The following is a 288,358-nucleotide window of genomic DNA, read 5'->3' on the forward strand; positions in this document are numbered from 1 at the left end:
TGGTATAAATCAAAAGGGCTCTCCGGAGTTCTAATTAAAATTTCGGGGTTCGCAGTAATTCTATATACTTTCTATAGATGAGCATGAACTTAGCGAGGCACCCCTCACCGATGATAACGCAAATAGGTGAATAATTTGTTGCTCATTTTTTTTTAATTTTTTTTGAGTACTTCGCTAAGTTCATATGAAGTTAGCGAAGCCTCCCTTCCAAATATGCTTCAAAACAAATCGAAGCCTAGTAAATAATTTTTTGCTAATTAGTTACGGTAATTTTGAATTTGTTGCTCAATTTTTTTTTATTTTTTTGAGTACTTCGCTAAGTTTATATGAAGTTAGCGAAGCCACCCTTCCAAATATGCTTCAAAACAAATTGAACTCTAGTGAATAATTTGTTGCTAATTAGTTACGGTAATTTTGAATTTGTTGTTCAATTTTTTTAAATTTTTTTTGAGTACTTCGCTAAGTCCATATGAAGTTAGCGAAGCCTCCCTTTCAAATATGCTTCAAAACAAATTGAACCCTACTGAATCATTTGTTGCTAATTAGTTACGGTAATTTTGAATTTGTTGCTCTATTTTTTTTATTTTTTGGAGTACTGAGTTTGAGTTCATATTAAGTTAGCGAAGCCCCTCTTCTAAGTATGCTTCAAAACAAATCGGAGCCTAGTGAGTAATTTGTTGCTAATTAGTTACGGTAGTTTTGAATTTGTTGCTCGATTTTATTTTTATTTTTCTAGTACTTAGCGAAGTACTCAAAAAACTAAAAAAAAATTGAGCAACAAATTCAAAGTTATCGTAACTAATTAGCAACAAATTATTCACCTATTTGCGTTATCATCGGCGAGAGGTGCCTCGCTAAATTCATGCTCATTTTCTATAGATAGAATTAAGACAGTTTAAGTAAGGGGTTTTCGGATTATGTTCTAACGCATCCAATCGTAATCAATTTTAATCTATTTTCATGATAATATACTATTTTCTTATGTTTGTTTTTGTCTCATATTCGTAATAATATAATAAGTTGTATATTCTGCGAAAATCACATTTCTTTGCTTTCTATTTTACATAGAATCTTCATTTTTATAGCCAGTTGCAGCCATAAACGAATTCGTTTTCGCTATCGACATTTCACTTTTCCTTTTCTCTTTTTTTTCTTTCCTTTTCCTAACAGCTACAGTCGTAAACTAAATAATTCAGTATTTTGCTCTCCATCGCAATAAGGGTTCCTGCAAACATCGGTACAATGCTTCTAAGTCGATTGCACGGGAGTTTTGTTCATCTGTCACTATCGTTCTTGATCCGCCGTAATCACCATCACCAGTTTTTTTGTTTTGTTTTTAGCTACATTATAATGTTTAGCGAAACCATCATTCAACCAGTCGATTTATTATCGTTCTTTTATTTTGTTTTGTTTTATTTTATCATATCTCAAGTCTCGTTCAATTTGAGTAGTTACCTAAGCCTAGTCGGTATAAAAGCAACGTCCCCTTGGGCGATCCCGCGGATTCCAAACCGAACCGAAGAGTCGAGTGAAAGGATTTCGCCCTCTGGTCAACCGTTGCGATCTCGAAATTAAAAAAAAAAACATTATACAGTGAATTTTATTCTATACAGTTGCTGCACGACGCTATAAAACTGATAACAATTAGAGTATAGAATTATGTTAAGCATTGTTAAACGATTTACTCCTAGTTTCTGCACTTAGTGCACATATCAGTGTGTGGGTGTGTGTGTATATGTGTGTGACAATAGATACGATTTGTTCGCGTTTAGTTCGGTTACAACTCAACAGCAGGGGTAGTTCTATTAGTTTTACATAAATTAGCATATAGATATTGTTCAACGAACAGAAGTAGATTCGGTTAGTTTCTAATAAACAGAATTATTCCTCTTTCGTCTACCAATATGAAAAAAAAATACGGCCGCGAACTGCTGTAATACTACTAAAATAAACATTAACTAAACAAGTCAATTTGAACTAAAATAAATATTTTTTTTTGCAAAACGAATCACACCTAATAGAACGGATTTAAGTTGCAAACCAACTAACACTTATTCGACTAATGGAAACTTGAACTAAAATTACAAACTTATTGATTCACTTGCGTGGGCATTCAAATCATATGCTACAATTGCTATTTTTCTTTGTTGTTGTTTATAAGAAGCTATAAAAACGAGAAAAAATTTTCTTAGTGTGTCGAACACACGAAGTGAAATATTTCATAGTTTGAAATATAACATGACGATGAAAGATTTCATCGTTTGATATTTTCTTTCTTTCTGTTTTGTCCGATCAAAGCAAGCGCTGATCGCCCATTGTAAATTTTGTTTTTTGATTGTGATGTGTAAGTCTTGCGGAAAAAAATAAAATGTCCGGTATCTTTTAACCGTACACAGGAAGGCACGGTACTTGAAAGTGCTTAATTCAAAATGTCATTATTCTATTCAGTCTATGCTCGGTTGGTGGAAACGCAAAGCAGGAATAGAAAGAACTTAGGTACAAAACGGACACGATTCTTCTGACGATTGCTGCCTCCGGTACCGAAACTGAACGAAGCTACTGAACCAAATTACGTTCTTCGTTGATAGCTAGAGTATCCTAACAGGGAAAAACACGGTGGTGTGTCTAATCGTAACCTGAGCAAGTTTTGTTCCTCTTCCAGCACTATCTATCGGTCAAGTCTTTCCGGTTTCTTTTTTTTTCTTTAACTAAACCATCGTCGCCCCCCCTGATTTTCCTTTCTCTTAAGGCATATTTTGTTTTGTTTTCGTTTATCGTGTTCCAGAGTTCTGATTCTTCTGTTTTTCTCTTCTAGATTTTGGTAACCATCGTTTGCACCTGCAGCAGATTGCGTACATTCTCGTTGTACTTGACCAGAATGACTTTGTTGGAGTTGATGTTGAGTTTTTCGCCTGCACAAAGTAGCTGCAAACAGCTTGCACGCGTAAGAAATTCTTCGATTTTGAGCTCTCGAATGATTTCCCGGCTGCCGTTACCGTTGCTAGTGCCGTTAGTGTTATTGGCCGTAGTTATGGGTGTCGTTGTTGAGCAGATCTTGGAAAGAAAAAACGCAAACACATGTAGCAAATTGAAATTACCCAACGGATCGTTCACTCGCTTACCTGTTTGATTACCGCTTCCTTTGACTTTAGCTTCAAAAAGTTGCACAGATCGGTCATCAGTACCCACTTGTCCCCGCCGGATTCATCCTTGAGCAGATACAGCGGCGGCAGTGGTCGATCCGCTTCTTCGTATTCAAACAGAAAATCGTCCTCATCGTCGCTTTCGTCGAACCGCGCAACACCGTTGCTGTTTTGGTCGCAATTGTTGTTAGGACAGTTGCGTTCGAATTTCATTTTCTGCATTTGACCATTGACGTAGTTCGACCCGGCCGGCATTATTTGTTCGTTGTTCAAATCGTGAATGTCATTTAGAACCACCGCGCAGTCTTTGTACTTCTGTTCTATCGAGTCTGGTTCCAGCTTAACCTCAAAGTTCATAATGTTGGAGTTGGAGTCGCATTTTTTCGGTGTCACCTGCGGTGCGGGTGGCAACGGAGGTGGTGGAGGAGGAGGTAGACGAACCGGCTGCGGCTGACTATCAACACCATCCGGTCCAGTAGAACTACTCAGCGTCGAGCGTTCCGTTGTAGTCGAACTGTTCTGGAGGTTCTCATCATCCGAAAAACCAGGAATATCAGCAAAGATGTGGCAGCCACTTTCTTCCGGATCTAAAATGTGTCAATCAAAGCAATTAAAAGTAAAGTTTTCTCAAAATTGTTTGAATAGCTCACGCACCATGGGTCTTCCATGGTCCATCCATTCTCCAAGCGGTCTTCAATGGGCTCATACTTTGAATGTCGTACAAATGATTCTCCAGAAACAGTGCCATTTCGTTGTTCTCCGCCAGTTGAATCGGTGTTTGTCCGGCATATGTCGCCAGCATTGGATCGGCCCCGAATGCTAGCAGCAGTCGGACAACTTCGATGAACGAATTCTCAACAGCTTCGTGTAGTGGGCGAACTCCGGACGGTGCTGTTTCCGAATGACTAGCTCCATACTGTAGCAGATAGTTGCAAATGTCCAGATGTCCCTTGGCACAGGCCTCGTGCAGTGGAGTGTATCCTGCGTTATCCTTCAAGTCGGGATCCATTTCCAGACGCTCGAGACAATAGACAATCACGTCCTGTAACAGTTTTATTCGATTATATATTGAGTAGAAAAAAAAACTAATCATTTATTGATTACCGTGTATCCTAGTCTAGCTGCCTTGTGCATCACACTTTCGCCCACGCCTTTGTTCAACACCCAACTACGGATTTCCTTGCTGATGTGCGTCTCATCTTTCGACACTAGATTCTCAAACACTGAGGTGACCTTCTTTTTCGGCACTATCAGGGTGCTGTTCTCGTTCGTTGGCTGAGGTTTCTTCTTTTTCCGGATGTAATCGAAGCCAGAACTCCCTTTTCGTCTACTCTTGTGGGACTTTTTCTTTCCAGCACTTTTGAACGAAACCGGCGTTGCCAGATCCCGTTCGGATCCCGCTACCGAAGGAGTGTCGCATTCCTCCCCGGTAACACGTCCCAGTTCCTTCAGTACACTGTCCTGGGTTTCGTCGTCTAGATCTTCGATTTTTACCTTCGTCGAAGACCCCGGCAGCCCCAGTGACTGCGATCGAGCCTTTTCCTCTTGAGCTTTCTTCTGTGCCAGAAATGTAGCGACGTTGTTACTTTTCGACAGCATTTCGTTGTACATTTCATCGTAGGTTACGTTCTTCAGTTGAGGCATACATCCGAGAGGTGGAGCGGACTGCGGTCGTTCATCTTCTCCTCCGAAAACCTCCCGGATGATTTCCTTGCTTTGCATAACTTTTTGCTCAGTACGGGTACGGGATTTCATGATCGCCGTATCGAACAGAGATTTCTTCTTCCGGTTGAACAGTGCTTCACTCTCCGCTCCAGGCGTTGGAAGCAGCTCAAATTCCGGTTTGGGTTTTGATGATTCCTTCTCGTTGGTAGTTTTCGATTTTTTGGCTTTCGCTAGTTTCACGTGCCGCAGAATTCTCTCGTGAAGAATCTCAATGATAGACGAAAACTTTTTGTTATCGTCGATCTTTTTCTTTTCTTCCTGCAATTCTTTGTTCGACAGAAGTACATTTTTACTTGCATGTTTCGAAGCCGCCTTGGTTTTGACCTTTTTCCCCGTAGAAGCATCTTTCTGGTTAATTTTCCGTACGATTTCCGAAAATGTTTCCGACTCATCACTGTGATGTGAATCCAAATCCGGCAGGGAGGCGGAGATTCTGTGAACATACTGGCGTCCTCCGATCATAATCAACTGTGGCGGCACCTTCAGGGATCTTTTAAACTCATAGAGCTCCTTCTCCCAGCCGGGATAAAAATTCTCACTTGTATTCTCTGTTGCACAATCTTTGGAAGTTTTTTTCGCTTGACGTCCCCGTTTCTTCTGTGGTTCCGATTTCGTAGACGTTTTCTTTTCCACTGAGGCCGATTGCTTTGCTGGTGTTCTGCTCTCCAGGTTGTTCCCTTTTTTGGAACTAGACGAAGGCGCCGAGGTTTCCGAGCATTTCTGTTGCTTTCTGGAACGCAACCGTTCCGAGACGGTTTCAGCGTCGCTTTCCTCGGAACTGCTTGACGTGGAGGTAGTCTGTAGTTTGGATACTTTCCTGGTACGTTTCTTATTGCCAACTGATTTGCAGTCCGAGTCACTATCGAGAATTCTTTTCTTAGTAGCCTCCAGTTTTGCGTTGACAGCACCTTTCCTGCCTTTCTGAGGTGTTACACTTTCCGGTTTCTTGCGTTCTTTAACGAAATTTTCTATGATTTTATCGTTTCTCAACACTTTACTGTTTGATCGGCGTTTCTCCAGTTCCAGTTTACTTTTCGATCTCGTCATCGTTTCGAGTTCCTCAACTGAAGACTTTGAACTTTCCGAGGATTCTTCTACCACTTTCGTTTTGGACCGTGTTTTTACCAGCTTTTTTACGCCCTTTTTCCTATCTTTATCACTTTTCTCCGACTCGTTTCCACTGAACTGAGCTTCAGCTTCTCGATTCTTCTTTCCGTTGACCGACTCCTTCGGCTTGACATCGTTACCGTCACTGTCAGACGGAGCACCTTGACCGACAAGTTTGCTCTTAGATTCCGGAGCTCTATCTTTAATATTATTGGATCGCTTCTTGGGATCTTCTTCATCCGAACTTAAATCACTTCCGTTGTCTTGTTTGATTTGCGACTGACATCTGCTCATCCGTTTCACATTCGTTCCTTCTGATTCTGACGATGTCTGTTCTACCTTTTTCCGCTTTCGCAGATCTCGTGCTCCTTCCTCCTCATCTTCCTCATCTTCTCCATCGGTGTTCACGTCAGACAACTTTAACGGCACACTGGATCGATGTCGCAGCTTTCTGGCTCTCAATTTCGAACGTTGCACCACTCTCCTGGTGTCCGATTCACTGTCCGAGCTACTCGATCGACCGAGTTTGGCTTCATGTCGTTGTTCTAGCTCCAAACGTTGTTTATCCCTGATATTACGAGCGATCTTCTCCGACAGTTTTTCCATCGTTGAATTTCTTATCCCCTGCAGTGGATCCTCTTCCTTCAGCTCTTCAGTCGAATTCGGCTGCTGCTGTTTCAGTAAATGCAGCGGCTTATCCTCATCACTAGAGCTGGAGAAGTCCCCCGTCATTTCTTGAGCAGCCGATATTAGCACTTCCTGTGGGACATCAGCCAGTGTACTACTGGCCATTCCTGGTAAATCCGTATGAAATCCATCGTGTCCCGTAGAAGATTCGTTTTCTCGTTTTACGATGGTGCTACGTTTCCGTCGGCCCCGTTTCTTTCCAGTCTGTAGCTGCTCGACGAATTCGTTACAGGCACTACCCCAATCCAGAATGTCTAATGCGGCCGTACCCTCTATATCCGGCGGAGGTTCGATCGGTTCTTCCGGGATGTCGACCGGTTCGGATTTCACCGGACTTGGTTGACGCACCGATGGTGAGTCGTTGCTTTGCGTTGTTGTTGGCTGAGGTGTCGAAGGTGTCATGTCGAAAGCCGGAATCGGTGTGTACGCTTTCATGGCACCTTTGGAACGAAAGTGCGATGGCGGAAACGAACTGACGTCCACTGGTTTGGCATCTTCTTCGGACATTTCTGAGCTGGGTTGTTTCCTTAGCTGGTTGTTGCGTTCTTTCTGTTCTAGGCTTGTGCGCAGCTTGGATATTACGGACTGATCTACTCCACGGTGTTGTTGTGGAGACGGAGCAGACGATGCCTGGCTTAACGATTCCTGACTGGAGTGTAGAAGCGGGGGCGTACATTTTAGTGGTTCGGCGAGAGTATGTGGGATATTTTCCTGTGATTTGCTGTGGTTATTTTCCACAATGCTAGGCGAGCGAACTACGTGATTTGGTGGACTGCAGTAGGACTCTGGCCGTGCTGTTGGTTGTGGTTGTGGTTCCGCTTGCTTATAAGGGACGGGGGGTTGACCACTGTACTGAATATGAGAATGCATCACTATAGTTGACGGTGATTGCTGGTAGTTGTTTTGATCGGGTGTACAAGATGATTTGTCTACCGATGATCCGTAGTACTTCGGATCACCGTGGCCTTGACGAAAGGGCTCCGGCTGTTTCGGGTAAAACTGTCGATTCTCAGACTGACCATATGAAGGTCGGTAGTCTCTCTGCTGTGATGATTCGTCACCACGTGGTCTGTGCACTTCTTGTGGTGGTGGTGGTTTACTCGATTGATAACTTGTAATAACCGACGGATGTGGGTCCACTTGACGGATGTTCTGTTGAACGTTCGGTTGGAGCACTGAATGAGTAGGTGCCGCTGGTGAAACATTACTTGGTGCAGTTGTTAGAACACCACGAGTTATTGAAGGTCCTTCAGAACGTTTATCACTGTAATAAACACCGGCTGGTTGGGGACTCGCCGGTTCTAGCTTGATGGGCACGGGATAGTAGTCTCGAGGTGCAGCCGGCACCGGAAACGGTGGATGACGGTAGTTATTGTTGTCGTACGGTCGGTGAAGATTCGATTCTTCAACACGAGACACCTTTGTGGGGGACGTTTTGGGAACAGATTCGGCAACACGTTTCTTGGCCGGTGCCAGTGCGGATGGAATCCTGGTGGAAAATTTTCCGGCTTGCAGATCTGCGATCACTTCGGCCGATGGAGATGTTTGCTTTTTCAGCATGCTCTCTACAAATTTGCGATCTTCGATGCGGGGATCGTTCATGGTTGGTTTTTGAGGGGCTCCCGGGTGTTTGCTAGAGGTTCGACCAACTTCATGTGGTGGGTAGTAGACGCTCCTACTGCTCGCCGAAGAAGTTGTTTTGTTATTGTTTGGGTAGTACGGGTCAGGTTTTGATGATGAACCGGGTTGTTGATATGGATGTTGAGGAGCCGGTATACCGGTAGTAGGCATTCGATGAGGATACGCTCCAGGCGGTATTCCGTATGGAACTGAATGTTCTCTATATTCAGTAGGACCAGGCCTCGTCGATGTAGCAGGATACGGGATACTTTCTTGTGGTAGACGTGAGACGGATCCTTCACCGGAGCCACCAACTGCTCGGTAATTTGCAGACATGTAGGCATCGGTTCGTTTGTCATACCCGGGAGGTATAGCGAGATTCGCAATCGGTTGATGTTCCAGTTGAGAACTCGGTGCAGGCGAAGATTTCGATGAAGAGGCAGGCTGTTGCAAAGCATGCTGATGTGGTGAAATTGGTTCCCGCGAAGGAAACGGAAGATAGGATTGTGCTTGAGTTGGCGCTAGTGGCCGATTATCAACCGGGTGCCGTTCCGGAATATGCTTCTTAAAGTTTGGACTGAAGTTTACTCGTGGAACGACCTCTCGGTTACGATTGGAGTGCGCGTAATCATCGCTGGCTGTTGAATCGGCTTTGGTTTTCACTGTTTTTACGGACAAATCCAAAGGTGATTCTCTTTTTGTAGTACTGGTAGCTGGTGCCACGGTTGTTGACGATGCCACTGTTGGTGCTGCGTTTGCTGTAGCAATTACCTTTACCGGTATGTTCTTAGTTATAGGAGGTTGTATAACGGGATTGTGACGATCATCACGACTCATGGGCATCCTTTCGGAACCGTGCCCAGAAGGACCCGGTTGCGGGGCTGGGGGTTGATGAGTTTGTTGATAGTGCCATCCAGCAGGATCTCTGCTGGTAGATGGGCTCGTTGGATGAACGGTGTGTTGATGAGGATAAGGCTGTGAAGAAGCAGCTTTCATCTGTGGTTCTGGTGGGTAATGGTGACCTGCCGGATAGTTCTCCATTGGTGGATGCGATCGTTGTTCAGGATACGACGTACGAGGTCCAGCCCGTTCTTGACTGTAGTTATTACTTATCACAGATGGTTGTTGCTTTTCGGAAGACCGATCGTACGGAGAACTTGAATAGGAACTTTTACTGGATGGTATGCTGTACTGTGTTGATGAATTTAGGCTTTCGTTACCACTAGGAGGAGGATACCCGGGATGATGAGATGGTGGTTTTGTCGAACTCGCTTGATTTGGTGGATAGACCGACTGCTTCGAGGAATTATACAAACTTTCACTGGAAGCGTATCGTTGAGCCGGTGATGGATCACGATTTGTGGGTTTATAGAGCTGTGGATCCGACTTGCGAATGTCCACATCCGGATTGTTTCGAGGTGGATATTGGTATTGTTGGTAGTGATTGAGATTCTCCTGGCTGTGGGTGTATCGTGCGGTGGTACTCGGTGCTGATGGTGCAGACATTGACGCCGCTCGGACTCTACTGTACTCTTCGTAATACGGTTCTTGAGGTTTGTGTTCTGCCGGTTTATATGAAGGGTGTTGTCCACCTGGGTCAGCGGGATGTCGTGGATATTCAGTGCTGCTCCCAGGGTAAGGATGTCCCTTGTAAGGATCCACAGGTTTTGCAGAAGTTGCATGCTTCTCCTTCATCTGATGTGCCTGGTAGACTTCGGCGAATTTTTGTTCCATGTTGTAGTCTAAACTTTTAAAGCCCGGTTTATAACTTTCTTTGTCGATTTCTATGCTGACCACTCTTTCACCACTCGAACCAGGATAATACTGAGTATATTTTGTAATCGAATTCCCGGCCGTACCAGCACTTGCACTACCACCATAAGGTGAAGACGATGAAGACGAGGGGCTTGGCGATTTGTACCCGTGACTCGGACCCGGCTGCATTCCGTATGAGTTCACCGGACTTGGTGAGTTCTTCTGATGCATGAAATGGTTTGGACTTACTGATGAAGGCACCGATAAAGGGGAAGAATTGGCACTACCTCCATGTGGACTAGCGATCACTCGACTCTGACTAGGCCATCCTGAAGGGGGATGCATTCCTCCCATTTGCTGTAGTTTTTGAGGTGGTATTGGGGCAGGACTTCGATTTTGAGAATTGACCATTGGCGTTGGTGAAGAAGCAGCTGACGAAGCTGGGCTGATCGGTTGCTTGTGATGATCCGGTAGGGTATAGTACTTTGAGGGTGGCGTTTGAACAGCCGAATGAGAACCGCGATAGTACGGATCATACGGTGATCGTTCTCGGGCCGTGGATTCAGTAGGTCGGGGGCATCGGGACTCTTCTAAGGGCCTGCCCATCGCTGAAGCTCGGACAGCTGATTGTGGAGGCATCTCATAAGATTGTTTCAACTTGAAATCTCGATACAGTATTTCCTGGGATGAGGCCATCATCTGAGCTTCCCGTTGATCCACGGATGGTGATCTCGATCTCGGTGGTGGATGGTAGCTCTGAGATGATTGAGGATGCATAAGCGTCGATTGGGGATGGTTCACAGGAGGTCTACTCTCGTTCGATTTCAGCGTTATGATGGTCCCTTCCTGGCGCAGTTGTTTTTCCTTGTGTTCTAGTCGGAAGTCAGGTTCTTTAGATTTTGGAAGCGACTGGTGAGGTTCCGGATAGTATGGTTTTACGTTGTTTACTATGATTCCACCGGGATGCGCAGCCGAACTTTGTGATGCCGGAATGGACTCTTTGCCCTTACCGGTTGGAGGTGGATATGGATGACCATACTCAGGGTAAATGTGAGACGGTGGTTCGCTAGTCAGTGGTGGAGGGCCCTTCTGGCCAGATGTTGGATACTGCTGAGTGTATCTATGTTTGTCATTTGATTGAGGGTACGGCTTTGAATTTAACTCATGAGCTGGATTCCAAGTTTTTCCAGCTGCTTCTGGTAAACTAGCAGATGGAGATTTGTGTATGACATGAGCTTTCGGTTCTTCCAGTTGCATTTCCTGTCGATACAAACTTGGCGGGTACGGTTTTGCACCGCTCTGTGGTTTGTCGATACGGTAGTTGCTTAGACTAGGGCCTGGCGATTGATTGATTGGTCCCTTCACAACACTTGAGTGGGGATGTGTTATCACTTCTTGGCGTGGTGGATTTTTGAGCTGCAAGTCACTGATGTAGTTTCGCTTCTTGCTTATCTCGGCGAATGTAGCTTGATTTAAATACGTGGCATCCGCTCTCGTTGTCGGCGTTACCGGCGGTGGTGCCGAATGGTGAGATTTGCTACTAAAACTTCTGGAGAAATCTGGGTTGGCTATCTGCAGTTCGTGCGATCGCGAGGTAGTGGTCGATATCGCTACGGCCGAGGTAGACACCACTGGAATACTGGAACTACTAGAATGAGGAACACTCGAAGCTGGCATAATTCGACTAAAATCCGGAGTCTTCATCTGTAACTGACTAAGGCTTTTGGTAGAGGAGAAACTGCAATCCCGACCTGGTACTGTCGAAGTTGGAGTTGGAGTCATCAACAAGTTGTTTGGTGCCGTGAGAACTGGCTTGCTAAAATCTGGCAGTTCGGCGTAGTACATTGCCTTCGAACGCTTGGGGGGCGGACTGGGTGCACTTGTTGGAAGATCAGTCTCTTTGTTTGTTTTTGATAGATCTATCGAAGAGGCAGTCGTTGGAGCACTCGTGCACGGAGTAGATGCCGCTACCGTCGGTACCGAGGTAGTGGATGACTTGGGCCATTCCCGAAAGTCTAACGAAGCACTTCGGCTGTAAGTATCACTAACACTTTCTTCATGCACTGATTCGTTACCACTGCCACTAATTTTACTGTCGGTAGAATTTCGTAGTCGGTTGCTAGATTCTTCTGTCCGATTGGGTCGCAACTCGGTATTTTCACTACTTTTTAAGTTGCTGCTACTATCACTACTGTTGCTGCTGTTGCTAAACGAGGAACTTGGTTCCAAAGAATCCGGTCGCACACTGGAACACGCGGGAGGTGTCGTTTTGTTTTCCAACGTACCACCTTTGAAACCTTCCTCTTTCGCCTTATCATCCTGTCTCAGAGGACCTCCACCGAGGGAACCTCTGGTAAGGGACGAAGTCGTAGCCAACGTTGCCTCCCCGTTAGTACTGCTCACTCCGCTCATTATCAATCTACTATTTTCCAATCTTTTGGTGCTATCTTGCATTCCATTGAGGAGCGAGAATTTGATCACCTTATGCATGAGACTGCCACCTTCAACTTTCACCTCAATCTCGTCGTCGTTACCTTCGGTAACATCGAGTATGCTAAGATCACTGATTCCATTGATTTTTATTCTATTATCACTAGTGACGGCGCTTTTAACGCCGATGAAACTGTTGCTATTGCTGTTACCATTACTAACGTTAGCACTACTACCACTACCGCTAGTACTACCACTACTACTACTACTACTCGTCGGTACGTCATTGTTTGGTTCGGCACTTTTAGCACCATCCGCTTCAGATTCTTCGGCAGCAGCCGTATTTGAATGAGTAACTGTCGAAGTGTCCGCACTCGGAACTGTTGATTCCGTCCTGTTACAACTACTGCTTCCAATCTCTTTGGGTTCCACCACCTTTTCGCCGGCTGTTGAATGTGACGATGATGTTGCAGTTTTCTGCGAACTTAAATCCTCAGTAACTGCTTCGTTATTCAAAGTTGCCGGATCTGTCCTGTTCGACGGATCTACGATGGAAAAATTGGTTGATTTGACGTCTTCCTTTGTAGGTGACCCGACGGCTCCATCCGTTGGAATAGGCGTTGCCTTTGGTGGATCGTCAGCGAACGTAATTGCTGCGGGAGCGGGTTCATTTTGAGCATTTGATTGTGGTGGAGCAACTTCCGATAGCTGGGGAGATTGCCCAGATGTGTGCGTCTCGGTTTCGGCACAGTTTGATTGGTTCAGCGGTTCCTGTTGTTGCACGGACTCGTCAATCGCTAGCGGATCCGTCGCATACTGCGGCTGATCTTGCGGTGAGGCGGCGAGCTGCGTTGATTGCATCTTTCATTTGTAGAATCTACAAAAAAAGAGGAAATACAACAAAAATCAAATTCGATTCAATTGAATAAAATGCAAAACATATTCGCGATAAGACTCCAGAAGTGTCGTGTATACAATGTACCCACGCATCACCTATTCATTGACTTCAAAGCGGCATACGACACAATCGATCGAGAACAGCTATGGCAGATAATGCACGAATATGGTTTCACGGATAAACTGACGCGAGTCCGAGTATCTGGGACGCTCTTGAGTTCCTTCGAATCTCGTAGAGGACTACGTCAAGGTGATGGACTTTCTTGTATCTTGTTCAATATTGCCCTGGAAGGTGTGATTCGAAGAGCGATGATCGACACGAGTGGCACGATCTTCCGAAAGTCCGTACTACTTTTTGGCTTCGCTGACGATATTGATATTGTAACACGTAACCATGAGAAGATGACGGAAACCTACATCGGACTGAAAGCTGAAGCTAGGCGTATCGGGCTGGCCATAAATGCGTCAAAAACAAAATAAATGAGAGGAAGAGGCTCTAGAGAAGAAACACTACGCCTCCCACCACGAATATTGAAAGACGGTGACGATATCGAGGTGGTTGACGAGTTTGTGTATTTGGGCACACTGGTGACCGCCGATAATGACACCAGCAGAGAAATTCAGAGACGTATTTTGGCAGGGAATGTTTTTGAAAGAAAGGTACTGAGGACCATCTATGGCGGAGTGCAGATGGAAGACGGAACGTGGAGACGGCGTATGAACCACCCATCGAACGGGTAGCTAAAATCGGACGTCTACGATGGGCTGGGCATGTCATAAGGATGTTGGACGACAGCCCAGTGAAAATGGTTCTTGAATCTAATCCGACTGGTACAAGAAGAAGAGGACGCAGCGAGCAAGGTGGATCGATTAAGTGGAGGGTGATTTCAGAAGCGTCCATGCCTTGAGCGGCTGACGACGAGCAGCCATGGACCGAGTAATGTGGATACGTATTCTTGATACAGCAAAGGACACCCAAGGCCTATAAGTGTTAGGTAAGGTAAGGTACATGTTCAAAGACGTTAGTTACGTTTAAAATTAATCCTAACTGCTTGGAGCCTTTGGAGATAGTAAATACAATATGCTCATTGAAATTCGCCTCAGAATCTAGAAGAGACACCCAGATTTTCACCGATGATCTGCGTTCGAGTATAGTTTGAGAAATATCATAGTTAAACTCGACTGAAGACTGTTTACGACTAAAAGAAATTACTAAACATTTAGTGGCATTCAAAACCATTCTGTTGATATAACACCAATTAGTCAAGTTATCCAATTGCTCCTGTATCGTTGATATAAAGTAAAAATATGAACGGTCGTGCGCTCATTTGGGCGCAAATCACATTTAGCTGCTGAATACTGGATGTAGACTCGGGAGCCGAATTTTGAATTGATTTTTGGAACTGAATTCCGTATCTTTTCTGGTGCACCCGAGTTCCGAACTTACTTTCAGGTCAGGAATACGTATACGTCTATGGGGAGCCTTATCAAAATTCACATTGTGAAAGAATTGGTAGAACTTAGTCGTAAATATCTCGAGTTGCATTGAACGCAACAACATAATCTTTTCTCCATGCTGTCAGAAATATGATCAGGGTATATATGATAAAATTTTCAACAGAGTGAGATAACCACAACTCAAAAATCAAGTTTTCTCAGACATTCGGAAACAATGAGCGGTCACCTTCAACCAGTAGCACCTAAAACAGACCTCAAACGCACAAGTTGTGCTATCATTCACTTGTAAAGCCTCACTTGGATGGGATTCTGGAACTGAATTTTGGAACGAAATTTCACCTGAAATTTGAACTTAAGTTTTATAATTTAGTTCCAGAATACGGGTTCAAAAGGTAAGTCTAGATTCTGGAGCTAGATTTTTGGAGCTGATTCCTTGGCTAGATTTTGGAACAGAATTTAGTGCCTTAATTTGAGTTTGGAATTCTCATTCTTTTAGAAAGTTTCAGGTTCCGAATTCAGTTCCAGTAATACTTTGTTGTAGATGCTTCGTTACAATTCTAGAAGTGAAGCAGTAATAGTTGTAAAATTCACATAATCAATCAACTAATATAAACGATTATTTTTACTCAGAGGTGTGGAAAAAGCATGTCAGTTTTGTTTGTATTCACGTCCTTCAGTCTTGTCCCTAACATTACCCACTCGCCTGATGTCGCGTATTTTCTATTTTGATAAGGGGATCAATTGTTTTAAAACTAGTACTTTTAATTTGTTGAAATCAGAGATTTTCAAGAAGTTAGATAAGTGTGGCCAAATGCGTTTCATTTATGATTTTTTGTTGAAAACTCGAAATCGCACTTTTTCGGAACGTTCTGATTCCTGAGCTATTTTGTGGAAAAGCACTCAAAGCAATTAGTCCATGAGACGTTACATTCTTCGCCATTCCTACGATCTTTTGTACTCGTTTAGGGGTATGAGAGAGAGTCAAACGTTGAACAAAATTGAACAGCAAGCAAAATTGTAGACCAGTTTCAAATTTTACATTAGAACTGTTCAAAACAAAAGAACTGGTTTCAATTCATTTGAATACGTTTTGAAACTTTTGTTCATTCGATGATACTATCGTTCTGGGTTACGTTGAATAGTCGCCAATACTTCTTGTTAGACTAAAAAATGTACGGTCTCGGTTGATTGCACTAAACGGATTCAAAATCAAAACAAGTTCAATTCATGCTCTGACGGTAATGTTGGAGCTTGGAGCTCCATGTTGAACGTCATTCTTTCTCTGCGAAACAAGTTGCGATTGCATAAAAAAAACTGCGATGAACCTTGAGCCGACTGCCACTGCGACTGGGGATGCGAAGAGGTGCTCGTATGTTAATTACTCCCGTCATTCCGAACCTGAGTGGTGAAGTAACGCTGCTCTTGCATAAAAGAAGAAGAAAAAAAAAACAACAACATACGCAATCACCAACACCATCAAACCGACCGGCATACTTTCGTCGGGTGGGAAACTTTCTCTTTTCAACAAGGTGAAACTATTCGTTAATCAAACCGCCGTAAAAGTGATTGAACAATATTGGCCTAGGAACAATCGCACATAACCTCGATTCGATTGGCTCCTTATTTTTTAAATGTGCGATTTTCAAAAGCTGTGACACTATAAATATTGGGATAATTCTCCCGAAATGCGAGTAGAAATCAAAAATATATACGTCATAAGCATAATAAACGAAACACTTGAAATAAGCTGGCTTAAATTATCTGCGTGGGCTCGTGATTGCGGAAAACAAAGAAACCACCTCTCACGCAGATCCACCGGCAAACAGAGAGTGGGAGTACGACTAACAAGCTATTTGAAACACACAATCTAGACAATCGGAAGAGTACTGAAATTGGAAGCTTAGAATAAGGAACTTTAATTTGGTTGGCCTCCCAGGGTGCGATTCAGTACCGCACGGCGAGCTACAAACTCGCAGCTTCGATACGATTATCTTCATTCAGATATGTGAGATGAGTAGCGTCTTAAGAACAAGGCTAAAATAACTATCATTACCACTAGTATAAATAGAATAATGGTTGAGTGGATGGCAAGTAATCAATGATAGAGTGGGAATAATGAAAGGTCATTTTTTCAATTACAGCATCATTCACGTGCAAAGACAAATAATTTCAGATCCACGGTTTGAACTTCAAACCCTGATCCTAAAATGTTCAAGTTTTGAAATATCTACGACGAAATTCAGTGATCATATGGTTTGAATATCAAAACTTTCAGAGCAGGTTTGAAATTTTCCGAAGATTTCTTTTATGACAACGGAAAACTATTCAGTAAACCTCAAAACACTCCGGAAGACTTAAAAAAAATTTTGAACACAGAAGGCTTTTGAGAATCTAATTATATATCAGAAGACACCGTGACGGAAAATCTTTGAAAAACTAGAATAATATTACTAAATCCAACAAAGGCATGATACCCTCGCCAGTCCTTATGGAGGATCGGAGGAGGAGTGTATCGATAAGTAGTTAGCAACATTCAAACAGTTATTACTCTGAAATGGCTTAATTTTTTGCAGCGTGTTTTGCGGTGACATGTTTGTTTACTTATCAATAACAGCTGCGCAATCGATTGGTTTCGGTACGGTTTATCGTTTGAATGATGAGTCGAATTGATCCGGAAACGCGAAAGAAAATTCTGCACACTTGGTGCTCAGAAAGTGGTGTCACGTACAACGAAATTGTAAAACGGGTGAAAGTGAACCACACCAGTGTCAAAAATATTATCGAGAAGTTCGGTAAGACCCTTTCCATGAAGGATTTGCCCCGATCCGGTAGGAAAACGGGTCCCAGCCAACCCGGCCGGGACATAAAAGTGGTTGAGTACATCAGGAAAACCCCATCGGTGTCGACGCGTGATTTGGCCAAGCAGTTCAACACCAGCATCGGGATGATTCAACGGATCAAAGTTCGGAACTCCCTGAAAACGTACAAGAAACAGAAGGTGCCGAAAAAGTCCCTGGTACAGCAAGTTCAGGCCAACACAAGAGCGCGAAAACTGTATAACCGGATTCTACAGAATAAAGACGGATGCATCCTGATCGACGACGAAACCTACGTCAAGGAAAACTCTCGAGCGCTGCCCGAACCGCAATATTATACGAAATCGGTGTACCAGGACCCGGACGACGCTGACACCACGGTGACGATGGAAAAGTTTGGGCAGAAGGTGTTGCTCTGGCAAGCAATTTGTACCTGTGGTTTGCGGTCGTCGATTTTCTTCACGAAGGGCACAATTAACGCCAAGGTGTACGAGGAAGAATGTTTGAAGAAGAGAATGCTGCTACTGTACAGAAAGCACAAGGCTTCTCCTCTCTTCTGGCTTGATTTGGCTTCAGTCCACTACGCCAACTCCGTTCTACAGTGGTTGTCAAAAAATAATGTACAATTCGTGGAAAAGGACATCAACCCACCGAACTGCCCAGATCTTCGGCCAATTGAAAGGTATTGGGCAATTGTCAAGCGACACTTTCGGAAGGAAGGTACAGTGTCCCAAAACATGCAGGAGGTAAAAAAAAACTGGACAGTTGCCACCAGGAAAGTCACAAAAGTAACTGTGCAGAATTTAATGAAGAATGTCAAGTCCAAAGTGTGAGCGTTTCACATAAACTAAGATTTTCTTCAGTATAATCAGTGAAATGCATAAAAATGTGATTTTTCTACAATATATCGAAAACTGATGTCAACATATGTTTTTTTTTCGCTTTTTTATTCAATAATCAATGTTGCTGACTACTTTTCGATACACTCCTTAATCTTGTTCTCCGAAAATATAGGTATTATCTCGAAACTAGCCAAATAATGTAATGTAGAAACTGACTTTAGAGATTTTATTGAAGGTTATGTTTCGCTACATAACGTTTGCATTAAAACAAAATGTACGGAGATTTATAGTACGAAGCGTCTGCCGGAAGTTGCGTCGTTCATAAAAAAATACTACAACGGCGAAGACGCGGTGTTCTGGCCGGATCTAGCATCGGTCCACTACTCGAAACGATCGTTGGAGGGGATGGAGCGGCTGAATATCGATGTGATACCCAAGTCGGTGAACCCACCCAACCTCCCACTGCCGTGTCGCATCAAGAATTTTTAGGCCAATCTGAAGAGTAAGATATACTCCAACAATTATATTTCGAAAACTTTTCGTCCGCCATGGCGAAAGTGCCGGTTTACTGTCTACTGAATACTCGAAAAACTGACAATAAAAAATTTGAGTTTCGGATGACACCATGAATGATTTCGAAATAAAAAAAGGATCATAGTAGGTAGTTGTCACTAGTATCAGTATCACGTACTGAAATTGAAATGAACATGTAAACAAACACTTCGTCGTGTGAGGTGGAGATGTATTCGTGTAAAATCTAATATATTTTGACATGAAGATAAACGGGTTGCTACGTTTTTTTTTCTTCATTTGTATCGGAACTTAATGCTGATATCTTCTGCTGCAAATACACCGTAGTACAATTTTGCGCCAATCGAGGCAATCATTGGAGACGCGTTGAATGCCAAAAAAATTCCTATACGACAACGACAACGAATATCCTCACACCGACGACCAGTCGGTCATTCGCAAAAAAAAAATAAACGACTTCAAATCAAAAATAAACTTGCATCAGACACGCTTTCGCGTCTCTGCACGGATGCAAATTTTCGCCAATTTCGCACACCACCGATACGTCGTATCACGCGGCACAAGCAGTGCCTATGTGTGTGAGTGTGTGTGTGTCACATCGGTGGCCTGCACATGAACATTAGCACACCGCAGTGCACCGAAATTGTTGTGAGAGACGTTGCCACCACTGTTTCTAACGAGTGACGTTGCATCCAGACGCATCATCGCTGCCACACAACCACGCTAAGACCGCCACGAGGAAGGCAGGAATGATGGGTGAGGGCGACTACTCGTCAAGATCAATGACCTCTAACTCGAGCACAAAATATAGACTCTAAAGTGTGGTGAAAGGGGGAAAAATGTAGGAACAGAAGAGAAGAGATACGGTGCATGAGCAGTGGTGGTGGTGGTTTGAAAAAGATGAAAAATGGATTTTCGAGAACAACGGCGACTATGAGGAAAAGGCTCGTTCAAAAAGGATCAACCGAGCGGCAATGGTGATTGCAACGAACACGAAGAAGCAGCTGTTATTTATCTGCCTTCTTCGTCGTTGCGTGAAGAGTCGTTTACCGACGGAAGAGGTCCCTGTGTATAGGCAACAGAAAACAACAAAATAGTGTATGTAATACGATCCGGATTCTTCAAGGTTAAACGAATGGAATCGAAGTGGAACGATGACAGTGTTGCAAACCGAACTCCGCTCCGATCGCATACATCGAGACAGTGAACTCCAATCAACTGGCACCTCGAAAGTGCTTTGAACTAGAATCCTTCAGACAGTGCGATCCACACATAGACCGGTTTTTTTTCCTTCGAGTGTTTCGTTCGGTATTTAACAAAGTAAACATTGCCGGTGCACGGCCTACTGGTTCTATAAACTCATGCTAAATAAAACCTTTCTGTGACCCGGACTGACAGGACGTTTAATTATTCATCGCTCTCACATTTGTTGATAACTGACCAGTAGCGCGGAAAATATCACGCACGTGGGATCAAGCACCTTGCAGCCTTCCCTTCCGTGATAACACCATCGCCGCCACCCGCATTAGCACAGTCACGGCGGTGGCCTGAATATTTCGCTACCCGTCCCAACCCCAAAACGAATTAAGGTCAAGGTTACGCAGCAGGTGTTTGGGTTCTGTCATCCGTGCACATAGCATTATTAAATTCAATGGCAAGCCTAGTTGGAAACTGAGTGTGACTAATCATTTGCTATGGGAATGGATAATCATCATGAATGACGAGACAATGATGTAGCGGTGAAAGTTTTCACTTCCCGTTCAACTGATTATGGCACGGTACCGTGACGCCTTTTGATGATGAAACAATATAGATGTTTGCCTTTCTCGCGCAATTACTGTGCAAAATTTATGTGTGTTTTGATTTAGTAAGGTTGAAAAACCTTCGGAAACTTGGTCGGTAATTCAAGGGGTCAGGGGAAAGTTCTTTGGAGAATCCCTCAGTCAAGGATGGCTTTTGTCGTATCAAAGAACGCTCACTGGCAACTCTTCACACGATTGAATCAGTGCCATCAAAGAGAGACGGATATCATCGCAACAACAAAAACCCGGCATGGCTCATTTAACATAGAATAGACACCAGTGCGAGAGCGAATTTCTCTCGATGACCTGTCTGAGAATCAAAGGTTAGCACGCTGCTGTGGGGATCCTCTCTGAAGCAACAAACGGTCGCTTATTCTCGTTTTGCGATCCGATTCTGTATGGGCAGTGGATAATTGCGATAGAATCATTTTACTATTGCCGCTTATTCTAACTATGTGCATATAACCTTCGTATAAGTTGTGTCTATGAAAACGTATGTGAATGCTCCACACAAGGGTTTTGAAATATTGCAACCTAGTATGAGAATTATCAAGTCGAACAATCGATTCGATTTTCTGCGATAATTGTTAACTTGCGATTCTCTCTTGGGAAATTCCACACACCAACGATCATTATCAAACTGTAAATTTTTTTTAGGGCCGTGAAATACTCAGAGTATAAAGTGTAGCGAAGAAATGTAGAAAAAATCTCGTGGTTCATGCATTGAGAGACTCGAGTTCTTGTAGCATCGTCTACCGGATTGAAAATGTTGTATACAATATAGATTGCAATATAGCAGCTTCTGTCAAATTTTCGGCAATCACCAACACTGCCCTCAGTAATGCATAAGAATTCTAATCGGCTATTCGTCAACGGAAAGATTTACCAGGTAGAAAAATAGGTTCCCTATCAGCTGAATGATAGCATGGAAAGTGAAAAACTGTTTGCTTTTTCTGCATCGAATCGTGATGGGGAAAATAGGAAAATGGATCAGACGCGCAGACAATCATGGGTCAACCCTAGCAAACAACCGGCATAAACTACAAAACCTAATCACTTCGGAATAGAAACGAATCAAGCATTGCTGTATAATGACCAGAATGTTTGATAAAACATGAAATGTGGAACAGCGAAAGCAGTCAAAAACATCATTTCTGAAGTCAGGTGGGATCTGTTGAGCCGCCCGCCATACTATCCAGAATGGGCCCATCCGATTATCATTTGTTTTTTATTGATGTTCCTCGCACTTGCTGAGCAGCGCTTCACGAATATATCGTCTTGAAAGATGGACAGTTCTTTGAACGTGGTATGCGTGTGGTGGTAGAAAGATGAATACTATCTAGAACCTATTAATTTTAATCAAAAAGTATTTCTCTTTGAATACTCATCATATAAACACCTCAGAAAACGAAAACCTACCCGAAAAAAAAAAACCTATTCCTGATCCTCATTTTTTGCTTTGTTTTTTTTTTTTAGGATAATTTCTGGTTCAGAGCTTACGCCTCATATTCGACAATATTTCTCAAACCAAATGTATCAGTAATAATACATTTGAACTTAATTATTGACCACTTTCTGAGATACTTGGTTCATTCATTAAAATTGAGCGTTAATGAGTTTTGTCGTTTACGTCACTTATACCATAACTCCTCCAGAACCGGAAGAGACAGTCATTTGAACTTCGAACTTTATCAATGACCTTAAAGTAGCTTTTAAACGAGCTTAAGCTTGTTGAAATCGGTTCAGTTATCTCCGAGAAACATATTTAAAACAGTGCACACACGCACATTCACACACAGATATTTCCGATCTTGTTGAGCTGTGTCGAATAGTATATAATACTAGGGGTCTCCGGAACTTCGATTAAAAGTCGGTGTCTCCATTACCGTTTTATAGAGAATGGCAGTTTTTCGAGTTTTTTAAAATTATTTTTTTCATTACACCATATCTCGACGTTCCATGATTTTCTAAAATATTTGGCTGCAAACACAATTTTTCGATTGCGGAATTCTCTGGAAATTTAAGTAGATATTGTTCAAAGAAACACATCTACTTACTAAACGCGACTAAACTTCTTTCTTAGTTTTGCGGCAACTTTTTCTTTTCTTTTGTCTTTCAACGGTTTTACCTTTTTCATATATAGAAAGGCTATGTAATCACTGTGAAACCGATTTTTGGACCGAGGCCTGGAGGACCGTGTGTCATATACCAATCGACTCAGCTCGTCGAGATCGCAAAATGGCTGTTTGTGCCATCTCGGAGATGGCTAAATCGATTTTCACAATCTTAGATTCATATGAAAGGCCATACTTTCCCATAGAATGCTTTTAAATTTGATCTAGATCCGTCTTCCGGTTCCAGAGCTACAGGGTCATGTATGCAAAAAATTGTAAAAATAACAACTCTATGTTATTGTAGATGACTGATTTTTACAAACTCAGATTTCGGTTAACAATACTGACTTGTAAAGGGAGATTTTTACCTTTTTTTATATATATAAAAAATAGGTATAGAATTCGCTCAAACTTTCGAAAATTTTTCCGAGGCCCGGAGGGCCGAATGACATATACCAATCGATTCAGCTCGACGAACTGAGCAAATTTCTGTGTGTGTGTGTGTGTGTGTATGTGTGTGTGTCTGTATGTGTGTTGTCAACTAAGAGGTCGAGATCTCAGAGATGGCTGGACCGATTTTGATCAAACTAGTCGCAAATGAAAGGTCTCCCCGTCACCCAAAACGCTATTGAATGGTTTTGAGATCGGATGTTTACTTTTTGAGTTATACGAAGTTTTATGTCAAAATTTTCAGTTTTTTGACAGTATCTGTCACAATTGACCTTGAAAACAGAATATGTTTTCAGACTTAGATTCCGCACGATAATACCTATTCAACAAGCCATAGATTGTTAAAATCCGTCCATTTTTAACGGAGATATCGAAATTTTGGTGTAAACGACTTTTCCCCCTATTCCAGCAGTAGGAGTTTTGAGCGCTGTATGACAAAGATATGCTTGGGAGCAACGGAAAACACGATTTTTTATTCTGTTACATACAATTGTTTCTAAGTACCAAAAAGACTGTGTACAGCATCCTTTTTCATGACAATTTGCCTCGGACCGATTTTAGCACGGCTCGTTTTTGGCAACATAATCGTTCGGATATGACATATATAAACCAGATGATGGCAGATTTTTTTTAAATTATATTGTTTTAAACTACTTACAGCAATAAATGCTGGAAGAACATAACATCCATATACCATTCGAATCAGTTCGTCGAGATCAGCAAATGCGTGTGTGACAAATAATTTCACTCAATTTTCTCTGAAAATTTCTTTTCTACAAATTCAGATTCATACGAAAATTCGTATGCTCCCAAACAAAGTTCCTGAATTATGTTTGGTTCCGACCTCTGGTTCCGGAACTACAGGATGATATATGAAACGAAATCAAAATTGTGTAACTCATTCTTCTCGTAGATGGCTGAACCGATCTAAGATTCAAATGAAATCTAAGAATCATCTAAGATGCAAATGAAAAGTTTCAAGATTCTTTAAAACATCTTGCTCTTCAGTCAGATCCAACTTCCGGTTTCGGGGATACAGGGTGATTAGTATAAAAATGTCTATTCCACATAAATTAATCAGGTTTATCGGGTTAGCAGATATGGATAGTCGATAAAAAAAATTAACTTTTTTCAGTTTTAGTGGTATTCAGTTGTCGATTCAGAAGGCACCTAAAAATTTAATTCGTGCTATGATTTCTCAAAGATGTCTTCACTGATATTCTAATATTTTGAAACAAATGTAAACTATACAGCTATTCAGGTGAATTTATCTGACTTCGGCCATACCGATTTTAGAATTTCGGTTCCAGTATAAAATCGTTTCTCAAAGCTCAATCGTTTTCTCAAAAAAGCCTAATCAAATTTCAGAAACAAAAATTCAAATTGAATTAAACTTATATACAAAATTAATTAGTTTTATACATACATACAAAAATTAATGAATTTTATCCAATTAAGCTTCAAAGTTGTACTCAAAACTGTAATTTATTCGTTATATGGCCATACGAATCGGTTTGGGTTATGCTGGTTCCTGAATACCGGCTCTGGAAGTACCTTGAATTACCGTAAACTCTAAAGTGGAACTTACATATCATGGCATGTTTATTCGATTATCGCACTTCTAGATTTAAATTCGATTGTATTTGCAGTTTCGACATTACAGAGTAATGAGTGATTACAATCTCAAATTGTCGCCTAAAACGACGGTCATTAAAATAATGTAATGAAAACTCAAACACCGAAGAATATTCATGCAAAAAACACATGCGGATTGATAAAAAAAGGTATCATCTAACTGCTAGGTGGATTAATCACGTTTTTTACCAATGCATCCCAAAAAAGTCACTGTTTGGTGTAGATTATGGGCTGGTGGCATCATCGGGCAGTGCTTCTTCAAAGGCGACGATGGGCGGAACGTTACTGTGAATGGCGAGCGCTACCGTGTGATGATTGAAGATTTTTTTGGTCAAAATGGAAGAATTGGACATGTCTGACATGTGGTTTCAACAAGACGGTGCCACATCCCACACCGCACGCGAAACAATGACCATTAGGGTGGGACAAGGTTATATGGGAAAAAGATGAAAATGTTTATTTTCTCGCTCCACCAAACTTTTCGTTTTCCTTTTGGGTCCCTAAAGCACCATGCAAAATTTTAGCCCGATCGGAGAAACTATATTTTCGCGCCCATGGTTTAAAGTTTGTATGGGATTTAGTATGGAGAAATTCACTTTTAACATAAAAATCGGCTGGAGATCAACCTATGAACTCTAAAAATCAGCGCATATAATATTTTCGTAGGAAATTTAACGAGGAAGAAAACTTTAAAAGACCGCAAAACAATCCGACATTTGTAGAAAAAGTTTTTAAAGAAAAACCGACACAAGGTCTGAACAATGGCTCATTCCTTAATATATCTAGCACCACTGTTGTTAGTGAAAGTAACATGATATGACTTCCCTTTAATGCGCTATAACGGTTGATCCGTTTTGTTTGATGTCTTCACGATAGTTACTCAGCAGAGTATAAAGCTTATTTTTAAGTGACAAACCATGCTCCAAACCTTACAGTAAAGACACAAAAAGTCATGTAAATTGTGTTTTTGTTTGCATAAAATAGTACCATATATATCTTCTAAACTATAAGAGATAGAGAGTTTATATATTCCGCAAAATTTTTGGATTTGAGTTTATCTAAAATATTGTAGAAGATTCCAAAAACCTATTTCTTCAAATTAAAAAGTTAGACTTTTTTGTGTCTTCACAGTGAGTTTTGGAACATGACTTGTCACTTAAAAATAATCCTCATACTCAGCTGAGAAACTTTTGTGAGAACATCAAACAACTAAAATCAACCGTTATATAATATTAAAAGAAAGCACAATCATATTACCTCCACTAGCTGCAGTGGTGCTAGATTTATTAAGGAGTGAGCCATTGTTCGGACCTTGAGTCGATTTTCCTTTAATAACTTTTTCTACAAATGTCGGATTGTTTTGCTGTCTTCTAAAGTTTTCTTCCTCGATAAATTTTCTGCGAAAATAACACATGGACTGATTTTTAGAGTTCATAGGTTGATCTCCAGCCGATTTTTTTTTTGTTAAAAGTGAATTTGTCCATACTAAATCCCATACAAACTTTAAACCGTGGGCGCGAAAATATAGTTTCTCCGATCGAGCTAAAATTTTGCATGATGCTTATGGGACCCAAAAGGAACACGAAAAGTTTGGTGGAGCTGATATCAATTTTTTGTCCCACGCTAATGACCATATTAGGAGCCGCTAACAGTTTATCTCACGTTTGGGCCCATGAATTGGCCGCCTAGATCGTGTGATTTAACGCCTTTGGACTATTTCTTGTGGGGCCATGTTGAAGCTCATGTCTACTTATTCTGGGTTCGATTCCCAACCCCGCACATAGTGTCAGAAAGTTTTGCTGGCCCGAAGAGGCAACTGACATTAAGGTTAAAACCTCTGTAATCGAAACAAAAAAAGGAAAAGAAAACTCCAGTTTCGGGTACCAGAATCAGGTCGTAAATATCATTTCATTTTAACAGTTTATTTTGTGTTTAGATTATATAAGGTTTTGACCTTAATGTCATTCACCTCTTCGGGTCAGAAAAACTTTCTGAGCTTATGTGCTGGGTTTGGGAATCGAACCCAGGCGGGCTGCGTGACAGTTCTTAGTTTCCAATGAAAGGTCTCTATGCACTGCTGTTCATCCAGATTCTACTTCCGGTTCCGGAACTACAGTCATGTGTGTTCAAGGTTTCAACCCATCATTGAGAGCGACGATGGGGAAATCAGGATAAATTCTTTTAAATTTGGTTATTGAAGACTGTTCAAATTCATAGGATATGATAGTTTATGACCTATCAAGAGTTTTCTCTTATTGGTCGTCAAATGGTGAGATAACTAAGTCCTCACAAGTCCCTATGTCATGCCTCCCCGAGCGTCTATGATGACATTTGGTCAATAGAACGGCGTCGACTGGGTGCTATCGCCTTCTGCGTTAGTAGCAGAATGAGAGGGTGCGAAATGGCTTGTAGGTTGAAGCCCATCCTAAAGTACAGTGTTTATCATAGTATATTACAACTTATAATTATGTTGTTTATTATATTATTATTATTATTATTATTATTATTATTATTATTATTATTATTATTATTATTATTATTAGAGCGTAACTTACACTGCGACATTAACTGTTATATTGTATCATAGCATATTATTTCACATATTATCGTCTTACACTATTTTATGTTATTATATACTATGTTGTATGATATTATACTGCATTGCATTATATCATATTATATTGTATTATATTATATTATATTATATTTTATTATATTATATTGTGTTCTATTATATTATGTTATATTTTATTCATTATGTTGTATTATATTATATTATATTATATTATAGGCTTTATTATGAGTAGTACTACGTACCTCTGCGCAAAATATAAATTTGTTTTCCTTATAAGTTATCATTTTTAAAGTAAATTTTAACTAAATATCAAGGTCGTCACAAGGTGAGCTTGGTCCTCACTGGTTCCTGTTTCATGCCTACACGTGTATCTGTGGTGACAATTGGTCGATGGAATGCGTTGATGGTAGAATGAGAGGATGAGAAATGACATATAAATTCAAATAATATAATATCATAGCATATCGCAACATATCATTTTATTCATTCTATTATTTATTATATAATTCATTGTACTATATTATGTTGTTTTTAATTATTATTTTCATTATTATATTTATTGTTATTATTATTAATTTGTCATCAATAATAATAACATATATTATTTTTATAGATGTGGATATTATTATTGTTATTAGAAGAGAAATATTCTACTTCCTGCAGTATTGCGAAGATAGAAGAGCATAACTGACACTCTACATTAACTGTTATTTTATATATTGATTTATAATATATTATATTGTATGACATTGTATTATATTATATTAAATTAAAATATATTATGTTATATAAATAATTTTGTAGTATTTAAGTATTATTATTATTATTATTATTAGTATTTCTATTGTTTCTATTAGTATTATTTTTATGATTATTGTTATTATTATTATTATTACTATCGTTTCCATTATTATAATCTTTATCATTATCAGCTACATTTTCATTTCCATACTACACAGTTCACTTTACACATATGTTATTAAATTGTATCATATTATATTACGTCATATTTTGTGGTATTATATTATATTACATTGTACTATATTATACTATATTATGGTACAATGTTTGGTATTGTTTTATATAGTATTGTAATGCATTTATTTTAATACACAATTATAAGTGTATTATATTGCATTGTGATGTATTACATTTTCATATTTTATGCATAATAATATTTTATTATATTCAGTGTCGTATAGTGACCAAACTATATTATAATATATTATGGTATATTTTACTATATTATGTCACATAACATTATGATACTATTATATTCATCATAAAATATTATAGTAAACTATAATACACTGTACCATACGATTTTGCATCGTTTTATACTATATTATGTTTTATTGTATTATACTGCCGGAAATTATATTAAAGTGTATTATGAGGGAAGAGGGATGGGAGTGCATCAGGGTATCTTACAAGTGAATGACTGGATGAAGGAGTGAAATGTCAACCCGATTCACAGGGGAAAGCTGTGTGTTTTCCCCAGAAGGTCTGAAATGAGTAAGATGCACCCTTCTAACAAACAAACCATCAGGCAGGTTTAAGCTGGTACAGCGAATTCTTTTATTATATGGCCGGATGTTATTGCTGGAAGGCGCCGGGTCCTCAAAGCCCATTTTGGCCTTCTTAACAGCAGTAATATGAAAGTTATCTGATAATCAAATTCGGATCTACTGTAAGTCTACCTGCATCCACTGGTAATGCCTTGAACTGATGGTGGCTTTACACATACATACATACATACATACATACATACATAACAAGAGTTTTCTCTTATTCAAGTTTCAATGAGAAGTTTTTTTTGTTGGAAAATGCTGTGTTGAGAAAGGTACCATCACACCTCTAAGTGGATTAGAACAAGTTTTTATGTACGTATCTACCGTATATAGAAATACTTGAGTGTATTTTATTAAATCTATTTGTTCATTACGTTTCCTTTACCACCCAGCAACAGTTGAGGGGTACTTGGTTCACGGATCACATTAGCATTCATTTATTCGTTTTATGTTGTTGTCGGAACTAATCGCAGATTTCATCTGTCAGTTCCGTAGGCACAACAGTATGTCAATGTCAAGCCACTGACCTGTCAAATAAAAATCATGCAGAAGAACTCAGCTTAACTTGTTTACATTTCGGTTTGAACTAGACCCAATATCTATTTGGTTCGTGTCACGAATCGTTCCTTCCGATTTGAGCAATATTTCATCTGAGTAACTTTCCGCTTTACGCTGCTAGTGAAGCTGCTTTTATGCCGGAAAATAAAAAAAAAACACACGCCTCCAAATCAAATCGATGCCAGCTGGTACGCCGACACAGCAATCACTTAAAGATAACAGTTGGATGATCCAATCAGGAGTTACCGAGAGTCGCCGCCAGCAGACTACAACACAAAAATGACCGCGTCGAAGGCAAACAAACCCGGGGTCGGCTCCGTTCCTATTCGCACACTAACTCAAGTGTGTTCGGGCCAAACATGCGGACATGGGTGGTGGAGATACATAAATAACGCGCCGATAGGAGGACCCATCAGCGGCGAATGCCATGCCGATGCCAGATGAGCGCGTGTGTTTTTCAAAATATTCACCCTCCACCGACTGACGGACGGGAGCTTGCCCTTCCCTGGGGTTCCGCAGACTGCTTCCCGAAAAAAACAGTTCGAAATTTTGAGACGCTTAGACTTTGAACGCGGCACAGACGGATGAGATTTGTCTTCACCGGTCTCTACTGTCGCATCTCGTGGAACGGAACGGAACGTTGAAGTGTCAGCCAATATTAATAAACAGCACGTTTTCAGTGGCCATATGGTACCACAGTGGAATCCATCCGTCCGACAGTGGGACAGCGATTTCGATAGTTATGGAGAATGACGCGCCCGGAGCACATGATAAAGGTTGAAGGTGGAGTGGGTTTTTAGAGTGAAGAAAATTTGTGAGAACATAACATATACGTACGTTCAAAATAATGATTCATTGTTATTTTGTCATAAGAAAATAACAGTTGGCTGTGTACGAGTAGTTTACAAAATTCCTGCAGGAGCAATATATTACATGGAATGTGAAGTCCCGGGCGTCTCATAGAAAAGACGTGAAGAGTTTCGATAGTACCACCACGATAACGGTGCGGTACAGATTGGTTCACCACCCCCCGTATTGTCCAGACTTGGCCCTCAGCGACTACAATTTCCAAACTTGAAAAGATTTCTCCAGCCTATTTTGAAGGCCTTGACAAATCTTTTCTTTACTCAAAGAGCGTCAAAATGTCGGAGCATCGATGGGTCAAGTGTATCGTTCTAGATGGAGACTGTACTGAAGAATAAAAAAGTTTTCACGGTAAAAAAACGACTTTTTCTTTGTTAGGTCCGGGACTTCTCATTTCATGTAATATACCGGTAACAATCGAACTCAAATTCAATAGCTCTCTTCGCAACCGTTCACCGAAAAGGATGAACGGAAAGAGGAAATGTGGATGTTTCGCCTACTTAACGGAAAGACAATTTCTCATTAGACGAGCGGGTACGCGTAGAAGGTTTTAGTATCATTCTGAGGCTGTGTGGGGTTACTTGAAAAGGGATCAGGTTCAATAAAGATTCCCACTATATTCGACCGGACAGTGATGAAAATTCAATAAATCTTAATTCGTTACTTAAGCTTATTGCAAGGCCGGTGAAACATGTTACTTAGAATCTCAGGAAAACAGTCATTGTTTAAAAAAACGCAAAAGCAGTTTCCTCCGCTTTTGCTTGATGAATCGTTTAGAAAAAAAAACATCAGTTTGTTTGGCACATTTTTTAAACAATCTGATGTTTTTTTTCTTGGCGATTTATCAAGCAATAGCGGAGAAAAACTGCTTTTGCGTTTTTTTTTAAATGGCTGCCTTAAACCTTAAAAGAGAAAAGGTTGATTTTTAAAATAATGTTTTGTTTCGATATAACTTTGCTAGAAACGCGTTTGCGCCATAAAACTACTATGGGGTTGTACGAATTGTTGACGTAGGACTACTCTGCTAGTGTTAAAATCACTGCCAACATTTGTTTTGAATATAAGGCTAGCAGTCTTATGTTTTTCGTATGAACTTATTTGTGTCTGTGAATTTTTGCAATTAACTTTTTAGAATTTTGGGTTGTTTGGGTCGATCAATTAATCCCTGATTTAGGTCATCCTGCATTTTCTCGAATATGAAGAAACTGCCAAATTTCGATCAAAATGTGTTTCGTGCGAATCGAACGGTGCACAAAACAAATTCATAAACGGTCCAGCCGCTGATGTGCAGTCTCGGAACTGATCCAAAGATGACGTTTGAAATGTCAAACTAACCTCATTTTTCGAAAGTACCTACCTTAAGGTCTGAGGCCAGTGTGTTTTAGGGTGTTTTAGAGGGCTATTTTCACGCTTCAAATCTGATTTTCTCAGAAACGGTAATGAATATCAAACAACCCAACTGACAATCTCTTAGAAAATTAGTTTAGATTATTCTGTGAAAATTTCAGAATGATTCATTGACTTTAGCGGTCGGGAAAGTCTTTTTTCTGGAGAAAGAATTGCATAGCTGAAAACGCCGTTTTTCAACTTCAACATTGAATATCTCGCCTTCAAAGGCATGCATCAAAAATCTATCCTGACAGTGTCTAGATAATTTAATTTAGATGCGATATAAAAACATAGGTGCTGTCGCGATAAAAATGAAGTGAATGTTATTTTTGTGAAGGTAAGTCGATTTCTACGCACGCGCCATTTTTTCTGCTCCACTTTCCTGGTAACTTAACGAAATATGAGAGACAAATAAAATCGGCTCCGAAAGGCTGCCAAACAAGCGGTAGCTTTCTTGGATTTTATGTGATGTAGTCAAATTTGTAACCGAAAATATCGAAACTTTTCTGGCCATCGAGAGTCATTTGGCACATATGCGAGAGAGCATGGAGAGAAATGTAATACGCAGAGCGAGGCACGTGGTTTTACGCGACCTACTGGCCTCAGCCTTTAAGATGAAAAGCAAAGCCTTGGTATTACATTCTTGTAGTGGAATTTGACCTTCTGTTTCAACAGACTTCGCAGCCGATTCAGAACCATTACATGGCTGGTGCTACGATTCTACTGACACTACGAATCCTTCCAGGTCGGAGCTCGAACATACGATGACATTAAGCTGACAAGTGTCAAATTTTCTCGTCATTCGGACCACAAACAGTAAACCTACCGTCGTGATATTAGATGTGCTGAGATGGTTAGCACATCAACTGGAAGTGCTTTTATGATCTTACGCGAAAATTTGGGCATGGAAACGGTCTTTTTCAAATGGGTGCCTCGTTCGCTTACAAGCGAACAAATTCAACAACGCATCAACGATCCAAAGAGCTGAACGGTACTGTTTAGTCGCAATAAAAATGATTTCTTGCGTTGGTATTAAACAGTGAACGAAACATGGATCAAACTTTTTTCATCGTATTCATATCAACATTCAAACGGAGAAAGCCGTCCGAAAACGCAACTGCAGGGTTGTTTGGTAAAAAATCAAAATCAAAACGCGCGAAATCCGCGTGAAGTCGAAAACTAGAACGCGCAAAATCCGCGCAAAGATGAAAACTAAAACGCGCGAGATTCGAGCGAAACATTACATCACTATTTTTATGCAGGTGACACCCAAGTTTGTCATATGAACACAATAAATAAGTCCGCATACAGCATGTAACTTTGAGAACCGCCTTGAAAACGATTCCATTTTTATTCTTCATCTTTTTCGATGTCCTTGGTTTATTTATACCCTCTGATGTACGGAAAATGTTACAGTAAAAATAATATTGCTTACAATTGTGATTTTGAAAGAAGTTAAACAGATTTCAGCGAAGACAATTTTTTTTTGCTTCAACATCTTCTTGTTCGGCAAGCTTAAGAAGGTAAGAAGAATTTTCAGGTAGACCACATCAGGATGATCTCAATTACTTTTTTTAATTTCAGTTTTAATTATTTTCTGTCTCTTGATAAACTTTTGTTTTCTGAGACAGTGCCTTTTCTTGTTGTCGGATTTTACTATGAATGTTTTTTTTCCTCCTCATCTTTTATTTGGAGCAGGGAAAAGTCCACTGGAGTTAGTTTCTGTCAAACTTGTTCTCCTGTAGGCATAAAACATCCTCATCTTTTGCATCAACAGATTGCAATCATCCAAATGATACATTTCCTTAAATCTAGAGCTTCTATAGTAACTAAATCTAATCAGACAATAACATGAGGAACAATTTCTTGATAACATTACGTGATAAATGAAAGCCGAAAGAATGGAAACATTCATTAAATGTACGACACATGCTAGTAATGGACTCGTGATATCCATAGTTAGTTCTAGCATAGGTAATCCGAAGAAAAATTAGGATCGAAGATTACGACGTCGAATATCTAATTGTAGCAATGTGCTCCTTAAAATTTAATTTGGAATCGAAAAGAACACACCGGCTCTTTACAGACGATGTGCGTTCGAGAACAGCTTGTGAATTATCATAGTCGAACTTGAATACAGACTTTTTGCGACTGAACGAGATGACGGAGCATTTAGTGGCATTTAAAACCATTTTGTTGATGTTACACCAACTAGTTAAATTATCCCACTGTTCTTATAGGAACTCTGACTCAGTTGCAGATTTGATTATATGAAATATTTTAAAGTCATCAGCGAACAATAGTTTCATACACTTGATCGAAAAATTTAGATCGTTGAGATACAATAAAAATATAAACGGTCCAAGGTGATTTCCTTGAGAAACTCCAGAGGTAACAGCAAATGGTGAAGTTGTACAGTCTCCTATTTTCACTATCATTTCACGATGATATGATCGAAGCCATTTTCAAAATTATCCGTTAAATCCCAGAATACTTGGAGATCAATCCGTACTATTCTGAATGCCGTTTTGTCACATCTACGACAATATCCGAGATAACAGATCGGCTAAAAAGTTCGTATCGTTTCTATGAGAGGGCGCCACTAGAATTAAATCCATACCATTTTCAGTTAGTACCAACCTTCAAAAGATACGTGTATAAATTTGACAGCTGTCTGATTATTAGTTTGTGAGATATTGCATTTTGAGTGAAGCTACTTTTGTTATTGTGAAAAAAAATGGAAAAAAGGAATTTCGTGTGTTGATGAAACACTACTTTTTGATGAAAAAAAGTGCCGCCGATACCAAAAAATGGCTTGATGAGTGTTATCCAGACTCTGCACCGGGCGAAGCAACAATTCGTAAGTGGTTTGCAAAATTTCGTACTGGTCATATGAGCACCGAAGACGATGAACGCAGTGGACGTCCAAAAGAGGCTGTTACCGATGAAAACGTGAAAAAAATCTACAAAATGATTTTCAATGACCGTAAAGTGAAGATGATCGAGATAGCTGACACCCTAAAAATATCAAAGGAACGTGTTGGACATATTATTCACGAATATTTGGATATGAGAAAGCTTTGTGCAAAATGGGTGCCGCGTGAGCTCACAATCGATCAAAAACAACAACGAATTGATGATTCTGAGCAGTGTTTGGAGCTGTTATATCGAAATAAAACCGATTTTTTTCGTCGATATATAACAATGGACGAAACATGGCTCCATCACTTCACTCCGGAGTCCAATCGACAGTCGGTTATGGCGTCTGTATTTTGGGATTCGCATGGTATAATTTTCATCGACTACCTTGAAAAGGGAAAAACCATCAACAGTGACTATTATATAGCGTTTGAAGGACGAAATTTCAAAAAAACGGCCTCATTTGAAGAAGAAAAAAGTTTTGTTTCATCAAGACAATGCACCGTGTCACAAGTCGATGAAAACCATGCTGAAATTGAACGAAATGGGCTTCGAATTGCTCCCTCATCCACCGTATTCTCCAGATTTGGCCCCCAGTGACTTTTTCCTGTTCTCAGACCTCAAGAGAATGCTCGCTGGTAAAAAATTTAGAAGCAATGAAGAGGTAATCGCTGAAACTGAGGCCTATTTTGAGGCAAAGGACAAATCGTACTACAAAAATGGTATCGAAAAGTTGGAAGATCGCTATAATCGCTGTATCGCCTCCGATGGCAATTATGTTGAATAATAAAAACGAATTTTGGCAAAAAAATGTGTGTTTCTATTAAACGATACGAACTTTTCAGCCGAACTGTTAATCAAACACTAACAACAATATTTCACGAAAGTACACGGAATAACGCGAAATACGCATCCTGATGAGTCAAACTAGCAAATCAACACGCACACCCACCGAAGCACAAAGGAGCCGCAAAACAGAACGATGAGGGGGTTCACTGCCGGTGTCTGTCACATACTGCCGACATGCCGGTCTACCCATACGAAAAACCTCTCCTCGTCAATATTTCCAACTGTCAACAATGTCTGCCTCCTTTTCTGCCGTCAGGCCAACTAGCGAACGAATCAACCAGCCACCCAAACGGACAAAGCAGGCGGCTAGTAATTGACATGTCCCCTCGGCGTTCGCGGTCATTCAATTAGGGTCCGGGTGTCTGCCGTTCCAATTGCTTCGATATTCCTCCAGAATGTGCCAACAATCTGCAGATCTACCCTTTCTGAACTCCGTCGTCATTTCGCCGTAAACGAAGGTAAAAAAAATGTAGCACTTGTATAGGTTGTGAACAAAGTCGTTAAGCTACGAGGAAGTAAGACGGCAAGACGGCGGTAATTGGTGGAGAAAAACACAACGAGAAATGAATGCAAATGGCCCACCCCTCGCCAATCCTGTTTTTTTCCTTTCTGTGTTTCACCACAGCAAAGCAGAGTGGGGCTGCTGGTCGACGGGCGATTATTTATGCTAGTAAACAGGCTGATCGGTTGAATGGTTTGGTTTTTGGGAGGGAGGGGGCCAGAGGGGGGTCTGCCAGGCTAACCAACACTATCGAATCCACAGGCTAGCGCGAGCACAAGGCGAAGGAAAAAAACAATACCGCTTCTGACGTAGTCCAACCCGCAAGATATAGTAGAAGAGTAGTACTGGTCATGTGGGTGGTTGGTTGGGGCTTTGTGGCTATGCGGTGGCGGTGGAGAACCGACCGAGAGTGTAGAAAAAAAAGAACCCGAAGAAAACGAACGGCGAATTTAGGTCAACGACCTTGACAATTCGTTTCAAGTTCTGTCTGCCAGCGGCAATCGGCGGCCGAACGAGTTTCGTGCAAATTGTTCGGGCCGGGTGGCGACTACTGCCGGTGGTGGTGGTGGTGCTGCTGCTGCTGCGATTGCCGCTACAGTGGCAGAAAGAGATGTCTATCACTCTTGATTGAGGTTGGTTAGGGCAACGGGGAGCCATGCGTGAAACATTAAGCCGTTATCAGTGATGATTATCGGCCATTTGTCAGGTAGAGGGACTGATAGAGCGAACACTAATCGCATGCGGTCTGTTGCATCTTTGTGTTTATTTCTTTTTATGGCGAAAGTTCTGTTGCTTTGTTGTGACTGTTCCAAACAGATGTTGCAATGAGCTGCGAAAAATGTATGTGTATCTAATGTGTTAACTGTAGGGCAATTTTGATGAGCACTAAGATAATGGGAACCCACACAGTAAAAATAGCAAAGGTATCGATTGTGCATGTGTTGTAAAGCACATTGTCTTGTGATTGCCTGCATCCCCAGGGTAGCTCAGTGACAGAGCTGTTCCACAAACTGGAGAACGCTTAAAGGTTCGAGTTCTGTTTCCAGGGATCACTTTTTGTTCGATTGATCAGAAGCATAGTAGAATCATCACGTTTTTTTCCGGATCATTTGACTCCCAAATAATTAATTGAGATATACAATATCTTCGCTTCGGCTCTAAGAAGCAAGAGTCTTTTTAGGTGGATTTTTGAAGTTATGCATTTTTATACGCGGGTTTCCGAAGGTTATTTAATCGAATTTCCGAATTTACGAGTTTTTATGCGGATTTCCGAGGTCTCGCGTTTTTTTCTACGTTGATTTCCGAACTTACGCGGCTTTCCGAAGTTATGGGATTTTTTTTCTATGCGAATCTCTGAAATTACGTGTCTTTTCCGCGGATTTCTGAAGCTACGCGGTTTTTTCGACGCGGATTCCCGACGTTCCCATTTTCTTTCTGCCTGGATTTCTGAAGTTACGTGGATCTTCGAAGTTATGCGGTTTTTTGAGGCGGATTTTCGAAGTTGCGTGGATTTCCGAAGTGACGTGGATTTCCGACGTTATGCGGATTTTCGAAGATGCGGAATCCGAAATTACGCGGTTTTTCTACGCTGATTTCCGAACTTAGGTACACGGATTTCCGGAGTTACACATTTTTCGAAGTTGCGTTGATTCCCATTCCCGTTGTTACGCGTTTTTTCTACACGCTGATTTTCGAAGTTACGTGGATTTCAAAGTTACGCGTCTTTTTTGGATCGGATTTTTGAAGTTATACATTTTTATACGCGGATTTCCGAAGTTACAAGGTTTTTTAATCGAATTTCCGAATTTATGGTTTTTATGCGGATTTCCGAGGTTTCGCATTTTTTTCCGCGGATTTCTGAAGTTAAGCGGTTTTTTCTATGCGAATCCCCGAAATTAGGTCCTATTTGCAGATTTTCGAATTTACGTGAGTTTTTCATACGCAAATCTCTTATGTTTTTTCTTCGCTGATTTCTGAGCTTACGCGGTGATTTCCGGAGTTACACATTTTTCGAAGTTGCGAAGTTACGTGAATTTCTGACGTTTCGCGTTTTCATATTTTCGGGACGAACAAATGACACAAGAGGCTGGGGTCCACTAGGAGATTGATAGTACCTATTAGCTCTCTCCGGACAGTACCAGCCTAGATGCCATGTGGAATCCGGCGGAAAAAAATGAAGCAAGAATAGATCCACTGGGTTCCTGCTTCCATGACGTAAAAGGTGACAATTTCAGGAGTTTCTTTTTCCTTTTAGTTATCAGATATTTTCAATGTTTCACTTCTGATTACTTTATTTTAATAAATTATCTCTTCATTCAACCTATCAATTTCCGTCTAACTTCGAAAAAAAGTTTTATTTGGAATGTTTTATTCTTCCATGTTATTGATTGTCTGTCAGGAATATAAATTGAATGATAAATAAATAAATAATCTATAACTATTGCGCAAATCCGTTGATATTACAAAGTTAATAACAGAGATAACATATATCGATATATTGAACACGTAGTGAAAAACACTTGATATTAATATTTCAAACAATAAATTAATATTAATTAATAGCCGGCTGCCCAGATCAACCAATTAATAATTTTAATAAGTAATTAAAATAATAAAGCGGAAATAATAAAGATTAATAAATAATAAATAAAGACGCGCGTGAAATCTGTTGACCTTTATTTGGTGATTTAAAATGATTTTATAGCAACTGTTTAGAATATGGCAATGCAATGAATCAACTATTTTGTCTAAATCCTATTCACTCGTTTATTTTGTGTCACGTAATTTCATTTATAAAAAATAGGGAATTTTTTATTCTTTACGCGATAGTATTGCAATTTTTTCTTCAGTTTCCTCGAACAAGAGCTGAGAATCAAGACTTGCCGGGACTTCAATATAGGATATTGTTGAAACGTTCATTCGGGAAGTTAGTGAGTTTAGTGGTGCATCCGAGCATTTTGAAACCGGAACATACTGAGTCGCGTGCGAATAATTCCAATACACTGAAGTCTTTTTTATGCGAATAAAAAAACCGCATAAAAAACCGCTTAACTCTGAAAATGCGCATAAAAAAACCGCATAACTCTGAAATGTCGCATAAAAACGTGTTTAATCCACCTAGCAGTGAGATGATACCTATTTTTATCAATCAGCATGTGTTTTTTGCATGAATATTCTTCGGTGTTTAAGTTTTCATGACATTATTTTAATGACCGTTGTTTTAGGCGACAATTTGAGATTTTAATCACTCATTACTCTGTAATGTCGAAACTGCAAATCGGATCGAATTTGAATCTAGAAGTGTGATAATCGATTAAACATGCCATGATATGTAAGTTCCACTCTAGAGTTTACGGTAATTTAAGGTACTTCCAGAGCCGGTATTCAGGAATCAGCATAACCCAAACCGATTCGTATGGCCATATGACGAATAAATTACAACAGTTTTGAGTCCAACTTTGAAGCTTTTCGGGATTGTCATCTTCTATATCGGTTTGAATTTTAAAAATTCATCATCATGTAATTCGAGAACCGGAAGTCATAATTGGATAAAATTAATTAATTTTTGTATATAAGTTTGTTTTAATTTGAATTTTTGTTTCTGAAATTTGATTAGGCTTTTTTGAGAAAACGATTGAGCTTTTAGAAACGATTTTATACTGAAACCGGAATTCTAAAAGCGGTATGGCCGAAGTCAGATAAATTTACCTGAGTAGCTGTACAGTTTACATTTGTTTCAAAATATTTGAAAATCAGTTAAATCTTCTTTTAGAGATCATAGCACGAATTAAATTTTAGGTGCCTTCTGATTGAAAACTGAATACAATTAAAACTGAAATAAATTTATTTGGATATCGAATATCCAAATCTAAAGCCTTGGTATTACATTCCTGTAGTGGAATTTGACCTTCTGTTTCATCGGACTTCGCAGCCGATTCAGAGTGTACAGAACCATAGCATGGCTAGTGCTACGGTTCTACTGACACTACGAATCCTTCCAGGTCGGGGTCCAAATCTGCAAACCCGATAAACCTGATTAATTTATATAAAATAGACATTTTTATACTAATCACCCTGTATTTCCGAAACCGGAAGTTGGATCTGACTGAAAAGCAAGATGTTTTATAGAACCTTGAAACTTTTCATTTGAATCTGAGATGATTCTTAGATTTCATTTGAATCTTAGATCGGTTCAGCCATCTACGAGAAAAATGAGTTACACAATTTTGATTTCGTTTCACATATCATCCTGTAGTTCCAGAACCAGAGGTCGGAACCAAACATAATGCAGGAACTTTGTTTGGGAGCATACGACTTTTCGTATGAATCTGAATTTGTAGAAAAGAAATTTTCCGAGAACATTAAGTGAAATTATTTGTCACACACGCATTTGCTGATCTCGACGAACGCCATAGTTGATTCGAATGGTATATGGATGTTATGTTGTTCCAGCATTTATTGCTGTAAGTAGTTTAAAACAAAATAATTAAAAAAATTCTGCCATCATCTGGTTTATATATGTCATATTCGAACGATTATGTTGCCAAAAACGAGCCGTGCCAAAATCGGTCCGAGGCTAAATGTCATGAAAAAGGATGCTGTACACAATCCTTTTGGTACTTAGAAACAATTGTATGTAACAGTATAAAAAATCGTGTTTTCCGTTGCTCCCAAGCATATCTTTGTCATACAGCGCTCAAAACTCCTACTGCTGGAATAGGGGGAAAAGTCGCTTACAGAAAAATTTCGATATCTCCGTTAAAAATGGACGGATTTTAACAAACTATGGCTTGTTGGATAGGTATTACCGTGCGGAATCTAAGTCTGAAAACATATTCTGTTTTCAAAGTCAATTGTGACAGATACTGTCAAAAAACTGAAAATTTTGACATAAAACTTTGTATAACTCAAAAAGTAAACATTCGATCTCAAAACCATTCAATAGCGTTTTGGGTGACGGGGAGACCTTTCATTTGCGACTAGTTTGATCAAAATCGGTTCAGCCATCTCTGAGATCTCGATCTCTTAGTTGACAACACACATACAGACACACACATACACACACACACACACACACATACACACACACATACACACACAGACATTTGCTCAGTTCGTCGAGCTGAATCGATTGGTATATGTCATTCGGCCCTCCGGGCCTCGGAAAAATTTTTTAAAGTTTGAGCGAATTCTATACCTATTTTTTATATATATAAAAATAGGTAAAAACGCAAAACTCTGAAACTTCGCATAAAAAAAAACCTCATAACTCTGAAAATTCGCATGAAAAAGTCGCGTAAAAATCGCATAAAAAAGACCGCTTAAAAAAAGACCTTAGTGTATTGAAAGTTTTACTAAAAAATATCCTCCCGTGACACTTGTGGAGTGTGCAGTAGTATATACGGCCTCTAGTAACAACAAGTGTTGAACTAACATCCCTTCCCATTCATTAGACGATCTACGTGCGGGCCTGGCCGGCGCTGGTACCGATCAATGAATTCTGGGATTACCAGAAGATGTACATTGAAGGATGATTTACCAGTCCCAGGATGGATCATTTAGAAACTCCCTGTACAATTTCAGCTAATCCCGATCAGTAACGGAGTAGCAACCAGGGGTGGTCGCTCAAGCTAAAGCTCAAGCTCGGGACGTACAAATGACACATACAAAAATTTTGGAAGCATTCATAAAATTATTGAAAATGGAATAAAATAACGTTATTTACAACTACAGATGCCTTGCCATATTGGACAATATTCGTGCAAAACAAAACTTCTGTTTTTTACTTGGAGCATCTGCAAAACTCACAGTGATACAGAAATTTACTCAAAAACATTCCAACATACATGTAATACAACCGATTCCGTTAGCTTCTGGCATCCAACTCCGCGGGAATTTGTTCAACTAAAGTATCATGTTACCTGTTTCAATCAGGCTTACCATATTCACAGATTTTTCTGTAAAAGTACAGATTTTTCAATTATTTTTACTGCACAGATTCTGTGTTACAGATCACAGATTTTCTGGCATTTTAGAAAAGATCACAGATTTTTATAATTATTCCGAAAAACGAACAAATTTTTTCGATGTTTCACCAAAATTTTCATGTACCCATGCGTCACAGAAGGTGAAAAGATTTTGTAATATAATTTTTTTGTATGGCAGCTCTGGTATCAATAACAGTAAATCCTTATAGTTGCGAAACACACGATATTTGGCCAATTGAAGTGCATGGGTTTCACCGTTTTACACCTAGATTGATTCATGAACGGAATCTATTATGGCAAATACATAGGTCTAATGTTAATTGAGATGAGCTCCAATCAGCTGGACATGTAGCACGCCTACCAGAAGAGTGACTGGTCATAACTGAATTTAACGGAGAACACTGTCTTCGGAATAGATACATGTTTTTAATTCAATTCAAGCAGTCTTCTCATATCTGGTTCAACTCACGAAATAAACGACACGTAAAGGTGTATGGAAACACTCTGAAAAAAGTCCAATTGTATTGTACATTTTATTGTTTTTTTTTTGTTCAGCGAAATGAGTTTTCTAACCACCAGTAGGACAGTCACCTGCCGAAATTCGCCTTATAATCACCAGATAAGCCGCAACTTGGAGCTTACGAAAAAGTCGTCAGCCTCATCCCGCACTCGAAGTAGGTGTCAACGGCATTGAAAGTTGCATTCACTTCGAACACGGAGCGCATATACGGCTACGGGTGCACTTTCTGACGAAACTAGCAATACTACCGCGTTGTGGCAGTGCTGTGCTGTGTTATGTTTCGTGATTACTTTGCAGTGTATCGCGATCGCTAGTCATAAATTTGTGGTAATGCAGCGCTTATATCAACGTGCGCTGTTTACAGACGAATGTAGTGATTTGAGTTAGGGCTAGGATGGGCGCAGGGAGGTGGGTGACTCGTGACGATGCACTAAAAAGTACACCACACCGATTAGCGTGCCAATATTTACTGCGGCAGTGGCATTGGGCATCGGTGAGCGAAGGTGACGCTTTCCACCAGACAGTTTAGGACTAACGTGGTGATAACTGAGGCGGCATTGTAACTTCCTAGTATGATGTGCTGAGTAAACAAGTAAATAAAAATAAAAGTGGAAATTGAAATATAATTTGAAAGAAATGTAGTTGACAGCTTTATGCGATTTGCCGAGAACGGCCTACTGTGATCGGTGAAGCGCGAATGAGTTGCTTCCGCTATAAAAACAATGTGCGTTTGTTGACACGGAGAAGTATCGCCGTAGTGACATCGTTATATCGCAACTATTTCCGTCAATCAACCACCATCACCCGCGTCCCGATTTCTTCCCGTTGTATGTCGGTCAGGCGAGTTTGACTTGCGCATTGCATAATAACAGCAGGCGCCGTTTGTCGGTCGCGGCAGTCGAAGCCGTGATACCCAACTTAACGGTGTCATTCAGGCGCGATTACGATGCCGTTGGAATGCGATGAAATGCCGTAAGGAAAATAATATGAAACGGGGAGCTAATTGAATCCGTCCGAAATCACTGGCTCGTGAACTTTGCAGGTACGTATAAATAGGTAACGTGGTAGGCGACGTGTTTGTTTTCCAGCTTATCAGAGAAATCATCACCATGACTACCGCACGGCAACGGAGCAAGCCGTTCTGGCAGTTTGGTAGTTTGATGCTTTGATTCGCAACCATTCCGAGCTCGCGAGGAACGCCCACACGCCAACCGTGTCACGGTGTTTGCGAGTAATCGAGAATGATGAATTTCTTTTCTTAGAATAATGGTATTTCTGATGCTTCGTTAATATTATTAGACCGACAAACAATGCCACATATATAGTAACGAAAAACATTCAGTCAAGTTCTCAATTTTGTTTGTGTCATTAAAACGAGATAAGGCGAAATTTCAATGTATTTTCGAATACAGGTAACATCGTCTTAACTATACTTTTTTAGTAATGTTTTAATTGCATCGATTGAACCAAACGTACCTTGCGTTGCAGACGATTGCCATATACTGCTAGTGGAGCTGCCAATAAGTTTGTTGTTTGTAAACAACTTCAGTCGAGTATAATCCTTTGTGGAGAGAGTATCGCCTGTTCCGTAGTTGGTAGTGAAGCCCTGTAAGAATATAAAAGAAATAATCAAAAATATGCATTTGATATTGATTATTTTTAAATTGTCTTTCCGTTTTGTTTTCGACTCGTCAGCGCTTAGCAGTTCAACTTGTACCACTTAGCAAACTCTTAGTTTGACTCTTCTAACATTTTTGATAATTGTAGTCAAACAACGACGATAATTTTTTTTTCTGAGCAGCCAATTCTAAATCGATATACAACTCAGATTCACAGACTTTCGATATAAATAGCAGCAATGTACCATTTGCGGCATCTTTAGGCTTTAAAAATAGTACGCCTGACGTATGGGAAAGAAAGAAGGACATATGACGAAACCCGGTAAATTCCTCTGCGGTTCAATTGGTCAAGACGGAATGAACTGAATAGTCGGTTTGCGTGCCCGAACTCAATTATCCCCAGCCTCCTGTGGTGGTTCATGTACAGAATTCAACCTACACTCGTAGCTGTCTGACAAATACGTTCAGCTGCGGTTCATCGATGGTTGAGAAGTTCCATAACCGCACGAGAATACTGCCTGAGACGGTTGGGCTTATGGCGATGTTTAAGCAAACGGGAAGCAAAGCTAAGTGCATTACGTCATAAAATGAGGTTAACAGGCGGCTCTGATGCGGGCATCGGCCTGTGCTATGCATGTAATTCGCCGCCTTTCCGCCTGAGTACAAATGACGTAGTTGGCCATGAACTCAACATCGGCCGGTAAAAAGGCACAACGTGTGAAGTCATTAAATATGTCACCGTCTCCCTTGACAACGGTGTTCTACGAGCTGCGAGTTGTTCCTGTAAGTCTACTGAATTGACAAACACACATCCGTTATTCGAATACCGTGACTCAAGCAATACAAATGCGATGTCAACGACTTCGTCACGTGAGTTAACCATTTGAGATTCCTGTTCTGTCGTTTGCCATTACTACATTACTACACAGCGACGATGGCTATCCCGTGGGGTCACGTGCCCTTTACCATGCAAACCGGACAACCGTTAAGGCATCGGACGAAGAAGATGCGTTTCTGTGTATGTGCGTGCAATGAAAGCATCCCATGACAAGCGTCGGCTCAATCGAGCTTCTAAACGTTACGACTTTAATGAGCATAAAACTGTTTCCAGTTTGAGACTCGAACGTGTGAGGATTGGCTTTGACAGTACATTTGAATAAATCCATTAAATCATATTATTTTCATTAGGATAATTTTTGATACAAATTTGTGCCAACTTTTGACACCAATAAATTCAGATTGATTCGTATAACTCACAAAAGCGTGCTTCAGCGCTTACGTTGCATATTCAATAACATTCCTAAAACCAAAACAATTAGCAATAATACATAAGTCACTTTTTGAAAACATTGTTCTGATTAAAAATGTCGGTTACGTCACTAATACCACTATATCTCCGGAACTAGAAGTGACAGCTTTTTGATGATCTTCAAACTCGATTTACAATTCAATAGTAACAATCAAACGAACCTCGGCTTGTGGAAATCGGTTTAACCGTCTCAGAGAAAATTGAGAGATAGAATAATGGTTCGTTTTGTCGGTTAGGTAACTAATGTCATATGACTGGAGATGGGCAAAACTATTCATTCCAAAGAACCGCGCAGTACTCAGAACTTGAAAGTTGTACAGAATTAACTAGTTCTAAAAAAACACGTTCTTTCATTCTTCGAAAATAATATCAGAACCTCAAATTACTTTTTGACAATAATCATTCTCATATATAAACATTTTCAAAGGTCGCGAATGTATGTAACTTCTAATAGATTCCTCACACCTGCACTGCAGCCGTTCCTAAACCTGATTTTTATGCCCTCAAAGAACTCGATTACTTCCATTTCTATTGAATCGAATAGAGAACTATCATTTTTTGATAAAGAACTCATTTTTTGGAGCATTCGCGAACGGATTATCCATACATATCCAAACTTGATTCACAGCTCAAAAGTAGCCTCCAAGAAAGGAGCTTAGTATTGCTGCAATCGGCTCAGACATCTCCGAGAAAAATGAGTGGAATCAGAACTAATGGCTCAAGTGGGACGTTCCCCTAGTTATTTGGAGATTTGTGCCTTATCGTGGGAACGGATAGAAAATTCTTTGAAAAGTTCACATACACTAAGATCCGGTCTTATTATGCGGTTTTTTACGCAGATTTTCAAAGTTACGTGTTAGAAAAAGATCTAAGTGTCGGTTACGTTACTTATACTATTATATCTCCGGAAAAAGTGACAACCATTTGATCTTCAAACTTGATCAATGACCGACCCAATAGTAGCTTTCAAACGAGCGAGAAAATTGCGCGGAGAGCAATCTCTTTGAAAGGTGCACACACTCTCTCGCTCTTCCACAATCAAACACATATAAACAAATACATTTCCCGATTTCGTTAAACTGAGTTGTATAGTATATAATATTAGAGGTCTCCGAAATTCCTATCAAAAGTTGGTTTCTCCAACAATTCTATTACCTTTCTATAGAGAAAGACAAAAGTCATTCATGAATTTTAATTTTAATTCGTCTGACAATTTGATTGTTGATTTTTCGACGTTTCGGCATTTTTCTCAGGAGGTTTCCTTGAAATAAAATCATCATCCAGAGCCGTCGTTCTTCAGTTCACCACTCAGCAGGACTTTACAAGTCGACTTCTTCCAGATTCTCATTGATTATTCTTCCTTTCGGAATTGTTCAATCAGACATATCAAGTAACTTCTATTCTCTCCATAACCTACACTTTTTACTGACCAGCATGAAATTGGTTTGTTGCTAAATCAATGAAAGCAGTTTTTCTGTTGAAAAGCAGAAGACACTTCCACTATTCTACTATCAACATCTATAATATTAGTAAAACTGTCTCTTGTTCGAGATAAAATTTGAACACCCCTAAATACATATATCTCTGAAAATACTTCTGTCGTTTTCACTTGAGAAAACTGAACCTGATCCAGGGTGGTTTCATCAAACAAAAACTTTTCACGAAACTGTGTTGGTTTCGCACTTAGCAACGGTTGTTTGAGCAAACCTGATATAAAAACCAGGTTCGAAACTGACTCGAATTTCAGTTCAACAACGTTAAACCTGGGTTCGAAGCTAGCTTCAAATAAACTGATACTATAAGGTTTTCGATTGAAGATGGCGTCGAAAGTCAGTAAGAAAACTTACAAAAAAGTTTGGTTTCCCTGCAAACGCTGTCTTTAACGTTTCTACACACATTTGACAACAGCTAAGAATGCTGGGAACGGGAGCGGATCATTTCGCCGATTGCCATTTCGCCAAAAGTCATATCGCCAAATGGGTCATTTCGCCGAAAGTTGTTTCGTCGAAAGGATTATTTCGTTTCACATAATGAATTAGAAAATGGCAAATTCTGATTATTCATCAAAATTATCTATTTGTTTTTATGTCTTCTGGATAATTGATAGCAGCACACGAGCAAAACGATGTGACGGAGAAGATTTTTTTTTTCATTTGCACTCAGTTATCGGGAAATGCCACGAACAATTACCTGGTAATATTCTTATAAAGTCAACAAGTTTTCTTGGAAATCTCGATTATGAAAAAAAATCATACAAGTCTATCTGGATTATTTCAGAAGTACGATTATAGTTCAACTAAACGGAAGTAAACATTATCATTTTTCATTTGTCTTTTTTTTTAAATTTTCGATTTCAAATTCCAATCTGATATGAAGACTATCAAAGAATTCGGCGAAATTACCCTTTCGGTGAAATAACCCTTTCAGTGAGATGACTTTCGACGAAACGACTTTCGGCGAAATGGCTTTTTCTCGAAATGACCCTGATTCGCTGGGAGCGGAACAAAAATGGATCACCAGAAGGACATGAAGGTGAAGCAAATATTTCAGAAGAGACCAGTCGTTCAAGCTGAAAACAGTATCGAGCCGCAATGATAAACAGAATGTGACGGTTAAAACCCAGGCTCGCAAGTTGTATCGTGAATGTGTGACGAAGTTTTCCGGTGTGATAATGGAAGATGTACTTATGTACTGGAAGAATTGTCACAGCTTCCTGAAATGTCTTTTTACACTACTATGCAACGGAACGGCGTAGAGGAGCATTTCAGGACGAAGAAATAGGCCAAGTTAAAAAATGGTTTGGCAGGCAATATGCAGCTGTGGTCGAGCAAGCCAAACCTTCATCACTACCGGAACGGCAAACATGGAAATAAATCTTGAAAAGTTCCTAATTCATCATTTCTACGCAACCATGACGCTTCCTCACTATTCTGTTCGGGTTTGGCATCATGTCATTAAGCCAACTAATAGAGACGGATCCATCTAACTGCCCGGAGTTGTGACCTATCGAGCGGTGTTGGGCTCTCGTGAAGAGAGAACCCTCTCAATATAAACAACAAGCTACAACTATAGAAAAAAAGGTGGTGGCTGATGTCAGAGACATAACTGGTTGACGTGAATACGCATAAAATGGATCGTTCACTATACATAGTAGAATTGAATGGTGTTAAAATATTATTCTAGTGAAATTATTCTACTAAACCCTCAAGTGACAAATTAGTCTAGACTTGCTTTCTGGTCTAGAACTTCAAACCTGGACTCTGAAATGCTGCTTAGAACTGAATTCATGAAATACAATTTAATCTGAGTTCTGTTCTTGGATTTCGGTCTGAAGTTCCCGAATTTCTGGTTCTGAATTCTGAACCTGATTTTCGAAACTATATTTTGAATCTGAATTCCGACCAAGAATATCTGAACTGAATTCTGATCTGAACCTTTGTTTCAGTTCCAGAATTTAGTTTAAAAATTCAGACCCAGGTTTCGAATCAACTCTGATCTCAGACCCAGAATTCGGTTCCAAAATCCCGGCTTAGAATCAAGGTCTGAAATTCGGATTCTGCTTCAGAATTATGGTGCTTGATACTGGCCTTGGATTTTGGACGAGGAAATTAATTTTAGATTTTAGCAGTGGCGTCTCGTCCTCATGTGCACCTCGTGCACTGCACAATCGGTCAAATTGAAGAAAATGACTGCATCTTCATCCACATTAAATTATTATTTTTAGAATTTAATTGATTAAGAAGAAGGGTAGAAGGTACGGAGTATAAAATAATGAGAGGTTTTTTTCACAGCACAATTTGGGTTGATTCACACTAAACTGCATGCGCTTGCTGGTGAATGACAACCAAACGATCTTTTCATATCGCATTGCCGGAGCTAATGCGTGACACTCTAAACTCGAACACTTTGCACCGAAATTTCGTGTATCTTATATACCTCCAAATTGTAATATCAAGTAGTACTTGTCGCCACGTTAATGTCTTTCCCGAGCATATGAGTTACTGCACAGATTCAAGAAGAGAAATAATCAAACTCAGTTGAGATTTGTTGTTCTTTCTGTCACGTTTGGCTCTGTGAGAACTTGTATGCAAAACTGTAGAGAAGGCTTCAGTGGCCTATGCTTATGGCAGTTCAAAACAAATTGCTGTCTCAGTTGCAACGTCGAAGGGGTTTTATTGATGAAGCTATTTCTCGACTCACGAGATTTTATCGATGTGTAGAGCGCCAAAATCTTCTATTATATCGATAATCCGAAATAAGTTTAGTCAAAAATCCCCATTCGAAAGTATATCGTTATTTCACTGTATTGAAAAACATAAGCGAATCTCCATTTCTCAATCTTATTTTTCACTTCCAACGAACGGTGGTATCTGATATCATACCACACACGCAGTGCACAACTAGTCAATTTTGTCACGAGACGCTACTGGATTTCAGAAAATATCAGGTATTGAATTCTGAAACTATATTTTTAGAACTAAACCCTAGAATTGGATTCTGATCTGAACTAAACAAGTCAACTACGTAGGTAAGCGTGAATGGAGTATCAATTAGAAGGCTAATTTCACCTCATCCCTTTTCACTTTTCATTGTGTTTTGCTCCAATGCAAACGACCAGCAGCAAGATGACGCAATCGCTCTTGTTTGAAGCGAAACCGGCACTGCGAACGTTTCGCAATTGATTCAATACCGAACTGAATCTTGATACTAGAACTGGAACTGAGCTTTAAGAAAATTTTAATTTTTTAACTATTTGTGGATATGATATGAAACTGAAAATTTTATCATAAATTGTTGATCATATGTCCAATGGCATGTGGCAAAAATTATGTTGATACGTAAGATACAACAAGAGATATCACTCTTTCAGAGGATAAATTTTGACAAGGCGCCCCATAGTAAAGTAAGTCGTATTCATGACAAAATTGAAGCTATTGAACACAAGCAGCTGAATCGTTTTACTAATTAAGGAGTTGTAATTAGTTTTGAGATGACTAATAATGCACAATTAAAAGGTTATAAGATGCATCTTGGATTGAACTAACAGTAAATTTGGTTTTCCAAAATTTAGTCTGTCCAGATTTTCTCACGAACAAGCCTTCGATCTCTAGAATAGTTTCTTTTCACACTATTTCTTGGTAGTGCAGAATTCTCGTCATTTTTGTTTTCTTTGGATTATAAGATCCTTGAATTAAAATTCAATTTGTACATACATTCTGGAAAGGAAATTGTTAAACATTGGTGTTGCGCCGAATTTAAATAATACTCATGAATCAGTGATTTTTCGAACAGTTTGAACTAAACATTTTTTAATGGTAATACGTGCCACACCTTGTTTGTAATCATGAAAATTTACAACCTTGTGTTACGTTTCATTGGAATTAGAAAAGTTGTACAACCCTGTTTACGGAACTAAACTTCCGCAGTTGGATAGTTTTGTTTTTCAATCAGTTTATGACAACTACCAAAAGAGCAAATAAATGAAAAAAAAGAAACTTGAAAGCACTTTTTTGGCTGCTTGCATAATCCAACTGTCAAAATGTGCTTTGAAGAGAAAATTTCTCATGCTAGTTCAACAACCAAATAGAACAGCCTACTGTTGTAATTTATTCTGTGTGAAATTTGACAGATTGCCATCCAGTTTACAGCAAATTTAAAACTTCATATTTTACTAGAACAGTTTTGGTAAAAAAAATTTCTCATTCAAATCTTTACTGAAGTGATGCAAATTCCAAACTCCAATCCATGCCATCGAGTATCTTCTGTTTTCCTTTTCCTGTATCGAAAAATATGCGAACAACCCAAATCGAATGCCATCTGTTTGCCATTTCTTACGTTTTTTTTTCCTCCGACAAAACTTCTACTGAACAAACTCCGTTCTCTGCAACTGAGATAACAGTTGTTCTGCTGTTCTCTTAGTTTTCCGTTTTTCTATTTCAACTTTCAACACCGAAGTTGGTTTTTCGGTTCAAAACTTTCACTAAATTTCCTCTCTTCGCTGGTTTTCCTGTTTACTAGTGGTGGTAAATTGTTGTTTGTTTATGGTTCGTCTTGTTTCGCGTCCTGAGTACCGAGTATTGACAGAATTGTATCAAAAGGTTCACACTTAAGGCATAACCGTTTTATTATTGCTAGTATGATTTTGGACTAACTGATAACCATTCACCATTAAATTTCTGTCAAAAATTGAAATTTTAGAATAGGTTGTAAAACCTGTGTTTAGTTGCCACAGCGAAGCAAAAAACTCAAGATTGCAACTATCTCTAATCATTCCCGACCTTTCGCCGCCCTTTTACAAGCGAGAAAACGGACGATTGACAGACCTTGTTGGACGTGGGAATGCCCTGAACAGTTTTCGGAAGATGGGCAACATTTTCGCAACTTTCGAGGCGCTCAGTGCTTTGGAAGTGTGTTTGGCTATGTAGCAAAAGAGGCAAGAGTACTTGAAGCTAAAGTGGTCTTCTTCCAAGCGAGAACAGGCCGACCACTTCACGGTTTAGTTTCTTTCAAACATTTCAATTTTGCTTTTTTTTCGCAGTTTGCCCCAGCTCTGCACTTTGCATGTTTCCTCTGTCAGTTGCACGGACAGTGTGTGGAGAGTGGGTTGAAAACATACCGAAGCTCTTGGCCTACTTTGTGGTTCGGTTGAACAATGTAATGCTTCAGAGAGCATGTTCCAATTTGGCTTCGTGCCAACAACGAACTCATTGTAGAACTTTGTTGAGGTAGAAGAACTACCTGTGTATTGATTTTGGGTAACTTACCGGGTTTTCACAGCAACACATCGGACATTCATTTGTTAATTACCTACATAATAGTCTAGTAGATAGCCATGCAACGGTCGGCTTTCTCCCGAAAATAAAACGATATAGTTGAGTTCCCTCGTCCTCATTGTCGTTCGACCGCCGCTACTGATTCAGCCGGCATGACGGCACTAAGTAGGTCATATCGCAAACAATCTGTTTTTGTTTTAATTTTTGGGTAGGACAGGGTGCCGTCGGCCAGGTTCGGTAAGTGAGCGGAATGTACGCCGGGGAATTACTTCGCTATCGGACCGGTTCGTGTCGTAAACATTTTGCGTCGCAGAGGAAAAGGTCACGAGCAGAGCGAAATTTTGAAAGTTACCATCCGCACGGTTGCTGCGATCGCGACTGCTGCTTGACTCTTACTTTGAATGTCACTTGGGAATGATCGAAAATCGTTGACATTGGGACTCTTGTTTTGACGTGATGTTGTTATGACGTATTCTAACATAAGGAATTACTTTTTAATCCATAACCAAAAGGACTCAGGCAGCTAACAACTTGGACATAGTAAATATAGAAAAAGAAATTTAATTTTAGACACTGACGTTTACAGTTCAGTTTAAAAAATTTCGAATAAGGAGTGTATCGAAAATAAGCTATCCACATACATTTGTGTTGTACGCATGTATTTGTGATGGTTTTTATGCACAGATCACAGCATGCTGTGCGTTTGGCTGTCAGTTTTCGTTTGGTTACATGTTTGTGCGGTTGAAATTCTGCGTTTTCAAAATGTCGCGTATTGAAAAGGAAGTGAAAATTAAGATTCTGGACATATGGCTAAGTGAGAAGGGTATTACTATGCGAAAATTGGCGAAGCGGTTTGGAATTCATTATGCCAGTTTTAAAACCACCATTAATAAGTTTGGGGAACACTATTCTTTGGATGAGCTACCAGGAAGAGGTAGAAAACCCGGTTCTTCCAAGCCGAAACTGGACCAGAAAATGGTATCTCTAATCATGAAGAACAAAGCGCCCGGAAATTGTATTCGCGTCTTTTGCAATGTCCGGATGCATGCGTTTTGATGGAAGATGAGACTTATGTAAAGGAAGAAGGTCCACAATACTTTACTGTCGTCGTTGGGGAGGATGTGAGTGATGCGGACAGGTCGATTCAAGTGGAGATATTCGGTCGAAAGGTACTGGTATGGCAAGCAATATGTTCCTGTGGTTCGAAGTCAACTAATTTTTACACTACCGGAACTATAAATGCAGAAATCTATCGATCTTATTTTCTCCAGAAGAGATTGCTGCCATTATGTAAGAAGCCACCGCCACTGTTTTGGCCGGATTTAGCCTCGGCTCACTATGCCAAAACCACTCTCAATTGGCTTGCGGAAAAGGGTATAAATTTCATTGAGAAAAATATCAACCCACCAAATTGCCCTCAGCTCGAACGTTACTGGGCAATAGTGAAGAGGGTATTCAAGAAGACTGATAAGGCAGCTGGGAACATGAAGGAGTTCAGAAAAATTTGGGCTCAAGCGTCCAAAAAATACGATGCAACACTTGTCCTGAACTTGATGAAGAGCGTTCGATCAAAAGTTCGAAAATTCGTGAAGGAATAATTTAAATTTAATCCGATTTTCATTGTGCTCAAGTTCAACCTCGTACTATAAGAGATCAATTTTTAGTTTGAATAAAATATCGTTTTTCATCATGATTTGAAAGAAAAAATCTTGGATAGCTTATTTTCAATACACTTCTTACGATGAATGCTGTTAAATTTACAGTCTCTACTGTCCTCAAACGTTGCCCACGAGCGGAAAACTATTGTTCGGAAGTAACAGTATGTGTCATACTTTCGATAACTGCATTGGGTGGCATTGAGAACATTTAGAGCAATTCCAAGTTTCTCGGATGTCGACATTTCCATTGCCATTGCTATACCAACAAAAGCATCGTAAAAATGGAACCACACAGGCAAAAGGTTTGCATGGCCCTCAAACATTTACGATTGGACATGCAATTTTTAACAGCGCAAGAATAGATCAAATTTTCGTTACAAGTGAGCTCATGAACTAGGTTCTCAACGAGAAAAAGGATTTTCAAATTAATCAAAACTCACAAAATCCTTGTACAATTTTAGTGAGATTTGGATAGTTACCACTGCAGTTGAGTGACACTTATGGGCTTAATCTTGGCAACGTCGAATGAAGAGGAATTAAGAGGAAGCAAAAAAGTTGGACAAATGATTCGGAATGTTTCAAAGATGAACTAACCTCTGAAGTTGACAGAATATGGAAAGTCGTTTATTTAGAAACAAACCAAAACATTTTACTTTTTTATTTATGACTTCTGGTCAGTCAGTAATTTTTACTTTTTTTTCGGTTTTTTTAACGATATCAAACTAACTGGAGATTATAAGAGGAGAAAGAATATGAAATCATAGAGCCATAGTACTCAAGGAAGAGCAAGGATGTGAAGAATAAAGTGCGGAAAAGTGAGACGTGACAAGGGTCATTTAAGTAAGCAGAAGGCTTCTCGTATCTAAACTTTTACCTTCTACCAGAGGAGTCGAACTTAGGCATCTTAGCGATACGAGTTATCCGAGTCTCTGATATGTCAGAAAGTAAAGGCAAAGGTCATTTGCCATTTACTGTCCGAACCGGCAAAAGTGAAGTTACGAGAAGTTGTCACATTCTGCCCACGACGGTTTCTCACACAATGTGTTTTCATTGTGTTGATATTTTCTCATACAGTTAGTTATAACACCGGAATGGAAGATTTGTCCGAAACTATTGCTTGAGTGCCTGGAGTTGTAGCGTATGGCTATGCGTCCCAGGGTGCAAGCGGCGCACGGACAGCGCTCCACTCATCGCTGTGTGTGATGGAATCCCATCAAATCTTTTTACTTTTTACTTTTTTATTTATGACTTCTGGTCAGTCAGTAATTTTTACTTTTTTTCGGTTTTTTTAACGATATCATTTTAACTGTATGAGAAAATATCAACGATATCATTTTTAACTGTATGAGAAAATATCAACACAATGAAAACACATTGTGTGAGAAACCGTCGTGGGCAGAATGTGACAACTTCTCGTAACTTTACTTTTGCCGGTTCGGACAGTAAATGGCAAATGACCTTTGCCTTCACTTTCTGACATATCAGAGACTCGGATAACTCGTATCGCTAAGATGCCTAAGTTCGACTCCTCTGGTAGAAGGTAAAAGTTTAGATACGAGAAGCCTTCTGCTTACTTAAATGACCCTTGTCACGTCTCATTTTTCCGCACTTTATTCTTCACATCCTTGCTCTTCCTTGAGTACTATGGCTCTATGATTTCATATTCTTTCTCCTCTTATAATCTCCAGTTAGTTTGATATCGTTAAAAAAACCGAAAAAAAAACAAACCAAAACATTACGTCCAGCTATTGAGTGAAACGAGCTATGGTTTCGAAATTCTAATTCTTCTGTTACAGACAACAGTTTTTTCAATTGTTTCTCATACGAGACGTACACTGAGGAAAAAGCTATCAGGAGTTTCATACGACTAGAACTTATGAACCTACCCAGATAACTAATAAGCACATACTAATGCCGCATTATGGAAGCAAATAATCGTTAATTGGCATTTAATTCGCTTTTGAGACTGAATTAGAGCTGACTTTGGCAAAATATTGGGCTACTCATAGATAATGCTTATTTATGACAGGTGAGCATTCTGAAAGCTAAATTTTGATTGATTTACAACAGATTAGCTTTCAGATGGCAGATATAGAACTATAAGAATTTTGGATGCTCATAAAAGGCTATCTTACTGCCATTAGTAGTACCTTGGTAGTAGGAATCAATTCCATTAATTAATTTTATATGACTATCTTATGAATGTCTAAAGCCAGTGGCGTACCGAGAAAATTTGGCGCCCGGGGCAAAATAAGAGATTTGTCGCCCCCATCGTTGGTTTAGTGACCAAAAAAAACAAAGCTGAACTCCATCTCCGGAAAGATGACTTGGGCGAGCAAAAAAAAAGATCCCAAAGAGTAGTTTGCCGCCCCCTAAAAACGTTGCGCCCGGGGTGAGTGCCCCTTAGCACAACCCCCGAAAAAATTACACAAGATGTCGACGTTTCTCCAGTTTGGCGGTGTTTCCTTTCTTTATAAAAAGGTAAAATAATTGCTGGAGAACTCGACTTTTGATCGGAGCTCCGGAGACCCCTAGTGTTATATACCATTCGACTCAGCTGGACGAGATCGGAAGATCTTTTTTTTGTGTATTGTGAACCAAGTTTGACGAACAATTGGCTGTCACTTCCGGTTCCGGAATTTTTATGGTATAAGTGTCGTAACCGAAAAAACGCATTTTTTCTTTCCGCACAATTTTCTCAGAGATGGCTTTAGGCTTGTTTGAAAGCCATTGTTGGGATGTGAATCAAGTTCGAAGATCAATTGGTTGTCACTTCCGGAGATGTAAAGGCATAAGTGACGTAACCGACAAAATGGCTTTTTTTCTATTCGCTTTTTTCAGAATGTATCTAATGATCAAATTCAATTGCTGATACTTTTAGTCCAGAGAAGGTCTTTAGAAAATAATTGAAATCGGTTTGTTTGGCCGTCTACTGACAAAAATTATCAATTGAAGAAGATTTGAGGTCGATTTAGAAAATTTTGTACGTTTTTTCGCCTTTTTCAGTGGTGGTATAAAATTTTTAACACACTTTACCCTACATTTCCGGATCCGGAGGTTGGATCCGGGTGAAATTTAGTAATTTCGTATGGGACCACAGGACCTTTCCATTGAACCTAAGTTTGTGAAAATCGGTTGCGCCATCTATGAGAAAGATAAGAACACATATTTTCATTGTTCTGCGCATTTTACCCCATAACTCCGAAACCGGAAATAAGACCCAAACAAAATTCAAAAATTTTGTATGGAACCATAAGAACATTAATTGAAGTCTAAGTTTGTGAATGTTTCCAAATCAGCCATCTCCGAAAAATGTTGGTGCACTTATTTTCACAATTTTTGCACATTTTAACCCATAATTCCGGAACCGGAAGTCGGAATTTAGTATGGGACCACAAGACCTTGAATCTAAGTTTGTGAAAATCGATTAAGCCATCTTCGAGAAAAGTTAGTGCAAAAAAGCGTTACATACACACACACGCACATACATTTTACGTACTCAACGAACTCGAAAGTCGGTTTTCACAGTGATTACATAACCTTTCTATATGAGAAAGGCTAAAAGTTATTTGAAAAACACTTTTCCTTATCGAAACTGATTTTTCAGTGTAATTTTGTCACCAAAAAAAAAATTGGTCAAGGAAAAGTTTTTTTTCAAATAACTTTTTTTTCCTTATTCCTAATTTTTGACTATAGGTTGTAGGTAGGGAACATAATCACCTATCTTGTAACAAAATTGGTAAAAAAAGTTCGTCCCTTTTCAAAAGCCAGTCTAAATCATTTTTGGGAAAACAAAGTATGCAAAGTGAGTTTTTGTGACAAAGTCGTCATGTACAGCAAGTTTCATTAAAAGAGAGTGCTGCCAACCTTTGGTCGAGTTAGCGCAAAATCAGACCAACTCGAACAAAACTTTACCTTTTATTGACATTCATCGATCTATTTTTGAACATCCTCGAAAGTTTGCTAGTGTACACACTTAAATTTTTTAGCTGAGTCTCGGCAAAAAAATGCCGAGATTCGCACAGCCGAGTAATCAGCAATCATCTCGGCAAAAATAAAATTACTGAGCGTCTCGGCATCCTAAAATTTGACAAACGTCAAATATTGCCGAAATCGTCAGCATAAGATTTACTGTTAGCTCAGTGACACGTTCACTGAATATTCGGCAATCCAATAAAACAAAAAAATGAAAAAAATAAATTAGCGAATCATCAGTAATTAAAAATCTAGTCAATTAATTTTGTTTGTATTTTCTCAACATTATAAACACGCCATTCAGGATAAAAAATTCATTTTATTAACACTTAAAGGAGGCTTACAAATTTGTTGCCAGTAGTGCTTAAAGCCTACCTGAAAACATGTAGCATAAATAAAAAGCGGCGTTTCCATATGCGGCCACCTTGAGTCGAGCTGGAAATATGAAAATAGAAATATATTGATTATTGGCTTACAAAAATGTTCAATATTCAATGATGCATATACGGTATTGTTCAAAAAATAAACTTACTTTGATCTATTGAATTATTCCATGCATTGGGTTATTTTTTCGCATATCCCCAAAAGTTTTGTCTCGATGACGCTTTGAGCCCCGTGTTGGGTGTTTTTCCCTTATAATCGCGAGTGCTCTGATAAAGTCGCTTTTTATAAAGCGAAACAAGTCACTATATTTATTCAATATTTTTACTTGCAAGTTGTCCACGCTTCTTCGAAGATTATCCATTTTTTCACTCGAGAATTTCATTAGAAAATAATCGCACAATACGAAGCGAAAATGTAACGCAGCAATAAATGACAGCTGTCGTGCTGAATCTCGGCAACAGCTAGTGCATATTCCGAAATCTCGGCAAACGTCTCTGCTGATGTCGGCATATCTGTTGTTTACTGATAAATTCAGCAAGCAATTATGCCAAATTTCGGCAAAGTGAAGCATTTTACCGAAATATCAGTGAATGCATTTAACGAAGCTCAGAAACATGCGTATTGATTACTGAGCAATCAGCAAATTTACGTGTTGCTGATCAGTTTCGGCATTTTATTATGCCGAGCTCAAGAAATGGTTTTGAGTGTGTAACTAGAAGGTGCCAGATCTGGTAAATATAGCGGATGCGGTATTAGTTCCCAATCAAGCGTAGAAATCGATTCTTCAGACACCTTGGTTGAATAAGAAGGAGCATTTTCATGCTGCAGAATCCGTTTCTGGCCGGTTTCGATTAATGCGTTGATCAAATTGATCATTTGATGGCGGTAGCGGACAATGTAAACTATTTCAACGGGGGGTTAAAAAAATCGAAGTACACTACCACACATAAGGTGTTGTATTTTCTCAAAACGATTCGGTTTTGTACACGACAGTGACTCATGATTTTTTTTTACGTTATTTTTCATCGTCGGTGGTTAACTTATTCTTTTGTAGCGTAAAAAGAGAATTCAGCACTGAGTTTTTCGTTTTTCCATCTGTCGTTCGTTCAGTTTGTGTGGAACCAATTTTCCAATCTTTTCAATTTTTCTTAAGCCTCTCAGGGGATCGGAAATGGCTTGTGAAGTAAGATTCTCCTTCTAAGGTCCGGATTTGTGTAGTATTTTCGTCCATTGATTGCTATACTTCAACTTTTTTGGTCGTTTTTTGTGTTTTTTTGTTAATAGCAATAAAATCGGTTGTTTTGAAACGTTGAAACCATTGTTCACAAGCAACAGAAGTCTCAACAAAAGATTCGATGACTTTCCGTTGCATAAAAATCATCACATGCCGTAAATGTTCTTATTTGGTTCGAAACTCGACATGTTTACCACGAAATAAATGTATGTATTTGGTTCCAAACCTAGTGACCAAATATGACGTTTTGAAAAGGGAGGTCCAAACCAAACAAAATAACGCTTTCTATTGGGACTACACATTCCAAACTCGCGCACCTGGTTGTCAATTTTTGCTTCCACATTCAGAGGTTAACCAATTTTTGTGCATCGGGCTCATAACAATTTTCATACACTTCATGTTTCGTCTTCGAATAGTCGGTACAGAACAGTTTAAGTTGAACCGTTATGCCACTCAGTAGTTCAACTCAAACCAAATTTTATGTTACTTGCAAAACACTATTAGTTTGCTCCGAAGTGCAATATTTAATTTGGTTACCTGAATCAATTCTCAATTTCAAATCTAAAACAATGAAACACACAACCGCATGATGGAATCCTAAATTCAACGTTTAACCCAAAAAATAAAACCCGGTTGGGCTCGCAAATCCCCCCACACTCGGCTCGTTTTCGTTATGTATTTCTGCAACCCAAAAACTTGGTAGCTATTCTGGTCTATCGAACACTAGCGGGCCGGAATCGTCTAGCAATAATTAACATTCCTGATCGTTCCACTGTTCCTGTTATTCTCACTCGAATCACGAAATTCTTGCTTACGTATTCGATCTGGCTTCAGCTTGACCCTATGAAAAATCAAAAACAAAAAAAAACCTATCGGAGCACCCGTGAAGCATAATGAAGGGAACAAGAATAAGAGGTAAGAGAAATAAATTTAATCGCCTTCTCAAGCGATTGCTAGAAAGACCAAGAGGAGGCAACTTGCTTCATTCGAAATTTTTTCACCCGTCCCCTAGTGAGTCGTTGTTAGAAGAAAAGAGTATGGTCTCAAAAAAAAAACAACAAAAGCGTGTCTTACCCTTGAATGTACCAAAGATGAATCGAATCGATCAGAAGACTTGTACATCTTCAGTGCGTGTTTTTGGTCGGCGGCGTCATGAGCAGCAGCGGTGTGAAGAGTAAAACCGGTCCTAATTCGAATCGAAATACTTCGATCCATCTTCCACCCGCACACCGCGTTCTGGATGTTTCTTCAGTTCTTCACGTTTCGAAATTTCTTCTGTTCTTCTTGGTTGCCGTCTTTGGTGACCAACCGCACACCGGGAAACAATGTTCCTTTCGAGGGATATAATCATTATTGCTATAAAAACAAAATTTCATCGCCAAATTGAACTGGGTTGTTGAATTGCTAAGTTGCAAAAGCAGTTGACTTTGTACTGTTGTGCACTGAAACGTCGAAGACGAAACTTAAAAAAAGGATAGAAATTACGATATGCCACTGGCACAAAATAATCACTTTTATCCTGACCATTATAACACATTAAACCCAGATTGCGCTCTCTCTCTCTCTCTCTCTCTCTCTCTCTCCTGGATGGTATTCATTTTAGTCTTAGAGGACACAAATCTGTCCCATTGTGAGCACTGTCAAGATTTATCTTTTTTTCCTTTTTGGTTTGCGGCGCGTCGTGACCTCGTTTTTTTGTGTTTAGCGAGTTCGTTTCGGTTTTCGTTGCCGGGTGCCACGTCCTGAATCGGGGTTGAATTAACTTTTCGAATTTTATGTACTTTCCATCTTCGGTAAATATTGAACTGTGTTAGAGCTTGAACACAAGTTGATTTTCCAAATATCCACCATCAAAAGATTACGTCCATGGCATAAATGTTTCCGAAACTTCCGGCCTTGAAAGTCTAAAACTATTCCGTAATTTCTCTTCGTCGCTTTTCCGAAGGTCCTGCCATCGCAAAGTGTAATGAGCGAACCTTCTCCACTCAAGAACATCGTTTAGTTGCGAAGTTCGCAAATCATTCAATGCCTTCAATGTCCACTGACTGGTGTCGTTCCGTTGCCACAGCCCTGTTGAGCTTCGTTTTTTAAGTACTCTTGGTGCTCCATGCTCCGCGGGAAGACACGTCGTCATGCGATAATTAATTGTTATTGAACACTGTCACGTCACTGGGCCGGAGCTCGTGGAGCTGAGGATGAAGGGCATTGAACAATATTGGCGAAGTAAGTCGCAGGAAATTGCATTACTGCTGTGTAAATAAAAGTAATGTAGCCGAGAATTAATCGTAAAAAAAACTGTGAAGGCCGGCAGGAAATTGTCCATGAATTATCGAGAATAAATAGCTCAGCATCGTGCCGGTAAAGACACTGATTGATACTTTTTGAATGAACATGGGAACTCGAAAGGTAAATAAGACATCGTCAAATGGCTCATTTACTTGGCAGTTTATTCTGGCCTCATGAGGATAATTAACCAATCCAAACGTTGATTAGTATCTGTATGAACTATTTGATTGACTGTCTACTTACAACTCGTCTTTTCAACTCACGACGCTAATGTTTCAAGAGAAGCTTGTTTTGTAAACTTTTCAATTCCATCTCGGGTCCAAAAACATCTCTGTCTACTTTTGTCAGCCTCCATGTAATATGTCTTGGCAGTGATTTTCTTCAATTCAACCCTGTAAACAGCCAGGAAAACATCTTCCACTGCTCTGCGATCAACGCCAATGATCGATGATTTTGGTGTCGTTTGTATAGTCAAGAAAAGCAAAGTCATGACATTACATTCCTTCTGTGCAGTTTTGCCTTTCTGTTTCAACAGATTTCGCAGTCGATTCTTAGCGTTCAGAATCAGTGAAGTTTTTTAAAACGTTTGGTATGAACGAGCTGAAGCTAGGCGTATCGGACTGGCCATAAATGCGTCGAAAACAAAATACATGAGAGGAAGAGGCTCTAGAGAAGAAACACTACGCCTCCCACCACGATCCGATTGAAAGACGGTGACGATATCGAGGTGGTTGACGAGTTCGTGTATTTGGGCTTACTGGTGACCGCCGATAATGACACCAGCAGAGAAATTCATAGACGTATTTTGGCAGGGAATCGTGCGTACTTTGGACTCAGAGAAACCCTTCGATCGAGAAAAGTACGCAACCGCACGAAATTGACCATCTACAAAACGCTCATTAGACCGGTTGTTCTCTATGGCCACGAGACCTGGACTATGTTGGCAGAGGACCACCGCGCCCTCAGTTTTTTCGAAAGAAAGGTACTGAGAACCATCTATGGCGGAGTGCAGATGGAAGATGGAACGTGGAGACGGCGTATGAATCACGAATTGCAACAGCTGCTAGGAGAACCACCCATCGTACGGACAGCTAAAATCGGACATCTACGATGGGCTGGGCATGTCATAAGGATGTCGGACGACAGCCCAGTTAAAATGGTTCTTGAATCTAATGCGACTAGTACAAGAAGAAGAGGAGCGCAGCGAGCAAGGTGGATCGATAAAGTGGAGGGAGTGGATCTCAGAAGCATCCGTGCCTTGAGTGGCTGGCGACGAGCAGCCATGGACCCAGTTATGTGGAGACGTATGCTTGATACAGCAAAGGACACCCCAGGCCTATAGCTGTTAGATCAAGATCGATCATGAACGAGTATTAAGGTGAAATTCAGTGCCAAACTAAGGCGCACCAAATTTCAACCGCACCAGTAAAACGAATCATCGCACAAAGTGTATCTTGCAAAACCGGGCACCTTGCCTTAGGAGTTCCTATTTTTGTGGCCTTTTACGACATGGAACAGGAAACCAGCGGATCAATTCTTGGTAAAAAATAATTCCGCCGGATGCCACACGGCTTACCTGTTTGGTGGACTTATACCACCGGTACAGGTGGACCGTAGCGTTATTCTTAGCCAGTTGGGAAACCGCTACCGATACTAAACGGCTATCTAGGCTGCTCAGAGAGGGAAGTTGACATTGATGGTCAAATAACGAAATCGTAAATCTGGCGGAACAAGTTCTCAGAGACGGTTAAAAATTCGCAACTTTCTCGAATCCGACTCGAAATCGCTTTGCCAATTGAACTACTGTGGATGTGATGAAACACAACTCAAAACACTTCCCGGTAGAAAAGAACGGGAGCGGGTCACTTCGCCGAAAGTCGTTTCGCCGAACGCCGTTTCGCCGAAAGTCGTTTTGCCGAAAGTCGTTTCGCCGAATAGGTCATTTCGCCGAATAAGTCATTTCTCCGAAAGTCGACCCGCCGTCGGAAGCGGCGGCCTCTTGCATACAAACCTGTAACCGCCGCGATAGCCCGGTCTACTCAAAGCTAGGTTTCTTTGCTTTAGTTAGGTCCGAATGACCGGTAGCGAGGTCGGACAGCACACGAATCAAATCGGTGTGGCGAAGCCGCATTAGATATTTTTTCACTTAGTAAACGGAAAATACCACATACTTTTGCTTGGTAGATAGACCTATACAATTGCTGTGATGCTTAGTGGCTAATAGTCAACAAGTTTCCTTGGGAACTACGCTCTGAAGTTCATGAATAAAACTACATTCAAGAGTACAAGAATCAATATTTAATCAAGAAGTACAATTGTAGGTCAACAAAACGGGCGTTAACGTATTTTCATTCATTTGTTTTTATTTTAAATCAATTCCAATTATAATATTAAGACAATTGTAGGAATCGGCGAAATGACCCTTTCGGTGAAATGACTTTCGGCGAAATGGCTTTCGGCGAAATGACCCTGATCCGAAAAGAACTTGGTATAGGATCTGTCTGTGCACGGCCAGTATGGTTCAAATTTTAATTCCCCCCTGTAATCCAATACCTCGGGTGAAATCTTATCAAACATTTCCTCTACCAATTGAATCTTCCTTCAATTCTCCAGCTGGGCAATGACATGTGAGATTTTGTTGTGTCTCTGCTGGCCTCTATTTTGCTTACTCAACATTTGCTCGACAGAAAATTGAATTCACATTTTATTTCTGCCGTGTAGAATCCATTTCTCTCTATTTTCTTCATGAATCCTAAATCGATAGTTATTGAATGTTAAAAATCTTAAATGGGGATTCGATTCACAAAGTTTGCGAACCACTGATTCAAACAAACCACTATCAAAGATGTTCGATTTTCAACTTTAGATGGCAAGCGAGGGGTATACCAATTTACTTTTATTTTTTTATTTAAAAGGTATTTTTATTCAGGCCTATTTGCGTACAAGCTTTACGTGGCCGAATTAGCCGATTTTTTTAATAACAAATTTTTTGAAGTGGATCTCGTTGTCACTCTTTTTCTAGGATGAGAAGAGCTTCCATTTCTCTCCTGCGAGGGTTGAGGGGCACTTTGTTCGTGGCTCGTCTCGTCATCCATTGCCTCATCGGTTGTATTGTTGTTGGTCTCCGTCTTCGTTTCATTTTCCTTGTTGTTCATAGTCTTGGGCTCGTTGCTAGTTGCTTTAGATGCGCCTTGTTGTACATTGTCCCGGGTTGACGGTTCAATGCATAGGACGCTGGTCTTACAAGCCAGCTGTCGTATGTTCGAGTCCCAACCTGGAAGGATTCTTAGTGTCAGTAGGATCCATAGTACTAGCCATGCAATGACTCTGTACACTAAGAATCGGCTGCGAAGTGTGTTGAAACAGGAAGGCCAAATTCCACGGAAGGAGTGTAATACCAAGACTTTTAGTTGTACATTAGTTGCAGTTGCTGGTTGGTTTGATGGTGAAACAGGAGTACTGCGCTCACTAGTTTCCATTGTTGAACGGTTGACCTTGTCTTTAGTTGAAGATGTCCTTTTCGCAGTTTCGGTGCAAGGTTTACCGTAGTGTGCAGGTTGTTCACAAAACTGGCATGTAACCAGCTGATTTTCGTAGGTAATCAGCGTTTTACAAGGATGTGTCCCACCTTGACCACAAATGATGTAAGATGGAATTGCCTTACGTAGATGCATACGTACCACTCGCACGCCATTCCGGATACCGGGGAAAAAATTCCACCATACTTCCCTTTCGATTGAAAAGACTTCACCGTATTGCGACATATTCTCTCGAACGTACTGATCGGTGACCTGCGGGGGGAGGTCATGCACGCGTACTTGTATGGCACTGTCCACCATGTGCACAGAGATATTGTATTTAATGTTATCACACTCATTGCTGTGCACCTCATTGTTAACCGAAGCAAATGCAATTGCATCTCTTTCACGTTTAAACATAATGTACACACAAATAGACGCTTTGTTAAATTGAATCTCACTTACATTATTAGCGTCTAGATGCATTCATTCTTTAAGTAAGATTTCAATTTCATTTGCTGCTGGTTTAACTTTGCAACGCTTGAAATCTATACAAATTGAATTTGGTCTAGTAGGCCAAGATTTAGGCTTTATTAAATCGTACTGGACCATTCCGTACACTCTATTGTTCACTGGCGTATTGTCTTTGTTTCTGTTGTTTCGACCGTAAACGATTTTCGACTGCGTCGGGTGAGATGCGAGCACGAACTGAATTTACTTTTAGTCGTTTCTTAAAAAAAAGACACTGCGATTCAGTGAGGTTGTGGTTGGAGATGGATTGCTAAGTGGTAATATGACATGAAGAAAAAAAATTGGTTTTGCTAACGAGTCGACCGTCGATCGCGAACATATATTTTGTATTCGAGTACCCTCTGTGCATTCAGAAGTGACTTGAAATAAACGAAAGATTAATTTTACAAGACATACTTTTCTCCGGAAACCAATGGGTTGATTGTGTTTAGATATCGTTCCCATTCGATCATATCTGACGATCGCGGTGACACTTACCTGAAAGTAAATAAAAGGAAATAAACATTAACTGTCTGTTGAGAATTGAACTACAGAAAGAAAAAAGAAATACATTTCGAAATCCAAAGTGCGTTTGTGCGATGCAGACGGCAAGGGAAATCCAACATGTCCTGATAAACATCTTAATTACATTCGAGTCTCAATTCACACACACACATTCACTCTCGGTTTTATGTTGTTGCATTTTTTTCCCTTGGAATCAGCAAAACATGTGACCGTGTTTTTTTTTGCGTGTGCTTTGCTATGGCAACGAACGTAGTAGCTTCATGCTTCGTAAAACCGATCATATCTTGCAATTAGTGCAAGCACGCACTCTTCAACCCAACCTCCTTTGCTCCTTTCCCGGAAAGAGCAACCCAGGGAAAAGTGGGTCCCTTCCATATTGAACTCGTTGCGTCATCATTATTACCATCAAGGTTCAGATTGTTGGCACCCGGGCGAAGTTGACAAATGTCGTAACCATGACTCCCATTTCAGCGGAAAGTTGAGTCTGTTCGACAAAAATTTTAATTATTTCTGCTGATTACCCCCCCAAAGCCATACCAACCAATTGCTGACGGTGTCTCTTTTTTTTGTTGGTCTTTTCGTTGGTTTCTGCTGATGGTCGCCAATTTAAGTAGGGTAATAAAGTCAGCCTTTTTTTTGCAGCTGGAACACAACACCGGGCCAAATGTTGCTATTTCCTCTTGACTTTGGTTTGGTTGGTTGGCACTAGTCTAAAAATAATCCATGGACGAGAGTGTCGTTTCTTTTTTTTCCCGTCCCGAATCTTTGCAGCGTTCCGAGACAGCCGAAAAAATGAATTCGACCGTAGCGTACACACTCGTAAACTTGCGGGAGAGGTATCCCCTTAGCAGAAATCGAAAATCTCCCTTGCACTGCAGAAACTCTACCCGAGTTCCACCCACGACGCCTCCGTGGAACCTCCCGTGGGAACGGAACGGTCATTGCAATAACCTAGCCGGCCAATCATCGACGGACAGCGAAAGGAGAAATATCATGCGCTTGCATGCGAACGAACAGTTTGAATGAAACGAGGTCAAACATTTGTTATTTCGTGATGTCTTTCGCTTCGTCGTTCTTAGCTGTGTCTGCCCCCCTTCTCGCCCCCTGAACAAACTCAGGCCGGTCCGAGCAGTACTCCGAGCTGTACTTGAAGGCTGTATACGGCACCGAGTTGCACTTCTTCTTTCTAGTGGCTGTGGTTTGTATGTATGTAAGTAGAAACATGCAAGTCGGTGAGTGAAAATAAGCTAAGAAAGCCATCTTTTTGTATTGGCTGGCTAACTAGCTGTTTCGTGTTTTTTTTCTTCTTCTTCTTCTTTTGATTCGTCGTTGTTGGCAGCCCGTGCCAACGGAGACGACAGGCCAACCAGCTAGCAGGGGAATTGAATTTTCACGGATCTGGTTGAAAATTTGCGCTCCAGTGGATATCGATTTGATGCACTTTTGTACATGTGGCGCACAAATGGTTGACTCTTGCCAGGCCGTCGTAAGCCATAACCTCTACTTTCGGGACATCAAATTGCATATGAGTGTTCCGGCTGAACTATTGTGGCAAGTAAACGAAGAAAAATTGAAATAGTTTTGAAAGAAATATATTTTGAATCTGTCAATATCACATTTTTTTTACCCATAGAATTTGTCTTTTACAAAAATCTCAGATTACAATCATCGAATCTAGTTCCAATGAAAATCGAATGTTCGGGTCCCAAATCCCAAACACTGCTGATGAATGTACGATGTGTCACTTTCAGGCTGGTGTCGTAAAACTCCTCCGTTCTCTTTCTCTCTTTTCCTCTCGTTGTCGGTTCTTCGCTGCGTGCTTCAACGTGGTATTCAATCGACCAGTCCCGGACCAGACGGACGACTACTGCTCCGATCGATTATGTGGCATCAGGAAACCGGCGGAGGTGGTGATGGAGGTGGGTCAGGCGATAATCTCGGATCGTCAATCAATTTTACAGTGTCCTTTGAGGCAACCTCGTCGTCTGGAACACGCACAAAGACGACGGGAGACGGTGCAGCAGCAGCAGCAGAAGAAGAAGAAGGCGAAAGGATGAGGTTGTTTTTCACTTCAGCGGCTTAATAGGGATAAATTGTTTTGATATTTGATACGACGCTTGGGTGAAGGTTGACTTGATACTTGTTGAGGTAGAGGTTTGCCGTTTTTCTAGCAACAATTTAACTGGGCCTGGGAGGTAACGGAATTTGACGCATGATTGCGGTAATTCCAGTTCCAGGTTCATCAATTTCAACAATTCTGAAAATTTGTTTAGTTGCAACGAATCGATTGCAAAAGTCAACTCATTTGTCATTCAATCCATGTACGAAAAGACTACGGAATGGAACTTTCGGTTTGTTTGCATAATGTTCTCCATCCATCCGTTCTCGCACTGCGATGTATGTGCCGGTACATATGTTAGCAGAAATCTTGATAAATGGCACCCATCAGTCCTGACGTTTGTGAGTGCCCTTGTAAGTTAAAATTAGAGCTCAGGGCACTTGCTCTTATACGGACACTGTCGGTTATGGGTTTCTACATTGTAGCACATCTTGATTGGCAACTATTCGGTTTCGACCGATAGTCTTGATTGCTGCCTGTAGAGTAAAGATCCTACCAAACTTGAACCGTTTTTATTGGTATAAATGACAGATAACGACAGTCAATTCCCTGAAACAGCTGGCAACCCGGGCTAATGCGTAGTCGTAGCTTTGTTTACAAATACATAACTGAGGTAACGATGGCAGTAGGCACGGAACGGTCGAACACGCCAGTATAGTGATAAGTGGCGTCGTCGGTAGGCAGGCGAGCGAGCAGTAGGCGAGCTGTCGTCACGGTAGCAGCCAAAAACCTCGCTCAGGGACGTTGTAATTAGATGGCGTTCGCTCGAGATATTCCTCCGTGGGGAGCGTGGAATCATAGTGTATTTGTGTGTGTGTGCGTGTGTGTTTCTTGGCAAATGGCGTTGAACTTTCCGGGGATTGAATTGCGAATAGGAGATGGTAGGAGGATGCTCCGAGCTGTTGTTTGATGATGGTAGCTGTAAATCACACATGTTTTGATTGAGAAAAATGACGGTCCATTGCGAGGAGAGCTAACATGACTGTTCAATTCAGTACAAGTGTGAAATTTAAGTGTGTATGAAATTTTATGCTTGTAGAACTGATATTCATACCGTTATTGTTAATTTAGATCAAATTCACCGGTGGATTCTTATCGTGCCGGCAAGTATTCAAATCGAATATCGAAACAGTCTTGGCAATACTAAATGTTGCCCGGTGGATTTGACGTTTCCATCATAAACATTGACATTTTTAACTATTACCATCTTCAGAACATTCTGTCGATTATTGATGTTGTCGCCATCCGAAAGTCGTAGTTGGGCTAGATTTGTCATCTTTCTCTCAAATTTAATGATATTTTTGCCACTGGAAGAAATAACAGAACTAATAGAACCGGAAACTAACAGCGCAGAAAAAGTAAAAAGTGAAGTTGCATTTGGCACCGAAACGCAGATGTACCAATTCGTTGTTAGTGAAAACTAAAGAGTGTGGATTGGATATTCACTTGTGATTTTCAATACAATGAAATAACGATTTTTGGTTAAACTTCTTTCGTATCATAGATATAATAGAAGAATTCGGTACTCTGCATGTCGAGCAAATCTGTCAAATAATTCATCAATAAAACCACAGCGACGTTGCAACTGAGACAGCAATTTGTTTTCAACTGCCATGAGCATAATCCACTGAAGCCTCACTCGAAGGTGTACATTACTATCTCTAATCGGGTTATGCAAAACCCGAACCTGACCCAATACCCATCGGTACAGCAAAATATATGTTTGCCTGGTGTCTGGTGCCGATTTTTTAATTTTCAACGGGTACGGGTCGGGATTTTTATTTTTCTATCGGATACGGGTCGTGTTCGGGTTTGAAAAAATGCTTACTCGACCATCTCTAGTGTAAATACAAGTTATCACAGAGCCGAACGTGTCAGAGAGAACAACAAATCGTAGAGCTGAGCTTAGTGATTCCTTCTCTTGTTGAATCTGTGCAGTAATTCACGTGCACGGAAAAAATACTAACACATCGACAACAGATAATTTTAAGTTGGAAGTACATGAGATGTGTGTAGATATATGCTTTCATCGAATAAATAGAGAATATAATTTATAATTGAATGCGGATGGGAATGCAGTTGATTCGTTCGATTTTATCGATTGTGCAGTGCACGAAGTGCACATGAGGGCGAGACGCCACTTCCGAAACGTGTTCTCGTAAGTTCTGTTTGATCTCTTCATAAGGAATCAGAACTAATTGACTAAAGACTGTCCCAGAAAGTATGGTCGCAACCAAAAACCGCTGCCATTTCGCAATGGTTCAGAATCTATCAATTTTTATGGCTGCGTCCTGTTGTTTACAATCTTCTCTTAGCACTTGTTCCGTTTGTTTGTTCGTTTTCATTAGTTTGTTGCGAAATGCGTGGACTTTCAGCAGAACAACGTCGAAAAATTTTGTACAAATGGTGCACAAAATGCGGACTGTCACTGAGAAAGATAGCAAAAATGAAAGGAGTAGGTGAAAAAGCCGTGCGAAATACAATCAGGAAGATCGGTGAGGATAACACCTTTGAGGATAAACCGAAAACGGGTCGAAAAAAAGGTCCTGCTATTATCAGTATATCTAATATAATTTGAATATCTAACACTTGTGAATTATTTACAGCGAAATCAAAGTGCGTCCATACTTTCTGGGACAGTCTTTAGAGTCGCACGTTCCCCTAGTTATTTATAGATTTGTGTCTTGCTGTGGCTTCTCATCATTTTGCTGATGGGAAGAGAAGGATAAAAAGAACATGAAAGGGAAATATAAAAGGGGTGAAGTGACAAAACAGCAAAAGAATAAAAAAAATCGTTCTGGATCTACAAAAGGAGGTGCAGGTGCAAAAATGTACATTTAATAGAACCTGCAACCCCCAAGCGGATTTGGAGATTTTACAAAAGCGACACCATTGTGCATTCCCGAAAAAATCCAGAACAATCCGCAATATCCATGGGCAGAAGTAAATTCGGCACCCCATAAGGGATGCCAAATAATCTGCTAAAGCCTTTTACGGTCAATACAAGGATTCATCCACTCCAGGAGGAACGATGAACCGCTCTGACTACAGCTTCTTACCACATTGATGAGAAAAGATAGAATATCCTTCAACTTTAGCTCACCATACACAGATCCAACCATGTATGGCGAACCAAAAACCCGGATACGTAGTTGCGTCAATGAGGAATAGTTACATATCAGATACTATGAAGTACACAATCGCACTTACACAAATCACAAAAATAATACCCAGTACGCTAAATAGTAGCCATGTGGTACATGCTTCCCGTAATCACTCAAAACTTAAATTCATTGTCGAAGCAATGTTAGAAACTGACATCGGTTTTGTGCCAAGTTTATTGATTTCATTGTAGTGCTGCTCAGGAGATTATCAACATCACGATTCCGCAAACCAGGGAACAGCGACGGCTCAGTTCCGAAGCGTATCAATTTTTAGATCAACCTTCAAAAAAGCAACGAAGGTTGTTGGTTCACTCAACTGTAAACGAAAACAAAAACGTGTGACGAGTGCAAGTCAAACAAAAAAAAAGCAAAACCAATCCATAGATATTGTCACCGCAGTTATTGTCCAAAAAAAAAAGTCTCGGTAGTTGCATAATGTCGAATTCTCTGGATCTTTTTTCCGGGTCCAACCTTGAACCCACGCACCGCACTCTTGAGACACGCGAAATCGAGAGAGCGGCATCCAAGTGTCAGAAGTGGCAGGGGCAATAAGAACTCACCGAGTCACACAGTCATTAATCGTCCAGTCAGTCAGCCAGTCAGCGCCGCGACTAGTTGCGATTGACGATCGGTTCGCGCTCAAGGACAACCGGTTCATTGTCATTAGACTTCAGGAGTGGCCTCGCGCGTTCCGTTCTCTGGATGACTTCGCTTGTCGTTGTTCAACATCGATATCTACACGGCAAAAGCGGTATGAAGTTCGTTAATCATTTTCCGAATGCTCAATCCCCCTCCAGTTAGTATGTGTGTGTGTGACAGTGTGAGTTCGGTTCGTGGCGCAACTATACCTACTAAAATCCACCCCATATCTGTTAGCAAGTCAGGGGACTGCTAATTGAAAAAGCTACACGGCAATTTCCGGACAAGGAACATAGACCCGACCGGCTCGGTGGGGACGGTTAACACTCCACCGGCAAATCGGACAGGTGATTGAGCGGCATTTATGGGCGAAGATCATGACTAGAACATGGCAAACTTTTGATTATTTGCATTATTTGAAACTTATAACCCTCGCCCGTTGTCTTGTCGGTAAGTTGTTCGTATCTGAAATCGAAACACTCATCAACTATTTATTTCCTCTTGCCGTAATGATATTATTATTTACGAAGACCCGATTAGAAAGCACGCTTTGTGAAAACATAAATTGTGTCTAAATCGTCTTCCAAAATACACGACAAACACATTTTTTTCTGATATTCATCTAATTTTACCCTGCAGCCTTGATTGGTTTTTCGGTTTTTGAAAATGTATGACCTTATATTGAATAGCAGTGAACCAACTGCAAACCATATGTTTTTTTCCCGTCAGAGTACACCAGTAGGCTTGTCTGGCAGAGGCACAAAGTTGCTAGGTTTTCGCCGTCATCTTTGCAGTAGGCTGCGTGTTAGTGAAATCGAGAGAATGAAGAAATGAAAATTGGAAATGTCAAGGACTTTTATTCGCACTGCTTAAGGTGTCGCTATTTACTAGAAGGTTAGGTAGCAGCCGAAATGCGGTTTAAAGTTGGAAGAACTTTGTTTGATCGGAGAATTGAAACAGTCCTCAAAAGGTTGACGTCATTGAATTGAACGACATGCTTTACGAATATATCATTTATAGAAGAGTCTTCAGTCACATGTTTTTTTTGTAATACTAAATCTGTGACAAACCAAACCCAACAGACTCATATTTTCTGCTATCCCTATTCTGAAATTGAATAACCGGAATCGCTTTGTTTGGTCGTCTACTGATAATGACTACCGATTGTAGCAGTTTTTATGTAAATTTAGATTTTTGCTAGGTAATTTGTTTCGCCCATTTAAGTGATGATATACAATTTTTAACACACTTTACCCTATCATTACAAAACCAGAAGTTGGATCCAGCTGAAATTCAGAAGTTTTGTATAGAATCATAAGACCATTCATTTGAATTTTAGTTTGTAAAAATCGGTCACGCCATATTTGAGAGAAATTAGTACGCTTATTTCCCATAACCCATAACCCCATAACTCCGGAAGCGGAAGTCCAATCCAAACAAAATTCAGGAATTTGGTATGGGACTATAAGATCTTTCATTTGAATCTAAGTTTGTGAAAATCGGTTCATCCGCTATTAATAAATTGGATTGATTTCCGGTTTGAAGTACAGGTTCACTTTTTTATACTTCCTAAATCTGGAAACGAAGAAACGGTATACTCAAAATCAATGAATTTGGTTATCAACTAACCAAATCTGTCCAATTCAAGAATTATACGGTTATTTGATGGAATTTTTCCGTGTCATATATGAAAACACGCCCCTGAAAATGAAATTTTATACCTATCCGTTTTTAATTGTGGAACCGGAAGTCTTTATCTGGATGAAATTTGGTAGGATTATGCGGGGTTGTAAGACCTTTCCTTTGAACCGACGCTGATGAAAATTGGAGGAGCGATCTCCAAAAAAATCGATGCAACGTTTTTAGTTCATTTTGCACATTTTACCCCGTAACTTAACCATAAGACCTTTAGTTTGAATCTTTGTTGAAGATAATCGGTTGTGCGGTCTCTGAGAAAATCGAGTTTTTTTGCACATGTTATTCCGTTACTCCCGAACCGAAAGTCCAATCCGGGTAAAATTAAATTGCACCATATGGGATCAAGAGACCTTTCATTTGAATATAAGTTTGGGAAAATCGGTCCAGCCATCTCTGAGAAAATCGAGTTTGAATGTCATTTTTGGTATATGACATTCGGTCATCCAGGCCTCGGTTAAAAAGTCAGTTTTCACAGTGATTGCATAACCGTTCTATATGAGAAAGGCAAAACTAATTAATTCCAAATGATTCAAAGTTGACGTCGTTACTTTTTGTGTTAACAGGATTTACCTATAAATGTTCGAGTGGTTTTGTTTCTGTCTTCCACTTTTTCTATAACAGTAAATTGAGGGCTTTTTTACGTGTTTTTTATGCGTTTTTTTACGCCGATTTTCAAAGTTATCCGGTTCTTTTATTTTGTTGTAGAAATGCATGAAACGTCGAGATCTGGTGTTATCCCGGAATATTTACCAAATCAACTCTCTGACACATTTCGACGTTTAAAAAAAAATTTCGATATCACACCAGATTCATTTCTAAGACATTTGGTATTAACAAAAAGTTTTCGGTCTCGGATATCCCATAGTCAATATTTTTCAAATTTTTTTGTCTGAGGTTGCACCAGATCTGAACATTTCATGCATTTCTAAGACATTTGGCATAAAAAATATCTTAACCTTTGCGGTCTTTTACGCGGATTTCCGATGGTACGCGTTTTTTTACGCGAATTCCCAAAGTTAGGCGGTTTAATTTTAAAGAATTTAAATTCTTCAAAATAATTTATTTTGCTTCGAACGAAAAAATTGTTGTGCCAAAACATTGGATGGTTTTGCCGTCCTCAAAGTTTTATTGCGTTTTCGCTCGGGGCCCAGTTTTGAGTGCAACTGCTATCAAATGTTTAGCAAAAATCTCCTAATAACAAAGGGAACGTGCCACTTGAGCCAATTAGTTCTGATACAACTTGGGGTTGAAGCTGGGTTAGTTTCAGTTATCTTCAAGCAAAACACGATATTTTTTTGAAATCATTAAATTTAGCCTGGCACACTTTGATTTGATTTCGCTGTTCGGTAAGTTTGTGACGAAAACTTTCGGTGAATAGAATTTTTTTTTCAGAAATTGTACCACTTGTTTTGAAGACCGGTAAATTTATTAAAATAATTTTCAAGTTGTTCGGTAAATCTAAATAATCAGCGAGTTCTGAGAAAATTCAACATAACAAAATGTATTATCCAATGACATTTGACGAACTTCTATAAATTTGATAATCAATGATAATTAACTGTCAAACTTCGACACCTTTGTAAAGGTTATAGCAATGTGAAATCTGCCCGCAAAGAGAATTCATATCGTTTTGCCACATTTGAAAAAGCTGGAGTGACACCGTGACATCATGGTGGATGAATCAGGGTCATTTCGCTGAAAACCGTTTCGCCGAAAACCGTTTCGCCGAAAGCCGTTTCACCGAATACCATTTCGCCGAAAGAGTCATTTCACCGAAAGCCATTTCGCCGAAAGGGTTATTTCGCCGAAAGCCATTTCGCCGAAAGAGTCATTTCACCGAAAGGCTCATTTCACTGAAAGGCTCATTTCGCCGAAAGCCATTTCGCATAAAGCCATTTCGCCGAAAGGGTAATTTCGCCGAATTCTTCATTTGTTTTAATTTCGTGATTGGAATTGATAGAAAAAGACAAATGAAAAATGATTTTGTTTACTCCCGTTTTGTTGACCTACAATCGTACTTCTGAAATGATCCAGAGACTTGAATAATTTTTGTAGGTTTATTTATGATCCTCTGAATGCAGTTATCGAAATAACTTGTTGATTTTATTAGTGTACCTATTAGGCAATTGTTCGCGGTATTTCCCGATAACAGAGTGTAGATGAAAAAATATCTAATGCGGCTTCGCCACATCGTTTTGTTCGTATGTTATCCGGCTGCGCTACCGCTCGTTCGGATCTAACTGAAGCAAAGAAACCTAGCTTTGAGTAGACCGGGCAAACGAAGCGGTTACAGGTTTGTATGCAACAGGCCGCCGCTTCCGACGGCGGGTTGGCGGCCGACTCGGCTGGCGTCGGCACGGCGGCTTTGTTCCGCCGAGCCATCTTGGCTTCGGTTATGTGGCTGCGCCACATCAATTGTCCAGGAGATATAAAAACAAAAAGATATTTTTGACCCTAAGAAAATGACCCTTTCGGCGAAATGGACCTTTCGGTGTAATGACCTTTTCGGCGAAATAACCCTTTCGGCCCTAAGAAAATGACCCATTCGGCGAAATGACCCATTCGGCGAAACGACTTTTGCCGAAATGATCCGCTCCCATGGTGGATATCACCGAAAAAGACTTTCACCCGCCAATTTACTCTAAATCTCACCCCTTCGAGAAATATTGGGTAATTATTGGAAGAGAGCTGAGAAACCCGTTATTTTGTTTACTCCACAGTTGTGTGATGAGAATCTGTCGTCAGATTGATTCCGGTGTCGTTCTCTGTATCTTATCCTTCGTCATTGTGGGTATCTTTCCAGGAAAACATGGTGCTGCGGACTACCATTTGTTCCTGCTGTGCGTTGGATGCTTCCTTCATCGGGTTTCGTCTCTTGTAGGCAGTGTACGTTCATGATGCTGTAATTGAAGAAACGGCCTTTAATCTTCAATATACACATTTTTTCGCTGATCAGTTGCCATCCGATCACGTGATGTTCGCTTCTTCACACCGTCTGTCTCGTCCAATAAAGTCTCAGGCTTTATGTAAAGCAATATTTTTAGTATATGTCCATTAAAATTCTTTTGTTATTTTCATAATTAATATGAAAACGTACTGAAAGTTGATAATCAAAGACGTGAAATGTACATGCTGGGCGAATGCCAAAGAAAGATAATCGACAAACCAAGAAGAGATCGTAAACACCCGCTTCTGGTATTTCTATACAAGGCTAATAAAGATTGAACTACCTAAAAGTCACCATTAAAGAGCTTCAATTTTAGTCCTTTAGAAGATTGATTCTTCGATCAAGGTAATTTAGTAAGCAGTAAATTTAGCCAATTTCGTTTGGCTATCTTAAATAATAGTATAAAAGACTTGCCAAGAACTCGTTACGAGAAAAAATAGAAGATTGATTCCGAATGCGCTCAACACAAAAAAAGACATAAACGCGCCCATTTCGAATCCAACGAAACTGTGCTTATTGTAAGCTGATGTACCTACCAATGGCCCATTGGTATTGGTTAGCTGGCAAGACGTCACCAATACTCAGCGAATGGGGCTTGTCGGTTCGTTACCATGGGGAAGCCTCCAAAGAAAGATAGAAAAAAAATACGTAAGTCAAACTCCCATAGCCAACTCAACCGGATTTGTATAATCACGTTTTGTGAGCTGAACAGAGATGTGCAGATTTCTCCTATCATTCTTCCATCTTCTACACACTCCGGAAATAGTTGATCGCATGTATGAGCAATTATATTAGAGGTATTATTGAATTTATTTTTTCTCGCTCTTCGAATTCTCCTGTTCGCTAGCTGGCTGGAAATCAAACTAGTTTTACGTCGATTCCGCTATATAAAAAAGTTACCGAATGGAAAAGCTAGTGCTCTCAGTGAAGCCGATGAGAGATGTTAATCTTTCACGCCGTTTAGCCTACCTCAGCCCAGAACCGGTATTCTGTTCTCCGCGCGGACGTTCCGGTTTTCCGTGTAAAAATCACACCATTTATTCATGTGGTACCGTTGCTCAGCAACTGCTGAATCGAAGAATCTAAATCAGCTGGTTCGTTGTATTGGAAACAGTGCAACCATTTGAACACGGCCACAACCGGTGGTGCCTGCCTATCAGCGTTGGCAAAGTTGGATCCAATTTGCCTGCCACTGGCCTTGACTCTGCCGCAGGGTGGATAGGCGAAAGAGATCGATGTTTTTGGCTGCTGCGGGAAAGTCCGAATAAGTAACTAAGATCAATGCTGATATTTAGTAAAGTTGGCAGGTGAACATTTGTAGGGTGATTTAACAATTAGATTCTTTGGAGAGAAGTACTTTGGTTTTGCTTTCATTTGCAATCTAACTGAATAAATCGAGACGAAAGGAAAATAGTACGCTTATTGTTGAGTAACATAATACGGTTATTGTTGATGTTGCGGGATCCTATTCCAAGCAGTTGCCTTCGGAAGTAGTGTATTTTTCATCTTTCCACCAGCTCACGAATGACCTGTTCATCCTTTTGAAGCAATCAAGTCGTCAAATCAATTTTTCACACCTTCGCGACTAGAGAATATGTGTGCGTGAGACATCGATGAAAATAAATAATAGTCGGAAGGTGCCAAGTCTGGGGAGTATTGCACGTGGGGCAAACATTCCCATCTGCGTTCCGAAATGATGTGTTGACCACTTTTACTGTATGTTATGTTTGGTTTGATTTCATCGTTTTCTTTCGGTACACGAAAAATAATCCGTTACTGTTGTCATGATAAAAAAATCATAAAACCAATCATTTCATGCTTTCCTAGAGTCATGATGATTGTGATTCTATGTTCGAAGAGATCCAAATCAAGAGTAATAAGTCTTCTCGCATGAAATTTAATCATGGTCAGAAAATACGTTATTTTAGGAATGTGTTTTACTAAAAATTCGTAACTTCAGTTTTTTATCCGGATGTCACTTTGGATTGGGAAGACGAATAACGAACAATAAAAACACGAACTAATTAAAATGTTTGCTTGATTTTGAGAAATGTTCATTCAATAATTACAAACTAAGAATGATAAGATTGATATCATGAAAGACCAGACTAAGCATGGCTACGCTTTTCATTTGGCAAACAATGCAGTAAGGTTTGTATATATTTAATTTCGTCATTGTTAGAATCGGTAGCATACAGCGAAACAGCAAAATTCGATTACAAGTTTGGAATACCATCCTATGATAGTCATAAAAATTAGATATCGATATGAAGTTTGTAGTTCGACTCACACGTTTTTGTGTATTCCTAAACTAGTTATTTTAAGCATCATTCATTGGTCTGCTCACATTGACTTCAGGATTAAAAGAGCTTGCATGGCTTTCGGCCAATGCAGACGAGCTTTTGGAAAATCATGGGGACTCAAACCCAGATACATGCATTGGATCTACACAACTATTGTTAGACCAATTTTAGCATTTGGTTGTCTTGTATGGTGGCAGAAAGGAGCAGTCGCGACAGTTCAGTCAAAGCTAAATCATCTGCTCTAGAGGCGCTACTGTGCATTAAACCACTACACTAAAACAAGAAGCATTAACTTGTGCATACCGTCTTAAGGTTACAGGGCTTTGGAACAGTAACCCATTAGATTATGCTACCAGCCACACTCGCTTGTGGTCTCAAATGGTTACGTGGGATGAGTATTTACTCGCTCCTAGTGACCTAACTCTCACATGCAGTTTTCCTTTCAAAACATTCAATGTGAGCTCCTCTACGTGAGGAATTGTTGTCTGGGGGTTTGGAACGACAACTTGATGAACACATAGTTTGTTATACGGACGGTTCTCTGTTGAATGGTCGTGCTGGTGCTGGTGTCTACTGTCGTGAAATGAGGCTGGAGCAGTCTCATTCACTTGGTAGATACTGTACTGTGTTCCAAGCAGAAATCTACGCAATTCTGTGTGGAGTACAATCGGCACTTCAGCAGAGGATCTGTGGTAAACGAATTTATTTTTGTTCCGACAGTCAGGCACCCTTAAAAGCACTCAGTTCGAATGACTCACGGTCGAATCTAGTGATCGCATGTCGAACTCAAATTGAAGACCTCAGCATTTAAAATGCTGTTTACTTCTTATGGGTACCCGGCCATTTTGGTATTACTGGAAATGAATGGGCTGATGAGTTGGCTAGAGCTGGTGCAACGAATGATTTCGTTGGTCCTGAACCAGCTTTACAACTTTCAACTAGTTGGATGAAGCACAAGAATCGTTCTTGGGCTGCATCCAAACATGCCAGCTACTGGCGCAGCTTGCAAACTTGCGCTCAGACAAAAGCATTTCTACCAGATTTAAATCTGAAAATGTCAAAGTGTCTACTGCATTTCTCCAAGCATCATTGCAGTATTCTGGTCAGAGCTCTGACTGGACATTGCAAACCCAATTATCACATGGCTACTATTCAACGTGGTGAGTATTATTCGTGTGATTTGTGTGAATGCGATTATGGTACTTCATATCATCTGATATGAATTGACGCAACTACGTATCCGGGTTTTTGGTTCTCCATACATGGTTGAGTCTGTGTATGCGGAGCTAAAATTAAAGGATATTCTCTCGTTTCTCACCCAATGTGGTAAGGAGCTATAGTCAGAAGGGTTCATCGTTCTTCCTGGAGTGAATGAATCCTTTCTGTATTCACCTTAAATAGGGTTTAGCAGATTGTTTGGCATCCTTTAGAGGGTACCGAATTTACTTCTGCTCGTACATACTGCGAATCGTGCTGCATTCTTCCGGAAGTGCAGAATGGTGTTGCTTTCGTAAGATCTCTAAATCCTCTCGGGGTGGGGGGGGGGGGTTTATTAACAGCAGACTGTTCGGGACCTCGTAGAGGTTCAGAATTTACTTCTGCTTCCACTAAATGTGATCCCCAGCAGATTGTTCAGCATCCCTTACGGGTGCAGAATTTACTTCTGCTCTTATGTGTTTTTGTGTCGTCAATTTTTTCCATCCTCCTAGTCCAACCCTTACCATTTCCTTTCAATCCTTCCCTCTTATATATCGGGAAAATGATGCTAAAAACAAATTGATGGCAAGGCACAAATCTCCAATTATTAAGAAGAACGTGCCATTTGAGTCAATTTGTTCAAAAGGAATAGCATTTGTATCATTAGTTGAAGTAAATAAAAAAGCGGGTGGGTAATTTCATTGACATAACTGAAGAACGTGACAACGAATCCTTTGGGAATAGTTTAATGGTTCCAAAAAGAACCGATTTGCGCAATTTACCTTGTGTTTACATCTGTTGAGTCCAGGGGCGTCTCGTGACAAAATTTACGGTTTGTGCACAGACGTAACATTTCGTTGTAAGTGAAAACTAAAAATTTTGGAATGGATACTCGCTTGTGTTTTTCAATACAATGAACTAACGATATACTCCTGGAAAAGATTTTTTTTATTAAACTTGTATTGTATCATCGATACAATAGAAGAATTCGGCGCTTTTCACATCGAGCAAATCTGCCAATTGCGTCATAAATGAAATCGCTTAAACGTTGCAACTGAGACAGCAGAGAATGCCAGATAATTTTTTTTAAATCTGAGTTCGAATCAAAAAATTTGGAGCTTATTGTCAGTCTGTGATTGGTTTTAGAAAGCTGTGTCATTTTTTAAACCCGGCATCTCTGGAGACAGCAATTTGTTTTCTACTGCCATAAGCATAAGCCACTGAAGCCTCTCCTGAAGGTACGAGATCTCACAAAGCCAAACGTGACAGATAGAACAACAAATTTCAAAACTGAGCTGAGTAATTCCTTCTTTTCTTCAACCTGTGAAGTAACTCACATGCACGGAAAAGACAGTGATACTTGAAATTTTTAAGTTGAACGTATATGAGATGTGTGTAAATATACGCAATTCCGGTGCAAAAGGTAAAGTGATCGAGTTCAGGACGCCACCTACTGGCTACAGAAATGCGATCTTAAAAGATCGTTTGGCTACTCCATAGTACTAGCCATGCAATGATTCTGTACACTAAGAATCGGCTGCGAAGTCTGTTGAAACACAAAGGCCGAATTCCACGAAAGGAATGTAATGCCAAAACTTTGCTATGTTTTGGCTACTGTTGACTAGCAGCTTAAGGTGAATTTGTGCATATTGTGCTTTGGAAAAAATCGCTCATTATTTTCTATTCGTTACTGAACTGATTGCATCGAATAAAAAGAGAATTTAAAAAATAATTAAATGCGGATGGGGATGAAGGTGATTCTACACCAGAACTAAAATTTTGAGACAGACCTAGAATTCAGTTGCAAAATTCCGGCTCGGAATCATCAAGAAACCAAATCATACATTTCCAAGATTCAAAGAAATGAGATCTAGAATTATGAAACTGAACTCATTTCCAACTCAGGTTCAAAATTTAGTTCTAGAACTGAATTCTGTACTTGAATTCCGAACCTCAGTAAAGGAACTGAGTTCAGTTCCAAAGTCTTGTTGCAGAATCTATGAACCAAATATTGTTCCAACATATAGGCTTCGAATTCTGGAAATGAATTATGAAACTGAGTTTTTGGATTATTTTCCGTAATTAAATTCTGGTTCAGAAGTCAGTTTTGAAATTCATATCCTGAATTTTGTTCACTCGTTCTGCCGTTGAAATCCCAAATCAGAGTTCTGAATTCGAATCCCGACTATAAATTAAGCAACTAAATTTAGTTCCAGAATCAAGATTCAGTTCCAGAGTCATGGTTTTAAATTCTGAACCTGTAATTTGGAACTAAAATCGAGACCTGTAATTTAGTTCAGAATTCAGGTGAACCAGAGTCCAGGTTCTGAATTTAATTTTAGAATATAGTTCGTTGAAAAGGTGTCCCATAGTAAAGTAAGTCGTACTAAATGGAATGAAAAGTCCCGGGCCTCTCACAGAAAATACGTGTAGTCATTTGTTGAGAACAAGCCACTAGATAGCCCAATATCAAATTTCATTGCAATCTATCTACTAGTATTTGGATAACAGTTGATCGTGTCACAAACGAGTTCTAGTTTTTATCAAACTATGGATAAAGACGAGTTTCGTGTTCTGAAATTGCAGCAACAGTGAAATTAAATGATTTGCGGTACGGATTGGTCCACCATCCCCCGCATTCTCCAGACCTGGCCCCCAGCGACTAATATCTATTTCCAAATCGGAAACGGTTTTTCCAGGAAAAGATTTTTTTTCTACTGCTGAGGTCATTGCAGAAACGGAAGCCTATTTTGAAGGTCTAGACAAATCTTTTTTTTTCGAAAGGCATCAAAATGTTTCAAAAGGCATCAAATTGTTGGACCAGTCATCATCGACCAGTCAAGTGTATCGCTCTAGGTGGAGATTATTTCGAAGAAATGCTTCAATATTGGCTTCCAGTGCGTCAATCGTTCATCCCTGTAGACATGAGCCTTAACATGGCCCCACAAGAAATAGTCCAAAGGCGTTAAATCAGTTGATCTAGGCGGCCAATTGACGCGAGATAAACTGTTCACCGAAGGCGGCTCTCAATTTGGCCATTGTATCGCGTGCCATGTGGGATGTAGCACCGTCTTGTTGAATCTACATGTCAGGCATGTCCAATTCTTCAAATCGGCAAAAACAAATCGTCGATCAACACACGGTAACGCTCACCATTCGCAGTAACGTTTCGCCCATCGTTGCCTTTGAAAAAGTACGGCCCGATGATACCACCAGCCCAGAATCCACATCAAACAGTGATTTTTTTTGGGATGCATTGGTAGCTCTTGCAATGCTTCTGACTGGTCTTCACTCGAGATGCGGCGATTTTGTTTGTTGACGGTTTCATTCAACCAGAAATGAGCTTCGTCGCTGAACACAATTTTTCGATAAAAAAGGGATCTTTTAATCTCTTAATCGAGCATGAATTTTGCTAGTTAAATTCAGCAATTTACAAGCGTTGGATGCGGAAAGTTAGTGTGAATATTAACAATGAATTTCTTTCAAATTTATTTCAATTTTCTTTCTTGTTCACCATCCCTCTTGTTTTTGTTTGTGTAAACCTATTGGGCACCACTTCACTTAAATTAGATTGTCTAATCGTATTACCATGTAAAACTGATATCCCGAAAGAAAAGGTATGTGCATCTATGGGCTGCAAACGTAATAATTATATTTTAGTATAATTCAGGTGTTATTTCAGCTCCAGCAGTCGTCTCATATACGAAAACCATTAACTAGAACTATTTTCGAAATATTTTTTTCTGAGCTTTTGCTTCTTAGAGCTTAAACAAAGATATTGTATCCAATTTTGTCATGATTCGTTGATTGAAAGACGAGTAATCGGTAAAATAATATGACTTGACTGTTAGTTGTTCAAATGTTTCACTGATACGCGACACTCAAATACTGGGCTGCTTAAAATAAGTCCACGACTGAGACTGAAACTTTGATTAGAAGCAAAATACAATTTTTAAGTATTCGGGAAGGTGCGAAACTTATTAAAAATATTTTTTTGATCTTCTGGTTATGGACGTTAGTCCGACCACCCAATATTTCACTGGATTGATAAAAAAAGTACACTAGGTTTTTCTTTTGCCTTCAACCTCACACTTCTCGATAATCACGTTTTGTTTTGACACGTGGCAACATCATCAATGTGATAACGTCGGAAACAGCGAAATCGACACGTGCCACTTGAAACAGAAATTCATCCGATTCGTGTTGATGTTTTTTTTTACCCGAAACTGGACGTCATTAATTAAATGGAAACTGGTTGAAAATGATGATTTCCTGGAAACTCAACTCACACCTCACTCCTCAATCACGGGTAAGCCCAAGCCAAACCGACGGAGTCATATCGAGTAAACGTCATCGGATCGCCATCGGATTCCCCCGCAACGCACTTGGATCTCGCTGTTGTATCTATTCGAAGAGAACCAGGCTTAACGTCAGACGTACGCAGCAGGAGGCCATTCGCCGTACGTCGTCTTCGTCGTCGATTCCGAAAGCAACACTCACCTTGTTGTCAGCTTTTCGCTCGGATCTTGAACATTCCTTAGTGAAACGCAGTGTTCAATGGATGTATGTTCCGCTCCTAATTAATTCACTACTAGCATCGTTCGGCGGAGGCACTGCTCTATCAAACAAAAAAGGTCGGAAGGGGGCGGGTGGGGGCGAAAAAACTGTGCGGTCGGTTGGTTGGTAATCCAAAACGTTGCGGCACGGTTGAGAGCCGAGAATGAGGTCACACTCACAGCGACAGCAACGACAACTGACTAAAAATAGCACCTACTTAATCCATATTGCACAGGGCGTAGTACTAGCGCTACCGCTGCTGTTTCACTGTTAGCAATAATCCAATAGCGATAAGACATCTTGGTCTTTTCGAACGTCACACTCCGCACTCAAAATGCCGAAATGCACTTCGGTCACACACCTCGCTTTTTCCGTCTTCCGACAAATCACAAATACGCGAGAAACTAAAGCTCGCCACTCACTAACAGAGGTTTCTTTCAGGTTCCGGACGGACCGTTTACTGTGTTCTCTTCTTTCCTGTTTTGAGATTTATAGCCGTTCAGCCGTAATTGCACAATAATTCATTTTATTTTCCCATTTTTTCTATCTTTTCTTCTAACACAGCCCACTCTTCATTAAATCGCGTCGAAGAACATCAAAACAATGGTTGTCGATCGGTCGGTCGGTCGGTGTTACCTCCGCGAGGTTATCCACGAACACTAGCGCCACGCTACGAACAGTTTGCGCACCACCACGAACGAATCGCCAGAAACACTTGCCTGCTACCTTTTCGGCTTCGTTCACAGTTCGCAATTGTTCGTGTGTACGCGTGGAACTTTTTTTTTTTATTTTACTTCTCTTGCCTTCAATCGCTAGCCTGCTGGTTTGTAACGTTTTCTATTCCTCCGGGGGTAGCTTTCCTTTGTTTCCTCCACACTGAAAAAAAGACCGACCCTCAGGGCAAGCAAAGAGGAAGACGGTGGACAGTTTCACTTCGACACCTGTAGTTCAGCAAGTTTCAATTAATGAACGACGACGACGACGATGATAGGAAACTTCATAATTGCGGTAGATTTCTATCCAGTTAGTGTTTTGAAAATTCTCCTAGCTTAGAACTTGACGGTGCGATGTTCACGGGTGATGATTAGACATCGTCATTCGCATTCCGGAAGAACAGAGAAAACGGAAAACCAACGTGATTGGGAAATTCACCGCTTGAAAGGCCTTAACTGTATCGATACGAAAGCACTTCTGGCTAAGCAGCCCACTGTGTATCACACGCACGGTCAGAAAAAAAAATTTCAGTAACTTTTCACTTCTTCTTTCGCTTGGCTTCTACACACATTGAGGCGGACACGAACACGTTCACACAAAAGCACTTTCCTGTATTTCTTTGCCTTCTTTCTACTCCGCCTACTGGCTACGTGAACACAGTACAAAAAAAATTATAACTTTTTTTTTTCTCAATCACTATTTCCAAGGGCGACCAATCGGATGAACGACACGAACGTTGCGTGCGAACTGTTCGAATGCTCCTGGACGACTGACAGCGAGCAAAGGTTGCTCGGCTGCACGAACCCACAGTCGTTGGCCGAAGTAGACAGCCAGCGAGAGAGCGCTTGCTCTCGACAATCGGTTCGGGTCTCGCAATCGGTTTGGTGGTATGAGTACAGAGTCTTTGTTTCCGATGCTTCGTGCTACAAGTCCGCCACCGTATTGGTATCTTCTCTTCTGTTGTGATTACTGATTTCAGTATTTTGGGCTCTCTCAATTTCAGACTCTCTTTTCTTTTCTCATTCTCATCGGCTCTTCGGCTACCGTCGTCCGGTGCTTGGAGAATGAAAACTATGCATATTTTGTAATGGGCAATCCTTCGCTGTTTTGCTGCTGGTCGTGATCTTTCACAACCGCCGGTGTGTGGTGGGATTTGCGTGGCTGTCGGGAAATCGAGCCGAGCGAAAATCAGACGGTCTGAAATCATACAGCTAAAAGAGAGAGAGAGAGAGAAAAATACTAAATTAGTTGATTGTTTTCGATATACTTGTTTTGTGTGCCACTTTCGTAGCCTGCTATGCTATGCGGATCCCGGAACGTCACGTCATATGACGACTGACGACCGAGGGATCATTTGATTTGTTTTGTTTATCAATAATTTCACTTCGCGCTGTGAGTTTATTTTGCTGTTGATAGCTGTTCTGGTTAGTTAGGTTTTTGTTGTTGTTGTTGGTATTGAGATCAGAGCTGCAATGGCCGTGATTTCACAATTTACTAAACAAACTTTAATTGGTGACTAGCCGTCACGTGATACGGTATTTATGAAGCTCTACACCCATATGCTGCCTCAACGAATGGTTTGTTGTCAAACTATTAGTTTATGTGGGTATACTGATTTGCAAATGTGCAAATTTCGCTGATTCGTTGATAAACAAATCAATGAATGATCGTACAAAGGTTGTAGTTTTATGTGCTTTTGTGCTAACTTATTTTGATTCTGTATTTTATATTCTATTATCCATTTTTCGTTCTCTGATTTCTGTCTTCTTTTTTATATTTTATGAACTATTTTCTATCGCCTGTGTTCTTTCTTCGATCTTAAGGTTTGTACGCGGCAATATTTAGACACCCCTAAACACGTCTATCACTGGAAATACTTTTGTCATTGTTAAAAATCAAGTTTTGTTGATACTACAACCTTTTGATCGGAGCAAGCGATTTTCCGACGCAATCGGGACGCTCCCTCGCTATGCTAACCTGATTTGGCATCTTGTCACTACGCCAAATATTTTTTGGAATGCTCTAAAGCAAATGGAGTCCATATTGTATCGAAAGAGGCGATGCATTCCACACAGCTCGCCTGAGTTCGATTCCCAACCCCTCACATAGGGTCAGTAAGTTTTTCTGGCTCGAAAAGGAAAATGAACTTAAGGTTAAAACCTCTTATCAAAAAACAAAAAAAAAATTGTAGCTGTGAAATGAAAAACGAGGAAATATACCGTGCTGAATTCCATAAGACTCTCTCGCTATGCTGTCCTGATTTGGCATCTTGTCACTAGTCCATGATGTACCGGAAGAGGCGTATTTATCTAACTGCCCGGAATTGCGACTTACCGAGCGGTATTAGGCTCACGTGAAGATAAAACTGTCTCAATATAAACAGCAAGCTACAGCTATAGAAATATTTCGAAAATCTTGGACAAAAACAGCTAAATCGGTTGCAGACAAGTTTGCAGAGACCTTAAGTGCTGGAGTAAACTCAAAAACTCGTAGTTTCTTCATGCAGCCTAATTAACACATGGACTGAAAAGTCCCGGGCGTAGCACATAGATGGCGCTAGTTTTATTGCAGTCATCTTTTTTTTCAGTTAATACTAACCTTTAAAAGACAGCTGGTAACATTTCATGATATTCTATTCATTACTTTGTGAGTTATGGTGCTAAGAGTGACGCTACTTTTGTTATTTTCAGAACTATGGATCAAAACAACATCGTGTTTAAATTTTAAATTGCTGGACTGGGGTAACACCAGAAAATGTAAAAAAATTCACAAAATCGTTTTGATTGATCGAAAAGTGAAGTTGCGTGACATCGTAAAGATATCAAAAGAACTTGTTGGCTTTATATTGCATGAGCATTTGACTATGAGAAAGCTCTGTTCAAAATGGATGCCGCGTTTGCTCACTGTTGACCAAAAACGAGAACGTGTTGAAGATTTTGAGCAGTGTTTGGCCATGTTCAAACCGAACAAATCGGAATTTTTACGTCGATATGTGACAATGGATGAAACATGGATTCATCACTTAACTCCGGAATAAAAACGATCGTCATCTCAGTGGACAGCAATTGGTGAACCTCGTCTAAAGCCCCATAACCGGCGATTATGGCCTCGGTATTCTGGGATGTGTGTAGTGTAATATTTATCGACTATCTTGAGGTAGAAAATACCATTAACAGTGAATATTATATAGCGTTATTGGAGCGTTTGAAGGCTGAAATTACAAAGAAACGACCACATATAGCTTGTTTTATCAAGACAACGCACCGTGCCATAAGTCAATCAAAACAATTGAAAAACTACATAAATTGAACTTCGAGTTGCTCCTACATCCACCGTATTCGCCAGATTTGGCTCCCAGCGACTACTGGCTGTTCGCAGACCTGGGAGAAAATGCTCGCCGGTATGAATTTTTGCACGAATGAAGAGGTTATCGCTGAAACTGAGAGGTTTTCATTTTGAGGCAAAAGAAAAAGTGGTATTGAAATGTTAGAGCGAATACTGAAATGATTGCGTTGGTCTGTCTTGTTGGAGATTACGTTGATGAATAAAGTTAATTTGAACCAAAACAATCTTGTTCTTTTTGTTAGGTCCGGGTCTTTTTAGCCCATGTGTTCCGTAGCTGTAACTAGTTTTAAGGTGACTAAAAATGCACAATTGAATTAATAACATATGCATCTTGGATTGATCTAACAGAAAATTTGTTTTATTCTAAACTTAATCTGTCCAGATTTTGTCGCGAACAAGCCCCTCCATGTGATCTATTTTGTGTCTACTGTGGACTGTCTTCTGTTTTCTAAACTCAATCATCTGTCTCCTGTTTGCTGCTCTTCTTAGAAAATTAGTTTAGATTATTCTGTGAAAATTTCAGAATGATTCATTGGGCCTTATGAATAAAATGTAGTAAAGTCTGTTGTTTGTAGTATCTTCTCAAAAACAAAATCCACAGAGTACAACGCGGTTTGGTATGAATAAAAAAAAAGTTCGAACATGTAGTTAATGCTACTTCCGAATTTAAGCATTTACTGCATACCGTATCGACACAGAGCCTGAAAAGCTGGCATAAACATGCACAAAGCAAGAAACGTACTTACATCTGTAAAAATGCCACTTTTTTAATTTCTGTACTTCACTTTATCAGCAAACACACTAGTAGCAACCTCTAGAGCTACCTACCGAAAACTTGTAGTAAATACCCCCGGTAACCAATAAGCACATACTAATGCCGTATTACGACAGCAAATAATCGCTAATTGGCATTCCAATCGCACGTGAGACTGAATTAAGGCCGACTTTGGCAAAATATACGACTATTCATAGATAATGCTTATTTATGGCTGGTGTGCATTCTGAAAGCTGAATTCTGATTTATTTACAACAGATAAGCTTTCAGATTGCAAATATAGAGCTTTAAGCATTTTTGTTGGTCATAAAAGGCTAATTTAATGCCATTATTAGTGCTTATTGGTTACCTGGGATTACAGTTTGTAGCATGTTTTGACAGGGACGTGATCCACACGCAGCATTTACTACCGAAATTCAAGCATGCTACGTTTTATTCAAACGGCCCATTGACTTTAGCGGTCGGGAAAGTCTTTTTTCTGAAGGAAGAATTGCATAGCGGATAACGGCAACTTTCAACTTGTTCATTGAATATCTCGCCTTCAAAAGCATGGATCGAAAATCTATCCTGACAATGTCTAGATAATTTAATTTAGATGCGATTAGTGCATAAAATCATATATGTTGTCGCGATAAAAATTGAGTGGATGTTATTGTTGTGAAGGTAAGTCGATTTCTATGCACGCGCCATTTTTTTCTGCTCCAGTTTTCTGGTAACGTAACGAAATATGAGAGAGAGATAAAATCGGCTCTGAAAGGCTGCCAAAAAAGCGGTAGCTTTCTTGGATTTTATGTGATGTAGTCAAACTTGTAACCGAATATATCAAAACTTTTTTGGCCACCCGGCCACATCGAGAGTTATTTTGCACATTTACGAGAGAGAGCATGGAGAGAAATGTAATACGCACAGCGAGCCACGTGGTTTTGCGCGGCCTACTGGCCTCAGCCCTTAAGAATCGACTGCGAAAGTCCAATTTCAATAAAAGGAACGTAATGCTAGGACTTTGCTTTTTTGACAAATTATCAACAAATTTTCTTGACTTTGTTTCTAATTCCAGTCTTATGTCTTGAATATTCTGTTTCTTGTTTAATTGTCTTATGTTATATATTTTCTTTGTACTGTCGTCTTACTTCTGTGTATAAACTTCTGATCGCTGCCTTTTGTCTTCCGTCTACTGTCTTATGATATCTGTCGTTAATTCTCTGTGTTCCGTCTTCTCTATTGAATCTTTAAACTCAAATTTAACTTGCACAGAAAGAGAAAACTATCTACATACAAACGATGCATCGTTAGCGATTTGCAGTGACTGCCAAAGAGATTACGTTATGATTCCCTTAATCGATTGATAACTTTCCGTAAATCCGATTATGCATAACGAACGGACGAAAAAAAAAGTGGAACTGAACTGTGAATCAAAGTATTACACAAAGAACCTTGTGTTTTCATTACCAGCTCTCTTTCTGGTTGGGTTAGTGTTTCTCTTTCTCTTTCTCTCTCCCGCCAGCCGGCCCTGACACCGATGATCCGCCAGCAAGCAACTCGCAACCAGTTTCTGGCAAAGTAGGACACGCTTCACCTTCTTCGTTTTTCTTGGCCTGCTGCGCTGTACGCCTTTTTTTATTTGTTTACGTTCTTAATTTTTATACCAAATGTGTAAATAGTCCACTGCTAAATGAAAGGAAAAAAAAAGAATTGAGGTATGTGGAGTCACGTATAAACAAAGTTACTTTTACTGTTATTGTTTGTCTAATTTCGCGCTTTGGTCCGAACGGTGTGGGCCAGGAATTTGTTTGCCGAGCACGGTGAGAAATCGACCAAATTGGAAACACAGTTCGACAGTTAACTATCAATCTACATTAAAGCCGTAACCTTGATTCTGATTCAACCTCATTGTCATTTCGGGACATCCACCGGCTATGCAAACAGCCTGCATTCCGATCAGTTAGTTTCACCATCCCACCTAATTAGATGACGCAGTCTGCCCTACTAAATTATTCCGTGTCATTGCTGCTTCAATTTACGACATCAGTCACCCCACATAGCTCCCAAATGCACACCCATCGATCGACCGAAGGACGCCTAAAATCAACCAGACAGCACGCGACAAGGATAAAGGAAATTGCGACCGTCTGTCATTAAACCAATCCCGGGTAGGTGTAAATAGCAAACAAAGGTCAAAATAATAATAAATTTTACCATCATATCTTGGCTTGATGTTTCTGTGTTATCATAGCGATACTTGATATTTTCGTGATATTTCATCAAGGGATCAAGACATTGTACAATATCTGTTCAACATTAAAATTAGTTATAATATCTTATTTCGTTATTGATGAGCTATTTCAATTTCATTAAATAAATTGATCCAGTAGTTACATCTTCAAATAAAATACCATTGAATAAACTGCATCAGAATCAGATAAGAGAAATACTTAAGATATTACTCTATTCTAAATGCTAGAATATGAAATAATTGACAAATTCATCTTCTATAAATATTTTGCTCTTGGTTTGATATTACAATGACAAATTTTTTTATTTTGTTGCTATTTTCTCATGCAGGCTTTGTTATAATTTTTGATATTTTAACTCTTATTTCGAACTAAATAATGTTTGTTTCTACCATTGAGATGTTTGATTTTAATAACAGAATTTGATATTTGTTTGCAAATCACTTCTACCCGGGATAGCAGCATATTGCTACCCGGTTCCGTACCCTGCAGGCTTCGGTATTCTCATCCACATCCACATTTTGAGGTTGCCATCAGCATGTACAAAGGCGTACGATTGTGGGTGTGCTGTTTGCGTGTTCCCAAAATTCGATTGCCGATTACTAGCTAACTAAATAACAGAACTGCGTCGACTGACCTAATTTCCCACTGTGCAGCAGCAGCAGCGATGCCTTTCTCCCTCCTGTCTGACGTTTCATGAGACTGTGAATCGAAGTGTGCCGTGCTAATGCGTTACATCGTTATCAGTGTCGAGGTCGAGGAAAGAAGAAGCAGAGGTTGCAATGCAAACGAGAAGGAATTATGTATGAGCGAGCGGTAATGACAAGGTGCTGTTTTTGTGCGTCGTGTTTCGACCGGCGAAGCGGTAGGAATATTTACCGAGGTAGATTGGGGCTGGTTTGTTTTGATTTTGAGGTCGAAGATTAATGAATAAATATTACTGGCAGTAGCTGTCAGGTTCGGAGTGCTTTGGTCAGTTCATCGCTAGGAACTGCGATCAATTATTTATCAAGCCTTTGTGTGGATCAATAGTTTCCAATCGACTGCGGATAGTTCTTCAAGTGTGATTGGTTGAGCGCGAGAGTGTAATCAGTTGGTAAACATGTTGAACAAACGAAGTATTGAATTCGTACTAAAATTGCGCAGCGCTAAATTTGTTTACACAATTTTACTAAAACGAGAATTGGTCAGAAGACAATGTTGTGCAAGGAAAAGTTGGCCAAAAGACAATGTTGTAACTTTGAGAAGATGATGGAAACATACATCGGACTGAAAAACCGAACCAGGCATATTTTAAAGAATATGATACCGAGGTGGCTATTATCTACAAAACGCTTATTGATCCGGTTCAAAAACAATTTCGTGTTTTATTTGTACACTGCTTCTTGATGGGAAAAATACCGTTCAAGCGAAGCAATGGCTTGAAGTGTTTCGGAGACTCCGCTCCATTAGAAACAACAATAAAAAGTTGGTTTGTTGACTTCAAACGTAAAGACAGTGGAGGCGGTAATACAAGATACGTAAGTCATCCTTAAGTCGAATACAAAGTACATGAGAGAAACAGGAAACACTACGCATCCCAACACGTATATTTTAAAGACTATGCAACATGCAGTGGACGTCCAAATGAGGCGGTAATACAAGAAAACAAAAAAATAATCCACCAAATTGTTTTGAATGATCGAAAAGTGAAGTTGCGTGAATTAGCTGACATCGTAAAGATATCAAAGGAACGTGTTGGCTCTATATTGCATGAGCATTTGACTACGACAAAGCTCTGTTCAAAGTAGGGGCCGCGTTTGCTCGCTTTTGACCAAAAACGAGAACGTGTTGATGATTCTGAGCAGTGTTTGGCTATGTTTGAACGTACCAAGCGAAATTTTTGCGTCGATATGTGACAATGGATAAAACATGGATTCACTCCGAAATCAAAACGATCGTCATCTGATTGGACAGCAACTGGTGAACCACGTCCAAAGCGCTCGAAAGCATAAAAATCGGTTGGAAAGGTTATGGTCTCGGTATTTTGGGATGTGCATGGAGAAGTATTTATCGACTATCTTGAGAAAGGAAATACCATTAAATGTGTTATTGGAGCGTTTGAAGGCTGAAATTGGTAAGAAACGACCGCATATGGCAAAGAAAACATTTCGTTCATTAAGACAATGCATCGTGTCACAAGTCAATAAAAAAAACTGGCAAAACTACATGAATTAAACATGAATGATTGCGTTCCTTTTGATGGAGAATAAATTGATGAATAAATTTAATTTCGAACCAAAAAAATTGTGTTCTCTTTGTTAGGCCCGGGACTTTTCAGTCCGTGTGTTAAATGGGACAAAATTTTATTTGAATCCAAAATGATTTTTTTTCTGAATCCCTGGGCTTTGGATGATGAGCTACAGGGTGCGTACCCCCGCTTGGCGGATGGGGGTGGGAGTCAATTTACACTTCGCGTATTGACAAAGTCGGCCCATACCGAGATCGATCGTTCGCTTATAAATGTAAAAAAAATGAAAATTATTATGTTGTCTGGATCGATCACGGAGTGGACAGGACTAATAGTGCTTGAAATTGACAATAGGTCATTAGGTGGTTTCGAGCATTCTTATGCCTGGATTTGGTCACCAATTTGAATTATCTTGATCCAGTTGGGATTAATGTTAATATATCATATTCGTCCTGAACTTGGTGAATTTAATTCGAAAAGGAGGACTAGTGTTATCAGGAATAGGAGTAAATTGACATCTTATGAACCGTTTAGGAACTTTCAAACCTTTCCGATCCGGTTCGGTATCGGTAATGTTTACAAATTGCAATGACGGCGAAACTGATTGATCAGGTGTAAATACACTCTCAAATCGGGAAAGGTTTGAATGTACTTAGATTTCTCCAACTTGGACACAGATGTCACCTTCTGACTAAGAGTGTGAGATGTGTGTTTCTGGAAGAGAACGGTTCACGTGGACCATTTCATACAGTCACACCTAGTATTTCTTCACGAAATACATGTAGTAGTTTTTGTTTCCTGGATGCGTGCTCAACACTAGAAGGCCCAAAACTTAGTATAGACCTAAATTGATCAAAAGCAGTCAAAATGATTGAAAGAAAGAAAGTCACTGACAGACTAACTAAAAGCTAATGCAGAGTGCCTGAGTGCTTATAACGTTAAATTAAGAGTTAAATAAAGACCACAATATTCTAAGCAATCCTTCCATTGTTTACATATTGTGACTTCATGGGCAATCTAGTGTTAAATGCGCACCCTTACATTTTATAATTTAACGAAAGCACTAACATCTGATTTTATTTTATTCTATGTGCATCATGAAAAAATAAATTAAATGAGATTGATGAAGCAGAGGATTATCATCGAGGATTCAAGGCCAGGAAGATGTGAGAAGGAAAACCCCCAGAATGTACCACGATAGTGATGAAGGATGAATATGTTAGGTAACAACCTAACTCTTGGTAAGTAGTGGTGTGATGAAGGAGAAAGGTGAGTGCAACACTTTTTTTTTTAATCATTTTTATTATTATTATTATTATTATTATTATTATTATGATTATTATTATTGTTTTTATTATTATTATTGTTTTGACTTTTATTATAATTATTATAATTATTGACATTATTATTATTATTATCATCATGAGAGTTTATTTTTATTGCTATTATCTCTCCACTATTGAAACCTCCCGCTTTGTGGAGAGGTGAAATTAAATATGTCCATAATCAAGAGACTTTTAAGATTAAGCTAATGAATTTCAAATCTCTATACATCCAAATTAACGATAACACAATAAAAGGGAAACTATATAATAATTACAAAAATGGAGCACATGAAGTTTGATGGAGGAGTAATGTTAATTAAAAAATACCTGGAGATGATCACTGTATATTCGCTGCAATAGTACACCAAATTATTTCTTATTGAAATTATTATTGTTATAGTAATTATTATTATTTCTTTATTCTTGATAAATTATCACATTGAGATATTAACAGGTTTCATAGTCAGCATAGTCAAAAAAGCGATGCAATGGGAAAAGGTAATGTAACGTAACTTCGACAAAGATAGAAATAATCAGAGCAGATGAGAATGGATAGTGTTAGTAGACCAAACATATCTACATTGATTTAGGAACTTTAAAGTAATAATCGTTTGTACCGCTTCAGACATAAAAGACTATATAGGAAAGCAGGGCCAAGACCGAAGCGGATACAGTGCGAAATTTTGCAAAGCTTCATCGACGAGGACATTTAAGACACAGAAGCAGCGGGTAGGATGACAAAATACCAATACGATACAGACGCACGACTCAATGATTGACTGGTTACAGGGTGAAGCACATACTTCCTGCCCAAGTGACAAATTCTCTGGTGAACTTGCAATAGAAGATATTCGTATCTTTCATTGCAAATTGATAACCGAAAAGGAATCTGTCGCTTGGGTTACATGCTGGAGGATTTCCTCCTTCGTTACTAGTGTTCATTTGGGCACCATAGCCTAGTTCGTCTGGTATGGAAAGTGCGGATCGTTGTAACCACCCCCCTCGGCCAGAGCAGCCTATAAAGGAAAAAAAAAAATCCAAAATGATTTTTTTTCTGAATCGATTTTAAATTTTTAAAGTCATTTTTTTTCACTATAGAACTCGTTAAGGACTTATTTTCAATATTTTTTTTGTTATTCAATATTTGACAGTTTTTGTGAAAATCACTAGTACAAAACTTTTTCAACGGATTTGTCGTTTTTCCACTTCATCTTTTTGAAAAGATAGGTTAAAAAAGGTTGACTCTTTAAAAAAACAGTCTAGATCAATTCTTCATCTACAGGGTCCGGCACTCGAAGTGTAACCAATTAAAAAGGCCATAAATTCAGTTTGGAAAATTACTTTTACTTAATTCAAAGTACAAAATGTGTAAAAATAATACAAAATTCAGAATCAATTCACTTTTGCTCGATATGACCACCTTTTGCCTTGACTATGGCCTTGAGACGGTCAAAAAACGAATCGCAAGCTGCCCGAATGTGACTTGCAGGTGTATTTTGGCCCACTCGCGGACAATAACTTTTTTCAGCGCCTCGAGACTGGTGTATCTTTTAGTTCGGACTTTGCTCTCCAAAATGGCCCAAAGAGAATAATCCATTGGATTCGCATCTGGTGAATTCGAGAGCCATTGTGTGGACGTGATGAAGTTCGGAACGTTGTTTTCAGCCATTCTTGGTTCACTCGAGCTTTGTGAGACGATGCCGAGTCCTGCTGAAACGTCCATGGTCTGCCACCGAAATGTTTGTCTGCCCACGGCTTCAAAGCAACCTCCAGAATACTTTCCCGATAATATGTCGCATTTACCTTGACGCCAGGCTCGAAGGTCTGAAGTTGGTTACACTTCGAGTGCCGGACCCTGTAGAATGTGAGCGGTTCATTTTTCAGGTTCACCGAACTGAAAAATCTCTTCACAAATGCAAAAGCTCGTATGCACACAGTAGTTATGGGTTCGTTACTTCCAAATAAAACCCTTTGAGATCCGTTTTTAAGTAGAGTCGTATTATGCAATGATCTGTTCGATACTCGAAAATCCCCATCGCACATCGGAGCATCGATTTCCCCATTGATCAATTTCGCAATAGTCAAGTTTTGTTGTATTTTCCCTCGGCGCTGTAATGTATCGATTTCTCTTCTATAGATATCCATTCTATCCGAATCTGTGCGGAAAATTGTCACTTTTTTTAATGAAAAAATCCAATCCCACAGCCTCATCTTCGTTTGTTTACTGTTTCATTCGTGAATGGTCGCATTCAAAACGAACGAATAGAGCCGAAACATTGTTGCCTTTAACTTCAACAAAAGTGAGTATCAATGCCAACGTCGCTCGTTTCCTACGACAAGGCGAAACCAAAATATCATCTATAGATAAATTCAGTCTTCAATCTCAACTCTCATTTTTTCTTCAATATAATGAAAATAAGTTAAGTTTTTTCGTTACTTTCTTCTATTTTCAATCAATGACTTTTATTTGCTCTGGTTCGAACATGGTGGCAAGTTTACTAGATCTCTTCACGGCTAATTTTGTAATGCCATGCGAACAAAGCATTTTTGTACACGTTGAAGGCTAAGGTTTCACGATATTCGATATTGACGCCAAATTACTGGTAAAAACACTGCATCGTGTCGTACGGAAGGCACTTTTTCTTGTAAACACACAAGCAAGAGTATTTAACTCTGCACCCCGTACCAGTGTTCGATAGCAAGCACCGTGTGCAGTAAACTAAGCTCCGGTGCACTCCGCATAACTACGAAGCACGAGATCCAGGTTTAGAACATCTGCGTAGCTTAATTTACATCCATATCCCATAGATCATAGCAACATCGTTCAAAAATTAAAACAAATATCAAGGGTCCTAAGTTACAACCTTGCGGAACATCAGATTTATTCAAGCATTCGAATGACTTAACGTTAACAATGTTTACACGTAGTTGACAACTTAATTGCCTAGTAAAATAAAAAAAATAGATGGCAATATACAATCCAATCCAGTCGAAGAAATCGGAAAAGCAGACGCGTTTTCATCTGCGCACCAATTGCGTATGTTTGTTTTACACACCGCAACCAACCCGGAAATTCGCCAAGAGTTGCGTGCGTTATATAAGCTGGTATGGTGATTACCTGTCACGCGTTCCGTGCGCCCCTTGGCGGGCATTATCATCGATCAAAGTATGCGCGATTCATCAGCCACTCGAAGTGGAAGGACGCACGATTGGTAGCCGGTAGGATGTTGGCAAACAGCAACAGCAACGACTTTGTCCGTCGTATCAACCGAAACAAGTTCAAACAAGTGCAAGCGAGGAAAGCAGTGCACCAGTTGATGAAGATTACCCGAACCCGGCCTACTAGATGCATATGCCCCCTCCCCGCGCATCAGCTAAGGAGCCAGGTATGCAGGTAGATAGCGAATGAAGTGAAGTGAAGCAATGAAGAACACTAGCCACTGCTTGCTGGGATGCTCAAAAGCCCCATTAGACGAGTTAATGGAGCTCGAGTTTATTCAATCGCGGGCTGGCGGTTGGACGGGGGGAGTCGATGGGGCAGGGAAATACATGCGCTAGAGGAACATTCAACTCGTTTCTCTGTGAGTGTACAGTTATAATTATTATATCGAAAAGCTTTTTCTTCCATGGCTGCTTCTGCTTGGAGCTGCCGTTGGTTTCCTCCCGATTTGTCTGTAGTCTGTACTTTGTAATTTGTTTCGTTGTGAGCATCGGTGAAAATAAGCTTCACAAGTGAGGGGGGGGGGGGGGGACTCTGTCGTATAGCTATTTACTGTATTTACTTTGGGATTGTATCCGTGTTTCGCCCTGGGTCCGGTGAATTTTTTATTAACTGTTTACTGTCCAATCTCGCTTTAAAAACTAGTGATGACAGTTTTATTGCAAATTGTCTATGCAAAAGATTTTTATTTGAATATTGTCTTACGAAATTGGTCATTCGAAGAAGTGTGGAAAGGTTTTTTGTTGACTTCTGAAGTTTTCTTTTCAAATATTGGTTCGTTAATCTAACAAGCCATTTTTTTTTTATTTTTTCAAACTCCGACCAGAAAGGTTTCTTACTAAGTAGAATAACTAGCACCGGTCATACTCAATTGCTGAACACTAAGAAGCAATTGGGAAGTCTGTGATAATAAGAAAAAAAAAACAGACATGGGAGATACGGTTTATGGTTCACGGTTCTTTATTTAGCAATTTTTGAAACTCATTAGAAGTTCATTTTAGTTAATCTCAGTTCAAATCTCCTCGTCTGAATCAGAATTTATGATGTCCTGTTCATCATATTTTCAGGAGCAAAATATAAATCTGCATGTCAATGAGGCTACTTCAAGACGAAACTGAACAATACGTAATACAATCTAGATTAGCCGATCAAAACATAACTTGAACGAATTGTTTCAACCTAATAATTGAGTCAAAACATATGCCATGGATGCAGAATTTGATAATACAACAATGCTAGTAAATGACAGAACAGTTTTCACCAACAAATTTTCAAGTCATTCCAGCGACAGATCTACAGATTTAATAAGGGACCATGCAGATCCCAAGAGTCATGGTACAAATTTCCAAAAAATCAGGGGAACGTGCCCCTTGAGCCAATTAGTTATGATTCTATATCATCTTGAGATATCCCTATGTTTAGAGTAACTCAAAGACAGAACATTTCCATGGATTTGAGAAAGTTTGCAGGTTGAAGTTCAGCCTGCTGGAGATGCGTTTTCGTCAATTCGATTTTCGATACCTTACTTATCTATATTTTTCACAAAATCAATGTAGTAGCTAGTTCTGGAGATTTCGAGCATATTTTGTCGCTATGGCCCTCGTGACTGCAATTTTCTGTACTCATCAGACAGAAACTCCAAAATTTAAACTCGGTGTCGGGTAACTGTCAATGGCAGCGGAGCTTGTAAAAGTTGATCGTTTGAATAAAACACAAACAAGTGACACAAACGTGCTTAGATGTCGCTCGTCTCGACGAACGGAGGCTTGCCAAGAAACTAAAATTACCGAAAAATACCGTGTTCTGCGAAAATCATTTGACCAGCGCTTGACAGTGTATCGGACGGTTGGAAGTGGTAGTCACTATTGAGAAAAATTCCCATATTTCTGTGCGAAATGAGGCCTCGCAAAGTTGGATAGGTAAAATCTTACGGTTCAAAAACTGAAGCAAAGGTGAAAAAGGGGTCCAACCATGTTGACAAACAATTTTTTTTTCTTATCCATAGTGATCGGTGAAACATACGTGCTCGAAAGATTTACACAGTTTCCTTGTCTGACTTATACCGCAATGCGACGAAACGCCGTCGTTACCGAACATTTTCGGACAAAGAAAGTGTCCAAATTCCCAACGAAGTATTTGATTTGGTAGGCCGTATGTAGTTGTGGTCGGAAATCTAAAACTGTCGCTTCGACCGGCATTATCAATTAAGATGTGTACGAGAAAGAATCCACCAAATCGTCCAGAACTTCAACCAACATTCATTTGAGTTGAATTTTATGCCGGCGAGCATTTTTTGAGATCAGCGAATAGTTAATAGTTATTGGGGGCCAGATCTGGAAAATACGGTAGATGAGAAAGCAATTCGAAATATAATTGATCCAATTTAAACATCGTTACCATCGACCATCGTTGTCATATTGTCATATACCATTCGGCTCAGCTCGATGAACTGAGCAAATGTCTGTGTGTGTGTGTGTGTGTATGTGTGTGTGTTTTTCTGTGTATGTGTGTATGTATGTAACAAAAATATACACTCAATTTTCTCTGAAATGGCTCAACCGATTTTCACAAACTAAGATTCAAATGAAAGCTCTCATAGTTTTCTAAAAAAATGTGGAACATTTTATTAGGATCCGACTTCCGGTTCCAGCACTAAAGCGTGGTAAGTGGAAAATTATCAATTTCATTCGTATTTTTTCACGAACGGTGGTCAAAAACAGGTACAAATCCTATAAAACTGTCTGTAAAATTCTTCTAGTTTGCAGAACTTGTTAGTTTACGGGCATAAAAACTTAATTTGGCACTACTGGTCCCCCTTTTCCTGTTCCGGAGGCACCGAAAATGGTGAAGAAAAATTCCAAAAATAGAATTAACTTCGATTTCTCTGCGATGCTTGAATGAAGCCATATCGAATGACAATATGTACAACACCGGTACGTGGGGGTACGGTGGAAGAAGAAAACACAAAACGAACGATGCGTGCTTTGTTCTATTTGGTACACGCTATAAAGAAAACGAAACGGTTACGGATGTCTGCTACTAGTGTATGATATTGGTAAACGACGGTGCTGCGGTTGATAAAAATTTTAGTTATTTTATGATAAGTGCGACCGAAAAAATAAAAGAATGTCAATGAATTGAAGTTTATTTAAAAAAATATGCAATTTCACAACCGGTAGTGCAGTAATACCGTGCCGGAGGTGGAGTGATGTCAATAACAATAATAATAATAATAATAATAATAATAATTATTATTATTATTATTATTATAATCCTATTACATATTTTATGCTACTGATTCATGCTGTTCAGCTTGACTTACGTATGCAGAAGTAACAGAAACGCGGGTTCGTTTCGTTTGTTAAATTTCGTTTAATTGGTTTAATCAAAATAGTGCATGAGTCAATAAGTCTACACTTCAAAAAAATTTAAATTTTACCGGTGACTTCATCCCTCATACGATGTAATTCATAAATACCTAATTTGTCAAATGACGGAAGATTTTATTTGTAATGACTTAGATGAGCTTGGATTTTACTGGTTTCGACTGTAACTTGCGTTCTACTAGCAGGTGCGACTGTATGAATTCAAATGCTTCTGTGGCTCAGTCGATTAACAGACGTACTTGCGATTCAATGTTTCTCGGTTCAAGTCGTGGCGGTTGCTATTAGTATTTTTTTTTATTTCAATGAATTTCATGACATGGAGTCTTAGACACAATATGATATGTTCTTCGACGTAAATATGCGTCAACTGCGACACTCCATTTATGTGCATCTAATAAGATGTAAAATCACAGGGTTTTTTTGAAGTGTGTAGGTTTAATTAGGTTCAAAACTGTTCCAATATGAAGGTCATATTTGTTGCTGGAAAACGAACCAACATCGGCTATTCCGTTCATCTGAGTCCGGTTTCGCAAAAATTGGAAATGATGATTGAAAACTGCAAAAAGGATCTCACTCACTTTCCTCAACATGGCCAAATCGATTTTTACAAACTTATAGGTTCAAAGGAAAAGTCTTACAGTTTCATACGGAATTCCTAAATTTGTTGTGGATACTACTTCCGGTTCCGGAACTACAGGATAAACATGATTTGTAGAGTTTGTTAGGTTAAGTCCGAACAAACCTTCCAGTTATTTTTGCGAATTCCACAGTCATATTTATGATGTTATGAGTAATGTGAGAAAGGCATCATTACACCACTAGGTGGATTAAAACAGGTTTTCCTTAGACATATGTGGTCGTTTTATCTTGATTTTTGCATTCAAACGATCAAACAACGCTAAGTAGTATTCGCTATTGATTATGTTTCCTTTCTCAAGCTAGTCGATAAAGATTATACCATGTGCATCCCAAAATACTGAAACCATTACCTTCCCTGCAGACTGTTGTTTTTGGAAGATTCGGGTGTGGTTCACCGGCTGCGATCCATGTTTCATCCATTGTCACATATCAACGCAAAATAAACTTGTAAATATGACCAAACATTTCGGAATAATCATCACCACGTAGTTGTTTTTAATCGACTGAGAGTAAACGCGGCACCCACTTTAATAAGAGCTGCATTTTTTTTCTCGGAGACGACTGAACCGATTCCAACAAGCTTAGGCTCGTCTGAATGCTACTATTAGATTGTGGATCAAAAATGCACATCGTGTTCGAAGATCAAATGGCTGGCTCTTTCGGTTCAGGAGATATACCTAATCGTAGAAGTGGCGTTATCGAAAAACCGCACTTTTTTCTATCCACACAATTTTATCAGATTTAACCAATGATCAAGTTCAAATGTATTATTTTTAAAACATTTGGATTGAGAATTGTTACCGAGTATGTGACGTAAGTGCTAAAGCATACCTTTCTTATCTACTCGAAACAATCTGAACGAATTTGTATAAAAAAAATGAGCTCAAATTTGTACTAGAAATTGTTCTAATGAAATTCACCCAGCAGTGAGATGGTCCCTTTTTCTTATCAATCCGCTGGTATTGTAGTTTGAAAGAATGCTAAGAGATTATAGCTTGATATTACATTATAGTCGAACAATTACGTTGCCAAAAACGAACTCTGCTAAAAACTACACGTGCGATACATCCCTGCTTTTCAAGTACTCAAAGACAATTGCATTGAAACTTGTATCTAATCTTGCTTCTGAATCACTCTATCATGCTTCGTTCAAAGTTACGTTCTCAAACATCTATGGCTTCATGACTAGATTTTACTAAATTTGATCAGTATCTAACGGAGAAAAACAGACTGGAAAAATGACATGCGAATGCAACTATGTAATGAAAACCGCGAAAATATTACCGCAGAGACGGGACTCGAACCCGTAGCTTTTTGTTGCCGGGGAAATTTTGTTGCCAAATAATCTACCCTGCACATGAAGAGATGCACATACCGGTAAAATCTGCTATTTTTCACAGAAAGAGCCTAGCGTGATTTCTTATTGTTTCGAATGTTCGTAAGACTTTCTCTTGCGTCCAGATAATGAAAGAATTTTTTTTCAAAGTTATTTTTCACTGGTTGAAAAAAAAACCCTATGGATATTGAAACTACACAAATCTCACAATTTTGGGACTATATTGATTTCCGTTTTCATTCAAAAAATGTTTGACATTTTCCCCGAAATTGTAAATTTCCGATTGTTGACAACCCTCTGCATCTTAAAAACGCTTGAATGTTGTGATTTTCAATCAATATCAAAGTTCTTCTTGTTTCAATTAAAAAAGGGTCATATTTTTTGTTGAAATCTTTTTGGCAACACTGTTTTTGACAGATCACCCGTAAGTCGTGTCTTGTGGCATTGTCAAACTTGTTCAGTTTGGTCTATAATTTAATTATAAATCTACTTACGAATGAACAACGCTTGTAAATTTTTGAATTTTACTATCAAAATTCATGTTCGGTTAAGAGATTAAAAGAAAGAATCTACTTTTTTATCGCTAAATTGTGTTCAGCGATGAAGCTCATTTCTGGTTGAATGAAACCGTAAACAAAAAAATATTGCCGCATCTAGAGTGAAGACCAGCCAGAAGCATTAAAAGAGCTACCAATGCATCCCAAAAAAATAACTGTTTGGTGTGGATTATGGGCCGGTGGCATCATCGGGTCGTACTTCTTCAAAGGCGACGAAGACGAAACGTTACTGTGAATGGCGAGCGCGACCGTCTGATGATCGACGATCTTTAGCTGAAAATGGAATAATTAGATATGCTTGACATGTGTTTTCAACAAGACGGTGCCACATCCCACACGGCACGCGAAATCATGACCAAACTGAGAGCCGCCTTCGGCCGACGTTTTGATCCCGTCAAGTGGTCGCCCTTGGACTATTTCTTGCGGGGTTGACGCGGTTCCGCTTTGCATGAAATCATGATTGAATTATATTGATCGTTCTATCAATTCCTGTACAGATTTCAATGTTCTTAAAAAAAATTTTTGTTTTGAAAATCAAACCGTATACTACTTCAAAAGGGTGATTTATTTATCTTTTTTTTTTTTGAATTGTTGATTTTCGCTACTTCCTTGCTCTACGAACCTCTCAACATGTTTATACTTGCGATTTTTTTTTGACATTGATTTTCCTATTATGCAAAAATGGTATGAAATTCAACAATTTCAAGGAACAGTGGCACGATAAAAACAGTCTCAAACTAATTGCACGTAGCTTGCAGATACGGGAGGCATTTTTTCGAATACTGAGAAAAAAAATTGTCTGACTGACACGCCGGTTCGATAATTTTATTGAACACAGTAGGCTGGACATGTAGCACGAATGCCAGGTGACAAACCGTCCTATGAAAGGCTTGATAGAGAACCTGTAAAAGGTGATTGAGTAAGTAACAGACAATTTAAGGAGGGGGAAGGAGATTCAAGAATTCCTGACTAAATAAATCGTTTTTTTTGCAATACTTGCAAAGATGCACCAAACTGAAGAAATGAGTCTCTTCGCATCCGTTGAAGTTGCATAAAAGTTCCAATCAAGCTTATCAATGAACGATAAAATAACACAACTTCCTAGACGGCAAATTGTACACCTCGAAACGGATCTCCGGTGGCAGAACCAGTTTCCCCTTGCTCACAGGTGCCAAAACCTGTTTCTGTCTGCACGCATGAACGACAATTTCTTGCTTCAATTAGAAAACTAGATTGAATGTGTCATGATGCTACTGATGCTGTTGCTGCTACTGCTGCTGCTGCAGTCATCATTCGCTGACGGAAAACAAAAATTAACTAAGAAAAAGAATTGATTTCTCTCGCCTTCACTGGCTGTGGGCTCCGTACACAAACCATGCAAACACCTCGGTAAGTCATTTTCAAGTTGGACTTGACCAAAAAGACGAAAGCAAAAGCGACCCCGCACTGAGGAGAGAGAATAAAACACGGTAAGTGCGGTGCAGTTCGTATAGGAACTCGCGCCGGGCCAGTCCAAACAAGTTTTTATTTTGTCTCCCTTCGTCGAGCTTACCTCCTCTCCTCATCCCCGTCGCCAAACCCCAGCCTAGTGTCGTGTGGTATCTCGTGCTGGCAGCGGCAAACCCTTCATTGCCGGTCGCACCAAAGAACCAACGTTGTTCATATTCCGGTTTTTCGAGCCCAAGCACACCATTTAAATTTTAAAATGGTCTGACTACGGTCACAATCCCCGCATCGTACAACCACTTCGCTTTTGCGTCGGCTGTTTCCTCCTTCGGTTCGGATCCAGCAGCTTGGGGTCTGCCGGAGAAGGACGATACCGGGCGACCCGTGCGCTGCTTAGTGGTTCGTTCGTGTAATTGAAATAGAATAGAATAGGTTGCTGTTATTGTTATTATTATTTTTCACATGGATTCAGAATACTGGAGGCTAGGGGAACGTGCCACTTGATCCAATTAGTTCTGATTCTGATTTCTTTGCTGCTGGGTGCAAGACTTGATCCCAATTCCATGTTTTCCATCAGACAAAAATTCGTTGCTTCGTAACGAATATTCTAATCTGCGGATAAAACATTTACCCCCCAGACCAGGAAGTGTATATTTTTGTTGAAAACAAGCCTCTAGATGGCCCAGTACCAAATTTCATGACAATCTATCCACTAGTAGTGTTTGAATAACAACTGATCTTGTCAGACGAGTTCTAGTTTTCATCAAGCTATGGACAAAGACGAGTTTCGTGTCCTGATCAAACAAGTAACGGTGAAATTGAATGATTTGCGGTACGGATTGAACCACACACTCTCTCCATATTCTCCAGACCTGGCCCCCTGCGACTATTATCTATTTCCAGGCTTGAAGAAGTTTCTCCAGAGAAAGAAATTTTCGTCGAATGCTGAGATCATGGCTGAAACGGAAGTCTATTTTAAAGGCCTTGACGAATCTGTTTTTTTTCCAAAGGGCATCCAAATGTTGGAAGACCGATGGGTCAAGTGTATCACTTTAGATGGAGATTATACTGAAGAATGGAAATGTTTTCACGGTAAAAATCGAGTTTTTCATTGAGAGGCCCTGGACTTCTCATTCCATGTAGTATAATCTTTATAGCATGTAGAATAAGTTCATTGGTTGCAAGAACCTTTTTTCATGATCCATGTATTTTCAAGAGTAATTTTATTGATATGAACTTTGGAATACGAGTTTTCTCTGTCTGAGACGACAATGATAAAAACTTTTCAAACTCAATCTAAAAAAAATCCGATTTTTTTGCATCTTTGATTTAAATGGTGGTTTAAAATAAATGACGGGTCCAATATAACTAAAAATTTGGTCCTCAACTAATATAACCTAAAGACTGTCCCAGAAAGTATGGACGCACTTTGATTTCGCTGTAAATAATTCACAAGTGTTAGATATTGAAATTTTATTCGATATACTGATAATATTTGGCTACAACAACAGAATATTATTCTCAACATTTGCTACTTAGCCATTGTAGACTAGCTGGCGCACCTTCTTGCGAACGTTCCTCATTAAATTCCGTACAGACTTCTTGTCGACAATCTTTTTCGAACTGTTGAATGGTTTCGGCTGCCGAAACATGTTTCTTAAAATGTGCCTTCGTTAATGCTCAAAATTCCTCAATTGGTCGAAGTTGTGAGCAATTTGGTGGATTCATGTCTTTTGGGACGAAAGTGACAGTTTTGGTAGTATACCATTCTACCGTTGATTTCGAGTAGTGGCAAGAAGCAAGATCTGGCCAGAAGTCAACAGGATCCTTGTGGCTTCGAATCATGGGTAGAAGTCGTTTTTGTAAACATTACTTGATGTATATTTCGCTGTTCATTGAAGGATTTCGAAATCTTACCGCAGCTACAAATTTCTTGCCAGATCATAGCTTTCTTACCAAATTTTTCGACTTCAATCGATGTCTCGGATTGGTTTAACACTTGCCCTTCTCGCATCGTATAATATTGTGGTCCCGGCAAGGATTTGTAATCGAGTTTCACGTTTTGTACGAAGAACATGCCCACTTTTTTGGCCACATCCTGAACTGAAACCTCCTTCTTTTGCTCGAACGCCTTCAGTATACGTTTATCCAACTGAGGGTTAGCAGGACCTTTTTTTCGACCCGTTTTCGGTTTATCCTCAAAGGTGTTATCCTCACCGAACATCCTGATTGCATTTCGCACGGCTTTTTCACTTACTCCTTCCATTTTTGCTATCTTTCTCAGTGACAGTCCGCGTTCTGTGCACCATTTGTACACAATTTTTCGACGTTGTTCTGCTGAAAGTCCACGAATTTCGAAACAAACTAATGAAAACGAATAAACAACTGCACAAGTGGTTAGAGAAGAGTGTAAACAACAGAACGCAGCCATAAAAATTGACAGATTCTGAACCATTGCGAAATGGCAGCGGTTTTTGGTTGCGTCCATACTTTCTGGGACAGTCTTTATAAATTGGAACAGTTTTGAGCACAAATTAAAATAAATTTTACGATTTTCTATGAGGGATTGGAATGTCCAAAACTTATCACATTGTAATGTTAGAACCGGAATTCGAACTTGTACGTTTTTATGGGACTGTTAATATGAGTGTGATTTTAGGAAAATCTGATATAAGTTAATTTGGCCCTAGACTTTATTGATCTGCAAACTAGAGAAATTCATTATCTAATTTAAAGAATTCGCTACTTATAACATGATTACTTATGGAAATAAATACTCTTGAAGTTGACATTTTTGCTTTAAGCACCCTATCTCCGGAACCGGAAGTTTATTTATTTCGTTCAGTTTCGTCCATCTGACCAACATGGTCTTAATGGAACTATCTAATTCTAAAAACGAACAAACAACAAGAATAAATACATAGTGGTCAAGTAATAAAATTACGGGCGGACTGATTGTAGACGCCGACGGAAGCTGTTAGAAGTGCAATTGAAGTCGAAGTGCTCGAAGACCTCGTTGAAGTGACGAATTGAAGCAGCTAGAGAGCTATTTGCATTTGCATCTTGAACATGAATCCAAGTTGACGATTCGCTTTGTCGATCGTAGTTGAGAAGTGCCGAACGTATGTAAACCTTTCATCCAACACGACACCAAGGTCCTTGACGTGGTCGACACGTTGAAGCGGGGTCCCAGCGATATTATAATCAAATGGAACTGCAATCCTGGTCCTTTGAAAGCTAATTACAGAACATTTGGCGACACACAAGACCATCATATTACGTTCGCACCAGTCGTTGGTTACGAACGACGTGATAAATTTTGACATCATCTGTGAAGAACAATTTTCCTCCACGCTGTAGAACAAAAGCTGCATCATTGACGAATAGTGAGAAGAGCAATGGACCCAGTGTGCTGCCCTGCGGAACTCCTGAACAGTTGGCAAAGCAGTCAGAAGAACTATTTCCAATGCAGACCGATAATTCTCGTACGATCTTAGCCAGTCGCAGAATCCAGACGAGCATCCCATTTTTGCAAGTTTAGCGAGCAAAATGTCATGGTTGACTTTGTCGAATGCAGCTTTTAGATCCGTGTAGATGTCATTCCGTAACGTAACCAGAAGCCAGATCCAAATGAAATTCAGGAACTTTGCATGGGACCATAAGACCCTTCATTTGAACGACTGAAAGCAAACATCGAAAAGTCGCTGTGGGAACGCAGCATAGATCACGTTGCCCTTAACAAACAAGCAAACCATGCTTCGTCCACAGCGACAGTCGGTAAAAACTTTGAATGCCAAAAACCGCATAAATACATTTGTTTTGAAAGAACCGGCTAAGTTTCTGTCCGGTTTTTGCATTCAAAGTTATTTTGTCTGGTTCTTGCAGAAAAGATCTTTTTAAACGATTCTTACATTGCAAAATCCATGTCCGGTTTTTGTTGTCAATGTATTTATCCGGTTTTTGCATTAAAAAATACTTACACGGGTTTTCCAAACTAAGATGCACTTATCCGACTTTTGCATTCAGTCGTTCATTTAAGTATAAGTTTGTGAAAATCTATTCAGCCATATCCGAGAAAATTGAGTAACAATATTTATGACACACACAGACATTTGCTCAGTTCGTCGAACTGAATCGAATTGATGATATGTCGAACAGAATCGAATTGATGATATTATATTCGACTCTTTGAGCATCGGTTGAAAAGTCGGTTTTAATAGTGATTACATACATAGGAAAACGGCAAATGTATTCCACGTCTAGCGTTCTAGTTATTCAATGTAAGAACACTATCGTTAAGGTTGAGTGCATATTCTTTGAATGCGAAGTTACTGCTGCTGAATATCGATGTGTCTAAATCAGTGCGGTAAAACTTCGTTTTAACCGAATATTATTAGATGAAAATGAATTGTATAGCCATCGAATGTCAGCATATCCATTTAGCTTTTGTTGCCGTACTCAAATAAAGCTCCCAGAATGCATCGTCAATAGAATAACCGTAGCTAGTCACTTGAAGTTTTACTTGCTCAGTTTCAAGCGTCAAGTAGTCTATCTGCTTTATTTTCTTCACTGTTGGTAGTGAGCAAGTTAGAATGAAAAGGCATGGGTATCAACTCGATAACTAAAATTTTCTCTGGTCAGAATTATAAATAGAGGATGGCGGTTCTCATTTCAGTTCTCGATTATCTGTTTGCCCGTTCTGTACGTCAGCGAAGATTGTGTGCTAGAATGTAAAGTTTACTGTAGCAGAGTGATCGTCAGTGCGTGCCACATTCGGTTTCAATTGAATTGAACTTACAGCACTAGATATCTGAATATCGATGAAAATATTGTTCTGCTCGTTGTTGTTTGGCGAACGCAAGATAACAAAGTAATAGCTGCGGGAAAAAGCATATTAAATATTTGCGACACTACACAATTACATTCAGTAAGGCGGAGCTGACGAGTGCACAAAATACAACAAATGGAATTAGTTTTCTTTAAATGCGAAACTCTTTCTGCTGAATATCGATGAAACTAAAGAGTGTATCGAAAATAAGCTATCCACAAATTTTTCCTTCAAATTATGATAAAAACGATATTTTATTCAAACTAAAAATTGATCCTTTATTGTACGAGGTTAAACTTGAGCATAATGAAAACCGGATGAAATTTAATTCCATCACGAATTATCGAACTTTTGATCGAACGCTCTTCATCAAGTTCCGGACAAGTGTTGCATCACACTTTTTGGACGCTTGAGCCCAAATTTTTTTAAACTCCTGCATGTTCCCAGCTGCCTTACCAGTCTTCTTGAAGACCCTCTTCACGAATGCCCAGTAACGTTCGATAGGTCGCTGAGGGTAATTTGGTTGATTGATATTTTTCTGAACGAAATTCATACCCTTTTCCGCAAGCCAATTGGAAGTGGTTTTGACGTAGTGAGCCGACGCTAAATCCGGCCAAAACAGTGGAGATGTACTATGCTTCGTATATAAAGGCAGCAATCTCTTCTGGAGACACTCAGATCGATAGATTTCTGCATTTATAGTTCCGGTAGTGTAAAAAATGGTTGACTTCGAACCACAGGAACATATTGTTTGCCAAACCAGTACCTTTCGACCGAATTTCTCCACTTGAATCGACCTTTTCCATAAATTACTGCCTTCCGTTCTAATCATGTGGAACCAATTTTCCTATCTTATGCGTTTTTTCCCATTGCTCTCTAGCAATCGGAATTTTCTGGTTGTGCACATTTAATGCCCAAACCAATGCAGGTTCATTGCGATCTATCCATATTACGAAGAAAACTTCAGCGATCCACGTTTGATGGAAAATTTGATGAGTCGTCGTATTATCGTTAGGAAGGTAGTACGTATCAATCAGCTTTTCATTTCTTTCTTTGCTGAGTTCAGAGTTGCGAACAACGGAGCGGCCAACTGTGAAACACGATGAAATCAGTGTGCAGCACCGTTTGGGACAAGGAAGTCGTAGTATCGTAATACTTCGAACCATACGTCCGACATCTTTAAGCATGCTTCAAATTGATACTTATTTGATAAGACATATTGATTTAACTTAATCTGATATTTATAATACGATTTGTCAAAATTTCCTAAAGATCTAAAAATTCTAGGTTGTTATTTGATTTTCAGGTTCAAAATTTAACTCAAACAAAATTTAACACTGACGGTTATGCGTGCGTGCATCAATTCACATACAAATTGTACGTTGCCGAGTTGTATAATGCATGCCCCCTTCTCGTTTTGATTCCACTCGGTTGTAAATGTATTCGTTTGGAGCTTCGGCAAACGATTAACCTGATTTGTTATAACATATCGATTATTTACTGAAATCAGAGGAGAGGATCGGAAAAAACGGCGAATGATTCCGATATTCGACCCACTGTCAGAAAAGGTCATCTAAGTAGGCAGTCGTTGAACTTGTTAACATCTGCTCTATGTACAACATGGCGGCTCGAAACGCGGTCATTCATAAACACACAAAACCCCGTATGGAAGTCAGGCGTATATTTATATTAATATGGAACCCCGTTCCCATCCCCACCGAACACAGGCTGGTATGCCAACAATAGAGAACTAAATTGTTGACTGACTTCTGAATACATTAGCACGTGTAATTTATCGTTCTGGCAGCAACCACGAAACGGATGAAGCGGAAGGTGTGGGTTTGAGTGTGCAACCGAATGCGGAAATGAGCGTGAACCTGCGTACCGTGTACCGGTTGAGTGGCACAACCAGAAGAGCCATACCGGGAATAAATTAGTGCTTTCGGTTCCATTTCGCGACTGGAATCAGTTGGTTTATTTTCACACGCACCGACCGATCGAACAACCCGGCATTGAGCAGAACTACTGCCGGTGTCGTCGGAACGGAACAGCGGCCCCCTGGACGAAGCGGGGAATGGTGCGAACTGACCTAGATTTCGAGGCCTTTTCCAGCGGCAGTCCCGCTGCGGACTGGTGCTAACGAGGTTAATTGGAAGAAAGAGAATTATGGGACATACGGAGATTGCCAGCAGCCTCGCTGTACTTGACTAGGCTTTGTTTTGGTTCTGTGGAGGCACGCTTCGTTTAAGGCTTAACCTGTTATGTAAGAACTGTTTCGAAGTTGCTGTTTCGAAATTTTCAAAATAAATGAAATACTTATCTAAAGAGTTCCGATTCGATTAAATATCTAAAAAAATAACTCAAAAAAACTAAACCAAAACTCATTTCGACCTGTTAGTAAAAATTTGCTTGATTGAAATTCGCGGATGAAGAAAATTTTACAAGCTCGTATTTGTGTGAGACAGTCCTACGAGTACAGTTGGGAACCTCAGTTTCAACCCCGTCGACGAACAAATTATGAGTTCCACAAGGCAGTAATATGGGTCCTCTTCTGTTTGACTGTATTTCAACGATGCCGCCTTGCTACTTGGTTATGGATGCAAGCTGATCTAAGTCGACGATTTGAAACTGATTTTGGGAATTCATAATTTAGAGGAATGCATCCAACTTCAGAAACTTCTGAACAAATTTGTCACATGGTGTTATCAGCATTACCAAATGTCAAGTTTTTCTCGAATACTTCATCCATCAATCTTCGACTACAAAATTGCTGGACAAACATTTACTAGAGTTGATCGTGTAAACGATTTTGGTGTTGTACTGGAGGCAAAATTTACCTTTTATCCACATCGTTCTGCTGAGATATCCCGGATCTCTCACAGAAAAGACGTAAAAATTTGAAACCTTATATATTCTTGTTGAGACGAGCCTCTACATGGCTCAATAAAAAATTATATGACAATCTATCCACTAGTGCTTGAATAACAGTTGGTCGTGTCAGACGAGTTCTACTTTTCATCAAACTATGGAAAAAGACGCACAAGCGCATTCATGTCTAAAAGCAACGGTGAAATTGAATGCTTTGCGGTACGGATTGGTCCACCCACCCCCCGTATTCTCCAGATCTGGCCCCCAGCGACTATTATCTATTTCCAAACCTGAAAAGGTTTCTCCAGGGAAAGAAATTTTTGTTGAATGCTGAGGTAATTGCAGAAACGGAAGCCTATTTTGCGATCTTGATAAATCTTTTTTTTAAGGACATCAAAATGTTGGAGGACCTTTGGGTCAAGTGTATCGCTCTGACTGGAGACTTTTTCTTTTTAGGCCCAGGACTTCTCATTCCATGTAGTATATTGTTCCTTAGTGCGTCTGTTGTTGGAAAATGCCAGTTTGGTCTGAAGTTAAAATCAACTCGTTTCTCGAATCTGCGGGTCGAGCGTGTTCAAAAGCGATTAATTTAGGCTTGCGCTAAGAGATCTCCCTGGCGAAATCCCTTGGATCTTCCACCATTCGCTACACCCTGGAGCGACTAAGACTAAGACTCAATAATCTGCGTTTGTGGCGAAGATTCTCAATGGCGAAATCGACTCTCCAGAGATCTCGTTCCTTATCGACTTTCGCGTGTCAAAAAGAACTCTACGATCAAGAGTCTTGCCTCAACGAAGATTCCATCGGATATCGTTTAAAGCCAACAAAGCTATTACAGCCTGTGTTCGAACTTTCTCCCTAGTAGAAAAATTATTTGATTTTGGTGAATTATCGCATAAGTTTGTTCCAAAAAGTGTCGCAATTCTCGATTTTATAACTTGTGATTATTATTAAGCGACCCTTGGTGAAATATAATGCCTTTAGGAAATGGATTTCACCCAAAACGATGTTCGCAATATAGTCACAAAAGGCTAGTTTGTTGTCGAGTAAATTGCCAAGATCTTCAATACAGTTCACTGTATTTAACTTGACTCTAAGATGCGAATAAATGAAAATCATTTTGTTTCGAATGGAAGAGTTTGAGGCGTTTCGAACAATTCTGTTGACCAGACACCAATCTCCGAAATTATCTAGTTGTTGTTGAAGTAATAGAGCCCCATTTTGGCTACAAATGTTCAAAAATAGCCTAAAAGCGTATTTAGCGTTCAAGAACTTTAAGTAACAGATCGGCTGAAAAGTTCATATCGTTTCTATGAGAGGGCGCCACTATAATTAAATCCATACCATTTTCAGTTAGTACCAACCTTCAAAAGATACGTGTATAAATTTGACAGCTGTCTGATTATTAGTTTGTGAGATATTGCATTTTGAGTGAAGCTACTTTTGTTATTGTGAAAAAAATTGAAAAAAGGAATTTCGTGTGTTGATGCAACACTACTTTTTGATGAAAAAAAGTGCCGCCGATACCAAAAAATGGCTTGATGAGTGTTATCCAGACTCTGCACCGGGCGAAGCAAAAATTCGTAAGTGGTTTGCAAAATTTCGTACTGGTCATATGAGCACCGAAGACGATGAACGCAGTGGACGTCCAAAAGAGGCTGTTACCGATGAAAACGTGAAAAAAATCCACAAAATGATTTTCAATGACCGTAAAGTGAAGTTGATCGAGATAGCTGACACCCTAAAGATATCAAAGGAACGTGTTGGACATATTATTCACGAATATTTGGATATGAGAAAGCTTTGTGCAAAATGGGTGCCGCGTGAGCTCACAGTCGATCAAAAACAACAACGAATTGATGATTCTGAGCAGTGTTTGGAGCTGTTATATCGAAATAAAACCGATTTTTTTCGTCGATATATAACAATGGACGAAACATGGCTCCATCACTTCATTCCGGAGTCCAATCGACAGTCAGCTGAGTGGATTGCACGCGATGAACCGAACCCAAAGCGTGGAAAGACTCAACAATCGGCCGGTAAGGTTATGGCGTCTGTATTTTGGGATTCGCATGGTATAATTTTCATCGATTACCTTGAAAAGGGAAAAACCATCAACAGTGACTATTATATAGCGTTATTAGAGCGTTTGAAGGACGAAATTTAAAAAAAAAAACGGCCTCATTTGAAGAAGAAAAAAGTTTTGTTTCATCAAGACAATGCACCGTGTCACAAGTCGATGAAAACCATGCTGAAATTGAACAAATTGGGCTTCGAATTGCTCCCTCATCCACCGTATTCTCCAGATTTGGCCCCCAGTGACTTTTTCCTGTTCTCAGACCTCAAGAGAATGCTCGCTGGTAAAAAATTTAGAAGTAATGAAGAGGTAATCGCTGAAACTGAGGCCTATTTTGAGGCAAAGGACAAATCGTATTACAAAAATTGTATCGAGAAGTTGGAAGATCGCTATAATCGCTGTATCGCCTCTGATGGCAATTATGTTGAATAATAAAAACGAATTTTGGCAAAAAAATGTGTGTTTCTATTAAACGATACGAACTTTTCAGCCGAACTGTTATTTCAAAGAAATGTTGATGTCGTTGATGTCGATCAGAGGTAGAAGAAGTCCAAGATGACTGCCTTGTGATATTTTTTTACCGTTATTTTGCGTTCAACGTGGTATGACTGGTCTTTTTATGCACGGGGAACTAAAACGATCTTTTTTTTTTATAATATAGTATTTTCTTAATATAGTCAACGACTAAACACGTAAGCCAATGGGGATGCGATGCGGACTGGCTTGCTAAACCTATTACAGCAGTGTGCATGGAAAAGTGTACAGTCTTCGGACGAATTGGCATCAGTACCGCCATTGGTCATAGAATTCGGCAGCGATATTCTTCATTTTCATTGACGTATTCCCAAAAGGCATCCAAGTTATTCCTTATTTATTTAAATATTAAGATTCAGTTCAATGGTTCCTGGATTTTATGATACTGGAAAACTGAAGATCCAGAATTCGATTGTTTCCATTACGGACTCCGATAAGCTGTAGTTGTAAAACATTCTGCAAAATGATGGATTCGCCGAAATGACTTCCCTGTGATATAATACAAATAGCTCATATGTATAATAAAATTTAACATCTGTCTAGGATCTACCATCGCCTCATTTCTGGGCAATTTTACGGGATTCATTTTGTTTTCGTTTACTCTTCAGAAGTACTTCCTTGTAAACCTCTTTAGACAGTTGTCATCTAATTAAACATAATATAGAAACCTGTTCAAAAAAAAGTTTTATCGAGAGTGAAATGTGACCTATATGAGAAAGACACATTTGTGCATGTTGTTTAAGACGGTCAATTTAATCATTCAATTTATAACCAAAATGCTCTTAGAATTGATTTTTTCGCATATTGCAAAATTGTTTGTTACAGACCAAAATCTTTGGCATGAAGACAACACTTCACCTTGGTGATTGAACTGGGTAATATTCAACAAGATCTTTTCTATATGGAATTACAACTGACTTATAAGAGGTTTACTAAAATTTTAGCTATGAAGTGAATATCATTTCAGTATATACACAGAAAGAAAAGATGAAACTTACACGACATGTAAACCAATAGAACTATTAAACAGACATCCGTGGAAACGAAAATCTGATTTAAAAACACGATTGATGTAAAATTACATTGAAATGCATTTACTTTTTCATTGAACAAGACTGTATATTTACAAATCGCTTAGTTTTGTAATGTAACTTTCCATTCAGTTACCTGCTCCAAATATGTGCATGAAAATAAATGTAAATTCACAAAATATTGTTATCTGTGTAAGTGAAGAATACTTTAGCATTGCTCATAAATTTTTAAAGGAGCTACAGATACTTTTTGTCTACGCTTGGCGAGTTGTTGTCTATAATTTATATTCTAGATCTCTTAAATTCGGTTTGTGGATATTCTTTCAACTGGCATACAATTTGTTATTTTCGAGACGGGTTTGATTAGTAAGTTATTGAAATAAATGTCGTATTATTTCTTAACTTAAATTTAGAAATCTTAGATGGCTAAAATCGATTTGCTGTGAATTTTTCAATTTATGAATAAGTTTGAACATTGCATTTTTGATTGACTCGGTCTTTAACTGTATTTAACAGTCTCTTATTGTAAATTAAGGCCCGGACCTGGGAGTGCTGCAACCATACATGAATTACGATCTACTCAAAGTATATAAACAAGCAGACTTCGGAAGGTTGAAAAAGTAAACTACACATGTATTGCGAATGCCAGTAAAAAGGACGACCAATGCGATGTAGATTGGAGAACGTGGAAGTGTTTGTCTCTAATCTTAGCGTTATATAAATATTAAATTTTTAGTTGGTTTCACGTAAAGTCGCCATTACTAAGTTCAGTTTTGCAATGACATACATTGCCAAATGAATGATATACTCACATAAAAGATGGAGAAAGCTACGCTCAGATACAGGACTCCTTAAATCCTAGCCGCCTCACGACCGGTACCATATATCCAAACATCTTCTCTGTTCATCAGACAATAAATACTAGTCTTCTCGCGAGTACATTTATAATAGCGTATTACCTACTCTACTGTGCCAGTCCGTATTTTTCGTAACAATCTGTTTCTGCTAAGAAAGGGCAGATTTTGTAGGGTCTGTCCCTGACGATAGCCAAGCAGAGACTGGCACAGTAAAGACGGCAACAAGTGATTATAAGGAGTGTATAGAAAAGTAGTTAGCAACATTGATTATTGAATAAAAAACGTGATTAATCCACCTAGTAGTGAGATGATACCTTTTTTTATCAATACGCATGTGTTTTTGCATGGATATTCTTAGGTGTTTTAGTTCTCATGACATTATTTTAATTATCGTCGTTTTAAACGGCAAATTGAGATTTTAATCACTCATTACCCTGTAATACCGAAACTGCAAAACATATCGAATTTCAATCTTAGCGTGTGACAATCGATTGAACATTCCATGAGATGTCGAAGTAAGTTCCACTTTAGAGTTTTTCGTCATTATTTATGGTACTTCCAGAGCCGGTATTCAGGAATTAGCATAGCCCAAAATAATTCGAATGGCCATAAATTATTACGCCAAACAATTTACATGAAATTTATAAACTCATCATCTGTAATTCCAGAATCGGATAAAATTCACCAATTTTGTATGGGACCTTAAGTCCTGTAATATTTGTTTTTGAAGTTCGATTTGGTCTTTTTTGAGAAAATGATTGAGCTTTGAGAATCGATTCGATACTGGAACCGGAATTCTAAAATCGGTGTAGCCGAAATCAGTTAAATTCACCTGAGGAGTGTGTAGACATCTTTGAGAAATTGTAGTGCGAATTAAAATTTGGGAGTACATTCCGAATCCAAAAACGAATACCGCTCAAACTGAAATAAATTTATTCGGTAATCGACTATCCAAATCTGCAAACCCGATAAACCTGATTAATTTATGTGAAATGGACATTTTTATACTAATCACCCTGCATTTTCTAAACCAGAAGTCGGATCTGACTAAAAAGTAAGAGGTTTTATAGGATTTTAAGACCTCTCATTTGAATCATAGATGATTCTTAGATTTCATTTGAATCTTAGATCGGTTCAGCCATCTACGAGAAAAATTAATTGCATTATTTTAATTTCGTTTTTTCTGTGGTTCCGCAATCAGAAGTCGGATCCAAACGTAATTCAGGAACCTTGTTTGGGAGTATACGACTTTTCATATGAATCTGAGTTTGTAGAAAACGGTTTAACCATCTCCGAGAAAATTGAGTGAAATTATTTGTCACACACGCATTTGCTGATCTCGACGAACTGAGTCGTATGGTATATGGAAGTCATGTTCTTCCAGCATTTATTGCTGTAAATAGTTTAAATCAATATAATTATGGAATTACTTCCAACTCGATAATGCTGATATCATCTGGTTTACATATGCCATATTCGAAAGATTATGTTGCCAAAAATGAACCGTGCTAAAATTGGTCCGAGGCAAATTGTCATAAAAAAGGATGCTGTACACAGTCTTTTGGTACTTAGAAACAATTATATGTAACAGTATAAAAAATCGTGTTTCATGTTGCTCCCAAGCATTGCTTTTTCATACAGCGCTCAAAATTCCTTCTACTGGAATAAGGCTTACACAAAAATATCGATATCTCCGTTAAAATGGTCGGATTTTAACAATCTATGGCTTGTTGGATAGGTATTACCGAGCGAAATCTAAGTCTGGAAACATATTCTGTTTTCAAGGTCAAATGTGACAGATTGACATAAAACTTCGTATAACTCAAAAAGTAAACATCCGATCTCAAAACCATTCAATAGCGTTCTGGGTGACGGGGAAACCTTTCATTTGCGACTAGTTTGATCAAAATCGGTCCAGCCATCTCTGAGATCTCGACCTCTTAGTTGACAACACACACACACACACAGACATTTGCTCAGTTCGTCGAGCTGAATCGATTGGTATATGACATTCGGCCCTCCGGGCCTCGGAAAACTTTTCGAAATTTTGAGCGAATTCTATACCTATTTTTTATATATATAAAAAAAGGTAAAAGGGAAAAAACATATTTTAAAATCAGTTTTCGATATATTGTAGAAAAATTACATTTTTATGCATTTCACTGATTATATTGAAGAAAATCCTAGTTTTTGTGAAACGTTCGCCCCTTTTACTTGACATTCTTCATTTAATTTTGCACAGTTACTTTTGTGACTTTCCTGGTGGCAGCTGTCCAGTTTTTTTTACCTCCTGCATGTTTTGGGACACTGTACCTTCCTTCCGAAAGTGCCGCTTGACACTTGCCCAATACCTTTCAATTGGCCGAAGATCCGGATAGTTCGGTGGATTGATGTCCTTTTCCACGAATTGTACATTATTTTTTGACAACCACTGTAGAACGGAGTTGGCGTAGTGGGCTGAAGCCAATACCGGCCAGAAGAGAGGAGGAGCCTTATACTTTCTGTACAGTGGCAGCATTCTCTTATTCAAACATTCTTCCTCGTACACCTCGGCGTTAATTGTGCCTTTCGTGAAGAAAATCGACGACCGCAAACCACAGGTCCAAAATGCTTGCCAGACCAACACCTTCTGCCCAAACTTTTCCATCGCCACCGTGGTGTCAGCGTCGTCCTGGTGCTGGTACACCGATTTCGTATAATATTGCGGTCCGGGCAGCGCTCGAGAGTCTTCCTTGGCGTAGGTTTCGTCGTCAATCAGGATGCAGCCGTTTTTATTCTGTAGAATCCGGTTATACAGTTTTCGCGCTCTTGTGTTGGCCTGAACTTGCTGTACCAGGGACTTTTTCGGCACCTTCTGTTTCTTGTACGTTTTCAGGGAGTTCCGAACTTTGATCCGTTGAATCATCCCTCTGCTGGTGTTGAACTGCTTGGCCAAATCCCGCGTCGACGCCGATGGGTTTTTCCTGATGTACTCAACCACTGTTAAGTCCCGGCCGGGCTGGCTGGGACCCGTTTTCCTACCGGATCGGGGTAAATCCTTCATGGAAAGGGTCTTACCGAACTTCTCGATAATATTTTTGACACTGGTGTGGTGCACTTTCACTCGTTTTGCAATTTCGTTGTACGTGACACCACTTTCTGAGCACCAAGTGTGCAGAATTTTCTTTCGCGTTTCCGGATCAAATCGACTCTTCATTGAAACGATAAACAGTACCGAAACCAATCGATTGCGCAGCTGTTATTGGCATGTAAACAAACATTTCACCGCAAAACACGTTGCAAAAAATTAAGCCATTTCAGAGTAATAACTGTTTGAATGTTGCTAACTACTTATCGATACACTCCTTAAATGTACTCTCCTACTCAGTGCTTGCGCAGAAAATAGGTATGGAGCGAGAAGACTAGTGTTTGTTGTCTGATGAACAGAGAGTTTGGATATATAGTACCGGTCGTGAGGCGGCTAGGATTTAAACCGTTGTTCGATATACGCCTACCAAGCCCAATTTTGCGGTAGAACTGTGTCTAGCACAGCTCAAGGTGGCGGAAATGGTAAACGCGTATCTTTTTCCAAAAAAGTCATTTTTCCTGTGAGTTTATCATTCATTTGGCTTCTCCAACATATGTTTCCACTAATAGAAAAAAAAACTTTTCATAGATTATTTAGATCATAGATCGATTAAAGAGAGTTGTTTTTCCTACTTCGTTTGTAATACACAATTATTATAAAACCGTTGTGACGTAATACCTGATGCTGAAGTCGTACTTGAGAATTTATTGCCACTAAGGGAAGTATGTATTTAACTAGGGATCTGATCCGAAAAATCTGCGATGCGTTGGAGATGCGCATGGTTTTTTCAAAGTGGACTAATTCTGGTCTTGGCCAAAAATAAAATGTCATTCAATGGGTTATCTGCTTAGTGAAGACGTTTGGCTCTTGAATTTTGGGATATGATTTCTCATTAGATCAAAAGTTTTAAATTAACATTGACGGAATATTGCAAACCATTCGAGAAGCAAAGAATAATCTAAATGTGAATCAAGTATGTTGCAGTTAGTTTCGTTGAAATTACTCAAACATTATAACCTTCATTTCAACATTTCCTGGAGAATCGTAATATCCTAACCAAAATTTATTTTTTGTAAAAAATCGTGCAGACATTTTTAGAATGTCCATTAAATTCTAAAATTTTCTTGTACATGCTCTGTACATCATCTTCTCGTTTTTAGAAGCTAGTTACTCTTGATTGAGTTTTTCACTTGATAAAATTTCAATGGAGGAATCCCACGGTGATTGTCATATTTGTCATTTCGGACTTAGCTACAAGAGCCATAACAAATGAAGTCAGAAACGTTGTTGTATTTCACTTCTTCAATTCAATTTTTAAGCTGATGTTTGAAAGCCTACTAGAGAGCCTGTAAGAAGAGCCACACAATTTTGAAAACGGGACATAAAACACCGCGAATTTATCTCGCCTATAAAGTCCTGGGCAAAAGATAGACAAATTATTTACATGGATGAGAGCACGAAGTACTTTATTATGAGGAAATTTAAATTGTTTCAAAATTATAAATTGGATTACTGGATTGCTGTGTACTATGTTTTAGTGATTCTAATGAACTTTCAGTTCTTTTTTCGGATTGTTTCAAGAAATTCGGTCTTTTTTATTTGTCTGTTGTGTAATAGCAAAGAAGATAGAAAAGCAATTTTTGGTTAAAGTGCAGAGAGGCGCTCGGTTCATAGTAAAAAAATTTTTTTTTGATAAATTCGACCTAGCAATAGATCCGAGCAATTCGTACAATTTTAACATACGAATAGAAGGAAATACATATAAATTCTTATATCTTTATCGGACGAATGATAGAACCGATAGATCTTCTAGGCTTGACACTGCCGTGCGAGGACAGTGCATTAGAATAACACCAGCCTACTATGATCAAATCGAACTCATCAACATCACACGGCTTCGTGCCTCACCTTCCGATAGCAGTCTGTCAATTCGTTCCGCTCTGATTTACATACGAAATCTTCAAACTTGCCTCATCATCGAACCATTTATCACCTTTGGAATGGATTCGATCTTTCGTAACATGAACTAGTTTCCTCCGCCGCGCCCCCCACACACAACTGCTAGCTATTATTTCCCGCACGTCTCCGAGCTGGAATGATCGCAGCACTACTTTCTCGTTCGGTGCGCTCACCACTCGACGAAAAAGGCAGGAAAACTTTCTCCTGGCGACCGTCGTTTGTATTTCGCCTCGTATACCCAGCCACTGACTGTGCTGTAGTCAGTCTATAATAGGGGAAAGCAAAATAACCAAGGCTCCCGGGTGGAAAAATTGCATTGAAAAGCAAGAAGGGAAAGGAATGCAATCAACTTTCACGATGCTGTCGGACCGTGATTGCCTGTGCTGTAACTACTTCACAGTTCGATCGCGAACATCACGACATAATCGGTCGGTCGATCGACCTATTGCGATGTGGGTGACGGAAGAACTAAAACTACCGCAAACCAATGGATCAGCTCACGATTTGACCCTAATTTCTGTGATCTCATCTATCGTCCTCAATCGGGCATCGTGAGTTGAAGGTTAAATCCGGTTTTGATCGCACACCGGCGATAGCGTTGTGGCAAATCGCAGTAAAGTCATGCGCCTGTTTAGACCAAAGTTCCCTATACTTTTTTTTTGACAAATTTGCTGTATCGAACCATATAGCAAGCGTTGCATCAAACTCGACAAACGGATGACGTAAACAATACACGCATCACCCTGGTTATGCATTCGTAATCCGTTCATCGAATGGCATAGAAGTTTACAGTATGTATGTATGTTCAGTTCGTTGGTTTCTCGCTCGTGGAAATTGGCTGGGTGCTACTTAAAATTCATGGAATCGTTTGATTCCATCAAGGAAAACCATCGCTGAAAATCTGACTTGTAAATGAAAACAATAACCCTGCCGTGACTGTCTTTGGCGAGAGCGTGTTTCATGTGCGTGCGTGAGTGAGTGAGTGAGTGAGTGAATGAGACACGTAGTGTGCATTGTGATTAAGCGACATCTGTTGTCGCCTCTGACACGTACGTAGTGTAGTCTGTCAGTTCAATAAGAATGCGTGATGTTGATGCATGCTTTCATCGTTTCATTTCACCTGTAGCCATGGCAACCTTGAATTAAGTTGCACGCTTGTCGGAATAGCCGATGTTCACTCAATCGCAGCAGTAACTTTTTTGGAATGTCAGGTAAACGGTACTGTTAGCTACTAAAGCTTCGGATGAATTATTAGAGGCGTATCCTACAAAAATGATTTACGATCGTGAAGATTAATTTAAAACCCAAATCCGTGTTTTTTGTAACTCGAAAGTAACACCCAAAAGGTTTAGGATTGAAACTCATCGATTTGATCGTCACAGAAAACTCGTTCAAATGACATTCGATTAATAGAACGGCGTCATTTTTTTAGTTAGAAGCAAACCGAGAGGGTGTGAATGGGTTTGCGCACTACAGTCCATCTTTCATTGCGGAGTCAATTGATTGGTCCTTCACTCAGGGTAAGTAGTGTGGTTCGTCGGTGTAATGCTGAATTATGTCAAAAGCATCGATTCGTGTTGAGTCTGCACCAATAAAAATCGAATTCTTCTGGGTTTTTGCGACCACAACCACGAAGTATAGCTGTAGGAGGACGCATATTTTCAAATATTCGGCAAGTCAAATGAAAAAAAAACTTGGAGTAGGTAATGTTAGAGACATAATAGCTTGATTGACGTAGGAATGCGTTCGAGATGTGTATGGATATTAATTGAGTTGGTATCGTTTGACCGCTTAAAAGTTTGTAGTGCTGAAAAGGACCATTCAATTTCGGAAGATTGCGTTTGCATTCTACACGGAACGACCGAAATTAGCTCTGCGCCTAATTCGTATTACTGTTTTTGAATTAGTTGATTCTAACAACAAAATTTCCAAAATAACTATAAAATTAGTTAAAATGTAGAATTTACTGTGCTGAAAAAAACTCTTATTTTTAGAGAATGTGTTTAGTTGGCGAATATTCTGGACACAAACCAGCAATATTTCAATCCAACACGAAATTCTCATTGACAACTAATTTCGTTATTAAAATCAGAAACTTTGATTCTATTTATCTATCACCGTCATTACTGAAGGACAGCAGTGTCAAAGCAAAACAATCCATTAAAAAGCTAAAAGGGACAGTCTTGTTGAAACTGCTCGCAAATTGTTTAGATGTTTTTCGCATGTGTTACGATATATCCCTATATAATTTTCTAAACCGATATGTAAAAATGACGTAAACTGTTAGTGGAAAGTGTATTTATTCAGAATTTGTGCGCACTTGAAGCGATTGTGCGTAATAATGTTTTTACGCGGAACAGTGATGTGAATTTCGAATGTTTCACTCTAATTGTGATGAAGGTTTTTTGTATCTTCAAACCTTCCGAGCTGCGCCGTCCGGTGTACTATTTGTATTCGGTTTTTGTTTTCCGAGTGCTCAAAGTTTTCAGTGAGAATGAAGAAACAGTGATTTAGAAGAAAAAAAATTCAAAAAGATGTTTACGTTTCGTTTATGTCTTTTTCTCCAACACAACATCGTATTTATACCTGCCAATATAGAAAAGACAACCGCGTCTGAGTTTTTTTCGGCAGTAGTGTGCCATCTAGTGGCTAGTAGTCATTAAGGTGTTACCGTTTCGGTGACAGGGCGCCATATAGCTGCAGATTGCAGAAGCCAATTCAACCATTCATATTGGTTGAAAACAACATTATATTTCTTTAATTCAACTAAAAAATTAGTTGACTGGATATGAAGTGTGCCTTAGCTAAGAAATGACAGTACGTTTAATTTGTGAATTCAACTAAAAAAAATAGTCATTTCAACAAATATTTTATTATTATTAAGGGAATGAGAATAGAAAATCTAAATCAGCAAAAGTAAGATTTTTTTAGTTGTCTCAAAAAATAACTAACTAAAATCAGCAAATCAACTAAATTTTTCGCGAAAATGCTGATTTCGGTCGTTCCGTGTAGAAATTAGAGCGATAGTTCAAGACAATTACAGTTAGTGTGCTTTGGAGTTTCGAAAAAAGACTGGCTACTGATGACTACGTTTGTATTCCCGGAAGTAGAGCCCCATTCCAAGTCATTTGTAAGTTTGATGAGAAATCATTACATTCATATAATCGTAACACCAGTCGTACAATCGCTCATATACTTCAATATTCCATACATCTCGATACTTGAGTGAAAGAAACTATCAAAAAGCTGTACGGGATTCATTTCCGTCTTTCAGTAGGGCAAAATTGTGGAATTGTCTACGATATTAAACACTGTTCGGAACATTTTTCTCGAATGCAATACAACCAAATGCTAGCTTTACTAATGATTTTTACCTTTTACTTCTTTGCAAAGTAATTTTTACTGTTCTTCAGATAACATTTAAAGCCATTGGAACGGCTGATTTTGTATAATGTTCCCCATCGTTGTCCACTTTTCGTTCTGCCTTTCTCTATAGAAAGGTATTAGAATTGCTGGTAAACCCGACTTTCGAACGGAGCATCGGAGACCCATAGTGTTATATACCATTAGACTCAGTTCGACGAGATCGGAAAATGTGTGTGTGTGTGTGTGTGTGTGTGTGCACTTTTAGAAGATATACGCGCTCAGTTCTCAGAGATGGCTGAACCGATTTTAACAAACTTATACTCGTTTGAAAGCTGCTGTTGGGCCATTGATCAAGTTCAAAGATCAAACGGCTGTGACTTTTTGTTCCGGAGATATGATGGTATAAGTGACGTAACCGACAAAACACGTTGATTTTTACCGCTCTTATGTATATAAGGGTGCCAATATTTTGGGATCACCTCTAATTTCGTAAAGCGCTAGTGCTAAAAGTTTAAGCACCTCGAAAAATGTCCTCATGCAAAATTTGAGCTAAATCGGACATGCGTAAGGGGTGCTGCCCGGCGGTTAAGGTTTGAAAATTTTCGATCTTGAAAAAGCACCATAGGGGGGAGTACAGGAAATTTCCAAAATCGAAAATTTTTTTTGATGCCGAAACTCTTAAAACTGCATGAAACATCGAAATTTAGTGTCATCCCAAAAAAAAATTATTGAAAAAATCAACTTTGTGGAGCTGTGGAAGTCCCAAAAAGTCGATTTAATAAAAAAAAAACAATTTTTTTTCAAGATGACACTAAATCTCGACGTTTCATGCAATTCTAAGCCTTTTGGCATCAAAATTATTTTTTAGATTTCGAAAATTTCATGTTCCATTCGGTTGATTTTGATGTTTCTTGTCTGAACCTATTTTTTCACTATTTAAGCAATGTTTTCGTAATAAATGTGATATTTACAAAATTTTCTTCCATTCATTTCGTGAAAGAATTAGAGAAAATGCTCAAATAGGGAAATCAAATCTAGAGTAATTTCGTTACACTTTCGTGTTGTGAAATTTTGATAATGCACCCAGGTGAGCATAGTAAAGAAAGATGTAGTCCTACTTCAAAAAAATCAATACCTGATGATGAAGTGGAGTAAGGGGAATGATGTAGCCGTTGGAAACAAACATGCTGACAATGGTAGGTTGCTCAAACACAGCAGATTACAGTGAGCTGGACATGTAGTTGGAATGCCGGAAGAGAGAATGGCCTTTGTGATGCTCACTAAAAAGGACCTGGAAGAAGTCTCGGGCAGACCTTACACTCACTCGATGTGTCCAATTAACACTCCGAATACCAAGGGGCTAAAAAGTTACGCGGACTACCAAGGGTGCAATGAAAAGTGGGAACGCTATCTTTAACTAACTAAATTTCAGCTAATTTTTGACCGATTTCAGAAGTTTTATCATCATTAGAAATGTAAATTAATTGGCTATGAAACCTACCTAGGGTTATGAAAAATAGAGTTATCTACCCAAAGTAATACGTAGGAAAGGAACCAAGTTCTTTTGAAAAAAAGTGGGAACGTTTACTTTGAAAAAATCGTTTTTTAACAACAAATAAAGAATCTTAGTGATATCTAAGACTTAACTAGTCATGCTAACATAAGTACACATCCAGGATATTTTTTTTTTGTAAGTAGGATTGAATTTACCTTTCTAATGGTGATAAAACTTTCTAAATCGGTCAAAAGCTGAGCTATAGTCTGTCAAAATTAATACATGGAATGGGAATGATGATCCTAACAAAGAAAAAATCGATTTTTTACCGTTTTTTATTCTGCTGTATAATCTCCATTTAGAGCGATACACTTGACCCATCGGTCCTCCAACATTTCGATGCCATTTGAAAAAAGGCCTTCAAAATAGGCTTCCGTTTTTGTAATGACCTCAACATTTGATTAAAATTTATTTCCCTGGAGAAACCTTTTCAGGTTTGAAAATCGATAATAATCACCAGGAGGCCAGGTCTGGAGAATACGGGGGATGGTGGACCAATCCGTACCGCACATCATTCAATTACACCGTTGTTTTTATGCATGAATGCGCTGGTGCGTCTTTATTCATAGTTTGATAACAACTAGAACTCGTCCGAAAGGATCAGCTGTTATTCAAACACTAGTGGATAGATTGTCATGAAATTTGGTATTACACCATCTAAAGGCTTGTTCTCAACAAAAAGATACACAGCTCGAAACTACTCACGTCTTTTCTGTGAGAGACCCGGGACTTCTCATGCCATGTAGTAGCGTTCCCACTTTTTTCAACCACCCCCCCCCCCCCCCCCCCCCCCTTCATATTCGAAGTCTTAACAAACAGAGGTCACTGTCAACTTCAATTTGCCGGTCTTATGATCTTATACAAAACTCTTGAATTTCATCTGACTTCCGGTTCCGAAATTACAGAGTGAAAAGTGATAAAAATGCTGGCGTCAAAAATAGAGTAAGCGCGAATAGTAATTGTGTGTGATTGTAATGAAAATTCGTATCTGCTAGTAAGAAAATTTGCATAAAAAGCTTGGGTTTTTCTGCAACCACTGTTCATAACGTTCCTAAAGGAGGACACGAAGATGAAGCCTTTAATTAAGAAGAGACCAAATTTTTCAATACGTGTTGTGACTAAAAAAATAAAAATGTATCAAACTTTCGTGTATACTTCCAAGCACCAGCAAGGTATGAAATCATTCTAGGTGGAATGTGACAGTAAGATCCAGGGCTCGCAAGTTGTATCACGAATATTTTACAAAATTTTCCTGCGTCATAATGAACGATGAACGAGGAGCATCCTCAGAACGAACTAAATGACCAAGATTATCAAAAAAAAAAGTAGTTGGTTTGGCAGGCAATATGTAGCTGTAGTCGAGTGAGCCAAAGCTTCAACACTACCGAAACGGTAAACAAGGAAATATACCATGAAGAATGTATGAAGATGCCATATTCCTACGCAGACATGACGCTCCCTCGCTATTCTGGTCTGATTTGACATCTTGTCACTACTTCAAAGATGATTTGGTAAGGTATAAAGTGAAAATCCATGTTGTACCGAAAAAGGCGAATCCATCTAACTGCCCGGAGTTGCGACCTATCGAGCGGTATTGGGCTCTTTTGAAGAGAGAACTCTCTCAATATAAACAACCATAGAAATATTTTCAAAATCTTAGACGAAAGCAGCCAAATCGATTGCAGAGAAGTCTGCACAGCTAATTAGTTATAAGGTGACTAAAAATGCATAGCATATGCATCTTGGATTGAACTGACAGCCAATTAATGTTTCATGTAGGTAAACAAACCGTTATGATGGATCACTAATGCAAGCTAACTAAAATACAATTTCAAGTAGCGATGAATCACCACCAGGAGGTAAAACCTGTGTTGCGTCAGTGTTTCCTATAAACATTTGTAAAGCAAAAAGTAAAATTTCAATACACAAGTTTGTGTCAATATTGACAGTGTCTGCTAATCTGCGAATCCCAGTAGGCTGTATCATGCTCACTCTGATGCCGTTGTTTGTTTCGATGTTTTATTCAATTTACGTAATTCATACCCCCATCGGTATTGAGTTGTGCACCAATACGTCCGACACACCGTGATGCCAAACGTCATCGTAACAAATCTGAACAACCCTCGATTCACGTGTGCTGCTCCCGATTTGGCCAAGCGCAAACCCCATTTATTTACTCATCAGTGCTGTGAAGCGTACAGACGCCTGCCGTCGCCGCCGCCGCCGCCGCCCCGTTTCAACACTGTGCTCCTGTCGCTGCCACCCAACCAGCCTACTGCGTCCTGTTCCCTGTGTCGTCAGCTGTTAACGAACGATGTAAAATTTGGCCTTGAAAATTGGCCAACCGACAAGCAGCAGCAGCAGCAGCCAAGGCATATAGCCAGAACCAGAGCGAGTCTGACACCGAGAGAAAAAAAACAGAGTCCTCGAACGATAAATACAAAATAAATTCCGATCCATTGCATTTGTTTGCCACTGCAGATGCGGATCCACATGCGTTTGTGTGTGCTTCAGATGACTTTGCATTTGTTTGCGCGTGTGTACGGGTTTGAGTTGAGCAAACTGGCGTCTCTTTGTTGACGTTTATTTTCCCATGGTGTATCGTCCCTCGACTTGTCAGGGGGGGAGGTGCACATATATGTTATTTATTCCGCGTCGGGGAAGGAATCCACCTCGCATCTTTTCTTCCGCGGAACGAGTGCCCAAAGCTGATAAGATTTGTTTTCGGGTAACCGATTCTCGCGGTGACTGATTTGGGGAGCGGTGCCAGGGGTTATATAACCTATATATTACGTTAAGTCAGAGATATTACTGCCAGTATCAGTATCAGTAGACCACATGCCTCTTTCTCGTCGGCCGGTGTCTGACAATTTATTATATAGGAAGAGGTGTATGTGGTGAATAAAACCAAAGTCTCGTTGTCGGCAGTGAGGGAGAGCACGGAAGCACTTTGGAACGATCAAGGCGTGTCGAATGAGACGATTGTTTCGGCCATCAGGGAACAATTTATTCTAGGAATCTCTTGCGCTAGAGCGTGGTTCGTGTTTTATCGAATTGAACCAAAAATATGCAAACGCTTATGTCGTAGTCAAAGTAGTGCAAAAACAGCCACGCTTCATGGATTCACGAGCTACAGACAGCTGGTAATTTGGATGCCACGGAATCGAAAACGCGACTTCTTGTAGATTTCGCCAAGCAGTGATTGATGTGTTTTGCATTGATTTTTGATCCTTCATACAATGTAATCTTATACTGAATATATCTTCGTAGGAGTAAATAGTAAATACAAAAAGAAGCATTGTTTTTACGAAAATATCTCGCAATGATAACTATGAAAGTCTTTCACATAGCCTACTTGGTTCGATTTTTAACCCTTTACGTAAGGCTATAAAATGTTTCTAATCTAAAGTTAAAACCACTATAATAAAAATTAATAGAAAACGCGTTTTGTCGGTTATGTCACTTATACTATTATATCTACGGAGCCGCAAATGACAACCACTTGATCTTCGAACTTAATTCATAACCCAATAGTAGCTTTCAAACGAGCCTAAGTTTGTTAAGTTCGATGGATCCTTTCTGAACTGGCTCCATTCATATTTAACTGGCCGCAAAATGTCGGTAAAAATTGAAAACTGCTTGACGACACCCTTCGCCGTTAGCTCTGGAATACCTCAGGGCGGTCATTTGGGACCATTTATATTTTTACTATATCTTAATGACACAATATTTCTACAATCACAGCTTGATTCATTCGCCAATTGGTGTCATATCAACAGAATGGCATTAAACGCCTCAAAATGCTCTGTTATTTCCTTCTGTTGCAAACACTCGTTTATAAGATACGAGTACAACAGTGCTGGAAAAGTGCTGAAACGCGAATCGTTCGTAAAGGACTTAGGAATTATTCTCGACGCCAAGTTAAACTTCAAAAACCACATTGATTAAATAATTTCCAAAGTTTCCACGCTTTTAGGATTTATTTCATAGTTTTCATAGCCGATTTGTTACAATCACGTATCGATTGTCCCGAACGCTTACAATTAATTAATTTCGACATTCATCGTCGTAGTCTGCGTTATCACCCCTTTTTGAGATTACCTTCCGCCAGAACAAACTATAAATTTAATGAACCGTTCACTAGTATGTGTCGTTTATTCGATAACTTATATAATGTGAGGTTTTATGCCTGCTGGAGGCAGAGGTTTTAAAATTTTCAACTCCATCGGGCTTTTCTCTGCTCCCAAATAAATAAATAAACTTAGAAAAAATAAATGTCTGTAAGATAATTGTGCGTGGAGAAAAAGATGCGTTTTGTCGGTTCCGTCACTTATACCAGTATATACCGGATCTGTACCGGAAGTGACAGCCACTTGATCTTTGAATTTAATTCACAACTTAACTTTTAAATGAACCTAAGTTGTTTAAAATCGGTTCTGCAATCTCCGCCAAAACTGAACGGATAGAAATATCTAAAAAAGGTGCACGCACAGACATTATCCGACAGGTCTCCGGAGCTCCGATCAAAAGTCGGCTTCTTCAGCAATTTTATTACCGTTCTATAGAGAAAGGCTAAACATTAAAAAATGTACTTTTTGGTTTGTTTAATACAACTAGAGAAGTTGATGTTTATTTTTGATATTTTATTTATTAAGGAGTGTATCGAAAATAAGCTATCCACATACATTTGTGTTGTACGCATGTTTTTGTGATGGATTTTTATGCACAGATCACAGCATGCTGTGCGTTTGGCTGTCAGCTTTCGTTTGTTTACTTGTTTGTGCGGTTGAAATTCTGCGTTTTCAAAATGTCGCGTATTGAAAAGGAAGTGAAAATTAAGGTTTTGGACACATGGCTAAGTGAGGAGGGTATTACTATGCGAAAATTGGCGAAGCGGTTTGGAATTCATCATGCCAGTGTTATAACCATCATTCATAAGTTTGGGGAACACTACTCTTTGGATGAGCTACCAGGAATAGACAGAAAACCCGGTTCTTCCAAACCGAAACTGGACCAGAAAGTGGTATCTCTAATCATGAAGAACAAATCAATGTCAATACGTGATTTGGCCAAAAAAGCAGGAACGAGTGTCGAAATGATCCAGCGTATCAAGAGGCGAAATCACCTGAAGACCTACAAGAAGCAGAAAATCTCGAAACAAAGTGTAGAACAGAAGAAGCGAGCAGCAACAAGGGCCCGGAAAAGGGTATAAATTTCGTTGAGAAAAATATCAATCCACAAAATTGCCCTCAGCTTCGACCCATCGAACGTTACTGGGCAATCGTGGAGAGGGTCTTCAACTGCGACGCTCCATTTATGTGCATCTAATAAGATGTAAAATCACAGGGCTTTTTTTAAGTGTGTAGCTTAACAGATCGGCTGAAAAGTTCGTATCGTTTCTATGAGAGGGCGTCACTAGAATTAAATCCATACCATTTTCAGTTAGTACCAACCTTCAAAAGATACGTGGATAAATTTGACAGCTGTCTGATTATTAGTTTGTGAGATATTGCATTTTGAGTGAAGCTACTTTTGTTATTGTGAAAAAAATTGAAAAAAGGAATTTCGTGTGTTGATGAAACACTACTTTTTGATGAAAAAAAGTGCCGCCGATACCAAAAAATGGCTTGATGAGTGTTATCCAGACTCTGCACCGGGCGAAGCAACAATTCGTAAGTGGTTTGCAAAATTTCGTACTGGTCATATGAGCACCGAAGACGATGAACGCAGTGGACGTCCAAAAGAGGCTGTTACCGATGAAAACGTGAAAACATCCACAAAATGATTTTCAATGACCGTAAAGTGAAGTTGATCGAGATAGCTGACACCCTAAAGATATCAAAGGAACGTGTTGGACATATTATTCACGAATATTTGGATATGAGAAAGCTTTGTGCAAAAAGGGTGCCGCGTGAGCTCACAATCGATCAAAAACAACAACGAATTGATGATGCTGAAATTGAATGAATTGGGCTTCGAATTGCTCCTTCATCCACCGTATTCTCCAGATTTGGCCCCCAGTGACTTTTTCCTGTTCTCAGACCTCAAGAGAATGCTCGCTGGTACAAAAATGTAGAAGCAATGAAGAGGTAATCGCTGAAACTGAGGCCTATTTTGAGGCAAAGGACAAATCGTACTACAAAATGGTATCGAAAAGTTGGAAGATCGCTATAATCGCTGTATCGCCTCTGATGGCAATTATGTTGAATAATAAAAACGAATTTTGGCAAAAAAATGTGTGTTTCTTTTAAACGATACGAACTTTTTAGCCGAACTGTTATTTTCGATACACTCCTTACTTTTAAAAGGGAAATTTCATTTATTATTTAATATAGTACAAAATGTGCCCTGTTCTCGGCGTTTTCCACCGTTATAGCCAATGTTTCGGTCAATATGGATGCGATTTCATGACGTATGTTGCCTTTGAGTTGACCTATGGTTCTTGGCTTATCGGCGTATATCTTAGATCTCAAAACAAACATCAGAATGGCGTCCAATAGGAGGGTGATCTCTGGGGCCAGTCAAAATCACGCCTCTTTTCGATATGACTCGTACGGGTAACAATGGTCGTAACAGATCGTTTGTTGGTCAACCTGTATGACATGTTGCACCGTCCTGTTGAAAGCAGTAGCCATTCGAACCATTTTCACGAACAATGGGCATCAGTTTTTGATGGTCGTTTTTGGAAAAAATATGGAACAATCACCATAGCCGCACAAACACCACACCAAATTGTGACTTTTTGGTCGTATAGAGGCTGTTCCTTAATTAACTGAGGGTTTTCAGTGTCATTGAACCGACACTTGATTCTCGGCGTAAAGCTGAACAATTTCAGCAAGTTCTTTTGGTGTGTATTGTTCCATGGTAGGATTGTCTAGGAATGGCGCTTCTAAGGCGCTATGTGGTCATTAGTCGATCTGACAATTTTGTCAAAAGTACTTTGTTTCAATTACAAAGTTTCCTCTTGGTGTGAAGACCAATACGGGCGTAACCAAATCAACTTCTTTATATATCACACTCGGTCGAAAGGGACCGAATCGATTCCGAACGTTGGTAACATACGAAATTCAGAAATTGACATGATATTTGGATTCAATAAGTTATTAAGTATCCTGTAATCAAATACTTAAATATACATCCTGCATATCACCACAAGGCAAGTATCTAGTACTGTGATGGAAATCGATCGTTTGAATAACAACAATGGAAAGCAATTCACAACAGTAACTCGCAACTTATGGGCTTCACTAGTAATTGGAATAGCAAACTATTTTACAACGGTAATGAGAACATATTATTCATGCTTCTTATTTGAAAACAGGCCGACGATTTGTGGAACTTGTAAACCGAAAGTTTAAATTTTATTGTTGTATGTTTATTTAATATAAAATTCAGAAAAAAATGAAAATTCACGAATATCTTCTGCTACACAAAATACAATAAACTTAGCGAAGCAACTATCTCCGATGATAACGCAAATAGATGAATAACTTATTGCTAATTAGGGATCGAAATCAAAAATGTAAATAAAAAAATTTGATGAATGTTATAGGACTGTTGATCCTGCAGGTTACACCGTGAAATAGTGATTTTAATAGTATCGTGATAGTCAAAACACCACTTATACTGACAGTGGCAAAACTACATAAAATGGAGGTTGAAACCGGGGCAAAACACGACAATAATAACAGTACGAACAATTGTACCGGATAACTGGAAAGGTTTTGTAGATGTAAAGATAACCTGCCACTGGATCCCGCACATACTTATTTAAAACTAAAAAGACGAACGCAAGCGAACTTCGAATGCATGTTTGGCTGGATCCATTGTTATACACCAGAGTAAAGAATGACTGAAGGAGGCTCAATAGTCGGAAAAATTCACCTTCACCAGATTTGGCATCCTCGAACTATTATTGGAATTTTAGACTACTACTTCCGGAACCTGAAACCGAAACCAGTATAGCCAAAGTAAGTTTGTATGGTCATCAACTAATACGACCCACAAATTTAGTAACAGTTTGAGATTTTAGGCACCGAAAATTCTGTATTTCTGGAATCAGAAGTCAGATTTATATGAAACCTCTCATTTGAATTTATTCTATCATTTGTGAAAATCGGCTTAGTCATCTCAGGCGAATCTATGTGCGTTCTGTTTTAGAATTTAAGGTCGCTACTTTTAAGTCGAAAATTGTGTGTCCGTGTTAGTCCCACCTTTTTGTCCGGTTTAGCTCCCCACAGACAATTCATTTTCAAGACTCTTTAGTAATTTTGTTTTCCAAGGAAACGAAAAAACTCTATAATCACTGCATTCAGCACAAATGAACTAGAACCAAAATTAGACCGTCGTTACGATGCATAGAAATCAAATATACCCAAAAAAAGAGAACATAAGAAAAAAGATGGGTGGGTAATGTCATTGACGTACCCGTAGGACGAATAAAACTTACTTGCTTCTTCCACACTTCCAAGTATAGATTATCGTTCGTATATGGTGATTGTGTGGATTTTATGATTTTTACAGCTTCGCTTCCAGACGAAAGAGAGCCAAAAACAAATACAACAAACAATGTAATAGTAAATTTTTGTGGATTTACATACTCAGTAGAGAAAAACTTTGTATAATGCACTGGGAATATTTTAATGATTCTAAAAAGAACCGATTTGAGAAATTTATTAACCATTAAAAGACAGCTGTTAAAATTTCATGATATTCTATTCATTAGCTTGTGAATTATTGTGCTAAGAGTGACGCTACTTTTGTTATTTTCAGAACAATGGATCAAACACAATTTCGTGTTTTAATTTCACATTGCTTTTTAATGGGGAAAATACCGTTCAAACGATGTAATGGCTTGAAAAGTGTTATGGAGACATCGCTCCATTAGAAACAACAATAAAACGTCGATTTGCTGATTTCAAACGTGGTCGTAGAGACACCGATGATGCAGGGCTCAGTGGACGTCCAAATGAGGCGGTAACACCACAAAACAAAAAAACACAGAATCGTTTGACTATGAGAAAGCTCTGTTCGAAATGGGTGCCGCGTTTGCTCACTGTTGACCAAAAACAAGAACGTGTTGAAGATTCCGAGCAGTGTTTGGCCATGATTAAATGTAACAAACCGGAATTTTTATGTCGATATGTGACAATGGATGTAACATGGATTCATCACTTCACTCCGGAATATAAACGATCGTCATCTTAGTGGACAGCAACTGGTGAACCTCGTCCACAGCGCCCGAAAGCACATCAATCGGCTGGAAAGGTTATTTATCGACTATCTTGAGAAAGGAAATACCATTAACAGTGAATAGTATACGAGGTCTGTTCAAAAAGTTCCCGGAATTTTTTAATTGCGCGCGTCTGGAGAGTCCGGTGGTCAAATTTTTTTTTTATTGTGTTGGTACATATGTCCCTAATGTATGGTGAAATTTTCAGCTGTATTCATTGTTTACATTCTGTCTTGTAGCGGCTGGTATAGACGTGTTTTTTTTAGCTCGGCGATTTTTGTTAGTTTAAACATGAAATAAAGTGTAACCAAGTGTGCGAAATATTACAGAGAGCCTACGGTGAGTCTGCTATGAAAAAACAAGTGTTTACGAGTGGTATAAGCGTTTCCAAGATGGCCGCGAAGACGTTGAAGACGACGAACGCTCCGGTCGACCCAGCACGTCAATAATCGATGAAAATGTGGGAAAAGTGGAAAAAATGATTATGGATGATCGCCGAATCACTATTAGAGAAGTTGCTGATGAAGTTGGCACATCAGTTGGCTCATGCCATCATATTTTTTCAAATGTTTTTGGCATGAAACGAGTGGCAGCAAAATTCGTTCCAAAACTACTGAATTTTGATCATGATTTTTTGGCTAAAAACAAGACTTTAATCATGCCCCAACCTCCTTATTCACCAGATATTGCTCCGTGTGATTTTTTCCTGTTCCCAAAGTTGAAGAGACTCATGAAAGGACAGCGTTTTTCATCGATTGAAGAGATAAAGGCAGAATCGCTGAGAGTGCTACAGAGCATTACAAAAAGTGACTATCAGGGGTGTTTCGAAGACTGGAAAAAACGCTGGCATAAGTGCATTATATCTAGGGGGGATTACTTTGAAGAGGACCATATAGATGTAGACGAAAAAATAAATATTTTTTTTGAAAAATGAGAATTCCGGGTACTTTTTGAACAGACCTCGTATAGCGTTATTGGAACGTTTGAACAGGCTGAACGGCAAAGAAAAAAAAATTGGTGTCACAAGTCAATCAAAACAATAGCAAAAGTACATAAATTGAACTTCGAATTGCTCCCACATTCACCGTATTCACCAGATTTGGCTCCCAGCGAATACTGGCTGTTCGCTGACCTGAAAAAAAAATGCTCGCCGGTAAGAAATCTCTCAGGTTATCGCTGAAATTGAGGCCTACTTTGAGGCAAAATAAAAATTGTTCTACAAAAGTGGTATTGAACTGTTAGAGCGGTGCTTGATTACGTTGTTCTGAGATTACGTTGATGAAAGAAGTTAAATTTGAACACACAAAAAAAGCGTGTTCTCTTTGTTAGGCCCGGGATTTTTCAGCCCATATGTTATATCACCCAGAAGGTCTTCTTTTGCGGCTGTTGGTGGAAGGTCCCTAACACGACGTCCAGTTTCGTCTAACGCACAGTAAGAAATGATCGATTTCCGTTCGTGGTTTACCTTTTATACTCGCCCAGTTGAACATCGGGACTGATATGAGCATGATTACCTAAATCCTGTTGTCACGGGTGCGGGTTGAAAATTTAATCATAAATTGCTGATCATATTTCTGATGGCTTGAAAAAAGAATTATGTTGCTACGTTTACTACAACTCGAGATATTCATGATTAAGTTCTGACCATTTTTCCACAGGACAAGTTTTGAAATGGCACCCTATAGTAAAGTGAGACGTATTCATGTCAAAAAATCAGTAAACAACATGAATAACACTAAATTGAATTGACTCAGTGTCATCCTGCTAGCTGACGCCTGCCATGGATCGAAATAATTGCTGGTTCATGAGATATTTAAGCTCTCCGGTTTCGTTCAAGACCCGGTTTCCGCTCCTTGAAATACGTCTCGAAATACCAGGAAAAAAAAATCAAAATCAAAATGAAGATGTTTATCCATGAACGAGAAAAGTTATGCCAAAAAGGAAGTTAATTTAAAATCTGATGATCTGACAAGAAATTTGCAGCTGCGGACTCAAACCTTTTAAAGTGGAAATCTCTGAAAAATTATGAATTCGATGCAAGATTGCGAAAAGTGGAATGATGGATAATTGGATGGAAGATGGAAATTGGAAATATAATGGCCATTGAGGCTGACCATTCCAGTGGGTATTCTGGAAAAAAATCAAACTTTGTGCTGTTTTTTTTTAAATAAAAAATATCTTCCGGCAGTGCCTAAAAAACCAATGCCAGTAACAAAAAGCAAAACAAATGCCGCATTCTGTTCGGATGACCATGCCTTAATTTGTCAACATTTGTGTCACCGTTGAGTGCTTGCGTGAAAAGTTTCCGTTCCATTGCTAACGTCACTTTCGTTTATTCCCGTCCCCGTCGGATTCATTCCTCGTTCCACAGGTTAGAGTTTACCAGAAGTTGAAAAGACGGAACTCTACTGGCTCGTGGCTATGATCTGTTAATGTTTTGCTCTTGTTAGCGTTGGTTGTGCTGCTGTCGCATTGTATAAAAATATCTTAATTCAGCTGGCACTATCACGCAGACAGACAGACAGACAGACGCCCTTTCTAGTCCCGTCTTCGGCTAGCTAATTCATCTCGATTCAACACTACCTAGCTGACAAACGGTGGTACGACGATGCATTCATCCATCCACCACCACTCCACGGTAGTAGCTGTCATCCGATTGCTGTTCTTTGTTGTCTGTTCTTCCCGTTCCCACCCAAACGATATTGAGTCTATCTCGTTGTCAACAATTTTCGTAGCCTTGAACGATACGATCCTAGTTGGCTTAGATCTCCCAGGACCGTATTCAGCTTGGATTTGTGATAGCAAAAATAAAAATAAGGCCCTTCTTCTTTATTGAATTCATCCATTTGAAGGTAAATTGATTTTTCAAGAACTACTCGCTTCCTTTGAATAAAAGTTTTTGACACCGAAAACAGATTGCATACGGTTCCGGACCGCTCCCTCCTGGGATCAAATTCTGGTATCGTTCCATCTTCGTTAAAACCCCGTATCCTTCTAGGAAGAGCACAAAACCGGCACTGTCTGCTAGTCGGTACGAACTAGAAAGTAAGGTCGTGAGCCACCATCGCCACCCACCATCGACCACCACTAGCTGGCCAGCTCCGGCCCGGGGAAAGTAGGACAACACGCGCTTCACCGATGGAATGTGCTTTGGCGGAAAAAAAATATCACGGTGATTTGTAGGACCCGCCCCGGTTTTTTTTTTTGGCATTGAATTGGTGTGTTCTTTTGAACGGGACATAACCTTTCAAACCAGACGAGAGCTTTTTTTCCGGGGATTCGAAATTTTCTAGGTGGTAGAGTGGGAAGATTGACTCTTAACAATGCCTAGCATGACCAGCGGCTATGTGACATGGCGAGATAGATGAGCAGATGAAACCTTGAAAGTTAGCCTTCCTTCTGGATGTTGGTACTAAAACATAAACAAACAGGAAACACTATCCGGTTGTGGTTTGTGAGTATTAGCATTGTATCCAAGCGTTTTACGAAATTCATTGCTTTCGGGAAAATGTTTTTGATGCATGATTCAAATACACTTCCGATTGCCGAAGGTGTAATATTATGGCATTTTCTATTGAACCAAATTGTATTGTTTTCTACCAATGGCTTTGTTTATCGACCAGTCTGATAGCGAGAGCATCCGAGACCACTCGGCACTTTCCAAACGATTGGACTGGCACTGTTTCGAAGCAAATAAATAACATCTATTTTAGTGACGGTTCCTGGGAAAGATATTTTTTTTTGTACTAAGTCAGCGAAAATACTCAAACAAAACAACATATCTGGGTTGGAAATAGAAATCAACAAAGTAATTGCTGAAATCTGGTGTTCGTGCAAGATTTGTTGTTCTCTCTGTCAAGTTCAGCTCTGTGAGAACTTGTATGCTTATCTTCCGAAGGGGCTTCAGTGGCTTATGCTTATGGCAGTTGAGAACAAATTGCTGTCTCAGTTGTAACGTCAAAATAGTTTTATTGATGAAGTTAGTGATAGATTTACTCGATGTACATACCACCAAATGCATCTATTGTGTCGATGATATGACATTAGTTTAATAAAAAAATCCCATCCAAAAATATATCAATTCCTCATTACATTGAAAAAAAAAGTAAATATTCATTTCTCAATCGTTTCGAATTTCAATTTCATGAAATTTTCGAAATCGAAAAAAAAATGTTGATGCCAAAAGTCTTAGAATTGCATGAAACGTCGAGATTTAGTGTCATCTCGAACATTTTTTTTGAAATGTCGGCTTTCTGGGACTAAGTAAAAATATAAAAAAGTCCCAGAAAGTCGATTTCTTTAACAAAAAATTTTTTTTTGAGATAACACTAAATCTCGACGTTTCATGCAATTTTAAGATTTTTGGCATCAAAAAAATTTTCGATCTCGGAAATTTCATGTCTCCCCACTATGGTGCTTTTTCAAGATTGAAAATTTTCAAACTTTAACCTCTTACGCATGTCCGATTTAGCTCAAATTTTGCATTAGGACTTTTTTTCGAGATGCTTAAACTTCTGAACAATAGCGCTTCACGAAATTAGAGGTGATCGCAAAATATTGGCACCCTTATATACATCAGAGCGGTAAAACAACGTGTTTTGTCGAGGTTACGTCACTTATACCATTATATCTCCGGAACCAGAAGTCGCAGTCATTTGATCTTCAAACTTGATCAATGGTTCAATAGTAGCTTTCAAACGGACCTAAGCTTGATGAACTCGGTTCAGCCATCTCTGAGAAAATTGCTCGGCAAAAAAACAACGCGTTTTGTCGGTTACATCACTTATATCATCATATCTCCGGAACCAGTCATTTGATCTTTAAACTTGATCAATGGTCCGATAGTAACTTTCAAACGAGCCTTAGCTTGTTGAAATCGGATAAGCCATCTCTAAGAAAGTTATTTGTTGAAAAATTCGATAAATAGTGCACACACATACACACACACAGACATTTTCCGATGGGCTAGGGACAAAGGGGAAGCCTTCTGGTCAAGACAGACAAGGAGAAATAAGCCGACGTCCTCAAGGCAATGCGGAGCGAGGCAGACCTTGGAAAGGAGGTTCGCTCTATTAGACGTACTAGAGCTGGCGAGATGCTGCTAGTGCTTAAAAATGGAGCACAATCGGTCGGATCAGAACTCGGAGCGCGATTTCAACGCATGGGCAACGGCGTGAGGTAGCCGGCACACTAACCAGCGAGGGCAAACGCTGCTAGAGGCCCTCGTCAAGCTAGATGTGGTACTGGGGAACGACGGTGTCAAAAGTACCTTCCAGCGGAACGGAGTTGAGTCGTTTATCGACGTGACTTTCTGCAGTCCCGGCGTGGCCGCAAACATAAACTGGAGAGTGGAAGATGGCTATACCCATAGAGACCACCTAGCCATACGCTACACTATAGGTAGCCTAGCGAGGTACAGCAGTAGGGGAAATGCCCCCGGAACCCGAGCGTGGAAGGTTGCCGACTTCGACCGTGAAACGTTCTGTGCAGTTCTCGCACTGGAGAACCATACAACGAACCTAGATTGGGAAGAGTTTGTAGCCGTCCTGATACGGGCGTGCGACGCGACAATTCCGAGGAAGGCACAACCGTGGAACAATAGACGCCCGGTCTACTGGTGGAACGAGCAAATTGTAGACCTTCGAGCAACCTGCTTAAGGGCCAGGAGAAGTATGCAAAGAGCTAGATCACCGGAAACAAGAGCGGTAAGATACGAAGCGTTCAAAGCGACCAAGCTTGCTCTGAACAAGGCTATTCGCTACTCCAACCCATGGGGTGATAACTACTGGATGGTTATGGCCAAAACGAGAGGGGCACTAGCACCCCCTGAACGTAGTCCGGCGAAGCTGAAGGAGATCATAAGAGTCCTCTTCCCTCACCACGACACGTCTCCGTGGCCGCCAGCACCGCTACCAACAAACGATGTTAGCAGAGTGACAAATGAAGAGTTGTTGTCAGCGGCGAGATCGCTCGACACTAAGAAAGACCCCGGGCCAGATGGTATCCCAAACGTGGCTCCGAAGGTTGTTATAACCTCCAAACCGGACGTGTTCAGGGAGGTCATGCAGAGATGTCTGGACGAGCGCACGCTTCCGGATATTTGGAAAAGGCAGAGTTACCGAAACGTGGGAAATATGCCGACGGGTCCCCGGCATATAGACCAATCTGCCTGATCGACACCACAGGGAAGCTCCTGGAGAGAATCATCCTGAATAGGCTAGCCCCGTTCATAGAGGAGGCGGGTGGACTGTCTAACGAACAGTACGGGTTCCGCAAAGGCAGGTCTACGGCGGATGCCATAAAATCGGTGGTAGCCACCGCGGAGGTCGCTATACAACCTAAGCGGCGTGGAATTCGTTACTGCGCGATATTAACGTTTGATGTCAAAAACGAGCTTATTGAGCGAATATCGCTGACTCCTTCCTTCGACTGGGAGTACCGGAAGGGCTGTACAAGATTCTGGATAGCTATTTTCAGAACCGGGTATTGCTCTACGGAACCGAGGAAGGCCTACGCAGCACTTCTATCACGGCCGGAGTACCAAAGGAATACATCCTGAGCCCACTCCTGTGGAATACAATGTACGATGGAGTACTGAGGTTGAGGCTCTCCACGGGCGTCAAGATAGTCGGGTTCGAGTACCACATCACGCTAGCAGTCTACGGAGAATCCATTGAAGAGGTCGAACTGAGCGCGTCACACTGGATCAGCATGGGGGAAGACTGGTTGCGTAGCAGGAAACTACAACTAACGCATCATGAAACAGAGATGATGGTGGTAAACAACAGAAAATCAGAGAAGGAGGTGTCGGCACATGCTGGTGATTGCATGATCCCCTCCAAGAGATCACTGAAGCTATTGGGTGTGATGCTTGACGACAAGCTCAGTTTTGACAAGCACGTTGAATATGCCTGTAAACGTGCTTCATGGCGATTGCGGCGCTCTCGCGAATGATGGCCAATAGCTCGCTGGTGCGTTCTAGCAAACGCAGGTTACTGACAGGAGTGGCAGTTTCGATCAGTTTCGACACTTCAGGTGGAACGCAACGCAAAATTGCTGGAGAGCACGCACAGACTGCTGTGTCTTCCGGTGATCAGTGCGTACCATTCGGTATCTGGAGACGCAGCCTATTGGACTGCTCATCAAGGAGGACGCCGAGTGCTATGATACGCGGAGGGACAGGAACGCCCGTAGGACTGCCAACGCAGCCTCCCTTCGCGAGTGGCAAAGGAAATGGGACAGCTCAACCAAGGGCAGGTGGACACATCGGCTCATTCCAAGAGTCTCCGGATGGATCGACAGACACCACGGCGAAGTGAACTTTGGCCTGACGCAGTTCCTCACAGGTCACGGTTGTTTTAGGTGGTACCTACACAGGTTCGGCCACGCGGCATCCCCTGCTTGCCCTGGCTGCCCAAATGAGCTTGAGACTGCAGAACACGTCGCTTTGCGTCACAAAGGAATCGTCTACTGGATGTATGTGGCAGAGAAACTACTCCAGAACCTAATCCAGAGGATGTGCCACAGCGAGGAGAACTGGAACGCAGTGTCGACCGCGACCTCCCAGATCGCGGGAATCTAGCAGCAGAATTGGAGCGCATAACAACAGGCCGCGACCGCCGGCCGCTAAAGAGGGATCAGCGAATAAGCGTTGGTTCGGGAGTTTTTCCGATGTCGGGGAACTCTCCGTCGGTGTAGTCTGAATCCTTCGCCGGGGATTAGATGAGTAGATTGCGACGTAACTCCGGTATGGATCATCGGGGCGCCAGTGAATTCTCCAACCGGAATCACTGGACCGACTCAGGCATCCTGCCGTTCGATCCGTTCACGGGTATCGAAAGCGACGGTTACGGGAAAAATTCCATCGCCGGGGAATTCTTCGCCGGTGTAGGCTAGATCCTTCGTCGGGGACTAGCGGAGTAGAAGCCACAGCACCGAAGTCAAGTCGTCAAGGTATCAGTGAACCGGAAGCTATGCTCTAACCGGAATCACCGGATCGACCACGGCACTCCTTCGAGTGTCCCGATGGCGTAACATAAATGGTCGGTGTCGGGAGAACTTCCTCCGCCGGGAAACTCTCCGTCGGTGTAGTCTAGATCCTTCGACGGGGATTAGATGAGTAGAATGCGACGTAACTCCGGTATGGATCATCGGGGCGCCAGTGAACCGGAAGTCATCCTCCAACCGGAATCGCTGGACCGACTCAGACATCCTGCCGTTCGAACCGTTCACGGATATCGGAAGCGTCGGTCCTGGGGAAACTGCCATCGTCGGGGAACTTTTCCGTCGGTGTAGGCTAGATCCATCGTCGGGGATTAGCCGAGTAGTTTGTGACGTAGACCAGCACTGGGTCGTCGAGGCGCCAGCGAACCGGAAGCTAACCTCCAACCGGAATCGCTAGACCGACCTCGGCATCCTCCTGGTCGATCCCCTGTAGCGAAACGAGCAGGAGAGAACGACGCAGACGTCCATGACGATGCATAAGTCCAGGAAGGGTGCTTTAAAGCACCGATATCCTTCCACCCTGAAGTAATACCTAACGGTAGTTCCGGGGAGGTAGAGTTGGAGATCCACGGTGTTTTAGTGGGTAGTTTCAAATATACAGTTATTATACTATTCTCTCTCAATTTATGCGCGAAAAATTCAAATGTTTCCGACATAGACTCTTTCGTCAAAAGTTTCCATTTAAAAATCGGATGAAAAGTCTACAGTTGATAGTACCGGCTATTAAATCAAATCATTTTGCTACTGGTTTCTTGTACTAAAAACAACTGCTCGAGTTTTTAGGTGGAAATTTATGCTTCTGAGAAACCATTCTTTTTCAATGCACACAAATAGGAAATACTAACATGTCATCTGGATAATAAATTTCATATAAATCTTGGAAACCCAAGTCTTACCTTAATCCCCGGAAGAGTTAGTTGCAGCCTGCCCTTGAAATGAAATCGATGAGACACAGTCGTGACGTCAGCTGATTTGCAATTCTAATCCATATTAAAGTTCCGTACGATCCCCTTTCACGCAACAGGAATCACAGAAATGAACCAGCTTCACGTCGACAGTAGGAGAAACCCGTACCATGTGTGTTACGGTTTTTTTTCTCGCTTGCATCATCTGCCACAGAGACAACAACAATAAACTACAATAACAATAACAACAACAACAATGAACAACGTTAATTTTTCACTTCTCAGTGTAGTGCTTCCTCCGATTCCATTTCTTGTCGGTTCGCCTCTCACACACCGTCCACAGTTTGGTTTATTTTCCGGCCGAATCAGAATATTTCTTCACTCACCAACACACAAAAACACACAGCCTGACTCGAAAATTCAACTTGTTATTTACCCTGATGATCACCACTACAGAGCTACAGTCAGTTTCTGTGCGGCCTTTTTAGCACTTGCCTCACTGCACTGCACCACCGCCTCCAACCACTTGCCGCTGGTCGTCTACACCGGATCGCCTCTTGTCGCTATGCCGAGTAGGAAAACTGGGCTCTACTTATTGGTGCTTCTTTTTTGTGGCCACGTTCGCCAACAACCTCAACTGCCGAGCAGCACCAGATCCAACGGTACCCACGGTTTGTTGGTTCATCTATATGCAATTAACAATTCGCATTGGAAGTGCGCTCCGCTATGATTATTATATACGCCTCTCTTTGCGATTAGACCAGCAGCGGGGAGTCCGATAAAAGAAGTCTTATAACATTTTATATCAATACTCAAACTGTCAGCTTCGGATAAAGAAGTTCAGAAGTACGGAACTCAAAGTTCATCAAACGCCATCGGCGAACATTGTTGCGAGTTTTCGTTTTTTTTTCTAGTATAAATCTAGTTTTATCAATGCTTAAAGTACACGAACGCTTCAGTTATTCTTCTTGCACAACAACACTATCAACTAACAGGGAAAAACGAAGATGGCGACTGAATGTCGAACAAAAAGTCAATTTTCACCGCTATGCGGTATGTGCGGATTCTACTACGATGGGGAGATGGCCGCGATTGCCTCAAGGTATCCACTTCACGAACGCACGGTACGTAAGCGAGAGAGAGAGAAACAGGGAACGGGTGACCAGCAGACACGCAGAATATGATGATAGGCGACAGATGGCAAGAGAGAGAGAGCTATCTCAAGCGATCTAGCAACCTCGACGATTTTCACTCGACTGACTGACAGTCGGTGAGCAGCGGATGTCGTTTGCCGAACGTCAGGAGAGTCGCCGACCATCGGAAGAGAGTTGAGAGCACGATTGGTCGATCGGTTCGAAGAGCAGAGCGAATTCGAGACGATGTGGCCCGGTCTAGCCGTGAGTAACCGAAATGATGTGCCCTTGTGCACCTCGTCTCTGTATGTATGTAATGCAGTTTGACTTGTTGTTTTCACTCATACCCCTGCAGCGTGAGCATAGTTGGCAATGTTTCAATAGTCAAATACATCAATGTTTTATAAATATGAATGAACGATTTAAGTGGTTTCGAGAAAAAAAAGATTTCACCGCGATGCATCGACTTTGACATTCGAAACCGTTTAGCACTCTCAATTAGCATAATCTGTCTGTTGCTTACTGATATTTGAAACCGAGCAAAAAAACTAAAAACGATTGAAATTTCGCTCAGTTGATAATAATGTTGCACAACTAGAAATGTAAAACCGTCCTTATTTATTTTTTTATTTGATTTGATTGACGTGTGTCAGCAGGAAAAATTTAACTAAATTGTTAGTTGTTTTGTCTAACAGTTCTGTAACTTTGAAAACAAAAATGACAGCTCGGAAAAAAAATCAACAAACGAATTTTTACCGATGAGAGTTTGAATAATGCCTGATAATGCCTTTCTCTTCTTTCATAACAGTCTCATGAAAATATATTTCATTCTTTTATTATATAATTTCGGATACTAATTTTGACGCCAATTGATTCAGATTGATTCAGGTAGTTCACAAAATCATGCTTCACTGTTTATGTCACACAGTCAGCATCATTTTTCCAAACTAGTGCTTGACATTTGCGTTGCCTATTTGTATGAGAAGAGTGATGCTAATCTAAAAAAACCCCTTCTTAGTCCACTTAGTGGAATTTTCATATATCATGAAAAAACATGAAATTTTCGAAATCGAAAAAAAATTTTTGATGCCAAAAGGCTTAGAATTGCATAAAACGTCGAGTTTTAGTGTCATTCCGAAAAAAATTTTTTGAAAAAATCGACTTTTTGGGACTTAGAAAAAATATCAAAATTCAAAGTCCCAGAAAGTTGATTTAAAAAAAAAAAAATTTTTTTTGCGATGACACTAAATCTCGACGTTTCATGCAGTTTTAAGAGTTTCGGCACCAAAAAAAATTTTCGATTTTGGAAATTTCATGTACTCCCCCCTATGGTGCTTTTTCAAGATCGAAAATTTTCAAACTTTAACCGCCGGGCAGCACCCCTTACGCATGTCTGATTCAGCTCAAATTTTGCATGAAGGCTTTTTTCGAGGTGCTTAAACTTTTGAGCACTAAAGCTTGACAAAAATAGAGGTGATCCCAAAATTTTGGCACCCTTATATATAAGAATGGTAAAAATCAACGTGTTTTGTCGGTTACGTCACTTATACCATCATATATCTGGAACCAAAAGTTACAACCATTTGATCTTCGAACTTGATCAATGGCCCGACAGTAGCTTTCAAACGAGCTCAAGTTTGTTAATATCGGTTCAGCCATCTCTGAGAAAATTGAGCGCGTAAAAATACAATGCTTTTTGTCGGTTACGTCACTTATACAATCATATCTCCGGAACCAAAAGTCACAGCCATTTGATCTTCGATCTTGATCAATGGCCCGACAGTGGCCTTTAAACGGCCCAAGTTTGTTAAAATCGGTTCAGCCATCTCTGAGAAAATTGAGCGCGTAAAAATACAATGCTTTTTGTCGGTTACGTCACTTATACAATCATATCTCCGGAACCAAAAGTCACAGCCATTTGATCTTCGAGCTTGATAAATGGCCCGACAGTAGCTTTCAAACGAGCCCAAGTTTGTTAAAATCGGTTCAGCCATCTCTGAGAAAATTGAGCGCGTAAAAATACAATGCTTTTTGTCGGTTACGTCACTTATACAATCATATCTCCGGAACCAAAAGTCACAACCATTTGATCTTCGATCCTGATCAATGGCCCGATAGTAGCTTTCAAACGGCCCAAGTTTGTTAAAATCGGTTCAGCCATCTCTGAGAAAATTGAGCGCGTACAAATATCTTCTAAAAGTGCACACACACAGAGACATTTTCCGATCTCGTCGAACTGAATCGAATGGTGTATAACACTATGGGTCCCCGATGCTCCGTTCGAAAGTTGGTTTTTCCAGCAATTCTAATACCTTTCTATAGAGAAAGGCAAAACCTGTTTCAATTCAAATAGTGTTGTAATGATGGCTTTTCAATTACCGGTAATATTGTTTTATATATTTTACAACCAAATTCCTTCACGTTTCACCTTCGGCTCATCAGTGTCTAAAGCAGTTCAAGCTCAACTGCCAACTCCACCTAGGAGTTCAATTTAAATTAAGACGAAGACGCGAATTTAACATCGTCATTTTAAATGAAGTCTTTACATTCTGAACACTCCCTTTAATTCCGGATCCGGAAGTTAGATTCATCTAAAATCCCGTCGAAACCTATAGTATTTTTGGTTTGAATCAAAATTTTATAAAACCGGTTAAACTATCGCTGAAAAATCGAAGAAAAAAACGGCGTGCCGTTATAACTAAAGCTTACATACTGGAACAGTTTTATAGTATAGTTTGACAATTTCGACTTTCAGTTCCGGAACTACAGGGTGACATGCACAAAAACATGAAAAAAAAAACAGTCACACATTTCTCGCAGAGCCCGATTTTCGAAATCTTATATTTTAATGAAGAGTTTTATGGTCTCATAGCTCGCTATTAAAATTTTATCTGTTTCCGACTTCCAGTTCCGGAATTACAAGGCAATATGTGCAAATCTATGAGAAAATGCACACTCAATTATCTCGGAAATTACTCAATCGATTTTCATGAACTAAAAATAATAATAATAATCCTCGAAAAATGATCTAGATCCGACTTCCGATTCCGGAATTACAGTGCGATAGGCGAAAATTTTAATTTCATGAGTATTTTTTTTTACAAGTGATGGCGAAAGGATGTGCACATTTTTATAAAACTTACTGCTAAGTTCATCTAGTTGGTAGATCCTGTTAGTTAGTGAATATATAAAACTACTTTGGGACTACTAGTCCTCGGTTTGCCGCTTCCGAAAGTACCGATAATTGTGAAGAAAATCTCCAAAAACGGAACTCACTTCGATTTCTCAGCAACGGTTAAGCCGATTTTCACGAATCATTCACTTATATTAAAGCTCTCATCGTCTTGAAATATACTGTGCAATTTCATCCTGATTCGACTTCCGGTTTCGAAATTATAGGGCGATGAGTGTCAACACATTCAAATCGTCATTCAAAATGACGATGCAAAACTGGTACGCGTCGGTAGGTGCGCCATTGCTCCGTTCGCAGCGTGCTTTGTTCAATTTCGTATAACGTCCAGAATTGCCACATTAAAATTTATATTTTCAATTGAAAAAAATGTAAATTTCTAATTCTTTTATTTAATTTGTACCTACCTTGTTAGTGTTATTACAAGATCATGATAGCGATGCTTTTCTATAAAAGTACACTTATTGCCTTTCTCATGTAGAAAAAATCACTTGAAAAATAGTGAAAATTGGTCCAAAGGGATGAGTTTTCTATATCATCCCACACAGTTCATCGAGCTGAACAATTTCTGTATGTGATTAGGTGTCAAATAATGTCACTCCTAAAATACGAAATCTCGTAGTCCCATAGGTTGCTATTGAGTTTCACATCGTAATTTGAGCGACGATACAAAAAAGGGTAAAATTCTTCTAGATTTGGCTTGAAACTGATTCAATTTGTAGGCTATATTAGTGACTTACTAAACGAACCGACTTCGGCTATACAAGAAGTTGCGGAAAAAGTGCTCAAAAATTTCAAAACGAGACTCACTCAATTTTCTCAGAGATGATTTGATCGATTTCCACAAACAGGCTCAAACAAAAGTTCCTATAATCTCATAGGCTGCTGTTTAATTTCATCCGGATCCGGCTTCCGGTTCCAGTACTGTAGGGTAAAGTGTGTTTAATCATTTAGTGCGACGATTCAAAATTAAGAAAAATTCTTATTGGCTTGATATAACTGTTTACAAATTGAAAAGGTTATGTTAGTTTACACCCAAAGAAATTTTTTTTTATTTTATTCAAGGTATTTTTGAAAATATAAGTAATATGAGAAAGGCATTAAAAGAGGTTGAGACTAAGTTTGTGAGAAACGGTCTAGTCGTCTCCAAAGATATGTAAGTACATAGGGGAGGGTTATTCTAAATTACCATAGTATGGATCTCATGTTGCAGAAATAATAATGAACAGTGTTTTTTTCTGGAATTAAATCACGTTAGAAAAACTTTTGCCTACCATTCTAGGCCATTCGGTGCGGTTTATAGTTTTCATCAGTCACTTCAGGAATCAGAACTATTTGGCTCAAGTGGCACGTTCCCCTAGTTAGTTGGAGATTTGCGGCTTGCCATAGCTTCTCATAATTTTCCTGTTGCGAAGGGGATTGTGAAAAGGGTGAGGTGGTGCCTCTGACTATAGCTCCTTACCACATTGGGTGAGAAATGATAGAATATCCTTTAACTTTAGCTCCCGTATGTAGATTCAACCACGTATGGAGAACCAAAAACCCGGATACGTAACACATGGATCAATAAGTCCCGAGACTAAAGCAGAGATGGCGCTCGTAGTAAACCAGTAACCACGTCTTTCTAGAGTACTAACCTTTGCTTGAAACGGGGCAAAATTTTTAGTCGATCCGACCAGAAACAGCTGAGTTATCGAGGTTGGAGTAAAGTCGTTTTGTAGTTTGTTTAAAAAATAGAAAAAACTGAGTTTCGTGTTTTGATAAAACATTGTTTTTAAATGGGTAAAAACACCGTGCAAGCGAAACAATGGATTGAAAAATGTTATCCGGACTCTTGTCCATCAAAAGCAACGATTTGTCGGTGGTTCGCCGAGTTTAAACGTGGTCGTACCGACACAAATGACGCGGAACGCTCGGGTAGACCTCTGGAAGCCGTTGCACCGGAAAATGTGAGTGAAGTGACAAAAATTATAATGAAAGATCGTAAAGTGAAGCTCCGTGAGATTGCTGAGATGACACAGATATCATATGGAAGTGTATTTACTATCCTTCATGAAAAATTGAGCATGAAAAAGGTTTTTTCCAAGTGGGTGCCGCGATTGTACCGTATTCGCATTCACACAAATCACACGAATAAGGAGTGTATCGAAAAGAAGCTATCCACATACATTTGTGTTGTACGCATGTATTTGTGATGGTTTTTTATGCGCATATCACAGCATGCTGTGCGTTTGGCTGTCAGCTTTCGTTTGTTCATTTGTTTGTGCGGTTGAAATTCTGCCTTTTGAAAATGTCGCGTATTGAAAAGGAAGGGAAAATTAAGGTTCTGGACACATGGCTAAGTGAGAAGGGTATTACTATGCAAAAATTGGTGAAGCGGTTTGGAATTTATCATGCCAGTGTTAAAACCATCATTAATAAGTTTGGGGTACACTATTCATTGGATGAGCTATCAGAAAGAGGCAGAAAACCCGGTTCTTCGGTTGATGAAGAGCGTTCGATCAAAAGTTCGAAAATTCGTGAAGGAATAATTTAAATTTCATCCGGTTTTCATTATGCTCAAGTTTAACCTCGTACAATACAGAATTAATTTTTAGTTTGAATAAAATATCGTTTTGCCTTTCTCTATAGAAAGGTATTAGAATTGCTGGAAAAACCGACTTTCGAACGGAGCCTCGGAGACCCATAGTGTTATATACCATTCGACTCAGCTCGACGAGATCGGAAAATGTCTGTGTGTGTGTGTATGTGTGTGTGTATGTATGTGCATTTTTCGAAGATATTTGAACGCGCTCAATTTTCTCAGAGATGGCTCAACCGATTTTAACAAACTTGGGCTCGTTTGAAAGCTACTGTCGGGCCATTGATCAAGTTCGAAGATCAAATGGCTGTGACTTTTGATTCCGGAGATATGATTGTATAAGTGACGTAACCGACAAAAATCGTGCTATTTGAACGCGCTCAATTTTCTCAGAGATGGCTCAACCGATTTTAACAAACTTGGGCTCGTTTGAAAGCTACTGTCGGACCATTGATCAAGTTCGAAGATCAAATGGCTGTGAGTATTGGTTCCGGAGATATGATTGTATAAGTGACGTAACCGACAAAAAGCGTTGTATTTGAACGCGCTCAATTTTCTCAGAGATGGCTGATCCGATTTTAACAAACTTGGGCTCGTTTGAAAGCTACTGTCGGGCCGTTGATCAAGTTCGAAGATCAAATGGTTGTGACTTTTGGTTCCAGATATATGATGGTATAAGTGACGTAACCGACAAAACACGTTGATTTTTACCGCTCTTATATATATAAGGGTGCCAAAATTTTGGGATCAACTCTATTTTCGTAAAGTTCTAGTGCTCAAAAGTTTAAGCACCTCGAAAAAAGCCTTCATGCAAAATTTGACCTAAATCGGACATGCTTAAGGGGTGCTGCCCGGTGGTAAAGGTTTTACAATTTTCGATCTTGAAAAAGCACCATAGGGGGGAGTACATGAAATTTCCAAAATCGAAAATTTTTTTTGATGCCAAAACTCTTAAAACTGCATAAAACATCGAAATTTAGTGCCATCTCAAAAAGTCGATTTTTTCAAAAAATTTTTTTTTCGAGATGACACTAAATCTCGACGTTTCATGCAATTCTAAGCCTTTTGGCATCAACAATTTTTTTTCGATTTCGAAAATTTCATGTACTCCCCCCTATGGTGATTTTTCAAGATATATGAAAACATCACTAAGTGGACTAAGAAGGCTTTTTTTAGATTAGCATCACTGTTCTCATACAAATAGGCAACGCAAATGTCAAGCACTAGTTTGGAAAAATGATGCTGACTGTGTGACATAAACACTGAAGCATGCTTTTGTGAACTACTCGAATCAATTTGAATCAATTGGCGTCTAAAATTATTTAATAAATGTATGAAACATATTTTCATGAGACTGTTATGAAAGAAGAGAAAGGCATTATCACACCACTAGGTGGATTAAGATGGGTTTTTTATTATAATTTCAAAGAAAAATTTGTTTGTAGCTTATTTTCGATGCACTCCTTAACACTCAGCACGCTTAATAGTAGCCATGTGATAGTTGAGATTGCAATGTTTTGTCTGAGCTCTGATCAGAATCCTGCAATGATGCTCGGCAAAATGCAGTAACAGATCGGCTGAAAAGTTCGTATCGTTTCTATGAGAGGGCGCCACTAGAATTAAATCCATACCATTTTCAGTTAGTACCAACTTTCAAAAGATACGTGTATAAATTTGACAGCTGTCTGATTATTAGTTTGTGAAATATTGCATTTTGAGTGAAGCTACTTTTGTTATTGTGAAAAAAAGGAATTTCGTGTGTTGATGAAACACTACTTTTTGATGAAAAAAGTGCCGCCGATACCAAAACATGGCTTGATGAGTGTTATCCAGACTCTGCACCGGGCGAAGCAACAATTCGTAATGGGTTTGCAAAATTTCGTACTGGTCATATGAGCACCGAAGACGATGAACGCAGTCGACGTCCAAAAGAGGCTATTACCGATGAAAACGTGAAAAAAATCCACAAAATGATTTTCAATGACCGTAAAGTGAAGTTGATCGAGATAGCTGACACCCTAAAGATATCAAAGGAACATGTTGAACATATTATTCACGAATATTTGGATATGAGAAAGCTTTGTGCAAAATGGGTGCCGCGTGAGCTCACAATCGATCAAAAACAACGAATTGATGACTCTGAGCAGTGTTTGGAGCTGTTATATCGAAATAAAACCGATTTTTTTCGTCGATATATAACAATGTACAAAACATGACTCCATCACTTCACTCCGGAGTCCAATCGACAGTCAGCTGAGTGAACTGCACGCGATGAACCGAACCCAAAGCGTGGAAAGACTCAACAATCGGCCGGTAAGGTTATGGCGTCTGTATTTTGGGATTTGCATGGTATCATTTTCATCGACTACCTTGCAAAGGTAAAAACCATCAACAGTGACTATTATATAGCGTTATTAGAGCGTTTGAAGGACGAAATTTCAAAAAAACGGCCTCATTTGAAGAAGAAAAAAGTTTTGTTTCATCAAGACAATGCACCGTGTCACAAGTCGATGAAAACCATGCTGAAAATGAACGAATTGGGCTTCGAATTGCTCGCACCTCCAACGTATTCTCCAGATTTGGCCCCCAGTGACTTTTCCTGTTCTCAGACTACAAAAAAGGTATCGAAAAGTTGGAAGATCGCTATAATCGCTATATTGCCTCTGATGGCAATTATGTTGAATAATAAAAACGAATTTTGGCAAAAAATGTATGTTTCTATAAAACGATACGAACTTTTCAGCCGAACTGTTAGACATTATGACATTTTCATATTCAAATTTGGTAAAAATGCTTTTGTCTAAGCGCGTTTGCAAGCTGGCACGTTTGGCTATAGCCCAAGAACGAATCTTGTGCTTTATCCAACTAGTAAACAGAGTCAAAGCAGGTGCAGGACCAGGTGCAGGACCAACAAAATCGTTCGTTTCACAGGCTCTAGCCAACACATCAGCCCATTCATTTGCAGTGATACCAGAATGACCGGCATACCCATACGAAGAAAACCGAATTTGAAATGCTGAAGTTTTCGGTTTGAGTTCAGACATGCGATCACTAGATTCCACCGTGAATTATTCGAACTAAGAACCTTGCAAGCTGCCTGACTCTCGGAACAAAAATAAATTCGTTTACCACCGATTCTCTTTTGAAGTGCAGATTGTATTTCACACAGAATCGCGTAGATTGCTGCTTGGAACACAGTACAGTATCTACCAAGTGAACGGCATTACTAGAGTATCATTTTACGACAGTAGACACCAGCACCAGCAAGATCATCCAACAGAGAACCGTTTGTATAACAAACTATGTGTTCATCAAGTTGTCGTTCCAAATAACCAGACAACCATTCCTCAGGAGGAGGATATCTCAATATCTTATCAATTAGGGTTTAAATTGTTGAAACACTGTCAAACGGAAACCCTTACGATAATTGTTAGGTTAATTTACGTTCATGCCTTCCAATCTGTTATCTTTAACAATATGTCATGCCATTTTTTAAAAGCGCAGGGATGGCGACTTAACCCACACTCTTCTTTATTTTTTCGCACATTTCCTTTCGTAACTCTGAAACCGGAAGTCGGATTTTTTGTATGACACTACAAGTCTGTTAATTTGAATTTAAATTAATTAAAATTGGCACAATAGAAATGAGTGCACAAGATAAAAACAAAAAAAATAGTTTTGTCGTGCGTAAATTAGTTTAGTACTTTCAATGGGAATAGATTGAGGGCAACACTCACTTACCGTCTTGCGTTTTGCATCATTCTAAGTTAATCCAGACGAATGCCTCGGTTGCATAGCAGTGGGAAGGTAAATATATTGTAAATGTACACCATTACCATGGCTGCTAGGCTTTATGCGCAGTAAATAGCTATCAGTGCCAGTTTTAGAGGCAAAGCTTGACACAAAACCGTTCACGGCGAAGGCTAAGGTTAATGGAAGAAGTTGGCAACGTTGCGCAATCATAAGTTTTACGTTGCTTTGGCACGTTTCAGTGAACGACATTGTTTTGGATTTTGAGCCCAGAGCTGATAAACGTGATAAACTATAACTTCATAATGGTTCCTCCGATCACGAGACAAAGGACAACGACAGACAGACTCCTCGAATCTTTATCGTGTATCGACGTATTTACAGTACAGTGAACTTCACTCATTTCTTTTTTCGTTCCATCGATCAGGCCGTTTCATCTGTGGCGCGTGTGTGTACCAACGACGCGGATTGTTTGATTTTCTAATTATAGCACTGTTGATGCACGCGGTGCATATCTCGGTTTGGTGCTTTTGCTGCTGTCTGCTTGTCAGCCTGCTTTTGGATTATCAAACCTATCAGTAAAGCACGAAATTTTTCATTTGGAGCTGCACTTTTGTGGTCGTTTTATATTTTGGCTTCAAAACTGAATCAAAGTAGTTTCTGTATCGTTATAGTATGACCTGATGATAAAAACTAGATCACAGTAGCCTATGCGTCAGATTGATCGCTCGTGTAAAAATATTCGGAAAAGAGTAATTTACACAAAATGGAATTCTGTCCTTTACAGTATTTTATATTGTACTTTATCCGACAAGTGAAAAGTAGGAGACAATACCCAATGTTCAGTACACGGAACCACCCGCGATCCCATTTCAACCAGAATATTAGTTGATTTTCTGAATTCGATTGGTTAAAATTCGGTACAACTAATCGATTGTTGTTTTAACTAAACTGTCATTTTTGTTTTTCTATTAGCAGAAACGATGGTTGAAACAACTAATTCAACTGTTTGAAAAAAAATGCTGTCAATTAGTGAGGACACATACCTTTCAATTTCAACAAATATTTTAGTTGAAATAACTGGTGTTGTTATTGAAACAAAATTCTGTTAGTTGAAAAATAAATCGGTTTTATTTGTTTTAGACATTGCAAATAGTTGAATCATTTCGAACAATGTTATTGATTTGCGAAAATTTTAGTCAATTTATATGAGCTTGGGTGCATCAACCGCTGGGAATTGGAATTTTGCGACGGCAATTCAAACGCGCCATTCAATCGCAGCGCATTCTGTGTGTTTGAAACCTTTCGCTCCTGTTACTTTTATGATTTAAATTCATGTTAAAAAGCGTTTCATTGCTAATGCATGAACATCATCTTCGGTATCAAACAGCTGGAAGTAAAACAGTCTGCTGGAAGTAAATAATGATCGAATTTGAAGCATAAAATTATTGCGCATACCTGAAAGATTACGAGATGATCATTCATTAACATTTTCTAATTTGTCACCAAATCTTTTTCATCTTAAACAAGGTTAACTTTATCACAACACCGCTGTTAGGTAAACACTTGTTATCATAAAATTCTCAAATCGAATGAACACAATTTCACCAAACGCTTTAACCATCGATGTTGTTTTCATTGACATTTTGAAGATTTCAACTAAAAAAGTTGTTGATTTTGCATTGCGGTTATTGTTTTGCTTTCAACTGTCTCCGGCATTTGACAGCATTCAAAACAACATATTTTTCAACTACTTGAATATATGCAAACCAAAAACCATTTTGGTTGAATCAAAAAAAAATTAGTTAAATCAACTATCGCAAAAATCAAAAACTGCGATATTGCAATTTTATGATCGAAGGGTTCTCCGTGTAAAAGTGTTGAAACAACTTATTGTCCATATAGGTTCTATATTGAACAATAAATGGGATTATTTTAAAAACATCATTAAAAATTCTTAAGTGCCTACATGTTTCTGAATTAGTCAATGATCGCACTAGTTCAGATCATCTGTCTAAGTAATCAATTTGCTATAAATGTGAAATTGGCCTGCTAGAATCAGATTAGTTATTGAAGGATTTCTCATAGAATATAAACTAGTTGGGCTATTTGGAAATAAAACTGGCTAGCAAGCAGCGTAGAGTTCATTATTCATTATCCATCATTCAGTAAAAACCATTCAAGCGAAGAGGTTGTGTTTCGATTGTACTGGCTCGTGAGTTAACGGCTGCTACCGAGACAATTCTAAGCTTCAGGTAGTTAAACTGCCCATAGCAAACGCAATATTCGGGGCGTTTCCCGACTGGAAAGCTAGCAACGAAGGCCATCCCGTTCATACGCACAGAGGTGTAGAAACACAGAGGTGCGAGAGCATAGAAGTGACGAGTCACAGAGGTGCCATCGCATAAAGGTGCGAAGACGAAGGGGTGCAAAGGCACAGAGGTGCTAAAGCAACCCAGTGCTGATCTACCAGGTACCAGAATTTGTACGCTGCGTAGGATCAAAAGAGACGGCATATATCGCGAGGTGCTACACTGCAAGCATCGCATTTGATCGCCACCAAGAGCAAAAGCACTGTACCTGGGGTCAGGTACAGCAAGTGCAGTGGTGTTCACAACGACGGCAGAGCAACTGAGATAGCAGTAAACGACAGAAGACTGCCAATTGGAAACAGCAAAAGACTGCCAATTGGAAATCGTTGGAAGAGCTTCACGTCGTTCTTCACGATAAAGGAACAGAGACATCAGCTACAAGGTAGATTTAATTTAATTTATTTTTTATTTCTTATATCTGAAATTTTACTAAACATAAGTTTTTATTTTGGTATTATTAATTTACAAAAAAATTTAATGTAATGGATGATCTCATGGAAGATCATCCGAATCCGATTCCGGATACTAGTAAGAGTTTAAATACTCCGAGGGCTAAACATTATCCACAGGGTACCACTGGGCCATGGGTAGTCTATCTTCGAAAAAAAAGAAAAGATTTTAAACTTGATGCAAATTACAAAGGATTTGACATCACATTTCTCTGAAGTTAAAGAAATCTGTAAGGTTAATAGAGATAAAATTCGGGTTGTTGTTAACGACTTGAAACAGGCAAACGATATTGTAACCTGTAAATTATTTGCTATTGAATATCGAGTTTACATTCCATCGAAGGAGGTAGAAATTGACGGTGTTGTGACTGAAGCAAGTCTGACAGAAGATGATTTACTTAAAAATGGAGTTGGCCGTTTTAAAAACTCCATGCTTGAGGGAGTTAAGATACTCGAGTGCAAACAATTATACTCAGCATCTATTGTCGATGGAAAAAAGTCTTATCGTCCCTCAGATTCGTTTCGCGTAACATTTGCCGGATCTGCATTGCCTAGCCATGTCTATATCGATAAAACTCGTCTTCCAGTTCGGCTTTTCGTACCGCATGTTATGAATTGCACGAACTGTAAAAAATTCGGACATACAGCTACTTACTGTAGTAATAAGTCCAAATGTATCAAATGTCAAGGGCCTCATAAGGATAATCTTTGCGATAAAGATGTTGAAAAATGTGTTTATTGTGGGGAAAGTCCTCATGATGATCTTTCAGTGTGCGCTGCATTTAGGCTGCGTAAAGACAAAATGAAGCTTTCTTTAAAAGCACGGTCTAAGCGCACATATGCAGAAATGCTCAAAACGGTCATACATGTCTCCCCTTTGGAAACCGAAAACGGTTTTTCAAATCTTGCGGAGCCAGAGGAATCTGACTCTGACGGAAATAGTGAAGATACCTCGTTTGTCACTCCTCAAGGGTCTGTTAAGAGGAGATTACCAAACCATAAAATACCAAAAAAGACACCTAAAATTACACCTTCAAAAAAAGATCCCCGTGTTAAAGCTAAAAAGCCAAATTTAAAACCAAAAACTGTGCCTCCTGGTTTGTCAAATTCACAAACCAATCCAGGAACTAGCTCAAGAAAAGACAATAATCCAGTGGGCTTTATTTCACATTCACCAACAGGATTACTGAAATTTTCGGAAATTGTAGAATGGATTTTCGCTGCATTCAATATTTCTGAACCTCTAAAGACCATCATAACAGCATTCCTTCCAATAGCTAGAACTTTTTTGAAACAGTTATCAGCTCAATGGCCAGCTCTTTCAGGTTTTGTATCATTTGATGGATAATTTATCATCCGCCGCAAATGATTCAATCACTGTCCTGCAGTGGAATTGTCGAAGCATCATGGCAAAACTTGATTCATTTAATGTTTTGTTGCATAGTCAAAAATGTGATGTATTTGCTTTGTGCGAAACATGGCTTACATCAAACATAGCCTTAAATTTTAATGACTTTAACATTATACGTCTCGATAGAGACTCCCCGTATGGTGGAGTGCTTTTAGGAATTAAGAAATGTTATTCCTTTTATAGAATAAACATTCCTTCGACTTCTAGTATAGAAGTTGTTGCTTGTCAAATAAACATTAAAGGCAAGGACATTTGCATTGCTTCGGTATATATTCCTCCAAGAGCTCAAGTTGGACAACGACAGCTTAATGAAATTGTCGAAGCCCTTCCTGCTCCACGTTTGATTTTAGGAGATTTCAATTCGCACGGAATGATGTGGGGTTCCGTTTACAATGATAGCAGATCATCTCTAATATATAATATTTGCGACAATTTTAGCATGACGGTACTAAATATGGGTAGCATGACACGGATCCCAAGACCTCCTGCACGTCCAAGTGCATTAGATTTATCTCTTTGTTCGACTTCAATTCGACTAGATTGCACCTGGAAAGTATTTCCTGATTTACATGGTAGCGATCATTTACCAATCATCATCTCAATTAGCAGTAACAAAGGCATTGCTAATTCAGTTAATATTCCATATGATTTGACAAAAAATATTGACTGGATTAAATACCAAAGTAATATTTCAAGTGCCTTAACTTCAATGGAAGAGCTCCCCCCACTTGAAGAATATGACTTCCTCGTTTGTTCGATTCTGGAGGCCGCAGAACAAGCCCAAACCAAACGATTTCTTGGTCCATCGTCTAACAGAAGGCCTCCAAACCCTTGGTGGGACAAAGAGTGTTCAGATGCTAAGCACGCGAAACAAAATGCTTTCAAGACGTTTTTAAAACGAGGAGGAGGAACTCCTCAGAATTTTGAATATTTCTTGACTTTAGAAACCAAGTACAAGAGCATACTTCGGGCCAAGAAATGTAGCTATTGGAGACATTTTGTCGAAGGTTTGTCAAGAGAAACCTCAATGAGCACTCTTTGGAATACGGCCAGACGAATGAGGAATCGTAACGTAGGAAATGAGAGTGAGGAATACTCGAACCGATGGATATTTGATTTTGCGAGGAAAGTTTGTCCAGATTCTGTTCCTACGCATAGCATTATAAGGGAATCTTTTCCAAATAATGGTTCCATTGATAGCCCCTTTTCAATGATGGATTTTTCCATAGCACTCATGTCTTGTAACAATAACGCTCCTGGGTTGGACAGAATTAAATTCAACTTGGTGAAGAATCTGCCCGACCTCGCAAAAAGACGTTTGTTGGAATTGTTTAACAAGTTTCTTGAGCAAAATATTGTTCCACCTGACTGGAGGCAAGTGAAAGTTATCGCCATTCAAAAGCCGGGGAAACCAGCTTCCAATCACAACTCATATAGACCCATTGCTATGTTGTCCTGCATCAGAAAATTGTTCGAAAAAATTATTCTACGACGTCTCGACACTTGGGTCGAGACGAACGGTTTGTTGTCAGATACTCAGTTTGGCTTCCGTTGAAATAAATGGACGAATGATTGCCTTGCATTACTTTCGTCTGACATCCAAATTGCCTTCGCTCAAAAGCAACAAATGGCATCTGTATTTTTAGACATTAAAGGAGCATTTGATTCAGTTTCCATTGATGTTCTTCCAGACAAGCTCCACCAACATGGACTTCCACCGGTTATAAATAATTATTTGCACAACCTTTTGTCAGAGAAACGCATGCATTTTTCACATGGCGATTTGGCAACATTCAGAATTAGCTACATGGGTCTACCGCAAGGCTCATGCCTCAGTCCGCTCCTTTATAATTTTTACGTGAATGACATTGACAGCTGTCTAGTAACCCCATGTACACTAAGACAATTGGCAGATGATGGCGTAGTTTCAGTTACTGGACCCAAAGCTATTGATCTGCAAAAACCATTGCAAGATACCTTAGATAACTTGTCCGTTTGGGCTGTTCATCTGGGTATCGAATTCTCTGCGGAGAAAACAGAGCTGGTCGTCTTTTCAAGAAAGCATGATCCCGCGCAGCTTCAGCTTCATATGATGGGAAGAATGATCCAACAGATTTTGACTTTCAAATACCTTGGGTTGTGGTTTGATTCCAAATGCACGTGGGGAGGACACATTAGGTTTCTGATAACAAAATGCCAACAAAGAGTAAATTTTCTTCGAACAATAACAGGATCTTGTTGGGGTGCTCATCCGGAAGATCTAATAAAATTGTATCAGACAACGATACTTTCAGTGATGGAATATGGATGCGTTTGCTTTCGTTCCGCTGCAAACTCTCATATTATCAAACTGGAGCGAATTCAGTATCGTTGTTTGCGAATTGCTTTAGGGTGCATGCATTCGACACATATAATGAGTCTTGAAGTTCTGGCGGGAGTTCTTCCATTGAAAGATCGTTTTTGGGAGCTTTCATCGCGACTGCTAATAAGATGTGAGGTACTGAATCCCCTGGTTATTAATAACTTCGAAAGGCTAGTTGAGCTTCAATCTCAAACAAGATTCATGACAGTATATTTTAACCATATGTCACAGGAAATCAACCCTTCAAGATATATTCCTATCCGTGTCAGCCTCCTAAATGTACCTGACTCAACTTTATTTTTCGACACATCCATGCAGCGCGAAGTGCGTGGAATCCCGGACCACCTACGCTCTATGGAAATCCCAAAAATATTTTCAAGTAAGTTCAGGCATATTAACTCTGAGAAAATGTTTTACACGGACGGATCGCGAATGGAAGAAGCGACAGGGTTTGGTATGTTCAACAATAATGTTTCGATCTCATTTAGGCTTCAAGAACCTGCATCTGTTTATATAGCAGAGTTAGCAGCAGTTCATTATAGCTTGAGTGTAATCGTCACATTATCTCCAAACCATTATTTTCTTTTCACAGATAGTCTAAGTGCAATTGAAGCTATTCGCTCAAACGCCGCTTGCAAAAATGAACCTGTTTTCTTGGCCAAAATAAAACAGTACCTGAACGTCATATTTGGGTTCCGGCTCATTGCTCCATCCCAGGCAATGAAAGAGCCGATATTTTAGCCAAACGTGGTGCTATTGAGGGTGAAATTTATGAGAGACCGATTGCTTTCAACGAATTCTATAGCGCGTCTCGCCAAAGAACACTTGCCAGCTGACAAGCTTCTTGGGATAAAGATGATCTGGGTCGGTGGATGCACTCAATTATTCCTAAAATATCGACAAAGGCATGGTTCAGGGGACTGGATGTGAGTAGAGATTTCATTCGTGTGATGTCCAGACTCATGTCCAATCACTACACGTTAGATGCACATCTCCTTCGAATTGGACTTTCCGAGACTAATCATTGTGCTTGCGGCGAAGGTTATCGCAATATTGACCATGTTGTTTGGACATGCGTGGAGTTTCGTGATGTCAGATCTCAACTAATAAATTCCTTGCGTACCCAACGTAGACTATCCAATGTCCCAGTTCGCGACATTCTTGCTTGTCGTGACCTTCCATACATGAAACTTCTTTATCATTTCATTAAATCCATTGGAGTTCCAATTTAAATTTTATTTTATGTTAGACTGTTTTCTCTTCCATGAGTTCAACCAATAGCCAACTATAGGATATTGAATATAAGTGGTGAACTGATACAAACAATCCTGAAATAGTTATAAGATCATGTACAAAATAAATGTATTTTATTTAATGTAATTTAAAATAGCAACTCGCTTGATAAAAACAGTGTTTAGATTAACTAATGAGTACCAGCATACTAATATGATATTCGAAATGTATTAGGTTTAAACTACTATGTATTGTGGATGCCACGGCGAAGAAAAACTTATGTATATTGCCTATGAAATAAACGTATTTATGAAAAAAAAAATTATTCATTATTTTTACTCCACGAGAGATGCTTAGCATTTAAAATCCTATTAAGAAAAAATAGATTATTATCCTGCGCATTGTTGCAAATATCATTTGATTTTCTTGCTTATTTGCATTGAAATTGTAAACATGCCGCTTTTTAAAAGTGGGATGACATTACGGATGTGCCTATCGTTTATTGACTAACAGATTGTCTAGAAGAAAAAAATGGTGTTAATACCAGGCGTGACAGCAGAATGGTTTGGTTAAATTTTAGGTATAATGCATCTAATGATTTTAAATTGGATTTTAATAGATGAGAATTTAATTTTTCATTCTGGCAGGACATTGCCAATAATTAATGATTTCCATTACAATCAAAGCATGAAAACTCATCTGAGAGTTTCATTCATTGAACAGAAGTATTTACCAGCGAATTAACACAATTTAAAACACCGTATGTCCGTATGAAAATTTGTTATACCGTGGCCGAACCCCTGACAATGACCATATTGTGTTAGGCTGGCTGTGCCATCATGCCGTTTATAATTTTCCCGCCGAATTGAGATTTCCACTTTAATTTCCGAAAGGAACGAAGAATGCTCTGTACAAAATGCTTTGAAAATGCAGGCATAGATTGTGGTTGGTTTTCCAGAGTGGCAAGCGTCCATTTTAGGGATTGTTGTTTCTAATCGATTTATTTTCCATATTTATTTATTTTCAATCATATGTTTACCAAAAAATAATAAAAACAGTCCTGTGGGCCCGGGAAAAAATCGGTTACTTGCAATCAAACCCCTCAAATGGCTAGAACAAGGTTTTGTGGGTTACTTATATGCACTAAAGACTGTCCCAGAAAGTATGGACGCCACCAAAAACCGCTGCCATTTCGCAATGGATCAGAATCTGTCAATTCTTGAGGCTGCGTCCTGTTGTTTACACTCTTCTCTAAGCACTTGTGCAGTTGTTTATTCGTTTTCATTAGTTTGTTTCGAAATGCGTGGACTTTCAGCAGAACAACTTCGAAAAATTGTGTACAAATGGTGCACAGAACGCGGGCTGTCACTGAGAAAGATAGCAAAAATGGAAGGAGTAAGTGAAAAAGCCGTGCGAAATGCAATCAAGAAGTTTGGTGACGATAACACCTTTGAGGATAAACCGAAAACGGGTCGAATAAATGGTCCTGCTAACCCTCAGTTGGATAAACGTATACTGAAGGCGAGCAAAAGAAGGAGGCTTCAGTTCGGTATGTGGCCAAAAAAGTGGGCACTTCGAAGTCAAATGTTCTTCGTGCTAAAGAACGTTTTAATCTTCGAACCTATAAAAAGCAGAAACAACCAAAACGTAGTCCAAAACAAGAAGCATCGATCAGGCCGAGGGTTCGAAAGCTGTACAATACGATTCTTGCTGGAAATTTGAACTGCATAATCATGGACGACGAAACCTACGTGAAACTCGATTACAAATCCTTGCCGGGACCACAATACTATACGGTGCTAGAAGGGCAAGTTTTAAACCAGTTCGAGACATCGATTGAAGTCGAAAAATTTGGTAAGAAAGCTATGGTCTGGCAAGCAATTTGTAGCTGCGGTAAGATTTTGAAACGCTTCATCACCACTGCTAAATAGCGAAATATACATCAAGGAATGTTTACAAAAACGACTTCTACCCATGAGGATCCTGTGGTCTTCTGGCCAGATCTTGCTACTTGCCACTACTCGAAATCAACGGTAGAATGGCATACTATCAAAAATGTCATTATCGTCCCAAAAGACATGAATCCACCAAATTGCCCACAACTTCGACCAATTGAGGAATTTTGGGCATTAACGAAGGCACATCTTAGGAAACTTGTCTCGGCAGCCGAAACCATTCAACAGTTCGAAAAAGATTGGAAAAAAGTGTCAAAACTTGTCACCAAGAAGTTTGTACGGAATTTAATGAGGAACCTGGTGCGCCAGCTAGTCTACAATGGCTAAGTAGCAAATGTTGAGAATAATATTCTGTTGTTGTAGTCTAATATTATCAGTATATAGAATAAAATTTGAATATCTAACACTTGTGAATGGAACACTTGCACAGCGAAATCAAAGTGCGTCCATACTTTCTGGGACAGTCTTAAGTAATAATGAATATTTGCTATTTATATATCGAGATATCCGAAAAGTGCTTGAATCCCCAATTAGCGGGCCTATTATAATGTTCTTATTTGGACATGAGATATCTGTTTAAAGCTTGAATTAACTTTCCACCCTGGAATTATCCAAAATGGGCGAAAAACGCAAATGTAGGCCTTCTGGGATGCTCATGAAATTTTATTTATCGAAATGTTGATCGAAGGTAAGACTATCAACAGCGTAAGTTACATTGGTTGACATAATGCATTCGAAGAATTGAATTGGTGAGAAATGATTTCAAATGAAGGCGAAATAAGTACTCTTTTTCCAAGATAATGCCTCATTGCACAAGTAGCTGGCTACCGTGACAAAATGGCATTTTTTGTATCGTTTATTTAGACCCGGCTTTAATCAATTATGCTAGTTCCCCGAAAAATTGCAATTATTGGGCTTCAAATTGCTGCCGCACCCACCATATTCCTCGAGAATGGCCCGTAGCGACTACTACCTGTTTGCAGACCTCAAAAACATGTTCCAAGGAACATTCCATTCTACTCCAACGAGGAAGTCATCGGCGAAACAAACACGTATTTCGAGCCCAAAAATAAATCGTTCTATTCGAAAGGTATTGCAATGTTAGAGAAGCGCTGAACTGATTAGGTTGCTCTTGAAGAAGACTATGTTGAAATAAACAAAATGTATTTTTGCTAAAACTGTGTTTTTCTTAGTTTGGTTTGCTAAGAGAAATGCGAAACCTACAGCAAACGAAGTCGAGGTTTTGCTTAAATAACAAAATTTTCGGTTTTGACGACATCAATCTAACTAAAGATAATCTAAGTCGTTTCGTATGACAATCAACTAACATGGGGTACAATTTTATATCGTACTTTAAAAGACGGTGTAAATTTTTGTTGACTCTGAAAAGTATGCATAATTATTAGTAAGAACATAAAATCTTTCATTGGATATATCAGCTCATCGTCAATCGAAAATCTGAATTAAAATAGTCAGAATCAGTTTGTATGGCTGCTTACTGATAATGGCTACCGACTGGTGTGGCCAGTTTTGAAATTCTCTACGTTTATTATTTCGTCGCTTCAAGTGACTGTATAACAGTTTTGAACACACTTTACCCTATAATTCCGAAACCGAAAGTCAGATTCGGATGAAATTCAGTAATTCCGTGGAAGACCGTTTTGTGTAGTTTTGTGGCCAGTTTAGACCAGTCTGTAATTCCGGAACAGGAAGTCGGATTCACATGAAGTTATAAAGTTTTGTATAGGATTATAAGACCATTCATTTGAATCTAAAATTGTGAAAATCGGTAACGCCATCTATGAGAAAAGTGAGAAAGTAATTTGTAATTGGAATTTATACCCTATAATTCCGGAACCGAAAGTTGGATCCAAGTGAAATTCAGAAGTTATATGAAGGAACAAAAGACCATTCATTTGAATCTAGGTTTGTAAAAATCGGTCACGGCATCTCTGAGAAAAAATAGTACACATATTTAATTTTTTGCGTATTTTACCTCATAACTCCAGAACCGGAAGTCAGATCTAAACAAAATTCAGGAACTCTGTATGGGACTACAAAACCTTTCATTTGAATCTTAGTTGGTGAAAATTGGTGTAGCCATCTCCGAGAAAAGTTAGTGCAAAAAAACCTTAGATACACACATACGCACATACACCTACAGACATTTTGCGTACTCGACGAACTGAGTCGGCCCTGGGTTAAAAAGTCGGTTTTCACATTGATTGCATAATCTTTCTATATGAGAAAGGCAAAAAGGGAACAAGTGTACAGTATCCCATTACCGCGTAATAGCAGCTTTGTGCGTCGTATCTAAGCTGTTTTAAATTATAGTTCTGGACTTTATAACACCTAATTGCTCTAACTGTACGAGTATATCTGAGATTCAACATGGTTTCATGCCTAATCGTTCGATTTCTACAAACTTAGTATCCTATACTTCCTTTATCATACGTTCGTTACAATCACAACTACAAGTAAATTCTATCTACACCTATTTCTCCGCTGCGTTCGACAAGATTATTCATTACATAACAATCTCAAAGTGAAATAATCTAGTATTTCACGGGTCATTTCTGAATTGACTTCACTCATATCTTACTGGTCACGGAATGATAGTGATAATAGGAGTCTGTTACCTCTGGAGTTCCTCAAGGAAGTTACCTAGGACCGTTTAAATTTTTACTTTATATCAACGATTTAAATTTTTCGTTCAAGTGTATGAAAATGTATGTCATCAAATACACAGCTGACGCAGAATTCCTACAAGAGCAGTTGAAAATCTATCCACAAATTTTTCTTTCAAATTATGATAAAAAACAATATTTTATTGAAACTAAAAATTGATCCTTTATTGTACGAGGATTAACTTGGGCACAATGAAAACCGAATGAAATTAAGGTTATTCCTTCACGAATTTTCGAACTTTTGATCGAACGCTCTTCATCAAGTTCCAGACAAGTAATGCATCGAATTTGTTGGACGTTTGAGCCCAAATTTTTTTTGAACTCCTGCAAGTTTCTAGCTGCCTTACCAGTCTTCTTGAAGACCCTCTTCACGATTGCGCAATAACGTTCGGGTCGCTAAGGGTAATTTGGTTGATTAATATTTTTCTGAACGAAATTTATACCCTTTTCCGCAAGCCAATTTAGAGTGGTTTAAGCATAGTGAGCCGACGCTAAATCCAGCCAAAACAGTGGAGGTGTACTATGCTTCTTATATAAAGGCAACAATCTCTTCTGGAGACAGTCAGATCGATAGATTTCTGCATTTATAGTTTCGGTAGTGTAAAAAATGGTTGACTTCAAACCACAGGAACATATTGCTTGCCATACCAGTACCTTTCGACCGAATTTCTCCACTTGAATCGACTTGTTCGCATCGCTCACATCCTCCCCAACGACGACAGTAAAGTATTGTGGACCTGGGAGAGTTTTTGAGTATTCCCTTTACATAAGTCTCATCGTCCATCAAAACGCATGCACTCGGACACTGCAAAAGACACGAATACAATTTCCGCTTGTTCCTGCTTTTTTGGCCAAATCACGTATTGACATTGTTTTGTTCTTCATGATTATAGATACCAGTTTCGGGTTGGAAGAACCGGGTTTTCTACCTCTTCCTGGTAGCTCATCCATTGAATAGTGTTCCCCAAACTTATTAATGATGGTTTTAACACTGGCATGATCAATTAGAAACCGCTTCACCAATTTTCGCATAGCAATACCCTTCTCACTTATCCATGTGTCCAGAACATTATTTTCACTTCCTTTTCAATACGCGACATTTTGAAAACGCAGAATTTCAACCGCACAAACAAGTAAACAAACGAAAGCTGACAGCCAAACGCACAGCATGCTGTGATCTGAGCATAAAAATCATCACAAATACATGCGTACAACACAAATGTATGTGGATAGTTTATTTTCGATACACTCCTTAATTTGATTAATTGGTGTAATATCAAATGAATGGTTTTGAACGCCTCCAAATGTTCCGTTGTCTCTGGTGTTCTCCTGTCCAGGGGTTTACTATCTCTAAAGCCTCTAAAGCTACTAGGATTTATTTTCCGCGCCACGGTTGTCTAGTCACCGTACTACCAAAACGATATTCAACATATTGAGGCAATTCAACGAAAATTTGTTCGATTCGCTCTGCGTTGGCTTCCTTGGAAATGACAGATGCCAACTGAATGATCTCGATTTGTTATCTGTCCGGCGCGATGTTAGCAAGGCTACTTTGTGGCAGATCTCCTCCAATCAAGAATAGACTGCTTCGAACTCTTACAGATTTCACAAATAGATATCCATCGACGTAATCTTCGAAACTATTTTTTTCTTCGGATCCCCTATGCTAGAATTATTTATGGGTACAACGAGCCTTTTGCCAGCATGTGCCGCATATTGTACCACTATTCCAATTCATTCGACTTTAATCTATCACGAAATGTTGTCAACAAATTGTTCCTAGGGTTGCTATCTAATTAGTTTTAGTTTTAGTTAGTTCAAAAATACTATACAACGGAAGAGGAGGTTTTATGCCTGTTGGACAGAAACAAGTTTGACAGAAACTAACTCCACTGGGCTTTTTCCTAGTCCAAATAAACAAACCGGAAGTGTTCACACATTGATTTACGAAAGGTTACATTAACTCTACATCTAACTAGCGGTTTATCTTGAACTACTAGGTGGCATAACAGTTCAACATGAACTGTTATGCACTGACGAGTCGAAAACGAAATGCAATGGAGAAATGACATGAGTCATTTGTCATTTTTACACAGGACGGTTTTATTAAACTTGAATGACTGCATTACTGCAGAGATATCGGGCAAAAGTAATTAAAAGAATTTAATTGTTCAATACTCAAACAGAACCTCTAAACGGAAATAGGTCAAAAGAGAATGTTCGTGCGGAACTGCCAGAGTGTCATTTGTTGACTATGAGCAGTACCGAAAAAAATTATAAGTGAAAGTTTTGTTTTTTTGCTCGCTTCCAACGATGTCCATGCCTTAATCGCGAATGTGAAGAAACAGTTTTCGCATACTAATTAAGTCGATTTTGTTCACAACTTACAAACACTTTTTGACCTTCATTACTGTCCAGCAAATAAAGTTTTGAGATTTCTCAATAACAAGTAGCGATTCAAATTTCATAACATCGCACAAAAATGAAAAATAAATCATTCCTCGTTTGAACTTGACATGTTAACCGTGCGCACCAGACAAACGTCCAGTTGAATCATCATCGCCATTCGCCGTTTGCCGTTCGCCGACGGATCCGACGTCATTCGCACAAACTCACCGAACGCGCAGTCCCGTGACACAACCGTTATACTCCTTCGACGATTTCTTTTTCTGTTGACACCATTTCACTTCGAGACCTCATTCGCCGGCCGAACAGCGCTCGATTCGGTAAAGAAATTAAAAGTTTACATCATTTACTACCGCACTCATTTCATAACTCTCTAAATTGTACGTTTTTCTCTACCTCGGCGTATGTTTCCATGACGACTCCGATTCCGGTTTTCCGAACCCAGCAGGCTGTGGATAATGCACACTTTGGAGTTTTAACTGCGGAATTCAACTCGAAAAGCGGAGCAGATACGTAAGCCAACCGGGCCCGATGCGAAACGGATTTACGGAGCTTAATCAAACAATGGCCTCCCCGTTACCCTTCGGTTTTCGTCGGAAACAGCTAACCAAGCATATCGGTTTGGAAAGGAGAGGGTGGTAAAGCCGGGCAAAAAAAAAGCACAGACTGAAGAAGCAGCTTACTTTTCAGCGCACTACCATACCGACGCCATTCAATCTCTAACGGTACTTCGGTGTGTTCTTTACCTCTCTTTCTCGGCCGCTGTCGACGTTTTGATTGTTGTTGTTGTTTTAAATTTTGTTTCTTTCATGTTTTCACTCCCACTTCAACTTGCTTTGAGCCGATTTGCACTTTAACTAGTTAGTTTCAAATTCATAAACATTTTCTCCTGCTCACCAGTCAAACGCTCGGCTTGCAGTCATTGTCATTGAAAAAATGCATTGATCGAAAGTTGCGACGAATGATGCATAGGTTACTGAGATCCTATTTCTCTGCGACGTTTGTTCTTTTCTTGTATAATATTTCTGGACCAATATTTTATGTTTTTGTTTTTTAGTCCTTTTTCAGGGTAACATTTTCTAAGCGTGTAGGTTTCCTATCATTCAAATATAGTTTTTTCGTTTAATATGTGCTGACTTTGTACGAGCAAGCGGGATAATTCATACGAAACGCTACCTACTGGAGGAATAGTAAAATAGAAAACCACAACGTCGGGAAGCTGAAGCTGTGGAACCTTGACACAAACCATGGTTGAATTCTACTGCAATTTTACATACATTATAGAACTCGTGCAATGTGACAAATTTAAAAGTATGATTTTCAACTCGAGTGTCTTGGTGTTTTATTTTTGCTTACCCTTATTATATGTTCACGGTAATCAATTCTGCGGCTTTGTTAGAAGAGCTACAAACAGAAAACAAAACTGTGAAACGTGAATAGTCTTCTTTTCTTTTGTAATAGTTTAGCCAATTAGGCCTATATAAAAGTTTTCTATATAAGACATTTTCGTTTGTTTTAATTTGCTCTCTTCGTAAGACCTATGGGTTCAAACTAGAGATGAGCAAAATAGTTCATTTCAAAAAACCGTTCAGTGATGCAAAGTTCTATTGAAAGAACTAGTTCTCCAGAACCGTTCGTTCGTTCTTTTCGTAGTTGGTTTGTTTGTTCAAAGACTAAATGAGAACTTAGTGTTATTAGGTTAGGCGAGAAAAAAAAGGTCCCACGAATTAGAACTGAGCTTTCGTGATGCAGCTTTCTTACTACAGAACTACCGTTCTCGAAAAAAGGTTAAGCGAGCATAAAAAAGGCCCCACGACTTTGAACTGAGGACTACTGTTCTCGAAAAAAGAACTACTGCTCATTCATTCTTTCAAAAGAACTAGTTCTTTTGAACCGTTCGCGAACGAATTGCCCATCTCTAGTTCAAACCGAGATGAATTAAATGTATGTAACAGATGTTTTATTTTCTTCAATAGGGATTACTGTATTGTCTGAAAGTTGTTTTGACAGTGTAAAGTAACGTCTCTACTCAGTATTGTTTGGCAAATCATCATGCATAGGTTAACTGCAGAACAGCAATCGTGGAAATTTATTTTCAAATTCAGTATTCAAATGAAACTGTTTACAGCGCAAAAATCTTTTCAGTGATGAGACGCATTACGTCAACAAGCAAAATGACCGTATTGGGAGCAAAGATCACTCAAGCACCGTACAAGAATCCCAAAAAATTTACTGTTTGGTGCGGTCTATGGGCTGGTGGAATCATTGGTCCTTATTTCTTGAAAAATGAAGAATGACGACGCGTTACCGTGAAGGGAAATAGATACCGACTGAATTTTTGTTGCCAAATCTTCAAGATATGGATGTGGACGAAATGTGATTTCAGCAGGACGGTGCCACTTGACATACTGCGGCAGAAACAATCGACTTATTGAAAGAACATTTCAATGACAACATTATTTCGAGAAATGGATCAAAAATTGGCCTACGCGTTTATGTCATTTGACGCCATTCGATTATTTTTGTATCCCCCAGCCATTGATTATTTTAATATTCAACGTGTCATTGATGAAATACGGTCTCAAATGCTTGAAAAGGTGGTCGAAAATTGGACCTATGTTAAAAATAGTCGTGCCGATCACATGCCGAAATCATACTTAAAAGTTAAATGCCGGAAAATTATCCACCGAATAAAAAATGGCAGTTTTATAACTTGGCATGTATTTCATTTAAATTTCAATCTACCTCGAAACCGTCGTCTGTGTTAGGGAAACGCAAATACACCGAAAATAGGTGCCCGCTATAGAAAATGCAAAACAAATTCTTTTGATGGAACAGTTATGAACTAAAACTTTCCAAGTTAACTATTCGGTCGGTTCTGCGGTTTGACAATTTCACATATCAATCAATTCTGCTCGACGAATTGAGAAAATGTCTGTGAGTGTCTGCATGGGTGTACCGAACAAAAAGGCTGGCCACTAAACCGATTTTAACCTTCAAAATGAAAGACGTTTTCTCTAGTAAAAAAAGCTATTCAATCGAATTGAGGTGTTATAATTCTGAAGTCAGTAGTGAAGCTCAAACAACAAAGTATATTCTGATGATTAGACAGATTGTGTAACCATTTTGGAAGTTAAAAAATTGTTAGAATCCATCGTTAGAATATCAATGAAGATATCTGTATGTTTCTCTAGGCGACATTCCCATTATGTCTCAAAAGTAGGATTAATGTTAAATCGCGATAAAAGCAATATTTGGTAGAAAACACTATTTTTCGTACTATTATATGTATTGTATCGGTTTTGCGTGTTGCAAAGAAACTTTGGAATTGCTGATCATTGGTGACAATCGATTTACATGGAATTCTTGTGTCTTGACCGAATGTCACATACGATGGCATAGGCTTCTTCAAGCGCATGCGTAATAAATGTGCACCATTAAGGATACAGGAAAAAAAATTTCTTCCCATTTCTTTTTCGATTTAGAGAATCTCTCCGTTGTATTTTGAATATACAAATCCTCAGTGGTTGAGAGCAGATTATGCACACGTATGTCCATAACAATTTACTTAGGTATGTTGTACTGAACGTTTTCATGCTTCATATTAGAGATGGGCAAATCAGTTCATTGCAAAGAACCGTTCAGAACTCGATATTAATGATCATGATCGTTTCGATGAATATACAGTTATTGATACACTTTCTTATAGAACTTAATCACTTTCATATCTTTCAATATATTAGAGAACTGTCGTTCTTCAACAACAACAAATTTCTTCACTCATTCTTCCAAAAGCACTATTTCTTTTGAACCGTCCGCGAACGGATTGCCCATCTCTAATTCTGATATTTAACCTGAAAAGTATGATCAGTTATATAATTTTGAATTATTTTGATCGAATAAAAAAAATTTGGATGGAATTCAGACATTTTTGATATTAAAGGATATGTCAGTAGGATCGTAGTGCTAGTTATGCAATGATTCTACGCGCTAAGAATCGGCTGCGAAGTCTGGATTACTGGATGTTTCTGCTAGGGTTTTGTCCGGTTTGAGGATTTTTAATAAGAATATTAAAGGTTCCATCATTACCGGGAGCTGTTATGTTTTTAAATTTTCTAATGTTTGACTTAATTTCATAAAATCTTGTAACAATACTTGAGTTAAAACATGATCATATTTCAGTGAGATTTCATTTTCAATAGGACTGATAACGTTCACTGATAACTGACACTCTCGAGCTGAGCAAGTTTTTGAGCTTTTGTAAATAATATTTGATTCCATCCTTGAGAGCAAGAATTGGAAAAAAATAGTGGGTGGGTAATGTCAGAGACATAACTTGATGACGTGAATACGAATAAACTTTCACACTTTCGAACATCTAAAATTATGCCCATTAATTGAAATAAATATTGTGTGATTTGTGCAAAGTTTCAAGTTCTTTGCTTCCAGAATTGTTACGATGCACATATACAACGAACTCACGACACACTTATTCCAATACACAAATGAGTAAGACAGTGCAAAAGAGAGTACAACATTGCTTGACTCCGGGGTTCACTCGGTACGAATAACAATAATTACAATTATTGTAACTTGTGATATAAAAAGTCAACTGCGCAGACTAGAATGAATGAAACGTATCAATTTTTATAACAGATCGGCTGAAAAGTTCGTATCGTTTCTATGAGAGGGCGCCAATAGAATTAAATCCATACCATTTTCAGTTAGTACCAACCTTCGAAAGATACGTGTATAAATTTGACAGCTGTCTGATTATTAGTTTGTGAGATATTGCATTTTGAGATATTGCATTTTTTGTTATTGTGAGAAAAATGGAAAAAAAGGAATTTCGTGTGTTGATGAAACACTACTTTTTGATGAAAAAAAGTGCTGCCGATACCAAAAAATGGCTTGATGAGTGTTATCCAGACTCTGCACCGGGCGAAGCAACAATTCGTAAGTGGTTTGCAAAATTTCGTGCTGGTCATATGAGCACCGAAGACGATGAACGCAGTGGACGTCCAAAAGAGGTTGCTACCGATGAAAACGTGAAAAAATCCACAAAATGATTTTCAATGACCGTAAAGTGAAGTTGATCGAGATAGCTGACACCCTAAAGATATCAAAGGAACGTGTTGGACATATTATTCACGAATATTGGGATATGAGAAAGCTTTGTGCAAAATGGGTGCCGCGTGAGCTCACAATCGATCAAAAACAACAACGAATTGATGATTCTGAGCAGTGTTTGGAGCTGTTATATCGAAATAAAACCGATTTTTTTCGTCGATATATAACAATGGACGAAACATGGCTCCATCACTTCATTCCGGAGTCCAATCGACAGTCAGCTGAGTGGACTGCACGCGATGAACCGAACCCAAAGCGTGGAAAGACTCAACAATCGGCCGGTAAGGTTATGGCGTCTGTATTTTGGGATTCGCATGGTATAATTTTTATCGACTACCGTGAAAAGGGAAAAACCATCAACAGTGACTATTATATAGCGTTATTAGAGCGTTTGAAGGACGAAATTGAAAAAAAACGGCATCATTTGAAGAAGAAAAAAGTTTTGTTTCATCAAGACAATGCACCGTGTCACAAGTCGATGAAAACCATGCTGAAATTGAACGAATTGGGCTTCGAATTGTTCCCTCATCCACCGTATTCTCCAGATTTGGCCCCCAGTGACTTTTTCCTGTTCTCAGATCTCAAGAGAATGCTCGCTGGTAAAAAATTTAGAAGCAATGAAGAGGTAATCGCTGAAACTGAGGCCTATTTTGAGGCAAAGGACAAATCGTACTACAAAAATGGTATCGAAAAGTTGAAAAATCGCTATAATCGCTGTATGGCAATTATGTTGAATAATAAAAACAAATTTTTGCAAAAAAATGTGTGTTTCTAATAAACGATACGACCTTTTTTCAGCCGAACTGTTATTTTATGCCTACCCAGTTGATAATCCGAAAATGCAAGGGCGCTCACTGCATCAAACCTCTCTGTAATACACGTTGAAACCAAACATTCTAGAAACTCGGTGTAACTTTCTCACAAATTGAGTTTCATTGGAATCTTGAATGATAATGACTTTCAGTTCAGTTTAGTTTTCCATAAAAAGACACTGGACAAAAAATTTAATGTGGTCAAGAAATAGTTTTTGCCTTTCTCATATAGAAAGGTTATTCAATCACTGTGAAAACCGACTTTTAAACCGAGGCCCGGAGGGCCGAGTGTCATATACCATTCGACTCAGTTCGTCGAACGTAGATGGGAAGGGATGTTAGTCCAACACTTGTTGTTACTAGAGGCCGTATATACTACTGCGCACTCCACAAGTGTCACGGGAGAAGGATATTTGTTAGTTAAATAAGTCACTTATAACGCAACCTTTTTTCCTCAAAAGTGTCCATCTTGCAATGCATGAACGGTTGGTAGAAAACATATTCTCCTATCTTGGGACAAAATTATATCAAAATCAAAAATGAGGTTTTTGTTCACGATTTTAAATTTTTGAAATCAATTTTATTCTGCATAAGATGTTTTCCAGTATTTTTGTTCGAAAATTTGACCGATTTCGTGAAAATTCCTGTTTCTGTACATTTTTTAGGATTTGTAGTTTTTTCACTATAACTATTTGAAAAAATAGGGTAAAAAAGTTAAGAAATATTTCTGTCACAATAGCAATATGAATTTTGTGAACTTTGACAAAATTATAAAATTCATCTTCACTCGATCGAACATTCCAATTTAAGATGTTTAAATAATTATTAACCCTCATCGTAAATTTCAAATTCATGATAATATTGTTGGCAAATTGTCACCCAACTTGAAACGCATCGAAAAGCGATGAAGTTGAATTCATTCGGATGATCATTTGAAAAAGCTGATCTTCTTGTAGGTAGATCATTCTATTTTTCGTTATTTTGCCTAAATCTACCTCGTTAAAAGAAGCGAATGGCATTGAAGGATTACTGGTAGGTAGTTGTCTGCCTGTCACTCTAGCGTAACTGTCACCAGGTGAAGAAGATAAACGGTATGCGCACCTGTTTGTTTTAATATTAACAGAATTAAGAGGAACATCTTTGGGATGCAGCTTTTTTTTGGTTCATTGCTAATCTAAGAACTCTTCGATTATCCTTCCCCGAAAGCTTACTTTTTCTTCCCCCTTTCTTTATTCGATCAGGTTTCTCATCTTCTTTCAAAAATCTTCCGACAACAGTTTCTCTATTGGAGAGCCCTGCGTCGAGGTATTTTCTAATATTTAATTTTTCTTCCAGTGTTAAATGCTAAGATTGGTCCATGAACGTTTTTTTTACAGCAAACGTAAACTACTTTCTTAACTAATTGATAAAACTAAGCTTTTAGCTTGACGCAATGACTAATCAACAATTATTAAAACAAAAATCTGTCTTAACGAGTCATGTCGAGAGGAGTCTTTAGTATAGAGTGGTGCTATTTTTATTTCGCAGGCTGCAACGTCAATACTCCATAAATAAATTAATATTTGCTAAGTGGAAACCGGAAACAATTATTTCAATTGATTATAGATCCCTACGTGATTAGAAGTGCAACCTACTGAATACAGTTTCTCCGCCCGATAAAAATTTTCTAGTTTGTTCTTCGAATGAATGACCAACCGTTTACTACCTTCCAATACGAAAAGCAGCATAGTTAGATGAAAATTATGCATGATATAAGACAATACTCTTTAAAGTTAGCTACCAAGTTGGTCGTCGAATGCCTCCTAATTCGAATAACCGTCTGTGCTCGGCCATCCATGGAAGTTGACCATCAATGTCAACTTTCCCTCTCTGAGCAGCCTAGATAGCCGTGTAGTGTCGGTAGCGGTTTCCCAACTGGCTAAGAATAACGCTACGGTCCACCTGTACCGATGGTATAAGTCCACCAAACAGGTAAGCCGTGTGGCATCCGGCGGAATTATTTTTTACCAAGAATTGATCCACTGGTTTCCTGTTCCATGTCGTAAAAGGCCACAAAAATAGGAACTCCTAAGTCAAGGTGTATTTCCGTACCGATGGCTGAATGGCTGCAGGAGGTTAAACATTGCAGTCGTGAACGGAATATCTTGGGTTTTTCCCTTACTGGATACACGCAATGCTTAGCAATCGACTTCTTTGTTCATCGCTTCGGCAAGCAGAGATTAGAAAGCTGAGTGTCTGTGGGTGTCCTCAAGGTGGTGTACTATCCCCACTTTTATGGAACCTAGTCGGTGATGGTTTGTTAAGGAAACTTAATAACCTTGGATTTTCGACTTATGGTTTTGCCGACGATTATCATATATTGATGACCGGTATAAGCATTAACACTCTCTTTGATTTAATGCAGCAAGCCCTGCGATCTGTTGAACAATGGTGTTGTCAGGTTGGATTATCTGTAAATCCGGGCAAAACATCAATGGTGCTTTTCACTCATCGTAGGATAATTACAGGAGCTCGTCCGTTGCAGTTCTTTGGTTCAGAGGTCACTGTGGTCGATCAAGTTAAATACGTCGGGGTTATTCTTGACTCAAAACTGAATTGGTCTGCTCACATTGACTTCGGGATTGAAGGAGCTTGCATGGCTTTCGGCCAATGCAGACGAGCTTTTAGAAAATCATGGGGACTCAAACCCAGATATATTCATTGGATCTACACAACTATCGTTAGACCAATTTTAGCAGGTCTTAGGTTGTCTTGTATGGTGGCAGAAAGGAGAAGTCGCGACAGTTCAGTCGAAGCTAAATCATCTCCAAAGGATGGTCTTAATGGCGATGACAGGAGCATTCACGACAACTCCTAATGCTGCTCTAGAGGCGCTACTGTGCATTAAACCACTACATGTGTTCCTAAAACAAGAAGCATTATCTTGTGCATACCGTCTTACTGGCGCAGCTTGCAAACTTGCGCTCAGACAAAGGCGTTTCTACCAGATTTAAATCTGAAAATGTCAAAGTGTCTACTGCATTTCTCCAAGTATCATTGCAGTATTCTGGTCAGAGCTCTGACTGGACATTGCAAACTCACTTGTCACATGGCTACTATTCAACGTGCTGAGTATTATTCGTGTGATTTGTGTGAATGCGATTATGGTACTTCATATCATCTGATATGTAACTGTCCCGCATTGACGCAGCTACGTATCCGGGTTTTTGGTTCTCCGTACATGGTTGAGTCTGTGTATGCGGAGCTGAAATTGAAGGATGTTCTCTCGTTTCTCACCCAATGTGGTAAGGAGCTGTAGTCAGAAGGGTTCATCGTTCTTCCTGGAGTGAGTGAATCCCTTCTGTATTCACCTTAAATAGGGTTTAGCAGATTGTTTGGCATCCTTTGGGGGGTGCCGAATTTACTTCTGCTCGTACATGCTGCGAGTCGTTCTGCATTCTTCCGAGAATGGTGTCGCTTTTGTGAGATCTCTGAGTCCTCTCGGGGGTTGGAGGTTTTATTAACAGCAGACTGTTCGGGACCTCGTAGAGGTTCAGAATTTCCTTCTGCTTCCACTAAATGTGATCCTCAGCAGATTGTTCAGCATCCCTTAGGGGTGCAGAATTTACTTCTGCTTTTATGTGTTTTTGTGTCGTCAATTTTTCCCATCCTCCTAGTCCGACCCTTGCCATTTCCTTTCAATCCTTCCCTCTTATATATCGGGAAAATGATGCTAAAAACAAATTGATGGCAAGGCACAAATCTCCAAATATCAAGGGGAACGTGCCATTTGAGCCAATTTGTTCTGATTCCTGATTCCTGATAACTAATTGATAAAACTAAGCTTTTAGCTTGACGCAATGACTAATCAACAATTATTAAAACAAAAATCTGTCTTAACGAGTCATGTCGAGAGGAGTCTTTAGTATAGAGTGGTGCTATTTTTATTTCGCAGGCTGCAACGTCAATACTCCATAAATAAATTAATATTTGCTAAGTGGAAACCGGAAACAATTATTTCAATTGATTATAGATCCCTACGTGATTAGAAGTGCAACCTACTGAATACAGTTTCTCCGCCCGATAAAAATTTTCTAGTTTGTTCTTCGAATGAATGACCAACCGTTTACTACCTTCCAATACGAAAAGCAGCATAGTTAGATGAAAATTATGCATGATATAAGACAATACTCTTTAAAGTTAGCTACCAAGTTGGTCGTCGAATGCCTCCTAATTCGAATAACCGTCTGTAACGAAGCAAAAAAGGAGCAAAAACCTAACTCACCATGTTCATTCATTTTACACTCTGCAATATTTGCATCTTATGTGAAGGATACTGTTAGCACCTATTTAATCTTTCATATGGCTCTGTATGTGAATATACAGCAGATGTAAGGCCTGTTAATCACTTGGCTAGCCCAACACATTTTTCCGGGATCCCCATCTGAATGAGGCTACCAAAGTCTTGCATTTGAGACCCGTTTCCTTCATTTATTTCTCTCCATTCTCTATACCATGGCATTTATTGCGAAGAAAATTTTCGCCGTCAGCTGCGGTAGACGACAGGAGTTTTCTTCCGTTCACATGAACCTTTAACGAGCGACAAACCCCTCTTCGTTCGCGCTGACTGACCTCCCGCGCACATAAAAGAAACTCATGATAAACGAGCTCGTTTTGAAGTAAGGCGAAACTTTTCAGCATGGTAGAGAGTAAACAGCAACGAACTGTGCGAATGAGTATATGGTAAGGTTAAACGTAAAAGATAAATCACCTTGACCGAGTGACCCACATCTGGCTGCAGAGAATCGAAACTTGGTCATTTCGTTCGAATATCGTTCAAAAGCCTGAGAGTCTGATTTCCAGTTTTAATTAGTTCGGTCCGTTTATTCCATTGTGCGAATAGTAAGTACGAAATGATAGTTATGACAGTGGTTATCCGTCCAGTTCTGCACTTTTAATTATACAGATTGTTTGATGTTGATTGGTGTTAAAATAATTCAACTATCCCGTTCCTACGTCTGTCCGGTTTCGTCTCTGACATTGTCCACTCGCCTTATCTATGTCAAGATTATGCATTTCGCCTTATTTAAAAAAAAAAAAAGATGTTGAAAACCATCATGGCAGTTGATCTATTTGACATTTTAGTGAAATAATTTCGAATCGATTGGTAGTTAGTATATATCAATTAATTCCCGAATCACCGAGTTGCAAATGCGTAAAGACATGACACAAAACCAGACTCGTAGAAGCCAGAATTCAATAATATAATGTTTAATTCAATGTTTTTATGATTGATTATAAACTCATTAGATGCTGAATTACTTATACTGATCTAATACAAAACATAGGTTTTCTAATTATTTTTTGCATGGCATATTTGGAAAAGGCCAAGATATTAAAGTGAGACCTATATTCACTTCATGTGAGTATCGTTTCTACTGATGAATGAATAAGTGACGATGTTAGCTTTTCTTCCTAAAACTCACAATTGAATATACTCATTCATATTACTGACAAGAGATTTGGCGGCCTTGAAAAGGGATTGCAACTCTATTCTCCCCCGTAGAGACAGTGTTCGTATAGACAACGATGATGCAGAACGCTGTGGACGTCTAAATGAGACGGAAACATTTAAAAATATCCACAAAATCGTTTTGAATGGTCGAAAAGTGAAGAACGTGTTGGCTTTATAAAGAATGAGAATGAGAAAGCTCTGTTCAAAATTAGTACCGCGTTCGCTAACTGTTGAACAAAACCAAGAACGTGTTTATGATTCTGAGCAGTGTTTGCCCATGTTAAAACGTATCAAACAGGGAATTTTTGCGTCGATATGTGACAATGGATGAAACATGGATCGTCAAGATCATCACTTTACTCCGGAATCAAACCAATCGTTGAGGTCTATAACCCTGGTCCAAAATGCAGGCCTTAAATTCGGATCCCGATTTCCGCTCAAAAGAAGCCAGGTCCATGTTCTGAAACTAGGAGTCAAGGTTCAGGATCTAGTTTCGTGTTCAAAAGCTCTGTCAGGAGCTGATCCGTGTTCAGAATCCTGGCCTAGGACCGAAGTCCAATTCCAGCTTGAAAATTAAATTCCAGAATTCAGATGCAGAGTTCAGGTTCAGGTAAAAAATCTATAATTTTGGTCCAGAATCTAAGTCCAATTTCAGAATTCAGAACCACACTAAGAATTCCGGTCCAGAATCGAAGTCCCGATTTTAGGATCAGAATTCAGATTCTGCACTTAGATCACAAATTCATGTTCATAGGTTAGATCAAGTTACTCAATTCAGGTCCAGATCATTACATTACATTACATGAAAATACAACTCTGAAAAGAGAACAGAGAGAAAGTTACCACAGAGACGGAACTTAAACCCGTAGCTAGTTCCTATCGGGAAAGACCATTTTACCAATTAAACTACCCTGCACATGAAACCCACGAAGAGACAGCTCAATTGAACAGAAGAACCGAGCATGTTCAGCTGTGCTCGTGCGCCACGCCTTTCAATTATAGTCATATCTCTATGGCAACCACTCTGCCATCAATCACAACACGTCGACTTCACAAGTCTCTATTTCCACTCTCCGCTTTGTCGTCAGAAGCTAATTTTGAAACTTTGTTTTTATCTCTTTTGCTGCCCATTGGTTTTGTCTATTTTGACTATAATTGAATACCGTGGCGCCCGAGCACAGTGAAGCATGCTCGATTCCTCTAGTTAATTAGGCTGTTTTTTCAAGTGGTTTCACGTGTAGGGTAGTTTAACTGACAAAACAATTCCTTTGGATCGGAGCTAGCTACGGGTTCGAGTTCCATCTCACGGATTTCACAGTTATTAAATAGTTGTATTCGTATTTTGTAATCTATTTTACTCGTTAAATATTGGTCAAATTCGAAAACTAACACAAGGCGGGTCTAGGTGAGACGTAGAGTATACTTAAGACGTATTGTAATTCTTCTCTGTTTTAATGTTTTTTCGCCTCCCCTGGGAATGGCGTGTAACTTATCCAACTCTGTCGGTCTATTTAGACATCTGTCCAAAAGATTAGATAAATGTTTGGCTAAAAACACTGCAGTTACGTAGCATCATAGTTTGTTTGATATGATTTTAAAGTGCTGATATAAAATGTACATGCAATACCGATATTATGCAGTAAACATTCTTTCAGTGCTGACGAATTTCGCGCTAACTCGAAAAAATGTTGGCAGTACCCTCTCAGATTTGAATGAAACTTTCTGAAAATGTAGAGTTTGTCACAAAATGCCACTTTGCATACTTCGTTTTCTAGATGTAGAATTGATCTAGACTGTTTTTTGTAAAGAGTCAACCTTTTTTTACCTATTTTTTTCAAAAAGATAAAGTGGAAAAACGACAAATCCTACGAAAAAGCTTTGTACTAGTGATTTTTACAAAAACTGTCAAATTATTGAATAACAGAAAAAAAATATTGAAAAGAAGTCCTTAACGAATCCTACAGTGAAAAAATTGACTTTAAAAATTTAAAATCGATTCAGAAAAAAATCATTTTTGATTTAAATAAAATTTTGTCCCATTTAACACACGGACTGAAAAGTCCCGGGTCTAACAAAGAGAACACGATTTTTTTGGTTCGAAATTCAATTTATTCATCAACATCCATCAAAAGCAACGCAATCATTCCAGCGCCGCTCCATCATTTCAATACCACTTTTGTAGAACGATTTTACTTTTACCTCTAAGTAGACCTCAGATTCAGCGATAATCTCCTTATTCGTACGAAATTTCTTACCGGCGAGCTTTTTTTCAGGTCTGCGAACAGCCAGTAGTCGCTGAGAGCCAAATCTGACGAATACTGTGGATGTGGGAGCAATACGAAGTTTAATTCATGTAGTTTTGCCAGTTTTTTGATTGACTTGTGACAAGATGCGTTGTCTCGATGAAACAATTTTTGCCTTTCTCATATAGAAAGGTTATGCAATCACTTGAAAACCCGACTAGTGAAAACTAGTGTCATATACCATTCGACTCAGTTCATCGAACTGAGCAATGTCTGTGTGTGTGTGTGTGTGTGTGTGTGTGTGTCAAAAAATCTCACCAGGTTTTCTCGGAGATGGCTGAACCGATTTTGACAAACTAGGATTCAAATGAAAGGTCTCGTGGTCCCATACGAAATTCCTGAATTTCATCCGGATCCGACTTCCGGTTCCGGAATTATAGGGTGAAGTGTGTTCAATATTGTACACCGTCACTTAAACCGGCGAAGCAAAAAACGTGAAAATTTTTCTAAACTGGTCTCAAAACTACACAAATCGATAGTCATTATCAGTAGGCAACTAAACAAACCGATTCCGGCTATCCTGGTTCCCGGTATCCGGTTCCGGAAGTACCGGAAATAGTGGTCATATATACCAAAATGGATCTCACTCACTTTTCTCAGCGATGGTTTGACCGATTTCCACAAACTTAGATTCAAATGGAAGGTGTTCCGGTCTAATACGGAATTCCTGAATTTCATCCGGATCCGACTTCCGTTTCTGGAATTATAGGGTGCGTACTAGAAGAGTTTGTGTGTCATGTTAGTTGGTGGCCGTACGAACCGACTTTGATTATACCGGTTCTCGGGTTCTGGTGCCGGAAGTGCATATAATAGTGAACCCATTTCGTTTTCTTAAGGATGACTTACGCAATCAAAGCACTGTTTTATTCTGTATGTTATGCATAAACAATCACTTGGTTTCTTTCAAAAATCGAAGAGAAAATTTTTGAATAGAATACCACAATATTATATGTACATGAGAAAGGCATCATTACACCACTAGGTGGATTAAAACAGGTTTTTCCTTTGCCATATGTGGTCGTTTCTTGCCAATCGCAGCCTTCAAACGCTCCAACAACGCTATATTCACATTTAATGGTATTTCCTTTCTCAAGATTGTCGATAAATATTGCACCATGCACTACCGAGACCTTTCCAGCCGATTGTTGTGCTTTCGGGCGCTTTGAGCGAGGTTCACCAGTTGCTGTACACTCAGATAACGATCGTTTTTATTCCGGCTTGGATCCATGTTTCATCCATTGTCACATATCGACACAAAAATTCCGCTTTGTTACGTTTAAACATGGCCAAACATTGCTCGTAATCATCAACACGTTCTCGTTTTTGGTCAAAAGTGAGCAAACGCGGCCCCTACTTTGAACAGAGCTTTGTCGTAGTCAAATACTCATGCAATATAGAGCCAACACGTTCCTTTGATATCTTTATGATGTTAGCTTATTCATGCAATTTCACTTTTCGATTATTCAAAACAATTTTGTTGTTTCTGATGGAGCGGAGTCTCCGAAACACTTCAAGCCATTGCTTCGCTTGAACGGTATTTTTCCCATCAAGAAGCAGTGTACAATTAAAACACGAAATTTTTTTAGAACCGGATCAATAAGCGTTTTGTAGATAATAGCCCAAATACCCGAACACGTCAACCAGCTCGATGTCATAGAAGTTTTTAAAATATACGTGGAAGGGTGCGTCTCTCATGCACTTTGATTTCAACACATTTATAACGGGTGGCAACTAAAATTTTGGAATTTTTTCGAGGCCTGTATGCTCACCAACAAACGAGCTCAGAAAGAACTAAGAGTGTGTATGTGTTAGCATTCTGCTAGTATTTTCTGTTTTGTTCATGCTTGTTTAGTTTTGCTCAAAATGCCGTCGAAACACGAAGTATTTCGCGAGCGCATTGTAACAGATCGGCTGAAAAGTTTGTATCGTTTCTATGAGAGGGCGCCACTAGAATTAAATCCATACCATTTTCAGTTAGTACCAACCTTCAATAGATACGTGTATAAATTTGACAGCTGTCTGATTATTAGTTTGTGAGATATTGCATTTTGAGTGAAGCTACTTTTGTTATTGTGAAAAAAAAGGAAAAAAAGGAATTTCGTGTGTTGATGAAATACTACTTTTTGATGGAAAAAAGTGCCGCCGATACCAAAAATTGGCTTGATGAGTGTTATCCAGACTCTGCACCGGGCGAAGCAACAATTCGTAAGTGGTTTGCAAAATTTCGTACTGGTCTTATGAGCACCGAAGACGATGAACGCAGTGGACGTTCAAAAGAGGCTGTTACCGATGAAAACGTGAAAAAAATCCACAAAATGATTTTCAATGACCGTAAAGTGAAGTTGATCGAGATAGCTGACACCCTAAAGATATCAAAGGAACGTGTTGGACATATTATTCACGAATATTTGGATATGAGAAAGCTTTGTGCAAAATGGGTGCCGCGTGAGCTCACAATCGATCAAAAACAACAACGAAAACCATGCTGAAATTGAACGAATTGGGCTTCGAATTGCTCCCTCATCCACCGTATTCTCCAGATTTAGCCCCCAGTGACTTTTTCCTGTTCTCAGACCTCAAGAGAATGCTCGCTGGTAAAAAATTTAGAAGCAATGAAGAGGTAATCGCTGAATCTGAGGCCTATTTTGAGGCAAAGGCAAATCGTACTACAAAAATGGTATCGAAAAGTTGGAAGATCGCTATAATCGCTGTATCGCCTCTGACGGCAATTATGTTGAATAATAAAAACGAATTTTGGCAAAAAAAATGTGTGTTTCTATTAAACGATACGAACTTTTCAGCCGAACTGTTACAGTTCTACGAACTGCACAGAAATCTCGGCAAATTGTATACTGTACAACATTTTAAAAGCAAAAATGTTGCGGCTTCGATAGTTTACAATATCTTAAGATGCCCAACAACTGCTCGTAAGGAAGGTAGTGGAAGACCAGCCAAAATTATGGACGCAAAAGCACTTTGTTCTCTTTCTCGTGCCTTCAACAACAAGGTTTCAAATGGATGCCGCAAAAAAGTTCCATTGTTCTCACCAGTACATCTGCAAAACATTGAAAACACTCGGAATAAAGTACCGAAAGAAGACACGAGCCCCGGGATATACTGACGCACAGATTTCAACGCTGAAATTCCAATGCCGTTGTTTGATTAAAAATTATTCCGGAAAAAGTTTTGTTTTGGACGACGAAAGTTTCGAAGACGCAGATTCCCGCAAACGATCGATACTATTCAACGGATAGTTCTACTGTACATCCGAACATAAAATATAAGTTTAAACCTAAGTTTGAACAGAAAGTGATGCTGTACATTGTCATTTCCGAGAAAGGCATCTCTAAGCCATGGTTCAAGCCATCTGGGTTGGCAATCAATCAAGATGTGTACCAGAACGAATGTTTGTAGAAAGTTTTGATCCTGTTTTTTTTCAAAAACATCATACTGATGGACAATACGTGTTTCGGCGGGAAAAAGCGTCATCGCATTGCGTCAAAAAACACAATTGTTCCTGAATACCCATTCGATCCCATTTGTACCCAAAAACCACAACCCGATAAATCTACCTCAGTGTCGCCTAATCGAATATTTCTTCGAGGTTTTGAGCTCCTTGGTGTACAAAAATAACTGGATAGCCACGAATTGCTAACAGTTGATTGGTAGAATCAAGAGATGCATTCGCAAAGTTGACATAAAGGCCGTAGTACAACGCTCCTGTTCCGACATCAAACGGAAGCTTCGCCGAACATCCGATTACGGAGCGTTTTTTAAATGTTTTACGGAGCGTTTTCTAATTTTTTTCAACAATGAACAATGTATCTTTAATTTCAATAAATCAGATCTTCTCCGAGTATGTTTGTCTTGACAGCTTGAGAAAGAAATTAGTCAGCCCGATACGCCTAGCTTTGGTTTTCCAGTCCGATGTATGTTTCCATCATCTTCTCAAAGTTACGTGTCACGCTTGGTTTGACCCCACAAATTCCTTAGCTATTAGTGAGAGACGAACTTTTCCGTGCAAAACATTGTCTTCTGACCAATTCTCGTTTTAGTAAAATTGTGTAAACAACTTCAACGCTGCGCAATTTTAGAACGAATTTAATACTTCATTTGGTCAACATGTTTACCAATTAACTAATTACACTCTCGCGCTCAACCAATCACACTTGAAGAACTATCAGCAGTTGATTGGAAACTATTGATCCATACAAAGGCTTGATAAATAATTGATTGCAGTTCCTAGCGATGAGCTGACCAAAGCACTCCGAACCTGACAGCTACTACCAGTAATATTTATTCATTAATCACTTTGACATACGTAACGGTAGAACGACACCTAAAGATCGGAATGGCGGCTGATTTTTCGGATTTACTGAGACTGAGAGATAAGAGTCTCTAGAGCGAACATGTCACCAGTGAGCCGTTGTTTAGCAAGCATCTAATCTCAAGCGACATACTTCGTTCAGTGACACAATCTCTTTTGCTGGCAACTGTATCCAAATATCATTTAATTTAGAGTATCGCGATCGACTGCAACAGTTGGAATCCCTCAAACAGGTTTTGTGCTAAATTTGTTATTCAATATGATATATTTTTCTTTCCTATCGTTTTAAAAAATTGCCGCTGTGTACAAATTTAGTTCATCCAAAAAGAGAAATACTACAGCTGTTAAAACTAGTTTCGAGAAAAAGTTCCTTTCAATGATTCAGAATTTAATACAGAAAAAAATCTACGTCGTCCTTGGCTTCACGAACTCAAAACTGAATCCGATATTTGTTCTCCCCTCGTGTCAAGCTACTTCCCCTCCGTTGGCCGGAAGTACTGGATCCTGCATTGCCAAAACCAGATTTCGCATCCGTCATCGGTTTCGGCGGAAGGGAAGCCGTAGTTTGTTGTCCGATAGCCGAGGTAGCCGAAGCAGTAACGGCCGCATGAAGAATACTGGCACTAGGCAAGGTAGTAGTTTTATGTTGTTGTTGTTGCGGAAGCTTCGAAGTCGTACTCGGGCTCAGTTTGTTGTTGAAAAACGGTGACTGTTGATAGTTGATTGTCGTCGGTGATTGTGGCGAGGGTGGATTCACTGATGACTTCGTGGATTCCGCCGATGTCGACGGTTGATGGTGAATGAATCGAGGTGGTGTTCGGCCGTGGTGAAGGTGATTGTGATGATGATAAACAAGCGATGGTTGCGGATTAACGCCTCCTCCTCCGCTGTTGTTCGAATGAATTGGGCTCGAGCGAGAGATTTGGTTAGAGTTGTTGGAATTGTTCGATCCACTGGAGGCCGAATTTAACGAATCACGCGAACCTTTGACAGTGGCTGAGCTTAACTTGCGAACATTTGGCAGTAGAGAGCGCTTCATGGTTGCAGTGTCCAGGGAGCTTTTGCGCATTTGAGGACTTTGCTCTTCAAGTCTTTGATAGTTCTTCGTGGAAGTGTAGTCCGGTTTCGAGAATTCACAACTATTGGCAGTGGTGTTGCTAGACTTGGAACCGAACACGAACTTACTATCATTTTTCATTGGCACCAGTGATGTGTTGCCTACTGAACCGTAGTTTTTCGACTTCAAAGCGCCATAATCTTTTGCTAGTTGGAAGGTGTCCTTCATTTCCAGATAGCTTTTCCCGGGGGAAAATTCCCTTTTGCCGAATGCTCCTCCTCCGTTGGTGGCTCTCTTCAAACTGGATGTCTTCAGCTCGTAATCTTTCTGGGCGTCCGTTTTGAGTGGTGTTTCCGCTCGCTTTTTGCCTTCCGAATCACTCAAACGACCATATTCGATCTTACGCGGAGGTTTCAAACTCCGGGGTGGCCGCGGAAGAGCACTCGGAGGCAAGGACGAACCGCGATCTTTTCGTTGAGGCAGAATTCCTCCGGCTTGCTGTGCAATATTCGACAATATCTTAGGAACCTGTGTTGGGATCGGAAAAAATGTGACTTGAATGTTTGTTTGTTCTCTTGTCTCGTAACTAACCTTATTTCCTCCAATATTACTGATATCAGTCATGTTCTGGCCGCATGTTTGCGTCACGTGTGCCAAATTGCTCAGTTGATTACTACGTAGCTTTTGCGAGCAGCGTCCTTGCTTTTCCAGTAACATCATGTCCTCGGGTTTCGTTGCTCCTCCGCTAGCACCCGAACCAACTGCACCACTAGCGCTACTTTCCTGCTCACGTCGATCTTGTCTTTCTCGATCCCGCTGATCGATGTTAGCAAGATTCTGGAAATTCGAAAACGCGTTATTAAACCAAGCTTGACACACATTCAATAAACTTGATTACCTGCAGGAAACTATCGCTGTTATTCGTTGACAATACCGAAACCTCATCCGAAAGAAGTGGCTGAATTGGTTTTTTCGTTGTTAGGCTTGGAAAGCAGCACAGACCTCTCTGTTCAAGTAATGCAGAATACAGGTTAGCTTTAGTTATCGATCGAATATAATTTCTAGCAGTGTCACTTTTGGCAATGTTAATGAAAACAACATTTAAACTACGGAACAACGTGTACTTACAAACATGCGCCTAATTGATGTATTTAGTAGTTTTCATGGATCTTAGACAAAAACAAGAAAAATACGAATTTGTATCGTGACAATTTTTTTACTCGTTAGTATAATCTCCATCTAGAGCGATACACTTGACCCATCGGTCCTCCCATATTTTGATGATTTGTCAAGACCTTCAAAATAGGTTTCCTTTTCTGCAGTGACCCCAATCACTGGGGGCCAGGTCTGAAGAATACAAACAAACAGCGGCAATTTTTTAAACGATAGGAAAGAATAATATATCACATTGAAAAACAAATTTAGCACAAAACCTGCTCTCATGTTCTCAGATTACATGCTCTATATTTGTGTTCTTTATATCCCGCCTGATCGCATCAATGATATGTCCCTGTTTGATCAGCATTTGAACTGTTCACCGTGGTCAAACCGAACTTTGAAGCGTTTTAAACGAGCACTGCTTTAAGCACTGACGAGCCGAAGGCGAAACGCAAAGAAAGTTGAAACTAAATATGTGCTTTTTTGCACAAAACAAAAAACCCCTAAATGTTTTAAACGAGCCAAACGATGCGCTTTGAGGAATTTCACCAAAAAGCCTACTCTTCATTCTAGATCTTATTATCTGTTCCACAACAATCGTTATAAACGATTGAATAAATCGCTTCACTGTGCCTTTGAATGTCGCATTCAGAAGAACCTTAAATCCCACCCTAAAAGGTTTTGGAATCACGTTAATGAACAAAGAATGGAATCAGGGTTACCTAATCATATGTCACTCGGTACTCTGCAATCAACGACCCCGCGTGATATCTGTGATCTCTTTGGCAAACACTTCAGCAGCGTTTTCTGTGAAGAAAATCTGGCTAGTAATAACAACTTCGAAGCTGCCAACAATGTTCCTTTGCGCCCCCCGTTGGTCCCCATCCCATTATTACCATAGATATGGTGAAAGCTTCCTTAACTAAACTGAAAAGATCATCAAGCGCTGGACCTGATGGAATACCCTCCATTATTCTTAAGAATTGCTCGGAAAGTCTACAGGTTCCTTTGATGATATTATTCAATATTTCCTTGCGCTCAGAATTTTTCCTAATTCATGGAAGAAATCGTTCATCTTTCCTGTATTTAAAAAAGGTGATAAAAGTAATATATCAAATTACCGCGGAATTGCTGCATTATGTACTGTATCTAAGCTTTTTGAAATAATCGTTTTGGATTTCATTACCCACAACTGCTCTAGCTACATATCAACTCAACACGGTTTTATGCCAAAACGATTCACATCTACAAACCTGATATGTTATACATCCTACGTAATTCAGTCGCTACAGGCGCGACAGCAGGTTGACGCCATACATACAGACTTCTCCGCTGCTTTTGATAAAATAAATCACCAAATAGCTATTGCTAAACTGAACAGACTTGGATTCAATTAATCATTTTTGAAATGGTTGCATTCGTACCTGATTGGTCGTAGTATGATAACTAAAATCGGAGACTGTACAGCTGCACCTTTTCGAGCTAACTCGGGTGTACCTCAAGGCAGTCATCTTGGACCCTTTTTATTCTTACTCTATCTGAACGATTTGAACCATTCGATGCAATGCTTGAAATTATCTTTCGCCGACGATTTTAAATTGTTCCATCTTATTAAAGATCACGAAGATGCCAGATTCCTACAAAAACAGTTGGATATTTTTTCCAACTGGTGCGACCTCAATAGAATGGTATTAAACCCATCTAAATGTTCCGTGATCTTTTTTACTCACAAAAGCACAACCATAGTTTTTAACTATACTATTTCCGGAACTATCCTCAAGCGAGAATCGACTGAAAAGGACCTGGGAGTTATTTTGTCCCGGGTTGTCGGTTCAATGCATAGGAGGGTGGTCTTACAAGCAAGCTGTCGTATGTTCGAGCTTCGACCTGGAAGGATTCATAGTGTCAGTAGGATCCATAGTACTAGCCATGCAATGATTCTGTACGCTAAGAATCGGCTGCGAAGTCTGTTGAAACAGAAAGGCTAAATTCCACGAAAGGAATGTAATGCCAAGACTTTGCTTTTAGTTCTTTTGGATTCTAAACTTAGTTTCAAACATCACGTCGAGTGTATTATCTCTAAGGCTTCCAAAACACTTGGTTTTATTTTTCGAGTCACAAAGAACTTTAAAAGCATATATTGCTTAAAATTACTACATTGCGCACTGGTTCGTTCTATTCTAGAATACACTTCTGTCGTCTTGGCCCCCTATTATCAACTGGACATCAATCGCATCGAAGCTGTTCAGCGTAAATTTCTTCGCTTTGCTCTTCGTAGTCTTCCTTGGAGAGATCCCAACAACCTCCCAAGCTACCAGAAACGCTGTAAACTGATCGATCTACACCTGTTATCTGTTCGCCGAGATCTCTCCAGGGCAATATTCGTGGCAGATCTGTTGCAATCTCAAATTGATTGCCCCGAATTTTTAGGCAAACTGAATTTAAATATTCATTCGCGATATCTTCGATCTCATCAATTCCTGAGAATTCAAACCGCTCGCACTAATTATGGCTATAATGAACCTTTCTCCAGTATGTGTCGTCTATTCAATCGATGTTCTCATGTATGTATGTTCTCATGATTTTACCCTGTCTCGCAATACCATGCAAAGCCTTGGTATTACATTCCTATAGTGGAATTTGACCTTCTGTTTCAACAGACTTCGCAGCCGATTCAGACTGTACAGAACCAGTGCATGGCTGGTGCTACGATTCTACTGACACTACGAATCCTTCCAGGTCGGGGCTCGAACATACGACAACTGGTTTGTAAGACCAGCGCCCTACGCATTGAACCGCCAACCCGGGACCGCAATACCATAAAACATTTTTTTAAAACACAATCTCAAACGGTCCTTCCAACTCCAATACTTAATTTCTAGATTTAGCTTTAGGGTTAATTTAGTATCTAATACACAAGATTAGTTTAGTGCTCCCTTAGTAAGTCTGCTTCCATTCTCTATCGATTATGCAACCAAGAATAATATTCACCATTAGGTTTGTTTCTAACATCCGCTCGACTCTCTCAATCCCCCGGCTGTCCACCATCTTCTTCGGAACTAACTAGATCTTTATGATGTTACTAACACCATTTGCATCCCCCTTCTTCATCTTTTCACCATCTTTTGAGACAATTAATTTGATCTTTTGCCGCTTTCAACTTCTTTCGAATCGACCCCCGCCCCTTCCCCCATTTCCACCCCTTCGAATCCCTTCGTAATTCCATTTACTACAATATTCACTTCTCTCTTTTTCTCTACTTTTTTCCTGCACTGCTATTATTTACCGCTCTCCGAGGGCCACTCTCTTTGATGTCCAGCATGCCGGACACCCGCCGAGTGTTTGTGACTTGGGGCTTTTCCCGTGGACCCTCACGGACAGCAGGATGCGGCCTTCAACGTCACCGTCCAGTCACTCTTGACCCTCGCCGGGAGTAATTTTACTTTAAACCCTTAGTATTAAGCAGTATACCTATCTGTTGGATCTTTGTAATCTGTTGATATAAAAAGATGAGGAGGTTTTATGCCTGCTGGAGAGAGAGATTGTAAATTTCAGCTCCAGCGGGCTTTTTCCTGCTCCAAATAAAATAAAAATACGGGGGATGGTGGACCGATCCGTACCGCAAATCATTCATTTTTACCATTGCTTTTATGCATGAATGAACTGGTGCAATGATGAAAACTAGAACTCGTTTGGCACGATCAGCTGTTATTCAAACTTTAGTGGATAGATTTCATGAAATTTGATATTGGGCCATCTAGAGGCTTGTTCTCACCAAAAATATACACGGTTCGAAACTATTCACGTCTTTTCTGTGAGAGTTCCGGGACTTTTGATTCCATGTAGTAGTTGAAAAAATCAGTTATCAAATTCATCTTCAATTTTGTCAATAACAATATCAAAGTAATTCGTGTCAACAGATGTACTGATTTTTCGCAATATTGTCTTTAAAATTTAAAATAAAGTAATTTATCGCTAAAAATTCTACTTCAAAATAATTGATTCTACTTAGAATCTAAATTTAGCCTGACACGTTTTGATTTATTTTCGCTGTTCGGTAATTCTTTGATGAAAACTTTCGGTATATATAAGAAAAAAACGTGATTAATCCACCTAGCAGTGAGATGATTCCTTTTTTTATCAATCCGCATGTGTTTTTTACATGGATATTCTTCGGTGTTTTATTCCCCATGACATTATTTTAATGACCGTCGTTTCAAGCGGCAATTTGAGATTTCAATCGTAAATCGGATCAAATCAAATTTAATTGATTCTAAGCGCGTGACAATCGATTGAACATTCAATGAGATGTTGAAGTAAGTTCCACTTTAGAGTTTTTCGCCATTATTTACGATACTCCCAGAGCCGGTATTCAGGAACAAGCATAACCCAAAATGATTCGTATGGCCATAAGTTAATACGCCAAACAATTTATATCTTCTTTATCTGTATAAATTTTAAAAACTCATCATCCTGTAATTCCAGAATCGGATAAAATTTACTAATTTTGTATGGGACCTTAAGTCCTTTAATTTTTGTTTTTGAAGTTCGATTTGGCCTTTTTGAGAAAATAATTGAGCTTTGAGAAACGATTCGATACTGGAACCGGAGTTCTAAAATCGGTGTAGCCGAAATCAGTTACATTCACCTGAGTGTGTAGACATTAGTAATGATTTGTGAAAATTTCTCCGCTGCTGTGAACTGCACCTTCTAAGGGCCATGAATATTTACAAAAGAGCTATAAGCTGCCATTCAACTGTTTAAATTTGCAGATCTGAATTTAAAATCAATTTAGTGCACAGTTCAAACTTTGCACCAAACAAATCGGTATATTTTGCTCCAATGTTTAAGCGAAATACACTGTGCAAACGTCCCGCAGCAGAACTGCTCACAAAAGAACCAGTTATTGTGTTTTTCTGCGTTTAGGCTTGAGGAACGGAGCCTCATATTCGCCATTGACTAGAGCACCAGTTGAATAATGCTGGGTGTAGTTCTACTGTGTTGACGTAGATGGCGATCTGCGCACTCGATGTGTCTCCGTTCATGGCTTATCATAGACTGAAGCTAGCAAACATGCAGCAGGGCCTATTTATAGGTTCGGTTAATTTTCAAGTTTCATGTTGAGACCTTTATGTTCACTATTTAAACAACGTATACGTAATAAACGTGCTATTAAAAACAATCTTACACCTTCTTCCATTCGTTCCTACTCAAACATGGGAAAAGTTAACGCTATCGAAATGTGAAATTTTGAAAATACACCCAGGCGAGTATTGAAAAGAAAGACGTAGTCCTACGTCAAAATTCCACAGACAGATGAAAAAGTATTTTGGTCATTATTCTGTTATGTAATAATTTTGGATGAAAAAAGAGTGGTTTCTTGTGGATGAAAGCAAATGTGATTTAGCAATCTACCGTTAAATGCACTTTGAGATCTTCCACTCGAAATTGTCTCTTAATATTAGCGAAGATTTTCCCAACGTTAAACACCCGCCAAATGACAAATTACTCTGCATTGACAATCTTTTAAGGAATACTGAACAGATATCTAACCGAACATAACTATTATATCAATTCTTCACCTAACCGCTAGGTCGCACACTCTGCATGAAAAAGGGTCTCGTTGGTAGAATGAAATACTATGAAATGAGACGTTTGACACGTGCAACATAGTTGTATTAACCCTTGCATAATAATAGAAATTGTACTTACCCTGTTTCCATATGTTCTGTGCCGTATCCTGCGCTAGTCAAGCACACAAAAACTGTTAATAACAAAAAACTTGAACACATGTTTTCCAAAGGAGCTTGACCAATGGCCGCCCAATCGAAGCAATCCATGGCCATCTGTCTTGCAACATTATGTTTCGACTTTTACACTCAGAAAAAAAACTAAACAAAACAAATGCGATTTTGTTAAGCGCTTGCACTGATTGTGGGTAAAAGCCATTCTATTCTCGTTCTGTTTCGCTTGTATGTCAATCGGGAAATTATATGGAGGAGGTTGAGCTGTCAAATGCACACCAATCAACAAACTAGAAACAATAGGGTAAACAGAAACACCACAAAGCTGCAGCTGTGCAACGGAAGGAGAGGATGAGGTGCGCTCGAGTAATGAAAAAAAAAACGAAAATAAAAACAAAACACACGCAGTTGGTTTTTATTCATTTCAACAATATTTATTCACTATCAAAAAGATTTGTCATTTTGTGTATATTAATTTATGATCATAATATATGTATTTTATGTAAATATAAGCGATTTGTCGGAACCGGCTGCAGGCCTAAAACGTTAGCACTTCTTAACGGATTTAGTCTTTCGGTTAATCTGCTATTTACTTTACGTAAACGGGGTTCTCATGCATGATTTCTGTACTCGATTGTGTCGAATTTCTGAAGGCACTTACTAGGTAGGATTGTTATTCTTACATTAAGAAGAAAAAAAAAACAGACATCCAAATCCAACAGTTTATATTGTGTGTGTGTGTTAAAGCCTTGCGTTCGTAAAGTGGGTGTACTCAATGAAAAAGTAGTACTCCGGTACTATTCAGAATATTGTTAGAAAATGAATCAATCAGTTAGTAAAAAATGAATGATTTTTTTGTCGATCTGTACTGCCTCTAATTGACTATGAGCTATCTCACTGCATTATTTGGGTTAATTTTACTTAGAATTTTACAAATCTAGTCAAATTCTAAATTAATCCATCTACTAACTTTCTGAACATTACGAAGGTGTTTACTTCCAGTTACATCCACCTTACCGACGAGGGTAATAAATTGTTCAGATTAGATGTTTGTTTTCTGTAATTTAAGGCATCTCTGCTTCCTTACTTCCGGCGGCTACGTCTAGATTGTTTGCTTAGTACAGCGTTTATTGCGTCTTATTTACAAATAAATTAGTTCACTTAACCTAAAAAGTTAACAAAAGTAAGCTGTTTGTGTGAGAAATATTATCGTATCGTACACAATTGAGAAGAAACAAATACTAGAACACATTTTTGTTCTTTGTTATATTTTTTTTTTTGAATCTGATTCACAGATGAAAAGATCCCACATTGAATAGCCTTGACTGTGGGGCTATTAGTTGTGCAATCCAGATTTTTCCGATTTAGAGCAAAGGAGAATTCAGCATTTTCTATGTGCGAGTCTTATTTTATCTTTGGTTTTGGTGTTATTTTTTTACATTTATAGTGTAAGGCTCCTGTTTCTTCATTCGTTAAAATAAAGTAAGATTCATCTGTTGCTCTATCGGGGGCTCTTCACTATTGTCTGAAAGTGAGAATTTTTTTCATAGATTGCAAATCAGATCTTTGTGTTATAGAAAAAAAACATTTTTTCATTCCTCAATAGTCACTATCAGTCTCTCGAATTGCCGTCGTTTTTTTGTATCTTCAAAGAATGTTTGATAATGTGCGTAGTGAAACCCTAATCGCTTCTGTCTATTGTATACTTTTGTTCACCCGTACAGAATTTATTTACAAGTAGGACCGGAAAAAATACGGTCTTCAATATATCTAGAGCTCTCGGCGAATGATAGTCACTTTGAATTTTTTTTCATCTTTTCAAGCTATGGAACTCACAGTGTACGGAAGTTAAGGTGACGAAACTAAGCATGCCTTGAAATAAAGGGCTTCGGTCGTTTTGTTCAAATGTGAATTTTAACACATGGCTACTGCGATCTCGATGCTTGTTTCTAAAACAACTGTCACAGTGGTTTAAGTTGAACACAGACTGATAAAACTTAATATCTTTTGAATTTTTCACATCGATTTTTGTTCGTTTGTTCGTAAAGAAAAAAATAAATCAGAAAGAAACTATCATTTGCAAACAAGACGTATTGATCTCTAGCTACTACATAGTTTTGAAGCTGTCGTTAATAATGTTGACTTAGAAAGTTGTATCAACAAAGGTACTGACTGTTAATCGTTCAACTTTTCTGTATGTCATCGGTGTCTGTTTCTGGTGACTTTTGTACAAACTATGGTTCTTCGTTGTTTGCGTCAAAAATTTTGTTCAAACAATGAAGCATTTATATGGAAAGAAATACAACTCAATCCAGTAAAGTGATAGCATTTTGAATCGACTATGTTAATACATAAAATTTGTGAACGTGTTTTCCTTAGACTTAGACTTTCAAATCTAAGTCAAACCTTGGATTTTCAATCAGTTCTTTAAATTAATGAAAATCTAAATTAACGTGCGACTATAGTCTAAAGAGAAACTACCACTTGCTGATGGGAAATGAACCGGAATCCCAAAAAGTGACTTGTGCTGTGTACCATTTTACGAATTGTGTAAAACACAGATATGCAATGAAACAGAGCATAAGAAAAGAATGGTTCAAATCTTGAAATTATAACAAGAAAAACTGGCAACCCCGCAGCAGCGATTTACTCGTGTTTCAAAAATATAGTGGTTTTCAGCTGGACACAGAATGTGACGGAATCGTTGAAGAATAGCGAAATAATGAGCGTCAGAACCACAGATGCCAGATTTGCTGATTGGTATGTAAATTTGCGATTTCGTTTGCTAGCAGACTTTGCAATTAAACAGACTTTTTTTGCAGATTTTCGAAGTTTTTATAAACATTCGTCCAATTTAATGACTACTGCTATTACGGTAGGGTTTTTGTTTGGCTTTTCTCGTCATAATTTTAAATTTTGACCTCACATAGGAGCATTTCTTGTACGAAGACGCCCCAAATTTTACCTGGCATCTTTGCCAGAATATTGGACAGTTGTTTTAACCCCTTCGCTGTCAGTTGTATTGAAATGAACCAGCTCTATAGAGCCACAAGAAAAATTTATCGACGGGTGGATTGAGGTCAATTGCAGTTTCAACTGGTAATATTCCTTAGCGACAAGTGTTATTTCATTGTTCATTGAAGACATCAAGACGTTACATGAAGACGACCAACTTTTTAAAGTGGACGATTTACAATTTTTTGTAATAGTTTATTTTTATAGTTAAATAGTCGATTTTTGTTTCGAATAGCACACGCATTAAAAAATCCGTGCAAGTTGTAGCCGATAGCACATCACATACGCATTATCAAAATGAATTCATTATGATTGAAGTTTACCTAATAATTATTCTGCTAATAGAAATTTGTCATTGTAACGGTCAATTTTAAAAAAAATATTTTTTCTGGCTCGTGGTCTCGAAAGGGTTGAATCGATGCGAATGATAGTTTCGTTATCTTTGCGGCATTTTGTCGCTATCTTATCGCATCGCAATCTTTTCTAACCGACAATGAAACTTACAATACAAAAAATAGAACAGCAGCGTATATGAGTTTTAAATTTGACAGTAGAACTGTTCGAATAAATAAAACTAACACTACTTACTGGAGATAGGTATGTTCCATTTTCAGTTCTATTATAGATCTCCAATATAAAACTTCCAGCTGGTAATTTTTGCTGTAAACATTCGTAAAGTGGTTTTCAGCATAGCAACCAGTGATGCCAACCGTACGGATTTATCCGTAGATCTACGGATTTCTGCTTTTTCTACGGATCTACGGATGAACCTCTTGAAACCTACGGATTTTGCATTATTTCTCCAGATATCTACGGGAAATAATTAAATCTGGGGTTTTTATCCATCCATGATCCATTTGTCAAAATTCATTTTAAAGAAAGATTCTGGATGACTTAACACTCACTGGTAGTTAATTATAACAGTAATCGAAAACGAAATGTTTCATCAGCCAGACGATTTCAACATTTCAGAAATTACTCTTAAAAGTAGGTGTTGACAAATGACTTACTGACCATTATCCGGAAAAAAACACTTAAAATATTATTACGTCATCTTCATAACTATTGTTGGCCTGTCAAGTTATATAAGTAATTCGCCACCGATCACTCATTTCTACAAGAAGCCTGTCTTTATGGCTCAGAGCCCCATTTTACGTGTGGGGTTAAATAAACGACATGAAAATAATTTTATGCAAACATATGAGTATGAGTACACTTAAAACCAAATCTACGGATTTCACCTCAGGGAAAAGTGGCATCACTGATAGCAACTGTTGCCAATTGACGCAATGTTTTTTTTTACGAAGCAACTTCACACCGATTGCTTGGATCACCGTAAGCTTGATCATCATTTTAATGTCGTTTTCGCTTAATGCCAAATGCCTAACCCAGTTTCCACCCTCACTGCTGTCAAACCATTTGTTTTCGAGACAGTTTCGAACCTAGTGTCAACGTTGTTGAACTGAAAATCGAGTCAGTTTCGAACCTGAACTTTATATTAGGTTTGCTCAAACCCCCGTTGCTAAGTGCGAATCCAACACAGTTTTGTGAAAAGTGTTTGATGAAACTGCCCTGGGTCATTTTAAGTTTTCTCAAGCGGAAACGACATAAGATTCTTTTGTCGTGAATACGACTTACTTTACTATGGGGTGCCTTTTCAAAAGTTTTTGATCGTGAATATCTCTTGTTGTATCTAACGAATCAACATAATTTTTGCTACATGTCATTGGAAATATGATCACAATTTCATGATAAAATTTTTAGTTGTGTGACATAATCTCAAATAATTCAAAATTAAACTTTTCTGAAATGTTTGGTTTAAATGAATATCAAAGAGGATAATTTATAAGGCGCGTTTGCCTCACTCGTATTTTTAAAGCTCATAGCTCAGTGATCTGTGAAAGGATTTATATAATCTAACTACGAATAGAATCGAAATTTTTCAACTTAAACGTGTATAGCAAAAGCGTTGAAGTATTTCAATAGTACACTATTGAAAAACCTGTCTCATTTGACCCATGTCAACACCAGCCAATCAGAACGCGTTCTGAGGAAGAGAACGAAATATCTGCTGCTGTACAACAATTCGTTGGAGAAAAATGTTCCGAACAGTGCCTAATATCGTAGTGAGTTCCACAATTTGGTCCTTCTGAAAGGCAGGAATGAATCCCGTACAGCATCCTGATAGTTTCTTTCAATGAAATGCAAATCCGAAATGAAATAATCGAAATTAAAATTCGCTATGCCGCTATTTTTATAGCCGTTAGGACCGCCCATTATTGAAAAAGTTACAAACGAAATCACGTAAAACGAAACCTCTTAACAAAAATTGAATCAGTTTGGATTCTATCACCAATACGAGCAGATGTATTTTGTGTCGTTTGCAAAGTTAGTTTCGCTTCCAACAAGAGCGATTACGTCACAGCTGGTAGTCATTTGCATTGGTGAAAAAACAACGGTGGAGACACAGCATTACACAAAATCAGCCGTTCTAATGGCTCTAAAAGTTTTCTAAAGAACTATTAGGATTTCTTGCTCGCAAATCGAAGATAAATATCCTCAGTTTAGTGCAAATCTAGAACAGTTTGATTAGATTTCTGCACTTTTCGCTGTGTGAAATTCACAGTAATCGAGCCTTCTTTGTTTTTGCGAAAAATGTGAAAAAGGGGAATGCTTGCATAATTCATACAACTGATCAACTAATTCATATTCGGAAGTGTTAAGGAGCATGTCAGTTGTTTTCGTATTCACGACATCCAGTTATGTCTCTGACATTACCCACCCGTCTTTTCTACGAAGCAACTTCACACCGATTGCTTGGATCACCGTAAGCTTGATAATCATTTTAATGTCGTTTTCGCTTAATGCCAAACCTAACCCAGTTTCCACCCTCACTGCTGTCAAACCATTTGTTTGGAGACAGTTTCGAACCTAGTGTCAACGTTGTTGAACTGAAAATCGAGTCAGTTTCGAACCTGAACTTTATATTAGGTTTGCTCAAACCCCCGTTGCTAAGTGCGAATCCAACACAGTTTTGTGAAAAGTGTTTGATGAAACTGCCCTGCGAAAACGACATAAGATTCTTTTTTCAAAACGTCATATCGATCATTATCCGGACGCTTTATAGCTTTTTCATTAATGTTTTTGAGAAATACGCAAGCAATAGAACCATACTAATTGAATGGGAAAGTAAACAAAAAGATGGTTGGAATGAATGGTCATGCTGATGATATCTGCATTGTAGGAATGTTATCCAAATATTCGCAAGAAAGAAAAAAAAACTGCGAGGTTATCGCCGATAGTCAGTGAAAGTCAGATCTAATAAACTATAAACCGAAATTGACTGACAATATAACCTCAAAAGCAGTGTCATCAATCGGCATCATCTCAAGTGTGGTTAAGAAATCGACAAAAAAAAGAAGATCTGTTTCACCAAAAACAACAATTGTAAACCAAAGTCACCAGAAAGCTCATAACCGAATAGTCGAAGTCAGTCGTGCGTCGAATCCTTTCGTTAATCACATCAGTAGAACGTTTCCTGCTCGGCCAACGAAGAAGACGAGGAAATGTTCTTACAGGACGAGGACAGCTTTTTGGCGCTTCCGCCCGTAGAGGATGTTGGCTTTTTTGGAATCAGCTTGTGAGTCACCGACGAGGAAGCATTGATTGCCGGCGTTGAGATGGTTTTGGGAAGATGTTTCTTCTCGCTTACCTTAACCGTGGAAGTTTCGGTGGGAACGGAAGCAGAGGCAGACACGGACACAGTGTTGTTAGCGGAGTTATTGAGCACACTGCGGGCCGTTACCGTTGTTAGTGGGTTACCGTTGGAGTCAGCCGAGCTGGAACTCGACGTGGCTCCGCTGGCAGAAGCTCGGGACGAAGCGACCACTGAATTGTTGCTACCCTTGGCGGCTGCCATTGCCGCTAGTCGGGCCCTGTTCAGCAGATTACCATGCTTCTCAACCATCGACAATTCACTCACCTTGCTGAGTAGCTGTTCGTCCAGTTGCTTCAGCTTTTCGTCGATGGATTTACGCTGAGCATCAAAGTTCTTCGAGTCGTAAATTGTCGTGTGCTCACTAGCACCATAGTTGGTGCTGAAGTTTGAACTACTGCTAGGTGAACTATAGCTATTGCTGCCAGCTGTCTGTAGGTTGATCGAGCTTTGATTGAAACTCGGATTCGTCTGTCCATAGTTCGAAGCGAAGCTGGAAGACGGGTTTTGTCCGTAGTTAGGATCTAACAGAGAAGCCGTTGTTGTCACATCGAACGAATTGTTCGATACGTCGTATGAAACCTGCGAGTTGTACGCTCCCAGTGGATTCAATGCGAAGCTATCGCTAGATAGGTTGTACGATCCGTAGGAGTTTGTAGAACCGTAGACTGTAAAACATACTTTGCTTAGTATTGTTAAACGTTTCTCACACGAGTTCCATACTTACTTTTCTGTCCCTGATAGGCACGTATCATGGCCTCTTTCTCGGCCAAACGATTCTCAACCAGCTTCAGACGAGTTTGCAGTTCCGTTACCTTCCGGTTTGCGGAGTGTGCTTCGTCCAGATAGCGAATCTTCTCCTGCTTTGCCTCCGCAATGATTCGCTCCGTTTCCTGCGAGTTTCGCTCCATCGCAAGCTTGGCAACATTTCGAACGTTCGACTCCTCCAGGTTGCGCTGCTCCAATTTAGAACACTCAGCTTCGAGTCTGAAATTAAGTCAGTCAGTCAATCGAAGTCGATGAATCAAGGGGATGCTCTACTACTCTAGACCTACCTCATTATCTGTGCGTCCTTTTCTCGCAGTTGCCATTTGAGGTTATCGGTTTCGCTAGTCGTACTGCTGCCGCTTCGATTGGGAAGATCATTGTCGTAATCCAGTAGAAGCTTTCGCTCTGCTTGCTCGCGCCTTTCACTGGCATTCTGTAGCGACTGAAGAGCGTGCTGAAGCTGTGCACATCGTTCCACATATACTTGCTTTTGGCGACACTGTGAACAAAGAAGCTGTTTTAGTACGTTAACTCATTCATTCTCCATAAAAATACCTCCTCTTCCAAACGCTTCAGTGCCGTATCCAACACGTTAATGTGAATTCTCTGTTCCTCCAAGGTGGCATTCTGGGCTTGCAACTCAATGCACTGACGTCGGTTAGCGTCAACTAGTGATTTGTCTGAAACATAGGTCATAGTACACTAGACTAGAGACTAAACAGACAACTACACTTACTTTGTGTCACTAGCTGCGAGATCAGTACGTCTTGCTGCGATCGCCCCAACTGATGGTCCGACGAAGCTAGCAACTGATTCTGCAGTACTTCCACCTGATCGCGGAAAGCTCGGTTGAGTTCCTGTAGTCGCCGGCAGTCCTGCTGAAGACGGTTACGAGCCGCCTTCTCCAGCCGTTCCCGCCTTTCACAGGACTGCACTAGCTCCTCATGTACGCGGTAGATATTCGAAATTTCCTGTTCCATCTATGAAAGATAACGTTGAGGTCTCAACGCTGCCAAAAAATTATTCCGTTCCGTTCGACTTACCTTCTGACTTTTCGCGACCTTCAGGAAGCAGCTGTTGAGCTGTTGCTTCAGTAGTTGATTCTCCTTGAACAAGGCTTCAATTTCGTCTGGATCGATATCGTCCGTTCGCGTCAAATCCGGTTGACTTTTGCTTTTCAACTTAGCGTTCGGTGAAGCAGGAGCCTCAGCATCCGCCGAGGCACTTTGTCCTGTCGTCCAGTGCTGACCGTACTTGGGAGGATGATCGCGCGAGTCCGTATTCTCCGAAACGCCCGAGTCACGGGTATTGGAATCACCGCGGTTTCGTGACGGCAGTTTAACCTCCTTAGCCAGATGTTTCAGAACGTGACTCTGGCTAAGATAATCCTCCGGAATTTCGGCAATTTCCTGCATCGGAGTTTGAGGCTCCCCGTACGATCGTGGACGTTCCTTTTTCACGTAAGGTGGCGGACTGGAGTACTCACGGTTCATCGAGTAAATTCCTTCATCATGGATCGAGTACAAACCGTCATCATGGATGATTAGAGTGTTGTACGATGATTGGGAGACGTCCATTGAAGAACGATTGGAGTTCGGCTCCTTCAGGGAGTTACGGTTGGAGTTGGTACCGGCCAAGGAGTTCCGGTTCGAACCATCGTTCCCACAGTTTGCGTATGCATGCATCGCGTTCCGAGTTTCCGAGATGCTACGGCTGCTGTTCGGTGTTGCATACCGGGTAGAATCCGACGAGGTGTTCGCAGAAAACTTATCGGAAATGTATCGACCCTGGATCTCGTTTACCGGCGTGACATTTCCTTGCATGTTCTCCTCACCCTGTGGTTCAACGCGAGCGTGACGTAGTACGTATCGCTCCTCTTGGGTCAAGTTCTCCGTCGAGGTCGAAACATCGGTGTCCGATCCGGATAGGCTACCGCTTATTGCCGCATACTTGGGGCTTGCCGAAGTAGCAGTTTGTGTAGGTTGACTCTGCTGCTGCTGAGCCTGCTGGGAACTAGATTGGGGCTGTTGCTGTGGTAGGGGAGGCGGTGGTAACATCGTACATCCGGAAGACGTTGTCAGCATTGGAGGGCGCACCGCTGGTGGGGGCGGTACCTGTGGTGGTCCGGAGAGTGCCGCACTACTGCCGGGACGACCAGTGCCGCCACTAGAGTTTCCGGCTGGTGATGATGACTGGGATGATTTGCTCGTCTGAGGACCGGCCCCGGAAGACGAGTACTGAGAGTATCTTAAACCGTGTGGGTGGGACATTTTGACAACTGCGGACAGTCGCTGTTTGCATTCAACTAGCGTTATTTGCCTGGAACTTTGGAGATGTGTTCAGGCTTACTCTCGCATGTAGTTTCGTGTTTTCGAGACACTTGCGATCCAGGCGATCATTCGGTTTAAGGTGGCAGCTTCACTTTTTGTTGTCTTATTTTAAAATAACTTTGAATTTCATTTATTGAACGACGAGCTTCGATCGTTAACCATTCAGTTCCATCTGTAATGCAAGAAAAAAATGTTACAACCAAGTTTGTAATACAGTATTAACATAACAACTATAAATTTTTTTTTTATGACTTAAAGTTTCCTACATTTTCATCATGAAACATGTTCTATCTTTGTAGAACATATTTTTTGATAAGGAGTGTATCGAAAATAAGCTATCCGCATACATTTGTGTTGTACACATGTCTTTGTGATGGTTTTTCATGCTCAGATCACAGCATGCTGTATGTTTGGCTGTCAGCTTTCGTTTGTTTACTTGTCTGTGCGGTTGAAATTCTGTGTTTTCAAAATGTCGCGTATTGAAAAGGAAGTGAAAATTAAGGTTCTGGACACATGGCTAAGTGAGAAGGGTATTACTATGCAAAAATTGGCGAATCGGTTTGGAATTTATCATGCCAGTGTTAAAACCATCATTAATAAGTTTGGGGAACACTATTCTATTTGGATGAGCTACCAGGAAGAGGCAGAAAACCCAGTTCTTCCACCCCAAAACTGGACCAGAAAGTGGTATCTCTAATCATGAAGAACAAATCAATGTCAAAACGTGATTTGGCCAAAATCTCGAAGCCAAAAATCTCGAAACAAAGTGTAGAACAGAAGAAGCGAGCAGCAGCAAGGGCCCGATAATTGTATTCGCGTCTTTCGCAGTGTTCGGATGCATGCGTTTTGATGGACAATGAGACTTATGTATAGGAGGACTCAAAAACCCTTCCAGGTCCACAATACTTTACTGTCGTCGTTGGAGAGGATGTGAGCGATGCGGACAGGTCGATTCAAGTGGAGAAATTCGGTCCAAAGGTACTGGTATGGCAAGCAATATGTTCCTGTGGTTTGAAGTCAACCATTTTTTACACTACCGGAACTATAAATGCAGAAATCTATCGATCTGAGTGTCTTCAGAAGAGATTGCTGCATTTATATAAGAAGCATAGTACACCTTCACTGTTCTGGCTGGATTTAGTGTCGGCTCACTATAACTACTATCAAATGGCTTGCGGAAAAGGATATAAATTTCATTGAGAAAAATATCAATCCACCAAAATTGCCATCAGCTTCTACCCATCGAACTTTACTGGGCAAACGTCAAGAGTTTCTTCAAGAAGACTGGTAAGGCAGCTGGGAACATGCAGGAGTTCAAAAAATTTGAGCTCAAGCGTCCAAAAAATGCGATACAACACTTGTCCGGAGCTTGATGTGGAGCGTTCGATCAATAGTTCGAAAATTCGTGATTTCATCCGGTTTTCATTATACTCAAGTTTAACTTCGTACAATAAAGGATTAATTTTTAGTTTGAATAAAATATTGTTTTTTATCATGATTTTAAAGAAAAATTTGTGGATGGCTTATTTTCGATAAACTCCTTAGGATAATTTCTGACACGACTTTTTAACACAAACTAATTCAGATTGTTTCGGCCGGACTCAACTTAAGCTCTCATTGTCTCTAAAGCTACTACTCAATTCCTATTGTATCGGTACGTGCTGGTACGGAAGAAGAAAACGCAACACCGCACCCGAACGTCCTTGATTTCTTCGTACACACAGTAAAGAATCGAAAACCAACACCGAAGCTCAGGTTCAAGTCCATCGGTACCGAGCACGAGTTTTCAACCGTGCTGTTGAAACCAGTACCACTATGGTGGTACGAACGTCTATAACCAGTGCACAGTGGAAAAAAATCGGAAAACCCGCAAAGAATACTGTAACTCATGAACTCACAAACTAAAGAGCGTTTCTTATGTAAAAATGTCCAAGGAATTCAATGGAATGGTTTACAATGGCCGCACGAATCACAATCCTGCTCGTTTTACCCCAAATGTACAGGAGTTTTGGGGTTTCCTATAACATTCGCTCTGTAACTTGAAAAAAATCTGGAAAATCGATTAGAAGAATCCACACTGGCCGAACGAAACGTTCTGGTGACTATTTTACCCCGTTTCCTCTATTTCGTGAGATCCTTACTGTAAACCGTCCTTAAATCTTGGTAATACTTCTTGCAAGTTTGCTAAATCTAGCTTAACTTATGTAAAAAAGTCTTGAGAATCGAATGGAAGAACCTACACTGGCCGCACGAAACGTTTTGATGACTGTTTTACCCCATTCCCTCCATTTTATGGTATTTTATTGTAAATCGGTCTTGAATCATGGTAAAACTTATTGGAAGTTTACTAAATCTAGCTTATCTTATAGAAAATGGCGTTTCGTGCGGCCATTAAAAACCATTCCATTGCTGGTTACTGCAGATACGTTTTGCTGGACATTGATTGCAGTAGATTGTAGATTTGATGGTGAAAGCTATGCAGAAGTACTGGGTTCATTAGTTACCGTTGCTGACCTTGTCTTTGGTTGAAGATGTCTTTCCCGTAGTGTCCTCGGTGCAGGGTTGACCATAGTGAGCAGATTGTTCAAAGAACTGGCATGTAATCTGCTTATTCTCATAGGTAACCAGCGTTTTACAAGGATGTTTCCCACCCTGACCACAAATAATGAAAGATGGAATTGCCTTACTTAGTGCTATATACCGGGAAAGAAATTCCGCTAAACTTCTTTTTCGATGGAAAGAATTTCTCCATATCGCGACATATTTTCTCGAACGTAATTATCGCTGATGTAACACAGGGATTTGTTAAGAAATCGAATAAAATGTCTGATTCGGCTCTAAAAAGCAACACCGCAGAAAAAAAACCTGTTTTACTGCTCTCGAATGAAAGGTCTTATAGCACAAAAGACTGCCATTGATTATTACACCCAAACCTCCGTTTATGTAAACTTCACTCTTTTATACGAAGTACCTTATGATCAAAAAAGAACCGGAATTTTCATTTTAAAATTCCCGCGCTTGTCCAATCGGTAAACTTTTATTATCTCAACATTGGCAACACTTTTATACACATTCTGTCAAATTTTGACGCATATCATACAATTAGTTTTTGTTTGGCGTCTATACAAAGAAGTTGAAAAATTTTCGTGTGGCGATTTTTATAATGGATGAAAATTTAGAACAACCTGCGTGCATCAAATTTTGTGTTGCAAATGGATTTAAGTGTTCCGAAACGTTGAAAATGTTAGAAAAGGCCTTTGGTAAATCGTGTCTAGGAAAAAAAAAGTACGGGTGTGTAATGTCAGAGACATAACTGGATGTCGTGAATACGAATAAAACTGACACGATTTCTTTATACTTTCGAGTTCGAATTGATTGTTGATCGATTGTGTGAATTGCGAAACTTTCTCCCTTTTCACTACTAAAATTTTCAACGATTTTTGACGTCGATTATCTCATTTCGGATTTGCATATTTTATTGAAAGAAGCTACCAAGATGCAGTACAGAATTCATTTCTGCCTTTTAGAAGGACCAGATTGTGTAATTCTCTACGATATTTAGTACAGTTCGGAACATTTTTCTTGAACAATTTTCGCACAGCGAAAAGTGCACGAAGCAAATCAAATTATTTTGGAAATTCACTAAACTGATGATTTCTACCTTCGATTTGCAAAGAAGTAATTTTAATAGTTCTTTAGATAACATTTAGAGCCATTAGAACGGCTGATTTTATATAATGTTGTCCACTTTTCGTTACCTGTTTTCTTTCTCTCCAATGCAAACCATCAGCAGCTGATGCAATCGTTCTTGCTTGAATTGAAACTAGCTTTGCGTACAAACCGACACATCCGCTCGCATTGCCAAATGATGCAAAACTGGTTTAATGCGTCTTGACGACCGGAATGAGCAAATGAGAACTACGACCTTAGCGTTTGAGGTTTTTAACCACGCAGAAGGTGCGCTCTCCGATGCCGCTGTTTGAATGCGTGTTTCTGCTCCGACGTCTGCTTTCATCTAACGCACAAGAAGAAATGATCGATTTTTGATCACGGTTTCCCTTTTATAACGTTCAGTTGAAGATATGTGCCTGACTACCTCAAAATCGTCGTCCTGGCGCGAAAAACCCAAGCAAAGGTAAAGAGTTTTCCGTGTTGTTTTAAAATTTTCAGAAAACGTAATTTTTGAGTTGTTTGTGGTTATTTCACACTGTTCAAAATATTATCCTAAATTCCTGATCAGATTTTTGATGAAATAGTGCAAGAATTATGTTGCTGCCTTTAATATTCACGATTAAGTTCTGCCCATTCTTCCATATGGCTAATTTTGAAAAGGCACCCCATAGTAAAGTAAGTCGTATTCACGACAAAACACAGGCATACGAGTGGTATAAACGCTTCAAAGGTGGTCGTACAAGCTTGGATCATGATGAGATAACTGGCCGCCCAACAACATCTGTTACTGAAGAAAACATTGAATCGGCGAAGCAAATCGTTCTGTACCGATTAGGGAGATTGCTGTGTTGTTGAGCATCTCTTATGGATCAGCCGAAAACATTTTAACTGATGTTTTGGGTTTGAAACGCGTCGCTTCTCGGCTGGTGCCAAAAAAGCTGAATTTCATTCAAAAACAGCGTCGTGTTGATGTGGCCAAAGAGATGGTTTTTGGCCAAAAACTCAACCAATATCAAACCAAGCACCGTACTCTCCAGATATGGCCCCGTGTGACTTTTTCCTCTTCTTCAGACTCAAATTGCCATTGAGGGGAACGCGTTTTGAGACCATAAAAGAGAATTCGCTGCGTGAACTAAAGGCCATACCTTCGGAGGCCTATAAAACTTGTATGGAAAAATTGGATCAAGCGTTGGCATGCATGTATTGCCGCAGGGGGAGAGTACTTTGAAAGCGATAATAAAGAAATTTATTACAAATTGAAATTTTGCGTGTTTTAATAAAATTCCGGTTTTTTTATGATCATAAGGTATATCCCAAATAACGTAAAAAGAGGTTTTTGCTTAATATGGAAGCATGTGTTCTGAGAACATAAGTGTTGTACATTCTGGGAATAAAATGGAAATGAAGCGAAAATGCCGAAAAACAATGTTTTATGATGTGCAATAACAATGAAAATAAGTACACTAACTTTTCTCAGGGACGGCTGAACAGATTCTCATTCTTTCAAATGAAAAGTATAATTGTCCCATACAAAGTTCCTAAATTTCATTTCGATCCACCGGCTTTCGGTTCCAGAATTATAGGATGATTAGTGTAAAAGGTGTGTCCTTTTTCAAATTACTTACTGACTTTTCTCAGAGATGGCGTGATCGATTTAAACAATATTAGGTACAAATGGCAGGGGCTTATGGTCCCGTACAAAACTCCCCAATTTCATCCGGATCCGACTTCCGGTTCCGGTTAATACATAATCTCACATCTGGTGGCGCTGCGGTCATTAGAGAGAACACTCTTGCGCTTTGGACCGTTTTGTTCAGGATGAATACCATGGTTTTCATTTCAGTTCACCGATTGTTTTGAATAGAATGTATGAAATTCAATGTTTCTTAACTTAAGCTTAACTAATTGAATTTATTTGTTAATTTCAGAATGGCATACAACACTTTCAATAAATTACTAGAAGAGTTAGAAACAACCAGACCCTGTCAGCTTGGAGCGAAATCAATCTTCAGCTCAGCAACGCCATCGCACGGCAGCACATTCAACGTATCATGTCAAATGTATGGGTGCGCAGTGCTGCTATTTTGGCGCGCACGAATTTGACATTTCTCTCCCATACTTCTATGTACGAGATTCAATGCGGACTCACCTGAGGGCGCCATGCTCGCAAAAAAAGATGTTGCCAATAATTTGTTCGGGAAATGTGAGAGCTGGATATCTTGTTAATATGATGTCTTTGAAACAACTAAAGTTGGGTTAGCTGTATATTACAAAACGATTGTAGAAGATCAAAAACAAAAAAAAACTCGAGGCGCAAATAAACATGAAGGAAAAAGAGTATCGTGGTTATAACTAGAATTATTTTGAAGAATACCACACATTACAGTTCGCTTTAACATCTCATCCAAGTCAGTCGATGTAACAAAACCGCTTACGTTCGAGACGGAAGAATCCAAGTACAGTATTGTGTAGTGAACAAAAGAACGACCTCGAAATGAGTGAACCAAACGAACAAAAGCTACCGCCGACACGAAAGAATACAATTGTTGTTGACTTCAGGCAGTGCAAAATTCGACCTTCGATACGAGAACTTGATGGTTTGCTTAGGGAGCAAATGCATCTTGACATTAAACGTGTACATTTACTTCAATGCAATAGGACGAATAATGTTGTTTACATCCAGTTTTATAAAGAGTTGGATGCAATTCAATTCGCAATTCAATAACAATGTGCACTATGTGGAGCACGAAAACATCAAGTACAACATTCAGTATATATGGAAGATAGTGCTACAGAAGTGCGTGTTCACGATCTTCCCTCAAGCGTAACCGATTCTTACATTCGCAAAACTATGTCCCAATATGGAGAGATTCTCACTATCGAAAAAGAAAAGTGGAAGATTTTTTTCCCCCGGTATTCTAAATGGCGTACCTTTATTACGCATACACTTGAAGAGGCCTATACCTTCTTATGTGATTTTCGGTCAAGATACAAGAATTCCGTGCAAATCACTTGTTACCTATGACAATCAGATGACCACAAGTCAATATTTCCAAAAAGCTGTTCATTACGGTAAGCCATGTGATAAACTGGACAAGGAGACAACTACACCAAAGGACACCAAAGTGCTTCCTTCACACCAACCCCAAACAACCCCAGTACATCTGTGACAGCCACCAACAATGAAGCATCCCCTTCAACGAAACCATCCAACGTATCCCCTATAGATCAAAGTACACCAGCTGCAGTTAACAACTTACCCTCCAACCAACCAGCAACTGCAACCAATGTACAACAAGGCGCATCTACAGCAACTCTCAACGAGCTCAAGACTACGCAAGCAATGGATGATGAAATAACCCGCGAACGAAGTGACCCCCGATCCTCGTTGGATGGAAATGGAAACTCATCTCCCCCTAGAAAAAGGGTGACGAGATCCAATAGCAAAAAAAAATTTTAGTAACAAAAATGTAAGCCAATCGGCCACGTAAAGGTTTTACGCAAAAAGGTCAGAATGAAAATTTTATTATAAAACAAATACCACACATTCATATCGGGAGTACAAATTAGTTCGGTCTGAATTCAAAAGATGGCTCTGGCTGGATGTTATGAATATTGAACAGTAACAGCTGATGTCGATAGTTTCAAGAGATTAGACATCTGTCATTATTATTCAGTTCATATTGCTTCGAGTTTTTTTAAACCTTGTTTTCCACTGTGTCAATTGTGAGCAATTTTGTGTTAACTAAGCAGCATTTGCGGGATGTTTAAATTTACTGTTCTAATTGGAAGAAAACAGCGAGAGGAACTTGCAGAATTATTGCAAGCGATTCAACAAGCATTTTCTGTACGATTCAAATCCATGAGGATGATTTGAGCCGTGCATTACGAGAAGAACGGCCGAAATATAAGCAAAGACATCACAAAGTTATTCTCCTGCACGACAATGTTCGGTCTCGTTGCAAAATTAGTGAAAAAATATTTGGAAACGCTCAAATGGGACATTTTGCCGCACCCGCCGTGTTCTCCTGATATTGCTCCTTCTGATTACTGGCCGTAACGATAATATAACAACACTGTAGGATAAGAAGGTAAGCACAAAATAAATCATTTTCTCTTGCATTGCAGTATCTTATCGATAGAAATCTTGGAATCTTCTTTGCAAACAATATTTGATTTAGCAGTAGAAGATTTTTCACGAAGAAACACTCAATATTAAGTCAGATATTGCTTTGCTGACTTGTATCCGAAACAATTTTATGACTCATCACCTTCACTCCAAGTAAGCCTTTTTAATTAATGCTATAAGAATTATGACTAATCCACTTCTGATTGATCACACACTTTCCGTCATTCAAACGATTTACGCATGAATCATCGTTTCCATGATCCTGTTATCTCTAATGGCGTTAAATTTCATTAAATCACCCCAATCGAATCGATTAATCCATTTATCAGTTCTGCACACTGCAACTCAATATGCTGCACAATAATTTCCAACCTAATAATTCACGATCCAACCGGCATTCCACGTCCATCATCAATCATACGAACGGCGGCGACTGTTGGCACTGCCGCTGCATGCTCGAAATTCCATACCACTCATAAGCGGTAAGCGAAAATTGCATAATGCCACTCACACATACACACACACACACACACACACCACATCAGCCAGGCGTGCCTTCTTCATTTACTCTGCTAATGATGCGATAATTGCTTCACCGTTGCAAATTTTATCAATCAAATCTCTCTAAAAATAGTTCTAATGCGTTCTGAAAATGTTAACATACATACGTATTTAATCGGACTTGGAACGCGCACGCTGGTTGCTGACCTTTTCCTGCTCAACCAGATCTGACTTTTTGCATTACTTTCATTGCACCCGCAGTACGTAACTGACAGGCCATGACAATCTCTCCGACCCGAGCGAGTGCATGTTTATTTTCCTTTTCAGCTGCCAACAACTATGTTGAGTCCAACTGAACTCGATTCTACAACCGCATTCGTGTGAATTTGCTACCCCCCCTTGTACATACCAGAAGGTATTACACAGAGATAGTAATAGCAAAAGAATACGTGGAATGAGATGACTGCTCTTTTTTATATTATTATTATTATTACTGCCATTCGGGACCCAGATTCTTTTGGATGGCTCTGCTCTATCCTGCTCACACTCACACACACAGATGCCAGCTTTGCCGCGGTGCTCGTCGTACCACCGCCAGCCGATAATCGTGAAAAAATATTTAGCTCGATTACTACACTGCTAGAAATCAGCACTGTTATAAAATGTGTTTCGCTAAATACATTTCGAGGTTTCAGGTCTCACCAATAAATCATGTTCGTTCCATTCCAGTAGACTAGTAAAGGGTGATTTTTTAAGAGCTTGAGAACTTTTTTAAACAATAAAACGCATAAAATTTGCAAAATCTCATCGGTTCTTTATTTTAAACGTTAGATTGGTACATGACATTTACTTTTTGAAGATAATTTCATTTAAATGTTGACCGCGGCTGCGTCTTAGGTGGTCCATTCGGAAAATCCGCTTTTTTATCGACAAATTTTGTTCAGCGATGAGGCTCATTTCTGGTTGAATGGCTACGTAAATAAGCAAAATTGCCGCATTTGGAGTGAAGAGCAACCAGAAGCCGTTCAAGAACTGCCCATGCATCCCGAAAAATGCACTGTTTGGTGTGGTTTGTACGCTGGTGGAATCATTGGACCGTATTTTTTCAAAGATGCTGTTGGACGCAACGTTACAGTGAATGGCGATCGCTATCGTTCGATGCTAACAAACTTTTTGTTGCCAAAAATGGAAGAACTGAACTTGGTAGACATGTGGTTTCAACAAGATGGCGCTACATGCCACACAGCTCGCGATTCTATGGCCATTTTGAGGGAAAACTTCGGAGAACAATTCATCTCAAGAAATGGACCGGTAAGTTGGCCACCAAGATCATGCGATTTGACGCCTTTAGACTATTTTTTGTGGGGCTACGTCAAGTCTAAAGTCTACAGAAATAAGCCAGTAACTATTCCAGCTTTGGAAGACAACATTTCCGAAGAAATTCGGGCTATTCCGGCCGAAATGCTCGAAAAAGTTGCCCAAAATTGGACTTTCCGAATGGACCACCTAAGACGCAGCCGCGGTCAACATTTAAATGAAATTATCTTCAAAAAGTAAATGTCATGTACCAATCTAACGTTTAAAATAAAGAACCGATGAGATTTTGCAAATTTTATGCGTTTTATTGTTTAAAAAAGTTCTCAAGCTCTTAAAAAATCACCCTTTATTTGCATGAACTGCTAATACTACCTCGTAATTCAACATAAACCGCTAGGCAGACGTGAATATAATGCTTTTTTACAAAACACTTGCATTTTGCATCGAAGTTCGATATCTTTACTGACTTGTCGACCGAAAACGAATTTTAACGTTTCGTCCAATATCCAAATGATAACATTTCAGTAACAAATTTCCATACATTTATAATGAGCTGCAATTAAAGTGTCGAATAAAATGCGGAAAAGGTTAGTGTAAACAGCTTCAGTCCTTCGTGTCGATTTTTATCAGTGTCGCAGATGTCGCTCACTTCGAAGGAAATAAGATACTAGCAACAGCAGCATCAGCAGCAGCAGCAAAAATCCAGTGGAATTCCATAGCAAACCAAATCCGTTTAACGGCAATGGACAGCCGCGCTTCCACTCAGATTAGTGTTGGTGTCACTTCTTATTACGAATACCACTGTGTGTGCGTGTGTACATCATGATATTTATGAGGAAAAAAAAATACTACGAATGGAATGTGCGATTTGCGATTCTCATCGACATTTTTAGCTACGCATATTCCTGAAGAGCACCTTGAACTAATCTTGGCCGGTTTTCGTTTCTTGGATATAGCACTATTTCACCACAATCTGGGTTCGGAACCCAACGAATTCGAAGCCTACACAGCTGAAAAGTTCCGTCGTTCCTGAAAATTCATTCACCATCACTTCCAGTCGGAATTTTTGCCTCTTGCCGGAAGTGAAACCGATAAATTTCTATCACAAACTACACCCCAAATCGTTATTTCACTTTTACTACTATTTTCAACCACTTACACTCAATTGAAACATGTAAATTCGGAGAAAATAATCCGGTACAAAACACTATCCGACTTCCACCTTTTTCTTGGCACATTAGAATGAGTTTGCTGCATTCCTCAACGGCGGCGTTGTCGTCGTGTTAGGGCTGACACTTAACTGCTCGAATTGAGCGATGTCAGCCAGGGCTGCTCGAGTCGCTCGACGCTCAACGTTGCCAGGTATGCCGATTTTTACAATTATAGCATTTTCGTGTTTTTTCATCGCACTACATCGAAGTGGTGGAGTTTGCTTTGGAACCGTTCGTTTCAGTCAATTGCCCATGCTTTTTCTGAAAAACTTTCTCTGTACTGATATCACTGATGTTTGCATTTATCAAAACTTCAGTTTTTCTTTAGTTTATTGTAGTCAAGAGTCACGATGTAGAATGAACTGGTGGTCATACAAGCATTTGTGATTTTCTTGTGAAATTTAGTATGGCACCCGGGCTCACTGTAAGAAAAAATCAGAACAAAACATGATTTGGTACATGTGACTGTGTGGAATTTTCGGATAATACACAGTAAGAATAACTGAATCAATAATTTAACGGAAATTCCGACTGTATTTGCCGTCATGATGCAGGGACGACTGGGGTCCAACGGAAAATGATTCTTTTTTTTTTCATGAATTCGTTTATTTCATAGGCAATATACATAGGTTTTTTTCGCCGTGGCATCCACAATACATAGTACTTTAAACCTAATACATTTCGAATATCATATTAGTATGTTGGTATTCATTAGTTAATCTAAACACTGTTTTTGATCAAGCGATTTGCTATTAAAAAAATACATTAAAAAAATTATTATTAGGTGTACAACTTTGCTTCCGCCGTTTTTTTCTCAACATTTAAAGCTTTATTGCGAAAAAGTGCTTACAGATGTATTATTTAAAGTATTGTCCGTCGCTAGCGACAACTTTCTCCCATCTTTCCGGAAATTTTCGGATCCCGGCTCGAAAAAAGGAGTCCTTTTTTGACGCTATCCATGAAGCAATCCATTTTTCCAACTCTTGGAAGGATTGAAAATGTTGATCTGCCAGGCCGTGTGCCATCGAACGGAATAGGTGGAAGTCAGAAGGGGCGACACCTGGGGAATACGGCGGGCTTTTTGACCACTTTTGCGACGTCAGGCCGAGCATTGTCGTGTTGGAGGATGACTTTGCCATGTCGCTCTTGATACTGTGGCCACTTTTCTTTTAGCGCGCGACCAAGGCGCATCAGTTGCGTTCGGTAGCGATCTCCTGTGATGGTTTCTCCCGGTTTTAAGAGTTCGTAGTAAAGTGTTATTCATCTTTGAAGGTTTTTTCTCTTCCACCATCGTGTTTGTCTTCGACATCAAAATCACTATTTTTAAAACGTTGAAACCACTCCCGACACGTTCTTTTACTCAGAGCAGCATCACCGTAAGTTTCTGGAAGCATTCGATGCGCTTCAGTTGCATTTTTTTTTTCGAATTGTAACAGAAAAGTAAAACTTCCCGCAAATGGCGAGAATTGGGCACATAAACAGACATTTTCGAGCGTGAATAATACGAAAACAAGAATAACTGTCACTGAAACGACGATGACAATTCGTTAGGCACTGTACACATTCACTTTAAAGGCATTATCATCTATGTATTTTAACCAGCCTCAGCCGGTACAGCCACCTATCGGAAAACGGAGGAAGCAAAGTTGTACACCTGATATTTTGTACATGATCTTATAACTATTTAGGTTTGTTTGTATCAGTTCATTACTCTTATTCATATAATATAGCAAGCGGGTTGAACTCATGGAAAAGAAAACAGTCGAGCATAAAATAAAATTTAAATTGGAATTCCAATGGACTTAATGAAATAATAAAGAAGTTTCATGTATGTAAGGTCACGACCAGCAAGAATGTCGCGAACTGAGACATTGGATAGTCTACCTTGAGTACGCAAGGAATTTATTAGTTAAGATCTGACTTCACGATACTCCATACATGTCCAAACGACATGGTCAGTATCACGATAACCTTCGTCACAAGCACAATGATTAGTCTCGGAAAGTCCAATTCGAAGGAGATGTGCATCTAACGTGTAGTGATTGGACATGAGTCTAGACATCACACGAATAAAGTCCCTACTCACATCCACCTACCCAGATCATCTTTATCCCAAAAAGCTTGCCAGCTGGCAAGTGTTCTTTAGCGAAACGCGCTATAGAACTCGTTGGAAGCAATCGGTCTCTCATCAACTTTACCCTCGATAGCACCACCTTTGGCTAAAATATTGGCTCTTTCATTGGCTGGAATGGAGCAATGAGCCGGGACCCAAACTATTATGATTTGATAATTATTATTCAATATGACGCTCAGGCAATGTTTTATTTTTCCCAAGAAAAACGGTTCATTTTTTCCAGCTGCGTTTGAGTGAATGGCTTCAATTGCACTCAGACTGTTTGGAGATAATGTGACGATTACACCCAAACTATAATGAACTGCTGCTAACTCTGCTATATAAACAGATGCAGGTTCTTGAAGCCTAAACTAAGCCGAAACATTATTGTTGAATATACCAAACCCAGTAGCCTCTTGAATTCGTGATCCGTCCGTGTAAAATATTTTCTCAGAGTCAATATGCCTGAACTTACTTGTAAATATTGTTGGGATTTCCATCGAGCATAGGTGTTCCGGCATTCCACGCACTTCGCGCTGCATGGATGTGTCGAAAAATAAAGTTGAGTCAGGGACATTTAGGAGGAACAAAACGTTTCTGTTTCTTCTATGTTTCTATTCCGACTTTATTTGTCTTTACTTTGTCGTAGCCCGTTTTCTCGGGGACAGTTATTTTCATTCCTATCCATCATAGTGCTGTTGACTCGCAAATCGCACTTTCACCCATTTTGCCGTCGTAGTCGATGGTTTGAGGCGTCTCTTGATCGTCCGTAGTACTATTTTAATTGAAGCGGGTTTGTGTTGTTTCACTGTGGTTACAGTTGATGTTTTAGCAGGGGAAGTTTGTTCGGTGATTGCAATATTTTTGTTTTTTGAATCAATAGTACTGGATCCGCATTGGCTGACGTTGTCTTTTTCGTAGTGTCAGTATAAGGTTTGCCGTTGTAAGCAGGTTGTTCGCAAAACTGACATGTAATCAGCTGATTCTCGTAGGTAACCAACGATTCACAAGGATTCCTTCCGCCTTGACCACAAATTACACAAGATGGAATAGCCTTATGTAATCGCATACGTAACACTCGCACGCCATTCTGGATACCTGGGAAAAATTCTGTCAAACTTCATAATTAACGACTAGATGCATTTGGTCTTTCAGTAATATTTCAATTTCGTTGGCAGCTGGTCTAACTTTGCAGCATTTGAAATCAATACAAATAGAATTTGGTCTTGAAGGCCAGGTTTCAGGCTTTCGTAAATCGTATTTGCCCATTTCGTATACTGTATTGTTCACTACACTGTATTGTCTTAGTTTTGTCATCCGCAATGTAAAATCAATTATATTGTTGACGAATCGCCACATTCGAAAAAGAGAAAAAGGACGTGGGCATATTGGGCTCACCACCATTATTCGAGTCCCAATCTGGAAGGATTCTTAGTGTCAGTACGTACGATCGTAGTACTAGCCATGCAATGATCCTGTACGCTATGAATCGGCTGCGAAGTATGTTGAAACAGAAAGGACAAATTTCACAAAAGGAATCTAATGTGAAGACTCTGCTTTGCTCACCATCTAGATGGCTTAGAACATGCATTAGAAAACTATATTAAGTTAGTAAAAGAAGCCTGTGAAATAAAGAAAACTAAATAAACTAAGCGGAATACTTACAATGGAAGCTTCGCTAACGAATCATCACATAAGAATATTCAGTGAGAAACGCGTATGAATTGAGCTCACAATAACTTATAGTTTTGAAGAACGAAAAATAACACAAAAGAAGCAAAATACTTCTTCCAAATTTAACTATTCTTGAAAGCTCAACGGAATAGAAATATAGAAGAATCATTTTGTTGAGCAAAAATTATGGCAATTGTATTGAGCACCCAGAAGGTCGAATTGGTGGGCCACCCGCCGTATAGTCCTGACTTGGCACCTAACGACTTCTATTTGTTCCCTTCCGTAAAGATTCAGCTGCGTGGAGAGCGATTCAATACTCCTGAAGAAGTTGTTGAAGCGTCCTCGAAAATATTCCCTCATCGTGTTATTTTTCAATGCTTTTCCACGAGAAAATTACAAAATATTGTTCGAGAAATGCTTTGAATTATGCAAAACTTTCGAATGTATTGTTTTGAACGATTACTCTAAAAAAACAGAATAGAACGTATTTATTTATTCCCACTAGAGATGATCGGGTAAACAATTTCTTAAACCCGAACCCGACCCGTATCCGGTCGAAAAAAATATATTTACCCGTACCCAACCCGAACTCGAGAAAAAATGTCATTTCGGGGTCGGGACCCGTACCCGACAAAAACTACTTTACTCTTTACTCGTATCCGACCCATACCCGAAAGCAGTTCGGGTATTCTGGTTCGAATACTCGAGACCCGATCTGTTGAAAATTTAAAAAAAATGTCACCCGAACCCGATCCGTGCCCGTCGGATTCGGGTCGGATTTAGGGTACAAATACCCAAAACCAGATTATTTCTAATCTCCACCCAATTTGTACGCGGGCATGTTCTCACTGAGAACCTCGCGGTTCAAGCAAATACAAATAATAATACCCCTAAGTCCCATACAAACGAACCGCCAATGTTTGGTTCACAGCCTGAACAAGTAAGCCTAGCAAATTACTCCCTTTCGTTGCGATAGTTTGAAAATGTGGAAGGAGATCGTTTCTGGCAACGCTTTATGCTAGATGCTACGGCGCAAAACAAGTTTGTTTGTTTATGTTTTCCGTTGTTGTATTGCAACAAATTCAAAGATACACTCCAGCTAATCGATGAATGAAGAATTGCGATATTTTTTGGCAGTGATGGGACTTTATTTCATAGACGGGCCTTGGTGTGGAACATGGGTACGATTCGTATACGTACCACGGAAACAGCGATTAGCGCTCTACACGATAAAATAAAAGTTAAAAGAGAAACAAATGCTAGCTGTGTATGCGTTTTCCCAATAGTCACTCATATAAGCGTGACCCAGACAAATTGATTATAGCCCGAACGGTGGCAGACACAACAGTTTTTCTTTCATGATGGATAAACTTATTAATTGAATTATTTTCTATTAGTATTATGGCGTAAAGGTTCCCCGCATTTAGCAGATGTTGGAAAAATTCCTACTCCTCTGACGGGAGTGATTTGCAATGTGAAGAACGGATGGCTACCATAACGATTCGGTGAACAGTGCCGAGACATTCTAACATATAATACTGAGCATTTCCGAAAAGCCAAGGAGCAAATTTCTGAAAAGCCAAGGAGGACAAAAAACAAAATCCGATATGGAATAACCATATCTCATACACAACAACATAGTTCAAGTTTATTTTTCACTACAATAAACAGTAACTATGGTGAACTTGTTCTTACCCTTCAGTGTTGCTAGTTTTATAGAAAACTCGTTAAAGTACATTGCCACTCTGACAGTGTATCATGACAGTGTACCGCACGATGCAAAATGTGTCCTTGAAAATTTGTCGAAGTACTCCGTATTATAATTTGTATTTGGTTCAAGTATAACCAAATGTTGACAAATCGTTCCAGTTCATGAAATTGTAGTATTTTTTTTAAGTGTTGAGCGTTTTTAATTATATTGACATGAACTGTCGGAAAATATATTGCTCACAGATGAAATTAAAACATTTATACTATAGGAATATCTATTCAATAAATGGAAAACTTGTTTTACAATTAGTTCTTATGTTCTTCTGCATACTTTCACTTTAATGAAATGGCAACTACGGAACTGACATAAATCAGATTCAATCACCATTTGAAATTTATGGTTATAACATGGTTATGACAAAATCAACAGTTTAATCAACAAATGCTAGTTAAATCAACAACATTTTAGTTAGAACAACAAGGGTGTAAACCAACAATTGCAATATTGTAATTTTTTTATCTGGAAGTTCTCCGTGTGCGTAATCGCAACTCAAATCTTGACTTATTTTCGACGAGCGTGTATGGATGCTGGCTTGCTGAGCTGATAGCATCTTGACTGTGTTGTTTAGAATTTTCGTTCCTTTTGCTTACATGGGCTGTTCAAACACATACTCTGTATCGCGTACACGTGGTATCTTATTCATGCATGAATTTGACTTAGGATGTGACGTTTAACACACGCACACTACAAACTAAAACAGTATACAAAATTTTCTTTCCTTGTTCTAACAAGCAGTTTATTAGGCTCCAGTTTTGCGGTGCAAAAGATTTACTAGTCTCTGCTAGACTCTCAGTAACTAAGAAGTATTAATGTATTAATGTCGAAGTACGCACACTTGTGACGAACTATATTTGCTTTTTTTTATTGCATAACTTGTGAGAAATACATTTTATTATCGTTACCTTAAATTTGCGTGTTAGTCAACAAACTGGTGGCACACGGAACGGTCAGTGAAACACAATTTCCCGACATGAACACGGTCAGACTAGGATATCTAGTGCAGAGATTGGAGCAACTGGGAACGAGAATTCCGGTGCGAAGTGTGCCTAAAATAAACAGATGCTACGCAAAAAACGTGAACCAGTTTACTACGATAGCCTGCTTTGGTCGACCGATTTTCGCAAAGACGCATATTATCCCGGCTTCGCTAACCGGTGAGTGTTTGATGTAAACTATTCTTCGTGTCATAATAGGGATATGTCAGTACACTGAGCCAGGCCTACTCTGTTTTAGGAGGGCCCCCAAAATGTTCTGCACGTATTTGTAAATTCAGGTGCGATGATGGGCTCGACTGTGCGATTATCGGTTGTGTTCTCATGATTGGGACGATAGTCGACTTGAAAAAAAGATACGTGGGGTAGAATACCGATGAGTTGTATTCACATTATTATATAATGTATGAAGATCACACAAGAGGTATTTGTTGTTTCTATATTTACCACTTTGTAACGGTGATAAACTTGGCTATGCAGTTCCATTTGTTATGAGATTGCACAATCATTTATGTTTAAAATTATCAGCTCAAATGGAATGTCGCGTCATAGCCACGGCCCAAACTGAAGAATATGGCTGATACAAAATTCGAACACGACCGAATAGGGTTACCATCCGTGGGAAATTTATCCGGCAATAAGATACTGGTCCGGAAAGCACTGCAGGAGTTTGAAGCTAGGTATGTGTGGTTTTTTTTAGACTTTCGCTGGAAGAATTCGATCGCTGGTTCCCATTCATTCTACAAGCTTATCTTTGAAATCGAGCTGTCGAGGATGATTTTCACGCATTTCTTCTTTTTCTTCAATTCTTTTTCAAGCTGTTTTTTTTCTTTTGTCACGCCACACTTAAATGCACGATGACAACGAAATGGAGAGTGTAATATGGTTATATCACATACATTTCAAATGGAATCTGTTTTCTGTTAAATCGCAGATTTTTTCTATATCCATGCTCATTCCTCCTGTGCACATATCCTTCTAAAGCCTGCGCCTATTTCTTTTTTTATGCTGAAACCAACAAGGTTTCAATTTTGTAAATTTTTTCACCGAATTTTCAGCAGCAGACCGTGCGGTAATTAAATTGATTACAAAACATTCGGGCAGTGGAATTGTTGATCTGTTGGAAACTACCGAACTATTCTGTAACATACAGATGGTTCCGTAATTTCAATGTTTATTGTGATAAATTGAGCCGTTTTCCAAAGAAGGCCTGAATTCACATAAGCTGTAAACGAAGAAAAACCGATGAATTTTTTATGCTCGTTCAATTCTTTTTAAGACACTATAAAATATATTCAGATCAACATTTTATGAGTCGATTGTTGGTTAATCTTTACAACACACATTTTACACACTTCGGAAATCATCGTAAAAAAATCACGTAACTTCGGAAATCCGCGTAAAAAAATACCACAAAATTAAAGATTTTTTTATGCCAAATGTCTCAGAAATACATGAAACGTTGAGGTATGATGTAATCTAGAAAAAAAAATGTTTTAAATCAACTTTGGGAGAATTTGAGACGACGTAACTTCGGAAATCCAGATCTGGTGTAATATAAAAAAAATCGTTTTTAAATCTACTTAGGAATTTCCGCAGATTTCGAAAATCGAACATTTTTTTATGCCGGATGTTTTAAAAATGCATGATACGTCGAGATCAGATATAAACTAAAAAAATTTGTTTTGAGAAAAATCTGAAATTTCCAGAGAGACTTAAAATTTTTTTCGGGATAACACCAGATCTCGACGTTTCATGCATTTAGAAAACTTTAGAATTGCATGAAATGTTGAGATCTTGTGTAATTCCGCAATATATTTTTTTAAAAGTCAGAGTTGACTTTAAAAAAGCATCAGGATAACATTTCGTGCATTTCTGGCCGCGTAAGAAAAATACCTCAGTGTACACCATTCTTTTTATTAAAGATGATCGGGTAAGCAATTTCTTTAACCCGAGGTGTATTTTCCTCCCAAACTCGACACGTGCCAAATAAAAAATAGAAATCTTTACCCGCAGCCGAAAAAAATTTTTTTTTTCTGTGCCCGAACCTGTCAGGTTCATTTTTCAAATCGGTTCCAAATACCCGAAATCGGATCAAATTTTTGAACCCAAACCCGACCCGTACCCGTTTAAAATGAACAATTCGGATCGAGTTCGGGCTCCGAAAAAAGACGAGTGGGTAATATCATTGACATAACTGGATGACGTGAATACGAATGAAGCTGACACGCTTTTCCACACTTCGGAAAATTGTTCTTTAGTTTGAGCGAATTCTATATCGATTTATCATAAAAGCTGTAAACAAACATCATGAAAAAACATTGATGTCGATTTTTACCTAAAATTTAGAATAATTGCATTTTTCATGATACTGTAAGTAAAATGATGGCGACGACCGACATATAACATATTTGGTAAATTGTTGTATCTGAAACATATAGCAATTAAATTAAAAATAATACAATAAAACCAAATTTCTTAGAATCTGCTCGGTTTTTGCTGTTTGAATTTGGAAACTCGAAATTCATAAGAATATTTAAAAAAAACATTTTATGAGATTCATAACTAATCGGTTTCATCAATTCATAAAGTTGTAGTGTATTTTTATGAATAGGCAAATTTTTATTACTTGTATTGGCTATGAGAACTACCATGTATCTGAATATTAAAGAGTTTTTTTTATTTGTTTATTTAGGAACAAGGGAAAAGTACGTTGGAGCTGAGATTTTTGTTCTCCTTCTCCAGCAGACATAAAACCTTCTCATCTTTTGTATCAACAGATAAAATTTGTCCAAATGATACATAACGAAATCCTAACTTACCCTTATTTAAACTACAAAGCTAACTACAACTATTCATATCGACTAATTATCTTAATAAAACTAGCGGGAAAAGATCAGAAGGAATCGGGTTTCAATGGTGTTACGAGGTAAATTGAAATCAAATTCATTAGAGCAAGAATCGAACAAGCGACACATACTCGAAAACGGTTCATTAAAGCCATAGTTAGTTCTAGCACGAGGAATTCTGAGAAAGGGATAGAACCGCAAATTACGCCGATGAATGTCAAAACTTAGCTGTTGTAGGAGATCTGCACAATCAATTCGATATTGGATGAGGTCCGCGACGACGGGTATATTCTATGTGATCTTTGAAACTAAGTTTTGAATCCAATAACACTCCTAGATCCTTAAATGATGTCTCCCGTTCTAGTACAACTTGCGAAATAGTGTAATCATACGTGATCGAGGTTCGTTTACGAGAGAAGGAGATAACGGAACGTTTAGAGGCGTTCAGAACTATTCTGTTGACGTTGCACCAGTTACAAAATACATCCAACGTTGACTGCAAGAAAGTTGAGTGTTTCAGATCTTTGATGAGATGAAACAGCTTGAAATCGTCGGGAAATGATAGCTTCATACATTGCAATGAGAAAATCAGATCATTTAGATATAGCAGAAATATGAATGGTCCTAGATGGCTTCCCTGAGGAATGCCAGAGCTCACGATGAATGATGGAGTAACGCAGTCGCCAATTTTCACGGTTATACTACGACCAGTCAGATATGATTCAATCCAATTGAGAAATAGTTCAAATAGTTTTGAAACTAAACATCAGAGCTTAAAATTGTCACGCATTCTCAATGAAAGAAACCATTCCAGCAGTCTCATTTTCAATGTTTCACTGTCTCATTCGTAAATGACCGACACCAGAACAAATGAAGAGAGACGAAGCATTTTCGTTTCTCATCGAAAAAATGAGAGAGCATGATTGCCAACGTCACTCTTTCCTCTGTGACAAGACGAAACCAAACTAACATCTTCAGGTAGCAACAGCAGAATGTCAATTCTCATTCTTTCATCGATGTATTGAAAATATGTGACGCTTGGCTATAAAAAGCGACTAAAATATGGCAAATCGAAGTAATTACATCTCAGAACTTCTTTGGAAACCAAAACTACTACAAATTCTAGCACCAACAGTTAAAACTTATTGTGAAACCTTTTTCTGTCGTTTTCAATTCTCACAACTTTGGTTGAATATCGACACTGCATACTATGGGATTTTCACTGAAAACTGCAAATGACTGAAAGGGCAAATGAAAGAAAAAACACAATTTTGAAACTACTGTCCTGCTTATGTCATTGACTGGACATGGATTTCGTTCTCAGCGTTTGCAAGCGAAGCTGAGAGTGACAGTAATCTCTTGTACTTTTCGTCTATTTTTCAGTCAATGAAAATGACTTTTTTTAGCTCTGCTAAACATAATGCGGCAATTCCTCGATGGTTTCGCTAAGATCCCTAAGTTCGACTCTTCTGGTAGAAGGTAAAAGTTTAGATACGAGAAGCCTTCAGCTTACTTAAATGACCCTTGTCACGCCTCACTTTTCCGCAGTTTATCTTCTCATCCTTGCTCTTCCTTGAGTACTATGGCTCTATAATTTCATATTTTTTCCCCTCATATAATCTCTAGCTGGTTTGATATCGTTAAAAACCGTAAAAAGTTTGGATACAAATAATTGGAAATAGAGCGAATCTATTTAACACCGGATAAATTAAAGTCGGCTAGAATCATTAAACATTTGGTTAGTGACTAGCAAGAGCGAATTCAAATGCTGCTAGATCAATTCCATATCGTTGATGCGATCAGGCGATATGCAAACTACACAGAGTTGTTAAGAAATTACAGAGATGTATAGATGATCAATCGACCACTACAAGTATCACACTCAGCATTCACATCTCTCGGTTATGAACGGAATGAGCAGTACACTGCTCATGCCAAAGATTTTGATTTGTTACGAAAAATGAACAATTTCACTATAGGCGAGAATATCAATTATAAGATCATTTTGGTTATAAAATGAATGACTAAATTGACCGTTTTAAACAACATGCACAAATATGTCTTCCTCATATTAGTCAATTATAAATACTCATAGTTTATGACCATCCATAGTCAATCAATACTCCGTATTTCTATGTGTCTATTTTCCACGATACGCTTTGGTCGATGATTCATTCAATTCATGTGTTTGGAAATTTGCGTGCCTTATTTTGGCACTAAATTTTCTTCATAATGTTCGTTCATACCAAACTTTTCAGAAAACTTTAACCTTCAATTTATTTTTAGATATCTCATACTACTGAAAATTTTATCATAAATTTCTGAACATATTTCCAATGGCGTGGAGAAAAAGTAATCTTGCTGTGTTAAATACAAGAGATATTCACGATTAAGTTCTACCCATTCTTATACAGGGTAAATTTTGAAAAGGCGTATAGTAAAAAAACAAAATAAAAATCCGGACTCAATTTGAGTACGGGAAACTATTTTCTCATTTTAAACGGGTACGGGTTCAAAAATTTTGTCGGGTTTCGGGTATTCGGGTTCGAACATTGTCGGGTTTGGGTCGGGTAAAAGTGTTTTATTTTCAATCGGGTACGGGTCAGGTTCGGGTTGAGGAAATCTCTAACCCATACTCGAATCCGACAAACTTTTTTTCCTTAACCAAAATTCGATCCATACCTCTAGTTCTTAGTGATTTTTCCTATAGGTTTCACACATCTAAAAATATTATGACTGTATCGAATTCTAGAATCTCCATCTGGTGAAAAATCGATGTATTTAAGAATTCGACTTTCCAAGTAACAGAAATTTCGGATTGAATCGTTACATCAAATAGTAACTCCTGATCCAAAGTGAATAAGATCCCGCATTCTGCAAGTGAATCTACTGAATGTCATGAATTATGAGTTGTTTTGGTTGTACGTAACTAATTCTGAGGAACTCTAAAACTTTTATTGATGGTTTAAGTGGAGATAAAAAAAAGAGGTTGCAATTTATCAGGCAACACAATGATTTTAGTTGGTTTGACGTAAAGTTGCCATAACTAAGTTCAGTTTTGCAATGACTGAGTGGAAACATATATTGGAGAAGCCAAATAAAAAAGATAAGCTCAGAGACAGAACTCGAACCTGCGGTGCATACGCGTTTTCCATTTCCGTCACCCTGAACCCTGTAGATACAGTTCTACCGCAAAACTGGGTTTGGCAAGCGAATATCGAACAACGGTTTAAATTCTAGCCGCCTCACGACCGGTACCACATATCAAAACATCTTCTCTGTTAATCAGACAACAAACACTAGTTTTCTCACTCTATACCTATTTTCCGCTCAAGTACAGAGTCGTGAGGCGGCTAGAATTTAGACTGTAGTTCGATATACGCTTACCAAACCCAGTTTTGCGGTCGAACTGTGTCTACCATAGCTCGGGATGGCGGAAATGATGAACTCGTGCGCACGGATCGCATAAAAACGCAGGTTCGAGTCCTGTCTCTGAGCGTATCTTTTTCCAAAAATCTGTGAGTTTATCATTCATTTGACTTCTTCATTATATATCTCCACTCAGTCATTGCAAAACTGATTATTCAATCTATAGTGCCACTGAGTGCACCAGATACACTGTGTACGGTTGGTGATACATGACCTCATATCGCAAGCAACTTTCACTTCTATTTACACTCATTGACTCGTCTTTCTTTATCATTCGCGGAGTAGTCGCTTGGGCATTTAGTTAACTAATCCTAAATCTCTTCGATGACTCTTTCAAGCCTAGTGAATTCGAATTATATCGTATTAAATCTTGCAACTTCGATTGAATAGGTGAAATGTAATAAATAATTGCCCATAAATAGTGGTCACTGGAAGCCTCTCGGTCAGCCACATGACCATGACCACTTTGGAGTATTTTTTTTTTATAAATTTTATTTAGACCCGGTCTTAACCTAATTATGGTCTTATCGCCGGGTAACTTTGGAGTATTCAATAAGCAAATATCCTCAAGTTTCCGTTTCTTTATTTATTTCGATAATTCCAAAATATTGTAATAACCTCAAGTACTCAAGAAAATCCAGAAAGATTTTCAATCGATTTGTTTATTTTTTTAGAAAAGGTGATTACATCTTTGAAATTATAGTAAGGGCGAGTTAGATTTGACCGAAGAACATTTATTCTAACATTTGTAAAGCAATAATTTACGGAAACTAACGCAATTATCAATGACATTGTCAACTGATTCAAATAGCACATTTTTCATGTGACTAGGTAGCATTGTTTCAAGCTTGCCGAACTGACTATAATCTAACCAGTTCTTATCAAAAAAAAAAATCGGTTATCGCATTTTACCGAAAATTGCTATTTTGAGAATTGCAAAAATAAATGTCGTGTATATCATCGGAGTTTCTAGATTTCTATAATAACAAAAACCGGTGCCGTCATTCGAGACTGTTTACTCGGCAGCAGGATTTATTTATTGCCATTTGGCTTCACTCGAGCAGAATAAATTCAAAAGTGCATCATATTTTTAGGCTTCCGTTACTGTTCCGCGAATAGTCCGACAAATAAGTTCGACAAGGAATCCATCGATCCTAGCCTGATAGCATCCTACGATGAGATAATTGACCTACCGGAAAACCCCGGAACTCTGTTGATCGATGTCCGCGAACCGGAAGAACTCGCGGCAACCGGAGTGATACCGACCAGTATAAATATTCCACGTAAGTTCAAAACTGCAAACAAAGAACAACTCTAATTCTTATCATTCATAGTCAAAACTGTGGCCGACGAATTGAAGCTAAGTCCATCCGCCTTCCTTGCCAAGTACGGTCGGAAGAAACCGGCAGCTAATGATCCCATTATCTTCACCTGTCTCAGGGGGATACGATCTGGCCAAGCTGCTTATGAAGCAGAGAGATTGGGTTTTAACAAGTAAGAGTAGTTTGGATTTCGTTTCATAATTTTTTGCTTGAACTTGCTTCTTCTTTGCAGTGTCAAGAACTATGTCGGATCGTGGACGGAATACGCGGAAAACAATATCCTACTGCAGTAGCCTTCGAACGGATGACTGCCAACTTGCATTTAATACAATATATCAGTACAAGCATGCTTTTCAGTACTTATAGGTGATGAAACAAAACTCAAGCTCAGTGAAATAAAAACCTCAGGCACCCAGCAGAAGAATCGTTCCATAAATCCGAACCATCTGTTACTATCGTTACTAGAAGTTGAATTCGAAAATTGAGATCGTCGGTCGATTTTAATACAATCATTTCAATGCTTCTCTAACTTCTCGATACCGTACGTGTAGAAGGATTTTTCTTTTGCCTTGAAATATGATTTACATTCAGCTAATGCTTCTTCGTTTGTGTTGAATTTATCGGCATGATCAGCGAATAGTCAGTAGTCACCGGGGGTCAGATCTGGACCATAGGTGAACTAGAAAGCAATTCTAAGTGTCATTCGTTCAATATATCCATCGTTGTCGTCGACTTGTGAATTTGGGCATCGTCTTGGTAAAATAGTGCTTTTTCTTCGACATATGAGATCGTTTTTCCATGATTTTTGCCTTCGCTAATAACGCTACGTAGTCTTCACTATTGATTGTTTTTCCTTTCTCAAGACAGTCGATGAATATTATACCACATGAATCCCAAAATACTGAAGCAATAACTCACCCAGCTAACTGTTGTCCATTTGAATGATGATCGTTTTGATTCCGCAGTAAGCTGATAGATCCATGTTTCATCCATTGTCACGTATCAATCTGATTTAATACTTGTAAACACGGCCACACACTGCTCGGAATCAAGAACGTTGTTGTTTTTGATCGACTGTGAGTGAACGCGACACTCACTTTGAAAAAATAGCTTTCTCATGGTGGAATGTTTACGCATAACTGTAGAAATACTGTCTTCTGATATCTTTACGGTCTCACGCAATTTTAATTCACGATTAGATATCGATTTGTGGACATTTAGTATGTTTTCTTCTCTATAAATATGACGAATTTCGCGCCAAGTTGAACAAATGTTGGCAGCTTGGCACTCTCTGATTTGAATGAAACTCTCTGGAAATGTAGCCTTTTCACCGAATACCCTGTTACTAGTTTCACCGAATGATTTCACCGTATACCCTGTTGCTAGTTGCCCGATATTTGTCGAAAGTATCAGTCCTGGATAAGCAAAAGTCTTTGTAAGAAAAACATTTTTTCTTTCAAAACGTTCATCTCACAACATATGAAAGATTGGCAGGGAATCTGTGTTGGGACAAAATTTCATTCAAAAAAAAATAATGGCCTCTTTTTTGTAGTATGATTTCCAATGTTTAAGATCGATTTTCTTTCAGTGATAAATTCGATTGGTAATTTTTTTCAGTTTATTCTCTCGAAAATTAGACTTATTTTGAGAACATCACCAGCACATTGGTATTTTTTCTACTTTAATTATTTGCAAAAAAATTGTAAAAACGTCTAGACCTTTTCAAAAGATAGTCTAGTTCAGCTTTGCAGAAAAAAAGTGAGCAAAGTCGCTTTTTGTGATAAAGTCTATATGCTACCAACTCCGAATACGACTTTGCAGCGAAATTTGTCTATTCGAATCCTACACTGAAAAAAAATCGCTTTTCAAAATTTAAAGTCAACTTACAAAAATAGGATACCACTTTCGAATTCAGTGAAACTTTGTCCCAAGATAGGTTGTTATTTTCCTCCCAACCGCTCATGTGAGGTGGGCAGTTTAAGGAAAAAAGTGTTTCTAACTAAAAATTTTCTTCTCCATTACTGATACTTTTTTGCAAATAACGGGCAACGGTCAGTATTCTGTGAAATGTGAAATAATGAATTGAGATTCATTAAATTTTTGATGATGTAGACTTTCAGTTTATTTTATAAACTTTTTTTTTCAGTGTAGGACTCGATATGGAAGTTTTTCTCTATTTTTTTTAAAACGACAGATTTTGCGAAAATCAATAGTATAATACTTTTTGGAAGGTTTCGTCATTTTTCGTCAACTTTTTATCCCTTTTTAATAAACAGTTCGGATCAATGTTGGAAAAAAAACAAAGTATGCAATGTGACATTTTAAGACAAAGCCTACATGTCCAGAAAGTTTCATTTAAATATGGAAAAAAATTGCCAACTGCAATGATTTAGCGCGAAATTCGTCATATTTATCCAAAAAAAATTTTAAGGAATATACATATACATATTTCTATGCGCATGGAAATTAATCATCATGCTCTCTGGGCGTAAAAAATTGCAGATAGTACAGATCATATAGGTTTATTTATTAATCTTAGCGCATAGCACAATAAAATTATCAACCATTCGCGGTAGCTAGCTACCCAGAGCAATGAACCCCTGGGGTATAGTTGAATATTTTATTAACAAACTACCGTATCTTGTGATCAATGTGGGAATGCCGTTTTTTAGTAGTAACATGCTTCGAACTAGCAATCCTTCCCTTCCAAAGTAGGTTTAAATATTGTTAATTGAAATATCCAGTTTGGTTTACACTAATTAAATAGTAAAGGTTTTATGCATAATTTACATGAAGAACTGAAAAGTTTTTACCGGAGTGAAAGATTGATTGCCATAATATAAAGAAAACAATTAAAGGGCCCTATTTAACGGAAATGAACGGAAATAACAAACCAATTAGTATACTTTCAAGCAGCCCGTCTAAGTTCTTAGTCCCGCACTTTTGGTCAGAAGTTTAGCGTAGACACTGATGTAGTTTTCGCTTGATGCCAAACCTAATACAGTTTCTACCCTAACTACTGTTAAACCGTTTATTTGAAACTAGTGTCAACCCTAGTTTCAACATCATTGAACTGAAAATCGATTCTGTTTCGAACTTGATTCTTATTTCGGGTTTGCTTGATTCATGTTTGTTTGATGAAACTAACCTGAGTCAGTTTCAGTTTTCTGAATCGAAAACGTCATGAGTTAGGTTTGGTATCGAACAAAAATAACAGTAGTCTCATCAACTCCACCGAATTGTTTTTCCAGGCAACGGACTTGCATGAACACAGCTTTACCCAAACCTGTCAAACGAGGGATAACGCAATAAAACTGGCCTGCTCCGTTCGACGGTATTCAGTTTCGACTGATCATTCCTCATCGAAAGAGCCATTTTCCATCATGTTTTGCAAATATTCGCTGATTTCACTGTTGACCGTTGTCCTGATCGTAGGTTTTCGCTACTGTACAGCCGATTGTACCGAGAACAAGTTTGATAAAAACTGCATCGATCCCAGTTTGGTAGCGACCTACGAGGAGATTGCGGATCTACCGGCACATCCAGAAAAGCTGCTGATCGACGTTCGGGAACCAGAGGAACTCGCAGAAACCGGTGTCATTCCGACCAGCATCAATATTCCACGTAAGTTGAAAGAATTTTTTTTTCATAATTTTTGTTTAAAACGATTCTTTTCAACACATTAGTCAAGTGCCCCTCAATCCTCGCAGGAGGGAAATGGAAGCTCCTCTCCCCCTAGAAAATGGGTGACAACGAGATCGAATACAAAGAATTTTTTATTTAAAAAATCGGCTCAATCGGCCACGTAAAGCTTGTACGCAAATAGGCCTGAATAAAGATGTCTTTTAAATAAAAAAAAAAAAAACACATTAGTCAACACCGTCAGCGAAGAACTGAACCTCAGCTCTGCTGCATTTCAAGCTAAGTACGGCCGAAAAAAGCCAGAAGCAAACGATCCCGTTATCTTCACCTGCCGCTCGGGAGTTCGAGCTGGCATAGCAGCAAACGAAGCCGATCGGCTAGGGTTCAAAAAGTAATACGAATAATTTTTCATTACTGTTTCCGATTATTTATCTGTATATTTTCAGTGTGAAGAATTATGTTGGATCCTGGACGGAATACGCCACGATTAATAAGTTGAAACAGTAGTTCAAAACATTTACAATTCATTGCAATCGTTGTTGCAATAAATCATAGTCAACACTTTTGTAGCAGATCTGAAACTGAAATATACTCGTCTCAAACAAAAGCTTAAATCGTTGATTTTGTTTATGATATCACTTTCAGTATCACGGCGGCGTTGATTTCACTTTTCGTGAAGTGCCGATAATTAACATAAGATGACCAACTCTTGCTTCTTGCATAAGCTGTCAAATTTGTTAATAGATAAGAATCCAAGTCTCACTTCCATTTCGATTCAAATGAACATAATAAAATTAAATCTAAGTAAATAATTATAAATATTAATAGAAAAACTTCTCAGCTATACTTGAGCTATACTTGTCGAATACTTGACCCCGCAATGACCGGGAATCATCAGCTCTAAAACCATTTCAAATTGCTAGGGCTATTGCATCTATATTCATTTCTTTATTAGAGTTTCCATAATATTTTTCCGATTACTCGACTTTCAATTAACGAAATGTGATAAAATCAAATACAAGATCTTTGCTTCATCTGTAAAAAGCAATCGTTCGAAAATTGTTCAATACTGCTGCTATGGCGACGCGAAAGTTCTAAGTGAATGCACCGAATTTCTTCTTACCCTTAGAGTCAATCTATCGGATAGAGACAGCTGATCACACTCTAACTAATGATTGTCGTATATGAGATGACTACTGGAACCGTTACCCTATATCTACACGTTGATGTACTGTCAAAACGAGTTTGTCTCACAAGCGCATACATTTTGTCCTTTAGTATCATTGAGAATAAAAACGTTCCAGTCTCATCGAAGAACTCGTTATTCCACAGATAAAAATCCCCGCTTGGCAGAATAGTGTTCTTTTACACGGAGAACACATCAATCGCAAAAAAGACAGGCTGTTATTGTACAGAAAGAATAACACTAATTTAAAATTTTAAATCATGAGTAATCGTCACTTATGGTAGGAAATTGAAATATTCAGTTTTTATATTAAGTATGGGGGGAGCGGGGGTTTAATTCTTCATAATAAAAAAGAAGGACGAACACGTTCAAAAAACTTCTTCATTCAATACGAAAAATTAAATTTAATGCAAATATAATGAACATTGAAATATCTGACACAACTTGCACACTCTTAAATCAACGAAACGTATTCAAACCAATACACAAAATCCAATCAAAAAAAGCCGAGAAAAAATGTGAATTTTTTTCTAATTAGAATCTATCAAACTTCTTTCGATAACATTTGGATCAATTAGAAGAGCTGATTTTGTGTACTGTTCCCCATCTTTGTCCACTTATCGTTGTATTTTGTTGTAATGCAAACGACCAGCAGCATGATGACGCAATCGATCTTCGCTGAAGGGACTAAATACTGAACGCAATTAATTTGAACTGAATTCTTGATACTCGGACTGAAACTGTTAACGTTTTATACCTACCCAGGTACGAGAAAGACGTCATGAGTTTCGATACACGTTTCTACCAAAAATCTTAGAAAACTTTAATTTTGAATTATTTGTGATTATGTAATACAACTGACAAAAAAAATAACTTGACAACGACGGAGGGGGGAGAAATAACTCGTACTTTGAGTAAATTTAAGAAAATTTTTGATTTCAGATAATTCTACATCGAGTTATCGTGTTCACCGCGCAACGTGATTCTCAAAAGAGGTTTTGGGGAATGCTCTGTTAGCGCCTTATTTTTCAATATTATTATACGGAAATTGAACTAAATATTCTTTAAATAATGCTTTATAATGCAATAACAAGTTTGAATAAGTTTGCTTAAGCTTTTTCTCCATAAAAATCACAAAAATGGTTTTTTGGATTCAAATTACCTCTTACTTCCCCCTTAATATTGTACAGGTTTGGTTAGTTGATGACCAAATACATTTAAACGAAAAAAGCACTCCTTAGACACGACTGGACCGATTTCCACAAACTTAGGTTCAAATGAACAGTATTAATGACACCTTTTTCATATCAATCATACTATCATATCTCGGATAATTTTTCAAAAAGGCGTATAATCAAGTGACAGTTTCTCTTTGTTTACTTTCTCTTCTATTAATTACCAAGCGGTTTCCACGTTTATCACTCAACTCTTTGCATGAAATGATACCCGAAACTTTCGACTTTCAAACAGAATAGTGATATCAAAGAAAAATTTTTTAATCAATTCACAATAATCGAAAGAGAGAAAGAGAGAGAGAGTGATTAAAGAGAAACTGTGAAAAATCAACCGAGATATATAATACTGTGGTATTCTTCGAAATAATTTTCTTCGTTTCTTGAAAGAATAGTCGGAATCGGAATGTTTGACCGTCCACTGATAATGACTACCAATTGTAGTAGTTTTGAGGTTCATTTAGAAAAAAGTTTACGTTTTGAGTATGAAGAAATGATAATAATAATAATACATAAAATACATGAAATAGTAGTAGATATTATCGTGAGATGGGAAGCGTTACGTTAAATTAAAGAAGCCAGAAAGTGTTGCATACGATAATTTTCTTAAATTGAGGGTTACATATGTTATCATATGAGTTATTTTGTGAAAAATCATGAATGTAAAAAACCGTTATAATGGTTAGATTCTTGCGGTAAACGAGTTACGATGCGTTATTTTAGGTGTTACGAAGCGTTACATGCGTCGCTGTTTTGTAGGTTGTAGGTGTTACGAAGCGTTACATGCGTTTCTTGTTTATAAGTTATAGGCGCTACGAAACTTCACATGCGTTACTTTTTCGTTATAGAAATTACGAAGCGTTACATGCGTTACTTTTTTGTAAGTTATTCGTGTTACGAAGCGTTACATACGTTACTTTTTGTAAATTAAAGGCGTTACGAAGCGTTACATGCGTTACTTTTGTGTAAATTATAGGCGTTACGAAACGTTTCATGCGTAACTTTTTGTAAGTTATTGGTGTTGCGAAGCGTTACTTTTTTGTAAGTGATTGGTATTTCATTACAGCGTTACATGCGTTACTTTTTAGTAAATAATAGGCGTTACGAAGCGTTACATGCGTTAGTTTTTTGTAAGTTATAGGCGTTACCAAGCGTTACATGCGAACTTTTTTGGTAAATTATACGCGTTACGAAGTGTTACATGCGTTACTTTTTTGCAAGTTATTGGTATTACGAAGCGTTACAGGTGTTCTTTTTTTGTAAGTTATAGGCGTTACGAAGCGTTACATGCGTTACTTTTTTTACAAATTATTGGTATTACGAAGCGTGTCATGCGTTACTTGTTTGTAAGTTATTGGTGTTGCGAAGCGTTACATGCGTTATTAATTTGTAAGTTACAAGCGTTACAAGCCTTACTTTTTATAAGTTTTGAGTGTTACGAAGTTTCTACATACTCTTCTGTGAGCTATAGGCGTAACGAAGCGTTACATGCGTTACTTTTCATGAGTTTTTGACGTTACAAGTATTACTCGTTTGTAAGTTAAAAGCGTTACTTTTTAGTAAGTTTTAGGCGATACGAATCCTTACTTTTTGTAAATTACAGGCGTTACGAAGCATTACTTTTTGTAAGTTACAGACGGTACAAAACGTGACATGCGTTAGTTTTTTGTGAATAGAAGGCGTTACGTGCGTTACTCTTTTGTAGATTTCATGTGTTATGAAGTGTTACATTCGTTACTTTTTTATAAATTGGAAGCGTTATGAAGCGTTACATTCGTTACTTTAAATAAGTTCTAGGCTGTAATGTTTTGTTAGTTATAGGCTTTACGAATCGTTACATGCGTAACGTTCTTGGTAAGTTTTAGGTGTTACAAAACGTTACATGTGTTACATTTTTAAAATGTACAAGCGTTACGTTGTAAAAGTGCTACAACCGTTACTCTTTTGTAAGTGTTGTGTGTTAGAAATGTGTTAAATTTGTTAAAAACCACGAATCGGTTGTGTTACTCTATGCAGTGAATTGACGTCATTCAAAGTAGGGATGTGAATGATCTCAGAATATAAGGCATCATTACAAGTCTTGTTCTATATAAATGTTAAGAACGTCTTAGACATGTGTTACAGAAATAACAGTACAGTAAATGTAAAGTAATGTAAATACAATAATCTTCTCTCGGGCACAGTGACAAATTTCATTTGAATACTCCATGATGACAGCTCCAGTGGAAAAGTTTAAAGTGTCTATTAAAAAACGCCGGTAAAAGCTACACCCAGAATTAGGTACATAAATAATATTCAGTAACATTGTTTTAGCCTTTCTCATATAGAAAGGTTATGCAATCACTGTGAAAACCGACTTTTGAACCAAGGCCCGGAGGGCCGAGTGTCATTTACCATTCGACTGAGTTCGTTGAGTACCCAAAATGTCTGTATGTGTGTATGTAACATTTTTTGCACTTACTTTTCTCAGAGACGGCTGAACCGATTCTTACAAACTTAGAATTAAATGAAAGGCCTTATGGTCCCATAGCCTGCTATTGAATTTTGTTTGTATTCTACTTCCGGTTCCGGAGTCATAGGGTAATATGTGAAAATTAAGAAAAAAGTGTGAACTTCATTTTTTCGGAAACGGTTTTAACGATTTTTAACGATTCAAATGAAAGGTCTTAAATTTCTTTAAAAGTTTCTGGAAAATTTCATAAGGATCCGGAACCGGAACTAAAGCGCGATAAGTGGAAAATATTCAATTTCATGAGTATTTCCTCTCAAACGGTGTCAAAAACAGGTACATGTCTAATTAAACTGACTGATAAATTCATCTAGTTTGCAGAACTCGTACTACTCGGTACTACTAGCCCCCCATTTTCTTTTCTAGAAGCACCAAAAGTAGTGAAAGAACCCCAAAAGTAGAACTTATGTCGATTTTACAGCGCAGGTTGAACCGATTTACACAAATCTTGATCCAAATTAAATCTCACATTGCCTCAAAAGCTACTGTGAAATTTCATCCGGATCCGACTTCTGGTTCCGCAATTACAGGGCGATGAGTGTCAAAGCTTTCAAACCACCATATAAAATGACGATACAGAACCGGTACGTGCTGGTATGGAAGAAGAAAACCGAACTCGCCTTTACAAACGATGCACACAGCGTGCTTTGTTCAATTTTGTACACGCTGCAAAGAAAACGAAACCCAAAAACCGAAGCTGATTACTCACTTTCCTCAGACATAGCGTGACCGATTTTCACAAACTTAGGTACACATTAAAGGTCTTGTGATTCCATATGAAGGTTTATACACTTTTGGTTCCGAAATTACATGGGGAAGAGTATTAAAAAAAGGGTGAAACAGAAAAAAAGGTATCTAAAGTAGACTCGAAACTATTCCAATAGATAGTCTTTGTTAGTAGACGATTTCCCGACGGTTCCCGATTCCGAAAATAGTGTTTTCATACTTCAAAATGAAATTCAGTCAATTTTGTCAGAGACGGTTTGAACGATTCTCACGAACTCAAGTTCAAGTAGAAGGTCTTATGGTCCTATATAAAATACCTGAATTTCATCTGGATCCGATTTTCGTGTTAAAGTGACAAGGTGAATGAAACAGGGCAAAATTCTTTGTGTCGATGGTCATAATTGTTGCTGGTTATACGAACTTAATTTAGCTATTCCGGTCCTCGGAATCCGGTTTCGGAAGTATTGGAAATAGAACTCACTTTTCTTCAAGACGGACAAATCGATTTTAACTTCACTTTATTTATAGATCCAAAGGAAAAGTCTTACGGTTTCATACGAAATCCCTGAAATTGTTGTGGATAAGACTTCCGGTTCCGGAACAATAGTGCCGCTTTTACGTAATCACCAACAAGCTGAATGACCTAAAAAACCAATCCAGCGAAGTCTAAACAGACGAAGTTTCCATGGTGTCGTAGATTTCTATGATATTTCAGTACTTTTCTTCTGTTGGTATCGGTTTCCCAAAACAATGTTTGGCAATGTATATATTTATAGCAGTAAATAAAGCGGATGAAGACCGGTTGAAGGTTGTGTTGAATATGGTATGGTTGGTAACTAAGGAAATAACAATATTTACCACACCCACCTGTTGGTCGCGACGCCTGCTGCGTCTTACATATACATATAACAATTTTTGTCGAGTCATCGTGATCGCGTATTTTTTCTGCAAAACCTCAAACTGCATTACGGACCGGCAGATTTGCACTTTTTTTGGCCGGTTGTAAACAAATATGGAATTTATAATTTCCACTCGTGACGAGTTATGCAACATTAGCGTGATTGAGAGCTACTATTAAGAAAGAGTAAATCCAAGGAAGTCTTTAGAGTAGGTATTTTCAGCACATTTAAAAATTTAAAAGTATGCAATTCAGTATTATATTATTTCCATTGTATGATTTTGTATCATTACAGTACAAAGTTAATATCAACAGCTCTTAGTGGTTGTCTCGGGTTACAGCAGCAGGTTATGTCGATATCTATTGCAGCAGATTATTTGCTTCAGCATATTCTGTCCAGGATCCGACATAATTCTTCACACTGTAATTGAGGGACAAAATTGAGAAAAAAAATATGAAAGAGAAAAAAATCGTTCTCACTTTTTGAAGCCTTGCTGGTCCGCCTCGTACGCCGCATCAGCAGATCGAGCTCCGACACAGCAGGTGAAAATGATTGGATCTGTTGGTTCGGGCTTCTTCCGGCCATATTTGGTTTGGAAGACGGCCGGACTCAATTTCAGTTCATTGTTCAATGAACGTACTGCAATGTCAAATGAAAAGGGATATTTCACACGACGATTGTACGCGATTTCTGCACATTCAACTTACGCGGTATGTTGATACTGGTCGGAATCGCACCCTTAGCAGCGATTTCTTCGGGTTCGCGGACATCGATCAATAACTTTTCCGGGTGCTTCGGTAGGTCAACAATCTCCGCATAAGTGGCCACCAGACTAGCGTCGATGCATCTTCTATCGAACTTGTTACCGGTGGCTTTTGCTGAGCATTGCCTAAATCCTACGAATAACAATCACTTCTAGCATTAACGAAAAAAGCGTTTTTTTTTTCAGATAGTACTCACCGGTTACTGAAACTGGAACAATTTGATTCTTTTCGACAATCTGGCGTCCGAAGAAGGTGCTGAACTGGTTCACTTTCAAACCACATCGAGGTGCTTTCGAGCCATTCGGTACCAGGATTCTCGAACGCAACGGTCCCAAATTTTGCACAAGCAATCTTATTCTGCCGGTATTCATCTTTTTGCGGTTGAGTTCTAACGAGTTGTTATCCTGAACTAATTCCCAAAATTTGCCAGAACACGAGTTTATATACCTTGGTGGAAGTTTTAGTTTGTGTTGAGCATGTTTCTAAACAGAGTAAAGAATATCATGCAATGCAACACATTTGTAGGCGGAATCAATGCGAGATTCATGTATTCTATTTATTCGGTCTACGACACAGAAGAAGTTTTTTTTTCGGAAAGAAAGAACGATACCATTGCCCATAGAGAAAGCGACGTCGAAATGATTGATTACAAAATGATTAGATTATAAAATATTATCATCACAAAATTGTTGAATGGTTTGTCTGCTAAAACAAAAACTAAAAAATGACAGAATCTGTTGTTGAAACAAATTCGCAATTTTATTTTCTGTCTTTCTCATTATTATTCTTTCTTTCACTGCACAGCAAAAAAAAATAATGGAATTTACCGGTGACGTAAATCCGCATATGACTCAAATCATAAGAACGTAATTCGTAATTTGAATAAATTTTACAAGAATGATCTACATAAGAAGTGTATCGAAAAGTAGTTAGCAACATTGATTATTGAATAAAAAAGCGAAAAAAAACATATTTTGACATCAGTTTTCGATATATTGTAGAAAAATTACATTTTGATGCATTTCACTGATTATATTGAAGAAAATCCTAGTTTCTGTGGAACGTTCGCACTTTGGACTTGACATTCTTCATTAAAGTCTGCACAGTTACTTTTGTGACTTTCTTGGTGGCAGCTGTCCAGTTTTTTTGAACTCCTGCATGTTTTGGGGCACTGTACCTTCCTTCCGGAAGTGCAGCTTGACAATTGCCCAATACCTTTCAATTGGCCGAAGATCCGGGCAGTTTGGTGGGTTGATGTCCTTTTCCACGAATTGTACATTATTTTTGACAACCACTGTAGAACGGAGTTGGCGTAGTGACTGAAGCCAAATCCGGCCAGCAGAGAGGAGGAGCCTTATGCTTTCTGTACAGTGGCAGCATTCTTTTCTTCAAACATTCTTCCTCGTACACCTTGGCGTTAATTGTGCCCTTCGTGAAGAAAATCGACGACCGCAAACCACAGGTACAAATTGCTTGCCAGAGCAACACCTTCTGCCCAAACTTTTCCATAGTCACCGTGGTGTCAGCGTCGTCCAGGTCCTGATACACCGATTTCGTATAATATTGCGGTCCGGACAGCGCTCGAGAGTCTTCCTTGGCGTAGGTTTCGTCGTCGATCAGGATGCATCCGTCTTTATTCTGTAGAATCCGGTTATACAGTTTTCGCGCTCTTGTTTTGGCCTGAACTTGCTGTACCAGGGACTTTTTCGGCACCTTCTGTTTCTTGTACGTTTTCAGGGAGTTCCGAACTTTGATCCGTTGAATCTTCTCGATGCTGGTGTTGAACTGCTTGGCCAAATCCCGCGTCGACGCCGATGAGTTTTTCCTGATGTACTCAACCACTTTTAAGTCCCGGCCGGGCTGGCTGGGACCCGGTTTCCTACCGGATCGGGGCAAATCCTTCATGGAAAGGGTCTTATCGAACTTCTCGATAGTATTTTTGACACTGGTGTGGAGCACTTTTACCCGTTTTGCAATTTTGTTGTACGTGACACCCCTTTCTGAGCACCAAGTGTGCAGAATTTTCTTTCGCGTTTTCGGATCAATTGAAACGATAAACCGTACCGAAACCAATCGATTGCGCAGCTGTTATTGACATGTAAACAAACATGTCACCGCAAAACACGTTGCAAAAAATTAAGCCATTTCAGAGTTATAACTGTTTGAATGTTGCTAACTACTTATCGATACACTGCTTATGTGTCGAACATACACTACTTTAAAAGTAGATGAGTAAATTTACATGATTCAACACTTGAAAATACGTCTGAATGCATTAAATATGTGTTAGATCCACTGTAAAAATGAATCATTTTTGACGCTCGTATATGTCGGTCTTAGAAGACGTAAATTTACACGATATTTTCTAAGTGTGTATATTATTAGAAATATTCATATTTTATGTACAGTTTTTTTGTCCAGAGGGACAAGTGTCATATACCATTCTACTCAGTTCGTCGAGATCGTAAAATGTCTGCGTGAATTTAAAAAATAGTGTCGAACCGTTCCATGGAAAATTCCGGATTTTGACGTGAATAACAAATGGATCAATAAGTCCCGAGACTAACAATGGAAACAACATTTTTTTTGCAAAATTTTTTTTATTCATCAACATAATCACCTTTTAGGGTGATACAATGGTTCCAACGTTTTTCCATTTTTTCAATACCATGTTTATAAAAAAATGTATCTTTCGCTTCAAAATAAGCTTCAGTTTCAGCGATGACCTCCTCATTTGAGCCAAATCTTTTTCCCTGGAGCATTTTTTTAAGATCAGCAAAGAGCCAGTAGTCACTGGGGGCAAAATCTGGCGAGTATGGGGGGGTGGGGAAGCAGATCAAAGCCCAATTCGTTCAATTTCGCCATTGTTTTCATCGACTTGTGGCAGGGCTGTTTTTGGTCCAACGAAAGCAATCGCGGCACCCACTTGGAAAAAACCTTTTTCATGCTCAATTTTTCATGAAGGATAGTAAATACACTTCCATATGATATCTGTGTCATCTCAGCAGTCTCACGGAGCTTCACTTTACTATCTTTCATTATAATTTTTATCACTTCACTCACATTTTCCGGTGTAACGGCTTCCACAGGTCTACCCGAGCGTTCCGCGTCATTTGTCAAATTTGCTGTCGTTGCTTTTGATGGACAAGAGTCCGGATAACATTTTTCAATCCATTGTTTCGCTTGCACGATGTTTTTACCCATTGAAAAACAATGTTTTATCAAAACACGAAACTCGGTTTTTTCCATTTTTTAAACAAACTACAAAACGACTTTACTCCAACCTCGATAACTCAGCTGTTTCTGGTAGGATCGACTTAAAATTTTGACCCGTTTCAAGCAAAGGTTAGTACTCTAGAAAGGCGTGGTTACTGGTTTACTACGAGCGCCATCTCTGCTTTAGTCTCGGGACTTATTGATCCATGTGTTACGTCTTACTTTACTATGGGGCGTCTTTCTGAAATTTACACTGCACAAGAACGGGCAGAACTTAATCGCAGAATCGCTTGTTGTATTTAACACAACAAGATAATTTTCAGTAACACGTTCAGCAGTTAAAAAAAAGTGAAAATTTAAATTTTCTAAAATGTTTGGTATGGACGAGCATTAAGGTGAGACTCAGTGTCAAAATAATTGAACAAAATTGATCGAATCATAACACAAAGTGTATCCCGCAGAAAAAAAAGTCGGGTAGATATTGCAAGAGGTATAATCGGATGACGTGAATACAAATAAAATGGATCGTTTAGTTCCCTTGATGGTAAAGAATATGAATTCGGGTACCCGAATTTGAAGCCGAATGTTTTAACTTTACTTTTATTTTACTAGAATCCAGATCCGGTTTCAAAATCTTCAGAGTCTAATTCCTCAATTCAGTTACACTTTCAGAAATGTGGAACTGAATTTTAGAACCAAATTCTAGACCTACATTATGGCCTAGAACTCAAAACCTTGACTGTGCAGTTCCAGCTGATTCTAGCCTTGGATGCTAGACGAGGAATGGCTTTTAGATCTGGATTCGGAAAATCAACAAAAAGTACGGGTGTGTAATGTCAGAGACATAACTGGATGTCGTGAATACGAATAAAACTGACACGATTTTTTTACACTTTCGAATTCGAATTGATAGTTGATCGATTGTGTGAATTGCGAAACTTTCCCCCTTTTCACTACTAAAATTTTAAACGATTTTTGACGTCGATTATCTCATTTCGGATTTGCATATTTCATCGAAAGAAACTATCAAGATGCTGTACAGGATTCATTTCAGCCTTTTAGATGGACCAAATTGTGGAATTCTCCACGATATTTAGCACCGTTCGGAACATTTTTCTCGAACGATTTTCGCACAGCGAAAAGTGCACGAAGCAAATCAAATTATTTTGGATTTTCACTAAACTGATGATTTCTTCCTTTGATTAGCAAAGAAGCAATCTTAATAGTTCTTTAGATAACATTTAGAGCCATTCGAACGGCTGATTTTATATAATGTTGTCCACTTTTCGTTTCTTGTTTTCTTTCTTTCCAATGCAAACGACCAGCAGCTCTGTTGTCTGATGCAATCGTTCTTGCTTGAATTGAAACTAGCTTTGTGTACAAACCGCAACACATCCGCTCGCACTGCCAAATGGTGCGAAACTGGTTTAATGCGTCTTGACGACCGGAAGGCAAATGAGAACTACGACCAGAGCGTTAGAGGTTTTTAACCACGCAGAAGGTGCGCGCACCGATGCCGCTGTTTGAATGCGTCTTCTCGCCCCAACGTCTGCTTTTATCCAACGCACAAAAAGAAATGATCGATTTTCGACCACGGTTCCCGTTTTATAACGTTCAGTTGAAGATGTGTGCCTGACTACCTTAAAATCGTCGTCCTTGCGCGAAAAACCCAAGCAAAAGTAAAGAGTTTTTCCGCGTTTTTTGAAAATTTTCAGAAAACTTAATTTTTCCATATGGCTAATTTGGAAAAGGCGCCCCATAGTAAAGTAAGTCGTATTCACGACAAAAAAAACTTGGATTCTGAAACTAAATTTCTGAACTGAGCTCTAGAATTGGATATTGTACCTGGACTCGAGAAAACGCAAGCTAGAATGAATAAAGCATCAAATTTTGAATCTATCTAAAAAAATCTATCATACTGTAAACCTTCACTAAATTGATTATTTTCGATTTTTTCGCGTTTCGCCTTCGGCTCGACAGTGCTTAAAGCAGTTCAAATTGAACCGCCATCTCCGCCTAACAGTTCAATTTGAACCGCTAAGCAGACGCAAAGTCCCCACTATTTATGTGACCCTTTAAGGATATGACACTAGGTGCCATATCCTATCTGACGTCTCGGACGAAAACGAGTGACGACCGACTACCAGGTTCTCTCAAACATTGTCTAAATACTAATGATATAAAATTAATCGCGAAGGGACACGCGACCGAAAAAATGTAGAAAAAGGAGGGATGATGCACGCCCAGGTACGATTAGTAACTTTATTTATTTATTTATTTATTTTTATTTATTTATTTATTTGGAGCAGGGAAAAGCCTACTGGAGTTGATACTTATTTAGAATCTCTCTCCAGTAGGCATAAAACCTCCTCATCTTTTGTACCAACAGATAATCACATCCAAATGATACATTAATTAATTATAATAAAATACAAGGTACACTTACAAACTAACATAATATACTTAGAAAACACAAACTTGAATACAAAAATACGAATTATGAGTAATGTCATTCTTAGGTCAAGTTCTTAAAAAATACTATAAATGAGCGTCTTAAAGTAGTACGAGACAGATTAAAATCAAAAATAGTATAACAACGATTAAATATACGTATCATGCTTGATACAGGTTCGTTCATTGCATAATTCGTTCTAGCAAACGGGGGGACAAGAAAAGGGTTATTCCGGAGAGTTCTACGTCTGATATTTATATCGAGTTGTCCGAGAAGGCTGGAGCAGTCGATGTTTCCCAGAATTAAATCGGTAACAAACATTGCTTTCGAAACATTGCGTCGATCACTAAGCAACTCAAGTCCAATGAGATTACATCTAAGTTCGTATCTGGGAAGGTTATGGGGGTCTCTCCAAGGCAGCTGACGTAAGACAAAACGGACGAATTTATGCTGCACAGCTTCAATGCGTTGTACCCCGTTATGGTAATAAGGTGACCACACAACTGCAGAAAACTCGAGAACAGAGCGAACCAGGGCAATATATAATGCTTTCAAGCAGTGTATGTTACTGAATGATTTCGTCATTCGGAAGATGAATCCGAGTTGTTTGGATGCCTTAGAAACGATATATGATATATGATCGCAAAAAGTTAATTTGCTATCAAGTAGGACTCCTAGATCTTTAATGCAGCTTACTCTATTTAACTCGGTCCCAAGAAGCGAATAGTTGAAAATGATCGGTTTTCTTTTGCGACTGAACACTTTGAAGCATTTAGTACCATCCTGTTGATCTGACACCAATTTCCGAAAATATCAAGTTGTTGTTGGAGAAATTTAGCATCGCTTTGGCTATCAATTTTTAAAAAACAGTTTAAAGTCATCTGCATACGAGAGCTTCAAGCACTGCAGGGGAAGATTAACGTCGTTGATGTACAGCAGGAACAGAAGAGGTCCAAGGTGACTACCTCACAGACTAACAGACAGGACACTCAAATTTGATTCTTCAATCATTTTAACGGTCATTTCGAATATTCCATTATTTGGGACAGTACTCACATTTGTCATGATGGCGCCACGTTACCCTATCAAAAACATCATGTCTGTCATCTAGACTGTCTTTATTTTTTTCATTTACCAACAGAGTTGCCATTCATACAGAATTACCTGTAATGTATTGATTTGTATACGTCCATGCGAATTTCATGCAGGATACAGATTTAATACATATTGCCAAAGATAAACTGAAGATTACAATGTCCCATACGTTTCATTGAAAAATGTTGGGTCAGTAATCGTGAACCAGTTGGTTCAGTAATAATGTAATTTTATTGACCTCCGTTAACAAGCGTCGACTAGTTCCGACAAAATGCCATGGAAACAATACAAGTTAGAAAGGAAGCACACATATGTTTACATTCAGCATATAATGATTTCTTGCCACAACTGATGCTTCATGGGATGAGGCTATAACAAACTAAATAAATTCTAGACAATGGTTCTAAGTAGTTTTCACTTTCTTATTCTAAGAATCACTGATATAAAGCGAAATTTCTCAATATCGTTCATACTGTAACTTGATATTTTTCCAAACATAAACAATCATTGTCATAGTTACGACGCATCTAGTGATCAGACACTTGTTGTTTTGCTTCAAAATACTCAAATTGACAGTGAACCGAGCTCATCGAGGGGTCCTATTCAAATGATACCTAAGAAATCGCAGACTACTCTATCTTGAGTTTATCTTTGATATTGCCTAAACTATATACATAATTGCGCCTACTTCTCATCCTCCAACTCAATAAAAAATCGAACCCGTTTTGTTACAATATTTACTTGCTTCTGGTCTGCCGCCACTTAATTTCGGGTGAAAACTACCAACACAATAAAAAATAGTCTAGATGAACAAATTTGAGTCGAATAAATGGTTACCCTCCAACATCAAGAAAAAGTTAAATATATTATCAACGTAATCCAATAAATCATTGTGACGATTCATTTTCAAATATTTTGATGAAATCAGGCATCCCTGCAAGCAGCTGATCGGTGTTGACAAACGAGGGGAAACCAACTAGTAAAAAAACTTTTACATAACACAAGGGGTGTACAGATAGTAAATAGTTCGCGCAGTACAATATAGGTGGAACTAGTGCATCACGAAAAATAATTTTTATTAGAATTTACTCATACTGTCATGTCTGTTAGTCTGTGACTACCTTGTGGCACACCAGAGGTAATGGAAAACGAATTAGAAACAGTGTCACCAATTTTTACCGACATTTTGCGGTCAACGAGATAGGACTTTATCCAGTCTAAAAATCTACCATGGAATCCAAGGCGTCGACTTCTTCTAGATACAATGTTTACAACTGTGTGTCACACGCATTCCAAAACAGAATATGAAACTGGTTTGCTTTTTGCTTTCTGACGATTGGTTTCCAAATAAAAACCGCCATATAGAAAAAAAAAATTTTTAAGGAGTTTAATATTTAAACAATAAGTGGAATTAAAAAAAAATTATGTGGAATTAAAAAAAAACATGTTGATGTGGAACACATCTTTATTTTCTATATAGAGGTGCAAATCAGAAACTCAAGGAAAAATACAGGTAGAAATGTGGTCAGGTTTTAAACTATCACATCTCAGTCTATTTTGTATCAATTATTAATATTATTTCATCATTTGATTGGAAATATTTCTAAGTTTTGATTCGAATGTATGAAGCCACATATTTTCAATTATATATACAGGGTGATTTTTTAAGAGCTTGAGAACTTTTTTAAACAATAAAACGCATAAAATTTGCAAAATCTCATCGGTTCTTTATTTTAAACGTTAGATTGGTACATGACATTTACTTTTTGAAGATAATTTCATTTAAATGTTGACCGCGGCTGCGTCTTAGGTGGTCCATTCGGAAAGTCCAATTTTGGGCAACTTTTTCGAGCATTTCGGCCGGAATAGCCCGAATTTCTTCGGAAATGTTGTCTTCCAAAGCTGGAATAGTTACTGGCTTATTTCTGTAGACTTTAGACTTGACGTAGCCCCACAAAAAATAGTCTAAAGGCGTCAAATCGCATGATCTTGGTGGCCAACTTACCGGTCCATTTCTTGAGATGAATTGTTCTCCGAAGTTTTCCCTCAAAATGGCCATAGAATCGCGAGCTGTGTGGCATGTAGCGCCATCTTGTTGAAACCACATGTCAACCAAGTTCAGTTCTTCCATTTTTGGCAACAAAAAGTTTGTTAGCATCGAACGATAGCGATCGCCATTCACTGTAACGTTGCGTCCAACAGCATCTTTGAAAAAATACGGTCCAATGATTCCACCAGCGTACAAACCACACCAAACAGTGCATTTTTCGGGATGCATGGGCAGTTCTTGAACGGCTTCTGGTTGCTCTTCACTCCAAATGAGGCAATTTTGCTTATTTACGTAGCCATTCAACCAGAAATGAGCCTCATCGCTGAACAAAATTTGTCGATAAAAAAGCGGATTTTCTGCCAACTTTTCTAGGGCCCATTCACTGAAAATTCGACGTTGTGGCAGATCGTTCGGCTTCAGTTCTTGCAGGAGCTGTATTTTATACAGTTTTACACCAAGATCTTTGCGTAAAATCTTCCATGTGGTCGAATAACACAAACCCAATTGCTGCGAACGGCGACGAATAGACATTTCACGGTCTTCAGCAACACTCTCAGAAACAGACGCAATATTCTCTTCTGTACGCACTGTACGCATTCGTGTGGTTGGTTTAATGTCCAATAAAGTAAACTGAGTGCGAAACTTGGTCACAATCGCATTAATTGTTTGCTCACTTGGTCGATTATGTAGACCATAAATCGGGCGTAAAGCGCGAAACACATTTCGAACCGAACACTGATTTTGGTAATAAAATTCAATGATTTGCAAGCGTTGCTCGTTAGTAAGTCTATTCATGATGAAATGTCAAAGCATACTGAGCAAATAATAATGCATGAAAATCATAACCTCAAAAAATCTGAGCAAATACTAATGCATGAAAATCCTAACCTCAAAAAAATCACCTTTTATTATTGAAATTTTGATTAGTAGCGAGCAGTGTCCTATTTTGCCTGCTAAAAAATCTCCGGCATATCAGATTTCCCTGCCATAGACGACGGCTTTGAAGGAGTAAGCGATATATCAAATATATCGTTATGATTGGTCAATCGATGCAAAAGCGAAGCTGTTGGAAGCACGCGTATCTATAAATAGAAGCGTAATTATAGCTAACGTTTCAGTCCTACGCGTAGCATGCTAGAGACAGGTTGTTGCTAAACAGCAAGACAAAAAGTGCCATAAAACGATTTGAAGCTTTAACACAGACTAACAGACAGGACACTCAAATTAGATTCTTCAATCATTTTAACGGTCATTTCGAATATTCCTTTATTTGGGACAGTACTCACCTGTGTCATGATGGCGCCACGTTACCCTATCAAAAATATCCTTTCTGTCATCTAGACTGTGTTTATTTTTTTCATTTACCAACAGAGTTGCCATTCATACAGAATTACCTGTAATGTATTGATTTGTCTACGTCCACGTGAATTTCATGCAGGATACAGATTTAATACATATTGCCAAAACTATATACATAATTGTGCTACTTCTCATCCTCCAACGCAATACAAAATCGAACCCGTTTTGTTACAATATTTACTTGCTTCTGGTCTACCGCCACTTAATTTCGGATGAAAATTACCAACACAATAAAAAATAATCTAGATGAGCAACGTTGAGAAAAATAAATGGTTACCTTCCAACATCGCTGAAAAAGTTAAGTATATTATTAACGTAATCCAATAATTTATTGTGATGATTCATTTTCAAATATTATGATGAAATCAGGCATCCCTGCAAGCAGCTGATCGGTGTTGACAAACGAGGGGAAACCAACTAGTAAAAAAATTTCACATAACACAAGGGGTGTACCGATAGTAAATAGTTCGCGCAGTACAATATAGGTGGAACTAGTGAATCACGAAAAATTATTTTGATAAGAATTTACTCATACTGTCATGTCTGTTAGTCTGTGGCTTTAATTAGTATGCTCTGATCTTGTGTCATGCAAGTTCGGGTGAAATTCCATGTCATATCGTTTGGCCTGAGAAATTGACAACTACCCCAGGGTAAATTTTGAGTGCTTAAGAATAATTTCTAATTTATATAAGATGAACTCGATTGATAATGAGAAAAAGTGTCTCGCTTCAACCGAAATCGCAGAATGGTAGAGAAACTTAACGCTATAAAAATAAATGCTTGCATACAAAACTTGAACACAAGTTTGACGAAGAGAAGCTTAAATATTGAAATCCGTATGTATGTACAAAGATATAATTGCATACATTTGGGATATTGAAGTAATTTAGCCGGTTACAAAACAAATATAAATTAAGATAAACAGAGTTTATATTCTGGGTTTGCGTGTTTGATGTTGGTTCCTAATAAAGATCAATCTAAGCAGACTCTCGTGCAATTGCGGATTCAAAAGTGTGACGATTGATTGAACTGTTTGATTGAAAATGTCGATCATTAGAAATTTCGGTTGCCTTGTTCCACATCAATGGCTCGAACAACCCCATGGGGCTGATCCTTGTAGTTTTTTTGGAGGAACCAGTACTTAAACGAAGAAACATCTTAATTTAATAGAAGAACCAAGCTTGTCATCTCGGGCTCCACGCCGTTCAATTGTAGTCATATCTCTATAACAACCCCTCCGTCAGCTGTTTCAGCCCTCAATTAATCTGTTTTTTCGTGTGCTTCACATGCAGGATAGTTTAATTGGAAAAACGATTTCCCCGGATAGGAGATAGCTACGGGTTCGAGTCTCGTCTCTGCGATAGCTTTTTCGCGATTTTCATAATGTAGTTGTATTCGCATATCATTTTTCAATCTATTTTCCTCATTAGATACTGTTGAAATCCAAAACTAGCTCATAGTTTAACAAGACGGTTCTATGCCTTAACAATACTAAATAAATCGTTAAAAGCAAATATTTATCAGATGATTTATTTTCATAATCTCAAGTTCTTTTATTTACTTTTTTAGGCATTATTATGTTTGATAAAACCTAAAAAATGCACGAATTAATCATCAAACATTTTTTTGTGAAGCGAATATTATTGATGATGATTTTGATTTGGTTGTTATGACGCGCTCTGAGCAGGAATGAATACTAAAAAAAATGTTGTATGCAGGTTACATTCACATTACATTACAATTTGTAGTGTGTGTCAATTTACATTCGCTACGTGTTATATCACTGACGTTTTGTATTGCCACAAATCGAAATGCAATGCGTTAGACTTAAAATTATGTACTTATTTTTTAATGTGAAAAATACAGTACATTTCAGTGGCAAAATACAGTACAAATTAAAATTCAGTACATTTGAGGGTAAAAAGCAGTACGCAGTATTTGGGTCGAAAATACAGTAAGGATACGAGCGTTAAGTATTAGTCATGCAATTGTCATGTACGCTAAGAATCGGTTGCAATGTCTACTCAAACAGAACGTATTACAAAGACTGTGGTTGATTTACGATGTGTTTTATGAAGAGGTTTTAACTTTAAGGTCATTCGCCTTTTTGGACAAGAAAAAATCTGAAACTATGTTCGGTGGTGGGACTCGAACCCAGGTGTGCTGCATGAAATGCATCGACTAACGCATCACAATATACCCGTCCCCGATTTCGATGTTGCAAACAAAAAAAAATTTAGTCGTTTGTAAAATGTTAGAAATTCTATGATAATGGATTTTGCTTCGATTAGAGAGATAATTTTCTGATCCTACGTGCGAGGCTTTGATTCGACTGCCTGGCATACTAATCACGTTATATCCTGTCTCCTGTATAAAATTGAATCGAATAAAAAATTTCTGCCACCAGCAAAAGTAAAATGACATCTGTTTGTCTATGATAATGAAAATAATTTAAAATATGTTTAAATTGGAAAAATCAAATTTCAATATTTGAATTTTGAAGAAAAAGCTGGATTAGATTACGTTACTTGAAATTTCCAACCATGATTGTCAATGAATGACCCATTTTCAATCGTTTCGCCGGGTAAATTTAGCCAGCGGGAAAAAGTGCTGAGTCACTGTTAGTCAACAAAACCGTAAAAATAGGTTCGTATGTATTTCGTTTTGTGCCATTAAACGCCTGAAGAATGCTTCGCTTGTGGTTGGAAAATATTCTACATGTCTATATGCATCGGATTGCCTTGAATGTGTTCATCTCATCATGTTACTGAAGTTACTAATTTTTCACTTTCATGCTACATGCGTGTGTAGCCTTTTCCGTAAAGAAACGCTCTGTGATCACGAGACGAAAAACTACAACGAAGACATTAAAATGAAATGTAAAACCTGCTAGTTCCACCTAGTGATGTAATGACGCCTTTCTCATATTATTCATTATCACCTATGAAAATGTTAGGAATTGCGAATTCCACGGTTTCTGGTATCATAAAACGGTTCGAAGAACATCTGACTGTTGATCGGAAGTGAAGAAAAAGCCGTCAGGTCAACAAGAACGATCACAAAAGCGTGATTGGGGCTTTTGAACGGAAACCGAACGCTTTAGTTCGAAACGTGGAGGAAAAGTTGCATGTGAGTAATACTTTCACACAGAATACCAAAACTCGAGCTGGACTACGTACGTTCAAGGTTCAAAGTTCCGATACCGTGATGAGAAACAGAATATGGTCGCTAAAATCCGTGCCCGTAAATTTTACAGCTTTCCGAGAACCTTCGGAAGATGTCGAATTTCGCCAAGAAGTTCTTAGTTTGGCAAGCGATTTACACATGCACAGGTGTGCTTGGAAGAGTATCTCCAAAGGCGATTTCTCTCTCTTCTACAGACTCACGACGGTCCGACAATTTTCTGGCCGGATTTGCCATCATGACACTACACGAATTACGTGCTACATTGGTATAAGGCGAATGATATCGATTCGCACTCCGAAACTGCGCCTAATATAAATATCATGGCCCATCAAGGAGTAGCACTTTCGAAAACAACCTAAAGTAGTGAAGAATATAGAAGGATTCTTAGTGTCAATAGGATCGTAGCACCAACCATGCGATGATTCTGTACGCGTATAAATATCACAAAAAGAATGTAATGTCAGGACTTATGGGTTAATATGCCAAAATTAGTTAATTCTGAGGTCATGCAGAACCTTAAGGTTGGTGTGAAGACCAAGGTCCCGGAGAACTTCGTCCCTGCCAAATTAAAATTATTTCTTGCAATCTTCTTCACCATATTCAGATTGCAGAATAATCAAAGAAGACCTAAGTTGTTTGCGCTGTATGAGCCATTTTGTCTTTCGGATATCACTTAAAAATCCTTCTAAACATTGATAGCAGTCTAAATGCAAAATTTGTTAAAAATCCATAATTCTATTTTGAATGGATCGTTGTGTTTGGGAATTATTGAGAATCAATTTCACTATCTTTGGCACTATTAAATTCTACTGTCTACTGTTACGTCACTATATATTCACTAAGGTATAATAATTACAATGTAGATCCCAATTACGAAACATTTTTTGTAGTCTTCATCATTGTATCCGTTTTATAAGTTTGTTGGAATGAACAACTGAATACTGAAAAAAGTACTTCAAAATACGTATCCGTATTGTAAGTATGGATTTTTAATGAAAGTGTAGTGACATGACAGTGGATATTAGAATTTATTGGTGATAAACAAAGTGAAATTGATTAATAGGCAACGGGAATTTCTATTGCGTAGAAAAATCGCATCCATGGATAAACGCTGGAAGTTAAAAATTACCTTTTCTGGAATTTTCAGAAAATTATGAATTAGATACCCGCGTTAAAATCCTTTCTAAAATATATGAAAAATCTGTATATTGTTCGCGGGTTCCATACAGGACTTTTCTATAACTTGACGGCATGGAACACAATTTATATACCGGAAAATGACCTACGTAACATGTGTGCTGTTCGTTTGGTTCCCATACTCAATTAAGCATGTGGTCCGAAATGGTGGAGCACTTGGATCAAGTAGGCTCAGTGAAATAGCCACACAACACAGCTCGTTGCGCGCCAAACGATTTTTGTCGTAAATACGACTTACTTTACTATGAGGCGCCTATTTAAAATTTACCCTCTGAGAGAGTGATAAGTTTTTGATCGTGAATATCTCCTGTTGTATCTAATGAATCAACATAATTCTTGCGACATGCGACAATAGTTAAAAATTAAACTTTTCTTAAATGTTTGGTACAAACGAGTGTCAAAGAGGATAATTCATAAGGCGCGTTTGCCTTTCTCGTATTTTGAAAGCTCATAGCTCAGTGATCTGTAGAAGGATTTATATAATCTAACTACCAATAGAATCGAAAATTTTCAACTTGAACGTGTATTGCAACAACATTGAAGTTTTTTCAATAGTACACTATTGAAAAACCTGTTTGATTTAACCCATGACAGCACCAGCCAATCAGAACGCGAGATGTCTGCATCTATACAAGAGCATCCATATAAAAGTTGAGTGGTTCATTTTTCCTACCATTTGCTGAGCATTTGTTCCCGAAACAAGACACACGAGAGCAACATCGAGGACCTGTCGTCTCACTGTTTCCCATTCTGCGTACAGCAAAGGGGCTGTCCATACACCGCTGCCAGTACCAGGTATAAAATGAAATGTGATGTGAGAAATAGCGTCATTTAAGTTAAAGCAGCTACTCTGAACGCACGAGACACCGTCAGCACGATGGCACCGAAAACCGGTAGAAAGGCAGCCAAAAAGTCCAGCAAGGCCCATTCAAAAGCACTTTTTAGTGCTAAAGATAATCATAAAGAACTAGTTGAATTTTGTCGCTTTCCTACTATTTTCCGAGTAACTGTTGCCGAAACAAGACACACACGAGAAGATTAAATAATTTGCACCGTCACTAACACATTCAATTACGAACGGCAATGCGAAAGTGGAATGATGATGTTGAACACATCTTTATACTAGTATACAAATATATCGTGCGAAACCGAGTTGCCACGTATACAGATCAATATGTATTTTTGTCGTGAATTCTTTAGTATGCGGCCGAAAACAAAAATTTACAAATTTGTTAGAACAAAGGTTTCCACTTAATTTGCGCATTCTACTTTCCAGGCGTATCAGAACTGGCTAAACTTAAAGCAATCTTAAATATTTCTTTATCACAGTGATGTGGTCGTCCTGAAAAGAACTCGTCGTTACGGATGGCCAGCTGCAGATGGCGAGGGATGATTTTCGTTTTCTTGTTGTCACGGGCTAATTCCAACACTTCGGCAGCCAATACTCCATCACTGCCGCCAGATAGACCGATGTACCAGCACCGACACGCTCGGCGTAGTTCCCCTTCCGAGGCAAACGATGGATTCTGTCGCCAACTGGGAACTGCAGACCAGCACGGTTTGAGTGAGACTTTGCCTTGCTCTTAACTGTGCCTCTTGTGTGCGTGTTTCTGCGTAAAAATTCCGTAAGATGCTGTTAACAGCTAGACAGCTAATTCAGTATTACTGGCTGACGCTCTACTAACTCTCTCTTTTATATCGTCTCACTGTTTGCCTTTCTGTGGACAGGAAAGGAATTCTAGCAAAGGGGCTGTCCATAAACCGCTGCCAGTAGCAGGTATAAAATAAAATGTGATGTGAGAAATAGCGTCATTTAAGTTAAAGCAGCTACTCTGAACGTACGAGACACCGTCAGCACGATGGCACCGAAAACCGGTAGAAAGGCAGATTTGTACCGTCACTAACACATTGATGATGTTGAACACATCTTTAGACTAGTATGGGGTCGTGTGAAATTATGCCATGCGAAACAGGGTTGCCATATATACAGGTTAATCTGTATTTTATTTATACATACATATATGTACAGATTAATCTGTATTATTATCATTATTATTACTATCATTCTTATTATTAAAATGACTCTTGCATACCGAAGATCGTCGATACATTTCAAGCCAGGCCATTGCAATTGTCTCGTACTGAAATTTCGAGAAGAATCAGATATCTTCGAACTTCATAGTTTCAATAAAAATAAACTACAAATTTATCGTACTTAGCCTCCTATATTGGAAAATTAAAAAGGAATTGTTTCAAGTTTGGAATATATAGTTGTAGAATAGTAGCTGTTTAATGTAACTAATCTGTACTTTAATGTAGGTGCATCGCTTCAAATTCTATTAGTGAAAAAGAGGAAAGCTTGCACAATTCATACAATCAATTAACTAACTGATATTCGGAAAAGTGATGGGAGCGTGCCAGTTTTTTCGTATTCACGACATCCAGTTATGTCTCTGACATTACCCACCCGCCTTTTTAAATCTAGTGTTCATATTTTGCTCTTCAGTTGCATAACTCGATACGCACCAAACCATCATCGAAAATCTAGCATGCATTGAGCGGAACATTTCCAATTGCATACAAAACAAATTTTCTAGATTTTCTCCACTTCTGTATTATTTATATGTTATATTATACGGAAAGTCGAGGCGAATTATAAAGGGTGATTTTTTAAGAGCTTGAGAACTTTTTTAAACAATAAAACGCATAAAATTTGCAAAATCTCATCGGTTCTTTATTTTAAACGTTAGATTGGTACATGACATTTACTTTTTGAAGATAATTTCATTTAAATGTTGACCGCGGCTGCGTCTTAGGTGGTCCATTCGGAAAATCCGCTTTTTTATCGACAAATTTTGTTCAGCGATGAGGCTCATTTCTGGTTGAATGGCTACGTAAATAAGCAAAATTGCCGCATTTGGAGTGAAGAGCAACCAGAAGCCGTTCAAGAACTGCCCATGCATCCCGAAAAATGCACTGTTTGGTGTGGTTTGTACGCTGGTGGAATCATTGGACCGTATTTTTTCAAAGATGCTGTTGGACGCAACGTTACAGTGAATGGCGATCGCTATCGTTCGATGCTAACAAACTTTTTGTTGCCAAAAATGGAAGAACTGAACTTGGTAGACATGTGGTTTCAACAAGATGGCGCTACATGCCACACAGCTCGCGATTCTATGGCCATTTTGAGGGAAAACTTCGGAGAACAATTCATCTCAAGAAATGGACCGGTAAGTTGGCCACCAAGATCATGCGATTGGACGCCTTTAGACTATTTTTTGTGGGGCTACGTCAAGTCTAAAGTCTACAGAAATAAGCCAGTAACTATTCCAGCTTTGGAAGACAACATTTCCGAAGAAATTCGGGCTATTCCGGCCGAAATGCTCGAAAAAGTTGCCCAAAATTGGACTTTCCGAATGGACCACCTAAGACGCAGCCGCGGTCAACATTTAATTGAAATTATCTTCAAAAAGTAAATGTCATGTACCAATCTAACGTTTAAAATAAAGAACCGATGAGATTTTGCAAATTTTATGCGTTTTATTGTTTAAAAAAGTTCTCAAGCTCTTAAAAAATCACCCTTTATATAAAAAAGAATTGTGTAAATCCGTGAAGTCATTATTGCATTTTGCAACTTTGTTTTATGCATATATACAGTCTGTTACATAAAAGCGTGGTCACAATTACTCGCGCTCGGTAAAGTGGATCGTGTGATTTTTTTCAACACAGACGGCAGTGGTGTCATTCATGCAACGCGGAAATAAATCAGCTGACTATTGTTTACAAGTCGATCTCAGCATTTTTCCAAAATGAGTACCGCGTACGCTTCGCGCTTCGAAGCAGTTTTTTTTGTGCTCGCACCCGAAAGGTACCAAAATGACCCAAGCTGCCGCGGCGAAATGCATGCAAAAGTCGAAACAGTTTGTGAGTAAGTGGGTGAATCGTTTTAAAGAGGTGAAAAATGTCGACGACTTTCCAAATCGCAGTTCTGTCGGTGTATTGTCGAAGAAAGACGAAAAAGTGATTTGTAACCAGCATTTGATTTATTCTACTGCTCTTTGTGTTAAAAAAATCACACCATTCCACTTTACCGATCGCGAGTAATCGTGACCACGCTCTTATGTAACAGATTGTACATAGTAAACGACTGATGATAGTGTACTTTGAACACAAAGAAAAACTCTCCGGCCGAAGAATGTACGCACAGCTAGAGGTGGGTGGCGGTGGAAGGCTGGACGTGTCATCAGGATTACCAGTTCATTCAAATCAGTTCTTGAAATTGATTGATATCATAAATAATTAGTGTCTTGAGCAGTGCGGCAATAGAATATTATTAGATGAAAATGAAACTTATGGCCGTTGACAGTCAGCATATTTCTTCTCATTTTATTTTAGCTCCCAGAATTGATCGTCAATTGAATAACCCTACTCAGTCACTTGAAGTTTTGTGTGCTCAGTTTGTAGTGCCAAGTAGTCTACATGTTTCATTGTCTTCACTGTGGGTTGTGAGCAAGTGCAAATTGAATAGGCATAAACATCAACTCGATAACCAAAACTCTCTCCGACCATAGTGATAATGATTCATTTGAGTTCTCAATTATCACCAGCAAAATAATATCGTTAATTTCGACTGTTTGAAATGTATTGAGATGTGTTTGATTTATGTGTATTTTGTGATTGATATTTCAGTTAGCATAACTCGTTTACCTTTCATCCATTATCTCGAACCAATTCGAATGTTTACATTAACCTCACCTGAAGACCGCGCTTCCATTGCATTTTTAGAGATATTTTGTTACTTTAAGAGATAAAATGACGGTGGTTAAACTGAGCTTCGGTAGAAAAAAAAACGAATGAATGACGGGATAATGCCCATTCGGTGCGACAGTGAAGGTTGTGTGTTAGAATGTGAAGTTTACTGCAGTAAAGTGTTCGTCAGTGTGTGCACACATTCGATTTCAATTGAATTGGATGAATTTTTACAGCACTGGTTTTGAGTTATTTCGTTTGGTTGATGATAAACGATCCCAGACTGAAAATTTGTAGATTGTATCAGACGTACAACTTTGCTTCCGCCGTTTTTCGATAGGTGGCTGTACCGGCTGAGGCTGGTCAAAATACATAGATGATAATGCCTTTAAAGTGAGTGTGTACAGTGCCTAACGAATTGTCATCGCCGGTTCAGTGACAGTTGTTCTTGTTTTCGTATTATTTACGCTTGAAAATGTCTATTTATGTGCCCAATTTTCGCCACTTGCGGGAAGTTTTACTTTTCTGTTAAAATTCGAAAGAAATGCAGCTGAAGAGCATCGAACGCTCTTAGAAACTGACGGTGATGCTGCTCTGAGTAAAAGAACGTGTCGGGAGTGGTTTCAACGTTTTAAAAATGGTGATTTTGATGTCGAATACAAACATGGTACTGGAAGAGAAAAAACCTTCAAAGATGAACAACTAAAAGCATTGCTTGATGAAGATTCGAGCCAAACCCAAGAAGAGCTTGCCGAATCGTTGGGAGTGAGTCAGCAAACCATTTCAAAACGTCTCAAGGCCCTGGGCATGATTCAATATCAAGAGCGACATGACAAAGTCATCCTCCAACACGACAATGCTCGGCCTCACGTCGCAGAAGTGGTCAAAAAGTACCTGTGAACGCTGAAATGGGAAGTCTTGCCCCACCCGCCGTATTCCCCAGATGTCGCTCCTTCTGATTTCCACCTATTCCGTTCGATGGCACGCGGCCTGACATTTTCAATCCTTCGAAGAGTTGGAAAAATGGATTGCTTCATGTATAGCGTCAAAAGAGCACTCCTTTTTTCGAGCCGGGATCCGAAAATTGCCGGAAAGATGGGAGAAAGTAGCGACGGACAATACATCTGTAAGTAAATTTTCGCAATAAAGCTTTTAATTTTGGAAAAAAAACGGCGGAAGCAAAGTTGTACACCTGATAAAAAATCGATGCATCATTCAGCTAATTGATGTCGTTTCCGATTGAAAACCCTTGGACAGGTTCAGGAAAGTTTATTCAAACACACAATTTTTACGATTTTGATAGAGTCACATGCGGCTTTTTTAATCTATGCATACGGCAAAAGACAGCTGCATGTACAAATTTTATTTTATTTTTTTATTTGAAGTAAAAGGTTTGAGACGACAATAAATTAGTTTTGGCTTTTTAAAAATACCGTAAATTGTATTTTTTTTTCACTTTTCCAAGTCAAAAGGTTCACGAATGCTGGCTATGCGGGGTAACAAAGAATCCCTCAATTACACCAAATTTTGAGCTAAAAAACAAAAACGGCATGAGTTTGGTTCGCACTTTGTAATGGGAGTGTGAGCATATCCAATGAAAGAACCCGGTTCGAAACTAATCCTATTTCCATGGTGTTCAAACTAGGTTCGAAACTGTGTTAGGCATCAAGCGAAATCAACATAATAAAGTAACTGACAGATCTTGATATTTTTTTTATTAATTATCCCATTTGCTAGTTTAATTCGTCAAGTAGGCGCTGACGTCTTCTTGAAAGTCAGAAAATTCTGACAGTTTCAAATAATTTTACTATTGCACAAAAAGTCGTGTCGCTGCGTAACCGTGTTTGATTATTTGTTCTATTGGATAAATTTTAAAATAGTCCTCAAAGTTAGGTGCTGTTTTATCCTACTCGAGACGCTCAAATTTTGTTGATGGAATCAAATAAATTGATGTTGAAACCAAGAATGATGTACCGATTTTCTCGAGTAAGTTATGTGTACAATTGGAAACCAAATATTAAACAACATAAGGATAGTGCAACAGTGAATTTTTAAATTATTTATTTAAATTTAATAATAGTTTCTTTGGTCGAGCATGTCAGTAGAATGTTTTCGATACATTGAAAAAAGACAGATTGTTAGTTATGCTGGACGCTACGCGGATGAGATATATATCAGCAGTCGTTTTCATTTCCCACTAATAGGTGATTTTATTGTTTATGAATGACCTTCGATTATGAAACCGGTTAAAAGAAAAAGCCGAGCCCCTAGCTTCCTTCCTACCATCCTGTGTCAGTTTATCACCTCTAGCGGATTGATTGTGTGCTGTTCATGTAGTTGTGTGCCGTCTGTAGATTTGTTTTCAAGTAGAACTCTTTCGATCGAAAGCCATCGTTGGGGGCATTAGTCGTAACTTAGCAACCGAGCGTCGAAGTCTACTATACATTCGCACGCGTGCCGGCTTGTGAAAATCGAACTGTTATCCGTAAGCTACTATCTAAATTACTTGTTAGCGTGTTCGTGTGATCCGGTGAATCTGCACGACTTCGAAAATTCAGGTTTTTCTGTTCAGTTGTATTTCAGCTTTAGCCATTTGTTGATGTGCGCTTCATTTGTCAATTGGGTAAATGTATTTAGTTGATGAATAATTTCGCCGAATAGTTGAACAGAATTATCATACGTCACTTCGCTGTAATTCTATAGATACCAAAACCTCAAAAGTAATCAAGAATTTGGATTGTAAAATTGAACCTCGTGACCGAAAACACAACATTCAAAGTTATCTTATCTCTTGAATCAATAAAGTCAAATGAAATCGAGCATAGTTTCCTCGATGTTCCTGAATCTACTAACTGTGATTAAAACTTTCAGATCACCGGTCGTTTCGCAAAGTTGTCCAGTGCAAACATGTCGATTGCCACCTATGAGGAAGTGTTAGATCTTCCAAACCACCCGGAGAAGTTGCTGGTCGATGTGCGTGGTGTGGAAGAAGTCGCGGAAACTGGGCAAATACCGACCAGTGTCAATATTCCACGTAAGTATTATCAGTTGAAATATATTGTTTTTTTTTTTTCGAAGAAGAAGTAGTGATCATTCCATTAATATGGCCAGTGGATCAAGTCGAGAAAGCTTTCTCTTCGACGACTGATTCAGACCAATTCAAGGAAAGATACGGAATCCCAAAACCGTCCCATGATCACTATATTATCATGTCCTGTCGGACAGGAAGGCGCAGTCAAATTGCTGTGGAAACTTTAGCAGGACTTGGTTTCACGAAGTAAGACACAAAAATTCACGCAAAACTGCTATGTCATCGTGACCTAACCGAAATTAGTGTAGTTAGTAAAAAAAGAAGTAGTTGATTATCTCACCAATCATTGGGTTTGTTCTTCGATTTGCTTGTAGTGCCGAATTTGGAACAGGCCTTGAAGCTCTCAGATGACGAGTTCAAATCTAAATTCGGTCGGAGTAAACCGCAGTCCGACACGGAAATAATTTTCCACTGCAAACTTGGTGGACGGGCGCAAAAAGCTGCAGATACTGCTATCGGGCTTGGATACAAAAAGTAGGTGGAGTTTTTGTGCTTGGTTTTTTTTTCTCTAACTATCATCTAACATGTTTTCGTTCAGAACGTCAGTTAAGACATTGCACTTCGGTTGAACGACTGAGTGGCATAACAGTTTAACATGCACTGACGAGCTGAAAACGAAACACAAAATATATATCATCTAAGTGTTGTGCTTTGTAACATAATTGCCGGTAGATTAGGTTCTTCTGGAGTACATTGAAATAGTGAAACATTTTTTCCAATTTTTCAGCGCCAGAAATTACAAAGGATCTTGGACCGAATGGGAGAAGAAGCAGAATGATAAATAAGCATTTCTTAGTATTATAGAACTATGCAAATAAAAAGCAGTTTTGTTCCAGCTAACGGTACCTTTCTTATAAACGATTTTCCGAAGAACTTTCCATTGAACCCGAATAAAAACTTAAATGAGATGTTCTTTACGTTACGTTCGTCTTAGACTCGTCAGTGTAGAGCAGTTCAAGTTGAACTGCTTATTGCAATCTTAAACAGTTCAATTTGAACCGCTAAGCGGACGTAAAGTTAATGCTATTTGCAAAACACTTATATATTTGGTACCGAAGTACCACGTCTTTACTGACGTGCCGAACGAAGACGTTGTTTTCGGCTTATTCTGGCCGATGCATGTATGGTCATTTAAGGGTTAGCCTATGTTTGTGCTTAGGGCACATAACCGTTTTTTACTGTTCTTTACGTTTCGTCTTAGACGGCTTTGGATATTTCAGATTTTCACTCACGAGAAACTGCCGGTTTCGGGAGAATTTTTGGCGGGGACTAGACAAGTAGTGCGCCACCGGTATTGAATTACCGAGGAACTAACAGCTGTTTGTAGTGACCTAGTAAAACGATAGCTCAAATCAGAGCCTCTAATTGCCACGTATTTTCAATGCTAATTCAACAGTCTCATCTGCGTTGTTGACTCGGGTGGGCGGTTGAATGCATAGGGCGCTGGTTTTACAAACCAGTTGTCGTATGTTCGAGCCCCGACCTGGAAGGATTCGTAGTGTCAGTAGAATCGTAGCACCAGCCATGCACTGGTTCTGTACACTCCGAATCGGCTGCGAAGTCTGTTGAAACAGAAGGTCAAATTCCACTACAGGAATGTAATACCAAGGCTTTGCAACATTCTTGGAAACGGAATTAGAAATGCTCTTTCAGCGAGCTATTTTGCTAATGGAGTAAAATTGAAATGCCATATGGAAACATTTTCCTGGTTAGTTCTATCTTGGGACTTATAATCTATTGATGCATTTCTAAATTATCTGTGTGTTGAGTGTTTAAGCTATAAACAACTACTTAGGAAAAATGTCGGTGTTCAAACGATATGAACGATTAACTGTCCATCAAACAGTAAAATAATTGTTTCAATGTGGTGTGTCGAACCAAGATATCGATTCAAGCAAAAATGCTTGTTCAACACTAGAGCTTGGTTATTCCAAACAAATATGAATTGCTTCAAAAAACATTTGTTATACAATTATCACATCAACATCACAATTATATTATCACTATATCAACAACAATATTGATTAGACTTTCCCGAAGTTTATTTTTGAAATATTTTTTCTGTGTGTACCATTTTAAAGCATAAGTAGTCCTGATTCAATTAAATTTTCGCCAAAAAATCAACCCAAACTTAAATTTATAGGCTGGATATAATTACAATACATTGCGTCATATTCCGAATTGTAACAGACGTTTCAAGTTCAAATAACTGAATGATTTCCGATGGATAAATCGGCAACCGACACGGTAACGTTTAAAATCATCATCGGGGATGTAAACGCCAAGGTCGGAAGAGAAGAATTCTTTCGCCCAGATATTGGTAAGGGGAGCCTCCACTCATCTACCAGCGACAACGGCCTAAGATTGATTAACCTCGCCGTATCCAGAGGAATGGCGATCTGTGGCACCTGCTTTGCGCGTAGGGATATTCGTAAATACACCTGGAGACACCCAAATGGTGAAACATGCTCCCAAATCGACCACGTTTTGATAGACGGCCGACATTTCTCCGATGTTTATGTTCGATGTTAGGACCGATCACTATCTGGTGGTATGCAAGATTCGAGCACGATTGTTCAGCGTCACAGGTCCCAAACGGGAGAAAGCCATGCGTCTGAACATACAACGGCTTTCGAGTTCGACTGTATCTGAAGAATACACCCAAATACTCGACGAACGAATCGGACAACGACATAACGACGATGGCTGGAACGCTGTGTGGAAGCAGTTTCACGACGCGATCAATATAACAGCCACAGAAGTGTTAGGGACCACACGGGGAAACCAACATAACGAATGGTTTGATATTGACTTAAAGATAGTCTCAAACGAAAAAATTCTAGCCCGAAGCCGAATGCTTACCACGGCGACCCGTCAAAACAGAGAGCGATACAGGGAGTTGAAAGCAGCTGAGAAAAAATTGCACCGGCGTAAGACACGTGAACAGAATGAAAGAGTGCTTGCAGATGCACAGAACTCTTTCGCTAGAAACGACGCTCGAAGGGTCTATAAAACGGTCAACAGTATGAGAAAAATAGGTACACCCGTACCAGTTATGATCAACGACCGATACGGAATCAGTGGCTACTAGGTGGAAGAAGCACTTCGAGCGACTATTGAATGAACGATCAACGGAAGAGAGCATGAACAGAATAAGGGTTGAGGATGATGGACAAGCTTTGGACCCACCCACGCTAGACGAAATACGAAAAGCGGTTAGACAGCTTAAAAATGGAAAGGCCGCTGGGAAGGACGGCATCCCAGCTGAACTTCTCAAAGTCGAAAACGAGCGGCTGTACTACGCACTCCACCAAGTAATTGGAATGATGTGGGAAGGAGAGGAAATGCCTTCGGACTGGCTATCATGTGCCCTATCTACAACGAGGGTCACCGACTTGATTGTAACAAGGTACATTCTAGAGTTCTGTTCGGCAGACTTCGTCCATTGGCACAATCCTTTGTCGGCGAATACCAATGCGGCTTTCGATAAGGACGTTCAACGACGGACCAGATGTTCACCTTACGACAAATTCTCGATAAGTTTCGGAAATACAACTTGCGGACTCATCATCTGTTTGTAGATTTCAAAGCTGCGTACGACTCAGTGAAACGTAACGAATTGTGGCAGATCATGTTAGAACATGACTTTCCAAGCTAATTAAACTGATTCGTGCGACGCTCGATAGTCAAGCGTCAAGATAGCTGGTACGACATCCGATGCTATCGTGACGTTAGATGGATTGAAGTAGGGCGACGCGCTCTCAAATCTGTTGTTCAATATAGCGCTCGAAGGTGCCGGCATGCAAAGAAACGGTACCATCATCAATAAGTCTCACATGCTTCTTGGTTTTGCGGACAACATTGATATTTTCGGTGTGGATCGTAGAGCTGTGGAAGAGGCTTTTGTGCCCTTCAAGAAAGAAGCTGCGAGAATAGGGTTGACGATAAACTCTACCAAGACTAAGTACATGGTGGCTGGTAGAGAAAGAGGCAGCCCAAACGGTGTAGGATCCGAGGGTGGAGATAGATGGGGTACAATACGAGGTTGTCGACGAGTTCATATATCTTGGAACACTAGTGACATGCGATAATGATATTAGCCGCGAGGTAAAAAAGGCGTGTTGCAGCTGCTAATAGGGCTTTCTATGGGCTCCGTAACCAGCTGAAGTCTCGTAGCTTGCACACACGCACCAAACTTGCTCTATACAAGTCGTTGACACTACCTGCTGTCCTATACGGCCACGAGGCATGGTCGTTGAAGGAAACAGATGTTCGAGTACTCGGCGTCCTTCGCTCAATACTCGGTGGCAAAGAAGAGAATGGAGAATGGCGCAGACGCATGAACCATGAGCTGTACCAAGTATACAAAGATGCAGACATTGGAAGGCTTATAAAACACGGCAAACTACAGTGGGCTGGACATGTAGCAAGAATGCCGGAAGAGAGAATGGCCTACGTGATGTTCAGCAGAGAACCTGGGAGAGGTCGTCGACTGCGGGGTAGACTTCGCAATCGAAGAGGATGCACGCGCAACAGGAGTACAGAGCGACTGGAAAACGGCGGCTCAAGATCGAGTATCCTGGAAATCTACAATTCGTTCGGTCATGTTCCGAAGACGGGATGTGCACCATTAATGAGGATGAAGGGGGGGGTATAGGCTTAAACGATGAATTATAATTTTTGCGAATTTTTTCCAGAATTATCGTTCAACAAAAAAAATAAATTCAAATGTTTTGCATGATAAAAATCATCATTCGAACAATATTGTGCAATTTTTTCGTGGAAAAATATTGAGAAATAAGTCGGTGAAGAGGTATTTTTGAGGACGTTTCTAAAAATCATGATTTGCGGTGTCCACTGTATCTCAGTGCAGACTAATCAGAAGTGAACAAATGAATGCAGCATAGTTAGAGATGAAGTTTTTCTAGACCCCAACGTTTCTGTTTGATTTTTTTTTTTGATTTTTAAATTTTTGGTTGTTCAAAGTGAAAACTACGATTTTTCACGAAAAAATCCGCCATTTTGTATCTGTAAAACCTCCCCAAAGTAACAAACAACAAAAAGGAAAACGTTGAGGTCTGGCTTTTTATATGTAGAAAGTGTGTGCAAAATTTGAAAAAAATTAATGCAGTCGTTTTTGAATGACGATGGACACGGACTTTCAAAACCTGCTTTCGAGGAAAACGCGTTTAAAGGTTTTTGTCTATAAAATCAATGGAAACAATTAATTACTCCAGGGAGCCCGTAGGGTCTAACATTTAAAAAAAATCATAATTTTTCTTTTATAATTTATTACAACGAAGCATTTCAAGAATGTTTTGTCAAGTTTTGAAGTCAATCGAAGTAGAAATCTTGAGCCTGTGCGCCGAGCTCTTGCTTCTTCGTAGAATGAGATAGCCATTGATAAAGGTCCATAACTTCCAGAGTTTCGTTCCAATAGGCTTGAAAATTTCACAGAAAATTCTTCAAATGATTTTCTATACGAAAATATAAAGAAAATAATAAATGATTTTTCAAAAGTGTTAGACCCTACCCGCCCCTTAAAGTAAAGCACAGTAAAATAACTGAATGAATAATTGATTCATTTTTTCCTTCCACGCACGCATACAGGAAGGTTGCCAGGTCCTGGGAGTGTGTCATTGTTCAATTGTAAAGTTTCACTACCCGTTTTTAGTGTGTGTAGCTGCTGGATGTCATTGCTAAAGTACCAGCATGATAGAGAAAAAAATGACAGTTTAGAAAAAAAAACAACTCATTAGTTGTTCCAAATTTTGACCGATCGAATCCAGAAATACAACAAACATTTTAGTCGTTTTGCGATCGCAGGCTTTTGCGTAGTTTCCGGTTTCGGCTGAGTAGATTTTCACAAATTTAGAGTCAAATGAAAGGTTTTTTTGGCCTCATATCATGTGAAGCATGGAAAATGGAAATAAAAACGAAAAATTCCTATGAACTTGAGGTTATGCTAATGTATGCTCAAATTTTTTTGTTCTTATTCAAAATTCAAAAAAATAAGTTTTTTGAAGAATCCCTTAGTAATATTAATGAAAACATGCGTTATATGAGAAAGGCATTATTACACCACTAGGTGCATTTAAACAGGTTTGATATTAAAGAAGTGAAAAACAATTTATTATAAATAACTACACGAAGTTACAGAAATACACTCACAGTTTCAGAAAGTAAAATAAACATACGTATTTTATGTGCATGAAACAAATTTGAACAGATCACTCTGAACACTCACATATCACATCAGTCTTCTGATCTCGGGACAACACGAACCAAAAAAAATTCTGTACAATTAATATTACACCTGCATCTCCTTCAGTTGACCCCAGCAGGGTCCCATTTTCACCTTCACCCTAAGCGGCAGACTGAGCTTGGCACAATTCTCCATGCTGGATTTCAGAATTTTAGCTATCTTACGCGCTTGCTCGCTAGGCACCTCGAAAATCAATTCATCGTGCAAATGTAACACCAGCTCAATCTGGCCCAAACGCAGTGTCTCTCGATACTTGCGAAGATTTCGCATCATCCGCAAAATCGCATTCTTCAGGATGTCCGCAGCGGAACCCTGCACCGTTGTACAAACGGCCTGCCGTTCCGCTTCGGCTCTTTTTTTCGGATCCGTACTATGAATTGCCGGCAAGTAACGTCTTCTCCCGGTTAACGTTTCGATATAGCCTCGTTCTCTAGTAATTTGTGTTACCTTGTCCGCATAGCGACGTATATCCGGATAAGTGGAATGAAATTGCTCCATCAGTGTACGAGCCATGTCTTCGTCGACGTTCAACTCGGTGGCCATCGATTTGACACCCATGCCGTAGATAACACCGTACACAATCGCTTTGGTGCAATTCCTTAGCTCATCTGAAACATGATTTTCATCCGGAATTCGATTCCATTTGGCAGCAATGCTCCGAAAGACGTCCTTCCCAGCGCTCATCACCGCCAGCAGCTTTCGATCCTGAGACAGATGGGTTAGCACACATAACTCCAGTTGGCAGAAGTCGGCCGAGAGAAGCACCCTATTTTGATCCGAACAAGCGAACGTGCTGCGACAGCTGAAAACTTCTACATTCCCCGGTTCAAATTCCACCTGAAACGAAAATTTTATTGGTGATCATACCTTTTTACGAACTATCGTATTCATACCGTGAAATCCTTGACCACGGTTTGCAGATTTGGTTCATGCATTGTAATGCGCCCAGTAGAAGTGAAACAAAAGCTGGTTCCATATATTCGCTTGGCGTTGCGAACCGATCGATACAGCGGCTCGATCGTCCGACTTAGATTACTGTCAATTTTCCTGTAAGCAATCACAAGCGCAGCCAGCGGAGAATCGATTCGTTCCAATACCTGACGGGTTGTTTTTGTGCGTCCATAACGATCGCGCGGTACCTTCAACACACCTGCGACTTCACTAGCCGAGCCGAAGTCCAGTTTACGGCCACCATTCAGTTGCCGTACCCGTTCCGCGATACGATCTTTCGCCTGATGCAATCGATCGATCAATCGACCAAGTTCGCAGCCGTCAACAGGGAAGCCAACAAGTTCCATTCGTGTTAACGTCAAATGCAGTGGCATTTCTCGGCTGGAGAATGTAGTCAATACTTCTTGCGGCCGATCTAGGTGCTCGAACTGTTCGAGCTGTGCTGTGATCATATGCTGCACGAGGAAGCTCTCGACGGTGCATCTACGAAAAAGGGGAAATACATTAAGCTTGTCGAGCGAAAATGTAGAATTCGTCGGTACCTGATTCGTGCATCGATTGCACTCATGAAATGCAACGCTGGACCAGCAGAACCCGGACAACGACCGGCAAGTTGACTTATGGACGATAACTCAGGACAGTATTGCTGAACCTGCAATGCAGAACTGGATTGAGAAACAATCGACTTATGAAAACGCAATCCTAGCTATTTGGCCTAACAAGCATCGGCCATATAATGTTGCGAAATGGTCAAAATATTAATTTTTTAATCCTGAAGAAAGTTTCCCATGATTTTTATTATCGGTTAGCATCATCCACAAAGATTTAGTCACACGCAGAGTATCCATATACGGTGTGATATGGAATGGAATGTTATCTTTTCCATAAAAGATAACATTCCATTCCATATCACACGAGCATGACACATCAACGATTGGACGATTTCGAGTGCAAACCTACAAATTATTAACAGTTGAGAAAATGATTAGAGAATGTCGGAGCATCGGTACTATATGTTAGGAGCGGCTTCAAACAGAGTCTGTTCTGGTATTCAGCGGCTGAGTATGAAATGCTGCATCCCGTCTAGCTAAATCCAAGGTGGCAACCCCACCAACGGAATCGTCCTAGTGCTAGTTGGGACGTTAAACAGAGTAAGCACGATGATCCTCCGGCGAGACAGGGTGTTGGCGTAGGCCTAATAGGCCGCCCGTAAAACACCTATTACGAATGATACAGTAGATAATACGACCCGGAACAATCGGCATAGACCCACGCGACGAAATAAGGACTACGATTGGAAACTTGGAACATGGAATTGCAAGCCGCTAGGTTTCGCAGGCTGCGACAGGATAATATACGACGAACTAAATCCTTGCAACTTCGACGTCGTAGCGCTGCAGGAGCTTTGTTGGACGGGACAGAAGGTGTGGAAAAGCGAACATCGAGCGGCTACCTTCTACCAAAGCTGTGGCACAACGAACGAGCTGGGAACTGTCTTTATAGTGCTGCGTCAGCGAGTGATTGGGTGGCAGCCGATCAACGCTAGGATGTGTAAGTTGAGAATTAAAGGCCGTTTTTTTTTAAATTACAGCATCATTAACGTGCACTGCCCACACGAAGGGAGACCCGACGACGAGAAAGAAGCGTTCTACGTGCAGCTGGAACATGCCTATGATGGCTGCCCACACAGAGACGTAAAAATTGTCAAGCGCAGGTAGGAAGGGAGGCAATGTACCGACCGGTAATCGGGCCGAACAGCTTGCATGTCGCATCGAATAACAACGGCCAACGATGTGTCAACTTTGCGGCCTCCCGAGGAATGGTAGTCAGAAGCACCTTCTTTCCCCGCAAGGACATCCACAAAGCTACCTGGAGATCACCTGACCAACAGACCGAAAACCAAATCGACCACGTTTTGATCGACGGAAAATTTTTCTCGGACATCAACAATGTTCGCACCTACCGCAGTGCGGATATAGATTCGGACCACTACTTGGTTGCTGTATGCATGCGCTCAAAACTTTCGACGGTTACTACCCAACGTCGAGACCGAACGATGCTGGAGTAGTCCAAGATTACGCGCAGCAGTTGACAGTGGCACTACCAACGGAAGAGCAGCTTGGTGCAGCTGCTCTTGAAGATGGCTGGAGAGACATCCGTTCTGCCATAGGTAGCACTGCATCAGCAATGCTAGGTTCGGCGGCTCCAAACGTAAGGAACGACTGGTTCGACGAAGAATGTGAACAGTTAGTGGCCGAGAAGAATGCAGCTTGGGCGAGCAAGCTGCAACACCGGACGCGAAACAGTACAGACAGGCGCGGAAAAGACAAAGCTCGATATCTAGTAGAAAAAAGCGCCAACAGGAAGACCGAGATCGCGAAGCGATGGAACAGCTGTTCCGTGCTAATGACACAAGGAAGTTCTACGAGAAGGTGAACCGTTCGCGCAGAGGCCATGTGCCACAGGCCGATATGTGCAAGGACACCAACGGGGATCTTCTTACGAACGACTGTGAGCTGATCGAGAGGTGGCGGCAGTATTTCGACGAGCACCTCAATGGCGATGTGGCGGAATACGAAAGTGGCGGCGCGGTAACGAACTTGGGAACGCGAGCGGAGGACCGTTACCAAGATCTGGGAGGACGAGACTTTACCGGAGGAATGGATGGAAGGAATCGTGTGTCCTATCTACAAAAAGGGCGACAAGCTGGATTGCTGCAATTACCGCGCGATCACTCTGCTGAACGCCGCCTACAAGGTACTCTTCCAAATCTTATGCCGTCGACTTTCACCGATTGCAAACGAATTCGTGGGACAATATCAGGCAGGATTTATGGGCGAAGAGGATAACCGGTCTAATCAGCGTTTTGTAGATAGTTAACTTTGTACGACGGCGAATTTTGCTCGATTGAAGCGTCCTGCGTAGTCCAAAGTAAGCACGATTTCCTGACAGTATGCGTCTCTGAATTTCTCTGCTGGTGTCATTATCGGCAGTCACCAGTGAGCCCAAGTACACGAACTCGTTGACCATTTCGATTTCATCACCACCAATCAGAACTCGTAATGGGTGGCTGACGTTATCTTCTCTCGAGCCCCTGCCTTTCATGTACTTTGTCTTTGACACATTGATGTCTAGTCCGATCCGCTTGGCCTCAGCTTTTAGTCCGATGTACGTATCTTCCATCTTCTCAAAGTTGCGTGCTATAATATCAATATCATCAGCGAAACCAAGTAGCTGGACGGACTTTCTGAAAATCGTGCCACTCGTGTCTATCCTCGCTCTTCTTATCACACCCTCCAAAGAAATGTTGAATAGCAGACACGAAAGGCCATTACCTTGCCGTAGCCCTCTGCGAGTTTCGAAGGGACTCGAGTTTATCCCCGATACTTGAACAACGCACATCACTCGATCCATCGTAGCCTTGACCAATCGTATCAGTTTGTCCGGGAATCCCTAGTCGTGCATGATTTTCCATAGCTGTTCTCGATCGATTGTGTCGTAGGCTGATTTGAAATCGATGAATAAGTGATGCGTGGGCACATTATACTCGCGGCAATTTTGCAATACCTGGCGAATGGCGAACACTTGGTCCGTGGTAGCGCGCGAGTCCTGGACAATGCTGGCGGAGGATCAACGCACACTAGGTGTTTTTGAACGGAACGTGTTGCGAATCATCTTCGGCGGAGTGCGGATCGAAGACGGTACGTGGAGAAGGCGAATGAACCATGAACTGCACCAGTTGCTGGGAGGACCAACCCTCGTCCAAACGGCCAAGGTCGGGCGGTTACGGTAGGCCGGGCATGTTGTTAGAATGTCAGAGAACAACCCGGTTAAAATGATCCTCGATAACGATCCGACCGGTATAAGAAGAAGAGGCGCGCAGCGGGCAAGATGGATCGATCAAATTGAGGACGACCTGCGGACCTTTCGCAGCTACCGAGGATGGCGACGAACAGCCATGAACCGAGTTGAATGGAGACGGCTCCTGTATACAGCAGAGACCCGCGTGGTCTACGACTGAAAGAATAAGAGTAAGTAAGTAAGTGAGAAAATGTTTAAAACAACACATAAAATTTCGGGAATGCTCATTAACTGTAATTTTCAAGGCTATTATGCTTATTTCAAGCTTTGTTACTCTGAAAAAATGAAAAATTTAGCTACATTTATTTAAATTCAAATATAGCTTTCTTAAGTTATTGAGTATTAGTTTCCACATATAGTCCAACCTTTCGTTGTTATTTCGAGCAGCAGCGAGGTCGGACAGCAGGTAATTAAAAACGAAGAGACGTAGCCGCATTAAACCTTTCAAAATCACAGTAAGTTAGAACAAATTCTATTAAGCAGCATGTTGATCTGTTATGTCAAATGATCATTATGCCAAATAACCACTATACTGAATGACGTCATGCCAAACCGTATTATGCCAAACGTGGACGCCCCGTTCATGGGCAATAAATTTCTGGGGAAAAAGCTTTGACTTTTTGTATTCTGGAGAATACTTTTCTGGGAAAGAGTTTTCTGGAATAATGTACACTCTGGGAAGTGCTCTTCTGGGGAATGGTTCATTCTGCAAGAAATTTTCCGATGAAATGGTTTTCGGGGAAATGTTATAGAATCGATCAAGATCTCAGTTCATGAATTTAGTTATAGAATTCTCAACCGAACTTATTTTTAGGACCCAAATTAAATGTTGAACTGAATGTTTGAATTCCGAACCTGAATCTAGGAACTGAAATCAGTTCCAAAATCCAGTTCCAGAAACCAAGTTCCTAATTAAATTCCATCATGCAAGTTCTGAATTTTGGAAATGAATTTTGGAACTGAATTTAGTAATTAAATTCTTGAACTAAATTCAGGGAGAAACTCCTGGAACTAACTTTTTAAAGTAAATTCTGAAACTGAGTTCAGGAATTAAGTTATGATTCAGAAGTCTGTTCCAAAATTCTTGTTCGCAGTTCAGATCTATACCTTTGTTCGAAAGTCAATATCTTGAATTTGGTTCCACAATTCTGAAGATGAGTTCCTATATCCGAATTCTAGATTAGAATTTCGAACTCGAATTAAGGCACTAAATTCAGTGAGTCAAGAAACCAGTTTGAAAAATCTTGTTTCACAATCTATAATTAGTAATCAGTCCCAGAGTTTTAGTTTTAACTTTTGGACCTGTATTCTTGAACTAAATTCTGATAACCGCCCCGGATGTAACGTTTTTTTGGAGCGGCTCATCAATCTTTGGGAAATCTGATTATAAAACAGATTTGAGATATGAAATTAAAATAAATTTTTTCATGAATACGACTTATTTAACTATGGGGCGCCTTTTCAAAATTAGACATATGGAAGAATGGGCAGAACTTAATCGTGAATATCTCGACTTGTATTAATGACAGCAACATAATTCTTTCATTATTTCATCAAAACTATGATCAGGAATTTAGGATAATATTTTGAACAGTGTGAGATAACCGGAAACAACTCGAAAATTAAGTTTTTCAAAATTTGAAAACAACGCGGAAAACTCTTTTCTTTCGCTTGAATTTTTCGCACAAGGACGACGATTTAAAGGTAATCAGGCACATATCTTCAACTGAACGTTATAAAACGGGAACCAGGGTCGAAAATCGATCATTTCTTCTTGTGGGTTGGATGGAAGCAGATGTCGGGGCGAGAAGACGCATTCAAACAGCGGCATCGGAGAGCGCACCTTCTGCGTGGTTAAAAACCTCAAACGCTCAGGTCGTAGTTCTCATTTGCCTTCCGGTCGTCAAGACGCATTAAACCAGTTTCGCATCATTTGGCACTGCGAGCGGATGTGTTGCGGTTTGTACGCAAAGCTAGTTTCAACTCAAACAAGAGCGATTGCATCATACAACAGAGCTTCTAGTCGTTTGCATTGGAGAGAAAGAAAACGAAAAGTGGACAGTATTATATAAAATTAGCCTTAAGATTACTTCTTTTGCTTCGTGTACTTTTTATATCACAGGCCTATTGTATCAATTCAGCAGTTTAGAGTTTTCTTTACTGTGAACGTTATACCTCAATACAAATCATATCAGTATCGTACCCACGGACAACAGGTCAGACTGGAAACAAATGAAGGATGTCAACGGTATCCATCGGAATTCGAACTCAACTCGTCACTCTCCATCACGAACGCTTTCATAAAAGGTTCTTTTCAGAGTCACCTCTATTTTATTAAAAAAAACTGTACTGGTTATTTCATAATATTTAATTGTGTCTCAGAATGTTTAATGTAACTAATCTGTACTATAGTCTAGGTGCATCGTTTAAAATTCTAGTAGTGAAAAGGGGCAAAGTTTCACAATTCACACAGTCGATCAACTATCAATTCGAATTCGAAAGTATAAAGAACTCGTGTCAGTTTTATTCGTATTCGCGACATCCAGTTATGTCTCTGACATTACACACCCGTACTTTTTTAACTCTACCAATGCCGTTGGTTCAGTAGAAAATCTGAGGAAGTATGTACATTTAAGTTGATTTTATCAGTTCTCTAATTGTTCTCACTGAAAGATCCTTCTCTGGACAGATCCAGCCTTAAGGCTGTGTAGCACCAGGCTGAAAAAATAAATAGATAAGAAAAAATCCACTGGGTCCCTACTACTTTGTCGTAAAAGGCGACAATTGCTGGATCTTCTTTGTTTGTACTGGATTATGTTATTATGCAACAATTCTAGACCAAAACCCAATGTCGGTCTTTATGTAAATATTCTTCAAACAGCAATGCGTTACCTTTTTGGTATTTAAAATTTTTGGTTAGGCAGTGGATTCAAAAATAGTTTGGAATCGCGCTAGTCGACAATTTTTCAAAAGCGTATCGTGTAGCGAGTTTTCAGCAAGATTTATATATTGAAACATAACACGATAAAAAGCAATCCTTGTAGCTACCCAGAGCAATATGATAATCATTCAAAATTTTACTAACATACTACCCGATCCGACGCATGTGGAAATGCAGAGGATTCTTCGGTTCATAGTAGAGATGGGCAAAACAGTTCATTTCAAAGAACCGTTCAGTGATGCAGAGTTCTATTAATAAAACTAGTTCTCGAGAGCCGTTCGTTCGTTCATTCTTTTTATAGTTAATTTGCCTGTTGAATGACTAACCGAGATCTCAATTAGAACTGAGGTTTCGTAGATTAAAAAAGGTCCACAACTTTGAACTGAAGAACTACCGTTCTCAAAAAAAAAGAACTATTGATCATTTATTCTTTCAAAAGAACTAGTTCTTTTGAACCGTTCGCGAACGAATTACCATCTCTAGTTCATAGCAGCAACAACAACATTTTGCAAAATGTGAAACAATGTGTTACTCCCAAGCGTGTTGCTTCGCAAGAATATTCTGCTACCTAAATTAGTCCAGATCAATAAAATAGATCTTTTACAACCGTGAACACAGAAAAGTACAAACCACCGATTGGTGTCAAATATAATTAATTTATCAGATAATAAAATTATAATGGAAGCACCTCCCTGTAATACAATACTAACCATCGCCTGCAGTGGGATAACTTTGTCCTCGGCTTGCAAAAGCCAGTTTGCAACTTTCGGGTCACGCACATCAGCCAAAATTTCGTAATCTTGACTGAGTAATCCGCTCCGGTACACCATTTTGAGTTGTTCTTTTGCATCAAAAATATTCACCGTAAGCGTGTCACGTCGTAACAAATCACAGACAAGTTGTTGTTTCGAACTGCATTCGATTGGACCATCCTTTCGCAAGTTCAAGTAATATGTCACATTTTCCGCTTCATCGTTACTTCGCTCAGGTAGCGTGAAAGCAATTCCACTAATGTAAAGATTGTCGTGAAACACGAACCGATAGGCTTTGAGAATTTCATTCTCTTCACCTTTCGTTGGCTGATTGATCAACAGATTACCACCGATTACCGATTTGGTGCGATCAATTTTACCAACTCCAAACGCAACACTAACCGAATTCACTTGTTCTAACTCTTCACCGAACCGTTGAAAAAGGGTCAATTCAGCACACAAATCTACTATGTTCAAACAATCGTATTTCCCTCCCTGACTGGTCGAAGTTTTGTCATCGCTCAGCACGTGCGAAAAATTCATTATGAGCGAATTGTGAAATTTTTCAATTTCACGATTACTGTCTGAATCGGAAACTTCGAACGAAACTATCGACGATTGTTTAGGATTCGATAGATCATTGTTTTTTTCTCTCTGTTCCAACATTGGCACATTCTCGCTTTCGCCAACGGAGGATGCGTCCTGCTCTTCCTGGTCGGACTGATTCTGCCAGTCAGGATTACGAACCCCGGTATCCAGTTGAATGTAGTCGCGGGCTTCTTTGACTAGCAACTGAGCCGCTTCGCTCACCGTCATCCCGGCCCGGCCAGTTACGTGCAGATTTCTTAGGTTGGTTCTTTTACGAGCCTCGAACTCATCTTCACCTTCCCGTTTCTGTTCCGTTTGAAAGCTAACGCTTCCGTACAGAATCCGTTCCACTAACAGTGGATCCGCATTGGCCAGATCCACCAACCCGGTGATACCACCGTTGAATAGCATACGTGCTCGCTGTCCGTTCAAGCTGGCAATTCGCATCAAATCGAGTAGGTCGGATTGAATGCCGAAGAATAGTCGTTCTTTGAACTGCGATACAATCATTGCCAACAGATTCCAGTTAAGTGAAGTGCAAAATGCCGTTACAATTCCTGTTGATTTTGAAAGCAGAAGATAATATTGAAAGTCAAACAGAAACGGCACGGTACTCACCAGCAAAAGTAGCCGCCACTTGCTGTAAACTTTGCAAAAGCCCTCTCGTACAGACGAATTCCTGTGCAACGGCGCTCAACGGTTTTTCGTCCACCAGCTCTTTGAGTGCCAGTGCAGTATAGAACCGCTTATGGATCTGCAGGGACTGATAGTCATCTGAGCCAACGTTTCCGCGCAACGCCTTCACCAGGAAAGCCTCCCGTACTCCCACCAGCTCCCCAACCCGTTTCATCGGTTCGGACAGTTTTTCCCACCGTGTCAGGTAAGCCATCCAGTCGATACTTTGCCACTGGTAACTTACGGAGTACGGTGTAACCAGATAAATGGCATGAAGCTCTGTTTCCAGCACAAAACACTGCCGAGATTTCTGCAGTTCGCTAAACAATAAGAAACCATCCCGTGGTGGCATTGAAGCAGCTAGACAAGCACTGCCAAGCTGCGTGGCTGTTAACAGAATTTCTCCGGTTTCAGCACTGTGCTGCATCCGGATAAACTCGTACTCCAGCAAGAATTGAACACAGTTCGCTATAGGATTCACGTTCTCGGCATCACGATCACTACCAGCGGCGGCCTGCATCACCTTCCGCTGGCTTTTTTCCAGTGAATCAAAATCAAAGCTAAACGGACACTTTTTCTCGCAACTATACAGAGTACAGTTGACGAACGTTTCCAGTTCACGTGTCGTGCTGGCCATACCGGATGCGATGATCTCCAGAATCGCGCGCTTCAGGTGGCTCTGAAAGAAAAAAATACGATAACCTAATGAAATTTCATTTAGCTAAAGACCTTAGATCTAACATCGATTATTATTCACGTAAGAAATATATATTTTGAATTTAAGCCAAGTTTGATAGAAGTAGCTTATCTCTGTAATTATGATGGAGAGAAAACCTTGATACATTTTTATCACAGAAAACATAGGAGACAATTGAATACTTTTAAAAAAGGCGGATAGGTACTGTCATAGACATAACTGGGGGACGTGAATACAAAAAAAAATTTACATACTTCTTTCACACTTCAAAATTTCGATTATCGGTCGTATCGGTTGATTGATTGAGTGAATTTTACTACTTTTACTGCTTCGAGTTCCAAAATTCAGATTTGGAGTTCAGATCTATAATTTAGTTCCAGTTAAGACACTGAATTTTGTTCTAAAATCTGGTCCAGAAACCAGTTGCAAAGCTCTATCTAAACAATCTCGAATTAGGATTTAGTTCCAGAGTCTTAGTTCTTAATCTGAATATCTACTCCGGAACTGAATTCTAAAACTAAGTTCTTTAACCAAAAATTTAATTCAGAATTCAGGTGGACCAGAATCCAGGTTCTGAATTCAGTTTCGGGATCCAATCCAAATGAGGTTTTACACCACGTAGGTCTGCTGTTGCTGCTGTTGGTGGAAGAACCTCACCCCGACATCCAGTTCCGTCTAACGCACTAGAAGAAATGAACGATTTTCGATCAAAGTTTACCTTTTATTCTCGTTAAGTAGAACATCGGGACTGATTATATACCTGACTACTTTAAAGCCATCGTCCGGGTGCGAAAACGGTCAGCAATGATGAGTTTTCAACATTGTTTTCGAAAGTTTTAGTTATTTATGGTTATCTTACACTGTTGAAAATTTAAACCCAGCGATCTTGTAAAAAACGGTTACGTTGAAAAAGTCGCCTATGCTTGCTAAATCATCGATAGGTGTTTCAGTTCTCTTTCTCATCTCATCCAAGTCAGTCGATAAAACAAAACCGCTTATTTTCGGGACAGAAGAAACCAAGTACAGTATTGTGTAGTGAATAATAGAACGCCCTCGAAATGAGTGAACCAAACGAACAAAAGCTACCGCCGACACGGAAAAATACAATTGTTGTTGACTTCAGACAGTGCAAAATTCGACGTTCGATACGAGAACTTGAAGGTTTGCTTAAGGAGCAAATGCATCTTGACATTAAACGTGTGCATTTACTTCAATGCAATAAGATCAATAATGTTGTTTATATCCAGTTCTATAACAGTTCGGCTAAAAAGTTCGTATCGTTTAATAGAAACACACATTTTTTTGCCAAAATTCGTTTTTATTATTCAACATAATTGCCATTAGAGGCGATACCGCGATTATAGTGATCTTCCAACTTTTCGATACCATTTTTGTAGTACGATTTGTCCTTTGCCTCAAAATAGGCCTCAGTTTCAGCGATTACCTCTTCATTGCTTCAGTCGGTGTTGAACAGTCGTTCGCACCGCACGCGTATAGCTCTTGGCTCCTGGAATTTTTTTCTGGCTACCTAGAGTTTCATTGATTCAAGGCTTCAGTCTTTTTCAAGGCTACCTGAATCACTAACTAAGTGACTAAGTGATACAAAGAGTGATATTAGAGTGACTCAGAAATTAATCAGCCTTTTTTAAGGCTAGCTAGGAGTCTAATCGAAGACTAATTTAGCCTAGTTAATTTAATTTAAAATTTCATTAATTTCAAAAATGCCTGCGTCCAACCGGAAAGGCAACAATCCGTTATTCAACATTTTTCTAATAACATTCACGATCTTATAGAATCTGAATGTAAAAATAAAAGACAACGGACGGATTTCCCTTCCGTTGATTCTATGCCGTCTAACAATATTTACGAGATTCTTCCTGAATCCGATTGTAGCGACATAGAAGAAAATTCTTCAAAAATTCCCAAAATGGACGCTTGTCGTTCTGGGAAGAAACATCAATCTATGCCACCAGTGACGGTGATGATTTCCGACTTCAAAGCATTCCGTACTGAGCTTTCTACTTTTCTCCCGGAAGTAAAAGTCTCATTTCAAATCGGACGAAGAGGAGAATGTCGAGTCTTGGTGGATGGATTGGAAGATTACGAACGTCTTATTCGATATTTGTCCGAGAAACTTCATAAATTTTATTCATATGATACAAAATCAGACAGACCCTTCAAGGCTGTCTTGAAAGGATTATCAAATGATCAAAGTATTGATGAAATTAAAAATGAACTAAAAGAATTGCTTGGTTTTGCCCCTTCCCAAGTAATACTTATGAAAAAAAGAGCGAATGGTACTTCTAAACCACGCTCTGGAATTTCCCATGAACTTTACCTAATACACTTCAATCGAAGTGATGTAAACAATTTGAAAACTTTAGAAAAAGTACGTTTCATTTCCCACATTAAAATTCATTGGGAACATTATAAACGGCATAATCGTATTGCAAACTTAACGCAATGTCGTCGTTGCCAAGGCTTCGGTCATGGAACCAAAAATTGTCATATGGATATACGGTGTTTGAATTGTGATAAATCGCATTCGCAAGACGTATGTCCAATGAATGAAACCACTGATAAATTTTCATGTTCAAATTGCAATGGAAATCATAAATCCAATTATTTGAAATGTCCTGTCAGGGAAAAAATTTTAAACGCTCGTTCGCTTCGACAACAAGTCAAATCAACGACCTTAAATTTACAGAACATACCTGAAAATCAGAAAACCGTTACAAATGCCACGCCTAATTCCGCCTGCCAATTCGTCTTCTAACGAAAACAATTTATTGACAGGTAGATCGACCTCGTCATCATCTTCTTCTAATGTCAGTTATGCTGGTATATTAGGTAGAAATCTATCACCTATTTCTTCCAATGTAAATAATCAAAACACAGGACCGCCTTGCAGTTCTTCTTCTAACGAAAACAATTTATTAATAGGTAGACCGGCCAAATCATCTTCTTCTAATGGCAGTCTACCTACAAATATTCCTTCAATGCCATTCGCTTCTTTAAATGAAGTCGATTTAGGCGATATAACTGAAAATAAAATGATCTACCTACAAGATCAACTTTTTTAAATGATCATCCAAATGAATTCAACTTCATCACTTTTTGAAGCATTTCAAATCGGATGGAAATTTGCAAATAATATTATAATGAATTTAAAATTTAACAGTGATGTTAAATAATTATTTGAATATTTTAAATTGGACTGCTCGATCTTTGAAATCGAGTGAAGATGAATTTTATAATTTTCTCAAAGTTCACAAAATTCATATTGCCATTGTGACAGAAACTTTTCTTAAACCAAATGTAAAATTGAAAAGTAATCCACATTATGTGGTTCATCGATTTGACAGGTTTACTGGAATGGGTGGTGGAGTTGCCATTTTTGTCCAACGGCAAATTAAACATCGAATTTTACCTTCTTTCAATACTAAAGTTATTGAAAGCTTGGGAATCGAAGTTGAAACCATTCATGGAATTGATTTCATCGCTGGAGCATATTTGCCATTCCAATGCACCGGCGAACAAGTAAATTTCTTTAAAGGCGATTTGCAAAAACTTACAAGATATCGATCGAAATTTTTCGTAATAGGGGACTTAAATGCTAAGCATGTCCAGTGGAATTGTAGGCAAAATAACAGTAATGGTAAAATACTTCATAATCAACTCTCAGCTGGTTACTTCACAGTTCTTCATCCCAGTAATCCTACTTGTTTCTCTTCCGTGAAAAACCCGTCTACAATTGATCTGGTTCTAACAGATCAAAGTCACATTTGTAGTGAACCGATTACTTATGCTGACTTTGACTCAGATCATCTTCCTGTAACATTCAGACTTTCCAACGAAGCTTTAATTAATCCAATTAGTTCTATATTCAACTATCATAGCTAATTGGTTGGATTACAGATCTCACATTGAAAATCATGTGGATCATGAAACTATTTTAGAAAATTCTACGGACATCGACACAGCAATAGATAATTTGAATCATTATATTATCGAAGCTAAAAATCTTTCAGTTCCCAAAGCTCAAACTAAATTAAATTCTCCTATCATCGATGACAATCTTCAACTGCTCATTCGGTTTAAGAATGTTCGTCGACGACAATATCAACGTTCTCGTGATCCTGCTATGAAAAACATAGTTAAGGATTTACAAAAAGAAATTAAACACAGATTTACTCTTTTGCGAAATGAAAATTTCGCTAATGAAGTTGAACAAATTAAACCATATTCTAAACCTTTCTGGAAACTTTCTAAGGTTCTTAAGAAACCTCAGAAACCAATTCCTGCTCTCAAGGAAGGAAATCAAATACTTCTTACAAATGGTGAAAAAGCTCAAAAACTTGCTCAGCAGTTCGAGAGTGTTCACAATTTTAATTTAAACGTTGTGAGTCCTATTGAAAATGAAGTCTCACTGAAATATGATCATATTTCAACCCAAGTGTTATCACACGATGGCATTATTGAGACGAATTTTGATGAAATTAAATCAATTATTAGGAAACTCAAAAACATGAAGGCTCCTGGTAATGATGGAATTTTTAATATTCTTATTAAAAATCTTCACGATGTTGCCTTGAGACTCCTGGTTAAAATTTTCAACAAGTGTTTTTCATTAGCTTACTTCCCAAAACGATGGAAAAACGCTAAAGTAATTCCTATTCTCAAACCTGATAAAAACCCAGAAGAAACATCAAGTTATCGACCAATTAGCTTACTATCTTCTATCAGTAAACTGTTTGAAAAAATTATCTTGTTGAGAATGATGTCTCATATAAATGAGAATTCAATTTTTTTACCAGAGCAGTTTGGATTTCGTCATGAACATTCAACTACTCATCAACTTGTCAGAGTAACGAACATGATAAAAGCAAATAAATCTTCTGGGTTATCCACTGGAGTTGCTCTTCTAGACATAGAAAAAGCATTCGACAGTGTTTGGCACAAAGGTTTAATAGCAAAAATGTCTGATTTCCAGTTTCCTATTTATTTGATCAAAATGATTCAAAATTATTTAACTGATCGTACTCTTCAGGTTAGCTATCAGAATTGTAAATCTGAATTGCTTTCCGTACGAGCCGGTGTTCCGCAGGGTTCGAGCGTAGCTCCAATCTTGTATAATATTTTCACTTCGTATCTTCCAAATCTACCCGCTAGTTGTCAGAAATCTCTATTCTGTGATGACACAAGTCTGTTAGCCACAGGTAGAAATTTAAGAGTGATCTGCAGTCGCCTACAAAGAAGTTTAAA

The 288,358-nt window shown here is 39.2% G+C and overlaps 5 protein-coding genes across 9 annotated transcripts in view; 1 reads left to right on the forward strand and 4 right to left on the reverse strand.

The window, feature by feature from the left end:
• Positions 1 to 935: 935 nt before the first annotated feature.
• On the reverse strand, positions 936 to 147,891 carry LOC131438281 (protein piccolo). Its single transcript, XM_058608169.1, has 7 exons — positions 146,640 to 147,891; positions 85,105 to 87,086; positions 44,223 to 44,352; positions 4,248 to 13,344; positions 3,798 to 4,185; positions 3,123 to 3,730; positions 936 to 3,054 (listed from the first exon to the last, which is right to left on the reverse strand). Exons 4-7 carry the CDS (start codon positions 13,326 to 13,328, stop codon positions 2,812 to 2,814), a joined length of 10,320 nt encoding a protein of 3,439 aa, XP_058464152.1. The 5' UTR covers positions 13,329 to 13,344; positions 44,223 to 44,352; positions 85,105 to 87,086; positions 146,640 to 147,891; the 3' UTR covers positions 936 to 2,811.
• A 42,506-nt stretch (positions 147,892 to 190,397) lies between these two features.
• On the reverse strand, positions 190,398 to 218,937 carry LOC131439647 (uncharacterized). 4 transcript variants are annotated; one of them, XM_058610930.1, is made up of 10 exons: positions 218,809 to 218,937; positions 206,744 to 208,202; positions 206,437 to 206,680; positions 206,256 to 206,380; positions 205,988 to 206,199; positions 205,660 to 205,919; positions 205,200 to 205,600; positions 192,199 to 192,306; positions 191,892 to 192,137; positions 190,398 to 191,828 (listed from the first exon to the last, which is right to left on the reverse strand). In XM_058610930.1, the coding sequence occupies exons 2-10, from the start codon at positions 207,968 to 207,970 to the stop codon at positions 190,674 to 190,676; spliced, it is 3,978 nt and encodes a 1,325-aa protein (XP_058466913.1). In that variant the 5' UTR covers positions 207,971 to 208,202; positions 218,809 to 218,937; the 3' UTR covers positions 190,398 to 190,673. The 4 variants fall into 4 exon arrangements, with proteins under 4 accessions (XP_058466913.1, XP_058466912.1, XP_058466915.1 ...); XM_058610929.1 differs by lacking the exon at positions 218,809 to 218,937 and adding an exon at positions 218,566 to 218,777; XM_058610932.1 differs by lacking the exon at positions 218,809 to 218,937 and adding an exon at positions 216,496 to 216,629.
• Positions 218,938 to 225,140: 6,203 nt separating this feature from the next.
• Positions 225,141 to 267,203, forward strand: LOC131434400 (uncharacterized). The gene is made up of 8 exons (XM_058601067.1): positions 225,141 to 225,572; positions 236,446 to 236,634; positions 236,884 to 237,043; positions 237,099 to 237,155; positions 265,691 to 265,895; positions 266,144 to 266,306; positions 266,678 to 266,837; positions 267,091 to 267,203. The coding sequence occupies exons 1-8, from the start codon at positions 225,389 to 225,391 to the stop codon at positions 267,146 to 267,148; spliced, it is 1,176 nt and encodes a 391-aa protein (XP_058457050.1). The 5' UTR covers positions 225,141 to 225,388; the 3' UTR covers positions 267,149 to 267,203.
• Positions 243,449 to 244,524, reverse strand: LOC131435807 (rhodanese domain-containing protein CG4456-like). The gene is made up of 4 exons (XM_058604019.1): positions 244,165 to 244,524; positions 243,912 to 244,100; positions 243,684 to 243,843; positions 243,449 to 243,624 (listed from the first exon to the last, which is right to left on the reverse strand). Exons 1-4 carry the CDS (start codon positions 244,337 to 244,339, stop codon positions 243,564 to 243,566), a joined length of 585 nt encoding a protein of 194 aa, XP_058460002.1. The 5' UTR covers positions 244,340 to 244,524; the 3' UTR covers positions 243,449 to 243,563.
• Positions 267,204 to 272,533: 5,330 nt separating the features above from the next.
• Positions 272,534 to 288,358, reverse strand: part of LOC131437460 (DNA polymerase theta) — a 25,463-nt gene continuing 9,638 nt past the window's right edge. For both annotated transcript variants that reach the window (XM_058606829.1, XM_058606828.1), the window contains exons 4-8: positions 282,340 to 283,075; positions 281,092 to 282,278; positions 274,122 to 274,231; positions 273,522 to 274,062; positions 272,534 to 273,465 (exon numbers count right to left, since the gene is read on the reverse strand). In XM_058606829.1, coding sequence (XP_058462812.1) covers positions 272,674 to 273,465; positions 273,522 to 274,062; positions 274,122 to 274,231; positions 281,092 to 282,278; positions 282,340 to 283,075 — 3,366 coding nt within the window. In that variant the 3' untranslated portion in view covers positions 272,534 to 272,673. The remainder of the gene's footprint in view (positions 273,466 to 273,521; positions 274,063 to 274,121; positions 274,232 to 281,091; positions 282,279 to 282,339; positions 283,076 to 288,358) is intronic.

The sequence above is a fragment of the Malaya genurostris genome, chromosome 3, assembly GCF_030247185.1.
Source record: "Malaya genurostris strain Urasoe2022 chromosome 3, Malgen_1.1, whole genome shotgun sequence".
NCBI lineage: Eukaryota > Metazoa > Arthropoda > Insecta > Diptera > Culicidae > Malaya > Malaya genurostris.

Coding starts and splice junctions, on each gene's coding strand:
- LOC131438281 (XM_058608169.1), bottom strand. CDS start 13,328: ATGCAATCAACGCAGCTCGCCGCCTCACCGCAAGATCAGCCGCAGTAT. Junction 4,186..4,247: donor CAGCTAGACTAGGATACACG/GTAATCAATAAA, acceptor AAACTGTTACAG/GACGTGATTGTCTATTGTCT. Junction 3,731..3,797: donor TGGACCATGGAAGACCCATG/GTGCGTGAGCTA, acceptor GACACATTTTAG/ATCCGGAAGAAAGTGGCTGC.
- LOC131439647 (XM_058610930.1), bottom strand. CDS start 207,970: ATGTCCCACCCACACGGTTTAAGATACTCTCAGTACTCGTCTTCCGGG. Junction 206,681..206,743: donor AGGTCGCGAAAAGTCAGAAG/GTAAGTCGAACG, acceptor TATCTTTCATAG/ATGGAACAGGAAATTTCGAA. Junction 191,829..191,891: donor GTAATATTGGAGGAAATAAG/GTTAGTTACGAG, acceptor ATCCCAACACAG/GTTCCTAAGATATTGTCGAA.
- LOC131434400 (XM_058601067.1), top strand. CDS start 225,389: ATGAACACGGTCAGACTAGGATATCTAGTGCAGAGATTGGAGCAACTG. Junction 225,573..236,445: donor TATCCCGGCTTCGCTAACCG/GTGAGTGTTTGA, acceptor TCCTGATCGTAG/GTTTTCGCTACTGTACAGCC. Junction 237,156..265,690: donor ACGATTAATAAGTTGAAACA/GTAGTTCAAAAC, acceptor GTCGTAACTTAG/CAACCGAGCGTCGAAGTCTA.
- LOC131435807 (XM_058604019.1), bottom strand. CDS start 244,339: ATGAATACCGGCAGAATAAGATTGCTTGTGCAAAATTTGGGACCGTTG. Junction 244,101..244,164: donor TGTTCCAGTTTCAGTAACCG/GTGAGTACTATC, acceptor TGTTATTCGTAG/GATTTAGGCAATGCTCAGCA. Junction 243,844..243,911: donor GACCAGTATCAACATACCGC/GTAAGTTGAATG, acceptor TTGACATTGCAG/TACGTTCATTGAACAATGAA.